The sequence below is a fragment of the Aethina tumida genome, chromosome 7, assembly GCF_024364675.1.
Source record: "Aethina tumida isolate Nest 87 chromosome 7, icAetTumi1.1, whole genome shotgun sequence".
Taxonomy (NCBI): Eukaryota; Metazoa; Arthropoda; class Insecta; order Coleoptera; family Nitidulidae; genus Aethina; species Aethina tumida.
In genome coordinates this window covers 3571505-3833044 of record NC_065441.1, presented here as the reverse complement: position 1 = coordinate 3833044, position 261540 = coordinate 3571505, and the positions used below count along the sequence as shown (strand labels likewise).

General features: G+C 31.8%; 2 protein-coding genes and 1 long non-coding RNA gene across 3 annotated transcripts; 2 read left to right on the top strand and 1 right to left on the bottom strand.

Moving 5' to 3' along the window:
- Positions 1 to 21480: 21480 nt before the first annotated feature.
- Positions 21481 to 60756, top strand: LOC109598122 (uncharacterized). Its single transcript, XM_020013962.2, has 5 exons — positions 21481 to 21866; positions 42633 to 42692; positions 53779 to 53853; positions 57926 to 58925; positions 59663 to 60756. Exons 1-5 carry the CDS (start codon positions 21738 to 21740, stop codon positions 59773 to 59775), a joined length of 1377 nt encoding a protein of 458 aa, XP_019869521.2. The 5' UTR covers positions 21481 to 21737; the 3' UTR covers positions 59776 to 60756.
- Positions 34714 to 160848, bottom strand: LOC126266272 (uncharacterized). The gene is made up of 4 exons (XR_007548702.1): positions 160772 to 160848; positions 112946 to 112990; positions 52478 to 52500; positions 34714 to 34790 (listed from the first exon to the last, which is right to left on the bottom strand). It is a non-coding gene; the product is annotated as an uncharacterized LOC126266272 (long non-coding RNA).
- Positions 160849 to 192707: 31859 nt separating this feature from the next.
- On the top strand, positions 192708 to 193553 carry LOC126266263 (uncharacterized). The gene has a single exon (XM_049969899.1). It carries the CDS (start codon positions 192708 to 192710, stop codon positions 193551 to 193553), a length of 846 nt encoding a protein of 281 aa, XP_049825856.1.
- The last annotated feature ends 67987 nt before the right edge of the window (positions 193554 to 261540 follow it).

The window sequence follows — 261540 nt, the reverse complement described above, 5'->3', positions numbered from 1 at the left end:
TTTTTGGAGCTACAAAAGCTTGATATAAATTAACACTAGTTGTTTTCGTAAAAACAGAAGACTGAAAAAGATAAAGGCGTTTCGGCATGTTTCCGCCAAAGTAAGGGCCGACTCTGTCGTAAAGTAGTAATACGCCCCCAATTCCTCACCCCTCTACAATATCGCCCCGTCCTACCTGCCAAGGATTATCTTGGCGATATATTGTTGTATTTCGCTTTGTTTGCACTTGCCAAACTCGCTTTTTGTTTTCCCGTTTTCCGACTTGTTTGCCTTGTTAACGAATTCAATTAAAGGCTTAACATCCTTCGGGACGATATCGTTTTTAGCACCTCCACTAATTATTTTATTATGGGCAATTGGCCCGTTTATTACTTTGGGCGCATTTACATAACGACGCACGCCAAACTCATTTTGTTTATAGCAATAAATTCCACTTCGGGTTAGACAACACGAATATTAAAGATGGCTTTTATACTTTATTAAATTCCCTCAATTTTTATGTGATTCCTCGAAACTTGATATACGAGCAAACCTAACTGTTCAGGAACCTAATCCTGAATTTATTGCGATGTTTACAATATTGTATAAGATGTTGAGGTCAAAAAATAACCCTTAACAGGACCGACAAAAGGCTTATCAAAGAAAATAAATAAACAGGATCCAGTCCCTCCAAATTTTATTGTAAAAACCTTATTTTACAATAAGTATTATGATACCTGGCGATGGTTATGAAGGTTCCTGGCGGAAACTGAGTTACGCCCCCGACCCATCGAACCAAATTGCTCCCCAGTAAAATAATAAGTCCCATTGTTTGATTGGGGCCCGCTAATTGTTTCTGGTTTCGGTTATGGACTGCGGTCCCTTCTCTAAGGTGTATCATGCCGCCTTAACCGCAATTACAGACTAACGAAGCTATTATTGGGGTGCTGTAAAGCCGGGTGGTGCTAGAAAACATATTTTCGAACGCCGATTCCTTCTTTTCATCGTTTTACAACCGCAGACGATTGTTGAACTATTGATGGTTTTATACGTTTATTATTTAAGTGTTTAATTATTGGTTTATGGTGGTATGGACGGATTGATAATTGTTGGTTGGGGTAGTATTTGTTGTTGCGTTGGGCATATGGTGTACAAGTAAAAGTGAACCATAAAAAAGAGTTAATTTACTGCCAGAAACATAAAATAACTAAAGAAAAGGTAGATTTTGTTTAGTTTGTGTGACCATAAAAATAAAAGTAAAATATTGAAATGGTCAATAAAAAATATGAACATAAGTTATGCAAGTGCATATTTTCGTCGGTACGTATAAAAATAAAGGGGTATATTCCCCCATCGGAAATAATCGTTAAATTAATATAGCCAATAAAAGTTCATTGGTAGAAAATCAAATCTAATATTCAATAAGTCTGAGCTTTTATTTGCCCGGATTGGATTTTAAATTCGGTAAACGGTTATGCGAGTGTGGCACTCGCTAGCGATAATGTCTCGAAGCTAAAAGTCAAACTAATAAAAATATATATTGAACTGGTAAATTAAAAAGTTTTATCTGGCCCCCGGAACACATTCCGGACTCGGAGTGGTTGCCGGTAATAAATTTATTTCTGTAGAGTTCTGTAATTCCCGAGGGAATATCAATTTAACGAATTTCTTTTTTGGGCCCGTCTCTCTCTCACACAGTTCGTGTGTGTGCGTGCTCCAAAAGCGGAGGCACGATAAGCATTATTCAAAATGCGAGGGGGTAATAAATAGATAACTCCTTTGACTTGAGTGATTTATTCATTGTTTGGTCATATTTTATGGGGATATTAAAATCAAGCGTTTAAACCTACTATAACTTAAATATACATATTACTCAAATTCTTTTTTGTTTTACTAAATTTAATCCGTTTTATCTTAGCTAACAGAAAGGAGGAGACGTTTTCCATATTCATTCACATTTTTATTCATTATTTAAGTTACTTTTTTCTGGATAAAGATATAAATAATATATTTTGTTTATTTAGTTTCAAAATCACCTTCACTGGTGGTCGTTAAACTCTTAGAGACGCGTTTATGCCCATTAAAGTAATTGTTTTAAATTCCTCATCTTTCCCCACTATAATTTAACCTTATATCATCTTTATGTTCATAATAGTTTATCGGACTATTACTTTTGAATGCATACAGATTATTTATGTTTCAATCCTAATTAAGCCATAAATAAACTCAGTGTTTATAATGTTCCAACAACCATTACAACAATTGCATAGATTTTCCATAAAAACGATTATTAATGCACTGTAAATTTTTGATCTTGGCAAACATTTAGATTATGCTTCGTTCCGTTGGCCTAACATCCAATAGATTCGTTTTTAATCTGCCTGATGTATATGTTTTCGATAATAACACACAATAGATTTTAAAAGCACCCTTTTACGGCGCTCTCGATAACAACAATTATAAGTTATAAAACCATAATTACCTAATCGTTGCTTTGGGGCCAAACGAAAAATTTTTATGGACGAAAACATTGGTTTGCTCTATTTTATAGAGGGCTATTAACCTGTCGACTTTGCCCCATTATATTATTTTTTTACGCGGGGAAATAATTCGGATGATTAACCGGGACTAATTGGACTTTTCGAGGTGTTTACTTTGATGGAATGATTCCCAATTGGACGGTACCGAAGTCTTCATTTCTCAGCGTTTTTCACTAAAATATTTTCCTACACAAAATCTCATTAACGTGTTTATCAAACTTTATCGACAAAATAATTTAATTTAAACGAGTTACTGATTCTGTAATTTAACACAATGCACAATAAACTTCATTAAAGCTGCCAGATTCGGTTGAAATTGATCAGATGAACAAATGAATGGAGCTTATTTATCGACTTGTAGAATAATGAATCTCGTTTTACATAAAAATACAATAATCAAAATCATTACTCGTAAAGAATGGAAATTCGAATGAATCGAACAGGAAATAATTAGTTAACGGGTTTATATAATCTGTTTGTATAACTTTATTTCAAATGAGATCTATGCATAAAATTTTATTGTTAATTTTCTTTTGATTTAAATAAAATATACTTTATAATACCCAAATGATATATTCGATTAATAATACAATATTAATAGTATAATATATATATATTTTTTGGGTATTAAATATAAAATTCTTCAATGTATGTCTAAAATAATGGAAATAAATTAAATGTAATTTTAAACGTTTTGACAGTGGCAATATAAAACTTAAATTCCGGTATAAAAATATATTTGAATTTCCTTCATGAATGGAAATTAAATTATTTTTTTAATTATTTTAATTAAAAAAGATTTTAATGCGTAATAAAGCAACAAACTTCTTCTTTTCTTACTATACTATTATACTGCTTGCAAAAAAACGCCTAGATATAATTGATTTATTCCAATTTTGTGTAAAAAATATTAACATATTACAGAATAAGCCAATAACGGGTCGGACCCTCTATTTGATTAAGAGACTCATTGACGCGTCATGGCATCAGTCTAATGAGATTATCGACATTTTCTTGTGGTATCTTATCCCACACGAAGTGAATCTGACGTCTTCGTTCATTAAGAGTCGGTGGAGGACGCTGTAAATTCCTTAAAAGTCGCACATTTTCGATTGGGGAAAGGTCTGATGATCTGGGTGGCCAGGGCAGTAAATTCACATGGCTTCCAGGAAGTTTAATGCAATATGTGGACGGATATTATCTTGCTGAAAGATTAGTTTGAGATCTCTTCTTATGTAGGGATGAAAATAAGGCTCCAAAACGTCATCCTCTTATAGGTGGAACGTCATATTGCCAATAATGAAAACTGAAGCTCTGTGGTAGCTCTGGGTCCTTGTGAACCTCTTGCTCTATTTTTTCTGTCCACTTCACTCCATGTTTACATGGGGTATTTACAATAATCACATTTCTTTTCTATTTTTCGAAACGAAATTTCTGCTTCAGCGAGGCCCACTATTTTAAACATTTAGTATAAATTACTAAATAAAGCAAATTGTGACAAAAACTGAGTACATGCTTGTTTAAAAAGAAAGGTATGAAAAAAAATATCTGAATCTGAGTTCTGGGTGTTGCTTTTTTACAGTTAGTATATATTTAAACTTTTAATGTTTGACTTTAATCAAAGTTTTCTTATCCGAAAAATTTAATACTTTTAATTTTTAACTTAAATTTTTAAAATATGTATTATTATAACCTTTTTTCATTTTTTCCAGTCAAAAGCAAAAGAAATAACTTGGGGTCTTATTACAGTAATCCTGAAAGTAATTTTTGGCTTGTTAAACTTTTCTAGATAACAGCCATTAAAAAATAATATTCAAAACGCCAGTCGTTGTAAACAAATTGACCGGAATACCAAAACTAGTAATTTTTGGGTAAAATTTGCTGCTGAATTTCTAGAAACAATTATATGTGACCCAAAAAATAATTCGCTCCTAATTTACATGACAAACCAAATACAGTGAGCCAACCGAAAAAAATAATATGTTAATTTAATAGTTAACTTTTAAATTGTAAATTCCCGGGAATAATTTTCGCCGGATTTTTTCATCCGGTAATTGTATGCAAAACTTAAAAAAATAATTAAACCTGAGGGTAGTCAGTTATTATCCGTTTCGGGTCTTATGCTAAAACAATATTTTAATGTGTCTAGACTGTGAAATAATTAAACGATTACCGAAAATCTTCCTGCGCCGTTTCGAACGTATTTTCCTTAAGTACAAGTGTTTAACATAATAAATTATAATACTTACAAACTAGTTGCCCGCAGCCCGAGATTCCGTTCACAACTTTTCTCTCCCGACTAAAAATTAACGCGCGCACTCATTTAAATTCTAGATGCAAATTCACGTGCTTAATATTTATGACAAATTTTTGTTTATGGCCGTTGCGGGTGAATAATTTGGTCATGGAAATGCAGCAGGTACAACAACGAGGTATTTGTGGAAGCGCAACAAAATAACATTATAAGTATTATTGGCGGCAAAAAGGCAATAAATCGATGCACAATATCGTTCACGTCGGTTGGTTAAGAGGGAACGAATCTGGCGTAAAAACTCGACCGTAATAAGGACAAAGCCTCACCGAGGATTATTTACATGTACATAATTATTACGGCGAAGAACAGAGCACAACAGAACAGGAGAGGAGAGCGGTGCAATTTGCTGTTGACCTTCTGTTTTTGTCTAATAATTACGAGTCGAGCTAAAGTTGAGAACCTTTTGCCTCGCACCGACGTTGAAAAACTAAAACATTAGCACAGTCACTCAGGTATGTAATTGCAATTTATAGGCTGCACTTATTATTTTTGAGTTAATACAGTTTTTTTTCTTCGTGTTGCTTTCGCCCCGCATTATATTTGATTAAGGAGAGGCTGCTCAACTGAGTCCATTATTGTGAAAGTTTCGGCTAAAGAATTCGTATCGATGAAATTAATTTGTTGACGGTGGAAAAAGTTTTAACTCTTTATTCGCGGGGAAAACTTTTCGCCGTTTTATTACTGGAAACATTATCTTGAAAGTCGACGTGTTTTGAATAAAAGCTCTGCAGTTTTACAGTTTGAGAATTTAATACTCCCCGATTGTACTATTGAATATAAATTCTGAAATTATTATTATGTATTTTGATGGCCTATTCCATTTCAAATCGATTGGTCCATTGTGACCATGATTATATATTTTAAATGCATTTTACATTTTGATTTACAATTTTGTTTTTTTTTTCGTCCGAAAATGACTAAATGAATATTTTAGTTTTTAGACAACAATTGATTATTGAAATTTATTAAGTTATTGCAATTAGTCGAAGAGTGTCCAATTTTAAAACATTTTTCCTCTTAAATTATGAAATTTGCATTTTTGACTGAAAAAAAATTCATTGAGTATTTATGCTCTTGAAAAATAAATCCTTTATATTACCTTTCTTATTTTAAATGGAACAATCTAGTATACTTTTGTGAATTATTTTTTATATAAAATCCCTATACTTTCGAAAGATTCATATTTTTTTACTGAAAAAAAAAGTATTGAGTATTTTTGTTTTTGGAAAATAAATCATATTTATCTAATCTAATTAATGTGTTTCATTAAAAGCTGAGAAATTTTTAAAGTATTTTTATATAAATATGCTAAAAAATCACTTACTGATAAGTTATAATAATTATTTGAAAATTGTTTACAGTTTTTAACAATAAATTTTATAAATTTTGAGGAATTTTATTTTTTAGAGCTATTTTTTAATACACTTTTCTTCTTAAATTATAAATGATAACAATTAAACAATATGACCAAATGAGCAGTATCAAATTTATTTTTCGAGTTTTGATTCTCTGAACTTGAAGTCTTTGTCTAAAGTGATATTACCTTTCTGATTAAAAATACTGTACTATACCTTATACTTTCGAAAGATTCGTTTTTTTTAACTGAAAAAAAATTCTTGATTATTCCTGTTTTTGGAAATCATCTTCATTTTTATCTATTCGTATTTTTATTGTGTCCAATTTCATTAAAAGTTAATAAATTGTTAAAGTATTTTTATATAAATATATTTAAATAATCATCATTATCAAGTTATAACAATTATTCGAAAATTGTTTACATTATTTTAACAATAAATTTTACAAATTTGGACAAATTTATACACTGAATTATAAATAATAACAATTAAACAATATGATCAAATGACCAATAGCATATTTATTTTTTGAGTTTTGAATCTCTGAACTTGAAGTCTGTCAAAAGTGATATTACCTTTCTGAATAAAAATACTGTACTATACCTTATCCTTTCGAAAGATTCGTTTTTTTTTTTAACTTAAAATTAATAAATTGTTAAAGTATTTTTACATAAATATATTTAAATAATCATCATTATCAAGTTATAACAATTATTCGAAAATTGTTTACATTATTTTAACAATAAATTTTACAAATTTGGATAAATTTATACACTAAATTATAAATAATTACAATTAAACAATATGATCAAATGACCAATAGCAAATTTATTTTTCGAGTTTTGATTCTCTGAACTTGAAGTCTTTGTCAAAAGTGATATTACCTTTCTGAATAAAAATACTGTACTGTACCTTATACTTTCGAAAGATTCGTTTTTTTTTTTAACTGAAAAAAAATTCTTGATTATTCCTGTTTTTGGAAATCATCTTCATTTTTATCTATTCGTATTTTTATTGTGTCCAATTTCATTAAAAGTTAATAAATTGTTAAAGTATTTTTATATAAATATATTTAAATAATCATCATTATCAAGTTATAACAATTATTCGAAAATTGTTTACATTATTTTAACAATAAATTTTACAAATTTGGATAAATTTATACACTAAATTATAAATAATTACAATTAAACAATATTGATCAAATGACCAATAGCAAATTTATTTTTCGAGTTTTGATTCTCTGAACTTGAAGTCTTTGTCAAAAGTGATATTACCTTTCTGAATAAAAATACTGTACTATACCTTATACTTTCGAAAGATTCGTATTTTTTTAACTGCAAAAAATTTCTTGATTATTTCTGTTTTTGGAAATCATCATCATTTTTATCTAATCGTATTTTTATTGAGGCCAATTTCATTAAAAGTTAATAAATTGTTAAAGTATTTTTATATAAATATATTTAAATAATCATCATTATCAAGTTATAACAATTATTCGAAAATTGTTTACATTATTTTAACAATAAATTTTACAAATTTGGACAAATTTATACACTAAATTATAAATAATAACAATTAAACAATATGATCAAATGACCAATAGCATATTTATTTTTTGAGTTATGATTCTGTAAACTTGAAGTCTTTGTTGAAGTGTATTTATTATATTTCTTATTTTAAATGGAACACCTAGTATACTTATGTGAATTATTTTTATACGAAATTGTGTATAAAATAACTGTACTATATCCCATACTTTCAAAAGATTCGTATTTTATTTTAATGAATGAAAAAATAATATTTTTTTCAACTCATCATTTTTTGAAATTTTGAAAAATTTCATTTTTTGAGCTATTTTTAAATACATTTTTCTCTTAAATTATAAATTCAATTATCTTTCTAGTATACTTTATATAAATTATATTTATTTATAAAGTTTTATAAATATTTTCGACTTTTTAGTTCAACAATTTATGTTATTTATTCGAGGTTGAAATCTTGTTCTATTCGAATGTTATTTGTAGAATCATGAAAGATTTTAAAAATCTTTCTTTATTTTGCAAAAAATAAGAATTAGTTTGAGTTGAATTTTACGTTTGGCCCTCGTAGAAAAAGGTAAAGACATCGGATTTATATCGCGCAAAAACGGAATGGTTGTTTGGTGTTGGTGCGTTTGTTACGTCTCGAATTCGAGCGTACGTTCATGTCGAGTCCGCTTGGACCATTCTTTTCTGTCGTAGTGGGTGGTATAAAGTACATTTTTTCCGTCGCCGACAAAAAACCGAAACTCGGAATAAAGAATGGTCGCCAACATAAAGAGGTAATTAGCAGTCTCAGTTCCTGTCAAGTAGCTTTGCTCTTTCAGAACAAGGCGCGCGTTTTTTCACGGACAAAAGATAAAGATCGCTTCAAAAAATCCTTCTTAAACATGAATATTTTTATTTTTAGGGAAACAAGACGTCGAGACGTTGCCGCTTGTCACATTTCCTTCTCCCGCACGCTTCCCTGCTGTAAATCCTCCATATTTATCAACACGTACATACTTGTTGACCCGATAATAAGAGAAAAAAAATTGAATTGATCCCCGAGCTTGCGAAACTAAAAAAGGAAAGTTTCCGAAGTCCGTGCAACTAATGATGAACTGTGATCCCGTCGGGAGCGATGCAATCTAGCGTCTGGAGGAGGAGACGCACACACACTGGATCAAGTAAAGCAATTTAGGTGTTTACTTTCGCGAAAAGTTTACTGTCACTTTGGGGAAAGCAAAAAGCGGGCGTGTTGTCTCAATCACGTCGGTTTTAATCATATAAGCTTTTCGGCGAAAGAGAAACTTGTTTAATCTAAGTTCGGGCCGAAAAAACAGCCTCAATTGTATCACCTAGTTGCTTTTGTAAGTTTAATTAGGTGATTTGTGCGAAAATTACCAAACTAGGTATAATTGTAGACTTGATGGCTTATTTAATCCATCAAGTTTAATTTGGATATTGACAATTGAAAACTGATGCAATACTTTAAATGATTACTGTTGGTGAAATGGATTAAATTTCATATGGAATATGTCCTTTAGAGGTTGGATAACATGTAAATGCACTTTGATGCTAATATTAACAATGGCAGTTAAAACAAATTGTTCAAATTACTTTTATTTGCACTTTATTCAATTAAATTTTCATCTAAAAATAACATAATTTAATCAGTTGGAAAAGGGTAACATAGTTTCACACACTTTTCATAGTGGATTATTACGTTGTCTCATAATTCTTTTAGATTTTTTATGGCAATGAGTCTCGTGCCAGCATTTCTTGTGATTTAGTGTTGCTCTATTTACGTTTAACTCCTCATTAACCTCATTAGGTGTGTTATCATTTTTACACGTGATTACCTTCTCTTGACCTAAACTTTTCAAGAAAACATGAAACATTGTTGTGATTAAATTGAAGAGAAAATCATGAGCGATTTCTTTTAAACATATAAATTTAATTTTGGCTCTTAATAAAATATGGGGGGCGCTTATTATTGTAAAATTCAAATCTGCAAAAACGAGCACCCAGGCAAATTTTCCCCCAAAACATAATTTTTAATAAACCCCAGAAATTTCCTCAATCAGCGTCCCTTCCTTGCGTTATGAAAAAAGGCCTTTTGTCCCGGCGGGTGGCATACTTGTTTGCAGCTTCTAATTTGTTGGACCAATCTTGTGGCGCCTCGACCACCCAAATCCCACCGTCACCGCGGCCATTAAGGAGCGACACATTTAGGATAATTGTCTCGAAAAGGCTTCCGACTGCGACAGCGTAACATTAAAGACAATTTTCTTTTTCTTAATTATAATGCGCAGTCATTCGTTCCAAGTAAAAAATGTTTGCGGCTCCCTCGACCCGGATTTCAGAGATTTCAATGAAAAATTTCACGAATTCACCTTCGGGCCGTTCGAATGAAAAACTTCGTGGATTTTATGTAATTGTCCGACGTGTAATTGACTATAAAGTCGCTCATTTAAATTTGTCACTAGTGGCTTCTTAGCCTTCTGGATTCCGGCTTGGAACGGATTAAGGAAACACATTATATATTTGCTAAAGATATTTTTACCTACAAATATATCTAAGAATTTATATTATTTGTCTTAGATTTCAAAATTTTTTACAAATAATTAATTATAAAGGCTTTAAATAGAATTGAGTGCCAGCTTCCAACATCTAAATATGTTTCTCACTTTTTGTATTCCTATTTATGTTGAACCAAAAAATAAAATCCACAACACCGACAAAAAAAGGAGCTTTGAGGATCCCCCATCAGCTTCAGCTCGTTATCAAACAAGGCGAGTTCATGCATCAAAACCACGTTGAGTTAATAAATTAGAGAATGTATATTCCGTGAATTACGCCTTTAATATTAGATTCCCTAGATGGTTTTATCTACCTGGGATGATATCAGGGAAAACTGCGGAACTGTAGGAAGTTGAGCTCTGCGTTCCGGCGAGAGATGCTCCTAATGCCCATAATTACCTTTTAATATGGAGGGATAGCCCGGTTAACAGCGGATGTGAGTCGGAGAGGGGCTTAAATAATCTATTACCGACGAATTTTTTAATGCCGCACATCATACACTCCCCCAATTTTAATGCGAAGAAGAAAAACTAGTCTATTATGCAGTCGGAATGGAACGAGAACCGTTTTATTATTCCCGTCGTATCGGTAGCTCTAGTAAGTCACAGATGGAGGATGTAAAGTCTCAATTAACCTGTATATAGTAGCCATTATAAGTGGTACAATTTAGTGGCAGCGTATTTTAAATGAGCATCATATCAGCAGCATTACTGATTAAGAATCTGTTTACGGCCAAGGATCGAGCATGGACGGCTGCAGCAAGAAAAAGGAACTCGTTTCTATTTACGGTGAAATCTACTAAACCTTTTATACGTACCATACGTGTATTTTGCCTTATCAAGAGCCACACTACTTTATTTAACAGCTCTATTAAAACTTTTCTACTTTTCCACGCAACCATTGTCTCCCTTTTTGTATCTGACCGCTGCAACGGACTTTTTTTTATTCCGCGCTCTGTTAATGGCAGTTTATATTCAAATAAATATGCCACGGCACAATTTATACGTGATCTTCTTAATCTCATTACGAGGGGTCACTTTTTTGACTTATTTATAATTGAGTACACTATTTACTCCTCAGTTTGGTTCAATTATAATAAGATAATATTGTCTTTATTTTAGATAGCAAATTATTCAATATGTAAAACAGATTTAGAATTATCGTACATAATGTGTCCACCTTCGCCATATTAAATCCGTACAGACTAATGCAACATCGATCACCGTTATCAGTTGGTTTTGTCGTCACGTTCGCAAAACACTATAAATCCCCCTGCACACATAACAATCCGCACTCTATTAATCGGTACGATCATTTACAAATCAGCTGCATAATTCCGTTTGTATAGCGCCACTAGTCCATGTGTCAATTACGATTTCCACGTGTCCATTCGATGGGAACGAAAAGAAATATGGTTGACTTTTTGGACGCCATTAGAATCAATTTCCGTTACGATTCTATGTTTGCTGGTGCTTGAAACACTTTCCTTCATAGCGATGGTGGTTTGGAAATGGATTGAACGATGTGTGACGGTACCATTAATTTTTTTTCCATTGCGGTGTATCCACAGCAGTCGCTGGCTTAGAACAGGGATTCACAATTCACTGAACCAAAATTATTGGGTGGACAAAAAGTTTTGACACCTGCAAGTTTTCCTATACAAATAAACAAAAAAAAAATTCAATCATCATCTTCCAATTGTCTCGGCTCTTGGTTTTTATTTTTTGTAAAAAAAAAATATTAAATTGGATGGAATTTAAGTTCAGTAGATCGTCGAGAATGATTTTAATTTACATAATAAATGAACTCAAACCTTTTATCTAATTCTATTTTCTGTACTCATTCATTCAGTCGATAAAACTATTTCTTATGTGCCAATTTAAAACTCAACGAGCTTTGTACATTTACATTCTATTTCACTTAGTGTACACTACCTTTTAAATTGCATTTGCATTTTGTACGTAACTTACTCCCAACAAATCATATTTATTAAAAGATGCAGTTTTAAAAACTCTAAACGGTGCAGCTTTTTGAATTATTACTTTAGTTTTACTTTACTCCTTTACATAATCCTCTTCATTACACTTTCATATTGTTGGAATACTCCAATTTAAACACCAGCATAATGGTACAAAACGTATATAAAATTATTGGCTACAATATTTGTATGCAGATGGCAGCACATTAGATATATCACCATTAGGCAACACAGTTTACGTGAGGATTCGAAAGTACAGTCCGGCGAAAAATAAATGGACGCTCACATTCTAACGCTTTAGAGAAACAGCGAGACATCTTTATTTAGACATTTCAGGATTTTCAAGTCGCAAAACACCTGTTCCTCACTTCCTGATTTAAACATGTGCGTGCAAAAAACCGGCGAACGGCCGAAGATCGTCGATATTTTCCAAAGTCGGCGCCTCAGTCCGCCTCGTGGTACATTGAACCCGTCATAGATGGCGGTTCTGGCATAAAAACTAGTTTTTACGCATCGCGTTTTGTCTCGGCGTTTCTTTCGTACCATAACGTAAGGGGACTCAATCCGACCGGACACCCGATACACATTCGAACCGATCCGCATCTAGACAAGACGTTGGATCGCATTAATTCCGATCCGGGGCTTTTTATAATCTAACACGGGTCGAAAATTACTAAGCAATTGTTTAATTGAACAAAAACCGCCTGTACTGCCTGTCACAAGAAACTTCTTCTACTTGTCACGCGGTTTATCTCGTTCGGCGCATCTACTTGCTTTTTGTTCGTTTCTTTTGCTCATTGTTACTCAGGATCAATATTCTTTTTTTAGGAATTGCACGGTGGTTTTATAAGTTTATTTTGCTGAAGAAAGTTTGATATAATGAAGAAACGTAATTCAGAATAATCCTCAACCTACAAAAAAAAAAAACAAAACAAAAATATTTGTAAGTCAGACCGCGTCTGTGGAAGCTTACATGTGCTGTCAAGTGTACGAAATTTATATATTCATCAGAGATAAGAGACGACTTGACAAATTATTGGTGAGACTTTTACCAGTTGATTTCGTTATCGCACGGAATCGCGTATCGACTCCGGTCATAATTATGACCATTTCATTAGCATATCTCGGCTATTAGTCGGTTTACTGTTACGTTTTGCATAAATTCTGTTTTTGCTGCATAATGCCATAATGGGAACCTATCACTTACGCATGGGAACAATCATTAAAACTATACCAATAGCCAGAAGTTGATTGCGAACATTGATTTTCCTAATGACCTCACACAATAACTTATGCGAATTATACGACAACACCAATGAATAATTGCATACACTCAAATATTTTCCTTTCAGAGCTTGTTTTGAAAGTTTTAAATTGTACAAAGAATTTTGAAATTTCTAAACTGTGTTGAAATTATAAAAAAAGTATTGTTTCTATATTTAAAGGAATTTTGAACACTTTGTATCTGAAATTGTGTATGTGTATGTTGAAGAAAGTTTGGCAACAGTATAAATTGTGTTCAAAAGTATCAAAGTCTTAAAATTGTTTAATTTGTATACAGAAATATTTAGGGTGTTTATTGTAACAATTTACTTTCTACAAAAAATACAGTATTACAACAATTTAAAATGTTTGCAGATGTATTTTTATATATTTAAAAAGAGAGTTTCAAAATATTTAAACCGAATAAAAATTGGTCATGAAGTGATTTAGATTAATGGCGTTCTAAATTGTGTACGCATATGTAGTTGAAGTTTGGCGACTGTATACATTAAATGGAGAAATCTTTAGAAAGCTTTGAACTATCCAAGTTGTATACAGAAACATTTAAAATGTATAGACTGTATGTCAGTATCAGAATATTTTAAAATATATGTAAATGATTTAGGGGTTGTCCAAATTGTATCAATCTTTATTTAGAAATCTTTGTAACTGTCTACATTGTATACATATGTTTAAAAATTTGGATAAACTGTATATTGAAATATTTAAACAGTTTAAGCAATGAAAAATTTGCTCATGAAATGATTTAGTTCAACAGTATTTTCTAAATTGTTTGCGTATTTAGCAGTTGTATACATCGTATGCACAATTGTTTAGAAAGTTTTGAACTCTCCAAATTGTATACAGGAATATTTACAATGTATAAAAAAGACTGACAGTATCAGAACACTTTAAAATATACGTAAATATATTTAAGGGGATGTCTAAATTGTATCAAAATTTATTTAGAAACTTTTATAACTGTATAAATTGTATATTTATGTTCAGATATTTGGAAAAACTGTATATTGAAACGTTTATAAAATTTAAAAAAAGTTTTATTTATATATTTAAAAAATGAATTTCAAATAGCTTAAACGGAGTAATAATTGCTTATGAAATTAAATGATTTAGTAACAGTGTTCTAAATTGCGTACGTATATGTAGTGGAAGTTTAGCGATTGTATACATTGTATGTAGAAATGTTTAGAAAGCTTTGAACTGTCCAAATTGTATACAGAAATATTTAGGATATAGGATGTTTGTATTTAAAACGTATAAAAAAGATTTTGACAGTATCTTAAAATGTACGTAAATATATATATGAAGAGTATCTCCAAATTGCAAAAATATTTATAAACTTTTGTTACTGTTTAAATTGTATTATGTATATGTTTAAGGATTTGGAACTGTCTAAATTGTATATTCAGACGTTCAGGAAATTTAAAGATGTATATGATGTGGAAGTTTGTATACATTGTATACAGAAATGTTTAGAAAGTTTTGAACTGTCCAAATTGTGTTTAGAAATATTTACAATATATAAAAAAGACTTTGACATTATTAGAACACTTTAAAATGTACGTATATATATTTAGGGGATATCTAAATTGAATCAAACTTTATATAAAATCTTTTGAAATTGTCTAAACTGTATATATATTTTAAAAATTTGGATAAACTGTATATTGAAATATTTGGGAAATTTAAAATATTTTTATATATTTAAATAAGTCTTAAAATGTTTGAATCGTGCAAAAATTACTTTTGAAATTATTTTGGTTAGCAAATTTGTAGAAAATTAAAGACAACCTTGGGTTTATTTGACATCTTTCTCGGGCCATCCGAAACAGCCCGTACAAAATTAACCAAATTGATTTATGTCCCTTCAAGCTCCTCAATAGAAACCACATGACAAACAAAAGCAAAAAAACAACAAACGAAAACAATAAATTAAACACAAGCACGGATCATTATCATAGTGCCCCAATACAGATAACTTTTTATTTAGAACTAACACTTCTCGAAATTTATATTCATACTTTTCTTAATCTTAACGTCAAACACATTTATCACTTTATCTTCTCCGGGGGTGGAACAGCGTGGGGCCAGTTTTTGTGGCAAAAAGCCTTCTCAACAAGGCATTTTACGATATGAATTGTTTTGTCATTTGTTGGCCACGCCCCGACGCATAAATAGGTTCCCGGGCACGAAAACTCCTTTCCACTCATTTAACCGTGGGGTGGAAGGAAGCGGCAAGAAAAAACTCCTTTAAGACTGATTAAACGTGAAATAAGTCGGGGCGCCGAAATTCGCAGACAATTTGATTTCGAAAAACGCACCGAAATTTTTCATTACGGGGGATGAAACACTCTAATTACTGAACTAACTAGCTTTTTTGCTTGTTCAATGTTTGTGTGTTGTTCAGGTTTTCTTTATCACAGGAAGTACTATTAATAAATGCAAGGTTACATTAACATATCGTTGATAAAACACGCACTAACCAAAGTAAAATTTTACAACTTTATAAAGAACTCTTGAATCATTGGAAAAATATAGACCAGTCACCAATAAACGTCAGAACATATTTACAATCAATCAACAATTTCAATTAGATTTTGTGCCTTGAACGTAAATTATAAGTTTCTTTTCGAAAGGTACTGTTACAGTTAGTGCTCCAGATAAATCCAATTTTAGAAATAGTAGTTTTTGTAGTAATTTATACTATTAGCTCATGCAGATTCCGCCTTGTTCGTTGCTCCAGTTTCCAACAGTTTAGTCGAGTTAATTCAGAAATCGCAGAAATAATTAAAGTTCACAAGTAAATTGGATCATTTACTATAACTCAAACATTATAATAAACTTACATAAAATTATTATTAATATTATTATTGATTTATACGAATTGAAAATCTATTTTATACATTAAATCCAGACAAAAACACGTTTTGTCCTTAGTACTTTCAAAACCACCTGCTTGATTCAAATTCAAAAGCTTAACTGATATCTAAATACCCGAACATTTGTTATTGATGCAATCTGGTAAAAAAAGTTATTGTCTACATTGAATTTTTAGACAATGAATATAAATCACGTCCCAAGTATTTGTCTTCGTTTTTTTATACTTTAAATTTTATTTGAACAGAAAATCCAGTTCAATAATTGCACTTTTAATAGAGATTAAAACGTTAAATATGCAACGATTCGTATAATTTTATTGTAACGGTGTCAGTCATTCCTTTTTCATTTCTCACATCCTACATTGCTTCGTAATTGTGTAGATTAAGTAAATATGCGACGAGAACTTAAGAAAAAATGTCTTTTTAATAGCTGAGTAAGCAAACTAGAATTTAATCGGTTTGAAACACGATTCGTTCAAAAAAAAAACTAAACTAAACGTTAAAGTTTGTTGACTTGAATTAGAAATGCGTATGGATGTTTTAAGCAATTAAAAGTCTGCAATAATTACTAAAAGTATTTATTAATAAATATCTGAAAACGGTGATTAAAAACTTGATTGCCTTGATTGATCAATGGCAGGTTTATCAATCTTCGATTAACGTTGACTCAGTAAAATCAAATTGCTTATTGGATGCAATTAACGAAATAATTATATTGTTGGTAATTATGTTCGAGTTGAAGTTAACCGATCGAAAATTACACATTTCCAATAGCAGTATAGCCAAATAATTAAGGTGTTTAAGGGATAATGATGAATTGCTACCGTATTATTATATGGCAATATGTTTAAACACCATGGTTAATATGTCAATTAAGTGAAATGAAAGACATTTTATAACAGTTTCTGTAAAAAAATATAAACAGAAAAATATACATATAAAGAGGTGTTTAAATAAAAATATATGCGACGACCAAAATAGAATTTGTACATAAACCTTAAATAAATTTGTCAGTTTCAAACGATAATGTTACGAGTTGATCACATCGGCGTAAATTTGCATATGATAAAAATTAAAATGCAAACCTTGTTGTTCTAGATAATTACTTTCGAAAAACGAACCAGACCGCACATAATTATATCTGGATTATAAAAATATGCTAACCGACTAAAACTTTGAATTTTTTTAAGCGATTCTGAACAAGTTAATGTTAATAAAATTGTATATTTTACGTCGAAACTTTCTAAATTGCTTATGAATGTCATAAATGGGCGCAGAACTGTTTAGAAAGTTTGAAGTTCCCTTAATTATATATAAAATTGCTTATGAAGAGTCACAAACTTTTTTAAATATATACAGATAAACTTAGAGAGTTTAAGCTTCTTTACTGGTATATCAAGTTGCTTATGAAGATTTACTACTACAATTTTAATTTTATAACGAAATATCTAAGCTTGTAATTGTTTAAGTTGTACTTTAAATTGCTCTAGAAGTTTCATAATTATCTTAATTTTATTAACTGCTTAGAAAGTTTTAGAAGTTGGTGCACTATAAATTCTAAGCAAAGTATTTAATATAATTTTGTATCTGCCTGTGTAATTTGTTCACAAAATTTGAAGGTTTCTTAATTTTATATGAAGTGTCACAACTTTCTTAAATATATACACAGCAACTTAAGAGCTTAGAAACTGTATTCCAAACTGCTTAGGAAGATTTACTACTACTGACTTAATTTTATACAGAAACATCCAAACCTATAATTGTTTAAGTTATTCTCTAAATTACTCTAAAAGTTTCATAATTATCTCAATTTTGTTAACTGCTTAGACAGTCTACTCAATAAATTCTACACGAAGTAATTAATATAATTTCGAATATGCCTATGTAATTTGTTCACAAAATTTGAAGGTTTCTTAATTGTATATAAAATTATATGAACCACTATACAGAGCTATTTAGGAAGTTAGAAACTGCTCAACTTGTGAACCAAACTGCTTATGAAGATTTATTACTACTGTCTTAATTTTATACAGAAGTATCCAAGCTTGCGATTGTTTAAGTTATTCACTAAATTACTCTAGAAGTTTTATAATTATTTTATTAAGGGTTTAGAAAGTTTAAGAAGTTGGTATTCCATAAATTCTAAACAAAGTATTTAATATAATAGTTTATGCCTGTATAATTTTTTCACAAAATTTGAAGGTTTCTTAATTGTATATAAAATTATATGAAGTGTCATAACTTTCATAAATATGTACAGAGCAATTTAAGAAGTTAATTTTATAAAGAAATTGCAAGTTGCAATTCACTAAATTACTCTAGAAGTTTCATAACTATCTCAATCTTATTAACTATTTAAAAAGTTTAGTAGCTGAATTCTGTTTAAATTTTATACAAAGTTTTGAATAAAATTTCATATGTGTGTGTATGTGTGTAAATTGTTCACAAAATTTAAATGTCTCAATTTAAATTAAAGATAATTATTTAATTGTATATAAAATAGTTTTTCTAAAACTATAAAAAGTTGTATTGGATAAATAATATAAAAAATTATGAAATTTTTTCAAATTTTAGTTTAAATTTGTATGTATGTATGTATATAGTATGTATAAAAAATCTTTACAACTGTTTGAATTTTATAGAATATATAAAGATTTAGAGTTGGTTTAAGGTAAAACAAAACTTGTGTGAGATGGTTTGTATTGATTGTGAGTCAGTGTAGGAAGACAATAAACAAATTCAGTCCGAATGGGTAATATAGTCGTGTAAGAGGGACCCGATTTGAAAGTGAATATCTTTTATGGCCGGCCGTATCTTATCGAAATGTAAAGTGGACACGGCGTTACGCTACTTATAGAGAGCTCCTGCACGAACAAAAAAATCCATACGACGGGGACGCTTAATGAAATCGACCACGATTGTCTAAAGTCGAATCGTAATTAACATCCCCGCTTTTTTTTAATGCAACGCTAATTTGAATCATAATGGCCGGAATCGGTTTTATTGTGCGAGATAAAGTGCTGGAATAAATCATGTTTGTATGCGATATCTGATTTATGGCAGGAGGCATATTACTGAGATTCTTTGATTGCGCGACGCATTTTATACGGAAAAAATGCATAGGAGCGAACAAAAGAGTCTAAAAATAATTGTTTTGTTATTGTTCTGCCGTGAATAAATATATTTAATTTGTTAGAATAGTGAAACTGCAATTGATATAAACAAACAAAGAAGCAGTAGTAATTCAACCAGCATCTTTTATTTTTGCTCAAACGTAATTACACTCTTTCCATCCGAGATTAAACCATGTCAAATTTTATTCTTATTTAATCTCCGTGTCTGTTGCTCGCAGTTCGTTCCTCGCCTCTGCAATAAAGTCGCAGCGTTGTAAAACAAGGGAATCTGAATTGCAATCTTGTCTGCGTAAATACCGACCGGGTCCAAAGATAAATACTGAAAATTAATATTTTCCGCGCCGAAAGTACCAATCGCCTGGATTAACTGTCTCAGGAACGCGCAGAACTAATCTAAACTGAACTGATCCGTTTTTAATTGAAAAAAAGTTATTCGGCGACACGTTTCGGATTATACTCTGACTACTTAGCAAGCTTCGGATGACAGGAAAGGAACGGGCAAAAAGAATGTGTCGGATTAAGGGTTTGTGACAAGAACGAATCGATATTCTTGTTACATTTTATTTGAATATGGTGGTTTTCTTATTCTCTAAAGCTACATCTACAGCGTTCCAAGAAATTAACACACCACGTATAATTTTGTAAATAAGTTTTTCTATTTAAGAAAATAATACATTGTTTATATTAACTTTCTTGGGGACCATTTCAACCATCCCTTATAGGATTTGGAGTGTCTTCTACTCGAAATTTGGAAAATCTAAGGTGTTGATTATGAACAGAAATTGTAAGGCTGTCATTCATAGTAGTGCTGGGAATACTAAATTTTTAAACCTCACAACTAACTTTTTAGAAAAATTATTGATTTTATTACATGTATAAACACCAATTATTGATGTTGTGTATAAGTAAGATACTAAAATTTTTTGTAACAACTTTATTATATCATAACAAACTTCAATTAAACGAAAATTAAAAATGGTGCTTGATCCTCCACTTCCTGTGCTGTTCGATTAGATCTTTAACATTTTGTTTAAGGCGTCTCACATTCTCCAGCAACTCTATTCTCATCCTAATAATTTTAATGTGGGTGGGTTCTTCGACCATCCAATATTCTTCTTCAGGAAATACTGTCATTTTGAACTCTTGGATCTGCGGATTTGTGATGTTTGAATGACGACATAAGGAGGTGAATGACCAGTTTATAAAACATAAGAAGTACCTGTCGGTTTTGACTAAGTGAATAAATAAAATTCAGACTTTCCTGGATTAAATTAATTTAGGTAGTATATCGACTTAACTGTTGACTTACCTAGCACATTTTGGATTGATTAAATGTTCAATTTGCATTATAAAAATAATTAGCAAAATTCACCATCATCTATAGGTATACATGGGGGTAAAATATGGCTGAAGGTATGGTGAATTGAGAAGAAGAAAGACCGTAGAACAGTGCGTCGTTATTCGTTAATAAACGACTGAAAGACTTCATGGGGAGCCGCTTCGAAAGGGGTGAAACATTACGAAGTCCTCCCCCTACGTGACTCCGGTTCAGATCCGACGATGGTATTCGCGATTAACGCGAAAGAAAAGAGAGCACGCGGAAAAATTAAGGGCTGGACGACTTATCCGCTGCGGGGAAATCGTTTTAATTGCCTTTAGGAGATTATCTCGATGATACCGAATTGGGGTGCTCGCAGACAAGTGCCCTTGGAGTCGTCGAAAATATTTTAAGGACACCAACCCGAAATGTTTGATTGATTGGGCAAAAAGGCGACAAACAAAAAAAAAGCCCATTAATCCGTGTGAAAACATTTGACGGTGGTCATTGCGTTTTACGGGAAGGGGTAGGAAGCCGGCCGGAGGTAGAGCACTCGTCCAACCCCAAGTGTTCGGTCGTGGCCGTTCGGCACCGAGGGGCCCCCAGCGCGACAGACTCGCCGCACTCAGTTCAGTTCGGAGTCCCGAGTGCGTCAGTCCCGTCGCCGATGCCGTCGCGCAGCACACGCTGAAACGAGATCGCTGGACCAGATCCTCCGTGCCCGCCTGGATCTATCCGATCTACCTCGACGTCTCGACGTACCGAGTTCTTAGTGTCTGCGCTGGTGTTTTTTAGTGTTTTTATTTGATTTTGTTTTGTGGCTATTTATTTTTGAATTTATTATTTTGCGATGGCTAAACTGAATTTTATGCTGGTCTTCCTCGCGGTGTCCGCCTGCAAGGGTATTTTTATTGGAGGCGAGCAGGACGTGGGGAGTCCCCTCAGAGTGGCACAATGCCGGGCTACTTGTCTCGAAAGGGTGAGTTCACTGCCATGTTGTGTGTGCGTTTTTTTTTCTTTCCCTCTACTGTTTTTGACTTGTATTGTTGGTACACGGTGTCGCCATTTTAATAACATATTGTTCTGCGCCAGAAAAAATTGCTGAACAATGGATGAATACTGCACGTTATTAACATACTGTGCACCGCGTCCAGCCAGGCCAACAATTTCATCTTGGCAACGAACAAATGAAAAAACTAGAAATTGATAGAATCTTTAAAGTTTATCATCAAGGTTTTCAAAATACTTTTATTACTACACTTATTTTTAATTTTATGTGTGTTAGCTGAAGAACTAGATTGTAGGTATTGGCTCATTTCGTGATGGATTAAAGGCAAAATGACCAACAAAATCTTATAACTTCATGTAACATGTAATCCACAAATAAAGCTATAAACTGACAATTTTTGTTCAAAAACAATCGGAGAAGAATTTCTTCTGTGGTATGGCTGTAAATTTTAGACATATTCATTAAGTAATAAGTTTTTTTTTATAAATTGTCGAAGTGAGACATAAGAAAAATGTCTTAAGAAGATTGAAAGCACTTTTATTCAACACTGCAACTTAGATCTCTCCAATCTACTTTTGATGCTTAGGTTTAATTTAATCAAATATTCAGTTAATCTATCAAAATACCAAAGAAATTGTGATAATTTTTAAGAACACAGAAGTGAAAGTTAAAATTTTTAATATCATTTCAATTGTTCCAATTCTAAAGGTTTTACTTCAAGACATTTTTAATATTTAAATTTCAATAAAAGAGTTTTCACACAAAAAAAATAAAGTGTTTTGTTGGCACATGAAAAATGAATGAGACAAATTGTTTACAACTGAGGAATGTGAGTGATGATATTTATTAAAACAATATATTTTTTATAAAATTCCACGAATATTCGTACGTTAATCAATTCTATAAATACTTTATAGACTTAAGACAACATATTTTGAATATTTCGATAAATTGGAAAAAATCCTGCTGTGATCAAACGTATTTAAAATAAAATAATCACAGTGTGATATTAATAGATTCTGAATACATAGATGTGATTTGTAAGAAAAATAAACATTAAACATGTGAGAAGTGTATCGAAAACACTTCACATTCAAGCGCCTGTTTTTTCCCATGTGTTAAAACACGAAATTAAAAACGGTAAAGTTATTCAGTAGTTATTTGGGAAGTTCAGTTGTTGTTTCCAGGAGTTAAAATATTAAATTTTTATGGATTTTGATATACACACATTTACAATTTGCATGATGAAAGTAGGCAAATTGTTTTCTGTGTTTTATTTTACACCGTGTCGCAATTTAAATAACACATTGTTCGTCCGAAGAAAAAAATCTTAAGACAATGGACAAATGAGGGAACGAGTGATACATCAAACCGGCGACATTGTTTCTTCATTAACAATGTAAAGCAGTTGAAAATGCCTTGAAATATTGCCAAACCGCTCGGAAACGCTTGTCCCGATAAAAACAAGTTGCGGAGGAAACCGTATTCAAACTTCCAATAAATGATAAACACGACTCGGGGAGAAATTGTAAAACTTCGCAGCCGCCGGCGAACTAATCTCTCCCGATAATTGTTTACGGTGTACAAATCAGCAAAATACGGCGAAACTTCGCGGTCTTGAGTTTATTCCTGAATGCATAATAAATTGCCGGTTCCCGTTCTCGTTCACAGATGTCGACGCGGACCGGTTTCCTGCGTCCGGGGTAAGCGCCGACCCGTCAGGATTATTAACAATTCGACGTTAGAGCGGCTGATAAAAAATCATCGCTTGTAAATGTGTCAAAATTAGTGAATTGATTACCCGAAAACCTCGGCCTTATAAAATAAAGCCATCCCGGCAATTTGCCGACCATTATATTATTAAATTAGCATATTTTACGATCGACGTTGGGATCCGACGTATCCGCAATTAAGTATAATGCATGCTCATTTTTGCGAAATTTGTGCGTTACTATACGCATAAGTTCATAACGTCCAAAACCGGTCATTAGGCCGCAATTTACCCTTGCACACAATGCAACTGTCGCGTCGATGTGCATGTTTAATTTGAGAATAATTGCCCGGCTTTTTTCTAGGAACGTCGTTCGTGTTTTGGTTAATTGTCGTCGTTGCTTACTCCCACGATTTTTAATGCTCAACGAAAATTAAACGTTCCCAGGAGATGGACTATGGGAATGTGCCTTCAGTCGCCACCTAATAATTTCCGATACGGTTCCACAACTGTCCCCGTTGCGACCTTAAAAACAGATTGCGGTTTGCCAAAATAAAAGAAACACGGCGTCGCGTCCGCAGAGGCTCGCATTAAAATTGCACGTGCTCATAAAAGTCCGGGCATTAGAGGAAGCTTTACGGTCGCCCTAACGAATTTTTTCGCGTGCTATTACTCGGGAGGGAAGCGGTTGCATGTTGTCGGAGATAGGCAACAAATTGCAAATATCAAAACGAGGGGCAATAAAAACGAAATTGGCAATCATATTTATATACCTCTATATACTTGTATCGTATTTCACTTGTTCAACATCATGCGCCAGCTACATAAATTCATATGATTGGTATATAACACGCAGTTCTAATGCAAATGCACATGAAATTACGGCGTTTTATGCGAACTGCAATGAGGTTGTGTTGAAATGATTTAATGGCATCGGACTGCGTGCCCGCTCCGCAAGTGCAGGACAAAAAAAAATCGACGAATAAACAATTCTTAAATAAATGTTTACGCAGCCATACAATATTTTAAGCCTCGCCTTTGAAGACGCACCAACGCCGAAGTCCATTGTTTTAAAAATTCAAATCATTTTTAAACAGATGTGTTTGAAGAAGTTTCCAACATTTGTCTTTGGCAAACACCAGGTTACTTTTTAGAAGACGGCTAATATTAGCTCAGTGTATTCTACATCGGGATTAACCCACTGTAAACACTGGAACTGAATAAAATATCTCTTAGAACATGATTCGATCCTAACACACAAACTTTCTTACTTCCACTTCGGTTTGTTTAAGTCATAAAGCTGCGATGGCATTAAAAACACCATGAAGTTCACAATGCATGAAACGCCCGATTGTGTGTATTATTTTATAGACCGTTTTTATCCGAGTCCCGTTGATTTCAGCTCCCGATAAGGAAAGTCACGAAGTCAACGATATCGTTAATCGCGAATTATAATTGCACCGCAGCAAAAATAGTTTATTTTATTTAAAATCTTCGTATAATATTTACTGATGGACGAGTAAACAAGTATTTGCAATATTTGCGCTGTCAGTTATTTGAGTTTGTAAAATAGTACATCGTGTTTACATGTTTGTGGTCAAACAGCCGTAGATTTATTATAATAATTTATGTATCGGTAACGGTAAAAACCATTATTTATTCTATAATATTGCATCGTTACAGGCGACATTGCAGAAAAAACCGGTGATTTATATCGACCCAGAACTAGAACGACCGCAAAAATATCTAACTCATTAAAATTATTATTTTAAATTGTAATTTCAAATTTATACAACATGCGCTCGATCCATGAGAAATGCGTCGTACATCAAATACTGCATTGCTTCTTAAAATGCATCAGAGATACACATTCGCGTTGTGTATATTATGGACTCCCAGGAATTTTAATAATTTAATACTGCTTTGTCTTGAAACTCGACTCGGTATAATAATGTTCATTTTCTCGGCTTCAATAAAAGAATTTTGCCTTCTGGAATCCGAAATTATATTAGGGAGGAAACCAATGAATTTAAAATTAATTCAGATGAATGTAGATTACTTTTTACCATGATTAAAACGGTTCCGAACTTTTTATTAAAAAACTTGGCCTAATATCAAATTACCGAAGAAAACATTTTCAAGCTAAACTCGTAATGAAGCAATTAAAAGCAAATTACAAATAGTAATGATAATTGTACGTCTTGAATGGTCAATAACCCAAGGCGAAATTTTACTATTAATGTGATAAACTACAGGTAATAATTCGATAATTATGTGCTATTTGTGACCACAACTGTATTCAAGGTTGTGCGATTTGTTCATGTCAAATATTGGATTAGGTTTGGTAAAATGGTATTTACATTCCCATTTCCAAATCCAAATGTTTGTTCCATTATGACAACAATTGGTTCAGTTGTATGAAATTAGATTGCCAATATTTCCAAATAACTTTATCATAAATATGGATCTAAGTTAAGATAAAAAGGTTATTAACATTATAAATCTGTAGGCTGAATAATTACTTTTAATAAAATTCATGGTTGGGCATTAATGTGCCCATAAATTTATTTTTTCATGTGCCTCCAATAATTACAGTAATCAGGATTTCTGTGATATAATTCTGAATTTATCTAGTCTGTAATAATATTAAAGTACTTGTTAGGCGTTGGAGCGAGATGCTGTTAGCTGTAACAAGGACGAAGCGAGACCAGGTAGATAGTCCGCTGTTTTCGATGCCTTTAGGTCTTCGGAGACTAAACGCTTTCAACTCTCGGGGGTCACTATATTACAAAAATAAAAGATATGTTAAAATCGGCTCCAGATTTTATCGGCAGTCACCTGACTTAATGATTGAAATAGGAGACTGTGTGCCCTTTCATTCCGATTGACAGTTGGCAATCTTTATCGTCAATCGACTACGGGTGACGTTTTCCTAAATTTTATTGCCCCATTTTATGTCCAAATATTTTCAACGGACGAATATAATTGGGTACAATGCGAGTGTTTTATCTAAATTGGTACTGTTCTAGGAAACTCAGCTGCCAAAAGCCTCTGAAGACAAAACGTCCTTGTTATCTTATCTTTAGTCTTTGTTAATGAAGATTTAAAACGACTACCATTTAATGGCAAAAGAATAGGGAAGATTCAAAGCTGCCGTTGCACAAGACTATAACCGAAATCAAATAAAGCAATTAAGTAAAAAAATGCCACGGTCCAAACGATTATTGATGTGTCTAATTTCGTTGTGGATTCGAATCCGTATTCGGACAAGGTCACCGCTGCGAGGACCACGGACTGAACATTGTCCGCAACAAAAAAACAATTACCTCTACAAAAAGCAAGTCACACGGGCACATCGAATCGGAGGCACAAAGGCGTGTACAAAAATATTTAACCAACGTCGCGTCCTAACAAGGCTTCTCTTCACCACTAATGGAAAAACGGCACAGTCATCATCAATATATATTCAAATTTAAATCCCCTACGCGGCACAAAAACCCTCTCGCTCGTCCCCCAAGTTTCGAGAAATGCATTTCGGTGCACGGAATACAAAGATCAATCAAAAGCACTTCGGCCTCACGCACATCGGGACCGTAAACCGAATGTCTTTGTCAGTAATATTTTGAATTTATTAATTGTTCCCGGCCCCGGAACAACGTTAAGCCGCAGCTAAGCATGCAACCGAAACTTACTGCACAAGATAAATTCTATTAAATATGGAACCAGCTTTACTTTGTCTCCTCCTCCTCCTCCTCAAACTCCAAAGAAATCGATAGTTTGGTGGGTGTGTAACTCGATTGCCCCGGTTTTAAGAGGTTGTGTCCAACAAAAACTTCTTCTTCTTCTTCCTAATAATCTCATTCATGATTTAGAAGTAATGTTCTTCTCTGTGCTACTAATAATAACATTCCGAAGCCGTCAACACAACATTGGTGTATGATGTCTCAACTGTATTATCTTGATCGGACTGTCAATGTTCTGTCCTCGTGGCCGTGCTTTACAGACGGTCGAAAAGTGTTCAACGTCAAGATGTTTTTTCTGTCATCCAATTTAGGTTTTAGTACCTCTCACAATAATTACTGTTTCGAACACTGACATTAGAAAATAATTAGACAAAGATAATCAAATTACCTGCTACGAGTCCGACCAAACAAAAAACGCTTTGTAATTTAGCAATTTATTTTTTATCTCAGTCGGCAGCTGCATCGGCTAATGGATGCGGTTGACTTCTGTGTGCGATGGTTAATAGAAAAGCAAGGTTTAATAACACTGGTTTCAGTGGAAAAGCGTCGAAACATCGAAAACAGTGACCGTTGTTTACTTAATGCGATTCTTCCTTGAAAGGATTTTGATGAGTGGATAAAAAGGCCGTCGAGTGGTAGGCATTGATTCCCTTAAACAATGACATCACACATCGCAGCAATCAGTATTATTTCTTCCTCTCCTTTCTTTCTATTTACATTGAATGCAGTACATCTTCGAGAAGCACGTAGCCGGCGATTTTTCACAACACATAAATCTGGCCGGGATAATAATCCTGCTTTTGCGCTTTATTACACCGAATTCCGGTGTGGATATTTAAAAATGTTATTCGTCGAAGATTCGTGCCTTTTGTTTCGGGAACAATGGGCTAATATTGCTGTTAAACCGCGAGCTACTTGAAAAAAATGCACTAAACTGGTCCGAAAACAATAGAATGTGCCAAATGTGTGGCGCCATTTTTATGTTTGACGCTGTAAGTTATTCCCCCTTTTTCGATTTGTCCGCAGATTCAGGAATTCGCCAGCACACCTGATCTTGTAATATAAAAGGGCCTTTTACTCCGGAGGTTATTTTAATTAAGTCTGGGTAATGATCGAGCTTTGTACGCTTTTGTTTTTTTCATCGCTGGTAACTTACTGGAAAAAATCTACCTGCTCACAAAACGTTGTTGGCTTTAAGGTCCGCCGATTAGGACAGGTCTATTAACTTAATTTGTAGAAGCGTATCAACAAAAACTGAATCCAATTTCACGATGCGCGCATCAAAATTCCTAGATGGGACAACAAAAAAACTTATTGGAACCCCAACATTAATTTCCAAATTATAAATTAAGCTTGCGAATTGGGGTGAACCATTAACTCAACTTGCTTTGGATTCAGACATTTTTTGTGATTTATTTTCCGGCACTAATATCCATGATTTGAAAGGTTTTTAATCAGTTGAGAAATTTATAAAATTCCGGTTCCAAACATTGGGATTTAAAAAATCCAACTGGATCCAATATCGTCGAAGAGACGAGACAGATCAAAAGTTCGTGTTTTTTGCTTACTGTTTGTGCGATTTCATCGGATGCATTATTTGGTCTAGGTTCGAAAAAGTCGTCCGGCTGATAATTGTGGGTCCTCGACGCCCGGCATTTTTGAAATTTCGCTAATTTCGCGGTCGATGAGACCGTAGATAGTTGACCACCCGCCCGGTTCGTACGAATGCTAACAATGTTGCCGGCTTTCCGCAAAACGCGTCATTATTTAGAAATATGTTTCGGGAGGAATTAATCAGTCGTCTGTTGCTTGTTTTGTCGGGTCTGGATGGATGATATTGCTCGGGTCATTAATATGAGATCATGTGATGTGGCTTCATTGTCTCTGCGTTTAATGATAGTAAATTTTTACAACCTCTTACCTCCTGCGTGCCACATTATTAATGTACACATCCTTTTTAATAGTCCCACCATATTATTATACCAGCATTACATTGTGTAATTTGCATACTAAATTAAAAACGAAACTCGTTTATTATAAATATTTATTTTTTATTGCCACCAATTAATCGCTTTTACATAAATCATCCGTCCGAAAAACTGTTCGGTTAATTAAAAACCAATAAATGTTTGGTGATTTGCATAGAAAAATTAATGTTTCACAGTGGTCCGTGGGCTGCGTGCTCATATTTTTAAGGAAAACGCTCATAAATCATCGCATCGGTGCCGTGCTCATAGCTGCGTTCATAGCCTGCGGTTATGTTAGTAATATCTAAATATTGGTGTTCGGGAGTAATAAACAATTATTCTTATAAGGCGAACGCTGAGAACGAACCACTCGAATGGAAATTTCAGCTAGACTACATTTCAGACCTCTATTTACACAGGACTGGGCCAAATTAACGAGCTGGTCATAATTTCTATTGTCTCTGAGGGTCTTCAACTATCAACAATATCACCAGAAGGACCGCGTCATCAAGAAGGTCTTCTATCGATTGAATCTAAAGGATGAAAGAGGGAAGTTCCTTATTGAGTGCGATAACTATCAAAGTCCATTGAAAGCGAACTCACACATCCTCTAGTCCATCTCCCGTCATTTTGGAGATGCGTTCCAAAGATATACGCGGCCTTCCCGAAGGGACTCATGGACCATTACCACACCCAGGCCGAATCGTTTAAACCAACAGAACGGCGCACATCATAAATCTAATTAACCCTGTGAACGAAATAACCTGTCAGATCCGGCCCATAAATAATACTCATCGCAGTTAAAACACCTGGCTCTAAAAACAAACTGACGGACGGACCGTACGGGGAGGACGATCCGACGTTGAATAAATAACGCGGTGGCGTTACGCGAATCAATCACTCCGGTTCTGGATTAATATTATTTTTTCCAACCAAGACATTTCCTGCAAACCGGCCGGAATATCATTGGGGAGTTATTAAAGGTTGTGCACAATAATCCGTCATTTCCTCCTCACTTCTGTTTGCCGGAGACCACGCGTATTTATAAATTCCCGTCCGAGGCAATTTGCAATAATCCACGGAATGTCCGCAAGATATATAGAGCGATGCCGACATAACGCGTGATTTATCGTATGCGAACGGTCGTCCGGACCGCTACGCGACGTTTGTCACTCGCCGACCTGGCTCCACCTGTCCCGCGTCGTACGCGCCTTCTTCCGCTCCCCACCGAAATATTCGGGCCCGATTTCGACGGCAGCGGGCCCCGAGGAGGAGGCACGGACCGGCTATTAGTGGACCACGCCAAACCCACACGATTTACTTGGCTTCACTCAAAAATGGACGCCACACATTCACATTCATAATCGTCAAAAGTCACGGCAACAGGGTAGGTTCGGTACGTGTGGTCCCGCTAACCGTGATTAACCTCTTCTCGTCCGTATTGTCATCGATAGCGACACCGATTAATCGGAGTCGGTCGCGCACACAGAGCCTCTTCTGTTCTCTTTTTTCGTCCCGGCCGGCCTACAACATTCGATCATGACTATCAGTTTTGCGTTTTATGTTTGGTTACCTTGTTCTTCGCAGTTTGGCTCGCGGCCGAAACGGATAACTCGCACCGAAAATAAATAAAATCGATGCGGTGCATGTAACTTGTTATTGAGTACACGGACACGTTTGGTCCAGATTGATGACGGACGTGTTTTTCCGTATTATCGATTATTGCAACCAGTAACGCAGTAATGATTTTTCCTGTTTCTTTTCTAGGTAAGTCATCATCCGCACCCATGGGTAAGCTGCTCCTCGCGCTCCACATTCCGCACTTGTTCTCGTTGCAAGCTCGCAAATCACACTTACGGCACACCATTTCCCGATACTCGTCGCCGTATATCTATCAAAATTTTCTATGGCCGCAATTTGCGAGCGGGAAAAGTGTCGAACTCATAAACTCACGACTAACAATGAGCCGACACCGGAGGTGGGTTTGGGAGTCGTACGATTCATTCGTCTTGCCAATTAAGATCCACCCAGGCCGTGCCGGTGACGACAACGTTTTGTTTATGGCCCGATTCGCAGCTGGTCGGATGCAAACAGGAAGGGCCACAATGAAACAAACGAGAACTAACCGGAACAAGACGGATGGAATGGATGAATCTGACTGGGACCAGACACTACTTACTCTAAAAACCTCTTTGTGCAAAGTCCTGGTGGTCAACAGATGACACTCCGTCGTTACAAAATTATATTTTTGAACCTTATAAAACAGCAATATCAGCTCAAACGCTGCAATAAAACAGCGTTATAACATGTGTGGTAACCCGGTATCTTCGATCTCGCTTCGGATGATGATTGGTGCAAGATTATCATGTATCAAAGACACACAATCACTTCGGAATAAAATCCGGCCCTAACGACGCATCTGCCAGAGCACGCCGATTAAAAAAAACTCTGCGAGAGACGCGAAGCGGCGGTAGCAGCGAACGGTCCCCAATAATCGTAACATTAGAATCAGGTTAGAGGATCTCTTCGCGCTCGTTATTTCGAACTGTTTATCTGTAAAACGCCACTGTATAGTTGTATATCACGGCCGCGTATTCGTCGGTTTTCTTTTCACGGCGCTGCCTTATCGTGTCGTTAACTCTAACGATCTCCTTTTCCGACTCATTTGCTGGAAGTGGCTCTCCCGTCGCCTCATTCGGTGCGTGCGTGTACCGTACTGGTTTTCCCCATCGGGTTTCGCGTTCCGGAAACGGCGGATTTCTGGGGCCGAGCTATGGCTGACGGATTGTGTGCGACGTTTACCGCCGGTCATTATCCAACCATCGTTTATCATTTTGTTAGCACAAGACTTTCATTTGGTTTCAACTAATATCCACCGATTTTCGTGTTGCTAAGGTTAGTTCTCATAATTTCGTAGTTGAGGCAGGACTCTAAATGATGATCTAAATGATCCACAATGAATTATAGACTATGAAATTTAATTTATGGCATTGAAGAATATATTAAACGGTCGCGTCTGAAATTGTCTACCTGGCTCTGGAACCTTACAGATTATAAAGTCAATTATCCGAAGTTATAGAACACCTTGTCTACATAATTGTTGTGATCCAATTTATTTATTTCAAAAACAAATTTCATAGTTTTTTACCTGATTATAAAACCGCCTCGGGCGTTAATAACGAACGGACGTGCGAGAGATTTATGCGCCGGTTTTTAATTGGCAATCTTATGTAACCAATCAAAAATTGTTTGAATATTGTCCGATGTTACGAAAGCACGCACAGAAAACTTAACGAACTGACAGCGGAATTTATCGGAAACCACTCGAGAAAAATTTATAACACGCACAAATAAAAAATTTGTAACACAAAGTGGAGAACGTGATCATTACCACACGATTAAAATTATTTTATTGTGCGGTAATAATGCTCGTTTCGTTGTAATTAACAAGTTCCACATGAATTCCAGCTACAGCAATGATAAAATCCATTGAATAAGGCGACGTATTAAGCAATTAGTTTATTCCGTAACATTAAAACAGTCATTTGATGTTTGTTTATTGCTCAATAAACTTCAGCCAATTATTTCTAAATAACGATTTACGACTCAATCGCAACTCCAATAAAATTTCGCTAAATGAATTGTAATTCCGACATTTTCAATCACTTTTTTTCACATGACAGGTGAAACCCCCTAATACCACACAATTATCACGGCCGAATTGATTGGTGTGCTTCGGGGAGCAAATTGGTGTTCGTGAGCTTAGAAATTAGGCATTAGTGCACGCGAGATTATTACAGTTAAAATTACCGTTGTCACATGTTCTGTCTTATGCACGTTTTTTTATTAGAATGCGTTTTCCCCAAAAATTTAATAACATCTGTCCCATTTTGTGGTGCAATTGAAATCTGACGAAAAAAGACACGGAAGACTCTAAATTATAGGTTACAAATCAGATAAACTACACAAAAATGTTTGTATAAACTGAGAAGCGTTCATTCAAAACTAAACAAGTCCACACACAACATATTCTTGAGAAAAATTGAATATAAACGTGTCTGTTGTACATCCTCTCAAAAAATGATTTTTTTGTACTTCTTTCGAAATTGTCTAGATTTGACGTTCTCCAACTGTTTCCTCATCTACCATTGTTCTCTGTAATCTAAATAAGGGTCGATTCCCATTCGTCTAATAATCGTATAAAACAATGCAGGACATTAATATATCGTTGTTTACGGGCGTCCGTAGATGAAAAGAGTCTGGGCCTTTTGAAGTCAATCTACCGCTGACTATTCTATTAACATGCTAATAGTTTGGAATTCATTAGCGAGATCTCCGACCTGATTTTAACAGGGGCATCGGGAAGGAAAAGGTAAACATTTATAACGCTAACCATATCGACTAATGTTAAATTAATTCTTGGACCAAATCAATTTCACTGACCCTTTTTTCGTAGCCTCGCCCGAAACTGGTTCTCTCATCCGTCCCATTGTTTGTTTTTCGACGTGGTCAATTTTATGTACCTTAAAACATTGATATTCGCGATTTCTACCCCAATAAAGTCGATTCGACTTGAGTTGGCACTAAAGACGCGAGACCGGAATTTAAAAAGACCATTTGAACTAATGACCGAGCTCACTGTTATGGACGTTAAAATGCGATAAGTGGTTATCACTTTTAGGGGCACGACATAAAAAATACGGTAGGACCCTCGATGACAACTCGTTCATTAGGACGATAAGTGTCTAAAATGTCTACTTGGGTGAAGTTTTCTTTTATTACTACATGGGTACGGTTCGGATGAGTTATGGGAACCCCCGCGTGATTTACGTGACCCTGTACACTTTACTGTGTTTTAGAAACGATCAAACAATGTTATCTGGATACATAAATATAAAAATGGCGATGTTTAGCCGGTAAACGTGCCGTAATTGTGATTTTGAAGCCTAAACAATATCAAAAGTTTATGGCACAATAAAGATTTGTATGTAAGTGTTACGAACAAAGGGTCGTTACTGCAAATAAGTGGAACAGTCATATTTCAATATCAAAGTGAACGTGGTGCTTTCGGACGGGGACAACAATGGAAGAATTTTAATGAGTCCAAGATGAACAATCAAAAGCTTATTAATCAATCGCAGTTTCCTTATCCAGTTGTGTCGCTAACGAACGCTACCTGTCCGACGTAATTTAGGGCTATAGAACTCCGATCTGTCACTGTATCGGACTGTGCTCTACTATTCACCATTCAGTTGTCCCCGGCTATCTGACATCTCCGTATTGTGCAAAATAAACTGCCCCTTCTGGCCGCACGGCTAAGATAAATTGACATTTTGATTTCGGCCAATACTATAAATTACTCACCCTTTTCCCTTTGCCCGATACTTTGCCGCACAGATATATTTAGGTTCGACACTTTTGTCCTTGTCCATTTATTTCCAGTCCAATTGGTACCCAGTTCCAGTACTATCAACTGAAATTTAGAAAAAAACTTGAACTTAACAGCGCTGGGTGTGTTCATGATTGCTTTGAAAGTTTTTGTGGCGCTTTCGACAAATCTGTTTTTAATGGGCGCACAGAAGAGTCGCTGTTAATGTTTAAACATTTACGTCGGATGATTTGTAATCACGCGATAATGATTAGTTAATGTGTCCCGCAGTATTGTTGTGGTTCAAACAATTCTTTTATTGTTGCCACAGCGTTTGATGATCTGGATTTACAAAAATTTTAAATTAAATTCACGCAGTGAAAAGATTCGAGTTAACTTATTTATTGTGAGAAAGCAAACGATTCTCGATTAATCTATTCAAGCGAATTACAAGTCAATTTTGCTTAGAAACCATCCCAATAAGCCTCCTGTTATTAATTGAGAAATGCACGGCCATTCATTACAATTTTTTTTTAAATGCTCGGCGCTCCATAGAACGCAACAAAAGTAATTTCGCCAGCAATAGAAGCACTACCATTTTACGAACAAGATATGAGCCGAGACGGCCATGGAAAACCATTCAGATAAACAAATGAATTCATCGGCATCGGACAAAGCAGACTTGAATGGTTCTTAGTTGTAGATTAAATAAATAATTCTGACGTCCTAGGCACATTATACTTGGCTTGATTGGATTTATATTGCTGCCCGGTTTAAATGCATCAGTCTCGCTTCCACCATCTTCAATTTACATGGAAGAATGTCCTCGATGAATTGGTTTTAATTATCGCTGTTTATTCAGATCCCGAGCTTCGCTGCCAGCACCTCCAATGCCAACGCATTCAGTCACTCATTTTCTGTTAATTCTACCACTTTTTATGGATTGAATTAATCAGAAACTTCTATGGTTAAAAGTAGACCAAGAGCGTCGACATATTAAATTAACTAGGTGCGCATCTAAAGAGTGGGGCTTACTGTGTCTGGCTTCTCATCTGAAGCCTAATTTAATTTAAAAAATGACCCAGTAAAATATGATCAATTCGTGGCCTAATTAAGAACCTATTAGCAACCAGAATAAACTTGATTAGGGTAGGCCTAAACCAACTAAAGTAACGGAGCAGGAAAACTTTAAACCGCATTTTCATTTTGGCCAAGTGGTGTTCTGCAGAAATGCCTGGCAATCTTCGAAACGGGCATTTAACCGGCCGGATCCGCGATATTACCCTACAAAACGGCAATATTGACCTAGGAAATGGTTCGCGCCATGTTCTAATGGCTCAAGTTTTATTTTCCCCGGCAGCAAATTGCGTAGTTCGCCCGATGACGTTTTAATAAAACGGAACGAAAGGAAGGGATTGAGGGTCATCACTCCGACTTGTTTGATTAGGATTACACACTCCATTATCCCGTCGAATCGGCCAGTTTCTGGGCGCAAACTACTCTTTTATACGTGTGGTAAATTTCCGAAGAGCAATAGATGTCACAGAAGTAAAAATTGTTGAATAAAAGGTGGCAGCCATCCTTGTAAAGCGAATGTTGGCCGGTAAGGTCCATTAAGGTAATGATTGCGCATCTATGATTATGTCAGTGTCGTGCAGTGTGGGAGGTAAGGGGGGCGCGCTTAATTGTCCCGCACGAATCTCGAAAACACACGGTGTAATTATAGAGGGCGATTTAAAAATCTGTATCACGTTCGTTGTGCTGAAATTCCGCTGCGCATACATATGGAAGTTATGTGTCCGCTGGATTTATTCACTGCGATTATCTAGTATTGTACTGTAAGACTCAAGAATGCCTAAGATGCATCTACAAAGTACGTAATTGAATAATTTATTTTCTCATTTAAATAATATTTATGTGCACTCTTTACGATTTTGTGCTGCTCTCCGCGCAATTTACATAGCGGCGTTCTCTCAAAACGGCGCGGACGATTGTTTTTGATTGGTTACGTAAACCTGCCAATTATACTGTACTACATAAATCAATTGAGGACCAAAGCCATTCAAATCGCGCCAGACATTTCTCTTCGAATAAATTAAACAACTTCCAATCTTTTCGCCAGCCACCGACGTCATCCACATGATCAATTTTCAATTACACCAAATCCATGGAGTGCATGAGCGAAATAATAATAGTTGTGGAAGTGGCTTTCCATCGTGTACACGAACCTTTAACCTCATCTAAGCATCCCGGATTCCCGTTGTGAACGCGACCCATTTAGATAGGTATCTGGATAATCTGGCGCTCTGGCGTATATCCCCCATTCCAGCCGCACATAACGTATGGAGACGCTAATTATTGCTAATGCCATGTAAACTTAGATGTTTACGGGCTTCTGCCACATCGCAGTAATGCACCGCGGAACTCTCGTCTTTGTAAATATCGGCGTCTGAAACGCTTAATCCATCATCCGTGCGAGTCAGGAACGAAATTATCTCGTCAAGATGTTGATTTATTTCGGAGCAGACCTTCTTAATTACATGCGAAAACATCAGCCTCAAAAAATGCGACTATTCCCTATTATTTATTATCTTTTAGCTTTTGGCCAGCGTTTATTAAAGGGATTAGCTGGGGAAATCAGATTTTTGGATATCCGAGGATCGATTTGTTTTTTCGCTCGCCTAAAACTTTATTGTTTTCGGGGGAATTACCGGGAATCTTTTCGTGTGTGATCCCTTAGTGAGTTGTTCTGCGAAGTCGTGATTACACCTAAAATTCGGAATCCTCACTCCCTTAAGCCGGCTTACGCTGGCTTAGAGCCGGCAAAGGGATTGTTTTGCCTTTCGAACACGGGGAACGTAATACCGGCTGAACTGTTACGTTCACGTTCTCTTCCTTGAAGGTATCTTAAAAATTCTCCAAGAGACCAATTGATATAAAAAAAAATCCCAACAAAAGTAACGACCTGGATGGAGAAATACGAGGGCTTTGATCTCCGGAATATTTTAAAGTCGGGGATTCGTTTTGGATTCTAAATTTGTTAGCGCATTTTCAAGAAAACATCGGGCTTTCCGTCTAATAAATTATGGAAACAACGAGAGGTTCTCGATTAAATGCCTATACCTAATACATTACACCCAGATTTGAATAACATGAGACCGGTGAATTCCTGTTCGAGTGATTTTTAAACGGAACACCTGTTAAATGCCCACTGCTTCCCATATTATTTCGAACACGGCTTTTCACTTACCGAAAACAATCCACCAATAATTAACCGACATTTTTCCCTCCTTTTATGCGGAGAATTTTTAGCGCGGCACAATCCCATCTCGATGTGCATATGCGCCTACTGCTTCAATCAAAATGGTCACGTCCAATTCCAGGACGATCCATCCTCTGTAATTACGCCATTTCTTGTATTCTACCACGTACATTAACTCCGATATACAATTTCAGATAAATATAATACGCACACTAAAAATCATTATTATGTGTAGCAATTACAACACACTGCACTTCAGGATGCTGGTTCTTTGTACCACTTGGTGTTTACAGAACGAGGACGGGTTCTGGTAAATGAAAAACGAGATCTGTTTTAATAAAAAAGTTGAAATCGAGGCGGTTTTTCATCGCGTACATGCGGTCGCACAATCTAAGTTCTAGTTATAAAATATGACAACGCAATATCATGTCGGGAATTTATACAACCATAATGCGCTGCCACTCATGAATTTCCTGTAACCAAAGGAAAACATTCGCGTCGGTTGAAATAATTAATTCAGTTAAGGCGACATCGCTGTAGATGTGGAGGCAGAGGTAAAACGGATCGCGCCACGTGTGAGTTCCTTTGTTAGATTTATTCTTTTTAAGCCAGTGGTAATGATTGCCTTAATAGTCGGACTACAAACACTTGGTATAATGAACACGGGCGCACTGTTCTGTGTTCTCCTTCCCTTTTGCGAGACAAAGATGAAGTTTATTTACGACGGCCAGATACGGCTCACCAATAGCTGCTGATTATACGTGGAACATGTTTAATTATAAAGGTATACCGGGATCGTGACTTTTCAAGTCAAATTTCAACAACAATCTACCTTTACCTCACGCCTAAGATGTTTTCCTTGCTCTCGCCACCGTAAAAATTGAAATCAACCACAAAGCCGCCGTTCCACTTTTCCTCCGCCACATCTCGCGTTCAGCATGCCTAAACTACTTCCCACAATTCAGGAAGTCGAATTAACATCTCACATTTTTTTCCCTCTCTCAAACCAAATGGAATAGATGTTGTGGATTTAAACAGTTCGTTCTCCCCAGTTTTTTCTATTACATTCTTTGGCGTTTCTTCTCATTCATTTATGTCTTAGCATTCTCATCAGTTTCTTCGTTTAATATCTCGCAGCATTTTTTCCCCGAAACAAAACGACGCAAGCGGATTTAAGAGTCCGTCCTCGGTTTTTGCATAAGCAGGCCCAGTTCGGGGCCTTATTTACGAGCAAAAAAACGTAAAACCCATCCAAATGCGACATAAACCGTAACTGTACATGCGATATTCAATTTTCTCCACTTCGTATTCTCATCATTGTCCCTCGGTTGTCTTAAATGTGCCGTATTTTTTCGACAGAATCTGCATTCAGATACGAATTCGAACTTGTGGGTACCGTTAACCTGGAGCTTTTTGCGTGTCTGAATTTAAGTTCCACCTGCACAATAACGTCGAGAGATGCACGGATACCACGAACGAAATTGTTTGCTCTGCTTCATTTTTTTTTTCTTGCTGTTGTTGGGGTTTATCGTGTTTGCGGAGTTGGGATTCGAGTGTTTACACGTGTGACGGGTGGCATCAATTTGGCAACATTTATTATATTGCACGTATTGTGTGGACTTGAAAACAGCCGGTGGTGTAATTCACCCTCCTGTCAATAGTGAGCAATCAACAAAAATCAAATATTTAATACCAATTTCCAATAATAATAAAAATAAATCACGGGAAAATGCTCGAACAATATTGTTTCGCTTTTTGTACTTTTTATTGGGTTTGATTCGACTGCTTGTAATAAATAACTGAAGGCAATTGTAGTGTCGATGTCGCTCGAAAATGGTTGTTACATAAAGATGTAGTGCTCATATAATATTTATTTCAATTGTCTACAATGCATATTAAATTTTGATTAAAATTGGATTCCAAGATGTAAAGAAACTTAATGACAATGTTAATGGAGAATCGATGCAGTAATGGTTTTTAAAGTAGACATTTTATGTTAAATAATATGCATTTTTCATGTTTTGCGATATTTATTCAATTGCACAATTACTTCGGATCACGTAATTATAATTTATTCCGTCTTGTGTTCTTTCATTATTGTTTCATCGAAACAATGATGGCTGTAATTATTGTTAATGTTTTGTAGACTTACACGCAAACATACCTACATATATTGTTTATGCCAGATAAAAATAATTATTGGTATCATCGTCGGTGGTTGGGACGATTCGACCGAGATTAAACTCCGTCAACAAGGGCGGATTTTTACCCCGTGTGGACCTAGTTAATGTACATTCGACGCGCTAATTGAATTAGCAACTAAAAAAATATTTAAAAACTGTATCCTCGCGCAAATTGCGACAGCTTTGCAACATCAAAGTAATTAAATTATTTGGTGTACGTAGCACGAATACGTCCCTCCATTAACACGTTATTCACAAATGTATGGTAAATATAGGAAACTCATCAAAGGGCGGCCGCGCCACGCCAGATGCGGAATCCTTTGTGCACGACACAACACGAATACTGATTTCAGCCCCCCAGGTTGGAAATATCATGCATCCAGTTCCGTGTGTTTAAGCATCGATCCCGGACATTTTTGCGTCCCCGTTGGAATAATTGTCGAATCCAAAGTTCAGGGACTCGGAGCGTCCGAGACGATTTAGGACTTTGCGTGTGTGACAGAATCCGTTTAGCCGTTGCCGGGGCAACGTCGTCTCTCGCACCCCCGATAATTCGGTTAGGGGCCCACGGAGACGACGGCCAAACTCGCTTTTCGTGATGCACGGGGTGCGCTCCGTCCCCCGTTCTCCCACGGATTTTTCGTAGGCGAGTGCATGGCAATTGTTCGGGAGATAATTCCGAAAAATTCATTAGGAAATTAGATAAGGAGTTTGTGGTGCGGAATCGTCGGATTGTTTTATATAATTAGCAGGGGGTGGGTTAAAAATAGGGCGAGCGAGTGGGACAGAGAGAGGCGGTTAGTAGGCACATGGGAAAAGTGTGTGAGAGCGGTCGGACAGCGATGGCAGTAATTTTGATCGTCGCTCGCATTTAAAGGAATTTAGATTAAAGCGTGCCCTCAGTGGCTGAGGCCGCCAACATAAAGTCGTCCCGCGGTACTTTGCTGTCGAATTTACACAAACTTTGGTAGCAGTGAAATTGTAGAGCATGTTTACATTAAATTGTGTGGCATTCCGTTGTATCATTAACATTTAATGGGAATTATACTAACGGCGCAGCGATATTTTACCTTACAAAAGGAACATATGTTCTCGTTGTTTTCTGACCGTACTTACAATGTTCAATGCGCCATTCTTTGCATTTAAATGGGTGCACCTTAATAATCACCGGTATTTATGGCAACAACGGCATCGCCATTTCAGTCGACTCCACTAACCAACGATTTAGGGCTTTTACTACTCACTCTCTTGAAAATAACGACAATATACTCCAACCACTTTTATCTTTTTTGCACATCACACACCTTATTTTATTACGATACAGTTTTCTCAGGCATTTTTGCTTTTGCCTCATCATTTATCGGCATTTGTTCTCATTTTAAGTTCTATAGTAATACAATGGACAATTTGTCATAGAAATATAATTTCTCTAACCGTTATTAGTCCAATTTCATATGTTTTCCCGCAGATTAAATCGCACATTTTTTAATTGCAACGGAACCCGGCGTTTATCTCACCGATAGAACTCGTTCTAATTGCCAGTCTTTCAAATTGTTACTAATTATCCCAGCATTAAAAATAATTGTGCGCAACTGCGGTTATTATTATTCCTCCTGTGTCTAATTATTTATTAAACGAATGCCTGGATTCCTCTTTATCTTTGATCGCAGACTGATTATTAATACAAATAATATAATTGAAGACGTGGAATAATTGAGGCCAGCACAGTGGGTAGATCAATTTAACGTCAATCAATGTTTTGTATTTATACACAACCTGTAATTAATACGAGGTTATTGATTCCTCCAGTGTCTTTGATTTATGATCAATTTTTCTCAGGAAGCAAGCAATACCTCACTCACATCATGCACCCCTCATTTTCGATAATTTCAGCTAAAATTTTCTGTTTGTGCAACATAAATTATTTACCCCGCTGTATTAAATTGGCATCGGTCCAATGAGGCTGCAGCGAATGCCGTACCTTCATTTATGACTCACACAAACCAAATTATATTCGGTACGGTCAGTTACCCGCGCATAAAAAGGCTCAAAGGGAAGAGATAATGCACCGCACACACTCTAATCTGACTGACAAACAGTCCGAGATGAAAAAATGAACGGGCGCTTTTATCACTTTTATCAGTGCCACAAAGAAGGGGCAAACACACATTTGTGTTATTGGTTTCCATTTACATTGTGCCGTGCAATTAAGCCCGCTCTTAATTAATAGCGTGTGCAAATGATTTTTTAATGGGTCAGAAACATTTTTTGCCAATGTGGATTTTGTTGCGAACTCGTTTGTACATTGGGACATATGTTTGTTTGAAAATGGAGGGTGCAATGGTATGGAAATTGATTTGGAAGTGAAGGGAATGCTCATCTCCCCGATGCATTGTGTGGGCTTTAGAAGGCAGAGCCGCGACACAGAGAAATGCAAATTTTAATGAAGTTTTTAATCTCCAACTAGATCCTCGATATTAATATTTAATTTTCTCTTTACAGTTCTCTAATGACGGGCCCAACGGAGAGTCCATGTGTCTACAAGGACCCGATTGCTTTATGGTGAGTTGAATATTATTTGCATAATTTTTCATAACTTTACCGAACTAAGTAAGCATAATGGATTTGATATTTTGAGAATTTAATATCGCCGAGTCCGCTTTCATCAGCCAAATTGAAAATGATGCAGCTGCAGAACGTTTAAAAGTCAAAAGTTTCGAATGCCTGAAATAGTTCTCTCCTTTTCCGACTTCCCGAAATGGTTAAAACATAAATATCCCCGTAAATCCTCCAGCCATTGTGCTTTGATAAATAGCTTTCTTTCACTGTATAGAAACGAAACACAAAACAGTGCGGATTAAACTCCCCAAATCTCTTTCGAATGAATATATCAATGCAAAAGCGTCGGGCTGCGGATAAACGACGCTCGCCGAGCAAAAACCAATACCAACAGCGAATCGGCATCCAATATCATTTTTCACCTGCTCCGCGGCTCCGATTTATTAGCCGTTCCTATCTGGAACGGTCGTAAAACCTTCCACTAAGGTCACGACACCTCGATCGGTAGCGACGCTGCAAATTCTAAACGATCCATCGGACATTTTTGGGTCAACGGTATTGTACGAGTGGCCTAGGAAGTGCATCGGACACTTTATTCTACCCGTTCTCATTTGCCTTTCATTACCGTCGTCGTGTTCGTTCAGGATCGTCTCGTACATGACCAAAGCACCGACTACATCGAGAACAGTTATGTAAAGTAGCCTTTCAGCTTGTACGATCCGATTCTCTTTGGGATTGAACAAAAAACTAATACTGTACTTGGGCAGCATGTTTACCATTTTTCAGTTTCGGTGCTTTGCTCTAGAAACCATTTAGCGTCTTCCTTCAACAACGCAACACTTTTTGAAACAATTTGAAGTCTTGTATCCGATTAAAGTCCCGAGTCTTTCGATCCAATTCATGTGATTCCATCCATAAGTTTCGTTCGCATCAGCATTCCAGTTTTTGTTCGTTTTCATTTCAGGAGTAGCAATTTGTTTTCGTATCAGTCGTGTCCGCTGAAAAATCAAACGGATAAATCACGACGGAGAAAAACAACGACAACAAAACAGTCCCGGAAAGTTTTTGCGTTTCGGGAATAAGACGCATTAAGACATATTGCGACACATTGCGCCCTCCGTAACAAAAAGAGGAGCCGTCCAGCTGTTGCGGTTAGATAAATTTAATAAAATTCGCCACGATTTACCGCACTGCTGCTGTAATTAAAAAATGTTTTACGTCTAACGAACTGACCCCATAAACCATATGGTATTTTTAAACCAATTGAAAGTTTCCTACGATTTGCGTCGTTGTTGTGAGTTCGTAATAACGGTAATAATGTCCGGCAGGAAGTTGGAAAAGCACCATTCTCCGTTGGGTAATTTAATATTGTGAACGCATTCGTTTTCTATTCGGGACATGAAAAAATACAAGGCAATAAACCCTGACTGGTGGCATCTTTATGGGGGTTGTTTTCGTTTCGTGGAATAAACCCGAAAGAACCAGTCAACATTACAATTAATAAAGTGGGGTCCCGACTTTCTAAAAGGGCCCGTATTTTGGGTGGCTTACGACGGGGGGTGGGTCTAATTTATTTTCCTCGTACTTCTTATTTACGTACAAATTTGTCATATTTTTAGATTGATCGCTTGCCGCTAGAAAAAATAACGTCGTAAAATCTAAAAGCGCTTTCAGTTAATTGATTATCGCGCCCCGGAATTTTTCACTTCATAATAAAATTTTATATAAAAGTCACATAAACTGTTTTATTTTCAGTTTGTAATTTACGTCGACGACTGATCGTATTTTATTTCAAACATTCCGATTTCATAATTGGAAATGATATCTTTTCCACAATAAAATTTATTTATGGCGAGCCGTAAATACAGAATTGTTCATACCCAATTCTGAATAGAATTACACCTCTTCACTTTTTCAAACATTTTTGATCGTAAAACTAATTGAAGCTCGCAACTCTCTAAGAAGACAACAACTCTGGCAACTAGGGTGAGGGAATATAGAAAATGCATTTATTTCATTACACAGTTGGCTTCGTGCTCTGTTCAAGGGTGAAAATATTCACCACCGACGTCAATTTTAGGGGCACCGCCTGTTTCGCCTTTCTGCCCGCTCTAAAACCTTTTTGCTGTATTTGGTGTACGATTTTTTTACTGCGGAATTCCACTTTAACGATCAGCGAACAAAAATTAACATATAACGTTCTTACCCCAATTTGCAGTGCCGTTTACATGGTTAATTTTAATGTGATAGGCAATAAATTCTTCTGTAATTACGCTCTTCTCCCTTTTGAGTGATCGTATCTCATTCGGTCAATATTATAAGCTGTATATCAGCCTTAATTGCCTGGTTATGGGGAGTGGTCAGTGTTTCCAATGTCGACCCCCAATTGTAAACACAGCCCTCGTAAACTGTGTCAATTAGAATGTTTGGTTTTTATGGGAGTTTTTTTTTGTTTGCCTATTGATTGAACGTGTGACAAATGTTTCCTCGAACGGGCGTTATTTATCGCGTCGGGTCAAGAGTTCCCTTTAAATTGCCAGCTTTTGGGTCGTGCATTGTTTCGAGTCCAAACATCACAAATTTCTGATCGGGATGATTTGTGTCCTTGCATGTGCATATTTCAACACTATATATCTTAGTTTAATGGCTCCCAGCAATATTTTTTGGTAATAATACGGATTTACGGCGGAATTCCTGCAAAATCGGACGACTAAAATTATCATTATTAAATGGGTCAGACATTTTTATGGTCCTACTCTAAAAACGATCATTCTGGATAATGACACGAACGACGAAATTTATAACTTCCAGAGGTTACCGCGCTTCCGTTTGTCATGTGAAATATTCCTCCTTCAAGAACCGCCACCCATTATACAATCCACTCTTAAACCGAATGCAATTCTGATCCGTCCCAATTTCGTCACCCGAAAGCAAGATAAAAACGTCTTCCTGCAGATAAGCCCCGTTCCCCAGGAACCACCTCATGAATCATAGATCGCGCAAACACTTTTTTATGCACTCCACCCCCTCGATATCTGTGTGCAAGGGTCTCGAACCGTTTTAATCTCCCGAAATCTTTTTATTGCGTGGCACCGGTCATGACAAACGCGTGTGTCAATGGAGTCTAAAATGAAATAAGTCCCTCGTAGAGCCAGCGACAGGATAATTTATTGCAGAGGATATTCCATATCCTCGCGTGATAACGCCGGAACGATAGCGGTTCTTAGTCACATGGTCGGGCAGCGGAGTTTTCGCCAGTGTGTGCGTCGGGGAAATGTGCAACATTCATGCGGGGTGCCAAAACCCCCGTCGCGAACGCTAATATCTAATATCAAGAGTACGCTACTTTTCATAAAACACTCCGCACTTAGTATTAATAAGAAACTGGGCATCGCCGTCAAGATTTATTCGCCGGGCTTAATTGGCATCCAGCTAATCATATTACATCGGGATTTATCTCGTGTGACACACGTGGGACGGGATTAAACACCGCTTGATGCACTTTTTGTATTATTGCACCAATTTTCCGTGGAAGCCTGACGCAGTTAATTAACAAACACTGGTACATTCGGGCCTTACATGTGCAGATTAATAGAGACCCGGTCGGATTGGGAAATGTTAGAGTGGCAATTCCCGTTGCTCAGCCAGATAAACCGCATTACTGTTAATTTTATTCGAGCGATTTAGTGGCATTAGGTGCGACGTTCCATTTTATTCAATTGGCCGGGTGATTTTTAGCGTCGTCGCTTCGTGTTCGGGATGCATCACCTCCGCAGCATCGGCCATAGTAAATTGGCGGCCCCAGATCCGATCTGAACGATAGTTCACCGCCGCTTCGTGTCTGTTCCCTTTAACCTATCGCGATCTATCTTAGACACGATGCACAATACCATTTCTTTGGGTAATTACAGAAATTTCTCGAGTAAACCGTATGCGATATTCATTGATCGCGAACGTCAGATTAGAAGGGAGGCTCATATCCTAACGAGCGAACGTAATTCAATCAACGGGGGAATGTGGAGAGCACGCTCTGGGAAACATCAATAAGATACATACTTCCAACAGTCTCATGACACCAGATCGCGTTCTCTCATTATTATTATTATCATTATCATCGTATACAGTTTGAGTGCATTACTGAAACAATCCGAGCTGAAATTGAATCGAAAGGGTGAATGACACACAGGTTTATTTTTTTCCCCTTTCTGGTTGGTTTTGGGGTTCCCCGCCGAGGTGGCTAATATCTAATATCAAAAGCCACTTGCCATATGAGCAATCCCTTGATAAAGTATCGGATTCGTTATTAACCCCTGCTGGGAGATTATCTATGCAAGAAAAACACCACACGCACACCCTTATCGCCGGCCAACATCGACTCCATTCGAATTACACGATTTCGGCGCGCTCTGGAATCTATTAGTTCCCGTGGTATAATCGAAATCAATTTTGTCATTTAAATATTTAAGGCCGACACTAATGTTTTTCGTCGGGCGTGGCCGTTTAATTTATTCCACTTCGGGCAATTTGTTTGCGTCCATTTTTACCTTCACGCAATCATTCATATTTATTGTATGTAGGTTTGTGCTCAAACACGGATAATTTCCGTAATCAATTCCGAGCTACCGGTGGAACATTCGTCCCGCACCCTGTATACGGAGTACTGGCTGAACTAAATCATTTTTTTATCGGTAACTACCTGCTTAAATGGAGCCGAGGTATCGGGTTCAACAAATTATGGTGACCGTGAACGTGAATTGGTCATTACCTAATACCGATAGCTCACGGAATGAACGTGAGCGGGTCGCCGGAGCCGTCTTAAGGGCATGACGCTCACCACCCACAACTGATATGTGCAATAAATCCATATTTTCCGCAACGGGGCCTTCTTATGGGAATAGCACTGTGCAAGAGTACTAACCGGTGCCTCTGACCTTTGGGCCTTCGTTTGCTCTCCACTGGCTCCACATCGTTTGTACGCCGCTATAGATCTCTTAATATTCCCCCCATAAAGACGCTTTTCATACGTTTACATCCTTAAATTGTTACCTCATGTGTAAATATTCCATGTCGTGGATTTATGGGACGCCATATAATAAACCGCTTCCGTTCCAAAGCCAAAAGTCTTTTATTAGCCACCACAAAAACTCCCAACAATTTTTTGAGTAATTTTCTGGTCGTTACGTTTTCTTTTCATCCCCGATCTGGTTGAACACTTCGAAATTTCCATTCGAGCAATTTAACACCTCTAAGTGACCGACCTTTATCGATTTTTAGGGGATTAAAGACCGGCATCTCTTTCATGCCCAACACCTGGTTTGACCTATTCTTTGTTGTTTAGTGTAAATAAGTCCTTTTCTTTAAAGTGTCGTTTTTGATCCGTGTTGAATCTGATAGAATTCCGGCACAATTGTGGGCCGTTAAAATCCGTCCAGGTGGGCCTTTGCCACCTTTTGACAAATTGAATCAAAACACGGCGATTGATTCTCAGACCAGTTCTCGGATAAACGGACACTTACACAAATAACGTATGCGTCGACGGTGGTACGGGCATAATAACAATCCAACAGACGCATTCGAAAAATAAATAAGAGTCAGTAAAATGGTGTAATTTTCGTGGCGAAATTGCAGCTTTTAAATGTAAGGACACGGGCTCTAAACGCGTCGGTTAAGTTTCCAATGTCCCGAACAGGTTTTCGGCATTTGGAACGTTTCGGTCCGCAATGCCGACTCTTAAAACTCGAGTAATTTCTCAAAGAGGCTTTGTTAAAAACAACCAAGCCAGAAAAGTGTTCGGAACTTCAATTCCGACTTCCTCCCAAGCCAATCAATATCTTCGAGTCGATTGCCGGGGTTGTAATTCTTAAATAACGTCAAATTCGGGCTTAAAATTTGTCACTTCTCGAGTAAAAAATGTAACAATACAAGTTCAGAAATTCGGGGAAAAAAAAACTTAATCCGATCGATTTTATTCCGGGCAATGGCGCATTTTCTCATGCCTGCATTTCGCCCGGCTAATCTCGTTTCTTTTTAATCTTTTTGGCATGCATTTTTACGGATGCCTTGGGGAACTAGGACTTTCAAAGGAACGTCAACAAATGCCTCAAAGAGAACTATGCAATCTAATCCCCCGGGGGCGCGGAACGGGGGTGTGATAAACCAAACTTATTTCTTTTGTCAGGCAGACATGACAAATAGTTTTTGTCGAAGTTGCGTTACCAAGTCTGAATGGATTTTATCGGGCATTGTCGCCGACTTCTTGTGTCGGGGCGAATGTACAATGAACGAAAAACAGTTCACATGATATTTTTGTGTGCAATCACCATCGAAATTGATATTTACCCGTTGTGGCATAAATACGGTGCTGTAAATCCCCATAGTTGGACATGTTTAATCGGTCCAGCAGGCATTAAATTGCGTTTAATTATAAAGCGTCCTTCGCGGGATCAATTTGTGCAAAAGTCGTGGCAATTCACGGTCCGTATTGACATTATGCACTTTTCCGTCGGTTTTTTTGTAACATTTACCGGGCCCAGTGAATGGGATGAAAATACCAGGCTCGGTTAATCTGGTTTAGCAATAGCCGTTGGTGCACGTTCCTCCAGATTAAAATTGCGCAATTTTGTAATTTAAGTGTGTCTTCTACTTTAATTAAGGTAAAACCCAGTTCCACGCGATTGCATTAACCGAAAACTAATTGAAAACGTACGAGTCTAATAAAACGAGGGCTGTTCATCTTTTGGTTTCGTTATCAAAACGGCCACAAACAGACAATTTACCGATAGTCGTAAAAATTAGATTCGTGCCTCCATTATCTGGATCTCCATGCTAATGAGTTCGGAAACCAATTTAGATTTTTAATTTTATGCCATTTAATAAAAATCAATTACCGACTACCAATGGACGTTCTGTATGTGGTCTGAAGACGGCTCAGTTTAAATTTAATTAAACTTTTAACTCCACAAACAAATTACGGAGCAGACGGAGGCCGGGAATTCGGCGGGGCCTGTAGGTAGCCACCATATACCACTTTCAAAACATGCACCGTGATTAATTTCTCTGTTTGACTTGAGCGGCGTTAAAGATGGATCGTCTTGTCCGACCAGAAATACCATAATTTACGTACCAAGGGCCCCCAAGTCCGACGCACACGATACAACCGTGCCCGTGTCTATTATTGAATGCAGCAAGAAATTTTTTAAACAACAGAACCAACATAATTAAATAAATCTTTCAAATATATTATTTCTACCTCTTAGAATGAATTGTCACCATTAGAAATATATTCTATTGTGTATCGAAAAGCATTTAATCCGACTGAATTTTGAGAGAGACATCATGCACGACAGGGACAGTAAAAATCTGCAAATTTGCTCCGTAGCGGGAGACTTTTACAGTCTCTATCATACATGATGTCTTTCTCAATGAAATTTGTCTTAAGAAGTAGTTCTAACAAGAATTTGAGGTATAATTACAATTTTCTGCTGTTTTTCAACTTTTAACAATAAACTGGAATAAAACTTTGAAGTTTTTTGCTACTTTTTGGACTTTTATTATTCAACGTTCTAAATAAAACTAATATTCACTGTAATTTAAACAATTGAAGTTTGTTTTCTTGGTTTTGTTGGTGCAATTTAAGGACACTATGTACGATTTTACACATAAAATATTCTTGTGTGCGTCGGGCTTTAGTCAAAACTCGGGAACAAACAACAATGTGATGAGCGAGGCGGGTTGCTTTTTAAATATGTGGGTATAATTCATTTCAATTACACATTTTAACCGGGTTAAATCTCGAAAACAATGTGGGTATTATTACGGAGAGATTCTATTATGCTCACGTTCTTGAATATCAATCCGTTTCGCTTTATTGAATTAATGTTTTTGTGGGGTTTAAAAAAATATTAAATAAATCACCGCATTAATGAAAGTGCTTAGTTGAAAAGTTTTAATGTGGATTTATGTGATGCGTTACACTGCCGTTTATGCGACGATTTATTGTTTTCGGCAATAATTTCGATTCGCCGTCCGGCGCCCATAAACTAGGATCTTTCAGGAATAATGATGTCCAGGTGTATATAAATTTCGTGGGCACGTTTCGAAATGATGAATATGTGAAAGTACAATAATTTCATCTAGCAATGACACATTGTTTATGTTTTGGGAACCTTCGCCGTTATTTTCACAGTTTTACACCGTCACACGTGGGGGACTCCCCGAGGGGTGATACGGGAACGAAAATAATGGATTTTCGTTCGCGGGTTTTATGGTGGGGAAGACATGTTTATGGGACCGAACGTTGCATAGATCAGGCTGGAATTTCAACGCGGCCCTTTAATTAATTGGTTTCTATGCGGAGCGTTGAAAACATTGTTTCGGGTGAACGTGCACACAATAACGTCAGTTTCAATTGAGACGATGATCCAAATCAATTCGTCGAGAAGTGATGAAAATATGCCGATTGTATTGGAAGATTCGAGTTCATTAGAGAGCATAATAACCGTACGTCCGCCCATGGTACGAAAAGCTAAAGGTTGTGTGGATACTCGTTTGGGCCCGACAAATGCATCAAACCCCTCATTATATGGCATTAAAGCCTATATTTACTTAAACGTCTACATTGAAACTTTACAAAAATAACCAAAGCTTGTCCTCTTCTTTGCCGTTGATGCATTGTTGCTGTTGAATTTGCATTTTTCACGAGATCGCCCGCATAGATTGTTGCCCAACCAGGACCGCATTCAGACCTTCAAAACAATGAGACGTATCGCCACTCAATTCTAAACTCTATGACAATATTTGAAGTTATCGTTTTAATGACACTAATCTGGAATAGGAAGCGACAAAACAATAAAATTTGTTACAGGACATTAATTTTAATACCACAATGAGTCCTTTAATATTATGAGGCATAAAATTATACTCATTTAATAACGACAACGTACAGTTACACGACCAATTCCGAACGAACACGCAAATATTTTATAATTTACTAGTATTAAAACGCATTTTTATACTGAGTGAATGCAAAAACATAGCCTAACCCGTAATAAAGTTCATTTGAATTTGTTTCGCTGCTGTTTACAATTTGCACCGTTTCATTTTTCTTGTTTTGTTTTTATTAATTCTCTGTCTGTGCGCAAGTGACACGGTCGACGATAATTACCGTACAAACCGCTAATAAAATATATAATGCAAAAAACCCCAGATAAAATTATTACGGACTGGTAGTGTTTTGTTACTTTATAACTGCCGTAATGATAGGTCTGAGTCCAAAACGTAGCTTGTGGGTATGGAGAAAGTTATTACTTATTAAACTTCGTGAAAAAACCATTTAGCCACTGACACGACCGAAATTCAATCCATAACCGTGATTTTCACTGTTAAAACTTGTTTTTGCTTGAAAAGAAACAATTTGTGATTGATGGTAGGTGGTTTTTATTGAGTTGTATTGTTGGGAATATACTTTATCAGCTCTTATGTGATATTATTTAGTGTAAATATATAATAGAATACACTATTAAATAAAAATATGTTTACTTTAAGAAAATATTATTTGTAAACAACCAATTTGTAGTTTAAAGGTATTTTTTTGGATGACATCCTTAAAAATATGATTACTCTCAGAAAAATATTACACGCATATTAATGCCAAATAATTTAAACTATATGTATAGTGTGAGTATATATGGTACACATAGTATTTGTCATTTTTACTATTATTTAACAAACTAAATTTACGTTCAAATTTTGTCTTTTATATATCACATATAAATACAGGGTGTGCTTACCTCCGTCCATCACCAACAATAAACTGCAAAAAAATAAAAAGCACAATTAATAAAAAAAATAAAATAATGTAATAAAACGTTACCAAAATTAGGATATTATAAAGTATATTATATTGTATATATTTTCTTATTGCGTGGGTGGTAGCGTTAAAAATGTTCTTCCTTTCAGAAAAATATTACTTGCAAATAAATAATAGAAGTAGTTTTCTTAAACAGTATCATTATAAATCCATGTTACCGACTTTAATGTCAAATAATTTAGACTATATGTAGAATGTGTAGTAAAATACACATAGTATAGTAGTAAAATAAAAATGTTTGGCTTCAGAAAAAGAAACAAATTAAAAATAGACATCGTACGTTTTGGGGTTTGGGGGAATAACTGGATAAGCGGCGACGATAATACACGGTAATTGATCCAGTGGGATTCGAGGTGTAAATAACGACGTGCAAAAGAATTTCGGTTTTGAAATTCCGCCTCGGGCAATAATTTGTGCGGCAATTTAAACTACTGTCCAGTCAGGAATTATGATTACAATTGGTATTCCCGTCGGGTCCGCGAGTTATATTTATTCATGTCACCACCGCGTTGAATTATTCAGTTGTCACAAAGAATGTCCAGCCCGTTGATTGAATAACATTGTGGCGTGCCGTGGAACAACTGCACATCACGATCTTCATGGTTATCTATTAAATAAGATGATATTTCTTTTCCCGTGCCATTATGGTCGATTTTAACGCCTCGCAAGCCGTACTGACCGCACAAAAACCGATTTGCTAATAAGTTACCGGTTAAACGCAATTACGGAGTGTCATTTGCAACAATGATACCGACCTTCGTCCATTAATGGTTTCGAAATGTCCCAGATCCGTAACACCGTTTTTATCATCGATGATTTAAGTCTGATTTACGCGTATTGTGCACCGAAACTTCCATCATATTAAACTTGTTTGCCGGCCAAATCGCTAAAACTTTTCCCAGCCGGTTTTTAATGAAAAAATCGTAACGTTCAAGTTTAATATCCTGCCCGAAGTGCAGTACGGGATGTTCCATAAACTTCCCTCTGTTTACTTTTATTCTTAAGAAATTTATACGGAGGTGCGAGCCTCGGAAACTTTATTCGGCAATAAAACACTTAACTAACGGCGTGTTTGTCAAACGTTTTTCCGCTCGGCCATGCCCTCGTCGTACACATGTGCCAGACGTGAAAAAACCGTATCCAGTGTCTTCAGATTATGTGCTGGATGTTTACATTAACATTTAATACCCACTTTAAAACCGTATTTTTTTTCTGTTGCAGTGCTGGGAGAACTGTGAGCTGTTGCAGAGCAACTTCCAAGTGTGGGGTGCGATGTGCGAGGAGAAAGAGATATGTGTAAGTATTTTTTTCGTGTGATTTATGACGCACAGAAGTTTTTAGTACCGCACAAGGTTTTATACTAAAAGGGTTCGGTGCTCGTAAAGCAACTATGTGTTTGGCAACATTGTTTTAAGAAATTACGTTCGATATTCAAAAATTCAAATGGCACCGCAGGGGGTGGCTGGGCCCCCAAAAATAGAAAACGGGGCGATAAATCTTCGTAGCGACGCAATTTAAATAATCAATTGTCATTGCACCGGACCGAGCAAAGTAACTGTTTGCATTTGAAAGAAGAGATTAATTCGGCATTGTCTGCGTTTTAAGTGGGTGCCAACCCTCGTGAACTCGGAATTATACGCATTTGAAATTCAGATTTAAGGTGTTTTAATAATTGAAATTAGGTTAGTCTTTTACATCTGGATTACAAGCGGGATATATATTCTATTCAAATCCTTTTAAGGCTAATGTAGATTAATGGTGCACGAAATCAAAATGTTTAAATTATGTTGGATAGTTTATACCGCATAGATAATTGCCTTGGTTTTAATTTTTGCCGGAAAATCGTGGAGAAACACAAAAGGAGACCACACGTTAGAAAACGCATCCAATGATAATATCGACAATATAAGAGAATGGCTGACAATCGATAATTATTATTGAGCATCTAATTTGCATCACGCAATAATACAAGAAACTATAAACCGGTATAATTATTCCGTGTACACCTGAACGCAGACCGACCAGAGCCGGTTAGCGGACAAGAAAAGTGTACACAGGCGAGCATTTTAGCCGTCTGGCCGATGAATAAAGAAGATCATCTCGTTGCATTCGTCCGGCATACTGTACAGATTTAAACCCCCGCCCAATGTAACAAATGAGCCTATTAATATAGAATCCAGGGTTGTAAACAGGGACACAACAAGTGCATTAGAGTTAAACGCGACGGAATCCGGTAACTCAGTCATTGTCGTGTCGGGTGGACAACAATGGATGTCGAAAATTCACTGCGAGCTCCTTGAAACTAGGAAACTCACTTTATTTGATTAAATGCACGGGTCCGGAGAATGCGCCCCATAAAGACGAAGAAAAATAATCCCCGATCCGCGCTACACAACAAACGTTTTAAATGTCACATTCTCGCTAATGCCCGGCCTTCCTAATAAAGAAGATAATGAATAATAATGCCCTAAGTAACAACTACACACGCCCCGAAGACGCATTAAATAAATAAGCTGCATCTGGCTAATTGAGCCGGTGACTCCCGACCGAATTTCTACACAGGATGGACATTCCCGGAATCGGCGCAATCCTCCACTTAAATTTACTGCTCTTTTAATGATGTTACCGGAATTTATTGCCCGGAATATTCACCAATTCTAATGCCAGGCAAATAGGTGTATTAAAACTAAACGACCCTTGTACTACACTACTTACAAGTCCATAATTCCACTACAGATTAACTCGTTATAACTCTAAAGAGAACAGAAAGGAGTCAAAGAAAAAAGCCTCATACTTTACGTAGATGTTTATTATTTTTGTTGAAATTTAATTTTATATTTTTAGCTTAACCTTTTCATCATTGTTTAAAGTTTTAAAACAAAAACCGAAATTGTATAGAGATACTTTAAAGAACCCGCTCGAAAACATTGTATTTCATTTTTAATATCCCCCCAAGTTTTGCAGTCCTGCGGTTATTAAAAACGCGCGAGCTGGATATAATCGGTTTCAGAGCCTCCCTCTTTTCCTTTCCTCGCTGCTGCATCGCCTTGTACGAAACCTTTAACTTAACATAAAAGGGCTAAATCAAGTTTATATTAAATTATACTTGTTACCCTTTGATCTTTTCTTTGTCCAGGACAAAGATAATTAACTTTTTACGATATTCAAGGGAACTTTATCCCTTTAAGTTTTCTTAATAAAATAATTAACAATCTGGAATTTTTGCGTGCCTTTTATCAAAGAGCCAGCCATTCGCATCATTTTAATCAGAATTTCTGATGACTTCAAAACAAATTGCTAATTGACTTTTAAACTAGTAAAATAAAAAGGATTCCACCATGCAATTTCCTAAGTGTAAAACTTCTCCTTGATGAACAATTTTTTATCATCGCCTTTTAATATACGTCTAAACTTTCCAGAATTGAATTATTAAACACATTTTGCTTTATATTTAATAACAGCACTAAAGTTTAACAATCATTTAAAAATTGATAACTGAATTAATGCTCAGGAAAATCGAATCTTCTCATATACAAATTACGGGGATTAAAGCAGCAATTAGTTACTCTTTTTTCGTAATTTAGATGTTAATTTAAAAGAGGTACCTCGCCAGAATTTTAATGGGGTACACGTTGAATGTATCAGTCAAAATATCAATAAATTAGCTGTCAACCTCTTCACAGAATTAACAACAATGGACGTATTTACTTTTATCGGCCGTATAAATTAAGCCCCTCGAATTTACATATAAATTGTATTGTACGGTTAAAGGAAAGATTAAAAACAATCGGATAAATTAAAGAGGCCACACAAATATAGACCACTTGAATAAAATATCCTTAATTAAGTTTTTGCTGGAGGAGGAAGTTACGGCCCGACTACCATAAGAATGCCATTTATGTTTTTGCGCGAAATAAAAATATTCCCAGAAGAATAATGGGCATCCTTTTTTCAGCGCGTTCATTTCACCGCACGATTTTAGTAGCACGTGCGAATGCACCCATTGAATTATTAAGCGGAGCGACGATATTCCAGATTTGCTTAAGTCGCACGGATGCCTGAATCTTTCATCGCGTCCGGGATAATCCTCGAGGAAGTACAAATCATGAAAAATGTAGTGGCGGAGCGAGGTGAATGGCGCTCAGGCGGCCATTGTTCGAAAAGTACCCGTCCAAAGAAAAGCGACATAATGAAAGTTTAATTAAACCGGCGCATAAATATAAGTTATTTAGATGGAGTGAGCCGAGTAAATACGGGACTGTTCCCGGATACGGGGTTCGAGTCGAGGGCACTTGTGCCGCCTAAAATCCGAAATACTTATTCTTGCCGGCTCATAAACATGGAGGGTGGCGGGATAAACGGGGGCGGCCCACTTCAAAACGCAGACAATATCAAATTAAATCTATTAATCTCTTCTTTCTAACGGCTCTACTCCACTAACCCATTGACTTTGCAATTGATTATTCAAATTAACCCGGGAAATTTGGCATATCTTTATTTTCTCAAACCACTATCACATCAATTTTCACCCCACGTGTATATCCAATTTCCGGAAAACGTTTTACCTTAAACTGGTTGTCATTATACAAGGATAAAAAGGTACTTCCTAATGCATGGTCCATTAAAAAGTAATAATACTTTGTTTTTGGAAACGGAGTCTTCATCAGAAATTCTTTCCACCTTCTAAACCGGATGTTACTGACATTCACTCGCCGATCGAAACAGCTAACAAGTCACAAATAGGAATAAAAACAATTGATAATAAAGTCTATCTGGTTAAAATAAATGTTGTGTGGGCGCCTGAAGAATTTCAAACAAGTAATTAATAACAATAGCAAGTTAACAGTGAGCGAAGAGCCCACGTAGATTGTTCACAACTGCAGCGTTTAACAGTAATCGGTTAGAATATCTTAATTACGAGTCGACGGGGTAATGAATTTAAAACGGCTATTTAAAAAAATATAAAATCAATAATTTAAAGTACTCATATCGCATGACAATATCTCATTTAGAATCGAATGAATGCTCTATTATAAACCGAGCACAATGTATCCATTATGAAGGAGCATTACGTTTAGGAGATGATGTATATATGTAGATGGTTTTAGTCGTAAACCGTATCAGTGCCGAGAATCTCGGAATATATGACAGCTGTTGATACAAAATAAATAACGAAAACAATCCATTCTTAAATCCATCCAGATAAATATCATTAAGGAAAACAACATTGTGCTTTAATGTTATTTTTATGATTCGAGTCTTATGAAACACACACACAGATCCAATCTATTAATACACTTTTCATCGGATGCCTTCAATCAATATTTACTCGACCAAAACACTAAAAAAATGTATTTATTCTTTTCAGTTCCCTGGTTGCCAAGAGGCGTGCAGATTCCACGCGGAAGCATCAACCAACACGCAGCAAACACAACCTGTGATCCACACGAAAGGCGAGGGCGTTATAAAAGTATCAGGAGCCTTGGCCAGATGGCCTAGACCTTCTTCCATCGACACCAAAGTCCCTCTAGTCTACGTAGTCATGCGCAAATCCAAAACCGGACCCTGGAGACAAATCATCCAGACTTTAGATCTGACCACTAGGGTGCCCGCCAATTCAGACCAACCTGGTGCCATGTTGAGAGTTTTGGTTGTCGACCCGCAAGGTTTGGTCACCATTTACAGCCCAGATGAGGCTAGCAACAGGGAGAACAAGAAGAGGAAGAAGACCATTAATACAGAGATCAAGGCCACAACAAGCAAAACAACCACAACAGACGTTGATGCTCCCTGGGTGTTAAGAGAAGTGTCTCTCATCCACCAGAAAGTGCTGGTGATTGGCGAGATCGCTTGGGAACCCAAATCCAACCGCGGAGTCTATTTGGTCACCTGGGAGGTCGACGGCGGTGGTCTCAAAGGCAACTTGTTCACCGACTCCACATCCGTAACCCTATCCTTGTGGCCCGACACAATCTATCACATCCAAGTAGAACTCGTGTCAAGAATTCCGGGAGTCGAAAACCTTAAATCCGAAATGATGGACCTGGACACGGGTCGCGCCCAGAAAGTCTCAACCGAAAGCCAGGAGGACCTCAACATGATCTCCGACGAGGCACCGGAAGACGTGAACTTCAACTCACCTCTGTTGTCCGTGTTGGTCAGCGCAGTTCGAGGAGAGAACACGCGCAACAAGTACCGCAGGATGGAGTTCGTGCTCGGCAGTTGCGCCGCCATCATCCTCTTCGCCTTGGTCCTCGCGCTGCTGCTTTGGAGACGCAGAAGCAGGAGGGGTCTGGTGGAGAACATGATCACCGGTTCTACCGGCGTGCGCAGCCAGAAACTGGTGGAGGACTTCACTGGATGTACAGGTACGAGGACATGAATTTTGGTTAATGATGCATTGTGCGTGACCAGATATCGAATCACGCGACCACTTTTAACGAGCTGTTTATGGGGAAATATGCATAATGAGTTAATTAATGTTGGGATGGGAGTTTTAATTTGGAAATGGTCTTTTTCTGCTCTCTCATTGTTTTTAAGTAATTTTAAAGGCTCTACATGCTCTGTAGACATTCCGAGAAGTAACAACCCTAAAGAGTATTTATATATTTTGTTTGTTTTTGTCGAAAGTCGTTATTTTTTCTCACACGTCTAGTAATTTCAATGTTCCGAACATATTTCACGTTCCCTGCAATTACAATCTAAAACACATGCACTTAACACTATCTGTAGTTTCTCCGGGTCGGTAATAACACAGACAAAGAAACAAGGAAATATTTACCCAATACCAACATTTCTCCGTGCCATAAATTAGTAATATGCGGCACATTGCAGATAGTTACATAAATAACCGAGCCATCTCTGCGGAGAAACTTCTGCCATTCGCATGATAGGAAAGTATAACGGACTAACGAGCTTTTACGGCGTATGAGATTCTTAAAGGAAGTCCGATATCACGATACCGACTGCTACTTAGAAAATTAGCGAGATACACATCATGCAACACCGGGGGGGAATATTAAAAAGTGTGACGTTGCGTGAACCGATTTCTCTAATTGACCCGTTTGAGACTTTTGACTGATTCGGACTGTTTTTGTTGTTACAGGGTTCGAACCGATAGTGACGGTGATGCCGCCGCCCGAAACGCCCGAGGTGTCGTTCCAAGGTGCGACCAGCAGCAATTTCTTAAGCCAAAACGAGAAGACTGTGCAGGTGTGACGTCACAGCAGTGACCCGATCGCTCGCGTGTTAGAGGACGAATAAAAAAGTTCCTAAGTTCATAAGTTGGGAGTGCGGAATGGACGTTTTTTATCTCGAAACTAAAGAATTGTATGTATATGTGTATAAAAACTAGTCTCCGAAAAACTGTTAAGGTAAATATTATACGTGCGAGGACTGCGACATAATCTTGCTTCAAGCGAAACGAAAGAATGATTACGTGCTAAAATCAAAGTGCAGTGTAAAAATTGTACTTATGTAAAATTTAGAGATACTTTTTTTAATTTTTGACTGTGTTATTTTTTATTAAGATATTTTAATTATTTATTTATAGTTACACATCTATATTGTAAAATAGCCAAAAAATTATTAAAATTTTGACTGTGCTACTTAAATAAATTTTCAGCTGGGAGTGTGTTTCAGTGTTGCCGAGTCTGGCATGGATTTAAAATTATACATGCATATCAATTAGAAATTGGACTTTTAACCTTCCAAAATTTGCTTTTGCTTCATGCCAACCAAATCAAAACTAGCTACAATTTTACATTGACACACACGCCCCTTAATTATTTATTAAATTGTATATAAAATTCCAATTTTCGTCCAAATTTTAATAAATGTTATTAAATGATATCAGTGGTATAAATACTTGTCAATATTTGGACTAGTAAACTTAGTGAATGTTACTAGCTAGCTTCAAGACTTTTAATTGTTTCGACTTTTTTTAAACTTTTTGCAGATTTCTTCGTATTCGTTTCCGAAATAATTTTTGCTGTACTAAATATTTCAAACAAATACAGAGAACTCTGCGTATACCTGATGTCAGTGATGTCCGATGAAAATGTTTTAGTTTTTCTGTAAATAATTTATTGTATTATAATTATCTATTATATACCATATAAGTTATTTTTCTATTACACATGGTCTTAGTCAGTTCCATGGCTAAATGTAAATATAATTATTATAATTATTATCAGTGGACTTATGTGTTTTACTCTACTTCCTGCCTCCACTTCCCTAAATACAATTTAATTACAATTACAAGAACAATGTTGAACAAAAAGGGTTTGCATACCCAAATATTAACAGAACAAACAAGAACAAACTTCTAAGTACGAACAACTTTCAAACCGCCAGATAATTTCGCCTTAAAGACATTTTAATAATGTGAACAAAGTATAAAACGAGCCTCTTAAACCATCCGCATCCCTAATTCGTAACCTAGCGAAGGTTTGTGTGACCGTGTTGTACATAGTGATGGCCACAGAAGATAACACGCCATTTAGTAATCAGGCAGTCGCTTTTACTGAACGTGTTTACTAAAATAAATGCTAGAGGAATTAGGCAAAATCTATTAAGAGCGGCGGAGAATTGTGCCAAATCATGGAAATTAAAATTACCAGATACTAATCACGCACAAAAAAGGTTTTTTGTTCAAAGTGAACGGGTAATTGATATTTCAATATCCATCAATCAACATTTTTTTTAAAGAAATGAGAAGGTAAGTATAATTATTACAGTATGAATTTGATTTAATCCGAAATTTAAAAAGTACGTGCCACATTGATCCGGCCCGGATTATTGAATATACCAATTAATACGATTATATCAAGCAAAAATCACCAATTACTGGCATCGTATTAAAACGTACATAACCCGGGGCATTTTTATTTTTCGAAAGTCGTCCCGCAATCGCATGAACTCCCCCGCAATCAAACATTATCATCTCCCGAAATATTCGAGGGCTCTTCCGAAATTATACCATTGGCCATCGTGGGGAAAATAATCAATGTTCATCAAAAAAAAAACACCAGCAATAAAAAAATAAAAGTACTTTACTTCAGTATTGAGTTAATTTCGAAACGTGCAAAATATTTATTCAGCTCTGTTTGTTGGGCTTAAAACAAAATGAGCTTGGAGTCTCGTTTATTCAAGGCTAATTTGATGAGTCTAATTTATGAAGTTAATTGTTCCTTTTTGTGTTTTTTAAATAAGTATTTCTAGCGTCGTAGAGGAGACATTTGCGTGAAACCGACTGTACAACATGATGAATGTGAGAATAATACGCGAACATCCTACAGAAATTACACGTTGTATCATTAGTTGAGACGTAAAACAATTATTTTTCTTTATCAAAGTTTTGACTAAATTACATTTGGTGTCCGGAAATGACATGTTTGTTGTACATTATCTAATTTTCTATTTTGAAAGTGAAAAATTACTGTACATTAAAGAAAGCTTTTGTAATAATAAAATTAATTTACTAAAAAGTACATTACATTTGAAACGAGATAGAAAATAACCAATAATGATAATGGTGGTGATTGTTAATGCTTAGACAAATAAGGTGATTAATATTCATGAATCGAAGTTACTGTTTGTCCAATATATTTATTCCTGCTCCCAAAGTAATAAAAACTTTTCAATTTATCCGTCAAATAAAGAGCAAAATGTAAATTCAGTTCGAAAACAAACGATTGAAGTTGTTGGACTTTTAATGCGGCAGGAGCGGCATTGATGAGACTCCACCAACAATAAACCACTAAAAACGGAAATTGTAAAAAGCGACAAATTTAAATTTCTGGGCACGAGGTAGTAAACGCGTAATTTTATTGTTATTTTGCTCCGCGGTTGGCCCGCAAAACTTTTCACCGGTTACAAAAAGGAACGACCTCCAGTATTACCCTTTTATTTATCTGGTTAAAGTTGTGCGACTTTATTGTCCACGCCCCCACATAAAAGCGGACCTAATGATAACTGTCTGTCCCTGTGAGGAAGAGCACTAAAAATGTTTTTATGTACAGGACCGTGGCCCGTTTTTACGAACAAAAACCTCTCCCGTGTTTATTTCCATTTCCGTTAAACGGCGAAAATGGCACGACGCTGATACGGGCTTTATATTATGCACATTTGAATATCATCGTTTTGACGGCTACTCGTGTTTTCTAGGGGGTAGCATATAAACGTGGTTATTAGTCTGAGGGTGACACTTAAAAATTACTTACAATGTAAATAGGAACTTCCCGTGGAAAATGGACGGTGCAAAACAGCTTTTGACTTTACAACCTCTTGCATAATAAATTTTGTTTTTAATTATACTTGAAAAACTAAAATAAATAGTCTGCAGGATAATCAAAAGACAGATGACCATACTAGAAGACCAGGTCAGGGTAGAAATTATGCTACAACTCAAAATCGTTTTCTGAGATTTTTAACTTTGAGACGGTTGTGTGATTCCAATTTTTATTTTTTATGAATATCAAATTTTGTTAATTTTTAGTTTATTTAGAAAAGCAATATTTTTTAAGATTTTTTGTAACAATCATAAAAAAGTTTTCCCGTTTTCAGAATATATTAATAATAGTGTGGTGTTTTAATTTCTTGGGGTAGTGTATTTTTATGTTGAGAGACAAATAAGATAAGAAAAAAAATCAATATTCTTTATTTTCTGAACAAATTCCAATTTATATGTATACATGAGACTCATAAATGAATTTTTTATCCAAATATCGATGATACCAATAAATATTTTTTATCTAATCTTATGAATAATGTTAACCTATTTTATTGAACCTATCATAAAATGTAATAATTGCTAAAGAAGCAACTTGAGCCTCTATGATGAGTTCTTTGGTCTCTTGCAATAAATTTTGGATCAATATCCATTTACCAAAACACTAGTAATCTGTGATCATGCAACCCTAATTGATAATTTACATTTTACCCCGTTGATTAACATAGTAACGAAGCATTAATGATGTCCTTACTCCCTCCGGTCAACATCTATTTTAAGATCAATAGGATATTTCACAGCAATTTTAGCACATTCAATCCACAAAGTGTCATCGATCTAATTCCGTGCCTCTCAAAATTGTGTATCCTTGACGGAAAAACAAACTAGACAAAACTAAGTGTAAAATTAACAAATAAACGTTCGTTCCTCTTTAAACCAGCTCTTCATACACATAGGTGCTAAATTCATTAGCAGTTCGGTATGAATAAGTGGCACTGAATAATGGCATTAAACGGTGATAAACATTAAGTGACGCCGTTAGAGAGAATTTTCGTTCTATTATTTTAAAGTGTATTTGCTTGGATGCACCCAGTAAATTTATCTTGTTAGTGCGCAGGTGTTGTTCTCTCATTAGGGCCTAGCCAGGTTGAAATTTGATACGGCACCGTTCCATGCATAGTCGCACCCTTCACCGAATCCGTTTCCAGTTTATACGACTGGATTATTAAAACGGGAAAAATGTTATTTTCCACGTTTCAGCATCCCTTATGGTCCGGCGGGAGGACGGCAACATTGGCTATCATCTCGTGGGGATTATCTCTCGCCAGATGCAGCCCACCCCTCGTCAATCCGCCGGGCTAACTTGATAGAACTCCATACGTGACGGAAATCGACAACGACAACTTTGACTTTTGCCAATGGCGCCGGATTGAATGTTCGGGGGCACAGGTGTTTGTCAATTTTTTAAAGGCCCAATAAAGAACGAACTTTTTTAAGTTGCGTGGCTGTTTTACGTGATCGTAATGCGGAATTCACGTGGAAACAAACGCTCAAATGAGCATCTTAAACTGGAAAGCAGAAAGACTAATTAAATTTTAACTCGCTGTCAGTTGTTCATAAACTTGACAAAGACCTCTACACACTGACCCTTTTGTGACCGCTGCTGGTCACATTTCGCATGGAGTCACCTCTTATTAGAGCTACTTTATTACGGTCCCGTGCTAACTACTAAAGCGGGCGCTGAATGTTATAGCTCGTTGTGTGTCATCTTGTCGAGCTGTAAAAGCCTCGAATATTTATACCGAACATGCTGGCATTTCGTTCGCAATAATTAGAGAGTACCCCAAGCAAAATATTGGTGTTTGAGTCATGCCTGGGTTTTAACGATTATCGTTTTTGTCTGCTGACAACTTTTGTAAAAACATCATTAAGATCTTTTCTACTCTGTTTCACACGTACATAACAAGTAATTATAACACAAAGCCGTCCCCGAACAATTTGCAAACTCACCCCATAAGTATCAATGAACACACGCACGTATTATATTCATGGTGGGTCTGTACTTCCATCTTTATTATTTTGCGGTTTCGCATGTGAAAAACGGGTCTTAATGGGGTGGCCAGTCGAGGGAAAAAAGTGCATGATTCCGAAGTTATGTCACTCTGGGGGCCACTAGAGTCCAGATGACGTCAGGACCTGTTCGTTCTGGGGAGTCGCATTGCCCAAGTCCCGCGGGATTATCTTCATCATTGGCTGCGTTGCCATGTTTAATCTTTATCTATCTCTGATTCGAACGCATCCAACAACGCTGCTGTGGTGATATTTCGTAATTAATTATCAATGTTAATTAATTTTTTGACGATGAAATAATAGTTGCATGTGCACATCAGCAGATAGTGGATGTTAATGAACTTTCTGGAAAATCAATTAGCGTCGTGGCTACTGCAGTAATCAATTTGCGCCACAAACAACAAATCAATCTGTAGTTTTGACAGGTGGACAAACACTCAGTATATCAAATTGAAACAGGCACCGGCCCGCAGTTGAATTATTGAAGTATCGTTTACCATTTTAATATATTTGCATACGTAATTTTATTGGATTCTTTTCAGCGGAATTACCATAATGTTGATCAACCTTTAAGACAGATTTTGTTTCAGGACGTTGTTTATTAAATGGACTTGTCTTATAAATTATTTATCGGCTGCTACTTAACATTTTTTGGACCAAGCGAAATACAAAAGGTTTTCTTACTAAAAACTAATGGTACAGATTGCTGTGTTATTAACTTTTTGTGTTAATAATTAATCTTGTATCAAATTAAAAGTGTTTTGGTCATGATGGAAAGGCCAATAATCCCAAGGTCTCAAACACTTTCATCTAAACTAGACTTCTAAATTCTAACATTAGAAATTAATACAAACGAACACAAAGTAACAATTTTAAATTGAGGTAATTTGTAAAACCGAACCAATAAACAGGCATGCGGGGGCCCACAATCAGACCAATCAATCTGCAAAGGTGCGAACAATCAGATAAACAATCATATTAGCAGAAACATTAAACGGCGTAGTTTATGACGGGCACAAACGAAACGGAGAAACAAAGAATGTCGATGTCGGAGGACGATAAAGCTGGAATAGAGGCATCATTCAAAGAGCCTTCCATCTCGGCTCGCCAAATAAGCAATCAAGTGGTACTATAAGCCACCTCCGAAAACGTTTAGATGCAATCGCGCTTATTACGGGCATAAAATATTACACGGTCCCGTGCGGAAATGTAGCCGTCGCACGGAAGAACATTCTGTATATAACTCAATTTGCCCACGAACCGACAAATAGATGCTTATCGGTGTCCGATCGTTATTTTTCTTGCGGGCCCACCATCAAAACTGGGCGGTGGCGTTTTTTCTCTTATTTTTACACAATCCACTCTCCTGGTCCTTTGGGAAACTGGTTTAATCAGATTTTTTCGCAATCAACAGAACTGTGCTGATTAGATCTTGATGCAAAATTTCAAACGACCAAACTCAATTATTCCAATACAGTTTCTCTTTTGTTTAGTTTCTAGTTGAATCGAGATAAATCTCTTTCATACGTTGTCAAAACAATAAAAAATCTAAAAGCTTTTCTCACATAATTTACTGTTGATATATTAAAAGAATATAATAGTATTACACACAGTAAATTAAATGTACATTCCCCGTATTTCCGACCACCATCCTAGACAAACAGATAAATCTAGGCGCATTAATATGTGACATAAATTCAAACAAATGTTTCGAAAAATCCACCCTCATTAGATATCGCAGTTCCCATCCCCTTTATTAATGCTATTATGGCGTTTGCTTCCTTTTATCCGCCACCCTCTGTAAACGAGACGGAGAAAATCCGTGACCTCCACAATTCCATTCGTAAAAGGAAATAAATGTATGTATATAATAAATCCGAAACTGCCAGTTTATGACGCACACGCCAGACAAATGCTTTGTGATTTCCAATATGTTCGCCCAAAATGCCGGGGGATGAATGTATGTTATTTACGGGGAAATGCACTGTCTAATTGACTGACAGTTGCAACAGAATTGTGCATATCGATTCTTAATTATCTGCAACCGTCTTTTGTACAAATGAACCAAAATGTCCAAAATTTTATTGGACCACTCCGAAATAAATCTAATAAAAACTAGAAAACTAAAATTATGCTTCAAGTTTCAAGTTAATTGTATAAAACAATATTTAAAATGTTTTAGATTTTTTTAAGTGTTAAGTGAGTTGATTAGTGAACAGTTTCAAATGAAATGAAAATATTTACTGATCTGTTTAAATAGTTCTCGAAATATTTATATTATATATATAAGTACAGAATAAAAAGTTAGGTATATATACTTTATTAGACATTTGTGTGTCAACCTTCTTATGTCTAAATGAATGAAAATGTTCTAATTTTATTTGGCCACCAGAAAAATAAAAATTAATAGAATTTGTCTAAATTGTAAATTAACCAGTTTCAAAATTGTTCAAAATATTTTATAACTGTTTAAGTATGAAGTGAGGATTTTAAAATTTAAAAATAAATTAAAATAGATGATTTGTGGACAATTTAAAAAAAGAGGGAATACTGTTTAATGACCTATTTAAATAGTTTTCGAAATATTTATTTTATATGTAGAAATACAAAATAAAAATTTAGGTGTGTTAAAAAATTATCTTATAAATCTTATCTATCTGTGTCAACTTTCTTGTGATTAAATAAACAAAAATATCTAAATTTTATTTGGTCACTGGAAAATGAATACTATTAGAACTTATCTAAATTGTAAATTAAATAGTAAAAGTCTGTTTTAAGTTACAAAAAATTATCTAAAGTGTTTAAAATTTAAGTGTGATTGTGGATTTTAAAATTATTAAAAATAAATTAAAATAGTTGATTAGTGGACTATTTAAAAATAAAGGTTTTATAGTTTGCTGAACTACTTAAAATGTAGAAGTATTGAATAAAAAGTTGTGTACAGTTAGTTACTTAAAACGTTTAAATTAAAAATTATACTACCTCATCTGTATTAAAAACTTTTAGACCTGAACCAATAAAAAATAAATTCCATTTAAATTGAACTTTTAGAGTTGAAATTATTATTTTTTCACCGCTAATTAATTAATCTCGTTGCTTTTTTGCCGACATGCCATTTGGATTAAAAACAGTTGATAAATATCAGTGATAATGTAGGATTAATTTTTTAATGAATAAATCAAATTAATGTCGGTTTGACAGTACGAATAACTCTGATATTCGAGTTGAGTAAATGTATTCAGTCTTTTTAATTGAATATTTAATGAAGTTAATTTATAGTCAGGCGGATTTGAAAATTAAATCAACAAAACTTTTTAAAGGATTAACAAACACATTTGCTTTTTTAATATTTTTAAATATAGATATGATAGAGTTATCCATCGGATTAGTAAATATTCAAAATAAATTATACGAAATAGGAAGTCGAATAATGAATTAATTTCATATAAATTCCCGCACAGTCCGATATCTGATTACAAAACATTTTTCGCTCCACTAAAAATACCTTTAGATTAATCAGGATTCAAATACCTGCGTTTCAGACGTATTGACATGCAAGATTGAAATAGACGATAGCACAGTTCAGATGTTGATCAGGTTTAAATAGTTATAGTTTAAAACAGTCTAGCGTTACAGAAAATGTTCGTGAAAGGAATAATATTGATAAATCGTACATGTCATAATATTTTTCATCGCCACCGAATCAGATCCTGAATCGCGCACATTAATTTATTTGGCGTTTGTAAATGTGCGAACGAGAATAACTTCGAATCAGAGATGTGTAATATGCGTAACTCCAGCTGCATCACGAATCACCACTAAAATTGCACTTTTAAACAGCCACTCGAACCGCGATTTGTTATACACAAACGTTTAATGCGGACTTCAGCTCCGCCACGAAAACGTGGCAAATCGAATTTTCCTCGCGTTCTTCAAGTTACAAGATTAATGGAATTATTATTATCTTCCACGAATGTTTTAGAATCAAAGCATAAAACACTGATTAAACTTGATGGCAGAAACAAAAAATTATTAATTATTTTAAATTACGTTACGGCGTCGTCAGTTGAAAAAAATTGATCGAAATATGAATCTGCGCTGCAATTTTCTCAATTAATAAAATAAGATCGGGTCCAGTGGCCTGAATATTAAACCGGCGGCCGCATAAGTGCTAATGCCTCAGTTCTTATAACTGTTAATGACGGCTAATAAGTCCGCAGAAGAAGCAATCATTGCAAATGCTTTATTACATTAGCCGAATGATACGGAAAGAATGCCTAGATCCATTTACGGTCGAAATAAAAGGAGCTGTAATCAGTAGCCGGTGCCATTACATCTTTTAAACACATATACTTAGTTGTAATTGTTAAAAGTAGATTGACGTGAAATTATTTTATGATGTGTAATTTTCTAATAAACTTGCTAATGTCTGCCGACGTCAAAACATCCAAATGATTTATTACTAATGATTCCCAGCAACCAAAGCTACTCCACGAGTGTAACTAATCCAAAAACTTCTCCTCAAATTCATGTGTGACAAAAAATGACATTATATTTAAAGTACGAAACTACACTGCGTCGCAAAATTATGGAGGAATACTTTTAAAAATTAACAAAACTGAAATTATTATTTTTTAATAAATTAAGAAAAATCTATGAATATTTATTGAAAAAGAAAATACGATGCTATTAGAGAAATAATAAAAGAAAACTAAATTTTAATGTCTATTTATCTGTTTAACGGGCAAAAACAAATATTTTGACGAAAATTTTGGGATACCGTATGGCTAAAGGGTCAAAGCTAATAATTTAAAATTGTATGTTTAAAAACGATATTCAAGTTTAAATTCCACAATTTCTCTCTTAAAATCGTTGGAAAATGTTCAAAGCTGTCTAAATAGTAAAATATGTTTTTTACCTTAAAATTAATTAATTACACATTTGTTTGAAAACTGCTTAAACAATAAACTATGTTATTGAAAAGAAAGAGTTGTTATATTAGAAGTAATTACAAGAAGAAGTTAGAATTAAATTGGATACCAAATTTTCAAAAAATTGTTTAAATAATATACAGATCTGTATATTATAAGTGTTATCTAAATAGTAAAATATGTTGTTTAAACAAAATTCAGACACAACGAAATAAGAATTATTATATTAAAAGTAACTGCCTAAGGTGGTCATAAAACTGCTGTCAAATTAGTAAGATGAGATATTTAAACAATAACATCCAAGTACGGACAAAGAACAATTACTCATCATACTTAAAGTTTCATAATGTGGTATAGAGAATTATTTTAAAACTTCCATAATTATCTAAGTAATAAACTGTTTTAATTATTTAGAAAATATGAAAAGAGGAGTTGCAGAGTGTAGAAGTTTCGGAAAAAGATTGCATTTCTGAAGAATGATTACTGCTTATTCAAAGAGTGTTTACAAAATCAAGAACATCAATGGTGAACACAGTGAAAAGGACTGTGTGATTTAATTTTCACGTGAAGAATCAATTATTCCAAATGGGACATTTAATTTCCTTTGACATTCGTTCGAAGAACGAGGCCCTATTAATTCTAATTACGGCGCATCGCAGTTAAAAAGAGTAATTTCGTGGCATTGTCGAAGTAATTGCATGCAAAATTTTTCTTGTACAAATTACATACGCAAGTCGGCCAGACTTATTGTACGTTTTGGAATAATGCCGGCTGAGAGAGGAAGCAAAATTACATATGTAAACAGTGTGGAAGATGTGTGCTGTTGTGTACGCCGAGTTGTGGGTGTTTAGATGGGATTATAGAGGTAATAGGTCCGTTCTACGATGGAAAAGTAAAAAACGCATAATGGTGCAAAGGAATTTGTTGTGAATGTTTACTTTCTACATTGTTAATTTTTATTTTTCGGTGAAACATTTCGGTCTGAAATTATAGTGTTACATCGTCTACAAACATTTACTTTGGCTAGGGTCATAAATTTATTGTTACCTCCGCATTTTCTGCTTATTAAACGTAATTATTTTTCGATACATAATTGTTTTATAATGAGAGTCCAACCGAAATTAGTCAATTAAACCGGCGATGTCGTATCCGTTTGATTTATTGGAGTCGGATAATAGGAGGATCATTCGGTTCGATTAAACCGTTAAAACTTGTCAAAAGTTCTACTTACAATAAATTATAATCCGAAACCATTTTTTTAATTAGGAATTTATAATGGAGTTTAATGAATAAATTATGCATTGTATACACAGGCGATGTATTTCGATTAAAAACGACTACACATTAATTCAAGTAGAACATTTAGAACGTATTAATTCTGAAACAAAAAGCACACTCATTTGCATCAAATTATTATCCAGGTGGGTTTTTCTAGTAAATATTCAAATTTATCAACAACACAACATATTGAACACATAAAGACCCAAATTATTTCTCACTACTATCGATTGGCGATTTTTTAAACACAGTCATTTTAATAATTATCAGATATTTTGTCTAAATTGCCCATAATTTCATATGATTAGTTTTATTCGTTTTAATTATCTTTAATGAAAAGTTCCGCAACTGTTTAAAATGTTGAATTGTTTAATTTAAATTTTTTCACAATCTTACTGTTGATTTCAGCCAAACACGAAAATGTTTGTGTGCGTATTCGACTGGGCATTTTTTAAACACAGTCTTTTTAATAATTGCTAAGATACCCTTGCCCAAATTAACCGTAATTTCATATGATTAGCTTTAATCGTTCTAATTATCTTTAACGAAAATCTTCGCTTGGAATTATGCATTGTTTAAATAACCAAATTACTTCGATCAATTTATAATTAACTAAATATGTGTCTGCAAATTGACGGTCTGACGCTTGCTTGTAAATACGTCGTAAAATTACCCCGCCAAATGGCTCATGTCTGGGACATAATGAAATAATTGATTTAAAAATGGCGAAATTGAATAATAACACGGTGGCTGTCAATTGACCCAAGTGCATTTTTGATATAAAACAGTTAACCAGACTTTTATTATTAACGGCCGTTTTACGACCACTAAATAAATTGCTCCATGAGAAAATTAAAAGCACACAAAACTTCTAACAAGTGTAGTTCGTATAGCAAACACATAAATTTGTGATTCGGTACTATTGTACAATAAACCAAGATTCATGCATGATAAATCATTGAGCAGTTTTCCGGTATCGTAATTGGAGACCTCACACTACCCGCCACACCTCTCCCTCGACACAACCAACGATCGACCATCGACGAATTTAAATCCAATCAATTTTTTCACAGCACATAATTCTCCCGATCTAGGAATGTTTATTGGAATGGCGGATTTTTAATGGCACCAATAAACAACGTTCGAAAATATTTCCGAGCGAAAGATTTGTGACTGTGCATCCGAGGTTTAAAAACGATTTACATATGGAAATTACCATAACTATTCGATCCATTGTGTCCGCACACAAAAAACAATTGCTCTGGCCCACCATGGGACTCGATAAAATATTCCGGACCATCCACTTCTTCGACGGTGCGTTTTCTTGCATTCTGAGTGCAACTGCATCCAATTTTTATGAAACCAAACTCAACGAATTAAAGTTATGTAAAAAGAAGCTAACCACTATTTTATTCGGAACTGTTTCAGAAGGTTCAAAGTTGTCTAAATTGTATAAAGACTGCTCTAAAAGTTTCAGAAACTCTACAGAAAGCTTTTCGATTTCCTAAATTATCTAATAAAAGGCTTCAAGGTGTTTAAATTATTCTACAAGTCCCAGAATTTTAATTTGTATAATAAATTTCAAACTATTCACATTTTATTCACAACTATTTAAAAGGTTTTGTCGAAATTGGTTACAAAGCTGTCCTAAAGGTTTTAGAACTGTTTAAATTCTGTATAATACTAAGTTAGAACAGTCTTAAACTTAAAGTTTTAGAACTGTCTATTTCTGGAACAAATAGAATAAGTTTTACAACTGCCAAAAATGTACATGAAACTGTATTATTATTACTTAGTATATAAATCTATAATCTATAAATACTGTTTCACAAGTTTCAGAACAGTCTAAATTGTATATAAAGTTATTCCAGAAGTTAGGACTGTCTAATTTTATTACAAAAGGTTTAGAAATAGAAATAAAAATTTTTACAATTGTCAAAACTGTATGTGAAACTTTAGTAATATTACTCAATATATAAATATCGAAAATCTATACCGTCTTCTGAAAGCAGTAAAAAGTATGTGCAAAAATTGTGATGAGTATTTACAGACATGTTATATTAATTTTAACAATATAATAAGAACGATTATTATCATAAAATAAATATACTTTACTCATTAATTAAATTTTGTTCTTGAGAAGAACTGAATTTAATATATTTAATCTTCTCTTTATAAAGAATTAGACACAAATCAAGGCTGGCTAAGTTAAATAATTCAGTCTAATAACAGAGTCTTACAAAGTCCAAAGACAATAATCACACATCATACAAAAAGCAGTTTCACTAATATATTTTTTACTGTTTCTATAAAAGTATACGACAAGAATAAGAAAACGGGGAATGAAAAACGTGGGAATGACCAAGTGTTAACGTATCCAATATTCATTACATATCCTGTAAGTCATAGATTTTTTGTTAGTGCGCAACGAATTTTTCATACAGCCTGGCAATCCTGTTTTCTGCTTTGTAAAAATGTTGTCACGAGTTCTATTATTCCTTGTTTTTTTTGCGATTCTGTCGCAGAATTCGTGTATGTGTTTAAAAATTGTCGGAATCGGATTAGGGGTGAAAATCTGCCCATGCAATTGCGATAAAACAAGATAACGTCCCATAAAATACCAGGAATGCAATAAAGTATAATACGATAAGTACGATATGAATGCATAAAACATTTTACCGAGGGATTAGAACGAAAGTAATGAAAAGCTTACCCTCACGCAATATTCAAGCAGAATAAGAAAATAGTTGCCGTATTTACGGCAATAAAAAGAATACGGCCTTTATGTCGTAATATACTTTCATATTTTTATCTACTCTGCCCATCGGAAAAAAAATATTACGCCTATTTTGTATCGAGAAACAGTTTTTTTAGTTATCCCTTAATATTATTAAATTTTTTACCTCTGGGACTATTTTATTATTAATTAAATGTTTTGGTTTTAAATTTATTAATATTAAGTAGTCTTTAGTTTAATGAAGCTTTTGATACATAATTACACAAAATTACTCTTCAGAAATTATAAACGTTTCGACTAATTTCCTGTCTCTACAATTTAAAATAATGAACTTGTGGAAAAAAGCAGCTAGTTAAATAACTACAATTAACAGATCTTTTTAATATAAACGTTGATAATCACAAAATAAGTCCAATTCCAAGTAAATTATACACAGATAATATATCAAACAGTCATGTTTTATAAATAGAAAAAATTTGCTTCAGCCTCAAATTAAACAGGATGAATGTATAAAACAGAGGAAATTTCTACCGGCAACATGCAAACAATATGTGATGTTCTGTAGTTTTTTCTGTAACAATTTCCTGTTATATTTTGTTGTAAAGACTGTTCAGTAATATCGACGCCTGAAGATAACAACTATAAATTAGCCGGTTCTTCTTTCTTACTTGCACATTATGCAGATGACTTATTTTTTTCTTAAATTAATGCATTCGCAATTTTATACCGATTCCCCGACTTATCCCATTTAATGTATTTCCAACGCATGCAATAAAATTAAAGAACAAATGTTTTATGTATAAGTATGCGTGTCTGTACACTTATCCCTCTTGAAATTATAATAACCTTATATTTATTAAAGTATGTTAATCCTAAGTGAGGTTCGAGTTAATCCTAATTGGAAAAAAATAATACATATTCATTATGTTCGATTTTATCACCGGGAAGACATGTTACTCAATTTACATTTCACGGGAATCAATATTATAAGGACATTCCGTAAACTACTAATTATAATGGCGTGCAGAACATCTGCGTTTTTCTTCTAATTTTATATCTGAAACAAGTTTCAAGCTAAAAAACCAGGAAGAATTATTTCCCAACCGTCTCTCTTTCATATCTATATTCTTCCTCAGTTTCTTTAACGATTTATTAGCTTCGTTTAAAGAATGTTGTTTGAAAGAAACAACTAAATTATCCAATTATTCAAGTGCAGAACCTTTCGACTGCGCCAACATTGTCACCTCTCGGAACCATATTATCAAAACATCCTGACATAGTTTTATGAAGTTGTAGTAAGGGTAGTTTGGCGGTGTCTATTTTTTAAAACAATATTCGCCGTGTCAAGTCGTTTGATGTTCTTACCTGGGGATGAGTTTTACGAGGTGATGGCACGTAATTTCGCGATTACTTGGTGCCCCGTTCGCTCGCTGCGTCAAACGTATTTTGTCGGGAAAGCAAGTTTTATGTTTCTTTCAGGCGGGTTTTTGCGGTCCGCCGAGAATTCCCGGCGAATAATCATGAATATTATTCGGCTTTATGTTCTGCACGCCATCTACTACATGCCCGGGTTAAACTTTTATCAACCGGGACCATCAAACGGGAACGTCGATTCAGGAATTTATATCAACAAAACAGTCGTAAACTAAAAAAAGCTGCGCTGTTCATCCCCCTGCTTTGCTTGACCCCGGACGACCGGGACGGGGGTTTGTGCAGATAATTCCGAATCAAAATTCCGACACATTTATTATTCACCACTTGTTTCGCTGGGGTTTATGTCACTGTTACAAATTACCCCCTTGAAATGTTCGTCAATTATTAAGACATCAAAGCAGTTCAAGGTCAAATATTTTTACTTTCTGGATTAAAATAACCAACCAAATTAATATTCCCGTTTCTTCTTCCAAAATGTTCCCAAGTTGGTTGCACACACCCTAAATATTATTGTGGTGAACTGTTACAACTGTCGAACAAGCACTTCAACAACTGTCTGAAAATATCAAACAACAATAGAACACAAGGTAATTTTTTGCACTTCCTCTCAGAGGAAATACGTATTGGCAAACAAAACGACATGTGTAAGGTAACAAATTATCCAATTTACTGAGAAACGATGCCCGCAATGATAATGAAAAGACATAATTACCCCTATGGCTATCTGAAGTTAAATTACGCGGTTATTATTGCAATAGAATTGAGTTAATTGAAATGTTATCGTTAATAAGATGTTCGTATTAATTATTTGGCTTTTGCTGCGTCAGGTGCACAATTGGTTAGTTATCTTTTTGACAAATTTCCTTCGGCGGTTACAAATTATCAGGAATTTTAAATGATTAAAATTCGACGAAAACATATTCTTTACACTAAATCCAGACATAGCACTCGGTGCTAAATTTTAGCACCAGGTGCTATGACAGGATCTAATGTGCTTTGTTGCTTTGTTTTGGATATTTTTATCTGTTATTGTCATCTTTTTAAGAGATACTTACTTTGTTTAATAAATGTTTGTGGGATTAGTTATAGTCAGTACTTAACTCCAAGGGTTAAAGATCTTCAGACCTAAATATTTCTCTTGTCCAAATTATATATTATTACCAGATACTTTAACACTTCTTTGTTATAAATCTTAACTTAAGTATCAAATTCCTGTGTCCACGGCAGAAAATTTCATAAATCGAAACCCACAGACAGGACTTAATCACAAGATGATAATTTTTCCCAAGTTAAACGATCGAAAAAGTAATTAAATCAATCAACAAGTATCGGCGGTCGCGATGACCACAAACACGGTATTTTTTATCGTCGCACGTACGTATTAATATTAATTTCTCGGCCATTAGAACCCACGCCGATGGGTAAAATATTGCCCATAGGTGGAGGTACGTACGCGCACAAGAAACCGAACGGAACGCGGCCTTTTTTAATCAATTACGAGATGTAAAACTATTATTACACAATGTTTCAAACTTGTCATAGATTTAATTGGTTCAGATTGACAATATCGATAACCGAACTACTTCGTCATGGGTTAAGTTTTTTTTGTTCTTCGGCTTGCCGTTCGCCAGATCCGAGCGGAGATTGTCGGGCTCCGCTTTTTTATTCTAATGACATTAATTAATAAATTCAATTAATGATTTGCATATTTCATGCAATTATCGTGGCATCCAGGCTTACTTACTTTAATAAGCTAGTGTAAATAAACAAGCAAAAAGCTTCCTGACGTAACGGGGCTTCTGACTTTTTTGTTATGGTTTACGATCTTACTATATCTGGTTTAATGATCTCAACTACAATATCGATATATAGTTAATGGCCGGTCTAAGTAGGCAGTCTACACTTTTTAAAATCGACGGTCAACTGTACTAAGAAGTGTCCGGTTTATATCAACATGACCTACACAATTATATTTTCCTAATTTGTAAGGTTGTCCTAACCAGAAACTGATACGACACCGCCAACAAAGTTTTAAAAAAATTTTTTCCTAAAGTTAAAAACTTGTTGTTAGTAAGTATATCTTATTATTGAATTTATACCAGTATTTAAACATTTTTATTACATGTTAAATAGAACTTAGCTCTTGGTGCTTCTAAAGTTTATGCAAGAAAAATTTAAGATGTTTTTAATATTTTAACAGGAATGAAAAAATATATTTGAGGGTTTTATTATTGTTTTTATTAAAGACTACCTTTTTTTTGTTAAATAGAACTCATGTCTTGGTGCTTATATGGTTCAGTTCAATAAAAATACGAAATGTTTTTAATTTTTTCAGTTGGAATAAAATAACCTTTTATTATCGTTTTCACTAAAGCCAGAATTTAAAAAATATTTTCTTCTATTTGGTAATTAGAATTTAGCTCTTGACGCTACTTAAACGAAATTTACAGAACTCATCTCTTGGTGCTTATAAAGGTCAATTGATTAAAAATACAAAACGTTTTAAAGATTTTTCAGGAATAAAAAAATCTCTTCGAAAAGTTTATTATCGTTTTTATTAAAGCCAAAATTTAAAAACTATTTTCTTCTATTTGGTAAATAGAATTTAGCTCTTGGTGCTACTTAAACAAAATTTGTCTAAGGATATATATTTTTAATTTTAGGGTTTAGTTCGAAAGCTTGGAGCTTTATTTTAATGAGTTAAAGGTAAAGTTATCACATGACATTAACATACTAATAATATGAAAGCAATTTACATAAATTCCATGTACACTTTTTTATCTCTTCCTTTGTTGTGTGTGTTTTGACACGACGTTTAAACACAAACATAGAAACATAGATAACATACAACAAGTTCATTCATAAAGCTTAGATAAATTAGCCTCCGGCTTTACATGTGTGCTTTAATACTTCCTATTTAGTTTTTCATGTGTAATTTAATATAATGTTTCACTGTCCCATAAATTTTTGACTATTGTATTATTTAAGGTAGCCATACAAAAAATATTAACAAGTGGTAAAACTCTGTTGTGGCTTGGTGCACGGCAAAGGCCGTAAGATCGATGAAGGAGATACAGGCGTCAACGTAGCCGGTCGCGGACACTGACGGCCCGGCGTCCAATTCAAACAATTCGAAATTCATCCGGATTATTTGAATAGTGCCATAAATTCTGGTCCGTTCAAACGAAAATAATGGCGCGCTTATTTATTTTTGATTACATTAAAATGTAAATCGCATCAAGTCGAGCACACGGTCCGAATCAATTTTATTCCTGGTGCGGTGCGGCCTTTTCACAAGTCCGGATTAAAAATTCCCTTTGGCCGCGAGCCGTTTTTGATGTTATTGCAAGTGAACACATGTTGTTCCCGTGTTTGTTCCATTACGTCTCTCGCATTATTTACGGCGCTATTTTTACGTTAGCGTTGTTATCAGATTGCTTCTTTTGGACGAGACGGTTTCCCTCCATTTTGTGCGAGGTAGTACTATTTTTAGTTTGAACTGGGTTTCGAACACCATTGTTTTAAACAAATACATTGATCGATCGGCAACACAACATAAATCTGGTTTAACCCACTCAATTAGATATTTACACAAAACAATTGTATAAATGTCCTTTCATTCCAGTTTGTCCAATTTGCAAACTACATTCACGCAGCATTTGTGTGCATTTGTAATTAAAATTAAATTTCCAACTGGAAAAAAGGTCCGTTAAAAGAATTCTAAACCTTTTGGGTCGGACATTAGAAATCACTTAAAATTCTAGCTTAATCACTTTTTAATTCGGCACTTTGTCATCTCGACTATCGACTACCATGGACTGCTTCCTGTTTTACGACTGGTTTCGTTTTAATTGTCACATAACTATTTCTGATAATGTTCCAGCACCGGTCATTTATTGTCCACCATCTCTCTCTTCAGCCTCAAAACGTTATTGTCGTTTCGGTCTTCGTTATCTCTATGGTGGTAGTGTGAATTTTAATTTACCTACTTTCGTAAAGGTCGTCACTTGTTGTTAATCGAGTCTCGCTCGACATTCCACGTTCGACTCTTGAATGTCGTCTCATTTACACTCATTAAGGCTATATTTAATTAAACAAATTGTGAATAAGATGTCACTCCTCTGTTACCATACATGAAACCATTTAAATGAAGTATTTCATCAAAATGGACAAGCAAAAACGCCAACCCGAGGGTAAATTACCGGACCGGAATGGAAACGGCAAAGGCCAGATATTGAAATGGAGCCATTCCGGGGGTTGTACTGTAGTGTGGAGTAAGCGGATACCGAAATTGTAATTTATTTTAAAAATATAGCCGAGCACCGCTAGTGGCGTTGCTACGCTTCCCAGAACATCTGCTCCACGGTTTTGCTTTCGCACGGCCTGTTTATCTTACATGGAACTGTACCTCGCTATATTACCGCCATGTTTCATACGCCGATGGAAAAAAGACAATTAACGATGACACGGATGTTTTGTTTTGGGCGTGTGCCTCTTCTTTAACTAAAAACTTTATTCCATCAATGTTATTAATGGCTATGAATAGGTTATCAATGTGGTAGGACAAAGAGCAGGAGGAATGCGAGGGTAAAAATGAGAGCATCTTTCTCGTAAAGACCACAGTCCATAAGTCATAATCCGGTGGCCTCTTGATAACAAAAGAAGGAAGCCGGAATGTTTCCGTGGGCGTGTATATGGGTCACAACTCACAGTTATTTATCTGCGAAATGAAGAAACAATGGCGCAACAGCAGCAAGTGCACTTCGATGTAAATCAAATTAATTGTTTACATTACGACTAGTGCAATAACAACCGACTGTCGTGATTGCTATCGTATGTCATTCACTTCGAGATAACTGTTCTTGCTAATATGATAAAGGCACGCCATGAATTAAACATTTGATGGCTCCGTTTGTTGTTTTAATTGATTTTCTGAGGCCTGAATAAAACGGTTTAATGATATTATTACATGTGAAGAAAATAAATGACTTGCTTTGTTGCCACTTCTGAATAAACTTCACTTTCAAATTAACCATCCACAATGATGACTGTATTTACTCACCTTGCTCACGCATCTTCGAAACAACCTTCAATTGTCAATGGTACCATTTATATATTTTTCTATTCATACCAAATCAAGAATGATACCCTAGTCAGAAAACTTACCACTTGACGATTTTACAATTGTTTAGTAATATAGAGGGTTTTTTTAAATTAGCCCATTTTGTAATCAATTTAGTGTCAATACATATTCAGAGTGGTTAACGAACCATCGATGACACAGAGGTTCACCCAAATGAGCAGCTTTTTCCCTCGCGCACAATTTGTTCTTCGTGCCCATAAACAAGACCTAATTAGTTTATTGTATGTGTCCACCCCCCGGTGAAGAGCGGTCATTAGTGTTCCTACCCCATTACGGGTCTGTTAGCGGAGGTTGTCGACGTTCTGCCTTCATTTCCGCCCTTGTGTTTCGACTGCGGGCCCGCCGAAATAACCCGCACGACCGAATGGGTTGGACGTGGCCGACTTGGTAATCGGGTGCGAAACGGCGAAAATGAATTTGTCATACTGGTTGTCGCGCGAAAAGGGGAGCATTCGGTGTCGGTGCCAATCAATTTACTTGTTTTTGCCTGTGCGTTAATTGAGATTTTTGTTTCCTGTATTTTGGGAAGTCATTCCCGCTGCCACCGATGTGTATCCTGTTATAATGTGAGAACTAGTAACGAATTAGTGAAATCAGAAACATGTGGATGCCAGCATACAATGTATCTTCGGATTAACAGGATGCGAGTGTCAAAATAAGTTGGGGATGGAGTGAAATATTGGACACGTATCAATTTTAAGGGCTGCACTTCAGCCCGAAAACCACATGAACAGGGTCAAGTGTTTGTCTAGCCGAAGAGATGAGATATGAGCGTGTGCTCACGAAGACATCTGGCCACTGACAGAATACACGATAAATTAAAACACATGCTAAATTCATAGGTTGAGTTGGGCATTTCTAAAACGAGCACACAGGAACATTATTTTCCATTTGTCGAGGGCAATTCGAATGTTTCGCATCCATTTTATAATAGCGTATATTCCAGAGTCGTTTCAGGAGAACTATGGCTACAAACGTGCTTCCACATCGGAAATACTTTTACAGCCTCACAGGGAAATGACTATAATAAATATTAACTTAACATAAGTATTCACAACTGACATCTTCTATTCATATTTATAGAACATAATATTGCCGTGTCTTCTACAAGATGCGAGAGTGCCACTTGGAGGGGAAATTCTCATCGCATTTTATTATCGGAGTTACGGCAACTCCGGTAATTTCGAGATACAAATGTCACTACTTAAATGAAGGGACCACCTATAATAGTAATATGGGGAGGTTTTTAATGAAGTGTCAGTAAAAGATGAGTTTGAACATTTCTTTTCATTACGTTACGAAGGAACTTTTCTAAAATGCCTTCAGCATGGAACAAGATCAGTTGTTTCTGAAAGGATTTTTCCTCTGGATGATTCCATTCTCATTTAGCCAAAATAATAACAGTCTGCGTTTCTGATTAGCCGAGTAAACAATTGAAAATTGTATGATTAAACTTTTTCCTTTCGTTGAATTTCAACCTGGAAACTCAATTTGGGCCGCAAGAAAGAATGTAATTTGACCGGAGCCGTATTGTTTGGGTTTTCTTTTGTGGTCCGTGTTTATTTAAACATTGCTCAACAATATCTCGTTTACATGTGTGGCCGGGAGGTAAAAATGACGTTATATTAAACAATTTTTTTCGCGATTCGCCTTGAAACAAAAATGATAATAGGTTTTAAGCGCGTGCACGTTAAAAGGTAATTTCTGAAATGAAATTACTGCGAACGCGGGCGAAAAAAAAAAATGAATGCCTGAATAAACAAGAACGTATAGAACTGCGGGCCTAAAGGCGTTGTAAATGATATTTAAGCCGGCGTAGACGCAGAATAATGAGGTTCATGAGCGAGGGGCGCGATGAACACACTTAGATACAAGTTAATTGAGAATCGTAAAGCTCTCGCAACAAAATTACTTTCTTTTGAACAATTTCCAGAAAGTTGCCCCCATGATGGATGTTAGTTGGCGCGCGGGCTTCTGTTCGTTACGCCGATAAGTCCATGGTACAGGGGGGAGGATGGGACGCTTGCATAGGTGAAGTGCTCGTTGCCGCGGGGCGAGAAACCAATTATAAAACATACGGGATGGGACACACAGAGCATTGGCGTTGCGGCCAGTTGCAAATACATCAGAGGATCAAAAGATGAGCGGGGCACAAAGGGCGCGTTGCGTTCTTATTCAGACGCGAAACCCGATTTCGGTTATCTGCGGACGCCAAGCGTCGAGACGCCACTCCACTCCCACAGGCGCGCGGGGTGCGTTTCTTCTGTCCCTGCGGTTTTTGATTATACACTCGTGCATCGCTCGAGGTACTTTGAAATATGTTTCAATGTTTATCTATGTTGAGCACAATTATAGTCCAACCGTATTTCCTTCTAGGGTTCTAAATCCTAGAATTCGGGATATATTTTTTAAGAGTTCTTAAAATTTAGAAGGATAAACACGACATTTTTATCAAATTTTTAAAGACATAATTGTGTAATGTAATTAAACTTTTTCTAAAAACATGTTTTATAATATAAATAGTAAGATTTTTTGTAATAAGTAATATTTGTATTCACACAATCATGACTTTTATAATTAACATCACAAAATAAAAAAACTATGACTAAGTTTCAAAATTCTTTAATTACTACCCAGAAATTAAAAAGAACTCATTTACCATATCTTATATTTTGAATTATAATATTCTTCTACTCAACATTTTTATTGTATTATATAAAAAAGTCATAAATATTACGTAAGAATCTTTAAAACTAGTTGCTAATTTTTAATCATTATTTCAAAAGTTTCTTAGCTAACTAAATAAAAATAGTTGCCTCATAGTTAAGTCTGTTTTCTTCAAAGTTAAAAACGACAATTTTCTTCAATTTTTTAAAAATATAAATATATATTGTGATCTTAGTTCTAAAATTTTTATAAAAACAATATAACAAGATTTGTATTCACAAAATCATAAATTTTGTAATTAACATGATAAAATAAAAAATAACAAATAAGTAAATTTCAGGATTCTTTAATTACCAGACATAACAAAAAAACTGAAAAGTTTCCTGATAAGCACCTCATTGCCTCATTGTTAACTCTATTTTCTTCAAAGTTAAAAAATATTTCTAAAATTCTAAAATTTTTCGAATAACTTTTATAAAAACAAATGTAAAAAATAAGATTTTTATTCACAAAATCATCAAGTTTTGTAATTAAAATCATAAAATAAAAAAGTGAGCAAGATTCAGGATTACTAGGCTGAACAAAAAAAACTGAAAACTTAATAACTAACTAACTTAATAAAAACACTTCATTCCCCCATTATTAAGTCTAATTTTTTCAAAGTTAAAAAAGAGAGTTTTCTTCAGTTTTCTAAAAATATAAATATATAATATAATCTTAGGTGGGAGTTCTAAAAATTTTTCTAGTAACTTTTTTATAAAAATAAATATAACAAATAAGATTTGTATCCAGAAAATTATAAGTTTTGTAATTAACATCATAACAAAAAAAAAAGAATGGGTAAATTTCAGGATTCCTTGAATATTAGGCAGATTAAAAAAACTGAAATATTTCCTGGCTAACTAAATAAAAATATGTCAATGTATCCTTGTTAATGCTATTTATTTAAAAAAGAATTTTTAAGAAATATAAATATATAATGTAATCTTAGATAGGAATTCTAAAATTTTTCTAACAACTTTTTTATAAAAATAAATAAAATAAATAGAATTTGTATTCACAAAATCATTAGTTTTATAATTGACATCATAATATAAAAAACTAACGAGTTTCAGGATTCTTTGATTATTAGGCAGAATGAAAAAACTGATAAGTTTCCTGGCTAACTAAATAAAAACACCTCATTACCTCATTTTAACTCTATTTTCTCCACAGTCAAAAAAGACAGTTTTCTTCATTTTTTTTTAAATATAAATATGCCATATAATCTTAGTAGTTGTTTCAAAACTTTTTGTAAGAACTTTTTTATTAAGTAAATATAATTATTAAAAGCTTTTATCGTATAAAAAGATCATTATATAACTTTTAGAATTTATTGTATGCTCTCCAGAACTGTAAAAAGAATATTTCTGAGTTATTTATTAAAAAATTAGTTGAATTAAATTTAAATATTAAATAATATATTTCTAAAAATTGTTGAAATCTTTTATTATTTATTTTAGAACTATAAATTTTAATTTTTAACCGAATAATATGATTAAAATATTATTTTTTTCCAAAAATCTAAAAAGATTTTTTGTTAGCTAAAACAACTCGTTGTTAACTCTATTTCTCTGAATGCAATGTTAAAGGTTCTCCAGGTGATTAACCAAATAGAGCAACAACACTCGACATTTTTTCAACAAAAAGAAATCGATACGAGCCAATTTCCTACTTGTATCATTGACCTTCGAACGTGCGGTTGGTCTGAAAACCTATTATTCCCCAACGCCGAGCCGGCAACTACGAAAAAAACTTAATAAAACAAATATACATCTGGAGACCTGCAACATATTTTATATTACAGTCTGCGGCAAGACAATGAGCCGTGAATATTGCATTAGAGACCTTTTTATATGCTTTTTTAATATATATCATATAAAAAGGGAGCGCTGTGGCGAAATGAGGGGGGAAAAAGCTCCCCCCGGTTAACAATAAGATATATTACTTCGGGGTAAATCCATACAAATTGCACGGCGTCTTTTGTTTCAAAATTTATTGCAAAAAGGCTTTTTGCACCGTAGCAAAATAAATCCGTTGCATTTGCCGTTTCCTTTATTTTATACTGTTTTTTTTCTTTTTGGGTGATTTGATTAATTTTATTTGTGCGGGGCGAGAGCAAACAGGAAGGGCGAGTACTTTAGCCGGCAGATTAATTATTATGTATATTAAGCATTATGGAGATTGGCCCAACTGAGGGAAAATGCGCGAGTACACACGGGCATATTTACATTTTCAAAACATCAAATGTTTTTCTAATAAATAAACATTTTTATGACTTTATCAGTGCGTTTGTGCTTTTGGCTTACACTGAAAGCTCGTTACAATCGCGAAAATATGTATTTTGATTATTACATTTCGATGCGAGCTTCATTTTTTTTAACAAGCTTTTATTGGCTTTGTCAAAAATTATTTTAGAACACAAATGACTGTAATAACGTTTTTTTTTTTCTGACTAATTACAGTTGGCTTAGGCTTTTATTGTTATTAATTTAGGATAAAAAATTAATTGCTCAAGTAGTAATGCAGAAACATTTTCTTTCGTATAATGGAAAATACATTTATTAATTAAATTTAGCCCCATAAACCGCGTTTATTAAAGCCATAAACCACGTTTACAACTGAAAATAATTCCAAGCTACCAACAACATTAAAGATATACATCAAGAACAAAAATAGTAGAGAAGGGAAGCAGATCTGCATTAAGAATGTGTTTCAGTGTAGTTTTAGGAAGAGCATACAGGTAATGCTTGTCGAAAAACTTTAAAATTCATGCAGGTAACTTGACTAGCGAAGCGCCCCAGTAGTTGAAAAACAGAGGTGAATTCTAAATGAATATGTCCCGGAGATTATGTGGACTTGTTATTTTGTTTGCATACTAATTCTGCTTTTATCTCGATTATGTTAATTCGGGAGAGGTCACGTTAAAATTTAATAAATCCCTTTACTTCTTCATACACAGCGTTAAGTTTAAAACGAGTTTTTTGTGTTGTGCGTCCTAAAGGGTTGTTTAACAGGAAAATTAAATTAATTTATTTAGTCAAAATGAACTTAGCAATCAATTGTTAACTGGGGTTGCTTTAGGTTAAAGTCAACCTATTTGTGATTAGAATTCCAATTGCATGCGTTTTTACAAATTTGAAATTCTTGTGAGGCGATTTATAAAATCATAAATTCTCCCACAACGATTGTGAATTCTAAAATTCAAACGGTTCTGGGAAAATATCAATATGTCGACGGTGTTTTACGCGTGATCGTGACAATTTATGAAAATAATGAAACAAAGGTCTTTGTGGAAGCGTAGCTTACATAAATATAAAGAAACAGTTTTATAAAATAATCTGCGGCGTTTTTATTCCGAGCACATCTTTACCAGCATGCATCAGCGGATAATCTAAAATAGAGCTAAGTTATGTTGGTTGTACCTGCTTTGTTCCTTTTTTTTAAAAACGAAGCCGGAAAGAACGAGAGAGAAAAGGACATGTACGCTGAACAACTACGTTTATGAGCCGGATATTTACACCCATTTTTATCTGTTGATTATCTAAATTAGCTACAAGATTTTTTAAAAGAGATACATAATGGTTCTATCAAAAAAAACGTATCCCATTTACATGTTTTGTATTGTAGGTAAAAGGGACGCTTTTTTTAAAACACAAATGTTCAAGAAACATGTTTCACGTGAGGTCTTCATTAAATTCTTATTGGGGAAATACGAACGGCACTGTGCAAGGCAAATAATATTATAAAATATGAAAACCAACAAGGTATATAGATACTGGCCGATCACATACGCTCATATGCGTGACTGACCATTAATAAAAGCCGAAAGAATTCCGAAATTATCTGTCCGGACGAACGTGACATTATTAATTACTCGGACAGGCAAAATAACCAGATTATGTCCACCTGTCATAGTTCTAACCTTTCAATTAATACTAATATTGGAATGTTATCTAAATCGAAGACGATTCATTAAGACGAATATCTGATAGTGGTGAATAAGCCCATAAAATCTCGCTTCGATTTTTCTTAATTACCTTAAAGTCGAGCTGGTGTTGTTTTATTATTATTGTTCCCGTTTGATGGGTTTGATAACCGTTCCACAATTTCACGAAATTGAATGAATGATGCAAAAGGTACGTCTCATTAACCCCATTAATCAACCAACTAATTGTTTGGTGTTATTGGGTCGGAATGGTGGGCCAGTTTGGATCAATGGTGGCATGTAATAAGGGATAAAAACCGGCCATAACATTCATCGGAGGCCGGCCGTCCCGACAATGGATGGTCGACATTTATATTCCGCATCTATTGCTCCCGAATTACTTACTTCGCTCTTCTCGCTGAAACCGCCATAAAAACTGCAGTTAAAGTCCACTCTAACGGTGGAATTTATTTATACTCAGAAAAAATAGGGTAAAATGTATTTTTTGTCATTCAATAATATGGCCAGCAATTAAAATTCCTCCCGAATCGCCAAGTTTAAGGGGCACAATCTTGAACAGTTCCCAAGTGCTGATGAATATCCATTTGTAAACACGATCGACGAAAACTATGCAGTGTAATTAAATCAATATCCAATTAGTCATAAATCACTTAAATTTTGAATACTGAAACGCGAAATTTAAATTGCCGACGAACTATTTAAACTTAGTTAATACTTTAAAGAAGGGGCCCGGTTCACAATGATGCGAAAGTTCGCAGGGGGAAAGTTTACTTATAAACTTCAAATGCAAGACATCATCTTCACTTGATTATAATTTATGTGAGACGTTGAAACGTCATTAAGATACTCATACCTGCTCCAGGACTTTACTACCTCAAACTGAATCCTTAAGCAGGCGACCCCTGCACTTCGACTTATGTTAATTATTTTTCACCACGCTCAAACTAACTTTATGAAAAGTTATCCTTCTAACAGATGACTTTTTGCCGACCATTTTAATTAGCCGCCCGTTTGTTTAACGTGCATACCAACTTGTCTCGCCGTCCAGTTTTATAGGATTGTTAATTGTGTATTAACATAACGTTGCCCCAGGCTGTTCTCGTGTTTGTTTAAACATTTCGTCCAAAACTAAGATTCTACATCACAAGATGGTTAAATAATTGTTCTCGTTTAACCTTGAGACCGTGTCATTTTTTAATATCCGGATGAAAAATGCGCTAGATGGAATTTACAATCGACTCAATCGGCATTAATCTTGCCGGACTGTAAAAATCATGGATGAGGCATAGTCTTATTACAAACATTCAAAGTAGGCAAACAAACATTAATATGAGTGGAAAATGATTATTTACAAAGCAGCAGGGCACCCAGACGTGGAACTGAACGCCGCTAGACGATCGCTCTTTGGTCAACTCCAGTGGCGTCACATATCTATAAAAATCTTTATGCTGGTCAGGTCCAAAAATGGAAGCGTGATCATCAACTTGAAGATGTTAAAATAAATGGAAGTATTCAGGAAATTCAAATAGCACAACTTTAAAATATCATTTCTCATATAGATATTTAATATATAACAAAATTGTTAGTATCCATTCATTATTATGGATTAAAATTAAAAGTATACTCAAGAAATTGATATATTATATTTTTATTTTTAAAATGTACAAAAATTTCCTTGTGAAAAATTAAAATACCTCTCGCAAACTTAACACAGTATGGATCAAAAAGAGAAAAATTAAAGAATATATAAAAAATATTTAACATATTAATTCTTAAAACATTTTGATTTGTATAATGCCCACAATCTCCAAAAAAAAACTTCATTGTGCTCAGGTCTGAAAGGGAAACTAAAGCAGATTTTGATCAATTCAGAGATGTTAAGAGAAGAAGAAACTGATTAAAGATATATTCAAGAAATTGATATATTATATTTTTACATTTAAAATATATAAAATCTCCTCCTGGAAGATTAAAAATATTATCACATTGACAATTGCTAACATTCATGCAACAGAAAGGATAAAAAAGATAAAAATTAAAGTATATACAAAAAATCTTTTAAACATATTAATTCTTAAAACATTTTGTTTCATATAATGCCCACAACCTCCAAAAAAAAACTTAATTGTGTTCAGGTCTGAAAGGGAAACTAAAGCAGATTTTGATGAACTCAGAGATGTTAAAAGAAGAAGAAACTGATTAAAGATATATTCAAGAAATTGATATATTATATTTTTACATTTAAAATATATAAAATCTCCTCCTGGAAGATTAAAAATATTATCACATTGACAATTGCTAACATTCATGCAACAGAAAGGATAAAAAAGATAAAAATTAAAGTATATACAAAAAATCTTTTAAACATATTAATTCTTAAAACATTTTGTTTCATATAATGCCCACAACCTCCAAAAAAAAACTTAATTGTGTTCAGGTCTGAAAGGGAAACTAAAGCAGATTTTGATGAACTCAGAGATGTTAAAAGAAGAAGAAACTGATTAAAGATATATTCAAGAAATTGATATATTATATTTTTACATTTAAAATATATAAAATCTCCTCCTGGAAGATTAAAAATATTATCACATTGACAATTGCTAACATTCATGCAACAGAAAGGATAAAAAAGATAAAAATTAAAGTATATACAAAAAATCTTTTAAACATATTAATTCTTAAAACATTTTGTTTCATATAATGCCCACAACCTCCAAAAAAAAACTTAATTGTGTTCAGGTCTGAAAGGGAAACTAAAGCAGATTTTGATGAACTCAGAGATGTTAAAAGAAGAAGAAACTGATTAAAGATATATTCAAGAAATTGATATATTATATTTTTACGTTTAAAATATATAAAATCTCCTCCTGGAAGATTAAAAATATTATCACATTGACAATTGCTAACATTCATGCAACAGAAAGGATAAAAAAGATAAAAATTAAAGAATATACAAAAAATCTTTTAAACATATTAATTCTTAAAACATTTTGTTTCGTATAATGCCCACAACCTCCAAAAAAACTTAATTGTGTTCAGATCTGAAAGGGAAACTAAAGCAGATTTTGATGAACTCAGAGATGTTAAAAGAAGAAGAAACTGATTAAAGATATATTCAAGAAATTGATATATTATATTTTTACTTTTAAAATATATAAAATCTCCTCCTGGAAGATTAAAAATATTATCACATTGACAATTGCTAACATTCATGCAAGAGAAAGGATAAAAAAGCTAAAAATTAAAGAATATACAAAAAATCTTTTAAACATATTAATTCTTAAAACATTTTGTTTCGTATAATGCCCACAATCTCCAAAAATCTTCATTGTGCTCAGGTCTGAAAGCGAAACTAAAGCAGACTTTGATCAATTCAGAGATGTTAAGAGAAGAAGAAACTGATTAAAGATATATTCAAGAAATTGATATATTATATTTTTACTTTTAAAATATATAAAATCTTCTTCTGAAAATTGAACTTGCAAACTTAAAATATTATCATAAAAAAGATAAAAATTAAATAATCTACAAAAACTCTTTTATTCTTAAAAAATTTGGTTTTATGCAATACTAACAATTTTTAAAAAACTTGGTGGTAAAATTAAAAATGCTAGAAAAAATTGTGTACCCGTTAAAAAAAATATATTGTTTTTAAATATTTTCGAAGCTTTACTTGTTAACATCATACAATCATCAAATTATTAGAATGAAATAATTTACATAAACTAGTTGTAAAATACATATAAAATAAGCAATTTACAAATAGTAAAAAACATAAAATCGTTAATTAAAAATAAAAAAATTTCCAAGTAATCAATTTCCTAACATTTGACATGTTAACAAGCCATAAACGCGGAATTTATTGTCATGCGTTACGCATAAAATTAAAATCCATAACTGAAGTTTCATTCATTCGCCAAATACGGAAAGTTTTTTCTTTTATACTTTTAGACTGACAGTTTTATTTTTATAACTTAACTCACGGACAAGATGTGGCATATGGCGTGTGAATTCCATACAAAAGACCGTATTATGCTCATCATTCAGATTGTTCGATTAATAATAATGGATACACGGTTGTGGAATTTATAGGCGTCGATTTTGTAGGTTGTAAAAATATCAGGACGATTTGACGTAATAAATTCCTTAGTTGTGTCTTAATTAACTAGAGAAAATTATTTTTCAACTTAGGATAATAAATATGTGTACAAATTGGTAGCAATAAATGATGTAAAGTGAATTATTTCCATTCTCATAAATTATATGCATAATAAATTAATAAATTATTCCGTGTATATTTTAATTTAATAAATTACTGTCGGTTTATTTAAAATTTTAATATTATTAATATTTTAACACACACACATTATGTGGTAAATTAAAAATATCGATCGTATTTTAGCGCACATACAAACAAATTACCATAATTAATTACTACGGTTTTGTTTATGTTGATATAAGATAAAACGCATTGAAACATAATAGATAACGCACGATTCATAAAATAAATTTTCAATAAATTATATGTAAATAAAGCGTTAAATATTTTAATATGTATACTGACCATATTTATATAAAATTAATGCCCAAATAAATTTAAACCGGGAACTAAATTAGTTCCGTTAAACACACAAGTGTTTTTAAATAAAATTATCATGCACAACAAATATTTACAACAAAACGATAAAAACAACGGATCCTCCAAATGCATTTGAAACGAGCCGGAAACCAAAGTGTTCCGATGGCAATAAAAGGTCATAGCTTGAGGAAGGGAAAATGGAGGGATGAAATTCGAACTATAAAGTCAGCAAAAATCTATTTATAAATCGGACGAGAGGCATGTGCTTTACGAAAAATTAGTTCGTTTCCTGTTAATCTGTTTCGAAGCGATTGATAGACGAATCGGGATGGAAATTTTTGTCTAATCTTGAACAGATGCTCGATTTTAAGCTAAATGTGGGTTATTTCAATAAATTTCCTGTTTTATGTACTACTTTATTGTTATTCAGTTTAATGCTGCTTCACTTTATTAAATTAACGAATAAAAACATTTTGATTGCTATAAATTATTTTTCCATTTTAATATATATTCTGTCGTTAGCTTTAAACTTAGGAAATCAATCAGTTTTTTACATACAACATTAACCTAAATTGAAATAAATTAAATTAATACTACTAAATATCTTTCTACCATATAAATTATATAAGAACGTGAAAATGCAAAGAGAATTTTCAGCTAAAACAATTTGCCTCTATATTTTGTAATTACAATTTCCGGTATTTTGCCTTTCGCGTTGCATAAAGTCATTTAATTATAAAAAACGCAGTGATTTAGTTTATTTACACAGTATTAATTAACTTTGTAATTCAATTTTTCCTCATTCTGTACCATCAACTCAATTACAATCTCGGTTCATCGAACAACAAGCGAAATTATGATTCATTAGATTTAATAATCTGTGGAACTAATGCTCTGTGTTAGGGAAATATCAGTGTGGAACAAAGGAAATATGACTTTGCAAAGGAAACAATGCCTTCTCATTTCTCTTTCGGACCAAATTTACTTTGTTACACTTTCTTGGGATGCTCCAATAATTCGAGTTAATGCTGTAAAAATCTTTCATTAACAACATGATTTAATAATTACACATTTTTATGTTTGAGAACAATTTTTGTATTTATTAACTGAATTTTATCCTAAAATAAATTTGAATTTAGTTATTATATTTTATAGTTATTTAATTATTATGGATTTTGTTTTATTTTTATATTTTTCAATTTAAATAATGTGAATTATTGATAATTTAATTATTTTTTCTCATTTATTTCCTAAAATTAATGAATTATATTTGACGGTATTATTTTTGATTTATTATTTATATATATTTTAAACTTTTTATTTCTTTAGATTTTTACAATATTCAAATTCTTTCAAGAATAAAACGCAGTATAGAAAAAAATACAAATTAATAGTTTTTTATTTTAATTAAAATGAATAATTTTTGTAATTGTTAATTGATTTTTAACCAAAAATACAGTTTATACATTTTGTCTAATTTGTAAAAATTATTTTAATTTAGTTAATATATTTTATTGTTTTTATTTCATTTAATTATTTATGTTATATTTAATTTATTTTTTATGTTACGAATTTTTGTCTTTTTTATATTTTTATTTTTTTCATTATAAATAATGTGTTTTATTGAAAGTTTATTTATTTCTTTTTTCTTTTAATTTTTAAAAATTGATGAATTGTATTTGATGGTATTATTTCTAAATTTATTATTTTTTATTCATTGAAAACTTTTATTTCTTTAGATTATTAAAACTTGTATCATTTTATCAATATGTTACTAATTTTTAATTGCAGTTGACAATAATGAATTTTTTATATGTAAAATAGAGCAAAATACAAATTCTATTAATTGAAAAAAGTTTTTTATTTTATATTAAATGAACAATTTTTGAATTTGTTAATTGAATTTTGATTCAAAATATACATTTTTTTAATTTGTAATAACCATTTTAATTTACTTATCATATTTTATAGATTTTATTTCATTTCATTATTATGGATTTATGTCCTTTTTACAATATTTTTAATATTTTCTATTTAAATGACGTGTTTTATTGATAATTTATTTCACTTTTTTTGCTTTTAATTTTTAAAAATTGTTGAAATATATATTTGATGGTATTATTTCTAATATTTATTAGTTTTTTATACATTTTAAACTTTATTTCTTTAGATTGTTAAAATTTATATCACTATATCAATATATTATTAATTTTTAATACTACTACTGTCTTTTTTATAATATTTTTAATTTTTTCAATTTAAATAACTTTTATTTAATTAGATTTTTAAATTTTGCATCATTTTGTCAATATGTCAACAGTTTTTAGTTGGTTTTATGTGTAATGCATTCTTAATACGTAAAATAGAGTTAAATACAAATTCTATTAATAGAAAAAGTTTTCTATTTTAGATGAAATGAACGATAAATCCAATATTTAATTTAGTGACTGTTTCCATTTAAATTAAAAATAAATTTTACATTTAATTTATATTTTAATTATTCCTATATAAATAATAAATAATTCTACATATAAAGGCTGATGTGTTTATTTGAAATATAAAATGAATTTTATACAGTTTATTGTTCCATATCAAGTTAAAAATTATGTATTTTACATCCAATTTACAATAAATTAATACTGAAATACAAAGTAAATAACTCTGAATATTTGAATAAATTATCCCTCGTGTTTAGTTTTTATTATTCGGGCCCTTTTTCAATTAATTGTTTTCTGACACACAAAAATAATAGATTAACATATACGAGCAGGTAGATTTAAAAAAGGGCACGCGGCGCACAAAGCTAATAATCTATGTTGGGTGCATTTAAAATTTATTTCCTGTTAACCCCATTCTCGTACCGCCGGTTCTATTTAAAAATTCTGAACCTGAAAAGGGTAAAAAACACCATAATTTTTTAATTAGTTAGATTTTTCATATGCAACAACAGTTTTTTATGGTTTGAATGATTATGAACTTTTTTTAATAAAAGTTAATTATTCTAATTTATCCTGGATTCGCCACTTTATTTTTATTATCCAATTTATACTTTTTAAATTATTTTTAATACTCACTGTTAATTAAGTTCACGTAAAGACATCTAATTTAGTTACGTCTATTAAAAAGTTGTGACCAGTAAAAATGTGTACCAGAGCGACGTTATCGGCGTCACCATTGTTTGGACGACGATTCCGCGTTTATTTCCCACAGGAACCGGGTTCTCCCGTTCGATATTCAAATACCCGTCCCGGTGTAAAAAGTACATTCCGAACTTCAAAATGTTTAACGTCGATATATTTGAATGGGACCATTCTTATGCAAAGACAGCGCCGAAATGGGCGAGCATCGCTTTAAAAAGGTTGTTTGAATACACGTCTTGTTTTGTCTGATTCCCATCTTGGACGATCGGCCCTAATGCAATATTGGATTTCATATGGAATGATCGACTCGACGGCGAAGATTATTTTTATCGGGACCGTATAGAACGAGCTCGGGACGGTTGTTACGCCGCCCCCGCTTTTGTGCGCCGTGAAAGATTACACTTTTAAATAATCCGCGTTCGTGAGATTTTTATCGGGGGTGATTCTAAAGTCTCCCGGAATATTCATTCGATCGTTGTGAATAGATTGCCTTTCCATGGTCAAATTACTAAGCTATTTATAAAACGATATTCCTTGAATTACACAATAAAAACTATATTTTTGTCTTTTGAAATGATGGATCATTATCGGTTAAAAATCTTTCGATTCAATGTCTTTTTTAACATTAAAAGATTAACTATTTTTGAATTTTCTAAGGATTTTTAAAGTAATTTAAACTCTACTCTTAAATTTGTTACTAAAACATTTGAGTTTTTTGACAAATATTATATTTCTGTTATATGTTAAAATAAAAACTTTATTTTTGTCTATTAAAATGGAATTAAATATTATAAGTTTTTAATTTTTAATCAATTTAAAATTATTTGAAATTCTTTTGTATTTAAACACATTTTTGTTACTCACATATAATATTTCATAAAATAATTCATTTTTTTTTAATTTTAAATTAATTAATTTTATTTTTTATATAATTTTCAGAGTACATACTTTATATATACAGTCATGGAAAAAAGTTTGGAAATGCTGAGATATAATAGTTGAAAAATCAAATAAACAATAATTATAAAAAAATTAAATAATGTGTTTTATTACTATATAATTAGTTTTGGAGTTGTTTGAGAAATGTTCTATAATAAAAATTCTATTTAGTTCTTTAAAATGGAATTACATATTATAATTTGAAATTCTTAACATCATACTTTTTATTTAAACACATATTTCTCAATAAAATTTAATTCACATTATTCTATTATTTTATATAATTTTTAATGTACATTTTTATATGTGATTAAAACTTCTATAATTTAAATTCTTGTATAAAAGTGACAAATTGTCTCATATAAAATTTTAGTACCCCAGTAAATATTGATGTTGATGAACAATCTGAAACACACGAAAGACACTTGTTCATAAATCAGTTTTTACAGTTTGAATTAATACAGAAATATGAACTGTAATAAATTAATATTTTAATTATGTAAATAAAACCCTGAAATATTATGTATCAGATGTCATTTAGTAACAATAAACGAAATTTATGGCTATTTAGAGACAGAATACCAAATAAAGACCGGTTACGGTTAAGGTTCTTTAATAGGAAACTGTAATAGGCTTTTGTATATTATAATTTTAATTGATTTTTTTATTATATAATGTATAAATCATTCGCATGAAAACAAATATGTAAGTTAGTTAGATTATAAATCAAATAAATTAACGAATTTGGCCTCAATTTACATATTTATTTTATTTATTGCACCTTTGCTTGTTAGTTTTAATTGCTTGTTTTAATAAAAATGTTAATGAGCCTTTTCATTGGTACGCAAATCTTTTAATTATTGGTTGTTCCAAGATAAAAGTGGTAAACCTAAGAGCAAAATGCATTTTCTTGTTCTAGTTTCTAATAATTGCAACTTATAAATATAATTACATCTTAATAACTCTTAATACTACGAAAGCTTTTAAAACATTTAAATTATACTGTTCTAATGAGTTACGTTAATTTCCGAAGTATTTTAATTATAGTTATTAAATCGTATATATGTTGAGATTTATGAATTTTTACATTTTAATAGTATTTTATGAGAATTCTCGACAATTAAAATCTCTAGCTGTATTTAATTAAAATCATAATAATATGATTATAAAAAGGTCCATTTTTTTTGTCGGAATGGCGGGTAATCTGTTGACGACAGTAGATCCCAAACGTAGAAAAAACCGTTTGAAACTTGAAGAACCGCAATTAAAATCGAATTTCGCAGCGCAAATTGACAAACTTTAACATAATTAACATAGATGTAAATGATACGAATACAGCCGCCGTCCTGTTTGTTTTTTGTCCCCTGTTCATAGGCGAATTGATTGGTTCTGATTAATTTGTATGTTAATATGATGTTGGTCCATCTCGACCGGGACTCAAACGACTCTAATTGCATATAAACAAACCAAGTCAATATTGCTTGTCAGTCCATACTGAATAAATAAACGATGCAATTATTGTACTGTTGTATGCAGACTTTATTCGGTTTTGTTTTATAATTTGCAACACTTGGATTTTAATGATATTGTGAAACTGTAAGGGAAACATTCAATTTTATTTTAAAACAACAAATATCAACATTGCAGAACAGAAACTGAAATAATGGTAAGATCTCTTTGATTTGTTCGTAGATGGAACATTGATGGCATCGCGTGTAATACAATTTTAAGAGGAATATATCGAAAAGTTTTATTCGCTATTTGTATAGAAAGGAGGTTGTTGAAAGTTTGAAAATTCTGTAACGTATCAATTTAAAGTTCAATAAGCACAAAACTGCATTCATGTCATGAGAATTTTGTTTTAGTTTTGTGACATTCGACAAAGGTTTAATTGAGTTATTTGTCAAACAGGCATTTCATATTGTAATTTTGAGGATTGTTGTCATATTTATTTAATTCTGCAAATTAATTTCACACTGTTATATACTGTTATACAGCGTGTACATATATAAATGTATCTGTTCCATCTGGTTTGACTAAACATTAATCAAACATTCAAATGTCATCATTCTATTTGTTTGTTTATTTTGTTAGAAATACTGTTTAAATAATGTAAAACACGACCGGATTTAGACGAAATCTTCACCAAACAATCTAAATAATTCGAACACTTGCACAATGACTAAACAAATGTGTTAACATTTTATATGTTTCTGTATCCGTGTCGGATGAAAGCCGCGACTGAAATGTTTAACATAATCATTAACGAACACAAACACAAGAGGAAATCATCCCACTTGTACAAAATGACTTTAATCGCCGATGCTTTTTAAGGATGGTGCTGGGAATAAATAAAAAAAACGTTACACCCTTCTTTTATGACGGTCGATGTATTTGCATACAAAAATATTACGCCACTTTATAAATGAACTTGTGGGTGTACATAAGGTTACAATGGCCATCCTAATTTCCTTTTTGTTTGTTTCGTTTGAATGCCTGGCTCGTGCTTCGCACCATGTGTGTCAAAGATGTGTTTTAAATAAATTACACCAGGCGAACGTCCAACGAAAAAAAAAAATAGTTCTTATCGCAAATCCAAATATCCACTACTACCGTTTCCACAGGGGAGTGCAAGCTTGTGGTCGGACAAGTGCAGGAACATTACTCTCTGTCAGTGTCCCGAGCAGGAACACCAGAAGACACACACACACGACATCATGTGTGACAACATTAAAAGTGAACTATAAGTTTCAGCCACACCTCGAGTATTGTCCGTGTCGGAGAAGGCAGGCAACGACCTTTAATTGTTCGCCCCGACGAAATTTTATTGTTTTCGATCCTTGTTCCACTCATAAATATTTACGGCGATGCATTAAACGACCTCATGCCGTTCTAATGAGCAATTTCATATTTATATCGGTTTACGATCTGGTTTCAGCGTAATTTCAGTCAAAAAATGCACCTGAAACGGTTTAACGAGAATAACTCGACTAGCCCAAAACGGATCCGCAATCAATAAGCGAGGAACTTGTTAAACAGGCGCGCAACACATAGAAAATAATGAATTCAGCTGGTAAGTTATTGGCGAGCTCATTAGTAATTTGTCAACGGGCTCGTGGTAGAAAAAAGCCGCCGGTAGATTCAAAAGTAATTGGAGTCGAGGAGCCGGAGATTTTGCAGCAGTCTCCATCAATTAAACTATGTGCTACGCGCTAATATTTCTTTACCCTGTAAATAAAGTGTTTTAACGATCCTCGTATGATTCCTGTGCACTCGGCTTATTATTCACTGGCTGCCTACGCGAAATTGTGAATAATGGGAACATATAAAACGGTGATTAAGCTTAGCCAATCGCGATACAAAAATATGAGGATTTATAAAATGACTATTCCGTGTGTTTGGTTTGTTAAGCTTTGATGGCGCGAAGTAATCATCTACTCCGGGATTTTTATGAGCGGTGTCAAAGAGGCTTTACTTATGGGATTTGCTAAAATGATTTTAATCAAATTGTTCATAGGAAATGTTCATTCCCTCCATATTAATTTCTACGTTTTCCATCATTCCAACAGACGGAAGAAGGGTTTTTCAAAATGGAACATCAGAAAATAAAAAATAGTTAAAATTTCTTTATTAGTGTTTCAGAACATCTTAAATATTTTAAAGATTAATCTTCAAACCTTCTAAATTGCAATTAATTTGGTGTTTTAACTCTTTATGAGAAGTAACTTCATAGTGAAATGTTATTATTTTAGAAGACTAATAGTATGTTATAATTTCTCCTTCCTTATTTCTCTAAACTTCTAATTTGATAAATTTCGAACTCAATTTTCTTAAATAAATAGAGATTTGGTATTTTAATCTTTGTTACATCTAAGAAAAGTGAGATTTCGTAATGCAATAATTGTTATTCTAAAATACCAAACAAAAACTATAGTATGCGATTATTATTTTAATGTTATATTTCAATTTTTTCTTCCTCCTTTCTCCAATCTTCTAATCTGATAAATTTCAAAATCAATTTTCTTAAATAAACAGAGATTTGATATTTTATCCTTTGTTACATCTAACATAAGAAAAGTCAGATTTCATAATAGAATAGTTATTATTGTAGAAGACCAATACTATTCTTTCAATTTTCTATTTCTTCTTTCTCTATTATTGCAATTTGATAAATTTGAAAATTAATTTTCTTAAATAGATATAGACTTATATAGAGATTTAATTCTTACGACATCCATCAGAAAAGGATTGTATTATTTCTATTTTCTATTTCTTCAGTCTCTAATCTTCTGTAATAATGACCACAGCTTCACCTGTAATTTCTATTACATTTAACAGTAAATTAGAATAACAACTACACCACAAAAACTATATTAAAACAATATTATTTTAATGCTATATTTCAATTTTTTCTTCCTCCTTTCTCCAATCTTCTAATGTAATAAATTTCAAAATCAATTTTCTTAAATAAAGATAGATTTGATATTTTTTCCTTTGTTACATCTAATATATGAAAAGTCAGATATCATAATAGAATAGTTGTTATTGTAGAAGACCAATACTATTCTTTCAATTTTTTATTTTTTTTTCTCTAGTCTTGCAATTTGATAAATTTAAAAATTAATTTTCTTAAATAAATATAGACTTGGTGATTTAATTCTCATGACATCCTTCAGAAAAGGATTGTGTTATTTTACGAGACCAATATATAATATTTCAAATTTCAATTTCTTCATTCTGTAATCTTGTGTAATTATGACCACTGCTACACCTATAGTTTCTATTACATATAATATAATAGTAAATAAAAATAACTAAAAGTCAGAAAAACTATATTAAGACAACCATAAACAATAATTCCCTACTGATTATAATGTTTTTTACTAAAATATGTTCGTTATACAAACACCACAACGTTATTTTTGAAAAGGTCCTCGATCAAGACAACGCATTCATAAATTTCATGCGGGTGGACAAGAACAGACCTTCTGTCCCGTAGACGGTTCAGTTCTATTGTGCCTTCAACTAGTTCCTGACAAATGAACATTAAAAGCCCATTTATACGGTCACAAAATGCATAATATATTCAAAATATAAATTATAAATAATTTTGGCCCGTGTACATAGACAAAGGTCGTGATGATGCGGCACAAAAGTTAGCCCACACTTTCAAATTCGGGAACAATGTACAAAAGGCTCTAAAAAGACCGTCATCGTAGTTTGTTTATGTTTTGATAATCGTTATTTATTACAGGCACTAGACTAACACAGTTTTAATTATGTTTTTAAGTGCGTGGGATTGAAAATCCGTCTCCATTAATTACCATTTGTCACATCATAAAAGTTGAGACGAAATACAGATCAAAATCCGATCGGAAAAAAATACTAATGATTAAGTAAGCCATTAATACACTTGACTTATGTAAATCAGGGTCTCATTACGCATCTGTAAATATTTATGCGGCCGAGTCCTCGAGACCTTATCAATTAATTTAAAATCAAGATGCAGTAAACACGGGACAATTTGTTTTGCTGGTTTATTTTGTGCGATAACGCGCGTTATTTTTAATGTTTGTAAGTCCGTATGTTCGCCCCGAACGTCAGAATATATTAATTGTATTAAGGATACAAGTTATTTAACCCTTGCGTGCGGCTCGCAAAATTAATTGTGTCATTTAAAAAGATACGGATCGCACTACGAATATTTCTTTATGATCGATGTGTCCCGCTATCTAATGTCAGTGCGAAAAAATTATTTCGAACAAAAACACCGCACTCCGCAAGTATTAATTCCGTCAAATAAATATTTGTCTTTTCGTTATAGTTTTATCACATGCACGCGGTTTTTCCCGGCACGTCAACGTTCTTTTTTTTGCATGCGTGTCCTGTGCGATTACGGCGCTGTTTGCAGGAATCTTACATGGTTTATTGCAGGAGTTATTGATTGGGGTTGCAATGAAATTTGACTTTTCCAAGGTGTGAACTTAAGTTAAATCAGGAAAGTCTTCCAAAAGAATAACAAAGTTACTATGAAATTCACCAGGACTTTGTTTATTTAAGAAAATTGCTTTTAAAATTTACCTGATTCGAAGATAAAAAAATAATAAATACAAAATTGAAAATACAGTATTAATCTTCTATAATAACAACAATCCTTCTCTGAAAGATGTCACGAAATTCACTGTAAGAAGATTGAAAACTGAAAATATTCTAATTTAACAACAATTTTATTATGAAATTTGATTTATTAAGAAAGGTTAAACAATAAAGTAAATTGGAAGATTACAAAAAGAAAGAAAATAAATAATATAATATTGTATTTCTAAAATAGTACCAATTATACTTTGAAATTTGTATTTTCAAGAAAAGTTAAATTATGAAAAAGATTAAAAGATTAGAAGAAAAACAAAATTGGAAATATCGTATTGGTTTTCTAAAAAAACCTCAATTCAATTATGAAATTTGAAATTTAAAGATGCCAAATGATTTAAATCACAGTTGCCTTAAGAAAACTGTTTTTGAAATTTTCAGATTGAAAGATTAGAAAAGGGATAAATTAAAAAAAAAACTGAAAATATAGTATTGGTTTTCTAAAATCTCAACAATTGTACTATTAAATTTAACTTTTCAAAAAAGGTTAAACCACAAAGCAAATTGGAAGATTATAAAAAGAAAGAGAAAAAAACTGATAGTATAAATCTGATTTTCTAAAATGTACCAATTATACTTTAGTTTTTCAGGAAGGGTTAAACTATGAAGCAGATTGAAAGATTAGAAGTTGAAAGAAAAATGGAAACATAGTATTAGTTTTCTAAAATATCACCAAAATGGTTTAAATCACAAAGGTTTTGTTTACTGAATAAAACTAGTTTTGAGATTTAGGAAATTGGAAGCTAAGAAAAGAAATAACTTTAAAAAGCGAGAATATAATATGGATTTTATAAAATATCAAAAATTCTACGATGAAATTTAACTTTTCAAGAAAGATTATATCACGAAACAAATTGGAAGATTATAAAAAGAAATGAAATTGATAATACAAAACTGGTTTTATAAAATAATACCAATTATATTTTGAAATTTGGTTTTTCAAGAAAGATTAAACTATAAAGAAGATTCAAAGATTAGAAGTAAAAAAAAATGAAAATATAGTATTGGTTTTTTAAAATAACACCAGTACTAGGAAATTTGACTTTTTAAAGATGCAAACTGATTTAAATGACGAAGTCTTTGTTTACTTAATAATACTGTTTTTGAGTTTTAGCAAATTGAAAGATTAGAAAAGGGACGAATTATAAAAACTGAAAATATAGTATTGGTTTTCTAAAATATTAACAAATCTATTATAAAATTTAACGTTTCAAGAAAGATTAAATAATTGGAAGAGTATAAAAAGAAAGAAAATTGACAATACAGTACTGGTTTTCTAAAATAATACCAATCGTATTATGAAATTTGTTTTAAAGACGTAAAAAGGCTTACATTGCGAATACTTTGATTACTGAAGATAATTGTTTTTAAATTATAACTGATTATAAATTGAAAACTGAAAATATAGTACAAGTTTTTCTAAAATATCAATAATTTTACCTACTTCTACTTTTACTTTTTAAGAAAGGGTAATCCATGAAGCAAATTGGAAGATCATATATATATTTCAGTTTTGTTAGAAGTTATTAATTTAAAAAATAATCATTTATAAATAAACAAATTGACAAAATGAATAGAAACTAATAAATCAGCATGATTTTTTGGGTCACTCGAAAGCAAACGTCCGAATAATAGTAAAGCATCGCGAATAATTGCTGAGAAAAAAAGTACGGTTGTGCCCGAGGGAATCTGGCCGTCGTTTACTCGGAATTTATGTGGCCAGAAGTTTCCTCTTTTAATCGCGAAATACATTTGTTTATTTTGATACCATTCAAACGTCCAGAAAAAGATATATCTCAAGGATATATGTAAATTACCTAAGGAAATTGTGCGTCCCTAGAAATACATTTATCCGGCAAAAATGGGACAAACACGTCGATAAATCAACCGGGCGACCGCCGTAATTTAGCGGCCAACTTAAAAATAAGTCCTTATCGACTTTTGACAACTTCAAACGCTGTTTTATTTATTAAATTTATCGGTGTTGTTTCGTCTTCCTGTATCCGACCTGTTCGGATACAACACGCATAAACTTTTTGACCAATGATCGTCCGACAGTTTAGAAACGACTTCGCATCCTTTAGTTGTACAGTTACTCATTAGAACATGCACGTTTATCCGACCGATATGTAAATCATCTTAATAGTATTTTTCAAAAGCAATTAATTTAAATCGTACACAGTGCATTGCTCTAAATAAATTGGTTTTAAACGTTATCAAAATACGTTTGATACGGTTTAAATGTGTATTCCATGTCGTTTTACGGTCTGGTTGTGCCTTCAGTACCTATAAATCATGAGTTGAATGCATGAATCTGTTTATATCTGTCAGATATTCAGGGCTTAATACAAAATTAAAGAGGGATTTCGTCTTTAATTGTGAGTATAATCTGTTCGGTGAAGCTCTCATTATTTTAAGCTGACATTAAATCTTCTTTATAACTGTCACCAAAACTTTATTATGCGCTTCTTCCGAGATATTTTCGAAAAGTGCGATTATGTAAAAACTATAATCCCCCGGTTGAGTGGTTGAAAATTTCTTGCTTAGGGACAAATTATCTTTCAAAAGGAACAGAACAAAAAAAATTCTTTCAGTCCATTATCAATTTGTTGACCCTCATGAATAAATAAATTATGAAACACAAAAAATTGGAATTATCAAATAAGTTTTTTGTGAATGACAATTAACAACCATTTTATTAAAATTTTAATTTATATTGGCTCTTTAGATAAAAATAAAACAAAATATAATATTAGTTTAAGATACATAAAATCGAAAATATTTTTATTGATCTTTCCAAATAAGTAATTCATGTATCAATATAAATTATTTATTGTAATAAAAATAGAATCTTGATAAAGAATGGAAAGTGATATATAAAAATTATTAATAAGCAACATGTTATTATATAATTTTTTGAAATTGACCTTGTAGTTATTGAAGATTTCTTGTTTTGAAGTGACTATATAAAATAAATATATATTTGTGTCGGGCCCGAAGGAATAAACTTTCAATCGATAATAATTTTATTGACCTTTGTGGATAAATAATTTATGAAGTATAATTCACTCAAATTATCTATTATATGCAAAGATAACATCTCGTGGTTGATTGATAAAATAAATTATGGAACCCCCAAATTCGGACAAATTTGAATAACATAATCGGAAAGCCACAGGATACTTGAACCAATACATAACAATGTAGCCGATACCCAAACAAAAATTTATCAATGATCGGTAATTTAGATTTCACTCTTCCTAGAAAAATTCCATCTACCTGCACGTAAAATAGTCAAATTATACGACCGCAATGACAGAAACTAATAGTTTTACATGTTATTTGACACCTCGGCTACGAAATTAATAGTGGGCCACACTAATATGGATTAATTCCGGCGAAATTGTTTTTTATACTTGATAAATTTTGCGGCTTATTAACACATTTATTATCTGTCCAAGTGTCATAACAGTAGTCATTTCTCATTGGTTTCACGGTTTTATCGAAACCGCAGCTTTACTTGGAAGTAATCCATACAAGAAACAGGTAATTGGTCAAACTACCACGAACTTATGAGTCAATAACGGTTAGGAAAACAATTTTTTAAAGTGTCATTTGCTTTGTGGCCACGTAATAATAATTGTGATGCGATCATAAGAAATGGAGGAAGGATACATAAATGACACCGTAAAATCGGATCGTACATAAAACAAACACCTTAGGAGAGACGATTGAATAAAACATGACGCAATCTTGCGTTTGATCGGTCCATCAAAATATTTTATGACCTTAATGTAAATTAACCAAAGACACAAACTGGTGTTTACACATCCCGTCTCAAATTTTAAGTCTTTTGTACGAGGGTAATAATTGCACAGGGGTGTTGAATTACCTTAGGAGCAGGGTGGAATTTTGATTAAGAATGAATTAATATTTGAATTTTAAATACTTTTAAAATGCAAATGTACATTGGAAAAGTGTCATAAATCTCGAAGATTTTGATTTTTTGTGACTTGTATTATTTATTCATAGATTTCTTCGAATAGCATCGAAGACAACAAATTACTCAAAGACACAATCTCGTATTTTGCATATCCTGTCTTAAATTTTAATGTTCTCTTGTACAAGGGCAAAATAACGACATGGGGGTTTCAAATCACGTTTATCTTAATGTTGAATATTTTAAAATGAACTAACATCTTCACTTTTTGAAATGAAAACTGCGTGCAATAGAAAATACGTAATAAATCTTAAAGATTATGTTTTTTTTGTGATTTATATTAGTTATTCATAGATTTGTCGGATAGCATCGAAGATATGCACAATCTGCTGTTTTACATATCCAGCTTCAAGTTTTAAGTCTTTTTGTACGAGGGTAAAATAATTGTACAAGGGTGTTAAATTATGTTAGGTGTAGGGTGGAATTTTGATTAAAATTAATAGTACAGAAGCATCGAACTTATCAAATTACTCAGACACAATCTAGTATTTTACTTATCCTGTCTCAAATTTTGAAGTCCTCTTGAGCTTTTGAGACAAAAAAAATTGCAAAGGGGTGTCAAATTACCTTTAGTTTAACGTTGAACCTCCACCAATTTTTGGCTATAAAAAATGGAAAAGACTCTTCGGAGCATTAAATAATATATTTTGATCAAGAAAAAAAGTAAAATTTCTTAGAAAAAAATTAATCTTAAATTTGAAAAATTGCTGTTTTTTGAGATCTGGAAATTTTTGTGAACACATTTATTAATTAAAAGTTTTTGTTTTTTTTTTTCCAAATTTGTAAATATTTTAAAAAAGTTTTTCAAATATTTACATAATAACAAAAACTAAAGAATTTTTTTAAATATAATAGATCATAAAATTCCAAAAATATCTGATATAAGTAGAAACAAATAATTAACGCCAATGGATATCTCGTAAACTTTGAGTAAATTCAGTTGATAAACATAAATTTATCTGTTTATGGTAAAATATGTCTAAAACGGGATGTTAAAAATTTGAAATTTTCAATTTTTCGTAAATTATTATTATTAATAATAATAAGAATAATAGGGTATTTTAAAAGTAGATTATTTAAAAAAGTATTAAGTCTAATAAAAATTACAAAATTCAAAAATGAAACATAACGTTAGTGATAATTTTTTTTTTTAGAAAATATTTTGATAAACATTCTGGAAAAAATAGGTTAGGTTAGGTTTCTATTTCTTTTTTTAATGTACTATTTTTGAAGACTTTTTTGAAAAAAATAGGTTAGGTTAGGTTTCTATTTCTTTTTTTTAACGTGCTATTTTTGAAGACTTTTTTGAAAAAATAGGTATATAGGAAATTTTGAGGTTCTTTTGTGCTAGAGTAAAATAATTTGAAAGGGGTGTCACACCACATTTCGTTACCTTCAAAAAGAATTAATAACTGAATTTTAACAATTTTAAAAAAGCAAGTTGTATATTTTGGAAAATGATAATAAATATTGAAGATTACGATTTATTTTGTGACGACATAGACTTGTTGGCATGACGTAGAGGGCACGGCGCACCAATTAATAATCACGCAGTGTCAGCATCCTTTTACGATCAGCACCTTTGACAAACAGCGTAAAAATCGTAAAATATACGAACGCATAAAGAAAACAAAGAGCTGAACAATAAAATGTTGCGGGAACGCCAACAAATTTATACCGCGTTAAATAAAAGGCACCAACATAAAATATTCAGCCGAGTTTTTGATTTATTTAATTGTCCTATAGATTTTACAAGACTAACATGGTTGTAGTCCCTCGAGATAATTGCGTTCCCGTCGCGCATACAACTGGGCATAATTCGGAACTCCGCCACGCCACACCTACAAACAAGGCCGTGCTCGAACTGTAAAATTCGGACCTCAAAATCCGGCTCGATGTGCAAAGACTCGTGTACGACGGGACAGCCGTCCAAATTAATTACCTCCTTTGTTCTTCGCATGGACCTTTCGCATTTTTTTTTATTCGACCAACGTTTGGATTTTCGGTAGTGGGTTTCAAATTTGAAACGAGTTTCTAAGGTCTTTGGTAACGTTGTTCGTTTTCCGTCGAACGAAACCAATAAACGTCACGTGTATCTAAGATCTTAACAAGGGCTGTAAATTTTTCAGAAATAGGATATAAGCTCCGATCCATAGAACAGATATTTTTAATAGCAATTCGATACAGGTTAGATGAAAGCGATTGTGTCTATGTTAAAGGTTTTATCCTAATCGAAAATCGACCATTAAACGATGGTCGGGAATGGGGGGATTGAGTTACCATATGGCAAACACTCGTGACCTGAAATTAATAAGTTGGCTCCGATTTCTTTCAATTGTATCAACTGTAAAAAACACCAGTTGAACAATTTATATCTATTACTGACACTCGTAAATCACTTACGAAGTTTTGATATAGAATGTGCAATAACGAAGACACATATCCAACATTTTGTGTACACGTTTATTAACTTGATTTACAGGGGCACATTGCATGGTGTTTATAAATGATAACAGTTACTGGGTTGTACGTAAATAGATGCTGAAATGGGTCAGGCTCACTTGGTGGTCTGGAACATCATCAAAACAGCTGGCATATTCTTTATTATTGTGGTTAAGTTATAATGACATGTCAAAAATACTTTTAATTGTGATCAATAAAAAACATTTGTGTTTTGATATTTGAATTTGAGTTTAAGGTTGTTCAAATGAAATGTCTTGAAGTGTATCAATAATATTTATTGATTGTTGTTTTAAATGAATGAGAAACTTTGCTTTTGCTTTGAATATATTTGTATTTGTCCGTTAATACTAAATTAACGTAATATTTCTTCAATTTGGGTTGGACTTCTAAGAAGTTTAAAAGAAATATTTCGAAGAAGGAAAATGTCAAAATAAGATATCAATCGACTAAATCAATCGGCGATTTCAAAAATATAATAAGCCAGGACATGTGTATAATAAGCCAGGACATGTGTATAATAAGCCAGGACATGTGTATAATAAGCCAGGACATGTGTATAATAAGCCAGGACATGTGTATAATAAGCCAGGACATGTGTATAATAAGCCAGGACATGTGTATAATAAGCCAGGACATGTGTATAATAAGCCAGGACATGTGTATAATAAGCCAGGACATGTGTATAATAAGCCAGGACATGTGTATAATAAGCCAGGACATGTGTATAATAAGCCAGGACATGTATAAAAATAAAAATACATAAATTTAACCATTACGTTTCTTTTATTGTAATCTTATTATAATTATTCTTCTTGTCACTACTGAAAATTTTAACAACCCTCTGGAAAAATCGTCCAACCTTCTTTGGTGGTTTTTGCTCGTCTTCGACCTTCTCGTAGGGTACAGAAATATCACTCACTTTCCAATTCATTGTGTGGTTAATTTAATAATATTTCAGCTTATATACATCATAGTTTACCTAGCAGCAATTCAAGACAGGTCAAGCGGGCTTAATCCGGATTTGCAGTTTACAATTTAATTAGCAATTGTTAAATACGACAAATTTTTCGGTCTAATCTCAACTGGCAACTAGTTTATTAAAGTTACGGACACCGTGTGAAATTGCATTCAAAATAAATTACTATGCAAATGAAATTAAAACCGTAGACCTGGCAAATTATATTTGCTTAATAATTAATACACTATGAATAGTACAGTCGATCCAGTGCGCCATTAAAATTTATTATAATCGATGCATTAATGACGGGACTGGATTATCATATATGATAATCAGGTGGTACTTATGCGAGGGAAATTTATGCATTCCATGACCCCTTTTATCGGAAACTGTACCCGGGTGACATTCCCGATCGTAACTAATTAAAAACAAGACCGTGCCTCACTTCACCGAAGTAAACATCCAAAATCCGGATTAGAAAAATTTCGTGCTCATCCGAAATCGTAAAAACAATCGTGGGCCGGACCGGCAACAATTCAGCATTTAACGCACACAAATACCGAGTCCGTAATTGTGATTTATGCTGTTTACAATCGCTTCGGAAACGTGAATAATGGACTAATACTAATTTATCGTCGGTCCTGTATGCAAATCATGTAATGCGATTAGCAGAAATTCTGACCTTCCGAGCCTCAGATGCGAGTCTTTCGATTATTTTCGCTTATTAAATCCCGAAGAATCCGGGATTTAACAGTCAAAACGTATCTAAGCCGTTGATTTTTTTTGCGGTTTGCTCGTTTTTTGGATACACACAAGGTTGGTGTTATTGTGAATGATCCACTGTAATAAATACGGCGAGGCGAGTCTTAAACGGTGAGAAGATTATCTTGTGATGCTTGTATAGTTGTGTAGATATGTGGAACAGTATAATTGACGCCCGGAATGATCCGGCGAATTTCTTAATCAATGCTAATTATAAAATGAGCTTTCTTAATTGGCAATGTACGTTAAATATTTGATAACTGCAGTAATTAACTACTTTCGGTTTTTGTGTATTACATTTACTGAAAGTATAAATTTAAGAATCATATGTTTAAAATATAATGACTACTATATTTCTTTTATTGAAATCCTTTTATAATTATTCTTCTTGTCACTACTGAAAATCTTAACAACCCTCTGAAAAAGCCGGCCAACTTTATTCTTTTGTAGTTTTCGATTTTCTTTGACCTTTTCGAAGGGTACAGAAATACCACTCATTGTAGAAGTAGTAGTGTCGTTAATTTAATAATATTTCAGCTTTCAGTAATAGTCCAAGGCGGTCAACAAGAATAAATAAGTAAATTAGCAAATATTAAAATATTATGTTATTAAATATTATATTATATTTAAATTCAAAATATAACGACTTAATTTTGATTTTTTTAGACAATTAAATATTTGAAGAACCTAATTAATTATAAATTATTTATTTTATATAGTTGAATACTAAACATAATTTATAAAACCGCAGAATAAAAAATAAATAAAATAGTAAATAATAAAATATTTAGAAAAATATTTTTATTTAATTGTAAAATTATAATAACCTCAGAAAACTTAATTTCGAATTCTCTAAACAATTAAATCAGTTAATGAATATTTGTTTCACTGAATATTAAATATAATTTATAAAACCGCAGAATAAAAAATAAATAAATTAGTAAATATTAAAATATTTAGAAAAATATATGTTAATAAAATATTTTTATTTAAATGCAAAATTGGAACTATCTAGGAAACTTAATTTTGCAATTTTTAAACAATTAAATATTTATCTATTAAATAGTTAACTAAATAATATTTTTTTATACTGAATACTAAATATAATTAAAATAAATAAATTAGTATATAAATAAATAATAAATATAAAAATATTATGCAAATAAAAAACATTTTTATTTAAATGCAAAAATACAAAAAACACAAAAAATTTAATTGCTAAATTAATTAATAAAAAAATGTTTAATTAAACATTAAGATAAAAATATAAAACACTTTTTACTAAAAATTCAAATTGTATTCAATATTTTATTTAAATTTTAATATGTTTTATTTTATATTTAAAAAATATAAAACAAAACATATTAAAATTCAAATATATTTTCATGAATATATATTTTTTTTGGGCGTAACTTTGGAATGTCTGAATAACAGTTGATTAATGGTTTGGAATCATTGTAATTGACATGAACAAAAATACTGACAATGAGAATTAGAACAAATTAATAAACAACTGTTATACGTTCAGTCAGTAAAAATACCAACTATTGTAACCCAGACAACTTAATATTAAATTTTTCCTTCAGTTCCCGTCAATCAACCACTTTGATACGTGCATAATTCTTACGAAATAATACAGGAAATGCCTGAATGAACCGTACAATGAATTATTGTTTAATACCGCACAAATCATGGATGATAATCGACTAACGTTATTGTATTTTTGTAGGCTAACCGCAGTGTTTAAAAGACAATTGTTTCATCAGCATGAAAATCTGTACCAACTCGAATGTAACTAATACTGAGACTTCTAAATATTTTTTTTTTTAATTTTTAAGAAAAGAATTGTATATAATTGACCATAACAAATTCGCATCTCAACCGCAAATTTAGTCACGGTTAAATTTCCAAGACCGAATTTGCCAAAACTTATTGTACAAACATTAATCACATGACACACTGTAATTATTAATAACCTGATATGGATTTATGGTCGAGGATTTGTGTAATTGCAACAAACCGAATATTTATGGATTAATTGCTCCCAAATCATAACCGCCGTAATAGTTAAACAATTATTTATTTATTTAATTTGATGGGTTTCCATCAGATGTAAATGATAATTACCAAATTTGATCAGCGCAATGCAAATCGATTTTTCTAGACTTTCGCTTGGATGGTAGAAAAACTTTTGCCCGGAAATAGTCCAACTTACAATTTATATCAATTACCGAGAGCTCCATATATCACTTAAAACAGTTTTGTTGCTTCCATTTTGATACTGAATGTGTATAACGAAGAGTTATGTTCTGGCGTTTTGCAGACATACTGTGTACACATTTATTAACTGTGAACATGATTTACTGGAACATATTGAATTTTCATTCGCCATATTCTGTGTACAAATGATAATTTTACATTTTATTGCCCGGGAATTTATGCCTGAGCGAAGCAATAATTTTTCTTTAACATTATAGCGATTCATCTCAAATTATATTTCAAAATTTCACAAAAATATGTTGTGTTTCCGCCTGTCAAAAGCATATTTCAATATATTATAGCTGGAACAACAAAAAGTTATTCTAAAAAAGTCATAATAAATTTTAAAATTATAAATATAACTTAATTTAGACTTGACAATGAAACATATGCATTTTTAACCCCCCACATAACTCACAACATTATTTTTATAACAGGACTGGTTAATGTGTTAATAACCCCGCCAAAAACTCCAAACAGAACCCATAAAATACTGAAAAAGGTCCGAAGACGAAACAAATAACATCGTTATGTTTAATAATATATTGCTCCAAAATGAAAATTGAAAGAAGCAATTTGTTAAGTGTCATTAATCATGGCTAATTAAAATGTTAATTAGTTAAGCGCAAACAAAACCGAAGAATGATTTCATTACCTACCTGTTTGTTGTCGGCGTTGCCAAGTTTTAAAATTAACTTGCGTTTCTATAAAAAAAGACAACCATTAATAATATCAGAATAAATAATGTTGATTGGAAGAGATTTTAAAAAGTAAGTTTCGATTACCATTTCAATTCGATAACCGAAGAGCGACATTAAATGTATTCAGGAGAATATTTACTTAATAAAATAGGAAATGATTAAAATTTGAAATCATAACTCTGAGGTATCTCAAAATAGCGTGTACTTAGTTTTTGTCACAATTTGTTGTATTTAGTAATTATGTTTAACATGCCTAAAGTACGAAGTAGAAATATTTACACGATGTGAAATATTGGGAATTTACACGATAGTCTGTATATTTTTATCAAATAATTCATTATGGTTTTATTTATTAAACTTTATTAATCTAAAAATAAGAATAGAAACAAAAAAGTCAAAGGAATATGTTATTTGTAATTTACAAATAAAAATATAAGATTTAAAACTAAAAAACTATAAAACTGACTAGAATTTTAATTTGTTCTGCATTACTTCACATCATTTATAAAAATTTGAATTAATTTTAAAATATAAAATTTCAACGAGTTTCGTTTTAAAACACGTATGAAAAATTTTAACTATTTTTTTAATATATTAAAAACAGTAAATTGTTTAGTAAAAATATGTTGGCCAATAATGGAATTTAATGGGTTTTAAATAATTTGTAACCAATCGGAGTTTGTAATTTTTTAAAGGCTCTATAAAATTATTGAATTTTGTTATTCCCGTTTTAAATCGCGTTTAAATGATTGTGCATGAATAAAAGTCAGGTACGTGAAAAATGTAAAACATGCATAAATGAATGTAAACGTAAAACAATTTAGATAGTTTAATGCATCGAGCGCACATAATTATTAGTTTTATTGCGGATTAAAAACGATTGGTAAAAATGTCGGATAACCAGACTGATTAAATTTTCATAATTTAATTTAAATAATCGGCTAGTTCCCACAGAAAAACGAGTAATTCGTGTTTTGCCGATACATGTATTTTTCAATTAAGGCCAGTCGTTAGTTTGATAAACGCTTTTATCAAGATGATTCTTTTTTTTCCTTTCCTCCATCCTTTCATCTATTTATAAACTGGATGACATCACGGGTGTCCAAATCTATTTCTGTACAGGTAAACAACAAACTTTTACCATGAATAATTATAATAAATTCATGTACTTATTGCAATTAGCCATGGATAAATCCGAATGATCAGACGAGAAACCCCATTTATATCCCCCATAAAACCAGATTAATTTTCCGCTCAATATTTCAAATGTGGTACGCATCACGTGAATTTACATATCACTCGGTTGTAAATAAAAATTCCGTGTGTTACATTTGTTTCAACCGCCATGATTTACTCGAGCTAATTAATCTAAATCTCACGATACTCGGCCAGATGCTGCTGGGAATATTCTATCCATTTGGACACCCATGATGAAGGAATTAAAAATAGAGTTGTATGTATGACACAGATGAATTCAGAATCCAGAAATTTCAACAGCAATTTCTATAATGGTAATTGCAAGTGAACGTGGTTCCGGAGATTGAAATTGAGGCAGCCGGCTCAGATAAAAATGTGAAATTCGTCTCGAAGGGAGTGATGGACCGCGCGACTATAAAAAGTAGTTCATTTGTTAGCAGAAAAGACATAAATCGCAATCAAGCATCCGACACAAGTCATACCACATGGTATGGCCGATGGTTGAGGTCAAAACATCGAACAACAATGAGTGTGGGTCGGATTTATTGCGGCGCAACAGCGACAAAAAGTCGAACGGTGGGGATTTCTTAATTTTACGCCGGTTATATTCGTCGGTTGAATTATTTGCATTTTTTCAAATTAATTAAAAACGGGTCCGCGGAGACCGACTTATTTTGCTCCAGACGCGCAAAAAAATTAAGTCATAATTAAAAGGATACAGACAATGCGAACAGTGAAATCGGACCGTGACTTGTTATATGTGAAAAATATATTGCTTTCGAGACGAAAAACTTGGCAGCCAATCGTCGTGCTCAAACATTTTTTTCATTACCCACTCATTCGCTTTTATTTCATAACTCTTTTTCAACCCGTTATGTTTTCGCAGACTTTTCATAGTTTGTTTTCGCCTTGTTCGCAAGGAACGCGATTTTTTATCATTACGTTTTAAAATTTATGTTGGAAACGAACTTGTTTTCAATTCATTTCGTTTCGTAATAAAGGACGTACTTTATATTATCTATCTGAATTTTTATACATATTAAAAACAGTAATTTTTATACTCAATATGAAAATTATGTTATTATAAATTACAATATTTTAAATTCTAATACAGTAATAATTTAAAGTAAGTAAGTAATATTATAATAAAACAAAATACAACAAAATCAGAAAAAGAGTGTATATAGAGCTAAAAACTTAAAAAACTACATTTCAAAACAATAGTAAAAAGAAAAAATTAATGAAATTTCAAAATCTAAAAATTTAATTAACATATTTATATTAATAAAAACATATTAAGTAAAACAAATAGAGAAAAGTATATTAAAAACAAACATTACAACAAAAGCAACAACAAATAAAAAATAGAAAACATCAGCAATATAAATTAAATATTGAAGATTTATATAAAATAAAAAATATATAGTAAATGAATAAAAAAATTGAAATAACTTAACTTATTTCAAAATCTTAAGAAATTAAGAAAATCATAAATGACAAAGTTTCAGATTATAAAAATTAATTCTGTAAAATATTTAAATTACTAAAAAAGTATATTGAAAATATGTATTATATCTTTAATTAATGTTTAAAACTATATATAAATATATGTTAGATTAAAACAATAAAAAAATTAAAATAACTCATCTTAAAATCTTAAGGAATTAAGAAAATTACTTAACAGTACTTAAGTTAAAAAGTAACAAATTTTAAAAATTAAAATAATATATTTAAAATTACTTAAAAAAAAATTCAAAAAATGTACCATTTCTATAATTAACGAACATTAAAAAAATTGAAAAAATAAACATTTGAATAAAAACCAAAAAAGTAAAATATTGAATATATGTATAAAATTAAACATCCTAAAATCTTAAGAAAATAAGAAAATTAGTTAACCATTAGAACAAAAACCAAAAAAGTAAATAGAAAAATTATAATATTTCACCAATAAAAATAAAATAAATTAAAGTAATAAAAAAATTGGAATAACTTATTTCAAAAGTTTAAGAAATTAAGAAAATTTCTTAATCATAAATAACAAAATTTTGAATTAAAAAATGTATTATTTCTTTAAACATTTAAATGGAAATAGAAAAATAAAAATAATGTGATAATAAAATATATTGAAAACAAACATTAGAAAAAAAGCTAAGAAAGTAAATCAAAAAAATTAGAACAACAATAAAAAACTTATCAAAAATCTTAAGAAATTAAAAAAATACTTAATCATGAGTGATAAAATTTTCGAATATATAATAAGTTATATATTTAAATTAGTAAAAAATATTTTGAGAAAATAGTATAGTTTCTAAAATTAATAAATATTAATAAAAGAAAAAAAAAAAAACAAAATAAAAATAAAGAAAAGCCAAAAACGCAAATAAAAAAATTTATTATAGTATTTCAACAAAGAATATTTACAGTCTATGTTAAAAACTAAGGTAGAGTAGTATTAAATTAAAAAAAAAAACAAAAACAGTCAAAAACTTTTAAGACTATAACATAAATTTTAAATTGTAAGAAAATCAGAAAATTAAAGATCAATAAAAAATATCAAAATTAAACAGTTTAGAATTTTTTTTTATTTGGAGTTTTGAACGTATCGATTAATTCAACATATTTTATTCATTGAAATGATAAATGAAATAAATTGCTAATTGTAAAGTTATTATTTATTCCATTATAAGTTAATGGATTGCTCTTTGTGTGCGAACTGAAAAAATTGTCACATACCGCAAGATAATCAGCAGAAGTTAGCATCAACGGCGATGATTAATTTTGCTCCTGCACTAAATAAATATTTCCAAGATAAGTGCAGCATAAACAATTTAAATTAATTAACATGTTTTACTGTCAGTGGAATAACAACAATCTCATTATGCATATCTGCATTAGCATAAATATCTTTTACTACTCCGTGTATAATTTAAAGTAATTATAATTCTTTGAGAGCAATTTGTCTTTCGGGACTTCCAGTTTTTTCGTCTTGAGTAATCATATTTTGGTGTAAAAAGTGAAAATGTATTTAATTGAACCACCTTTTGTATCGATGTGTTCGATCAATGACTTAATATTATACACAAATGTTTTTTCACTAATGAAAGTATAATAATATGACAACTGTACGAAAAAAATTCTCGTTCCATTATAAACGAAAGTTGTGCCGTCATGCTGTAAAATTATAATCTATCTATCCTATCTGTTCGTTCAAAGTAAATAATTTACAAAGGAGAAACAGATGTCAAATTTTAAAATTGTTGCCATTGTTATTGTACCTAGTCTCATATGGGATAATTAAATTAATTTGACATAAGATATTTATGGAATTTAATTTACACTTAAGAATAATATTTGGAAACACTTTCATACATATTTTTTTTCAATAAACTAAACCTTTTATTGTTAATTAATTTTATATAATATATTAAATAAATAAATACATTTTTAAAATAAATATTTCACTCCTATTTAATAATTGCATTTTTAGATGATGAATGTTTTTCACGCAACAAACAAAGAATATTTAAATTAAAAACATAAAATTGTTCCAAATCAAATAAATATAAACGAATGAATATTATTTAAAACCAATTAAATTGTCCAAAGTTACAGATTTGTATTAAAATGAATTTAAATCAAATAGTTTCTGCCATAGGAATATCTTTATAATCATAAACAAAAAATATTGGCAGTCAATTTTTCCCATCCGTGAACTTTATGGTTTGGAGAGATCTCGTAAATTTTTACATTTGGAAATTTTATACGACCATTCGCGGCATAACTCGATAATGTAATTCTCCTTTGTGCATTCACTTATCTCTATTTATTTTTCAGAGTTTTAGAAAATATTTGTGGCGCTTATTTTACGACTGTGGATTTTACTACTGACTTGTTCATCTGCAACTACTCATAAAGCAAAGAAATATCAATTGTAATATTTTCCCAGTTATAAATTGATAAATTTCCGGATGGTTGAATCAATTTACAGCAACTTAAAAAATACTCTCCAGCAGCAACAGCCTCAAGTTGCTTTTTATATCACCGAATTATTACAAGAACGTTAAACCGAAAAGAAAATAATTAAATTAACATATCCGACAATATGCATATCTTATAAAAATGTTAAAGCCTTAAAATTCCGTTTCAAAACCCTATAATTATAGGAATTTCTGTATAATGTCAGCTATTTTAAAAATCATGATTCCACGCTTTTTCTATTTATTATTTTTTTTTCCTGTTCGCCGATAAATTTCGTGATATGTAATTTTTAATTTTCACGCGTTGGTAGTTTAGGTAACGGGTTTTTATGGACAGCACCTGTCGGCGAATCCGATACACTTTGGATTTTGCACAGTCATAATACACATAATGATGACTGACAAGATTGGACTTTCAATTAATTTAATGTGTATTAGCGAAAATATCGATTTTTAAGCGTGCTCTAGTTTGCGGTTTCTACTAATTGAATCTGCTATTGATTAATTAATAAATAATGGATTTAATTTTCAGCCACGAATTGAATATTAAACAGGTAAAAATATGCAAAACCCTCAAAATGAATAATCGCAAAATTCCCCAAGTCATAACACTTCCATCGAAATATAAAACGAATGCCTCGAATTCCACATGGGCGAAAATAATGCCCGGTGCATAATTTAAAACGATTAAAGCTTAAACTCGGAAGTTTGAACATTCTTCAAGATGTTTCAGTGCGTGACTCCCGCTTCACAGTGGAGAATTTTGCAAATTCTACAACTTCACAAAACTTCTGATGCAAAGTAAATATTTCCTGGGCGAGTATCAAAAAAATATTTTCGATGCTTTGTAGTGTGGAACATGAGGATGTTAAATTGCTTTCGGGATGAATATAAATCTGGAACGGTGAGAAATTTATGTTTCCCCCGCAGGAATATATTTGTCAATTCGGGACTGTATTGTTATTTACATCTTTATGTACTCGCTAAACTTATCTGACGTGAGGAGTTGTTGAGTGAGTGAGTCTTTATGTGTTATATCCAAAATCGTATAAAGAATATTTTTCGTTTGCTTTATTCTGTAAAATTACATGAAACGGAATTGTTGTACTGTTCAAATTCAATAAATAATTCAATGCGGTATAATTAATTACACATGCCAAATTGGGATGAATAACATGAAGCATAAAAATCTATCAACATTTAACTTGTAATAAGAAAATGTTTAATTCAACTGAATTAAGACACAGACAAAAAGATGACAGTTGAACAATTCTCTGTGATTCAGTTAGTTTTGTAATAAATTATTAACAGTTTTAAATATTTCTTTAACATAAATGAATAGCACAAATATGGTTTGCCCAATTTTAAATTAAAAATTTACTTGTCAGCAATCAATTAATTTACTTTTTTTTAATTTCTCTATGGACAGGTGAATGATAAATTAAAAAAAAATTAACTTACTACACAATAGTAACAAATTCAAATTTAAAAATTTAATTTACGATTCAGTAATGTCTAAATCAGTTTTTATAAAGTGAATGTGTTGAAGTTTATTTATTTTTAGTTATATTTTAATGTTAATAATTTTTTTATTTGTACAGTATTTATATGAGAAAAAAAGGAACACTTAAATATTTTTACAAGAAATGTCGATGTTTAGTTTTTTTTTTCGTTTAACGGAAAAAACAAATATTTTGTGAAAATTTTAGTATATCGTATGTCTAATAATTTAATTTACAGGCCGTTGAAAATTTTGTGTTAAAGAAAAGAAGACATTAAAACTTAGTAAATATTTCATAATTTTGCAGTGCAATTTATCTCAAAAACAGTCAATCTGAAGTGTAATTTGTAGTAGAAAACTACATACATTCATAAAATGTTAAGAGATTTAAAGAAATAAAAAAGTTTAAACGGTTTTAAAGTACATTAAGATTATTTCCAATGCACCCCTTTAATCTAAAACAAAATAGTCATCAAGATTTAACTAAAAGTAGACTTTTGAATAAAACTTGCTCAATAACATTAAAAAAAATAAAATTTTAAATTTTATTATTAGTTTTTGAATAAGGCAAGTTGAGTTAAATGGTCATATTTTCCAATCACAAATTTGTTGCTTAAATATGACCCATTAGATAAGGGACACCCTGTATATGTAGTTGCAATAAAAGTGTGGTTTGTGGGACAGTTATGCTACTTTGTATTTTTAATAATACGGATCATTACAACAGTCCACCGGACCGTGGATTGATTATAGGAAACGTCCGCCGTTCCCGGAATACGGTTCCGGGCCGCAATGTTTATTACTCGTTCCGATTGTCCCGATTTCGGGCACGGCAACCGTTTCAGCAATGATTTATTGCCTCGGTGGACTCATTTTTGCGAATAACTGTCTTTCACAAAAGTTACTGTTTTAAACAAAATAAGCGTAAGATTTTTTCAGTAAAACTCATGTGAATGTTGTAAAAATTATGAAGCTTTAATCTGATTAAATGTTTAAAAGCAAAAGCAGGAGCGGCGGCAAGAAAGTAACTCAGACATATACATCATCCCCCCGTTCCCATAATACCGTTAAAGGTAGTAGCTAAATATTATTTACGCGCCTTATTTAGACTCGAAACGTTTCGCCTGGCATAATGGTATCATATAATACACACACATTTTATTATCGCGATAATATCCATAAAAGGGAGGCGCGAAGTTTCACTGCAATAATTTTGAATTATTTCGAGCAGATAATGCCCCTAATGTACTTTTGCGCTTTGATGGTTCCCATTCGAGACGGCGCCCCCGCCGAAAATAATAGGAAACTGCAATTAATTCTTTGCGAAATGTAATTAACACTAACAGGGAGCATTTGCAACGTCTCGGAAAAGGGGACGCTAACTTTCTAGTTTATGAAAATTGCCCACTCCGAATTATGTCTGTCGCCTTTGACAAATGCGTCTCCCTGATTTAAACGCTCCCAGAAAATAAAAAAAAAAAAATGATTTTGAACAATTCCCTTTTAAAAATAAAACAAAAAATTAGTTTTCAGATTTTGAGCTATTTTGCAAGTTATGAAACCAAATACTGGACTGTAAAAATATAAAGAAAAAAATTATAAGAAAAAATTAAAAGAAAACTTAATATTTTAAATATTGTGACAGTTTATAACAATAATAGTTTGGTAGTCATGAAGAAGTGAGTGTTGTTAATTTTTTTTTTCTTATTTTCCCACTTTCATGCATTAAGAATCATAGATAACAAAATCTAACACAACGTGATGTTTTCGTTTACGAACATTTTAAGCTCATAGACAAATATCTAGAATCAGACTATTTTATCAAAATAAATAAATAAATAAATGAATTAGGCGAAAAATAATCTAGAAGAAAGTGCAGGAATAGTTTTAGAAGTAATAATTTTCTTAATTTTTAATTTTTATACATTTATTAATTTTTTTTTTTTCAAAAAAACTATGAACAACAGCCTTGATCAACTTATGGATTAAAAGGAGATCATTCTTTAATGTTTTAGAAAGACAGTTTCGAAAAAGACAATGTGATATTGAAATTTAGGGCTGCCAATATCCAAATTTTCAGTTTTTTATTAGGCCGGGATTTCTATGGAGAGAATTTAAGGCAACTCTATTTGCTTCAATATGAACTAGATTAGCAACATTCATGGACTTACTTCGAACTCTTTTCATACTGGATAAATGGAATCTATATAGTTTTCTAAGGATGTATCATACCTTCTTCATCGTTCATCACTTTCAGCTCTTAAATCAGGAGGAAAATAATCTAGAAGTACAGGAAATATATTTTTAAGAGTATATTGATACCGAATTATTTAACAATTTTTACATATTTATCAGTACTTGTTTCCAAAAAATCTATGCACAACAGCCTTCATCAGCTGATGAATTAACGTTTTAGAAAGTCAGTTTTTAAAAAGCGGTGGTGAGATATTGAAATTTTGGATTACTAACATCAAAGAAGTCAGTTTTTTATTGGACCGAGATTTCCATGAAGAGAATTTAACGTAACTCGCTAGATTGACATCATTCATGGACTTACTTCGAACCCTTTTCTTACTGGATAATTTAAATTTAGTATTCTGAGAATGTGTCAGACCCTCTCTGTAATAATGTAATACCTTATTGAATGTTTACCTTGTTCATCACATTCAGCACTTAAATTAGGAGGAAAATATTCTAGAAATGCAGGAAATATATTTTTAAGAGTATATTGGTATCTACAGGATAGTAGTAACAATTTATTAACAATTTGTACATATTTATCAACTCTTATTTCCAAAAAAACTATGACCAACACCCTTTTTATTAGACCGAGGTTTCTATGAAAAGAATTTAAGGCAACTCTACTTTATTAATAAAATTGAAGATATATATAATCTAGTTCACAAGGATATCAATTTGAAGGACAAATAAGAGGATTTTTATAAACTAATAATAACCAAACTAAAATAGTTTTTGGATTTAAAATACCAAAAAATACCGCTTTTACTGACGTAACTTTTTATTAATAATTCGAAAACTGGTACCAATTTTACAAAAACCAAACACTTTCAAATTCTACAAAAAAGTTTCCAATAGAGTTGATTTCCACGCTATGCGTTTTTCCGCGTAAACTAGTATAATTAGTTTTTATCGACAAGTTCGAGCAGAACGTGAATACTAATACAGTTTTTATTAAAATCGAAGTTCGCGTCGGAATTATTCCGCCCCCACGAACTCCCCGAACTTGGAAACGACTATAAATCAAGTTTTTACGTAACCTTATTAAAGTTGGAAGCCGAACAAACGCGTCGACTTCACATTGGCCGTGCGCGATTTCCGACCGGCGACGTCCGTCTCTCAAGTTGGCCAATTACTTTTTGACAGCCAATTGATAACTCCATCGCATCCGGATAATATTCTAATTTACCTGTCATCCGCACCGAACTGCTTGTATAATCCGCGACGGCGTGAACTGATCGCCCTTTTTTAATTGTTATAAATCGACCAAATTTTATCACACTTACCCCGATTTATTTATTACCCGGATAAATAGCTGCGGAAATTATTACTAAAATGTCGCAAAAAAGTCATTCAAACGGTAAAATATTCTGTTTTGAATTTGCCATTCACGTTTTCGTTTTGCATAGAGTAATTGAAAAAGTCAAATGAACAATAGTGTTTTAACAATATGCTGACAAGTAACAAATTTTCAATTTCAAATTGAACAAACCTCATAAAAATTGCAGCAGGGTGAAAATTGTGCTCGTTTGTTCGCATTATTAACGTACGTCAAAGATTATTAAATACTATCATGCCGAATTAATTTAATGATTTGCTGCAAAAAGCAATTAAAACATCAACAATTGTTGAATTTGCAACATTTTGATGGTCATAATTCATTTACGTTAACCATATTATTAATTCAGGTTAAATGTTTAAAGACTTTTATGTTTTATGCTACTGATTTCAACTTGACATGTGTAATTAAAACGCTTTGAATTAATTACTGAATTTAAATTGTAATTAAATGTAACAAAGCAACGGTTAATTCGGTTCATATAATTTTACAATTAACCTGGCTGGGATGTAATTTATTAATACAAATTTTGACTTTATATAAAAATGTACACCCATTCGACTATATCTCACTTCAGATCAGTTTAGGCAGTACATAAAGATGCAAATAACAATACAGTCCCGAATTGACAAATATATTCCTGCGGGGGGAATATAAATTCAACGCCGTTCCGAATTTATATTCATCCCGAAAGCAATTTAACATCCTCATGTTCCACATTACAAAGCACAGAAAATATATATTTTTTTAATACGCGCCAGGATATATTTACTTTGCATGGGAAGTTGAGTGGAGTTGTAGAATCTACGAAATTCTTGACTGTGAAGCGGAGTCACGCACAGAAACATCTTGAAGAATGTTTAAACTCCGCTACCGAGTTTAAGTTTAAGCTCTAATCGTTTTAAATTATGCAGCCGGCATTATTTTCGCCATATGGAATTCGTGGCATTCGTTTTATTTTTCGATAAAATTATTTTAAGTTGGGGAATTTTGCGATTATTCCTTTGGAAACTTCGAACGTTTTTTTTTTTGTAAAATCCAATTTAGCGAAACTTTAAACTAGAGCACGTCCTAAATGTTCAAAGAATTTGTATTTTCAGGCATTCAATTAATTCTTTAGGAAACCCGAATAATTTTCAACCAGAAAACAAACGACAAACTGACATTTATTTTGATTACCAGCCAGAAGAAAGTTAAATCGATATTTAAATAATTGTTACGAATAACATATGGGATTTGAAACAAATGAGCAAAATTACGGTATGTGAAAATTGGTCGATTGAAATATATACTTGTTTCACCATAATTATACCGTAGAATATAAAGATAAAAGGGACGACAATTAAAATGAAAATTTGATTTATGTTCGGAAATCACAAACGTGAATATATCATCAGTATCATGTTGTTTAAAACAATAATTAGATTATTATACATTTCGGTTTTATTATTTTCACGCAATACGTTGATTGAATCATACAATTATGTTATGGTAGTGGATGCGCGAGGTTAATTAGGTTTTTGTTGCAATTTTTAACAAAATTACGTGTTTGAAATAACTGGTACAAACTCAGTTAATGTTATTGTTTAATTTTACAGGAGGTGATTTTGGCGGAGCGGAAACGAGACGTTGTTTGTGTTTGTTTCATGTTATTAGATAATAATTCATATTATTATGTTGGAGGAAAACAATTTTCCAACGCTGCACGTATTCTACAAAGTGGAAAATTAACTATTTTAATGAAACGAATGTTTAAGGTTGATAAGTTTGAGATAAAAATGAAGATGTTAGATATGCAAATCGTTCTTTGTATTTAAGTGTATGTTTTAATGGAATTATATTAATAATTGGAGCACATTAAAATGCTGAGAAAATGAATATTATGATTTATTTTAAAGATACATAAATATTTTCTATTGTTTTTATTTAGTCGATTTTATCCGTTTATAATAATTAATAATTAATAAACATTTTGCAAATAACTATTATCTCATATTAATGCATAAAGATTCCAGATTAAATTACATTACAACACGTTTTGTTTAGTGTGTGAACAACAGATTTTGATCAACTTCTTTGATTTATTTCCCCTCAAACGACACTATAACATCGTCGATGGAAAAAATATACTCAGATTACAAATGAACACATTTTATTAAAACACTAGATCATAATATTTCTCGCGACTCCCCAAAAATAACATCCCTTTAGTCTCCTTTTGTCTTGAAGGCGACTTTGGGGTGTCTAATCGCCACATATATCATAAAATGATAAAACGTCTTCATTAACTTTCGGCTCGCAGTCCGTTTTGCCCTTATATTAAGGGGGATCGTGACAAATTGGCCGCCACACCTTGACTACCCTCGTATATTAATGCCTACGTATCGCGTTGCGTTTCAATCCAGACGATTATTATCGTCGAATCACCCCAAATTTTTCTACTTGATTTAATTAACTCCATTCGTTTTTACGCACCTTTGTCCTTATATCAAATATTTGGTTGTTGGAATATTTTAGTTTTAGGACCAATTACGAATGGTTATTCAGGAGGAAATTGTAAATATTCAGGCGAAATTGATTTTCTGCATTAATTAGAGGGATGAGCTGGTCGTTAAATTAATACTTTTACTGCTGTACATATTTTATTACATTATTAAGTAGTAAATTGTTTTTTTTAATTACCCGAGGTTCATAATTAAGAATTTCTTTATGACGTTCATTAATTTAAACTAAATTAGTTTGGTCTATTAAATGTCTGCAATAAAGTTTACTTTTATTGACTGATAGCCCCCGAATAACGTCAAACAGATGCATTATTAAGTTTTTAATTTCCTGCCTTTCAAGTTCATGAAAAAATTTTAAAACTTAAAGCAGCAATTTGTTGAGGGGCGGAAAAAGTATGTGCTGCAGAGGCTTATGCAATTTAATCAAGAAAAGTGATATAGTTTTTCATGCAAAAGAGTTACGGTAACAAATGTCCGGCATTTGTCATCCAAATAAGCTCTGGTGCTAAGCCGGAAAATTCCGAAAAACGTCAGAAAAACAAAATCGACATAAATTCACCCTGGCAAAAACACCAACTTTAATCTTATGTGGGTATTAATGTGGATTACAAGTTTTCCTGTTTTGTAAAACGAGACTAAAAGTGGAAAAAAACCTTTTCCGTGTTTTTACACGGTTAATCAGATAATTTATGTCATTTTATATTCAAACGGGTTGTAATTAATTGCTAAAATAAATATTATTTTGTTTTAAAATCCCTAAAGTCATCAATTTAAATCACACATGAGTATTACTGTGGATTACCAGAGTCCCAGCTTTATAAAATAAGTTGAGAAGTTATTATTTGTAATTATATTCGGTTAGTATTGTTATTGACCACTAATATTAATATATTTTATTTCAAATTCTATTAAAACAACTTATTTTATAAAAAAAATAATTTTAATTTAATTTTTGAATATACTAATCAAATTATTTGTAATTTTATATAAATATGTTGATAACAATTATTATTATATTATTTTATATAACATTTATTAAAATACCCATTTTAGTAAATGTTATATAAGTATATAAGTATAAATTGGTTTACAAGCTACTTTATTTTACAAAAGGAGAATTAAGGTTATATAAATAACTTATATTTTGACAATGATAATCAAGTTATTTATATTTTTTTATAAAAATATATTAATAAAAATATTATTTTATTTTAAAATCTTTTAAAATGCCTATTTTAAAGCAAAAATAAATAAGAATTACTAGATGCCTTATAAAATGGGAGATAAGTTTATAAAAAAAGACTTTTTTTATGTTTTGATAATATTAACCAAGTAATTATGAAATTTTATAGTATTAAAATATCTATTGTAATATGAGAATAAATATGGATTACAAGTTACCTTATTTTATAAGAGAAGAGTTGAGCTGACAAAAATGATAATGATAATATTTATCAAGTTGTATATCCAATTTTGTATAAAATATATTAATAAACATATTTTATTGTATAAACTATTAAAATACCCATTTTAATGTGAAAATAAATATGGATTACAAGTTACTTTTATTTATAAGAGACCTTATTTTATAAAAGAAGAGTTGAACTGAAAAAAAAATTAAATATTTTAAATTTTAAAGTAAAATAATATTTTATTTTACTTTAAAATCATTTAAAATACTCACTTTAACATGAGAATAAACATGGATTATATGTTACTTTATTTTACTTTAAACTGACAAGAATAACTTTCTTGTTTTGGAAATATTAATAAAAATATTATTTTAATATAAAAACATTTAAAATACCCCCTTTAATGTGAGAATAATTACAAGTTATTTTTTGTTTCAATAATGAATAGTAATTTATTTACTAAAATAAATATTAATTTATTTTAACATCCAATAAGCAGGAAATTAGAAGTTACTTTAATAAATTAAGTTGGCAAGGGTTAAATTTAAAAAAAAAACAAATATTATTTAATTTAAAATCTAATAAAACAGCTTTTTGAATGCCGTATCAGTTGTAGGATTTTTCGTGGTGCCAAGTTCGCGTGACGAAAAGTAGTTTAACATGAAAACGTCGAGGAAACGACGCGACAGGTTACCCAATTACCGTACCCAAAGTGAATTACTAGACACAATGCTCATTAGTCGAAAGATTCCACCTTCCCGGAATGACATTAATGCACCTGCAACTACCACAAGAATATGATGCAATGCGGATTTATAACAAACACGTTCATCTGTGTTAAATGTTACGGCTTCATTGAACTGATACTGTTGATGAATTTACTTGGAAAGTATCAGAAGTTCTTGATGTTAACTCGAATTTGTATAAACGTCATAAAGAATGGAGATTCTTTGTATTAATCACTTTACTTAGATAGATTACCTTTGTAGAAAAAGGTGAATCCTTTTTTTATAACGACGTTTGAAACAGTAGAGGAGGAGGAATCCCGGCCATAAAAAAAGAAATTTTGACCCAAAGCTCAAAAGGAATTGTCCGTTGAAGAGTCAAAATAAGCTATGGGCGACCAGAGCATAAAAGCAGAGAAGAAACTCGTTTGTGATTTTAAACGAGATGCCGCCCATTAAACAAATCTAGAACAATTGATACGCAGGTGTCGGTTATACGAAGGAAAACTGCCCAAAAGTCTCATGAAAGTGTAATTTTAACTGGGTTTCGCTGTCGTCCGTCGGATTTGTTCGTTTTTCGATGGGCCCTATTACTTTTTATGCGCCTAATGACAATGGGCCGCCCGGTAGCCGCCGACCAATTATTTCGGACCTTTGTGTATCTAATTATCATAACCAATAAAAGTTTAGATAATTCTTACGGAAACTGTCTCCATTCCGACTCCCCGACGAATCGATTATACTGTCCGTATCAAAGAGTCAATAAATTTTATTGTGGACCATTTTTTTAATACCGATTTGGCTTTCGAACCGATCAGCTTTTTCTGGGTGGCTTTTTATTGAGTTATTAGGTGCTTGTTTTCAGAATTCCCACACCCAAAAAAGTATTCTTATTCTTCAACATTTTTATACGGTTTTTTTTTAATTGGCAGTACGCCAGAGACAAAATTCAATATTCAATAAGGCCATTAAAGACCCATTCGATTGAAATTAATATCGTCAAATTCAATATTAATTATAACTTGCCACTAACTTGAACAACTTATCTATTTATTAACACGATAACCTAATTTTCCGAACACTTCGCTTCAATTCGTAAGATACGGTTTGAACTTTCCGCCGGGGCTTTATTCCCAACTATGTTTTGAATATATATTAGAGGCTTGAATTAATACGCATTAGTATGTAAGTGAGACACCTTGAATATAAAATTACAGGTTTATTGAAAATGTAACATGTTTGCGGATGATAATGCTCCCGTCTTAATGGGAGGAGGAAATGTAGCGCTTCCCTGTCAGGTAATTAATGATTTAAGCGGTGTTTTCGAGAGGATTGGTTACAGTAAATGGAAGACAGTGTTTAGATCTTAGATCGCGGATATTAAATTTGCACAAATTCTAATTTAAGATTTTGTAACTTCTAAATAACCTATAATATTTATAATTATAAATTAATTTATATTAGGCAAGATAAGACCTAGTTAGCAGATAATTTAATTATATTGAGACAACAAAATATATGGTATAAAAGTAATATGTTTACATTTTTAATAGATATTTTTGAATTTATTGAATAATAAAAATATTTTGTTGAACTGATTGCCCAGAAAACTTATAAACTTTTAAAATTCATCATATTTATTAGTTTTTATTATTATACATTTTCATACCTATATATTAAAATCAGTCTTTGAAATTTTAATTCATAAACATTACAGTTTTTATCCTTTTTAGAAAATTTCAAATTTAATGAAATTTCTGGACTAAACACGAGTTATAATGATTTTGCATATTTAATTTTTTCTCATTTCTATAACCTTATTATAATTTGTGAATCCTTAATTATTTTGTAAATTATGTTAATATAACTTCAATATTATAAATTTAACATTTGTATAATTTTTAAAATTTTTTTTTATTTTCTATTTCTTAAACATTTACACGTTTTGAATTTTGTTAAATTGCCTTTTCTGTAAATCAAAAAAAAAAATGTATTTTAAATACTTAAGTGCACCAAAGTAAAAATAAATTAAATGTAAATTCTATTAAAATTTATTATTAATTATAATTAATTATATTAATGAAAAAATATAAACAATTATAATATCAAACAAGGTTATTCATATTCATTATTTTTCTAATTTCTATAGTTTATTGTAATTTTCGAATAATTAAATATTATTGATAATTATAACTTCAATATTATAAATTTGTATAATTTGCGGCAATTATTATTAATTATTATTTGTTAAAAATTGCATGTTTTAAATTTTATTAAATTGTCTTTTTTGTAAAAATCCAAAAAAGGTATATTAAATACTTAAGTGAATCAAAATATAAATAAATTATTGTTGCACATTCTATAACAACTAATATAATATCAAACATATATTTATTATTTTTCTCATTTCTATAAGTTTATTGTGAATTTCGGATCATTAATTATTATTGTAAATTATTATAATTTCAATATTATTATTTGTTGAACGAAGCATTGCACGTTTTACATTTTGTTAAGTGTTTTTTCTCTAAAAATCCAAAAAAGGTATTTTAAATACTTAAGAGAATCAAAATAAAAATAAATTAAATGTTACTTCTAATAAAATTTATTATTAATTATATTTAATTATATTAATGAAAAAATATAAAAAATTAAAATATCAAACAAAGTTATTCATATTTATTATTTTTCTCAGTTTATTGTAATTCATTAATTAGTATGGCAAATTATTACAACTTTAATACTAATTTTGTTAAATTGCCTTTTCTGTAAAAATCCAAATTAAATATTATATTATTATTTATGTTTTAAATTTTATGTTAATAAAAAATAATAGTTAAAATTTTTATCATTGATGTATTATGTTTTGAAATCTTTATAATTTATATGTTTCATAAACTTCGTCGCTTTTATTTTTTCTTATCATAAAATTTTACTGTTTGTAAAATTAATTAATTCAAAAAATTTTTGAAACCTTCAACGTTATTGCATTGCAAAATAATAATAATAATAAAAAATAAACTGATAGAATAAAAAAAAATGGAGTCTAAAAGTTGTTCGATTAATCAATACCAACCAAATAATGATAAATAATATTTTTATTGAACTTTTGTTGCATATATTTTTGTCAAGTGCACAAACTCAATAAACCCAAAATGAATAACATTTCATTTAAACATTGTTTTGTCGAATTTTCAATAAAACTTTGTTGTTCCACATACATAAATTATGTGGAATGTTTTTGCGATTTAGTGAACATCATTGCAATTTATTGCATTCCAATACGATAAATACTATGATTAAACACTCGAACACATGTTTTACCTTGTAGTCCAATTTATTTATTATTTTACAACGCCAACACAAAGACAATCAAATAATTTTTTATGATGTTGTCTTGTTTCTCATATATTATAACAATTTCTTGTCGTCATAAAATGACGGAAGTAATAAACTTATAACAACCAATTTCCAGATAAAACTAATCAGTCTATTCTTTTTAAAAATTCCTGAAACTGATGATGATAAAGGTATAATTAGGCATTGTTACTGCTTTTATATTGTCATAAAACGATTATAAGTCTCTTCGGAATTATTATAGTAATTGTACAAAAGAGGATTGAAAAATATTTGGGGAAAACTATGTTGTACAAGTGTGGTCCGAATTTTATGCCCTCATAAAATTTATATAGTTATCAGGCAGGATTTTATTGCAGATCAGGAAAGATTACCGCGATCTTAATGATAATTTATCGTCAAACGTAATTACATAATCATATGCAATAAAACAGCCATAATCGTTCCCTTTTGAAGGATTTTCAATTATTCTCGCTTACAGAGTCGTATGGTTTTTTATTACACGATACTCGGTTATTTAATAATTAATATGGAGCAAGCAGTAAAATCCCTCTCCTGCAGTTATATTTCATATTAATTCGTTCTTTGCAATTAACCGACTACGCTCAAATTGCCAACATTGTATATAAATTTTTCGAGGCGCAAAGTCGCACCATCATTCGAGTATAATTCCACGGTGACGAAAGCAGATAGCCTGCCTAAGAATGTATAACTAATTCAGGAACAATTTCATTCCATATAGGCGCAAAAACGCGCGTTTTCGAAACGAAACGCGCACTTAATAAAGCCAGACGGGCGCAAAGAAGCATTTCAATCCGCCGGGGGATCGGCAAAAAAGGTCGCCGCGAACAATAAGAGCTGCTGGCGACGTGCTAAACATTCATATGTGATTTGATCTCGCTCCGTCACCTAATTAAAAACACACCGTGTGTTAAAGCTGCGGCGTTAAATGTTTTTCATTAAATTGCTGAGAAAATACCGACGAATCATCGCAGACGCTTTCGCATTGCTGCCTCGCGGAGCGGCGAATTTTAATTTTCCGCCGCGTCTAGAGTGCGTGCCTGTTGGGAATGGGATCGGCGGTTGCGCAGTCGGCTACTGCGCAGCGACGGAAAGCCTGGGGAACGTCGCGCACCTCTCATTAACTCAGAACGGTCGTCGTTATGGAATTCCGTGTCGTTAAAGGAAATGTTATCGGCGATTCGGGCGTCTAAAAGAAGAATATTCGGACGGAGAAGGTTAAGCTTTACGGCTTCATTACGTCCATTCAATCCTGGATGCAACTCATTCAATTATAATAAAAAATTATATTGCCCTTTGCTTCGCGATCGTTCCGGACTAAATGCTAGCCGATTTTAATTATCTCACTTTTAATAAGATTTTTATTTTTACGGGGCCGTTTTCTTTTATCTGTCGGACGCTTTTATGGCGAATTACAAATAAATTTTCACATTCGAAGATAATTGTGTTCTTTAACGTTACAGAAATTTCACTACAAATGATGGTGATTAATTGTTAATTAATTCGGATTGTTTTATTGTGTGTTAGTTCACATAACAGCTGTTTTTCCTCTGTAATTTCACGGCAAGGCAAAAGTAAATAAATCATTCGAGTTTTTCAGGACTACGAGGAAAATAATAGTAAATACGTTAATTCAGTGGAAATAATTGAAGTCGGGTAAAAAATAAATTAAAGTAAGCATAATCTCGTTAATAACCGTGAAGAAACCAACTAACAAACAGATTGCTTCGTCATAATAATAAATGTATTTTAGAGTAATACCGTAAGCTGAACAAAAACTTAAAACACATGTCTTTCAGAAGCACTTACACACATGATAAACCAAATGGGCTTATTTATTCTTTTTAATGAACCATTAAATAGAGAGATGCTGAACGTAATTTCATGATGAAGGTCGTCTGATACATTTACAATTACCTTATCTCACACAAAAACTACCTGAAAAAGTGAAAACTTTAATGTAATGAGACCTGCTGTAAATTAGGCCGGCACACTAATTCTGATGAGATGCCGTTTTTGTTGCGTTTTCGACGGTTTAATGGAAATGGCGGCGACACGGTCAAATTAACCAACCTCTTTCTTCCAAGGCACTCTTTTAATTGTTTATGTTCGCCAGTTTTTTTATAATTAGTAAAAAGAAAACCACTGTTATATTTTATAAAGAAATTAAAATAAATAAAAATCCAGCAAATACACTGCGCCGCAAAATTACGGAATTGTTCTGAAAATTAACAAAAATGAAATAAATATGTTACTTTTCTTATATTACTTTTTACAAATAAATTAAAAGATACTGTTTTAAGGAAAATCTGTGAATATTTATTGAAAAAAATGTAATGCTATTAGAGAAATAATTAAATATAACAAAATTTTAACATTTTTCAAGACAAGTTTATTTAAATTAATATGGAGTATTAAGACATTTTGACAACGTCTCATACTTAAAATTAATGTTCTTACGACTTCCTGATCAATACCTTCCCAAATTTCTATGATCTTTTTTATATTGAAAAAAAAAGATATTCAAAGTTTAGAAAATATTCCATAATTTTGCGGCGCAGTTTATATTTCATACTTCGTAAAATAATTCAAAATTTTGATACTCCAAAATTAACAGGAGTCAGTAAATAATAAAATTTAAGTAAACTAACCTTTTTGCAAAAAAATTGAGATAATTTGATTGTAAAATATAAATTTCTAAAAATTTTCGAATGAAATTTTACCATAAAAAAAGTATTTGCAGTTAAATATTCAATATTTCGTAAAATCTGATAATGATTTACTTATGTAGATATCTCTGATTGATTTTTGGGTAGCAAAACGAAAATAATATTCAAAGTTTTCAAGTAAAGTTATATCTTTTTTAGGTCCTATCTATTGTCAGTTTTTTAAATGAGGTTAGAGGTTATAGAAACATCTATAAACTCCTAAGTAAAAAAATTCAAATGATTCGACTCAAAAAAAAGAACTTCTGCTCTCCCAAAAGAATAATCTACTAAACATTCCTTTTGACACTTATTCCCTTAAAAAATGAATAAACAAACTGATGCTGGTGAGGCTAGAGAAAGAATCCAGTATTATTTCTGTAATAATTTCACTCTCGAAATCTAGAAATTCATATTTATCTGAGACATAAAACCAACCCCCGCTGTTTCCAATTATGCATTATGCTTCCAAGAACGTTGAAAAAATCTAGTTAATCATAGTTTTAAGAGTGCCATTAAAGAAAACGGGCCTCGCTCGTTTTGAATAATTGTCTGTTTATTTATACATTTACATAAAGACGCCACAGGTTGCCACACACTTTTGCTGTCAGTGGCTATAATAATAATTTAAAGTTTGTTTACGCTTTTGCCGCTGGTATAATTTATAAATAAATACGATATTATTACTATTACCAGTAACAACGCACGTTAATGTTCATAATCGTAAATAAAACTCATTGAAACTAATTGATACGAAATAAATATTTAAGCGGCAATTAAAATCAAGATTATCAGATTTTGTGTGTAGCCCCGTTTGAAATGACTTATTCATTAAACGTAATGTGCGTTCCCAAATTAGAATTTCCTGCATATCTAAATTGTAAATTTAATAAACTATAACTAACTGCCTATTTTGTATGGCAATTCATTTAGGTTAATTCCCCCATTTACAGAAATAATTAGCCAGAAATGGCTTGAGATAATATAATTGGTGGAAAATATTTCCAAATTATTTAAATTTATTTTGTTATGGTTATGTGAATTAAATTAGTTAATTAATTGATTCCCAAACAAAAAATTACTTAATAACGTTGTTTTTATGGCTTAATGACCGTTGGAACTTATAAATATCATAATTACTTTTATGAGGATTTTTTTTCTCGTCATTAGTTTTATGCGGCATTGTAAACGTAATCAGAAAGTTTTATAACACAAAAGTCGATTAGAAAAAAATGTTATTATGGTCGGTTTTCACGTTTCAAGGATTGCACCATCAATAATCGTGTTAAAAGGACGAAATTTGCAGCTGCATCCTGACTAAACAAAAAAAAAATTACTAATAAAACCAGGTTCGATTATTAAATTATGCTTTCCACACAAAACTAATTTGGGCTCGGTTAATAAACGCTAATATATGATAGTAATATTTCAGGGCGCCGAAATTAAATTACGTTATTAGTTTGAAGTAGCTTTAATTATACGCATCAGGATGTTGATTATCGATGTGTGTGTGTATGTTTTATCGTGCGGTTTTATGAGTTATTCGGGTTCTTTTCGATGCACAAACGTTATTTGGGTTTATTATGAGCACATTTTGATTGAGTACTGTAGTTTGGGTTTAATCTAATCGAGGCCTTTAAATTGATTTCGATCTCCGGTTTTTAATGATATTGACCAGTTTTATCAAGTTTTCTTTTATTTTGGTGATTAGTTTTTTATTTTATCTTCTTATGTGTGTACAAGAAAGTTCAATACACATTTATACATTTATTTTTATTTATTTCAAATTTGTGTTTTTCTTTATATTTCTTTATAAATATAAAAAATATATTTATGGTTTGGTGTGAATAAAAATAATATAGTATTTAAAAATTTAGTAATTATTTATCTAATTCCAATTTCACCTCCATCTTCAGTTCTAATTCTACTTTCACTATACTAACTATAAATTATTGTTTATATTTTAGTTACAATTTATATTCTAATCCTAATTCTAACTTAAAATTCCAATTTTATTTTCCCATTTTTTGTCGTTTTCGTATCAGAATATATAAATCATATTATAATTTCCAATTTTGTACAAAGAAATAATGTTTAAATATTTATAAAAAGCAATACAAAATATTTATCTAATTCCAGTTTCAATTTCACATCTAATTTCAATTCTAATTCCTTTCATATTTCTAATCTAAAATTTCAATTTCAATTTTAATATAAAAAAAATAAATTAATTAATGATTTTTTATTTCAATTTGTGTATAATAATAGTAAGAAATATAAGCACTTGTTAAACAAAATTTATTACTTACTTTTATGTGCATTTTCAAGCTGAATATTTAAATATTCATAGATATCAATAATATAATATTTTTACAACTTCAATATAACACATAAAATTACAATAATATTTATACAAAACCACTTTTGCGTACGGTAGTGCCAATTTAGGAAACATCATCGGGAAACAAGGGAACTTTCAACATAAAACCGGACATTTACGATCGACGAACAAATAAATACGAATAAATTTCGCGAAATGAAGTGTAGGCATTTAAAACAGCCGCAAAGTAAAAAACGAAACGAACACTTACACACAAATTCCCGAAAAAGCAATAGCCATAACTTAAAAACATTATAGTCGCGACCTCTCATAAAATAAAAGCCCATATTCAAACAATCCTTACGGTTTTTTTTTTTTCAAGTGTGAGCCACACACTGTGCCATATTGGGTTACAATTATGGGGCAAAGCACTTTTTTCGTCTTACAGACGCGATAAACGGTTTTTATATAAATTTTTGACGTGTGGCCACCCCGAATCCCTCACCTCGTAATAACATACTACTGCCTGTCCGACTTTCATGTTAGATTCCGTGATATGAAAATTAATTTCACTCTTAATAGTTATAATTAGTGGCCTTCAGACTCAAATTGTTTTTATAACAACGTTTTCGTTATATCTTAGGACCATATGCATTCACGTGTGATGTTAATTGTTTTACATCTTTTTTTGTTGAAATTAAATTATGGACTATAATTAATGTTAGTTTTCAGTCATTTTTTTAGACCATTCATTTAATTGTGAACGAACCCCGTATTTACTTAAAAATAGATAGCGCTTTTAATAAATTTCCCCGAGTGTCGAAAAACTTTTTACTAATTAAAAATTACTTTACGTCCCTTTTTGTCTGCTTTCAAGAGAACAGAACCTATTAGCGCTAATCAGCAAAAAGTCGTAATGTTTTCAGCACTACGAATAATTTAAACAAACGCAATAACGAAAGCGAAGGGGAAATCTGTGACGAATTCAAATTGGAAATAAAGAAAATGCGAGACACTACGGTGTGAATTTTCCCCGTTTCGTTTGTTTGAATCTGTGCAAAGGCCCAATAAATATTTATTACGTCCCTTGTAAATATTACAAATTTGTTTTCTCATTTTTTTTTGTAATAAACACGAGCAATTGCATATTCATAAACATCAACAGACTGATTTTTTCGCATTCATAATTAACGCATCGCTAGAACTGCAATCAAAATAAATATTTATGCACTTGACAGTTATTAAAATTGCTTGTGTGCACATTCGAACATATGCAAATCTAAAAAATAATTACACAAACGTTCGCTGCGGTTTAATTTAAAAATTTCAAATTTACACCTTCATGTTTGTATAACTTTGAATATTTAAATCACGGTTTATTAACTGTTTGAAAACTCAAAATCGACATCCGGGACTGAAAATTACACATATATGTTTATAACTTTTAAACACAGGATCGGCAGGAAATGCAATTCGGTTGGTCCTTCCCCCTTATTTGTCGTAACCCGAACAAAACGATGAGATTTAAAGATTTGAAATACACACAGAGGGACACGTGAGAGCAGAAATGCGAGAAACATTGCAGTTCGCAGTTTTCCGTGCGGCGCGGCGGTGCCTGAAAAGAAATACATAAAATAAAATCGCACGACAATATAAATCGAATGGCCCCGGCTTTATTGTGCAACTCTCCTCTGTACTGTACCGACAAACGTAATAAGAGATCCACAAAGGGTCCCGCTTTAAAAAGGGTTTGTCCCTAAACCGGGTACCGGTACCCTTTGACCCCTCTTTACCGGGACTGTTCAGCTGTAATCTGATCAATTCCGCCCTAGAGACAATGGACTGATAATAATACTGGGCAATTATTAATTTTATTGCCAAGTTAATCAGTTCGACCACAGATGTAATTCGATTTGAGCCTTTGTGACTAGATAATATATATATGAAAACGAGATATAATTTTTACCAAAATTTATTAATTCAAAAATCGTAAACTAAAAAAATATTTAAATATAAAAATAAATTGTTTAAAATTGTTTCTAACAGTGACATTTTATAATAATTAGTATTCCATTTATAATTAAATCAATGCTTACTGGATAATTTATAAAATACACAACACTATTTAAAAAAAATAATAAAACAATAGAAAAAATATGTTAAGAAATAAGAAATGTTTCTTATAGTGTAGTTTAACTATTACAAAAATTTATAAATTTAAAAATTAGAAATATTTTTTAAATGATATTAAAATACATAAAAAATAATATAAAATTTGAAAATTAAATTATATTTATTATAAAAATGGATAACAATTTTCATATATAATATTAATTTTTGACAATTAAACATTAAATATTTGATGTTTTTTTTTTAATTTTTAGAGAAATATTTATCTTTCATATGTTTAAAAGTTTAATATGTTCTGAAATATTTTGAAAATTTATTTCTTACTGAAAAGTTAATAAAAGTAAACTTTTAGTTGAAATTGTACTACGAAAATTATAAATTTAGAGTTAAGAAATATTAAAATAGTAATAAAAGCATCATTTTAAATTTTTACAAATTTTTTAATGTATTAATAAAAAAAGTATTAAAATATTTAGTAAAATTGTTATTTCATCATAAATAATATATGTATAAAAAGTATACATTTATTGCTAATTAAAAAATAATATAAAAATTGAAGATTATTTAAATGATATTTATTATAAAAATGAATAAGAATTTTCATATATAATATTTATTTTTGACTATTAATTATTAAATATTTGAAAATTATTATATTTGAAAATTATTATATTTTTTAGAGAAATATTTATCTTCAAATGTTTATCACAGTCTGAAATATTCTGAAAATTTATTTTTTACTGAAAAGTTAATAAAAGAAATCTTTTAACTAAAAATGTATTACAACAATCGTAATTTTTTTTATAAATATATATTTAGTAAAAGAGTTTTAAAATAAGTAAAATTGTTTTTTCACTATAAACAAAATGTATACATTTTTTTAATAATTAAAAATTAATATAAAAATTAAAGATTATTTAAATTATATTTATTATAAAAATGAATAAGAATTTTCATATATAATATTCATTTTGACAATTAATTAATAAATATTTTAAAATTATTATAATTTTTTAGAGAAATATTTATCTTCAAATGTTTAGAAGTTTATCACATTCTGAAAATTTAGTTCTTACTGAAAAGTTAATAAAAAAACTTTTAACTGAAAATGTACTACGAAAATTGTAAATTTCATTAAAGAAAAAATAAAAACATGATAGTTAATTTTTTACAAATTTTGTAACATATATTTAACAAAAAAGATTTAAAATATTCAGTAAAATTGTTATTTCACTCTTAAAAAGTAAATATTTTTTTATTAATTAAAAAATAACACAATAAATAAAAAAATGTTTAAATTATATTTATTATAAAAATGAAGAAGAATTTTCTTATTTAATATTTATTTTTGATAATTAATTATTAAATATTTGAAAATTATTATAATTTTTTAGGGAAATGTTTATCTTCAAATGTTTAGAAGTTTATCACATTCTGAAAATTTAGTTCTTACTGAAAAGTTAATAAAAAAACTTTTAACTAAAAATGTACTACGAAAATTGTAAATTTAGAGTTAAGAAATATTAAAGAATTAATAAAAATATCATAGTTCATTTTTTACAAATTGAATTATATATATTTAATAAAAGTTTTAAAATATTCAGTAAAATTGTTATTTCGCTATGAAAAGTATAAACTTTTTGCTAATTAAAAAATAGTAAGAAAATTAAAGATTATTTAATTATATTTATTATAAAAGGAAATAAGAATTTTCTTATATAATATATATTCTCGACAATTAATTATTAAATATTTGAAAATTATTATAATTTTTGAAAGAATTATTTAACACCAATAATTAAGAGAAAAACGTGTACACGCAATTTGAAATTTGAAAATGTAATATTTTATACAGGAAAGTGATAAAAATTTAAAATAACCTTTGACAATTTAGGGAGCATAAACTTGGCTTTCGGTTCATCAATTTGAATGTGAGTGTCTCATTATTTATTTGCGACATAATGTGAATTTCATCAATCAATTAAATCCGAACCCGTTTTCTCATTTTGCTACGCGCTCGTTAATCTCCCCAGTTTCCGTTCCCGGTCATCATTCTCAATTAGACGTTCGAAAATTATTTCGAATGACATCGCGCCGTTAAATTTATCGGCCGCTAGTAAAAACGTACCTATATCTAATTTCGATTTGTTTGATTGACAACTCTATTAAAACCCAGAAAGTAAACTGTACGACGATTTCACACTGGCAAAAGTGGAACGAGTGAACAAAGTAAAAAACAGTAACGATGTTTTATTGTGTGTTTTGACGTGGTGAATGTGGCAAAACTAATTATCAAGCGGTGCTTATTTTCCCATAACGACTGTTTAACACAAAATTGTACTTTTGTTGGGCATGTCACTTTGTGGGAGTGACAAAGTGAATTCGGCCATTTCTTGGAACTGAACAATTGGTTTGTCAATCAACCACAGAAATTTTATAAGACAACCTTTTTCAATTAAAAGTGTGTTGTAGTTTTTTGAAAGCAGATCACAGAAATGGAATGCGATTTTTTCCAACAAATAACAGTTAAGACTACTCAAAATCGATTTGGCAAAGCACTTTCGTCGCATAGAAATGCAATTTTATTGATTTGGCAATGAGCGTAGGAATTTTTCCCGATATTTTATGTCGGAACAACTAATCCATTTGCGGAATTAGGTCGTCACCATAATAGAGAACACTTACCATTGTGGATGGATGCCAGGAGGTTTTGCGGTGTTTGAGATTCATAAAATATCAACTAACTTTATATTAAATTTTCAGAATTTGCAGTCGGAGAAGTTTTAGTGGTGCACGCTGCTTCACTAATATCTATTTAACGACTTGAACTTTTCAAATTTTTCGAATTAATTACCACGACTTAAACCTCTAAGCCAATAACTAATTGTGTGTTTGGAATGGATCTTTATTGCTCCAGAAGCTTGACATCGTAAACGTCCGACGCAGCGTAAAATCTCCAGCCCAATAAATCAACCTAACACAATCAATAAATCGCAATCGAACTTCAACTTGATCCAGATTGCAGGCGTAATAATTTAAGGACAGGACCGGTTCCAGTGCCGGACTAATTACTCCGGTTCAGATGTACGAGGGGGACGAAAATGTATGCAAAGTGTCAGGTGCACATGCTTATTACAACCAGACACTCCAATTTCAATTATTCATAAACAATAAATGTCAGGGTAGGGCAATGTTGTCGCGATGCAACGCGTTAGTGCATGCTGATTCATAAAAATGCCTACAATTCCAGAAAACTATTGCAATGCAATTAAAAAGGTTTGAATAGTTCCGTTACGGATTTTATTGGATGTTTCCTGGTTCGGGTTCGAATAACTTCGTGAAGTGCCTTTAATTCTATTTAATGTCTTCATTTGAACGCGTGGAATTGCTGATATTAAAGTTCATTACTGCGTTGTTAAGCTCATCTTCTGGTTACAAGGATAAAAACAGGTAATGAATAGAAGAACGTTTTCAACACAATTTAAAAAATCGAGTTTTATTATTATTTTATCGTCTTGCTTAGTTCAATCATCTGGAGATGTTCTACCATAAGTCTTGGTTTCAAGACAAATCAAGATACTTATTAATTTTAATCAGTCATGTCTTTGAGAGTTTCATGGATAAACTGAAGGTCATTGATAATCAAAATTATATTCAGCAATTTGTCAAAAGTAAAGTAAAAGGTTCATAAATCGAAAATATGTCCAATAAGACTTACTCATTATCAACACAATTAGAAGAATTATTATTACTTTATGTTAGTTTTGTTTCTACGAATCATCTGAAGAAGTTCTACCATTAGTTTTTGCTTCAAGACACGTCATGATAATCTAATGGACTTGGTAAACAAAAAAACATTCAATAATTCGTCAAAGATAAAGTAAAAGGTTTATTAATCGAAAATATGTCTATGCAAAGAAAATGTGAACAAATTTTCAGTATAACTTGATCATTATGAACACATTTTTAAAAATCCTCAAGAATTATTGTTATTTTATGTTAGTTTTGGTTCTACGAATTATCTGAAGAAGTTATACCATTAGTTTTAGTTTCAAGACATACCAAGATGTTTATTAATTTTAACCAATAATTTCTTTGATTGCTCAGGGACAATCTGATGGAGTTGGTACCAAAATTACATTCAAAAATTCGTAGAAGCAAAAGAAAAAGTTTTATTAAACGAAAAAATGTTTTGTGCTAAGAAAATGTGAACAAATTTGCAGTATGATTTGATCATTATCAACACACTTTAAAAAATCCTTAAGAATTATTATTTTATGTTAATTTTTATTCGAGGACTAATTTGATGAAGTTTTACTATTAGATTAGCTTGAATAATCACAAGGTTCATTAATTGAAAATATGCCTGTGGAATTAAACATTTGAAATCAGTATAAATTTCTTTGACTTTGATGAATAATATAACTAAAATTACACTGAGCAGCTCATCCAAATTAAAACACGTTTTTGTCTTTTACTAAGTTTAAAGAATACTTCCATTGGTAGTTTTATGAACATTTCAAAATAATGACTAAAATTAAATTCTACAACTTTCCAGCTATAAAATAAAAAGTTTATCAACCTAAGATGTTTTTGTAGATGAAACTATTCTAAAGAATATGTTTAATCTTCAACTAATCCTTTCTTTATTAGTTTTATGAAAATTAAGAAAATTACGTTCAGTAACTTGTCAAGGGAAAAGTTCTAACTGGTTCTGTGGATGAAGAATCTTTTTTAGCACTTTTTCCAAGTGCCCAACTTCAAGTAAATCAGAAATTGGGTAATTTTAGTTGCAGCACCAGGAACACTGTTTCGAATCGCTTATTAATATTCCCCGCATTTATTTGCGATTTGAGAACGAGATCCGTTCCATAAATCAAAAGCCGAGTAAATATACGGTTTTATAAACGCATCTACCTGTGTCTATAACTCATTATAATTTGAAAAACGGCCACCATTCTATCCGGAATGAAATGGAGCTTTTAATAAGACGATGAAAATACATGTCTTTTATGTATTTTGTAATAAATCAACAAAGATGGATTGGCGGTGTTTGATTTATGTGTGTAGTCTAGTCGCTGCATCGGAATTTATTGCCGGTGTTTGTGGTGTTTGGTGTTGTTGTTCCGTTCAATATTCGATGGTTGCAAGTAAATTGATATTAACAAAGAAAAACGCGATGCGACACGGCAAAAGACAGACATAAAATCCGATTATCAGCGTGTTAAATATTGTACGTATTACAAGAATCTTTTTAATAGAGGAAAAATGTCGTTTAGCGCAGGCAACAAGAATGATTTTACAGCCCCGTAATTGTACCGGCCGATAAACTTAATTGTGTTTTATGTATAGTAATACTCACTTAATTGCTTCGGATCACGCGGACGCACTTTGTTATTTGCTATTTATCCATTTTATTTATATGTTTCGGAATAGATTATTCTTGAGTTATTGCCAATCTACGTGGACGCAGATTAAAATTATTTAATGTCGTTATAAATTACTAAACGCAATTTTGCTCATCAAGCCTGCATGAACCTGTTTTTGCCGGTATCCTTAAAACTTCAACGACCAGAGGAGCAATGGTTGCTCATGGGATTTTCTAGTTGTTGATACTCTAAGACAAAAGGTCACGTTCCACATATTAGCCATCCATTGAACGTTTCAAGCATCTCCGAGTACTGCATTACTGCTTTGTGTCGAAGCATCCCCTTCATCCCCAATTTTGTTTAAACAGTGGCACAACAACCGACCCCCCCCCGAGTTGAAACCAAGCCACTCCACAAGGGCAGAAAGAAATTACCACAACCCTCAGCCATCGACAAAAGAAAACGGGGCGAGTGGCTCCACCCAACGTGAGGCCGACATAATGAGGCTCATGTGTATCCGCCCCGCCACTTCCGGTTAATTACTCATCTGGAAACAGCGAAAAAACAATGGGAGAACGTGCACGCGGTTGGTCGGTGTTGTCGACGATGCGAGCCGCGGCCAATCCGTGGATTTTTGTTTGGTCGAGTGTCGTTGCGTTTTACGTATCGAGTATCGCGTCGTTTCCGAGTGATGATGGGGCCCCCGCGGCAATAATGAGCACGACGGTTCAAGCCTTAGTAGTTCACTTTCATTGGGCCCTCGACTGTTCACGTATCGAATATCCGATGCGACGACATGTTGTCAAACCCTTTTTTTTATATCGTCATTGTTGTACGCTTCGTGCTAACATGGATGCCTCAACACAAAAAAAGCTCTCTCCGACAGTTTCCCTTATTCTTGAATTGTTGAATTTGAAAGCTCACAGAACGTAGGAGTGTTGTTTTAACGGAGAGATGTAACGGAAAAGTGGGTTCATTTGCCCATCGAAAATGTTCGTTTTTGCAACCGAAATCCGGACGTAATATCGGTCCGATCGTCTCGTCCGTCGAAAAACAATGGACTCCGATAATCCGACCGAAAGTGCGGACAAAAACGGTTATTATTCGCGTAGGGCAAGATTTATGGGTCTATCGGAAATAAATTTTCGCACTAATAAACGTTGACTTTTGTATGTGTATTTTTTCGGTTACACATTAAATGGTTGGCATGAATTATTTCGTTGTTTTGTCCAACGTTTCCATTGGAAGGGAGCCTAGCTAAAGGCAAACAACGATGATAATTATGATTTCCTCCATTAATATTTCATTCCAACTGTGGAGATATCTTCGTCTGTTGTTTTGATAAACAGAAAAAAATGGCATGACGTGGGAAGGAGTAATTTAGAAAGGCGCCACCTCAAGTAATCTGATAGCCGATGATTATGTTATTTCGCGTTACTGAAAAATCACAGATCGGTCCGATTGTCGGGTTTCAGCACGCCACTTCCCTTAACATCTATATCGGAGGCAATTTTTATCGCGAGGTTTTTAATGAAAAATACCCGTTTTTCATCGCGGCAACATGACAATAATGAGCCTGATTACGGACTAATTGGCGGGCTGTTGCCGCCGTGATATATTTATTGGCGGCACGGAAATTTCTTCATTATGGTGGCTGATTTGACCTAGTTTTTCGCGCTACGCAATTTAGTTTAAGTATACATATTTTACGTTATATTGAAATTAGAGTTTTATAAAAAGTAGAACAAGTGCCTTTATAAGTTTTATATTAAAGGGACCCAATTTTTTTAAAATTATACAAGCAAAAGTTTTAGTAGTAATCTGAAGATGATAATGATATTTCTCACACAGAACTTAAAATTAATAACAAATATATTTGGAATTAAAGAAATGTTCCATTCTATTATTTCATTTTAAATGTAGTCTCAGATGATGATCTAATGTAGGGTTTTAAAATAAAATAATTCATTATTCATTTTAATAATGTTTTACCTTTCTTCTATTTCAAAACTAATATTGAAGACTTTTTATAAAAGAATAGTTTAATGTAATGGATATATTCTTTAGAAACATTTAGAAAATATGGTAATAATAATTCAAGTTAAGTAAAATTATCATAAAATAAATTATAATAAGAAAGGAATTGAGAGTCAAAAGTTCTTCTATCCTTAACGTCTTTTAAAACTAGATTCAATAACTTTTTTTATGAAAGAATAGTTTAGAAAACAATCTTATAGAAAAGTTGGTGATAATGATTGAAGGTTTATAAAATTCTTTTTTTCACTTTCTTCTTTTTTAAAACTAGACAGCGTCACTTTTTAATAAAAAAAAAATACATATTTATTATGTACATTATAGAAAAAATAAGTTTATTTTCTTTTAAATCCAGGTTCGACAACATTTTTTTTTACACAAAGTGTGAAGTTTTATAAAATACTAAAAAAGGTATATTAATAAAAAATAATAAAGAAGTTAAACTTTTATTTTTATATTTCCATTTTTTCTTACCATTTAAAACTAGTTATGATGATTTTTTAATAACTTTAAACGTTTAGTGTTCATGACACATTGTTTGCAACATTATGCAAACGACAATGTAACCATTAAATGCAAATAATTGTTTAAAAGCAACAAGACAATAACAGACATGGAATAAATTAAATAAATCAATTTGTAATTGTATAATTAAATAATCAATTGTATCGATATTGATAAGAGTCGGACACATTAGATAGAGAATATAGCTGGAAGCATTTATGCGGAAGATGTGGGCACATTTTCTATTATTCGATCGGGAGAAAATTCGCAATGCTGAACGTGCGCGTTTCTTTTTACTTTCTTTTCAACCAATCAAAACGAGTATTTAGTTTAAATAATTACATACGCAACTTGTCCCGTATGTCAAGGGGGAGAACCGCCGCGAGAAACAAATACCTGAATAATGTTTCATTAAGCAGATCAACGTAAAAATTGTGCGGAGAGGCATGGGCGTAGACCGTATAAGGCGGCTAGAAAAACGCCCGTGCCTCACTTGTTCGGGAATTAATTAACATGCGTGTAATTATTTATTTACAAGACAAATTATATGTGATGCGTACTGGTACAGTTAATAAACTGTGTGGGGTTTGTAATTATTTATGACACACCACATTCTACACAATTTTATTTTCTTATTGAATTTTACATTTATTATTACCAATGTAATATTTTAAATTTTTAATTAAATAATATACTTTATGTAACACAATATTGTTAAATATTTTCATGAAATATATTTTATTTAGTATTTATTTATTATTGTAAACAGAGAGGAAAAAAGATATACAACTTTATACCATAATAAACAATCAGTAAAATTCATATTCACACTTTATAACAATATTGTAAACAACAAACAAATAAACATTTCAAGGTTCGTCTTTCTCAACACAGTTTATTATAAATATTAAAAAACAATATTAGAACATAAAATTGTTACTTTTTTATTTAATTTATATAAATTTTCCTTCCACTATAAATATATCAAATTCATTTGTAATAAAACTTTACTATATAAATATTTATTTAAGTATTGGAAAGCTTTATTAATTTAGATTGAAATTAAAATTATATTTTAATAAGTAAAAAAGTTACCCTAATATTAAAAAGTACTAAATTCCAATTTAATGAAACAGATTTATACATATACAAAGCAAATTAATCTAAATTTATATTACAAATTTAAAGTTAAATAAAAATTTAGAAATTTTAAAATTTAATTAATCAAAATAACTTTATTAAATTACTGAATTAATTAATAAACGCATTTACTTATAGACCTTAGAAAACTTAATTTAATTAAAAATTATCATTGTAAGTTAAAATATTTAAAATATGTTAATAATAATAATAATAACAATTGAATAACAGTATAAAACAAATATAAAAGAAAATCAATTAAATATTATATTAAACCTATCAAAATGGAAATAAAACGATATAAAATATAAACAATTTATAAATATTAATGAGGCATTTTACAACAAGTACTTTAACTGAATTTGTTGTCATTTTACATTATTATTCATGCATAATCAACGCATAAATAATAGAATATTAAATGTTTTTTTACAATTGCTGTATACTTATTAGTAGTAATAATGTGGTTAAAGTGAAACCAATTATAAAATCATACTAATGGTTTCATTAAAGTAATTGCATTATTAAAACAAACATTCTCCAAATTCAAATTTAATAACAATGAACTCCAACCAACATTTTTTAAATTTTACCCAGATTAAATGGTCCAAAATATTTACAATTTGTTATATTGGTTTCGCATTAGTTTAAAATCGATTTTAATTGGTACTTTTGTTTGTTATATATTTATTTTTTGTTAGTTTAATTTCCGTTCGCCAGTTATAAAAAGTATTTTAATTCGTAGTTTTATTTCGATTTTATATAAATTTTTAAATTATGCATAACGATTGCATCAGAATAATCATTTCATAAACAAGTTTTGGCCCATTGAAAAAATTTATTTTATTTATTATAGTAATACAAAACGTCAAAAAATTCAGTTTTGAAAAATACTTTATAAATATTTATAAATTGTTTATATTCTATTTTAGTTTTATTTCCAATTCGGTCAATAGCAAATTCACGTTGATACTTTTGTAGAAATATATTTCATAGGAATTAAAATTGAAACAGATACAAAAATAATATTGGTTCACCAATTTTATTAGTAAAAAATGCGATTTTATTATCAATTTACGATGCAAATATCGACGAATGGATTTTGTGCATTTCATTTTATTCATACCCACAGTTTATTAAATAGAACGTGAGGAAGTTGTTGTTTCCTATAAATACGTATAACTTTCAGCACAATTTAGATGTTGTTTGAATTATTAAGCAAAATCAACCCACGTCATTTACGTCGAACTTCCAGAACTGATATTCCCAATTTCAAACTTCGCAACTTATTTATTATCCTGTAACAAACAAAAACGTTTTCTACCCCACTTAATTAACCACTAGTAATTTTTTTCCTAAAAAACAATTAATGTCGTACCGCTGAACACATACATAAAGTTCGAGCTTAATTAACCAGTCTGTCTCTCGAAGTGAAAACCTTGGTATTATTTACTGGGTGCGAACACGTCCGTAACACAAATAAACATTTATATTTATAGGAAATGACCGGTGAAAGTAACACCGAACATAAGTCACTCCCCGGGAAAAAAATTAAAAACAAGCGAAAAAATACAAACGGCAATTATCCATTCCCTTCGCATGTATCGTGGGTAATAAACATTTCGCACCTGACTTGAGGAAATCGTTGTGTTATGAGTGTCGGACATGGAAAAATGTTTGCAAAGGCGGCGAATAATTATCCCAATGTCCACGTACCACAATCATTGATGGCTGTGTGGAAATAATTAGCGAAATTAACGTGGCAAAATAATTTGAGTTGCCGTTTACGAAATTATGTTGTTTCGCAACTGGCAAATGTCCTTAACACCCCTTAAATTGCACTTAGACTCGTGCAACCTTATCACAAGTGAATCTGCACGCATGCAACAATTTCGTCGGTGTTATCGGATGAAAAGTTGTCAAAGTTTGCACACCATCCTGCAATTATTTAATCTTTCTTGCGAACGACAAAAAATTGTTTTATTCAATTAACTCACGTCATTTGAATGGAACGAAATATTCACCCAAACCCGTAAAAGGTTTCCGAGAACTTCGCCCAAATTACCACCTACCATGTCCACGTTTATTTTATCTATAAACGGTTATTTTAGTCGAGTTGTCACTTTGAATTGTTTCAATCCATAATTCTTTTCGTCCTCCGTCTCTTTTCATTCCCAAAGAACCAAACGCACAATGGAGTAAAACTATTTATCTTAGTTTCTTTTTTATTTTAGATGTGTACAGTTTCATTAACTTTTTAATTTGTGTTTGGAAAGTTTTCTTAATGTGTTTTATTTTTGGTTTTTGTAACGAATGCCATTTACTCTTTTATCAATTTATTAACCCTTACAATATATGTCTTTAAAATTCTGCATTTTTCAAAAAATTTACAGATTTATTTGTTTTATTTTAGTTATAAGTACAGTACATTTTCAATGTCAAGTAATTCCTTTACTTGTTTTGTTTTAGTCAATTAAATATTTATGTAAATAATTAAAATATCTAACAATTTAACTTAAAACTTATTAAAATTTTTTCGATTAAAATATAATAAATTTACAATATTAAATCACTTTTAAAAATTTCATTTTTAATATGTTCCAACAAAATGTAATAAATCTTCTGTATCACTTTTTAGAATTTTTTGGCTTTCTAGAAGATTATAATTTGATATCTTACTTGTTTTATTTTAGTTACTATAAATATTTATGTATATAAAATCAATTGTAATTAACACAAAATTTCATTTTTAATATATTCATTAATATTTTTCTAATAAAATATAACAAATCTTCAATAATAATTCACTTTTTAGGAGTGTCTTTATTTTCTTATTTTATTTTAGTTACTTTAAAAGATCTAACAATTGAATTTTGGATTTACATGTTAGTTTTGTTATATTTAACAATCGTAAATATTGTTTTTCTTCAATAAAATGCATTAATAAATATTTTATACAAAAATAAATTAATAAAATTACAATAGATTATAATCTATTGTTAAAAAAATGTTAGTATCATGGAAGAATTTTGATTCCATTGTGCGTCCAGTTCGATTTTTCCCAATGCTCGCCGTTGGGTTCTCCGAGAAGAATTTTAGGTGTAAATTGTGGGGTTTGTTTGTTTTTTTAACTCGCATCTAAATACGGTGTTTGTAAATAGGGGTCCTTTGTTGCGCTCAGCGTGGAACGAGACGTTTTTAAAACGTTCCTTCTTCTCAATCGATTTCACTGTTTGCCTAAAGTGTACGTTTCGTGATTTATTTACCTTCTTTAAGTGTTCATTAGTTTTTTTTTTTGAAATATTAAGGTGAGAGTTTTTCCAAAAGCAAACAATGTACGTATTTTAAATTGGGAGTTGAAAACAGAATTTATTTGTAAGTGAACTCAGTAAACACGTAAGTTGTGTCTAATACGATGTTTACATGTCTAAAATTTCGGATTTTAGAAAAATAATCCTATAATTAAATTTGTACTCTGCTTGCTGATGTTCGGTGTCAAATAACAACAAAATGATATATAAACTCCCGTTTTATCCAATTAACAGCCGAATTTACTTTTAGAGAAACCCCCTAAAGACGTATTTTACGATACTCGTTAATGTTTTTATGAAATTAGACTACGTAAGGGTTCATAAACAGAGTGGGGCACGTCACACATATTCCGTCCTCGACGAGATAGTTTAAAATAGTATTATGGTACATAAAGTTTTCGTGGAAATTAATTAAACTTTGCTATTCGTCGTTCAAAGAGCTTCTGAACCGTGTTTAAGCTGCAAAAATATAATAATCCACTTTGTCAGCTCCGAAAATCTAGGACACACTTGTCTTAATTAAATTGAGTATTTGCTTTGCCGTAAACAAGAAATTGTGTGCACGGAATTCTACCATATCTGCGTTTTACATAAACATAACTCATTGCCGAAGTTCTATGATGTTAATTCTTTTTATTAGGGCAAAAGATTCATAAAATGAAATGAATTTCAAAAGTTCACCATGAATTTTTTGCTCGTAACTGTATAAACAACTATCGCAGTAATTCATTCACACAATAAATAATAAATAAAGTATTTGAGAAGAAGTTCTCTTTTTCTATAACAATGAGTATAATTATTCAGACCCGAAACTTTTAAATAAACAAACACACACTTCTGTTCGCCGTAATTTGTATAAATAATTAATTACGCTTAATGAATGTGCATTAGTTAAGGAACTGATTTAATTAAAAGCGATAAAATCTTTGAAATTACAGGACGTCTAAGACGTTGATGGATAAGAATTTCATTATGTCTGATTCCGATTTTCAAACCAGATCTCAAATCTATTTTTTGTGGTTTTAAATACTGTCAATACAAATTAAAATATATTTCTAACTCTCCCCTATTTTGATTTTATTGTACTGACAAATTAGAAAAAAAACAATTAGACATAAATAATAGACTTGTTTATTTAAATTTATGTATGTTTATAAAATTTCATAAAAATTTTGTAATAATTATATATTAATGTTAATTGAATATTGGAAAATTAATATTTATAATAGTTCATATTAATAACTAATTTTTATATACCAATTAATATATTATATACTTTTTTCAGTGGGGCTGAAATATTTTATAACTACTTTCTACTACACAAATTATTATTTGGATATTTTTTTGAGTGTTTTATTATATTATTGAAATTCATTTTTGTAACAAGTATTTTTTGAATAAAATTTTAATAATTTTAAATTAATATTTTAATTGAATCTTGGAAAATTAATACTTATAAATTAATGACCAATTTCTAGATACCGATAAATATTTTATATACTTTTTTCAGTGGTACTGAAATATTTTTAAATACATATATTCTTTTTAAATAATATAATGTAATTTCGGTAATAATTCTTTAGATATTTTAAATTAATATTTTAATTTTATTTATCATATTTAATATTTAATATTAGTTATTATTTCTACATACAAAAAATTTTAATTTTAATTTTAATGCTACATAAATTATCATTTTTAATTTTTGTGAATGTTAAATTTTAAACAAAAGAGTAAATTAATTTCTGTAATAAAGCATTTCTAGTTAAATTTATTAGTTGCAAATTAATATTTTGATCAGATTTCGGAAATTTAATAAAGTATATATAATTAAATTTTTCAGTAGTTGTAAATTATTACATATTTTTTGATTTTGGAAAATTAATACAATATAATAATAGTTAATATTATTAATTAATTTCTACTATATAAATTACCATTTCATTTTATTGTGTTAAAATAATTTTAAACTAAATTATACCATAAATTATCATTTTGGAATATTTTTGATTATTTTATTTTAAATAATATATCAATTAAATTTTAAATTAATATTTTTCGAAAATTCAATAGTTTTAACTGATATTTAAGAATTACATTAAAAAAAAACATTTTTAGTAAACAATAAATATTTTAAATTGTTTATAATAAAATACTTTAATAATAAATATTTTAAAATTTAGTTATAATACTATTTTAAAGTTCATTTTTATTTTTATATTTTTGTGATGCAAAAATAATATTTTTATTGTGTTCCATAATCTATATCAATATTTTATTTCAAGTTTTAATCCCTTATTGTTTTGAAATTATTTTCGATTTAAAATATTCATCTGTATAATAGAGATTTGGATTTTGGCTGAATCATCAGCAAATGTTGGTTGTAGCCAGTGTATATATTTGCCCAAAGTTCCATTTACATTTGTTCTGTTGACATTTGTTAAATCCCGATATCGAGAGACATGACCATTTGCCGCGTACAAGATCTGACATAAGCGTGATGGAGACCGAGATATGTCACATTTAGGGGGCTTAGTCTTATATTAATAGCTGTTCAAACAGGTACTTGCTCTAACCCCGGACCAAGCACCATTATATGGCAAACAACTGTTTCAGTTTTCCCAGTAAATTATCTGCGAAATCTTCGGGGACCGACCTTTATTAACACAATGAAGTCTCCAGGATAAATTTACATTTATCGGTATTGGTTTGGGGAGTTCAGGTGGTTTCCTGCATAATCACTTTGCTAATTGATAAATTTCGAAATTCAATTCGCTAAGTACAATCAATACTTCGATTCCACTGCATCATGGACCAACTATACTATGGTATATCATTAAACATACCATGACATAAGTAAGAATAGTGATAGACAAAAAAATACCACAATAGCGGCGTAATTCTGATGAATGTGCTAGAAATTCAAATTTAAGCTACTTGCAACGTTCCAGATTAATATAATTGTCGGCTTGCGCCTTTTTCGGTTTCGCAATTAAACAATATATGGTGCGGAAACATTCTTTTAATTTTTCGCTTCTTGACTTCCAACATCGCTGGTCTGGCGGTTGCGTTTCAGCGCCATAAATCCATTGTGTCCATGGAATGAAGATTTATTCGTAATGGTGACCGTGCCCGCATAAATACACCAAAGGCCATTTAATTGTTCGGCTTTGAATTATCGTCCACTGTTATATTTAATTTAATTTAATTTTCGCCCGTCCATCAATCAGTCAAAACGAAATGCACCGATAATCGGACCGTACTGAACAAAGGACCGATTCGGGGCGTCGCGACGCGAAATTAGGTATTCCGGTGTGCGCCATATTCCGGGGTGATAAGATAGAAGAACACTGGTAACAGCCAGTTAGTTAAGGATGATGTAATTTCGCATAATCTGATTGCAGCAGGCAGATTTGATTATGATAATCGCGGCCCGCCTCTCGGGGAATCCCCCCGTATCCTTCCACTTCGTACTGGGATTTCTTTCTTATCTGATTATGGTCGGAACGAAAGCGAGAGCCGGGCAGGACAATTTCGAATTGTCCTACAAGTGAAGACCTTCGGGAATCATCAAGGAGATGGGGGTGGGGGGTCGTCAGAACTTTTGGATTTTCTTTACACTTTCCTGATGCCGTTAGTTACTCCGGCAACGAGATAAGTTTTACAGTCAAACTTTTCCTTATTATTAAAACATGTAAATGCACTGTTTCCGTTGTAATTTGTCACAACTGCAATCTCTTGTGTTTTGAAAGGAACAGTTCAGTTGTTTAACAGTTACAAGTGACTAATAAAAAAGCTATTAATACCCCACTTGAAAATGTTTTTATTAGTCCCATCGACACAGTTTCAATTAGGACTTTTCATTCGGTTTATCAATGACGGAAATTGGCGCTTTCATGTGTACATGGAGTGAAGGGCCTCGGCGAGATCAAAGGAGCCGCCGCCGAGATGCTTACGAACACCGCATTTATTGTGCGCTTATGTTACAAATTGTATTATGCGTATAATAAATGGGGGGACTTGGAAAACAAAACTGTGTGCATTGGATTGTGAAATTTCGGCCTGGAAATTTTCCTGCACTGGTTAAACGTTGCCACCGCAAATATATAAAAGTGACACAAACAATATTAATAAAATATGGAGGGATAATTGATCCAGTTGTAGTAGTAGTAAATTATGTTCGCTTTTTGCTGCAATTATGGTAGAACTAATTACATTTACATATGTTTATTACATTCTGTCAGATGTAATTGCGTGGCTGGTCTTAATAATAGACATTTGACATTTATTTAACGTTCAAAAGGAAAACGCGTATGTTTTTGCAAGTCGTACATATTATAAATAATTCATTAATTCCAACCATTTGGCGTCCGTCCTATTTCGTAGCGATCCACAATTTTATACAAATATTTCGAACGAGTTAAATAAACCGTGTTGCGTACGTATAATAAATAAGTCAACAAATATTTGCTTACATGAGTGATGGAACTGGTTGTGATACTTATATATGTGGGTTTGTTTGTTCAAATGGATTGATGTTAATTAGTCTTTTTGTAAGAAAAATAAATATGAGAAAAAGTTATAATTTGTTTGTCTCATTAAGGATTTAAAATAAACTAGTCCAACGTTTGCTTATTTTTACCATCACAGGCTTTCAAACTCTGTGATGATTCTGTAAACTGAGCGATGTATAAAATGTTAATATTAAAATGTATGAATGTAATAAAATGTTTTTAATATACATACATATTTTAGAGTACTAAAAAGACATATTTAACCGAATTAATAATAATTTCGCATAATATTTATCAAAATAAGATTTTATATAATTTTTTTAATCATTACCAGAGATGATGATTAACAATTATACAACAAATTTTAATAGAAAAAATAAAATATTGTTAAAAAATATTTCATAACACGTATTTCTACATATTTTTTATTTCACTTTAAAACAAATAATTTGCCAATTAAATTATTACTTTAAATTGATTTTTGTAATTAAATTTATTTCATTTGCATAAATAAGTAAAATAAGAATTCCAACTGAGCTATAAAATTTAATATTTTTATCTTAATAATCTTATAAAAGAGATTTCAATATTTTTTTTTTTTGAAGTTTTGACAATATATAATGAATTTACATTATTATTTTAATTTTAAATTAATATTTTAAAAAATTAACTTAATTAATTTTTTGTAGTTCTGTATATAAATTGGAAATGGATAAATCTTTTTTGTCAAAAAATTCAAAAGAATTATTATAAAATAAAAATTATATTTTTAAATGATTTTTAGATTTATTTAAAAAAAATATAATAAAGATAAAGAGATACATAAACGAAAAATATATAATATATTAATATAAATAATAATATTAATAGTGTTTTTTTCTATTTAATCTAAAATTAATATTATATAATTTTCTGAGAAAAATTTGACAATTTTCGAATATAAAAAGTATAATATAATCAATAATTCAATAAAATAATTTCTGTATATATTTTTTAAATTATATATTTTAATTATATTTAATTTTTATTATCATAATTTTTGACAAAAATTTAAGGGAAGTTATTTTATTTATAAGAAATACACATTATAATTTCAAGTGATTTATAGGATTTGTTTTTTAAAAATTAATTTTTGTATAAAAAATTTATAAAGAAGAAAAATTTGACATAAATATAAAAAATATAATATGTTTATATTAATAATAATTCATAATTTATTAAAATAATTGTAAATCTGTATAATTTTTAAATTATATATTTTAATTATATTTAATTTTGATTAACATACTTTTTTCAGAAAAATTTAAAGGAATTAATTTTATTTATAGGAAACAAACATTAAAATTTCAAGTTAGTTATATAATTTGTTATAAAAAAAATAATTTTTATATAAAAAATTTAGTTTTTTTTTTATATTTTTTTATATTTTATTGAAGAAACGTTTTAGAATATAGTCGAAAAATATGTTACTATAAATATGTTAATATAAACATTTTTAAGTGGTTTATACATTTTTTATTATTAAATTGACTGTTTGATCAAATTGATTGAATACTAAATAATTTTTTTAAAATTTATTTGGCTTTTTCTTTTTAAATTAGAATTAATATAATTTTCTGAGAAAAATTTGACAATACTTATTTAGAATAAAAAAAAATATAATATATTAAAAAATATTAGTAATTTATTAAAATAAAAATTTCTGTATTATATATTTTAATTACATATAATATTGATTGATTAACAAAAATTTAAATGAAGTTATTTTATTTATAAGAAATAAACATTATAATTTTAAGTGATATATAGGATTTGTTTTTTAAAAGTTAATTTTTGAATAAAAAATTTGTGGAATTTTTATTTAATATATAGTTTAAAGTTTATTTAATATAATATTTTGAGAAAAAATTGAAGAAAAATACATAATATATTATAAATATTTTTAAGTAAATGTTAATATAAATATTTTTAAGTGATTTGTAATTTATTTACAAAATATTGATGAAAAAATGATGGATAAAAAGCTTGTTTGGCTTTATTGCATTTAAACTAGAATAATTTTCTGAGAAAAATTTAACTATAATTATTTAGAATATAAAAAAATATAATATGTATGTCTATATGTGTAATATAAAAATAATTAATTAATTTATATTAATTTAAAGAAAATTATTTTAAATATATTAGTTTTATTATTATATTTTATTATATTTATTTTTTAAAACTTAATGTCTGAGAAAAAAGGATTTTTACAAAAATGAAAGTATGTAATAAAAAGGTAAAAATGAATAATGTAACAATGTTGTGCCTTCGGGAAGTCATTTCTATTAAGTCCCATAAATTTAAATAATTAAAGCCGTAGTTTTGGCGCGACGTATGATTATTCGCAAAATTAAAGAGTTAAACACAATAATAACACCGGATACTTTTAACGGTAAACTCACGGAATAAATATCCCTTAACTGGAGCATCAGACAAAATCTCGGCACGCATTTAATTGCATTTATTGTGGAAAATAATTGGCATAAATAATAGAGATGAGCGCAGATAACGAGTGAATTATTGACAATTACATTGTAGATAGATACGACTAAACATGTGTTGTACAAAATTCATGTGGCGATAATCTTGACTGTTGCATGAAAAATTGCATATAAAGCGGCATGCAATAATGTGTATAATATTATGTGAGATTGTACGCTTGCTGTGTCCAAAGTACGAATTTATTTTTATAACGAACCACTTTATGTTTAATTTATAACTCAATTGTTGCTACCCAATTCCATTTTGCGAACGGGATCCACCCAAACAAACACCGATGCTGTGTGTTCTACAACAGTACAGTGTTTGTCTTTGTTGCGCATTATTAATTATTTTAGTGTACACCACAAGTCTGAAACGATGATTTTCGTTTTTTTTTTATTGTTTCGTAATGCAACACACAATTGCAGAGGTTCAAGATTTGTAAATACGGCAAGGAAAAATAGGAAACTGCAGAACAAACGCAATTTCGCCTAAAATCCATTGTCTCGAATTGTTAGCAAGTCAAACAGAAAACCGAGCAACTAGATGATTCGCATTTCCCGCGGCTTAATTAATTTCGTTTAGCCGAAAATGGTAGACGCAACCGTTTCCGCTGTGCCGCTGCACCGAGACGAGCACTCCGAAACGGGGAAATTGCGAATTGAATAAACCAACAACTCTGTATTTGCCACTATAACCCGGAATTAACTTATCGGAATTATTCGTGCGGTGCACGCGTAAAACGGGAAAAGAGGGTGTGCGAACGCACACTCGAATTTACCTCCCCGTTCTGTGCATTACACACGGCCAAATAATTCGATTCGTTTTCGCGTGCATGACCGCAATGCCTAAACCTATTTCTCCCAAGCGGGCGTGCTCATATTTACAAATAATTTTCTACAAATTTGTCTAAACAAATTTTATATCAACAGTTTTGCCGAATATTGTAATTTTTAAAAGAAAGATAAAAATTATAGTATTAAAATTTTTATTAAAATTGGTCAACTATAGTTAAATCAAACTTTCCCAATTTATATATGTCAAAGATAAAAAAACAGTAGGAATTATATAAAAGTATATTTCAATCTTAAATTGAAGTATAATAGTAGAGAACTTATGAAATCATAATATTTTAATTGGATTTTTAATGCAAAGTCAAAAATATTCTTATTTTATTGTATAAAATTGGTGGACTATAATAAAATTATGTTTTAAATCAAATTTTCCCAATTTATATATTTTCAAAAATAAAAAAACATTAAGAATTAGATAAAAGTATATTTCACACTCATTACTTTGATGCAGCATTAAATTGTATTGAAGTGGAGAACTTGAAATTATAATATTTTTGTTGGATTTTTAATGTAAATTTAGAAATATTCTTGTTTTATTTAATAAAATTTGTTAACTATATGAAAATTGTGTTTTAACTCAAACTTTTCCAATTTATATATATTAAAAGATAAAAACAAAACAGTAAGAATTATATAAAAGTACATTTCACATTCTTTACTATGTTGAAAACTATTATTGAATTAATGAAAAATTGCTTACTGTGTTAATTTGCAGAACTATTGTAGAGATCTTGAATAATCCGAATTTTTAATTGGATTTTTAATGTAGTCAAAAATATTCTTGTTATATTGAATAAAATTGGTCAACTATATGAAAATTTTGTTTTAAGTCAAATTTTCATAATTATATATATTAAAAGATACATAATAACAGTAAGAATTAGATAAAACACACACTCTTTACTATATTGAAATACAATTCTAAATTGTTTAAAAATTGCTTACTATCTTAAATTCCAGAATTGGTCAACTTTATGAAAATTGTCTTTTAAATCAAACTTCTAATTTTTATATGTTAAAAGATAAAAAACAGTAAGACTTATATAAAAGTAGATTTCACAAAACCAATATTGAATTATTAAAAAAATTGCTTGCTATTTTACATGACTACATGAAAATTGTGTTCCAAATTAAAATTTACAAATTTATATATGGCAAAAGATCAAAGAACAGAAAGAATTGTAAAAAGATTTATACATTCTTCTCATTCATTCATATTTATATTGAGAACCAACATTTTAAACATAGATAAATTGAACTACACAATAGTGAAGATTTTATAATATTCCAATTTTCTAATTGGGTTTTTATTTAAAATGAGAAACATTTTTGCTTTATTGAAAAAAATTGGTAAAAAATTAAATTCAAAAGAAAATAAGAGCAGAACATATTATTAACAATAATTGTATCTGGGTAAAATGTAAAATAATGTAGTAATAATGTATGTGTCACACTTTTTACAATATTGAAAATCAGTATTGAATTATTAAAAAATACTTACTACCTTAAATTGCAGTACAACAGTAGAGAACTTGTGAAATTATAATATTTTAAGTGAATTTTTAATGTAAAGTGAAGAATATTCTTGTTTTATTAAATAAAATTGGTCAAATGTATGAGAATTGTGTTTCAAATCAAACTTTCCCAATTTATATATGTTAAAAGATAAAAAAACAGTAGAAATTATATAAAAGTACATTTCACACATTTTACTCTTTTGAAAACCAATATTGAATTATTGAAAAAATTGCTTACTATCTTAAAAAATTTTAATTGTATTTTTAATGTAAATTCAAAAATATTCTTATTTAATAAAATAAATAAAAAAATATAAAATAAAATTCTATTCAAAATGAAATACATCAGGAAATATTATAAACAATAATTGCATCTCGGTGAACTCATCTACAACAATAATTTAAAAGTATGTTCTCGTTGGATTAAACTCAGAAATCTGTTGCAGAAGCTAGTTAACTATTAACAAATTTATTCATTAATTTATTTATTTGCATCATAAACGTTTGAAAATTTACATATTGGATATGTTGCTGTTGTTTATTTAGTACAATAATACAGTAATAAGTCTCTGAAATTAATAAAACTTACCAGAAATATTTGCAAGTTTTTGCATAGAAGAATCCAGCGTTAAGGGTGGGTAATCTAACATATTGTACAAATGTCTCAGACACGAAATACTATTTTGATAGTTCAACGTAAAACGAATTTACAAACAAGTTATCTTATTCGGAAATCGATTGAAATTGTCACAAAACGATAGAAAACTCCGACGCCAAACATTACAGCCATTAGAAAATCATAACCAACTAACTATAAATAAATATATGTCCACATAGGCAACTATAAGTACATATTCATATTCTATTTTATTTTAAATTGTGAACCATGAAATTTATACATATGTATGAAAAATGTAAGTTGTTTATAACAAAGTAATATCGTCGTTGTATTTAAAATAACATTCTTAACAATTCCAATAAAACTTACCTTAAATTTCAACAAATTGCACGTAAGTTCATCGTTAAAGTCACACAATTCAATCAAACCAAACGTAAGAAACCACCTGACATATGTACACAACAAAATATTATAGAAAAATACACGAAAACCGACGATAAGCCGTAGACGCGTCCTGTTTTAAACAAATTTCGTCAGAACATTAGTTGGTAACAATGCGTTTTGAACAATTAAACTACAGTGCCAAGGTATACGGCTGAGGGTTATTTATAAGTTATTTGAAGAAAGAATCAAATTTGCAATGTTATTTCGAGCGATAAAAATAAATTTAGTATGTCACAGACAGTGGATTCTCAACAATCGTTAGTGAGTTCCGGGAATGCCGGCAGTAATATTATTGACCAAAACGCATAGACCTTGTTATCAACTATATGCACTTTTGACAGATTTTAATGAGGCTGAGACGCGTCCTCTGTTTTTCGACGATTTTCTCGGAGTCCTCTGTGTAAATGTGTTGTATGGTGTTCTCTGTTTCGTCTGAATAAATTGTGTGATGTTAACGTTGGATTTGTCAGTAGTTTGTCGAAATTTCGGGCCTTATTAAAACTGTGGTAATATTTCATTTGTAAACATTTCAATTATTAATACTGTCGTACGTTAATTAATGTTTCGTTTCGCAAAAGTTTCAATCGATTTTCTAATAAGACAAATTGTCTCTAACAATAGTCATAGTTGATATGTGTTGTTTTGATAAACAAATTTACAGAGACTTTAATGCGGAGTTAACCGTGTTTCCAATCGTAAGTCGTAAGTAATATTTGAATAAATTATTAAGACACACAATTTTGTTAAATAATTCTGGATCATGTTTTTCTTGAATTGAAGGTAAATGTCAGTTTTATACAAAAATTATACTTATGTAACATTTAACGTTCAAGGTGGCAATTAATGCGCAGAAAACAGTGCGCATTATGTGGGCGTGTTTAAACGCTCCATTATCAATTAGAACAGATTAGTTTTATTATGACAAATAAGACCCTGAAAATTATTATTATATTATGTGTATTTAAACAGTTTTTCAGTGATATTTTTTAAATTTTTTTCCCTATGTTTAGTGGAAACCAGGGTTTTCTATCCATATTCTCACAGTACTTGAATTAATTTCAGCATGTACCATTTCCACCAGGTTGGTTTTAGTTGACAATAAAATTGGATGGTTTTTAACCACGAATTATCCAGTTATCGATTTTTTTTTCAGGTTTTTCGAACTCTAACTTGAATTTTTTGTAGATACTTACCACTTCGCCTGTTTCTCTCGGTCTTGGCAACTCTGAATTATAATTATAATTACAGTTTCAGTAGGACCAATGATTAAATAATTACAATAAGCAAAAGAATTTTTTTTTAATGGGTCACGCGGTAAAAAAGACAGTCTAGGTTGACCATAGATGCCCAGAAATCGGTTCGCGTCTAACTAGGCGTGTCCAACTGTCCCACCATCAACTAGACAGACTCTATTTATAAAAATTGCACTCCTGATGTATTGATTGACGAATAATGTCGACAATACCGTAAGAAATCTTCTGTACACACGAAAGAAACACTCTTTATTCAGACAACGTGCGATGGCAAGTAGCTCGAGCACTCCGAACCAATAAAAAGTGGCAACAGAAATGCAATTTAAACAGTTAGTGTACCGTTAGAAAATGGCGTCTGCGAAAGTTCGACGTCGACAGACGTCTTATACATTTACAATACGACGGTTTTGTTTTCAAAAGGCATCGATTCGCAAGTTTCTTCGCGCCATTATTTCCTTATTAAATGCCGAAAATGAGTCGCACTTTGCGCGAAAGTTTCGCTCATAAATATTGTAATTGTTGACTGAGAAGTTTTATACGTAAACAGTGAAATCATTTTAACTCCATAAAGTCCGCCAGCGGATTCGGTTGCATACGTGCGACTCGGTACATAATGGGATTTGTTTTGTGAGTTGCAAACGTTATTTCTAATATCATGTTCCTTTAACGTCGACTGTTTATAACGGGGCATAAGTTCACTTTTGGGATGAAAGCGTGATTTTATGCTGACAAATTAAGTGTTTAAATTTAGAACAACGAAACAGAAAATTTACCTCGATTATTTTAACATACATTGAAAAACAATTTCCTGTTCCATTATTGTTTGGTTTTTTGTTAATGTCGGCACAAGGATAATTTTATTATTTACGTTAGCGGTGTGACGAATCGGATGCTCCATCTTAATTACGGTCCGACACGGCGGATTAACATTTCGGAAGTGGGTATATTAAATTAATACGAAAAAGTTAATGCGACGTGTCAAAACTTTCGTTGTTTATTACCTGAATATTTTTGTATAAAAAGTAATATTAATATTTTATTTAAAAATTTTTCAAGGAAAAAGTAGTATAGTACCTACGTCATCTGGACGTAAATGGGTAATACCCAAATTAGTAACTTAATGCGATTTATTTTATTTGAAATAATTTAATTAATCTATAAATGCTTTGAAAGGGCACCGACAAAAATCGATTTAGCTAAATAAAATTAGCACTAAAATTGTGTTCGAAGTATGTTTGTGCAGCATAACGCGCAAATACAGACAGTTTACGATTAACCGAAACCCGAAATAATGTAATTATAATCCCGTATACGCACCCCGTAATTTACCTAATCAACCCGATGTATCGGCAATACCGAAAACAATGACAAACGTTCGGGGATTTTAATTAAAAATTATTAATTTCGGCCCTAATGGAAATAATCGGACGTGCGTTGTTGTTGCTTCTCGTTATTTTAACAAGCGCCCCCGTCTCAAAGTTATCACGTGGACCAGAATAATCCAATGCGTTCGTAGCCGACAAACAATATGAACGCTTAATGAACGGAACATCGGATTTGGATTTGCATTATCTCAGCACTATGCAGCTGTGTGTATCAATTTCTGTGTGCACATTTCGTGTGCGCCGGAGAATGAACGGTTTTACACAGAAACGTGTTTTTAAATCGGGGTGTGAATCTAAACGTGATTTTTTTTGATATTCAGTTAAAATGTGTCACAAAGTTTAAAATGCTTTAAAGTTTCCAGACTCATTTGCTTGTTTGGATTTTTACAGTAACTGTTTAAACTTTAAATGAAATATAGCTTTTTTATTTCATTTTTCTTGATACTATTATATGTAATGTATAAAAATATTAAGATTTTTATTATGTTAAAAAATAAATGAAAAATATTTTTTTTATTATTATATATAATATGATATTTTATACATATATATGTAGTTAGTTATATATATGTATATAGTTTTATATACTTTTAACTATCCATGTTAATATAACTTTAAAAGTATTCAAAAGAATTTTGTTAGAATATGTTGAACAGTTCTCAAGAATATGATTTATATTCTTAATGTTCAACTTGACTATTTATAATTTATTATATAAGTTAATGTCATATTTGTTAATGTTATATTTGTCCAACTCATTTAAAAGTGTTCAAAATTAGTTATGTTTGGAAATTTTGAACAATTGGAAATGGTTTTTAAATCTTAATATTTGCCTTAAATTTTTATTTATTACACAAATCAATGTCAAACACGTTAAACATTTTAGACAATAACATTTTTAAATAAGTAGTTTATACATTTTTAACTATTGTTTTTAATCCAACTCATTTAAAAGGGTTCAAAATAGTTAAGTTTGGATGTTTTGAACAATTCTCAAGAATATGGTTTATAATCTGTTTTAACAATGTATTTATTATATAAATTAATGTCACATACATTCCAATTTTTAACAAAACATTTTTTTTAATAAAAAGGTTTATACATTTTCAATTAATCTTTTTAATTCAACTTATTTAAAAGGGTTCAAAAATGGTTATGTATGGATATTTTGAACAATTCTCAAATAGTTTTTAAATCTTATTATTTCCCTTAAATTTGAACTTATTACACAATTAGTGTCACATACATTAAACGTTTTAGGCAATAACATTTTTTAAAACAGAAGTTTTATACATTTTTTTGATTTTTCTTGCTTAAATGAATCATTTAAAAGAATTATGTTGAAATATTTTAAGCAGTTCTTAAGAATATGGTTTATAATGTTAATGTCTACCTTTACTATCAATTTATTATAAAAATCAATATCACATTCCAATTTTTGACAAAACAACATTTTTCAATAAGAAGTTGTATACATTTTTAACTATTCTTTTTAATCCAACTCATTTAAGAAAGTTTAAAACAATTATATTTGAATGTTTTGAACAATTCTCAAGAATATATAGTTTTTAAATATTAATATTTGTCTTAATTTGTACTTATTACACAATTAGTGTCTCATACGTTACATTTTAGATAATTTAAATTAGAAGTTATATATATTTTTGACTATTCTTGTTAAAATTATGCAAAAGAATTATTATTGACATTATTTTTGTTGATCTACTCATTTAAATTATAATTTTAGAGTGTTTTAACTAGTCCTGTATATGGTTTAAATATGTTAACTTAAAATGTATTTTAACCTAACTTACCTTAACTTGACAACTTAATCTAGCCTAAAATATGTTCCTTAAACAAAAAATTGAAATATTCCAAGTTTGACTGGAGGAATTTTATTCCAATTTAATTAGCAGTAGAAACAGTCTTGGTACAAACAAGCGGGGGATAAGAAAAGACGAGAGATTAACCATCTCCTTTGATGGCACGATTCATTTGTCGGTGACCTTTTTCCCATTCGACGATTTTATGAATATGCGAAGTGGGCGCTTTATTAAGCCGAAATTTCATTTGTGTGAGGCACTCGGCATTAAAAATTTAAATAAAACAAATCCGGCCGTGGTAATCCGGTCGGGCCGCTCGAATGTTTGAATTTTAGTTTCATTTGAGTGTCTCCGTGATTTTAATGATAAAATAAATAGTAAAAAATCCGCAGCACTTCTACTTCAAACGTGAATTTCGTCGAGCGGCGGCTCCGGGCTTTCCTTTTTTTTTTTTGGTCGATTTTTATGTATTAAAACTAACACGGATAATTTAGTTCCTGGTTCCTTTATTCAGTTTATAATTGCGCCACGACCCAATATTTAGGTGGATTAAATTTTGCCCGTGTTCCCAGCACTGATTCGTTGCCGGAAGAGCATTGAATTATTAATTAGTTTTGGAAAAGCAAATACACAACAATGGATTCGCGTAATTAAGGAATAGCGAGTTTATGTTGTGTCGCAGATAAAATTAGTTTAATAAATGCGCAAACGAATTTTGTGCAACTTTGTAGTTTTGTTGGCTTTGAGGGAAGCCGCTTCCTCTGCACATAATTTATTTTAATCGCTCCGGGCCCTGCTTTAATACAATGTGAAATTAAATAATTACCGCCATCAAAATTCGAAATTGGCGTATGTTTTTAACCTGTTTTATGTATTAAATTATTGGCGATTTTTCACTACATTAAAATAACAAAAAAGTTGTTTTTCAGCTGAACATCAACATTAGTTTAGTTCGAGTGGTTCGAATGGAGGTCCATTCGTTTATTCTCTGTTCCATCTGAAACGAAAAACATACAACGAATAAATAAATAAATAAATAAATAAAATATATTTTTTATGAAAGTTATTCATTGAAAATTTTTATAACTCTTTCAGGTATCTTTTATAAATATTTATGCATTATATCAATAAATGATGCGCATCAGAGGCAGTAAAAGTTTCTCACTTCAGGTTAGATAGACGAAAATACTTTCGACTTATAATTAAACTTTTTTAGATTTTTTTTTTTTTTTTTTGACTAGAAAGTGGAAAATCTTAATAGACGCACTCCTGGATGGAATTCGGAGGCAAGTGTCCGATTCTCACGGACTAAAAACCACTCTCCATCGGGGACCAATCACTTTTTTAGATGATTATCGTATTATTAAGTATTCTTCATAATCCAATTCATTTAAAGTGTCTTTGAACGTTTTTTAAGCTCATATATAAAAAATCTTATGTCCCTTTTATAGGTCCAAATCTTTTACTAATGCAGGTTAATGTACTACCATATACAGCCCATTTTGTCCGAAATTATCTTGCTGACGTTGGGATTAATGCTATGGCCTGGCCAGCTCATAGCCCAGACTTTAACCTAAAAGAACATATCTGGAATATTATTGGGAGACGTTTAAAGGACCATCATAACCGTCCGAATAACTTGAGAAGCGTCTTCTACTCGAATATTGGGAGAATTAGGACCAAAATGAGATTCGAATCCAGATTTTGAGTATGAACAGAAGACGTGAGGCTTTCATTAGTAGTAGAGGTGGAAATATATTTTTTATAACAATTATGAATAAAAAACTATTTTTAAATATATGTATAAAGAGTGTATACGTTTATATTCGTGGTCTAACGAAAAGTGAGGATTGGTGTTATTTGGGGATGAAATTATGTTTAATTTATTCGGTATGGGGTTTGTAAAGCGATAAGTAGGCAAACGGTTCATAAAAAATACTAATTACCGATAGTTAAACACAGAAGAGCCAATGTTATGGCAAAGGACTGATTCAGTCGACAAGGCTTTGATCCTTTGGTCTATATTACAGAAAAATTTCATCGATTTGTTTAGAGAAACATATTACCTCCACCTTTCGTGGAAGCATGCTTCCAAGTATATAAAAGACTGGTTAGAACAAAAAAGAGACAAGTTTTGCTATGGCCTTCACAATCACTGAATCTAAACCACAGAGAACATATTTGGGATGATTTAGAAAGGAATATACAGCAGCACACAATAAAAAATAAGACACAGCTACTACAAAAAGCTTTAAATAGAATGGCAAAAAATACCTACAGAATTTACCAGAAAATTGGTTGACTCCATGAACAAATGGAGGTTTTCATACTTATGTCCAAATAAAAATGTTTGTATGAAATTTTATTTTACTTTATAATATCTTAATAAAAGTGAATAAAATTTCTGGAAGTATTTTTATTAATTCCTTATACAGGATATCGAACAACATTGTTTATTAATTATTAGAATAATAATTTAGTTTTAGGGTTTCCAAACTTTTGTCCAGGAGTGTATTTTTAACTTTAATCAAAAAGATAATTTATAAACATGTACATTGTTTTTTTTTTAAATCTCCATGTTAAATGTAAATTGTAGCATTACAAAATATAGAAGCAGTACAAGCACCTGCTTCGAAGGTCTTGAATGCAAATGGCAAATATATTATATTCCTGGTGCAACATTTCATGCACCACGTATTCAGAAATTTTAATGACTGCACATTGCAAGGCAATAAATATCTCATAGTCGCCGTTTGACAAACTCATTCACACTAAGAATGGAATTCATAGTTATTTTCGACCACCGCAGCACTCGTTCGAAAAAACGCAAACAAAACAGGAACAAAAGCGAGATGTTTTGTTACGTTGCCAAGTACGTATCACGAGCAGAACAGAACAGAACAGAACAACCGGCCATTTAGTAGCGCAAAAATCGAGCCGTCTGTTTTTGTAGTCCGTTTCAATGAACCTTAGAATAAATTAAAACAAAACAGCAATTGGCACGATTACAGACCCTTACATTCATGTAGTCCGCGACTGAAATAAACGATACACTCGCTGAAAGAACATTGCATACATGCCAGGCATTATGCAAATAGTATTTGAATAGGACATTCTTAGCTTTCGTTTCGTGCCTCACTCGAAATAAAACCCCATTATCCGCGAACTCTTTCCTTCTACATCATTTTACACGATCCCGACCACTAAAACTTGCACATAGAAATCCTCCCGGAACGTCGTGGGGGGATTAAAACGTCCAGTCATTGTGGCGGGGTGCTCGATAAAGGGACGAGTGTCGACATGTTTCATTTGGCCCTCGTTTCGGCATTATTTTTCTTCTGTCAATGCTGACTAATGGATTCTGTTGCCGTCGTTTCGCGAACTAAACGTTATTAAGTGAGACTAAAATCTATTAGACAACTGTCACAGTTGCCGGACGTTCAAGATGCCTCTCCAGCTATTTTTGTTACATGTTTTTGCACTGTTCCCGTTGTTGGACCCTTTTTTTGTTACTGTCGTCCTGTTGTACTTATCCTTTTTTTAGTTTAAATTGTGATATAAAAAGTTTATAGTCTTGACAAATATTTGTACCAGTTCATTGTTGTTCTTTTAGAAAAAATCAACAAGGCAAAAAGTTTATGTTCTTGATAAATATTTAAGCAAAAAATTACTTTAAATTGTAAAATAACGTTCTTTCTTGGCTTGTAAAAATGTTCCTTCAAAACTGACATAGTATCAATCATAAATACAGTCGTCGCGTTCCCTTTGCTCGTTACCCGAGTAATAAATTCTAAAAAACACACAAAAGATATAATCTGGGCAATTTAAGTAAAACCATATCAAGAACTGTCAAAAAAATTAATGATTTTGCACTTGACTCCCCCGAGAAAGTTCCGAAAGTACGTTTTGTCTTAAGATATCGAATAAATCATTTCTATCTCTCCGGGAACAATTTGCTGCCATAAATCTTTGATGCGCTCGTCTCGTTTACTTGTAATTAATTTTAATCATAATAAAAATTGTTAAATTGTAACAAATCATTAAAAAAAAAACCTAAACATTATTTCCAGTTGTAACAGTCGTCCAACTTTTAATTAGTTTGTCCCTGAGTTTTAGTGGTTTTCCTGCGAAACGTGCACGCGACAAATTAATAAAACAAACTCTAATTTGCAATTAAATTTAGTAACGTTAAAAATAAAAACGACTTTTAATTGGCATAATAATGTAGTACGTGTAACAATTACGTCGACATGAGAAAACGCCTTGATATAAATTAACATTATAAAAAGTAACTGTTGCAAAATATACAAATTTATTCTAGATTTTATATTATTTCGTATGTTTTAATTTTTAGCTTTAAAAATTAAACATTTTAAGAAAAACTCAATATCATTTTATTTTAGTATTAGTAATAATAATTAATATACCAAATTTGTAGTAAATTAAAGAAAATTTATATTCAGTGACAAAGAAATTGTAACAGCAAGAAGGGGGTGTTTAAATTTTATTTTTTTTTTTTGGTAAAACATGGATATTATAGCAAAGACTTTAGATTATTTTTAATAATTAAGTTAATTATGTGTTTGTCTATCGATGTTATCTAAACACTTCCCAACAAGTCTTGACATTGATTCAATGAGGTGCCTTTTCCTTTTAATGTATTTCATATCCCACTATGATTTTCCTAAACACGAAAAAATACGCATTTTTGGAAGCATTTTGGAAAAATGATTTTTTTGCCAAAAATCAAATCAATTCAATGTACAGAAGATCCAGATTTATAAATATAATTCAAAAATGAAATAAAATTTGTAGACTTTTGTTTAAAAAAACAACTAAATTAAACTTTTAATGATTAAGCTATGTAAAATTTGAATCGAATAAAGCCATATTGTTTAAAGTTTCTAGTTCACATTAAATTTCACTCTAAATTGTTTGGTTAAAATTGTAAAACATTCGTTTGTACTTTTGTACCATTTATGTGAAATTAAACATGTGAAAATTTAATTTTAACTCTGCCAAATATAAAAATGCGATTCAAAACCATAACGTACGCGTACATACAATTGCCTCATTTTCAGACGTTGTAAAAATGTAATAACACTCGAGTGAAATACGAGGAGGGCTTTACAAGAAACGTCCTCAATATTTGCGCATTGCATTTGAAATTTACACGCCGACTAGAATAATTCCAAAGCCAGAAATTCGTAATAAGCGCTCTGGATTTTAGTTTCCATTATCTTGGAAATGGCGGTGCTGAGTGGTGTGTATAAAATATATTTATGTTTCCTAATATTGTGTTGGATACAATTTAACACACAGCTTACGAGAACGTAAGCTAAAATGTATATGTAGTTTGGGGGGAATGGGGTAATATTAGCTTATTTTCTCTAATTTTATTAAAGTTGTTTTCGCCAGTTCTACGCTAAAAGGAAATACATATTTTGTTATTACTGAACTGTGTTTGCGTACAAAAATAATTTTCTGAACAAAACAAATTATTAAATAGTAAATATTGTTCAAGTGCAGAACGGGAAAGCAAAGTCAGGCTTCACAGATGCGCACTGACGTTTTTTAAACCCGTTGGCGCATGTTTAATTACGTTTTCATTCAAGTTTGAACTTTAAAACGTCAGAGAAATATCCATGCGAAAATAGTGAAGACAAAGAGTAAGTAATGAACGTGAGAATGTCGGTTGCAGGAGCAGTACGGGCGTCTAAAATATGTACCCAGTATGGCGGTGCCCATAAGAAAGTTTATTTATATTCACCTGTAAGCAAGCCTCTATGGCATAATGAACACGTGCGTCCCCGCAATAATTAATGCATGTATGGGAGTCTGGAGCGAAACAATTTCGCCCCGCGCTGAATTATCGGGGTTCAGCTCTTTGTCCCGTGGCGGGGATGCTGCAAATAAAACGCCACACTAAATTATTATCACTAAATATAAATTACACCGACGCTCGCGAATACAGCTAGTTTCCGAGTAATGGCTTAATGCTCGCGAAATTATTTGCCGGTTCACACATGCCTTTTGAGCCAGATTAAACGGAAGGCGAATGAAATATTAACTGGATTAATTGGATTTGTGTATTTTGGAATGTTCGTGGCACAAACATTATGTGTGTTATTCAAATTATATACCATACAAAAACCACAGATCACAGAAAGGAGTGTAGGAGCTTTTTGGCCAGCTTTTTACAAACTCTAGAATAATATTTGACGAATTTTGAGTCACTAAATAACTTTTTATTCTTCTTCAAGACTAAAAAATTGAATAAATATTATTTAGTAATTCATTTTGGAAGCTTTTTGTATATAATATAATGGCATTTTGTTAGGAAAATAACTTCCTAAAACCTTAAAGAATGGAAGAAGATTTGAGAAACTTGTTTTGGAAGTTGAAGAAGCTAGGTATCTTCTTCAAGACTAAAAAATTGAATAAATATTTTAAATATTTGGTAATTCATTTTGGAAGATTTTTTTATATATTATAATGGCAATTTTTTAGGAAAATAACTTCCTAAAGTCTTAAAAAATGGAAGAAGATTTGAAAAACTTGTAGTCTATGTTGGAAGATTATATAAATATTATAAGAAGATTTAATAAATATTATTTTGAATGTGTATTTGTAATATTTGAAAATTCATCTTGGAAATTTTTATACCTATCTTCTTCAAGTCTTAAAAAATGGAGGAACATTTCAAAAACTTTTGTTGAAATTATGGTAGTTTAATTTAAGTTTTTTTATCTGGTGTTTTCAACTCTTAGAAAAGTAAAAGAGTATTATTATCCTGGAAGTTATAAAATTGTTATTGAAAATTATGAAATTGATTTATTTCGGAATATTTTATATCTTTTTCCAATCTTAAAAAGAAGATTTAAAGACTTTGGTGTTGTAAATTATGAAATTTGGTTGTTTATTTTGAAATATTTTATATCTTGCTTCTTCAAGTGAAAAAATGAAGAAAAGTAAAAGAAGATTCTTATATGTAATTTCTTTTAGCTTTGAAATTGTATAAGGCCATTAAATAATATACCTCCTTTTGTGCTTCAATATTGTACTTAGCATAATTACTGCTTCATCCCATCTCAATGGAGGCAAACGCAGACAAAAGTGAAACAACAATTTAACGCGTACGAACAGCGAACCGGACGGAACGGTTTATTTATATGGAACAGTTTATCTCTGTTTGCACAGCCTCCCCAATAATCTGCAGGACTAAAACACCTGATTTATGGTATCGAAGCGGCCATCATTTTACCTGCACCTTGGACGCAAACACTTGTGCGAATTTACGCCGAGAAATTATATTTATTGCACGGAGACGGTCACACTTTATTATATTTCTGGTCGCGGGAAGATGTTAGATAATTTCGTTTTTTTACGTGCTGGGAGCTTGTAATGACTGGAATTAAATTGGTTTTGTTTTTTCGGCCTCCGCGAGATCCAAAGGACGGTGATTAATGATAAATCCAGTACCACTTTTCCATGTGCCTCATGGTTTTTACTGGCTCGTTAGTCTGGTCTTTGAAACTTTTCAGGTGGTGTGAAAAATGTATGGGACGCTTTGAATAAACATCAAGTCAATCAGGAACTTGGGGCTATGTCTCGAATGAAGATTTTATGTTAAGGTATAAAAGTAACAGTCATAAATTATAATATTTACATACTTCTTATAATTATAGCATTGAATATTCATGACACATGTTCATATATAGCATAATAACAATTTCGTCCCTGTTTTATTACGTGTTTCCAGAAATGCATTTATGCAAAGTGTCAATATTAACATTAATTTAGGATAATTATGTCTTATGTAATACATGAAATAAATTATAATTTAAAATATTTAAACCGAAAAACCTAATTTCCATTATTTCCTGCATACTCAAGTATGCTATTACACCATTACAAAATACCAAAACAAAATTACCATACAAATAAGCACTATTATACTTGTAAGTGTGTCACGTGCACGATTTCTTAATAACTCCTCGTTTTTTAAAACTGATCATTAAACGCGATAATCTTCATTAGTACAGTAAAACATTTCTTCTCCATCTCGGAATGAAATCATGTTTCTAAATGGCACTAATTCATTTTCCACGTCCAAATCTAACTGCTTCTGTTCAGTTTCTCATTAATGCAATCGGTCAGATGGATAGGTATTGATTTGTTCATTTGTCGACGACATTTGTTCAATTGTCCTCCTGGAGATGATCATAAAAACGATACCTTTCTATTTATCACTGTAATGTTCAGCCTCCATTTGTTGTGTATGCAAATTAACGTTTTTACATCTTTATTTCATGGCCTCAAATATAAATTCTTGTAAAAGTAATCACTTCACAAATTAATCACATATTTCTTGTTTAGATTCTCTCAGATGTATTGAGCAAATAAGTAGTAGCATCTTCTATCATTAGATTTTATGTGTTTGGCAATCACTAATACACAGCAACGGAGACAAACATTTTTTTAATTTTATAGAAATAAATTCAGTTTGAATGACATTATAATATTACATCAATGACATTAATTAAGTGAATAAATTTAGAAGAATTAACTTCCCTTTTTTAGGAAAATGGAGGCCTAGGCCTAGGCACATCATGAAACTTCAGTTTTGATGTCAATCCATCACATATATGTTCCTTACCTTTTTATGCCACAAAAAGAAAAACAAAGGAAACAGCTTATCTATTTAATATAAACAAAATTAATTAGTATCACATATTTCTTGTTCTGATTTTCTCAGTTCTATGTGTAAACAAGTAGCACTATCAAATATTAGTTTTGATTTGTTTGTCAATCGGTAACATACAGCAACAGAATGAAACAGTTTTTCTATTTTATAAAAACAAATTCAATTTGTATGACATTATTTTAAACAAACACATTAAGGCAAAAGCATTATTTGAATAAGTTCAAAAGAATTTTTAACTCCAGTTTTGATGTCAACTAATCACATATACGGTATTCACTCTTTTATGCAGCAATAAAAACAAAGGAAAAAGCTTTTCTGTTTCATAAAAACGAAATTAATTAGTATTACATTCTATTTACAAAAATCATTAAGAGTGTTACAATATTAATAACATAGGTCCAGAAGAATTTTAACGTTTTTAGAACTCTGTTTCATAGGTCAAATATAAAAACTTCTAAAAGTAATCACTTTATCAATTAATAACATATTTCTTCTTCAGATTTTCTCAGATTTATTGAACAAACAAGTAGCAACATCTAACATTAAATTTGATGTGTTTGTCAATCAATAATATACAACAACAGAAGCAAACAGTTTTACCATTTTATTGAAACAAATTCAATTTGTTTGACATTCTTTTGAACAAACATATTACGGTAAAAGCATTATGTGAATAAGTCCAAAAGAATTTTTAACTTTTCCTTTTAAGAAAATGGAGATGTAGTAACATCACGAAACTTCAGTTTTGATGTCAACCAATTACTTTACGTTATTCACTCTTTTATGCAGCAATTAAACAAAGGAAAAGCTTTTCTATTTTATAAAAACGGAATGAATTAGTATTACATTCTATTTAGTAACATCATGAAGAATGTTAAAATATTAATTATATAGGTCCAGGGCAATTTTTGGTTTAACTCGTATTGGAAAATTAAGGTTTTAATAATAATAGGCAACTGCAGCCTTGATGCAGATGATTATGGAAACCAATATTTATTTATCATTATAATGTTCAGTTTTTATTTGTTGGTATACACATTTACATTTTTGTTTCATAAGTCAAAAATAAAAACTAAAAAATTCAAATATAAAAAAGTAATCACTTTATCAATTAATAACATATTACTTCTTCAGATTTTCTCAGATTTATTGATATAACAATGCTACTTGTTGCAATAAAAACAAAATCATATAGAATATTATTAATATTAATTAAGTATGTCCAAAAAATTATGCTTTTTTTATAAAAATGGATTTATAAATATTAAAATATTAATTATATGACCCCAGAAGAATTTTTCAGCTTTCCCCATTGGAGGTTTTGTAACAATATGCAACTCCAGCTTTGCTGTGTTTATCAATCAATCACATATTTGTCTTTCATCTACTCATTCAACGATGTCTAATAACATGAGGCTCTATTAAACAAACACAGTGCACAAACTCTTTTACAAAAATGAAATGTACCGACAACCGACACCAGCATTGATGTATTTATCAATCAGTCACATGTTTGTTGATCAGCTTCTCATACATCAACAAAAACAAAGCAAATAGCTCCTCCAGTTTATAGAAACGAAGTCAATTAGTATGACACTCTATTAAACAAACATGGTGCAACAAAAGCAAAACGTCCACGTTAAGTGACCGTCAAGTGAACGGGTCCAGAAGAATTAGCATGACACGTTAAGCCGAACCGCACAAACACAAATCAAGAGTAAAAAGGGCGCCGCACATCCGACCCATTGAGCCCGTCGTTCCCGCGAACCGGACAGTTCGGATTTCGTAATGAACACGTCTAGAAGTCGATCGGAACGGGACATAAGGTACGGGACATGCTCCACCCGATCACGGGACGGTTGCGGGCTGACGAACCGCTTGCGGCCTCCGATTTGATTAAGATAGCGGAAGATTGATGTGGAAAATCGAAACCGATGCCGGCGAACGGGTTTCGGTTAATGCCATATGTCGATGGGAACTGCACACGACGAAAATGCGATCGATGCTTTAATTTCACGTCCGATTATACATGAATTTCCATGCGATTTTTAAAAAGACAGCTTCGATTAAGTAAAAATAAATAAATAAGATGGCAGCGTGAATTTTAAATTTGTCTTATGGAGTAGTTTTATTTTCCGTCCACTTACAACATTTGCCATCGCTCGACTTTCATCCAGAAATTTCAAAATAAATACGACTCCCTCTTAACAAGATTTGTATTTGATCTCAATTTCGAGCACGCTAGAACCTTCGGTCCGGAAATGCAATTTGCATGGATACGTCATATTTACATTTAGAGATGCGCAGATTTTTATATGTATATTGGACAAATGAAAATTCAAAGCATGTAAATCGTCTCTGTGCCACAATATCCAAGTGAATATTTTAATTTTCGTTGCGCCAATAAAACGTACAAAAACGTGTCCCTGTTTCATATTCGGTTTATGTTATGGTATGTATATAAAATGGAAATGAAAATATATTATTTACTGATTATTATTGGCAAAAACTTCAAAGCCCTAATGGAAAAAATCCATTTATATTTGTGCATAGTTCGAAACAAAATATTTTTCAACCCTCGAACGGAAAAGCATGGCGTTTTAGACCAATTAACAATATAAAATTACAAAATCTCGCCTGTCGGGTGCAATTTACCGATGGAGTCACATCGGATCATCGTTAACTGAGGGTTCGGATGTATCGGTTTCGCGTGATCGCCGAATTATTGGAAAGAATCAGCTGTTCTTCGTGATACATCCCAACGAATCGGCGTCAGTCAAGCTGCTCAGACGAAACGGTTCTATTTAATTAATAACGTTAAAGTTGTAAAAGAAAAACGTACGTGTAGTGTAATAATAATAAAGCGAACGCAATTTATACCGTTTATTGTTATCCTCAATCTGCGGAACAACACAGAGCAAAGTTGGATGTTTGTAAGAAGTTACGAACTAAAACAATAAATTATTCAGCAGCTCTAACCTGTCTGTTTTATAGTTTGTCTGATACGTTTAAGAAAATATGCATTTTGAGGAATCTGCGGATATTTACTGGGATTTCTTCAAGCTTTGATAATCTAAGTTAAATTTTATGCCGTGATGTAATGTAATTTTGCCGAGAGTATTTACGAACAAAGCTTGTAAAGTACATTTATCACTGCTTAAAATTAAATGACAACCAGTCTAGACATTTTAGAACCTCTCGTTACAATTTTTTTTTGTGTTGTCTCGCTGTACTCAAACTTTCTTTATCGTTAATAATATTAGTCTTCGAAGGAACTAATTTCAATTCATAAGTGGAATAATATACATTATTTACTCGTTTTATTGAACCACCTGTTCACGGAAAATACACCATATATCGTACAACTCGCCAGATTTGCATTTTAAATGTTCCTTGTACTCCATTGAATAGAAATGTTGGTTGTAAATAAAATTAAGTGTACTGTAAGTTATTCAATTTTTACTAATTGAAGTACACGTATTTTATACTGTACATGTTTATGTTCGATTTTATTTTCCAAAGCACCTCCTAAAAATTGACCATAATTTGTTCATCAACAACATTCATGAATAAAAAAGTGTCTTGTAAAATGAATGATAATTTTATTGATAAACAATATTACTGCATACAAAAATTAATTAAATACAAATATTCAATTTTAAGTGCTTGTGAACAGTCAAAAGTTTATGTACAATTTTTTTCAATTAAACTTTTAAAAATATTTTAGAAAAAGTAGTACTATTGTTTGAAGCAGTAAAGGTTAATTACCCAATAACATTTGTATAATTTTATTTTTTAAACAATCTCTTAAAATATTGTATTTTCAATTTATACTAATTGTAGTATCCATTTTCAAAAAACCTCCTAAAAAATGGGCAAAATTTAGTTAAACAACAATACTTATGAATAAAAAATATTATAGAAAGAGAATTTGAATTTGTACTAATTGTTGTACCCATATTTGATTGCTCACAGGTTTACGTTCAATTTTATTTTTCAAAAAACCTCCTAAATATTGGGCAAAATTTAGTTAAACAACAATATTTATGAATAAAAAATATTTTAGAAGGAGATTATGAATTTTTATTAATTGTAGTATCCATTTTCGATTCTTTACAGGTTTATCTTCAATTTTATTTTTCAAAGAACCTCCTAAAAATTGGACAAAATTTAGTTAAACAACAATATTTATGAATAAAAATATTTTAGAAAAAGATTTTGAATTTTTACTAATTGTACCCATATTTGATTGCTCACAGATTTATGTTCAATTTTATTTTCCAAAGAATCTCCTAAAAATTGGACAAAATTTAGTCAAATAACAATATTTATGAATAAAAAATATTTTAGAAAGAGATTTTGAATTTTTACTAATTGTAGTACCCATATTTGATTCTTCACAGGTTTACAGGTTCAATTTTATTTTACAAAGAACCTCCTAAAAATTGGGCAAAATTTAGTGAAACAATACTTATTAATAAAAAATATTTTAGAAATGATTCTGAATTTTTACTAATTATAGTACTCATATTTGATTGCTCACAGGTTTATGTTCAATTTTATTTTCCAAAGAACCTCCTAAATATTGGACAAAATTTAGTTAAACAACAATATTTATGAATAAAAAATATTTTAGAAAGAGAGTCTGAATTTTTACTAATTGTAGTAGTACTCATATTTGATTGCTCACAGGTTCAAATTTCGATTTTATTTCCCAAAGAACCTCCTAAAAATTGGACAAAATTTAGTTAAACAACAATACTTATGAATAAAAAATATTTTAGAAAGAAATTTTGAATTTTTACTAATTGTAAACCTATATTTGATTCTTCTCAGTTTTATATTCAATTTTATTTTCCAAAGAACCTCCTAAAAATTGGGCAAAATTTAGTAAAACAACAATACTTATTAATAAAAAATATTTTAGAAAGAGATTTTGAATTTTTACTAATTGTAGTACCCATATTTGATTGCTCACAGGGGTATGTTCAATTTTATTTTTCAAAGAGCCTCCAAAAAATTGGGTAAAATTTAGTTCAACAACAATATTTATGAATAAACAATATTTTAGAAACAAAATTTGAATTTTTACTAATTGTTGTACTCATATTTGATTGTTCACAGGTTTCTGTTCAATTTTATTTTTCAAAGAAAAGTTTTTATTTATGAATAAAAAATGTTTTAGCAGGTATTTTGAATTTTTACTAATTGTATTGTACTAATTTCGTGATGAACAGGTTTAATGAAATAATATTGTTGCCCCATAGTATTTACGAATAAAATAATAAAGGTTATCAGAGATATCAATAATAATTGAAGTACTCCAATTACATGTTGTATAAGTTTAATTACATGATGTTGTTATCCAATAATATTTGGAAAAAAATTACGTAGATTACGTTCAATTTTCACAAATTGCTCATTTTTCATAATGTATAGGTTTAGGTTTGATTCCATTTTTCATCTCCAAAATATGGATTTTGTTGATAAATATTTGTGAATAACTCTGGAGACTAGATAGAGTTGTTCAATAGTTATTAAAAGTATCCATAACTTCCTCGCCTTTTTAATTTTAAAAATAATCAACGATCCAAATAGATTTGAAACAATCTTTGTTATAGATCGAGGATGTCAAGTGAATGGCAATTTGGCACGTACAACTGACACAAGACACAGATATAAATACCGAGTTAATTTTCTGCAGGACACCGGTGTTCGCGTCCAGTAAATTATATTAATCTGGACGTGCAACGTGCTATGTACATATGGCATTTAATTTGGCCGGAAAACCGAAATATTTATGCTCCTCTTCGGCCGCATACACAAATACGAGGACGAGGGAAAAAGGAAAAAAAAGGTGCGCGCACGAACAACGGTTTTGATGCATAAATCTTGTCGGTCCGTGTTTTAGATAATGGATGGTCCCCGAAATTTTCAAGAATCGCACAGGTTCCGTCTTCTGCGGCTTTTATTTCTGCATTGTGTGTTCGGCCTCGATTTAGTGCACGTGCGTAATTAAAACAAATCTAATTAAAAGCTTTCCGAAGCCGCAAAAAAGCCGGCCACCCCCGAAGCCGTGGACCAATGTCGGCGTCCGAAATAAATGTTGACCGCAACTAAATCAGCTAGAAACAACACAGTCCATACGGAAATGCGATTTCCATTTTTATTTCGCATAATCGAACATAAATACTTCATTTAAACGACCGTTAAAACGTATGAGTGTAGCATGTCCTACCTGAAAATTTATTTTTGTAATAGCTCACTTTATGTTTTATTTATAGCTCAATTGTTGTTACCAAATGAAGCGTTGAAAACATCCTGGAACGGTGTTCGACATAGATGTCCAATTTACCTTGTTTATTATGCGGGGATTTGTGAAATATGCCAACGTTTCCGTTTTTATGGCATTTGACACCGGACAAATATACATTTCCAGGTTTTTACACTGTCAAATTAGTGTTTTATTAGTTGATTAACGGGAATTATTGTTCGGTTTAAAAGGCATTATTGCCAAAAGCTCCAAAGCTCTTATTTTGATCAAATGGTGACGTTTATGTATTTGTTTTTTTTTAATAACAATTTTTATTATGACCCATTACATCTATTTATTTATATCTAATTTAAATAGTATTAAACTTCGCATGTTGTCCTAGAAAAAATTTACATAGTCAAGAATATTTCTGAACAATTTATTTTCAACTTACACAACAGTAAAACATTTTATATACTTTTGGGTAAAAATTATATTTCTTATTAATCCGTGTAAAATTTAAACATTTATTTTCTTCAAACAATTATCTTTAGAATAAAAATGATAGTAAAACTTCTTCAATAAGCTTGTATAGCTTGTAAGCTTTTTTGTATAAATATTTAAACAATGTGAAACATTCAAAATGTTTGTATGTACAGTTAAGGTAGTCTTGAAGCATTTTAAATAATTTAATATACAGTTTAGACAGTATGCAACTTTTTAAATAATTTTGTATAAAATTTATACAATTTCAAATCTGCAAAAACTCCTTTTCCATTATATATTAGATATTTAGAGTGTGTAAAACTTTCAAAATGGTTGAGTATACAATAAAAGTAATCCTGAAAATTTTTAAACCATTTTAAATACAATTTAGAATGTGTGCTACTTCTTAATTAATTAACAATTTAGACACATTAAACTTTTTCAATAATATTGTATAAAATTTATACAATTTTAAAACTTCGTAAGCTTTTTGTATAGATATTTAGATAGTACGAAGCTTCCAAAAATGTACTTCTTAATTAATTATAATATAATTTAAACACTTACAAAACTTTTTAAGTATTTTAGTATAAAATTCAGACAATTTTGAAATTTCATAAGCTTTTTGTATAGATATTTAGATTGTGCGAAGCTTCCAAAAATGTACTTCTTAATTAATTATAATACAATTTTAATACTTACTAAACTTTTTAAGTAATTTAGTATAAAATTCAGACAATTTTAAAACTTTGTAAGCCTTTTGTATAGATATCTACTTTCAAAATGTTTGTATGTACGATTAAGGTAGTCTTGAAGCATTTTAAATAATTTAATATACAGTTTAGACAGTATGCAACTTATTAAACAATTTTGTATAAAATTTATATACTTTCAAATCTTTAAAAGCTCTTTTTCTATTATATATTATATATTTAGAGAGTGTAAAACTTTCAAAATGGTTGAGTATACAATAAAAATAGTCCTGAAATTTTTTAACCATTTTAAATACCATTTAGAAATAATATTGTATAAAATTTAGACAATTATAAAACTTCATAAGCTTTTTGTATACATATTTAGAAAGTGCGAAGGTCTGTATGCAGTTGGACAGTTTTAAACCTTTTTAAACAATTTTGTATACAATTTGAACAGTATAATATTTCTTAATTAATTATTGTACAATTTAGACTCTTACAAAACTTTTTAAGTAATTTTGTATAAAATTCAGTTAATTTTAAAACTTCATAAGCTTTTTGTATAGATATTTAGATAGTGCGAGACTTTCTAAAAGGTCTGTATATAGTAGGACAGGTTTAAAACTAATTTAATTAATTATAATATATAATAATTTAGACACTTACAAAACTTTTTATGTAATTTTGTATAAAATTTAGACAATTTTAAAACTTAAGCTTTTATATAGATATTTACACAGTGCTAAACTTCCAAAAAGGTCTGTATATTGTTGAATAGTTTTAAAAATTTGTATAAAATTTGGACAGTATAAATCTTCTTAGTATTTTACATAGAATATAGGGACTTATAAAAATACATTGAAATATAAAGAAAACCTATATTAAGTTGAGGTAGAATATCCCGATAGTATTTTTCGAACAAAATACCAGATATTAAAAATACTCGTCTCGTTTATTACACCAACCCCAAAGAGGGCTTCGAAACTAGAAATTGAAAAAGCCGGGCATGAATAATTGCGCGCATCTCCACTTTATCCCCCGCATTGGATATAAAATCGTGGAAATAGTTTGTCAATGCGCGGCTACACATAAAACCGTCGCCTTGGGCACGGTTTAAATTGTATTCTGTTTGAACGGCATTAATGAAAATTTGGCATTAAACAAGCCGCATTTGCATGATGATGATGGAACGGTTTTATAATATTTAGCAAATGTGCTCGGAATTATATTGCGAGTGCCCGCGGCCTCCCGGTTTATTCCATAAAAATCATAGCTCGAAATAATTTATTGCGTGCGATATAATATGGGAAGATCACAGGGATTTTATAACGTGCACAAACAAACATTTTTTTAAATGTAAATTATAGATTAAACATATATAGCGTTTTAAACATGCAATTCGCCTCTATTTACATAAATTTCGGGCGGTAATCCAATTTCTGTTTTTCGTTTGGGGCATATAAAACAAATATTTGGGAATGTTAATTTACACGGTTTTCACGATTTTAACGAAAATATTTTAATATTTCTGCCAATTACTATTAAAAATAATATTTATGTTTTTAACATTTAATTTAATTCTGAAACATTTTCACAAATATACTGTAGTTATATTAATGATATTATGCCAACTTTTTAATATGTTAAATATTATATTTAATGTGAACTGTTAAAATAATATTAATTTACTGTTGTTGTTTTTACAGTATTATAAAAATTACTATACTTTTATTCTATAAAATGTTACATATATTTTCTTCTCTTTCTTCTTTAGTAAGTTGCTATATACATTATCTTTCTTATATAAAGCAACTTCAGAAATTATGATTTGTCTCGATAAAAGTGTACGTTTAAATTTCCATATTATTGTCACTTATGCAGTATGTTTAATAAGAACAATACGGTATTATAATTATTTATTACTGGGTTGAGTTAGGTAATATAAAAAAAATCAACTTCACGTAAATGTACATTTAGCCTTCCTTTATTTAGTATCTAGTAACATATTCATTGTTTTTAATAACTTCAAAACACCTTTTTTCATTGATTTCAGTATCATTTCAATAATCATTGGATATTTCTTTCGACTTATTTTAAACTTCTTCATAGAGTTCATTCAAATTTGAGTGTTTTGTATGGATTTTCCGATTAATTCCGTCCCAAAGGGTTTCAATTGGATTAAGGTATGGGTTTAGTGATGGCCATGTACTCTTTGAGAAGCGAATCATTATTTAACTAACTCAGACGTGTTATCGTGCTGGAAGGTCCACTTTAAACTCATTTTATCTTCGGCAAATGGAAGGATATGATTCTCCAGAATGTCACGATAAACGAAACGATCCATTATCTCGTCTATCTTAACCGGTGGGCCCATAAAAACATCCCCAAACCGTAATGCCTCCTGGTACTGAAGAAAAAACGGAAAACTGAGATTAGGAGGACCTTCATATTAAAATTAAGAACTCATCTTTGCTGAGCATTTTTTAAAGATGTCTAGGAACCAATTTTTCAATATCAGAAATTAAAAAAGTTGGTTTTTTGGCCTATCCTAATGTATACATCAATATATTTATTACAAAAAATACAATAAAAAATTTAAGGACACACGTCAAGTTCAGGATTTTTATGGGCGCCTTCGAGGGGAAAGCTCGGCGTCCCAGTTGCAGTGGTTGGGACGCGCACGTGGCTACCTAAGTAGCCGGGAATCGCAAAACCTCTCTTGACTCATTAGACGTTGACGCCGGCACATAAATATTTTTGTGCGAGCCGTAACTCTCTCGAAAACGGGTTTCCGCGGCCACACTGTTAGGAAGATGTAAATCATAATGTTAAAACCCCGGCCATATTTACGGATTAGCGGCCATTACCTTTTCATTACTCCTTTTACTTCGATTTTAATAATAATAACGGTGCTGTGGATGCTGGGCGCTACAAAGTCGGCCAGCTACCGTACAACTTATTCCCGTACGTTGTAATTTATCGACGGGTTGTTACTGCTCAATTATTTAATCTGCCCGCTTTTTCCGGCAATCGGTTTTATTAATTACCTCGTGCAACGTTCAAGGCCGAAGCACCGCAGAAAATGGGAAATTTAAGAACCTCATTGATAAAACCGATACGGTATCAGTGGGAAAAATCGTCTGAGTAGTTGCAAGAGTTCCTTTTCGGCGTGGAAAAAAAAACGTGACCCAAAGCCCGTGTCTTTATCAGATAGGGCCGCGAGCCTGAGTTTCTCCGACTCATTGTATACCTATATTAGACTCTTAGCTTTGAAGTGGCTTTATCGGGCGAATACTGATTCCATCCCGCCAGCTGAGCCTAATCGAATGAAAACTATTTGTTCGGCATTAAACGGGAACGGGCGTAAAGGACGGGGGTTGGAAAAACGCGGGCAAGACGTTAGTTTCGGATTTTTTAGCTGGGCGTCGAACAAATGTTGTCCGGGGAGTGAAAACAGGAGCAAAAACAAGGCTATCATTCACTCCAATTTAATTCGAATCCTTTAGACGCCCGTTACTTTTGACAGCTCCTGATGCAGCATTAAATCGGACGAAAATATTTATTCCCTTCTGTCTCGTTTGTCCGATCGATCAAACGCCTACTTGTAGCTCGAATACTTTTAACAGTTGCCACTTCTAAAGGGTTTTATTTCCGAAATGGTTATTTTAAGGGTTACAATTCTTAAAAACGTCAAATTAATATTTGTTGTAGACGTTGCTCAGGCTTGTAGTGAGTTGCTCGTAAATAAATACAGTTGAATGATTAAGAAAGTAATCAAAGTTGGTAGATTGCCCATTGTCAAGTTTAAAGCAAGTTTTCTTGTTCGCCGAAAGTTTAATCGATAAAGAATAAGACGCTTAAAGGTTGAGGCTTAGTGGAGGCAGCAAACATTAAAGAACAATTTATATTCCACTTAAAGACTGCGTCATTTGCGAAAATTTGTTTAGGATAAGACTGAAAAATGTGTCTTTCTTCCTGCAGCATTTTCCGCCTCACCTATAAAGGTAAATAACTATAAATTTCCCGAAATCCTCCCCAATCTATTACCCGGCTTAACTTTGAAGTGGCCTTATCAACCGGATGCTGATTTCATCCACCAACTGAGCCTACGTCAAATCGAATTGTAGCTATTTATTTGATATTAAATGAAGGATAAAATAAGAATCGTGGAATAAAACGGCAAACGTAATTATATTCGGTTTGTGGAACAGGAGGGCGAGTGAAATCCATGCGAGACTAATACTATGATTCCACACATTTTTCGCATGAATTATACTTCGATCATTGTTTTCGATACAATTTCAGGCGATATTTTATGTCTGGACAACATAATGACCTACATAAAACCCATTTTTAATGCTCAAAGGATTCAGCGCCTTTTTTTCGGATACGCTCTATCTAGTTTGCAAAGAACCGAGGATAATAGGCCCAGAGACTTTTTTTCACGATAGCTCATAAATTATCGCACCCCTCATTAATAATGATAAATTAAAGAAACTTAATTTAGGACCTGATACGAAATGACTGATGACAATAACGAACGGAGGAGACAGGTGGAATGGCAATTAAAAAATTATCCATTGTTGTGCGTTAATTAATAAAACGGCTACGTATTTTACGTGTGTAATGACTTGTGTTTGATGTTCCATATTAAAACGCCTTCCGGGATGTTTATTACATAAATGACGGGAATCTTACGAGGAATTATAATTAACTGCAGCTCATAACTCATTATTTCCACCGCGAGTGTGATGTGATATGTTTGATCATACGATGTAGAGTAAAACACTTTCTTTGACATCAAACAAAGGAGAACACGTAATGTCACTTTTTGGTTTGCTTCATGCTGAAGTTGTTTTAGTTTTTGACCTAAATAACAAATCCCCCTCATCATTTTAGAATACTTGTGGATGTTTCTGAAAAGTACAACTTATCTAGTTCCAAAAAGGGTTTGTGTCGAATTCCTCGAATAAAAGCGACAACGGGGCGTTACGTTGGGCAAACAGTGGTCGTCCTGTCAGGTACTAAAGTCGGGTAATTAACAGACAGTGTCCCGATAAGAGGGCAGATAATGGCAAGAATCTCCCGTTTCCCTTTGGCCACGAACCTTTTCAGCTTCCCTTTGGGCACGTTTGTTTCACAAAATATATAAAAGAGTTTCGTTAGAGTCAAACTGAAATAAACGTGCCACCCGCCCACAATTTAAGACGTAGCGGCAAAGTTGAAAGAATATTAATGTATTCGGGCAATATGTTTATCATCGAGTGTAAAACATGTTCGTCACAGTTGAAAATGCGAGGTGAGGACATATTTACGGCCACGGCGTAAAAATAGCCTTGACAAATGATTTTCACCGCACCAATTTTAGTAACACCCCGTTCGAATTAACGGCGCAATTCCAATTTGGTATTAGGAGACGTTTTGGCAACGAACAAAAGTGCCCCGGATCGTTTTTCGATCGCTCAAACGCAGATTAGATCCTAAATCGCTTCCGGGCTCACCTATTCGGATCACACAAATGATTAAATTAATTAAACAATCCCTGGGCGTGGATAATCCCCGTATCGGAATCGAATAATGACGGCGAAATATTTTAAGAACATCAAAGGCACGTGACACGAACACACGTCCCACCCCAAGGCCATTCAGGAATTTCTATTAGACAAACAGGGAAATGACGCTCGGAGACACTATATTACATTAGATTACTGGCTGGCACAAAGGGGAACGTTGCAACATGTTACAATTCAGAATTTAAACTAAAAGTGAGTGTCTACGCGCACCGGGGAATTGTGCTGGAAGAATCTCAAATGAGAATGTTAATACAAGACGTATCCTTTGTCGGATGCATTATTTGTGAGGCGGAATTCATAAAATTATGTAATGACATACTGGAATCTCGGAAATGCACTAAGTTGATCTTTATCTTTGCTAATCTAAAACAACTTAGATTGTTTTATATTATATTTTATATTCCATCAATTCCCTTCTTAGGTTATAAAATTTCTTTTCTACTTTACTCTGCTCTGCTCTTGACTTCTCTGTCTTGTTTTCTCTTCTGTTCTCTTCCCCACTTTTCTCTTCTCTTCTCTTCCGTTCTATTCTCTTCTCTTCTCATCTCTTCCCTTCTCTTCTTTTCTTTTCTCTTCTCTTCCATTCTTTTCTTTTCTTCTCTCCTTCTTTCTCGACTTTTTTATTTTTATCTCTTCTGTATTCTTCTCTTCTTCCTCTTTTCTATTCATTCCTTTTGTACTTTTCTCTTTTTTTATCTTCTAATATTTTTTATCTTCTCTTCTTCAATACAATTACTAACTTGGAAATTCATATAACTAAAATTGTTTACAGATTTAGTAGTTTATTAGAACTATCTAATTACAATACAATAAATGAATAATTTATGCAAATACACTTATGACCACTTTAAGCCAGATTATGGATTCCATTAAGCATGGATTCGATGTAATAAACAAGGTATTAGAGTAAATCTCTCAAACATCTACACGTAATTGATTAGTCAATAGTAACATCAAATATTACTATTTATTGCATTTGTATTATATATGATCATTTGACACTAATGTTATGACATACTTGTGGCATAGTTTAAAAGGTAAACCAAGAGATAATAGTCAACAAACATTCTAAAACAGCTTAGATTGTTGTTATATTAAATGAATTCCCTTTTTAGCTTCTTTAATATTTGATATATACAAATAAATTTATTTTCTTCTCTTCTCTTTTCTACTTTGCTCTTCACTTCCCTCTTTTGTTTTTTTTTTATTTTCTCCTCTCCTTTCTTCTCTTCTTATTTATTTTCATCATTTTCCCTTCATTTTTCTTTTCTGTTTTCTCTCTTTTTTCCTTCTTTTCTCTTCTATTCCATTCTATTCTTTCCTCTTTTCTTCTCATTTCTTTTCCACCCTTCTCTTCTCTGACCTCTTCCCTTCTGTCCTCTCTTCTTCTCTTCTCTTCTCTACTTTTTTCCTCTCTTCTGTGTTCTTCTCTTCTTTCTCTTTTTTATTAATTTCTTTTGTACTTTTCTCTTTTTTTAACTTCTAATTTCTTCTCTTCTTTCTTTTATTCTCCTATCTTTCCCCATTCCCTTTGACTCTTCTCTCCTTTTTCCTCACTTACCTCTTCTTATATTCTCTTCTTCAATACACCTACTACCTTGGAAATTAATATAACAAAAATTGTTTATAGATTTAGTAGTTGATTAGAACTATCTGGTTACAATACAATAGATAAATAATTCATGCAAATACACTTATTACCATTTTAAGCCAGATTATGGATTCCATTAAATGTAGATTCGGTTTAATAAACAAGGTATTAGAGTAAATCTCTCAAACACCTACACGTAATTGAATAGTCAATAGTAACATCAAATATTACTATTTATTGCATTTGTATTATAATATCATAAAATGAACATTTGACATTAATGTTATGGCATATTCGTGGAATAGTTTAAAAGGTAAACCAAGAGACAAATAGTCAGCAATCGCATAAATAGTTGTCGTGTTCGTTCCATTGTCTGAAACCGGAAGGGCAAACGCGAAACCTTCAAGGTGGTATCTCTAATAGTTGTCACAGTGTCCCGATAATGTTGGAAAGTTGCGCGAGTTCGCCGGAGGCGTTTTATGTAGCCGTAAATCCCGGGACGAAACGGCCCGGACTTGACGCTATTTGTTTACACAAAGTACTGGACCATATGTAACAAACACACAGTGGCTATTCCCACTTGCATCTTCCCGAAATATAAGACACTTAAACTGGGATTTATCGTCCTCTTTCCTTTTGTATTGTGCGAGTTACGGCATATGACGCTGGTTTATTGTCGCGATCTCGGATCCACGAATTCGACGCCTTGTTTTTGAGGCTAATGTTCACGGTTCGATTTATTGGTCCATTTATGGGTAAAGTGGCTGAAATACGGATGGTCATAGATATTCATCGAAACACGCTACTGAAACTTCAAAAGGTTCCAAATAGTTTTTCTTATCCATTGTACTTCTTATACAACACCTAGATATAATTGATTTATTTCATTTTTTTAGGAAGAAAGAACCTAATAATAATTGATTAAAAAATAAAACAAATATCTTAAGTATAAATTGTCAGAAGCTAATATTGTCTTTGATGATCACCCTGTTCCTTAGGATCAATAATCTAAGACGACGTGTCTTGTGGCTCTGTGGTAACTCTGGGTCTTCCGGAACCACTTGCTGCACCCTCGTCTGCCCCCTTCACTCCATGACTGCCAACATCATATTACAATACTCACATTGTTAATAAATAAAACAAATTGTGACAAAAGTATACGTTTAAAGATATGAAGAAAAATTAATAATAAACCAACAATACGTTTTTCGATAGACTTCAAATATTAATCATTTCTTATTATAATGTTATAATTATATAAAAATATCTGAATGTATTCTGGGTGTTGCGTTTTTTTACAGTTAGTATATGTTAGAAACACTCTGCGTAATAATAAATCATTCCAGATCAGAGATAAAGAACATAAAAACTATAAAACTAGTGCCAGTAATTGTTTTTACAATGAGTTATTAGAATTTTTGCACCATGAAAAGGTGCGCCATACAAGAAAGCGTTAATAAATATCAATGATTTAAAATATTCATGTTTATACATATGATCGAAACTAATTGACACACAATCTGAATTATGTCGTGACATAAACCAATAAATAGGATTGCAAATATCACAACAAATCAATAAAACCGATACGATTGAGATTTATACGATTTGATTAGAAGCCAAGTGTAGCATTTCAGCGCGGCACCAGAATCGCTATTTTATGAAGTTCACTGGTTATACATAATTCAATTTTATCGCGCATAAAATAATGGGGCATTAAAGGTTTTATGAAATCGCATAAAATATGGCTCAGCTACACCTGACTCCGATTTTAAATTAAACCACTCCGCCTTCGGGGCACCAATCAATTCCTTTGACGGGACCAACTCAAATTTTGCTACCCTCGTTTTATTTAATCAATACTTAGACATCAATTCGCAGTTAGGTGTTTATGTATAAAACTATCGGATGAGTTTTCCACGGGTCTCGGAAGCAGTTGAATATTCAGGATGCGGTGAACATCTGCGGTGACAACTCTGATTGGATATTCTGTTTCAGACAGCTCCGGATTATTCGGGGCTTGTACACACACACAACCACCGCTCTTTCCCAATGCCACAGACTACGGTTTACATTGACACATACCTAATTTAGGACGAGGCATTACCTATTGAATATTTATCAGCGGCCAGACGTATGGCGAAACTGTTTGTTTCCACTTTTCGAACTAATGTCATTCGGTAAGGCTGATTCCATAGTTAATACGGTAATAAATATATGTTCTGTTATGTTTATCTCAGGAAATGTTGGAACAACTAACAAATTGTTACAGTCTTTTAACATATATTCAGTGACAAAGAAAACAAAAAGAGGGTTTCCGAATTTAATATTGTTTTGGTCAAACATAAATATTATAGCAAGGAGCAAACTATTAAAATTTGGAAACAAATTATCAATGATTTTAGATTGGGCATTATGTTGCTGAAATATTGAAACGTTGGGCCGATTAAGGTAAGGAAGAACGTACGGCTCCACTACTTCCTGAAGATAACGTTGAGCTGTCATGTTGCCTCTAATAAAGATTAAGGATGTCCTATTTCCATGAGCAATATCACCTCATACCATAACGCTCATTGTTCAGTATACATGACTCTCAATATCAAATTGAGGTTGACGTGTTTCGTGAAACATTTTAATAAAAATTTTCACTACCAAAAATTATTTTTTTTTTTAATTTGGGTCAAAAATATTCAGTTTTCTCTTCCCTACTTTTTTCCTCTTTTTTATTTTCATCTCTTCTGGGTTTTTCTCTTCTTTCTCCTTTTTATTAATTTCTTTTGTAATTTTTCACTTTTTTCAACTTCTAATCTCTTCCCTTCTTCTTTCTTTTCTTCTCCTTCCTTTCTACAAATTTTTTGTTGTCTTTAGAAAGAAATTAGTAAAGAAAACTAAAAATAAATAATATATGTAAATTTATATTAAAACATTAAGTCTAGATTCATGAAATTCTCTAATAGAGTTCAAAAGATTTTTTAACCAATTTTGGAAATAATTTCAAATAAAATTAAATTAATTAGCTATTTTTTGGTGACAAATAAAATAATCTTTTTTTCGTGAAAGATTCACTGACAATTTGATAAATATCTGTAGGGCCCAGGCCCCACGGAAATTTCTCGAATTGTGTTTTGCTGGGTTCTTTAGCGTTGTTACATTTTATGATGTTTTGAACTCTGTATTCCGGGAAGCTTCGCCAGATGTGGAGTACCGAGAGGACTTGCCAGATGTAGAAAGTGCTGTCCTTTGAGGCACACATGTGTGGCGTTAGAAAGTGCGTGTTCCACGAAGGCCCACCAGATGTGGAAGTGCCTGGACACTCTTTAAATAGCCTTAGCGCCCTGACTCGACCTCTCAGTCTGTCATCCGTCTCAATCACGGCCCAGTCACTCTTAGTCTCTCTTAGTCTCTCTTAGTCTCTCTTAGTCTCTCTTAGTCTCTCTTAGTCTCTCTTAGTCACTCTCAGTCACTCTCAGTCTCTCAGTCAACTCTCGTCCGTACTCCTCCGTCTGGATCAGCTTCCATTGGTATCACAGTGATTAATAAACCTATCAAACTCAAGTGCATTTCTGTAGTGTACCACCCGTGTTCGTACACCCATCCTTTACTCCAGCAGACAGTATAAATAGGTGTTCAATCTACAAGCGAACGCCAAATTGGTGACCCCGACGTGATCTGTTGTGAGTAAAAATTTTGTGAAAAATGCCAGCCACTGCCGACCAACATGCCACTAATAGCGCCGAGACCACCGATGACGCCCGTACGACCCGAACCATCACCTTACCACCATTTATGGAAAGTGAACCCGAATTTTGGTTCGACATGTTGGAAATGAGGTTTGATGCAGCCCACCTAGACGATCCTGTAGAACGTTTTATACAGACTTTCGCCGCACTAAGCCCTAGCGTGTCTCTATTGGCAAAAGACCTTATAAAGCCGCCAATAAACAGTGAATCGTATTCACGTTTGAAGGAGAGAGTGGTAAGTCGCCTTACTTTATCACACGAACATCGGATACGGCAACTTCTGGAAACAGAAACTATAGGTGACGACAAACCGTCAGTATTCCTATGGCGTCTACAAAGTCTGGCAGGCCCTGATGTACCCGAGCCGCTTCTGCGAACGATTTGGGAGAGCCGTTTGCCTTCTGATGTTCGTATGCATGTTAGCATGGATCCCAATGTGCCACTTTCTAAGGCAGCGGAAACCGGTGATCGCGCCTTTGACATCATCAAAGCCTCGAATTCGGGGGCAGTGAGCGCCAGCTTACCAAATAGTGTGGACATGATGGGTCGTATTCTTGAAAGGCTAATCCGGGTCGAAGAGAAGTTGGCATCACAGCAAATTAACCAGCTGGACGTTAGAAATGATCTATCGAGGAGACGCGATAATCGACGTGGGAGATCCCGTTCGCGAACTAGAAGTCCCAGTAGACCGAGAGATGCTAACGGGGTGTATTGGTATCATTGGAAGTTTGCCGAAAATGCAAGAAAGTGCAAGCAGCCGTGCACGTACCACAGCGCGGGAAACGCCTCGGGCACTCGTTAATGGCGCCGAACGAGATCAGCCCTACAACTTCGCGCCGTTTATTCGTTACGGATCGGACTACCCAAAAACGGTTCCTCGTCGATACAGGGGCGGATTTATGTGTGTATCCACGTACATATCTGCCAGAGCCGCGTACTAGATCCACGTACGAATTGACAGCCGCGAACGGAACCGTCATCCACACTTACGGTACAGTGGATTTGACTCTTAATTTGGGCCTGAGGAGAGTTTTCACCTGGAGTTTTGTGGTAGCTGATATTTCCAAGCCTATCATCGGTGCTGATTTTTTAGCGCATTTTGGACTGCTAGTGGATATAGGACGTCGAAGGCTTCTAGACCAAGTGACCCAGCTTACTTCAACCGGAGAGGTAACTGAGTACAACGGACCGAGCATCAAAACTATTGCAGGTTCAACACCGTACCACGACCTATTGCAGCAGTATCCAGAAATCACACGCCCCAGAGGAGCACCGAGCGAGGTATTGCATTCCACACGACATCACATCGTAACCACACCAGGGCCTCCCGTCGCGCAACGGCCAAGAAGACTTGCCCCGGACAAACTGCGGGCTGCTCGGAAAGAGTTCCAGACGATGGTAAATCTTGGAATCGCTCGACCTTCTAAAAGTCCGTGGTCTTCGCCTCTTCATATGGTCCCAAAAACTGGAGACGAATGGCGACCATGTGGCGATTACCGTGCTCTCAACGCGAAAACCTGCCCTGACAGGTATCCGGTGAGACACATCCAAGATTACGCTCAAACACTCAGCGGCAAGACTATTTTTTCGACCATCGATCTTGTGCGAGCGTTCAACCAAATACCGGTCGCGGAAGAAGATATTCCGAAAACTGCCATCACCACACCGTTTGGACTTTTTGAATTCAATTTTATGACGTTCGGACTACGTAATGCAGCTCAAACTTTTCAGCGTTTCATCGACGAAGTACTCCAAGGTCTCGAGTTTTGTTTCGCCTATATTGATGACATTCTTGTAGCGTCATCATCTCACGAGGAGCACCTACGACACTTGGAGATCTTATTCAAACGCCTGAAGAGTTACGGAGTGGTTATAAATCCGGGAAAATGTGTATTCGGTAAATCCGAGGTGAGATTCCTCGGCTACCTAGTATCAGACACGGGCACTCGTCCATTACCCGAGAAGGTTAGCGCAATTCGTAGCTTCCCGCAGCCACACACCGTGAAGCAACTTCGGCAGTTTCTCGGCATGATAAACTTTTACAGAAGGTTTCTGCCGAAAGCGGCACATATTCAAGCACCGCTAAATCAACTTCTGCAAGGTAACGAGAAGGGAAAGACGCCTGTTAAGTGGACACCAGAGGCTATCAAGGCTTTTGAAGATACAAAGGAGTGCCTAGCGCAAGCTACACTCCTTGCTCATCCTGCATTGGGTGCACCATTGACAATATTCACTGACGCATCGGATTTTGCGATTGGTGCGTCCTTGCAACAAAAAATCGGTGATGACTGGCAACCACTAGAATTTTTCTCGAAGAAGTTGAGCCCTGCTGAAATGAAATACGGCGCTTACGATCGAGAATTGCTCGCGATCTACCAAGCCGTAAGGCATTTTCGACACATGGTCGAAGGAAGAGAATTCTCAATCCATACTGACCACAAACCAATCACCTTCGCGTTCAGAAAAAAGGATCACCAGTGCTCGCCACGTCAATTTCGTCACCTAGACTACATAAGTCAGTTTACCACCGATATTCGACATATCTCGGGAGAAGACAATGTTGTCGCAGATACGCTCTCGCGAGTGGAGGAAGTTCACTGTATCTTAGATTATGAAACTCTTGCCTCGGAACAACGGGATGATACGGAACTCCGTCGTTACCTCGAAGATAAAGAATCAGGACTCGATCTTAAATTGGTAAACATTCCTAATTCATCGGCCACACTATATTGCGATGTGTCGACACGGACAGCAAGGCCCTTCATCACGAAGAACTTCCGTCGAACTGCTTTTGACACAGTTCACCGATTGTCGCATCCCGGAATCAAGGCCACGGTTAAGTTGGTAACTCAACGATTCGTATGGCCATCCATCAAAACTGACTGCCGAGAATGGGCTCGTACGTGTGAGCAATGTCAACGTTCGAAGGTTACCCGGCACGTGTCAGGACCAGTTGGTAATTTCGTACCACCGGCAGAAAGATTCGAACACGTACATCTGGATATTGTGATCATGCCCTATTCCGAGGGGAGCAGGTATTGCTTAACTATGGTGGATTGCTACACTCGTTGGCCGGAAGCTGTGCCCATGCCTAATCAGGAAGCCTCAACGGTGGCTCGTGTGTTCTATGACACATGGATCGCGCGGTTTGGTACACCATTGCGTATAACAACGGATCAGGGCAGACAATTTGAATCCTATCTATTTAAACACCTTAATAGTTTACTAGGTACGACTCATCTACGGACAACTGCCTACCATCCAGCAGCAAATGGCATGGTAGAACGCCTGCATCGACAGTTAAAGGCAGCGATCATGTGTCATCGGCATAGCACATGGACCCAAGCACTATCAACGGTACTACTAGGGATCCGCACTGCATGGAGGAACGATCTTGAAGGTACTGCAGCCGACCTAGTCTATGGACAGTCGTTACGCCTACCAGGAGAGTTCCTAGGAGACTTCCAGAAGCGAAACACCGAAAACGCCTCCGACTATATTAAGGAGTTGCGCCAACATATGCGTAACCTTAAACCAACGAGTGGAAGCCGTCATGGTAACACGAAGATTTTCGTCTTCAAGGACCTTCACACGGCAGACCAAGTGTTCCTACGCAATGATGGTCCTAAAGCACCATTACAACCGCCATATGAGGGACCGTACAAGGTGGTTAAGCGGAATGAACAGACATTCACCTTGGACATCCGCGGACGTCATGTCACGGTGAATGTAGATCGTCTTAAACCAGCACATACTCTCTCAGAGAATATCCCAGAGGAATATGTGCATACCGATGTGGGGAATACGTATATTTTTGTACCAGATAGACCAGCAACACTGGTCAATACGGCCCAACCAGGCCCGTCCAGTGACAATTCCAAGAAGAACAAGGATACAGCGCAGCCCGGTTCCAATCAGGACACACCACAGGAACCAAACCAACAACATGCGTTACCAGTACCTACAGGAACAAGTCTACGCAGATCGAACAGAAGAGTTCGATTCGTAGATAGGTACCAAGCCGGATTTTCGTGAACTTCATCACTGGTAGGGGGGTGATGTAGGGCCCAGGCCCCACGGAAATTTCTCGAATTGTGTTTTGCTGGGTTCTTTAGCGTTGTTACATTTTATGATGTTTTGAACTCTGTATTCCGGGAAGCTTCGCCAGATGTGGAGTACCGAGAGGACTTGCCAGATGTAGAAAGTGCTGTCCTTTGAGGCACACATGTGTGGCGTTAGAAAGTGCGTGTTCCACGAAGGCCCACCAGATGTGGAAGTGCCTGGACACCCTTTAAATAGCCTTAGCGCCCTGACTCGACCTCTCAGTCTGTCATCCGTCTCAATCACGGCCCAGTCACTCTTAGTCTCTCTTAGTCTCTCTTAGTCTCTCTTAGTCTCTCTTAGTCTCTCTTAGTCTCTCTTAGTCTCTCTTAGTCTCTCTTAGTCACTCTCAGTCACTCTCAGTCTCTCAGTCAACTCTCGTCCGTACTCCTCCGTCTGGATCAGCTTCCATTGGTATCACAGTGATTAATAAACCTATCAAACTCAAGTGCATTTCTGTAGTGTACCACCCGTGTTCGTACACCCATCCTTTACTCCAGCAGACAGTATAAATAGGTGTTCAATCTACAAGCGAACGCCAAATGTCTAAAGCTTCTAATGGAAGTTAAAAGAACCCAATATTTTTTTGAAGAACGTATGCTTGCAACTATGTGCTTAATCATCTCTATCATCGTCTCCTCTATAGGAATTCAATCGTCCCTGTTGATTTTATAAATTTTCCATTCAATCCTGCCAACATTAATTACGGTACGTTCACATTGTTGTTTGTTTTGGTGAAAACTCCGACGAACATAAACAAACTCGTAAGAATGGAGGACTTAATTTCAATCTGGACTGTATAATGGAATTAATTATACTGTTGAATGCAGTAACTGAAATAATAAACGCGTGTAAATAACTACTATTTATGGTCGTACAACACGTTTTAGAATTGCTGTTGAATGGGACTTAGAAAAAATCATTAGTTAGGTATTCAAATTATCGTTGTGTGACAGTAAATTTAGTCAGACGGATAATGGATGTCTTGTAGGTCCTTTGGCAATCCGTGTGCACATTAACCCTACCATTTAATACGCGTATATTAATTTATCATGGTTCCAATGAGCATTACCTTAATTGTTAATTGCTATAAATACATCAAACGTGTAATTTATGCCGTTAATTTGCCCTAACTTCGCCTCCCTAACAATTTAATCTTGTTTCGTCAGTTGATGTGCAAGTTTCGAGTCAGCAAATGAAATTGTAGCTGGAGATAGTTTTTAAGGAAATGTGGATAATACAATTTTTATCAGCTCAAAAAACTTCGGTCCGAACTTACAGGCAACTTTAAACAAGGTTTAGCAACTGCAGACGTGCAAGAACGAAATAATCCTGAACAATATTCAATTCAATAACTCTTATTACTAAAGTTTTGATTAGTTTTACTTCAAACTGTTTCCATATCTCTTTAAGTTATGTTACAAATATGTCTGGAGATTTTTAATGGAATCTCTTCGTCTGTTCAATCTTTATGAAACTATTGTAATTAATACTTGATTCATTTCTCAAATAGTAAGTAAGTACAAAAAAGGTAGAAAATTCCAATAGATTATTTATAGTTTTAGAAGATGAGTGGCAGGTGTGTGGTTCTCGGTCCATTAATCAGATAAATGTTGTGTGCAGCAAAACAACGACGGATTTAAGAAAACATTTAAAACACACCACATTCCATCGGACGTTCAAAGACAAGCACAAGAATAACCCCCTGCGTTAAAACAATATTTTTCCTCAATTCAGCCGATCTATTTATATTAATAGCAGGGAGGGAAGTGAAGGCAAAGGCAAAGATGTCTTGGTGTATTAGACCTGAAAGTGTCTACTTTCGTCAAGTGAGTATTATTGGATAAATCCCAAAACAAACACTCATAATGAGTAAACACGTCCCTGTTTATCTACGACAAGAGAATGTCATCCACTTAATCATGGCATAGAAACGTTCCGGGCGGATAATTAATAAATTTGACGCCGGTTCACGTCATTAATCAACAATTAAAGACTAAATAGGACGGATTATGCGAGGCAATTCGCCGACGTCGGCTCCGGCTTAATTAATAAAAATGCATAAATCACGGATAACAAATTACCGAGTGACGAAAGAGGAACTTGACTGATGTTGACTCGATGCGTTTATATTTGTCTTCGCGAGACACACAATCACCTCTCTCCGCGTCTTCCAAGGATTTCACCGATTTTACAGGTTACATTCATTAAACGTGTTTACAGTATTGTATTGCAAAATAGTTGCTCATGCAAATTGTTTAAAACCACCGCCCAATCCATAAACATAAGTTAATTGGCGTACGACATAAATTTCGCGTGTCGCAAATTTATTTTTTTTTTTATTTTCGAGGTGCCCAATTAAAATTTTAATATGAGAACGTCGCATACGAAATATAAATTTCCGTGCGATTTATTTCACTTTCGTAGTAATTGAATGTGCACAATAACCAAATACAAATAACCGGCGGTACCACACATCGGTAGTTAACGGTTTATTTATGGGCGTGGATAAATTACGCTATGGTCCTGGAAACTTGTTTGAATTTATCTTGTTCGAATTGGAAATTGCTAATTTTGTTTCATATTTTGTATAATTGATATTTTGCTGCCGGAAAACAAAGAATTGATTAGGGCTATTTTAGTACGATTCTTCCTAAAATGGCTTCAAATTTTGTATATCAACTCTAGTTTTTGAGGTAAATACTAATTGAATTTAAGTCTACTTTACCTCCATGTCATTGAACTTTCATGGATAAAGTTGTGCTATTATTTTTTATAGACTTTTGAAGTTTTTACTCTTAAAACACTGAATTAAAAAGTATAGCACCTAAGTTTTCAAATGTTTTTCGTTATACATACATACATATCCCAATTTAGATTCAGTAATAAAATCTGTACTTTAGTATCTTTTATTCCTTATTTATTTTTCTTTCCATTATCCTAAATTCCAAATCTTCTGAAAAAAGATAAAAATTATAAAATATCCATTATAAAACAAATTATCTTTTCTACCTACATTTATATTTTGTTTTCGAAAAACAAAGAAATAGAATATTGGGATATTTTTATTGAGTTACTTCCAAACATGTCATCAGATTTCATTTACCATATCTACATCTCCAATGTCAGAAGATGATATAGTATCATTAACGTTTTAATTTGTAAGAATTGAACAATTTTTCACAAGAGTCTACCAAATTAGTTGAGTTCAGATTAAATGAAAAGTACATAGAATCAGCAATAAGGTCTGTATTGATTTATAACAAATATCCGTTTCATCTTCCAATAGTACAATAGCAAGACCTTAACAATCTAAAAAAGACTTGAACCTTTCACAGGAGTGTAGTAAATTAGTTGGGTCTAAATTTAATGAAAAGACTCGCAATGAGATCTATACTATTTTATAACAAATAACCATTTCATCTTAGAGCAGTCTTTCTAATGTCGGAAGATGGCATAGTATTGTTAACGTTGTAATTAGCAAGTCCTGAAAATCTGAAAAGAATCTTTCACAGGAGTACAACAAATTAGTTGGGTCTAGATTAAATGAAAAGTACACATACTTAGCAATGAGATCTGTACTGCTTTCTAACAAATATCCATTTCATCTATCAGCAGTCTTTCTGATATCGGAAAATGATGCAGTATCATTAATGTTTTAATTCACAAGACCTGAACAATCTAAAAGAAGACTTGAATCTTTCACAGGAGTTTACCAAATTAGTAGGTTGTAGAATAAATGAAAATTACATAGATTCAGCAATAAGGTCTGTGATGCTTTGTAACAAATATCCATTTCATCTTGCAACAGTCTTTCTGATGTCGGAAGACGGCACAGTACCATTAACGTTTTAATTAGCATGTCCTGAACCATCTAAAAAGAGACTTGAATCTTTCACAAGGGTTTACCAAATTAGTTGGGTGCTGATTAAATAAAAAGTCCATAGACTCAGCAATAAGATGTGTACTGCTTTCTAACAAATATCCATTTCATCTATCAGCAGTCTTTCTGATATTGGAAGATGATACAGTATCATTAACGATATAATTAGCATATCCTGAAAAATCTAAAAAGAGACTTGAATCTTTCACTGGAGTTTACCAAATTCGTTGGATCCAGACTAAATGAAAAGTACATAGACTCAGCACTGAAATCTTTCAGCAGTATTTCTGATGCCTGAAGATGGTACAGTATCATAAACGTTTTAATTAATTCCTGAACAATCTAACAAGAGATTTGAATCTGTCACATGAATCTACCAAATTAGTTAGATCTAGATTAAACGAAAAGTACGTACATTAAATAGAATGAAAAGGATAAATATAGCTTGTCCCAAAAACTAGATCTGATAGACGAAAAGTAATGGCTATCCTGTTCCCAAAAATTACCCAGAAACATTTGAAAAATCATTGGCAGCAAAATGGTCACTGTACTGTTTAGTCTATGCAAATTTAGGGCAGATCGTGACGATAAAAACAACGTGTATGTAAACCAAGCGTAATAACAAGAATTATAGTTTCGCATAACATAATAAACGAATGTAGAACCATCAATTTGAAGTGATGAATAATCGGCGATATGAAATACATTAACAGTGTCGTTAAAATTTGAAACATGCTGTAATAATGTGACACAATGCATGTTTTAGTGTGGTTAATTGGCCTATTAACGTTTCGCATGTAAAAAAATGCGTTTTATTAACATCGACAATGCGAAATGGTATGGTGAAAAAGCATCGTAACATGTTCAGAATATGAATAATAAAGAAATGTCTCGAGAAGGCTGGGCTATGATTCTCGCAATTGGAAGTGTAGAAGTGGGTTTTTTTCGCCCGTTTTCCGTATGAATAGAGATGAAAATTTTATACGTGGTTGTGCCGAGCAGCTATTTAAAAGTCCGTGAAAAGAACTAAACTCATTGCGAGTGACATTATTATAAATTATAACTTACTCGCTCGGCAGAAGTCGGTTCGGCCGCATAAGAAGTCGTCTGGTTCCAAGTACCATCTTATTGTCCATTAAAACACGGGGTTTGTTTTTCAGTTCGCCAGAACCGCATTCCATTAACATTAAATTCTTACTAAGGTTATAAATTTGTTGCTCGGCTGCATTTAGTTTTGTGCAGGAGCTGCGTTACGCGGAAAAAACCGATGAAAAACCGACCAGAACAAATCTTCATGTCGTATTTAAAGGGAAATTACAGCCGCGTACACTTCATCTGGGATGGGAACACGTCCACCGAAACTCGACGCATTACAATCAATTCCATTTTTCTTTATTACGGGACTGCGGTTTTTTCGCGCGGGCCCGTTCCGCTCTCTTTTCAATTCGTTAACATTTTTCGGGGGCTTTTTCTCAAATTTAACATTCCGTCAATACTTCTTCTCGACTTGTTCACATACTAAACATATAATGTTTTATTTATTCACTTTTTTCTGCCTTCTTATCTGTTACCATTTTGTTAAAATTATGTTTGAGCAGTTATCACTTCTAATTTTTCAATTTTCTTCAAGAAAGTTATATAATTTATGAATTTTAATCAATTAAAGTAATTAGTATGTTTTACATATGTTAATTAACAAACTTCCTTTAATAATTAAAATATTTTAAATAAATATAATACATTTTTTCATTATTAATTGATTAATTATTTAATTAAATTGGTGATTAAATTAAACTAAATAAAAAATATATAATTTTGTAGTCTTTAATATTTGTTTTTGTTTTTTTCTTCAAGAAATTAAAAGATTTTCCTTTTTTTTGTTATTTTATTGATTTCAAAATTTTTATTAATTAATGTTTCTAATTTATATACATGTTTAGGATTTTATGCTTTTTTGGATTAAATATTTTTACAAATTTTTTTTAAAACTAATTCATATAAATAATTAAAATTCATGGTTTTGCAATTTTTGAAAATCTTTCTGATTAAAAAAATATAGATTTGTGATTTTTAGTGTTTACTTTTATTTTCGTGTCTAAAAGTTTCTGTATATTTTTTATAACTAATTATAAATTAGAATATGTTATACTAAATTATTTTAATACTTTACAGATTATACAATCAATTAATGTGATTATATATATATATATATATATATATATATATAATATATATTTTGCGGATTTTGAACATTTTCTTAACTTTATTTTTGCTTTCCATATATATATATATATATATATATATATAATATATTTAGAGGATTTTGAACATTTTCTTAACTTTATTTTTGCTTTCCTGGATTTTATAATTTTCAAAGTCTTAACATTTTTCTAAATAGTCTTTAGTTAACCAATTTAAATAAATTATTATAATTTATGATTTTGAAATTTTTGATGTTTCTAATTAAAAAAAATATAGTTAAAAGATTTTCCTGTTTTATGTATATTTTTTATATGATAATATAATTAATTATTAATTAAAATATACTAATTTAGAGATTTTGAGCATTTTCAATTCTATTTTTGTTATCCAAAATTAAAAATTGTTTTTTATGATAAAAAATTTTCATATCTTTTAGACAAGTAATAAATTAAATAAATAAATTTTGGATTGTGCTATTTACTTATTTAAAAAAGTTTTTCTGTGTACTTTTCACTAGCAAAAAAAAAAAAAATTCGATATTTCCTGTATATTTTTTTATTTAACTGATTTTTTAAATTTTTTAAATTAAGATTACAAATTTATATATTATTTTCGAATTTTCATTTTTTTGGCTTTATTTTAGCTTTCCAAGAGTCAATTTTTAATTATTGTAAATTAATTATGTAATTAAAATTATATAAATTAATACAATACATGATTTGAAATTACTTTTGTTTTTCTTTTCAGTAGTAAAAAAGGACAAAAATCTCATTGTTTATTTTTATAGTTTTTATATTTATATAGTGCCAAAATTAATCAATTTAATTATTTACTCTGTATTTTCATTTTTAATAATCAATTCAAATAAAATAATTTAATTTAATAGTTTTACGAATATTTTATTTTACTTAAATTAATATTTTTCTATTTTGTATGTATTATAAATTTTAATGAACATTTTTTCAGTAATTAAAAAGTTCTGAAAGGAACACGGATATCTTAGTCAAGTCAAAGGACAAAGAAGAGAAAAATATATTTTTTATACTTTTTATCTTATTGTGCTCTCTCAAATATTACTTGTAATACAGAAAATGTATGTTATTTTTTTATTTTTTAGGCAGGACCATTGTTTCAATCGTAGTTATACATCCCAAACATTTTTAAATACACTTCCACGTTTTCATGGGATTGTCTCTTTGATGCAATCTTAACAAAAGACCGAAAAAAAAACAAGCCGTTTTATTTTTCATCCATCAAGATATTAAAACGTACAAACTGCATGCATTTCTAACTGTTTATATATATTTTTTTCAGTTCCAATATAAATTCTTGTCCTATTTCTCGTTGCTCCTCTCATTATTGAAAAGCGGAACTCAAATCGATCGTTCTAGTTCATTTGTCTCAAACCGAGGAGAGTTCCCTTTAAATTTAAGGTACAATTAAATCGTCGAGGCTTTGACAAATTTCGAGCTCGCGGATCGGTAAAAATCGTGTCTGAAATATGAAACCGCTGAATATTTTTAAAGCCGATTCATGGTACTTGTGTGGCTCGCTTTTGTGCCGGAAAAAGGAATAAAAACAAGACATCCAGCGACGTCCCATTAAATTTTCAATAAAAAGAACCACTTCAATCACTGTTACTCGATATAATTCGTAAAACTCAATTCATTGCAAGTTGTTTTTTTCTTGTTGACGGAAGAACTAATATTGCGACGCAAAACGTTAATTTATGGTGGCGATTATAAATTTTCTTTGAATTGCCGGTAATTAAGATTCGTTAGTGGTGTAATAAACACACCTTGGGTTGGCTGTGTCATTTTTTCAACCGGGAGAAGATAAAGTAACATGATTAATGTTGACATATCTATGAATAATTAATTCTGTGTAATATCAAAGCTAAATGTCAGGCACTAATTTAGTTATTAAACAGCCAATTAAATTACCTCAAGTTTGTTAAACTCGAGCAATATTCACGTGTACATACACACTGCATGTAATTGAGTAGGCTGGTTGTGATATTTAAAAAAAGAACCGACGTAAAAAATGACAGTCGCCGTCAGTGGGCAACGAAGAAAAGGATTGATCGTCGGGCCGGAAATCTCAAATGACGGCAGATCTCAATAACGACCCAACTCTTTTCCTGACGTTACACTTTGATCCTTTTGGCGGTTACCACCGACGGGAATTATTGAGCCCTCCGACAAATTGACGGATTTCCGCCTTTTTTGCGTCGCCGCGAGGATAAATTTTATGCATTTATTGAAAATACGGTCCTTTGTGACGCCCGCGGATCGGTCCAAAGGTTTTTAATATCGATAACGACGGTAAAAATTTCGAGCATTCGCCTCTTTGCTTTGGATCCATTAAATTCAAATCTGTTTTAAATTAATTTCTCTTAAAATTTATCAATTACCATTAAAAGTATAAAGAAAAATGAACAAATGGTGTTCCCCCAATTAAATTATAAAATAAAGTAAAATGTATTATTTTCTTACAGGGTTAATCCAGTACAAAGAAATCAATTTATTTTTAATCAACTGAGTAAAATTATATATTTTTATTGAAATGTAATTCATCAAAATTTGAAAAAAAACATCTTGTTTTGATTCTATTAAGTTCAAACATGTTTATAATTATTTTCATTTACTAAAATTTAAGATTTATCATGAAACGTATAAAAAAACAATGAAAATAGAAAGAAAAATACAAAGATAACTAACTAGAATCTCTGAATAAAAAAGATTCATTGAAATACCTTATCAGGGAAAAGTTGAAGTTATCGAAGTATTGTTTTCTTACACAGTTAATCCAATAACAAACAAAGAATCTATTAAATAAGTTTATTATTAATCAGTTGAGTAAAAATATATATTTTATTGAAAAATACAACAAAATTAGAAATAAATTATCTTGTTTTGATTTTATTAAGTTGAAATATGTTTATAATTATTTTCATTGACCGAAATTTAAGAATTATCATGAAGCGTATAAAAAACAGGTAAAATATAAAGAGAATTACAAAGACAATAAATCAGAATAAAAAAAATCATTGAAATACATTAACAGGGAAAATATGTAGTTCTCGAACTATTGTTTTCTTACGGGGTTAATCCAGTAACAAAGAATCTATTAAATAAGTTTATTATTATTATATATTGTTATTGAAATGCGATTCAATAAAATTTGAAAAAACCATTTTGTTTTGATTCTATTAAGTTCAAAAATGTTTAAAATAGTTTCTTTATTAATATTTAATAATTATCATTTTTAGCAGTATTCTCCTATTTTTCAATTGTTGGAAATCTAAATTTCCATTTGTTGGCATCAAACTTCATCCAGTTGACACAATTGTCGCCAAAATTACAAATTACCTGTTAACTTAACAACTGGAAACAGTTTGACGTGATTTTATGTTGGCAGCGTATGCGATTACATTACATAAACTCTATCAGTTTCCAGTACATTGTCTTGATGGACAGATCCAATCAACAAATGAGCATATCTAAAACCATTGTCGTTTCCCGTCCGAATGTTTGCACAATGAATCAACCCCAGACAAAAAAACACATCCAATTCTCATGTCCGTTTTGATAATTTCTCCATTATCTCGAACATTTTCCATTGAAAACGGTCCACGTTCCGCGATACGTGACATGCGTATCTTGGTGCAGAAGATGATGGTAATGAGACACATTCATTCAGTGTCTGCCCCGCACAATGCGTTTAGTCACTCCCAGAGGGTAATGGAGCTGTATCCCCCTTATTAGACTGGTAATGGTGGTCTTTACGGTCCTCCATCCCGGGGACCGGTCTTATTCACACCGCCCACCCGCTCCATTGTGCACCCCGTTCGTTCCGGGGGCGAAATTAGCGGCTCTCATTTCGAGAAATGGCTGGAAACTGTAACTGAAACTGTTCATTTCGCGCCGCTACATATGTTCGTGCATGATACTCTCACACCATCTCTCCCAGTCTTTATTCGTCTGATATTATTTTTAACGTGATCACATTCTACAGAAGACAATGAATACTTTCGAAAGTTTCAATTAACGAAAAATTTCAGTCAGGACTCCGACAGATACACAAAGGACTAATGAAGTTCATTTTAACCCTGATTAAAATTGTTTCGATAAACATCGAGGGTGGATGAACGAAAATCGCAGCATCCGAACAAAAAGCGTCGCGACGAGGTGTTATTAATTCTTTGTGCGTAGCTCAGTCACAATGTGTCATTTATATCGAGTGCATTTGGAACCCTGAACACGTCCCGGGTTGAATACTCCACTGCCGGCGAGTGAGATAAAGTATGCTCGTTAATTATATCGAATTACCACTTGATTTTTAATTGCGCTAATTAAATTGTCTCGTTGCTCAATTATTATTCTTAATTAATTCTAATAACTGACAAATAATGTTATGCCTTTATGAAATATGGTTCTTTATCCTTGTTGAATTATGTCATAACGAGGTGAATTAAAACTGTTTTGTGTATTGTATTTCAAATTTAGTTAATCGGAACGTTGCTGTAGTAAAACCGATTTGAAAACGATATTTTGAAAACTTAAAACCTTTACCAGTTAACGTATTTCAATGTATTTTTTGTTTATTATTTTGGAATTTTAGTACTCTTTTTATTATTTAATTTCCCATGTTTTATTATACATTAGGTAATATTGATTATCTTGAAAAGTATAAGAACAAAAAAATACTTCCAAACGAAAGACAAATAAAAAACGAAAAGCCAATAGAAATCAAAAGTTACTGAAAAGAACCATTAACCGTTTTTAACTAAAAAAATATATATTAAATTGCAGTTATTTAAATTGATTTCTCAGCCTCTAGATGATTAATGTCAATATTCCAAAAAAAAAAAGGACTCAAAGACTCAAAGCAAAAAAAAAAAAAATTAGAAAAATAATTAAAAATAACTTTTAAATTTTCTAAAAAAATTAAATATTTATAAACAAAAGGTATATAAGTATATTTAAAAAGTATATTAACATTAAAACTATAAAAAACAAGATAAAATTACAAAAAAGAAAAGCAAAAAAGAAAAACACAAACTAAATTTATTGAAAAACATAAAATAAAAATTCTAATTAGAAAAATTAAAATTAAATACTATTAAACAAAAAATACAATACAAACAAAATTTATTGGGAAACCCTACAAAATTCAAACTAGGAATTTAAATAAATAAAACTGTCAAAATATAATATTTTCGGACTCTTAAAGAAAAGAAAAGAAAAAAAAAACAAATACTTAATACTCAAAAAATATTTGAGAAACACTAATAAAACTTTTATATTAAAAAAGTAAATGAATACTACATTTAATTTATTTAAATTGAGCACTTATTGTAAAAAGAAAAAGGAGAACATTCCAAAACAAAAAAGAAATAACAAAGTAAGAAACATTAATAAAAGGTTTAATTTAGAAACGTAAATTATTTTTTAAAAAGAATAATTATTGTAAAAAGTATACAGTAAACAATGAAAATAACATATAATACGTATAATGAAAATTTGAAACGTTTATAATTCTAGTTCTTGTAATATTCAAGTTTCTCATATTTATAACACGACTAAAAATCTCAAACTTTAGAATTCCCTTTATATTTGATAATCATCCAAAGTGAAATGAATAGGCAGATCCCCTTTGTAAATGTTTGGTACAATAATTACCAAACTTAAATTACAATACACATTGTTTCAAGAACTCGACGATAACTTCCATCTGACAAAACGCTTCGCAGTTAAATTTAAAACTAATTTAACTTACAGACGTGTACGTAGAAGCGTTTTCCCATACGGAAAACTTTTGTACACTAACATTTAAATTTAAAAATATCACTTTTACAAATTTTACTTGTCTAAGTTATAATGACTTTGTCGTTAATTTTACCCTCAAATCCCGGTCCTGCTCTACGTAAGGACAAGACCGGAATGATGCCCGACCAGAGATTAAATATTTTATTCATTATTCGCGAAAGAAAGTTTCGCGGTTCCGCCGTTAAATCATTAATATTCACTGAACTTGTATGGGCCGAGTTATTTTAGCGGTCGCGTCCCTAAATCACTGCACAATCTCGGATTAAAAGGCGCGAATGTGAATATCATTTAAAGACAACACTTGCTCCTTTATGCCTGTCGCAGTATGGCGTCCGAAATGCAATTCCGAAATTTTAATTGTTTGCCGTTATGTACATAAACAGTTTTTAATTGGTCAGTGAAATGATGCATTATCGCGCAGGGTTGGATCGCGAAATATTTTATCGCTGACACCGCATCATAAATAAAAAATATCTTGAAAGGATGCACATAAAAGAAATTCCGTTTTAAGTTTGGTGACTTCCAGTAGGCAAAACCAGTCTTGTCGTAAATTGTATTCTGAACACATATTAAATCAAACTTAGTTAAACTAACTGGATAAATTTCGAAAGAAGTATAATGAAAACTTAGAAAAGAAAAGCAACTGTCGAGGAAAAGGAAAGTAAAAAAGATGCAAATTAAAAAATATTATAAAAAACAAAATAAAAATCATTTAGAAACAATAATAAAACATATCTATAGTTGTTCGGGTTTATTTAATAAAATAATTAAAAAATTTAGTTGAAATTAAATTGTTTCAATTAAATTTTATTTATTTAAATTGAACTAACATCCTGAAAATTATAAAACAAAGAGTGAATCTAATATATTTTTCAAAAATTTGAGGAAAACGAAAAAGAAAACATGACGATACCCTAAAACAAAAAGATATATGCGGAAACACTAACAATTTATTATTAAATAAATAAAAATAAAATTACTTAAATTGTATAACCATCCTGAAAATTATAAAGCAAACTGAGAACGTGATATATTTTTAGAGGTTTGAGAAAAATAAAGAAAAGAAATCATGAGGATACTCTAGAACAAAAAATACATTGAATAACACTAATATATGTTTTAAAAAGTGAAAAGTTAATTTTATCATTACTTAATATATCCTGAAAATTATAAAATTATAAAGTAGTGAATTTAACATATTTTTCAAAAATTTAAGAAAAATAAAAAAAGAAACATGAGGACACTCTAAAACAAAAAAATATTTGGAGCAACACTAATAATTTATTAATAAATAAATAAAAAATAAATTTCATTTACTTAAAATGAATAACCATCCTGAAAATTTTAAAGCAAACTGACAATATTATAACTTTTAGAGATTTGTGAAAAATAAAGAAAAAAAACAAGAGGGCCCTCTAGAACAGAAAATATATTGAATAACACTAATATATTTTTTTAAATTAATGAAAAATTAATTTCATTTATTTATTTTGAATAATTATCTTGAAAATTATAAAGCAAACAGTGAATATAACATATTTTTCAAAAATTTAAGATAAATAAAAAATAAATTTCATTTACTTAAATTATGAAGCAAACAGAGAATGTAACAACATTTTAGAAATTTAAGAAATACATATATATTTTTTATAAATTAATAAAAAGTTAATTTCATTTACTTATTTTGTATAACTATTCTGAAAATTATAAAGCAAACTGAGAACGTGATATAGTTTTAGAGGTTTGAGAAAAATAAAGAAAAGAAATCAGGAGGATACTTTAGAATGAAAAATACATTGAATAACACTAATATTTGTTTTAAAAATCAGTGAAAAGTTAATTTTATCATTACTTAATATATCTTGAAAATTATAAAATTATAAAGCAATGAATTTAATATAGTTTTCAAAAAATTGAGGAAAAATAAAGAAGAAAACATGAGGACACTCTAAAATAACAGGTATATAGAGTAACACTAATAATTTGTTAATAAATGGATAAAAAATAAATTTCATTTACTTAAATTGAATAACCATATTGAAAATTATAAAGCAAAAAGAGAATGTAACATATTTTTCAAAAATTTAAGAAAAATAAAAAAAGAAACATGAGGACACTCTAAAACAAAAGGATATTTGGAGTAACACTAATAATTTATTAATAAATAAATAAAAAATAAATTAAATTTACTTAAAATGAATAACCATCCTGAAAATTTTACAACAAACTGAGAATATAACAACTTTTAGAGATTTGTGAAAAATAAAGAAAAAAAAACAAAAGGACATTCTAGAACAAAAAATATATTGAATAACATTTTTTAAATTAATGAAAAATTAATTTCATTTATTTATATTGAATAATTATCCCGAAAATTATAAAGCAAACAGTGAATGTAACAATATTTTAGAAATTTAAGAAATATAAAGCAGAGAAATCACGAGAACACTCTAGAACAAAAGATATATTGAATAAAACTAATCTATTTTTTATAAATTAATAAAAAGTTAATTTCATTTACTTATTTTGTATAACCATCCTGAAAATTATAAAGCAAGAAATGAATTTAACATAGTTTTCAAAAAAATAAAGAAATATAAAGAAGAAAACATATAGAGAAAAACTAAAAGTTTATTAATAAATGAATAAAAAATAAATTTCATTTACTTAAATTGAATAACCATCCTGAAAATTATGAAGTAAACAACAGAAAATGTAACAACTAGAGTGAATAAAATAAAGAAAAGAAATCATGAGGATACTCTAGAACAAAAAATATAATGAATAACACTACATTTTCTTTTAAAATTAATGAAAAGTTAATTTCATTTACTTATTTTGAATAATTATCCTGAAAATTATAAAGCAAACAACTTTTTAGAGATTTGAGAATAATAAAGAAAATAAATCATGAGGAGAAGACTCTAGAATAAAAAATATATTGAATAAATAAATCAATATATTAATTAATTTCAATTATTTTTTTTATGAAAAAATCCTGAAAATAATAAATTTGAATAAATTATCATCATGAAAATTACAATGAAAACAAAGAAAACAGATAGACTCAAAAAAGAAAAAATCCGAAACAAAAAGTCTTTGAGGAATATTAATATAAATATTACATTTAAAATTCTGAAACCACTCTTTGTTAAATAACATGTAATTAAATTCATATAAACCAAAGGTAAAATACACAAAGTAATTTTAATTCCTTACGCCTGGCTGGCGAAGATTACATCGACACATCTCGAAAATAAATACTTTGCATCCCTGAAACAAAAAACATCCTCTACCGTAATTGCAGCAAATATTTCAGCAGCGTGCAAAACGGCGTCGCGCGAATCTCCCGAGGATTTTAACAGAAATATACACACAATAAGCATTTCTGCTTTGTTATCGGCAATATAAGCCTGGAGCGGACTGATAACTTCGCTCTAAGGACGCTAATAATACCCGCTGAAATATTACTTTATTTCTCTTCCGCCATGACCCATTTTACGATAACGGACGAATAAGTCTTTACACGTTCATGATTGAAATACTGTTCTGGCTAGAAAAAAAACGTGTTCATGTCCACGCACATTTTCATATCAGACGTTCCGAAACGTGTGAATTATTGGCCAGGTGTGATTAGTGGACGATTAGGATTACATGGAGGGTGCACATCCAATTATAATTATAATCGGCTGCATGTGATACTGGAAAACGTGGTATCCGGCATAAATAGTTGGCAAATGCGACATGTTCTAAGAATAAATCTCTTTGTGTGGTCTTCCTTCACTTAATAGCAGGTAATATACACATTAGGCCGTGAATAAGTCATACACTAATAATACACGGTTAGATGAAGTACATCTGTTACTATTTAAATTTGTTTTCTTTGGCAGCCAAGGAGAAAAAACTGATTAATTAAAACGGAGTGGTGTGTTGAGTTGACGACGAACCGATATCAAATGCGGGGATCCGCATGTGGCACGTTTTAAATGGCAACACAAGGTGCACAATCGTAATAGTTGGGTTGGGTTAATGTCTGACAAAATTGCAATTGATTTTTAATGGGATAATTAAATTGAAAAGTGCTCGTTATTATTTATGAGGTGTTGGCCGACGGAACTGTCGAGTTATGGACTTTAAATATGGATCGAGTCAAATCAAATTAGTGATTTATGGTCTATTGAGTCGTTTGATTTTTATACACTGTAGTGGTGTAATAAAATATTGTGCCGGTGTCAATAGCACAAGTACATACTGGATTGTTGTACAGTGTAGGTGGATGGTCGCAATTTACGCGAGGGTGAGTGCAATTGGAGATAGAGCATTTGTCCATTATGTATGTAAATTAATGCCCATTGCGTTTGAGCATTTGAAATAAGAGCGAGCGGCGGTTTACGGTGCAACATCTCTCGGATTGAAACTGAAACTCAATATTGCTGAGTACACAGAAAGGCTCGTTGACTGGCAAACAACATGCGACACTCCAGTAATTAAAACTTTTAAATTAGCCGGAATGATTCAAGTAACGATTTATTTGCATAAGCTAATGGATTTCGAGTATAAATATTTTATGTTTGCTTTATGAAAATGGACCCGATCAGATTTATTGTAACTGTTTGCGAATTTACTCTAGGCTCCACTTGTGTTTGTGTTGAATTTACATTTAATCTACAGGTTTACATTTTAAAAATGTTTTATTTTTCTAGTTTTATTCGTTGATACTTTTTTATTTATTATCTCTAAAGCTTTATCAAGCTCAGATTTTATTTTCAGCAATAAATTCAGGAATGAACACAAACAACTTCCTCCCCCATTATTTAACTAATCATAATCATTATTGTGTTCGAAGGACTGAAGAAAACTAAATGCGGAGTGCAAATGAACTTAAAACAGTAAAAATAAGTTTTTAAACTTTCCAGGAAACGAAAAGTAAAGGGAACAATCAGAACAACAAAAAAGAAAATAAAGTAACAAGGCAAAGAAAAACTGAAAACGAAAAAAAAATTAATAGAGAAACTCTAATAAAAATTTTAAATTTTGAATTATATTTTAAATTTAAAGAGGAAAAGAAAAACCGAAACAAAAGATATTAATTGCAAAACATTGAGAAAAAATTTAAATTATATAAGAAAATAAATAAATATTACTTTATTGTAATAAATTTAATACAATAGGTAAAAACAATAAAAACAGTCGAAAAGTCCGAAACAAATAATGAAATAACAACAAAAAAAATTCAGAACAAGATAATTGAGGAAAATAGTGGAAATTTTAAATTAAAACTTATTAAATTATTTAACAAATTTAATGTTCTTAAACTGAGTATATAACATAATAAGTATAAACAAGAAAACAGAAACAAATAAAAAATATTAATTAAAGAATTCTAATAAAGCTTTAAATTAAAAAAAGTAAATAAGTATATATTATTTGATATTTAATGGAATAAAGTTAATTTTCTTAATAAATAACAAAAATATGTTTATTTAAGTATTAGAAGAAAAAAGAAAACGATAGAACAGTTAAAAAAATCGAAATAAAAAATTTAAAACAAAGATATAATTGAGGAAAAGTAGAAGTAATTTTAAATTATGGAAATAAATTAATAAATTTAATTTTCATAAATTTTATATATAACATACTAAATATAAACAGAAAAACAAAAAAAAAACTAAAATAATAAACATTAATTGAAGAATACTAATAAAACTTTTATATTTAAAAGTAAATAAATAAATATTATTTGATATTAATTGAATAAATTAATTTTCTTAATTGAATATATAAAATAATAAACAAATATATATTTTTTTAAGAGTTTGAAGAAAGAAAGAAAACGATTAAAAAGTTAAAAAAAAATGGAAAAGTCCAAAACAAAAAATGAAATAGCAACAAAAAAAAATTAAAACAAATTTAATTGAGGAAAACTAGTAGAAATCTTAAATTAAGTATTTAAAGGAAAACAAACAATCTAATAGTTAAAAAAAGTTAGATTATTTAAAAGACACTAACAAAAATTTTAAATTAAGTAAATATTTATTATGTAATTACTTTAATTTACATAAATTGTTAAAAAAAAGTACAATACAGAAATATCTGAAATTTGTTGTTCGTATTTTGTTTTGCAGCAATAAACTCAGGAACGAAAACAAACCATTTCTCTCAACGTTTAACAAAGCATAATCATTATTGTGTTCGCAGGACTAAAGAAAACTAAACGCGATTAAATTGTTCTAATTGTTCCCGGAAATATTATGACACTAGTGTAAATGGTTTGTTGGGGAGTTTCTGTAAAGTTCGAGGCGTCTGTAACTGGGACTCGGGAATGAAGTCCGCAAGTACGAAGTTGTATTAAGGTTGCGGTTCCGAGTGCAAATGATGGAACTCAAAACTTCGACTGAACCTAAAACAAAAACCGGCAACTTTTTAAGTTGACGTTTTATAAATGTTTTTGTCCTTTTGGTTTGTAATCTGCTTTTAGTATATTTTTGTCGGTTGAAATCTGGTTTGGAATCGTACATTTTTAAGTTCAGACCCGAGTCAAAATTGAAGGAACAAAGAGACGAAGTTTCTGGGAAACATAACTAAAGTTTTGCGTTATTACCTTTTAAATGTTTGCGTTTTTTTTTCCTTTAAAACAAACGTTCCGTAAACTTTTAAGTTGATGTTGTAAATGTTTCTGACGTCTTGGCCAGTAATCCGCTTTAAGTATATTTTTCTCGGCCAGTTGCCACTTGGTTTGAAATCAAAACTCATGGCAAGCACAGCTAAAGTTTTGTGTTATTATCTTTTAATTTTTTATGTACATGTTCGTTTCGTTACAATGAATTAAATTATGTACCAGACGCAGTAACACAATAAAAAAGTATTGGATCGATTGTAAATTAATTGTATGGGTTTGAAACCTTGCGAGTGGATTCGACAAATATTTTTTATTAGTTTAATAAAAATGAGAAGCCAGCCGGTATGGGAAACCTTGTAAAAACAAATAGGACGCGATACACAATATTGTTTTTTGTCGATAAAGCTTTCTCGTATTGTTTCTGCAAACTCCGGTCCCGAGATTGAGTTTATGTAATATAAGGAAAGGAAATATTTCTAAAATCGACCATTTGTTCTTGACATTTTTATTGAAAATTATTTTTCAATCGGCCGTCCCCCAAAAAATCGCGGAAAGAAATAAAAAGCTTACTGTCATTTTCAATTTGTCTCTCCCGTTATCCATTCTGCTATTCCGGCCAAAGTCGTATTTCGTAATATAAAAATCAGATTACCGGGGGGATTGGATTTACAGCCGTTCTCTACAAATTTATTATTGATCTATGCTTCGTCTACTTTCAATTTCATAGATATTGGGCCTTTCTTTAATGCACAGCTGCGAATGACATCGGGGGTGCCTTATTAAATCCATCCCGACATGTTCAATCCTCATCTGTCAACCCCTAAAATTAATTAAACCTGATCTGTTCTTGTTAGGACAAACGTGTTTTAATTATGTATACTAGCTGTAAAAATAAAATGCAACATCCAGAACGTATTCAGATATTTCCATAAAACTGAATCTATTGAAATAAGAAATGATTAAAATTTGAAGTCAATCGGAAAACATATTGTCGCTTTTTTTTTATCATATATTTAAGGTGTTTCAAACAAGCGTGTACATAATTTTTGTCACAATTTGTTTTATACTAATGTTCAAAATTTCTAGAATATAAAGAAGGAATAATTTTAGTCAATTAAGCGTGGGTGAAACAGAAATTTCGTTTCGAGAAATAATGCGGCGTTTGAACAGAAATGAGAGTATTTTAATACGATGTTGGCAGTCACGGAGTGAAGAGGGCAGAAGAGGTACAGCAAGAGGTTCCGGAAGAACCAGAAATACCACAGAGCCACAAGACCGTTGTCTTAGATTATTGTCCCTAAGGGACTGGAAGAGTTCAATGCGGATGATTGATGATGAATTTTTTTCCAATGAAGGTAGGCCAATTGGTATTCGATCTGTTTACCTCCATTTAAGGTCTTTTGGCCTACGAATTTAACTCCTTTTTTTGAACTTACTTGTACCAGTAAACCATAGGCACTAACATAGTACGTGGTGTATGGATTTAATGGTATGGGGTTAATATTATTCTAAAAAAATTAATAAATTAATTATATCTAGGTGTTTTTTGCACACAGTATATTATACAACTAAAAACAAACCAGTGTAGAAAAGCACTAGCAACATAACTCGTCCTTTGTATGCAAATTATTGCGTATTAAATTGAAAATCATCTCTCTGTTATATACATTCTGAAGAACATGTCAAAGGCCATACCACCAGCACTGGACCTCGTATCCGTGTTAACGATGTCCCGAATCAGTTAGTTTGTTGACAACAATCAGAGGACACAAGTAGATATGTCTGTTGCAGTCGGACGTCCAACATGGTCGACTATCTGGGAATATTAGTCACGGGTCAATGGGGCACTCCAGACACCGCAGAACATCTAATGCATGCACCCTTGTTACCGTTACCGTTCGACCGCTACACGATAAGGGCTTTTGCCACGACAGTTTCACATTAATGCAAGTTTCTACACCGTTATTAATTGAACTGTTCACGTCCCAATATTGTATAACATTTTATGAGGCCATTAACAATGTCACAGCTTCATTGTTCCATTAGTTTAATTACCGTTTTCAAACACTTAGAAACATAAAATATTGACTTGAAAAACCAATAGAAGTAAAAGTAAACCAACAAAACTTTTCACTAGTGTCTTTCTCCTTCAGTTTTGATTTTAACCAACAAAGATATACTTTTTGTATACGTCAGAAACATTACAACAACAAGGTTTATAGAACGTACGTTAAGAGGAAACTAAACACAAACAATTAAAAGGTAATAATACAAAACGTCAGTTATGTTTTCCAGAAGCTTCGTTTCTTAGCTCCTCGAACACTTAAAAATGTACGATTTCAAATCAGAGTGCAACGATCTTGAGAGCAGATTACGGACCAAAAACAACAAAAACATTTACAACATCAACTGAAAAAGTCGCCGAGTTTGTTTTTCGTTCGGTCGTTTGTCCAAAGTTTTAAGTTCCATCATTTGCACTCGGAACCGCAACCGTAATACAACTTCGTACTTGCGGACTTCATTCCCGAGTCTCAGTTACAGACGTCTCGAACTTTACAGCAACTCCCCAACTAACCATTTACACTAGTGTCATAATATTTCCGGGAACAATTAGAACAATTTAATCGCGTTTAGTTTTCTTTAGTCCCGCGAACACAATAATGATTATGCTTTGTTAAATGTTGGGGGAGTTGTTTGTTTACGTTCATGAGTTCGTTGTTGTAAAACAAAATACGAGCTTGTTGAAACAAATCGTTTTAGTGATGTCAATAAATTAGTGGAATATACTTATTTTGTACAAAAATGGAAATACAACAATGGAAACAAAATTTTGGCAACATTCTTCAACTTCAATACAAGATCAATCTCAACTATATAATTTTTGTCGAAAAAATGAAAAAAATAGTTTTTGGTAACAAATTTACAAGAAAATTTGCATTATCTAACTTCAAGTGATAAACCATGTAATTTAAGAAGTTTATTGTAAGCTATAAAATTGAAAGAACAAAGGAGCCAAGAATGGCAAAAAAGTAATTCTCTAACTTCAAATATATTAAGATCAAGGAGTAATTTAATATGAACCTTAAATTTTAGACAAAAATAAAAGAAGAAAATAAAAAAATTATCTAACTTCAAGTAAAAAATATGGAAACCAAGAATACATTTAATCTAAACCACAAAATTTTAACAAAATTTAAAAAACGACAGAATAAAAAATAAATAATAATAATAATAAAAATAGTACAACTGATTAATTGGAAAATATTACGATAAAATTTGAATTATCTGAAAAAGTATTAATCTGAAATGTAAGTATTTGACAAAAATGAAAAGACAATACTGGAATCACCAATAAATATGTTGCAACTGATTTACTAGAAGATATTAAGTTAAAATCTAACTTCAAGTAATAAAACCTTCGGTTCAAAAACACGGTTAAACTGAACTTCGGTCTAGTTTACTAATTTCAGTAATAATTGATTCAGCATCGAGGGTTTAATTGCCAATTAAACCACAAATTAAATCTTTATCTAAGAAGCATAATATCGAATAATAAACCAGCGATTGGTTTAGTTTTCAGTACGAAGAAACTCCATTTATTTAATTACTGGATGTTATTACACGACTCGTACTATCATCTCTAAGTGAATTGAAACCGAATTATATTATAAATCTAGGCAATTTTTGCTCCATCAGACATTTGATTAAACTAATTAAGGCGGTATAATCGAACAGTAAATTGAGAAGCATATCACCGACATTTCAAGATAAAACGTTAGAAGGACATTTCAGCAATTTTGAATATCCTTGTGGTAGAAGTTGTGTGTCGCATTTTAAATTTTTTGCCGTGGTAAACGTGGACGCAATAAGTAAAATAACGTATGTGGTAGAATAAGTGGTTGAACGTTCGGACGTTCTGGACCTGACATCTTTATTCGTCAGCGGGGCGCTGTAACAACGGGAGCCTTTATCCTTTATCTCAAACGGTCCGACAATAGAAGCACACGCATAAAAAAAATGCTACCTGAGTATTTCATAAGCCAATCATAAATTGTACCTTTGAAAAAAGGAAAAGTTTTATTAAACAGACTTCCGGGCGGATATAATTAGAGCAGTAGAGCATAATTTTGCAGACGAGTCCGTTGAGAGCAATTCGGTTCAATTGAAATTACTTTCTGCTGATTTATATTTATTTCAAATGTAATATCGCGCTTCATTTATTAAATAATGGAATGGAAATCCAGTGAAAACCGCTCGCTGATTATTCCGTTCCTTCTATTTCAAAATGGAGTCTGAACTTAATGGATATAATTATTGCGGTAACACTGGGAACAATTACACTCCGAGGATAACTTAATGTTGTTTCATTGAATGAAACTTCTTGTGTTTATCACTGTTGTGCCACTATATTTAAACAACGAGGCGAAACATTAGAAATCATTACTGGTGTGATCAACGAAAACTTTCAAATTGAGTTATCTGTAACCATTAGTCTACAACGTTTCGATATTGACGAGAGTGTTATTAACCATGAGATGTTATTATCCAGGTTTAAGTTATCAGTGTTCAAGCTCAGTTTGTCATTTTTGGTCAACCAACTGTTAGTCTAAGGAAAACCATCATTTATCGCATCAATCGCGTTTCCCTTTACAAAATACGCTTCGCCTCCTTATTAAAATTCATTGAACGAACCTTATTCCATTTTGTTCTGTAGCAGGAAGGATATACTGTCGGCAATACTATGTAAATCTCTCAATATACATGTCTATTTGATCTTTCCGTAAATAGGTTCCATAAATCAGGACACAATGCCCCTTATTTCTTTGTTGCCGTTCTGTTTATTGAAGAAGACCGGTGATTAATTAGGGAGACTATCGGGTTCATCTTAACACTGTCAAAGCGTTAGCACAATTGAGGAACGGTTCATTTCTGTGTGGAGTTGTCAGGGTGATTTCAATTAACAATATAAGGAAATGTCTGCCGTATAATTTATATTATATCTTTGTTGTTTACATAGTTATTTATGTTCTTATTAGGGTTATTAAATAAGAAAACATATTTAAGTTAAGCCATTGTTATAACTCTGCTGGGTTGTTAATTAAGAAAATACATAATAAGGAAAGTTCAGCCTTGTGCCAGATGCAACTTTAAAAATGTACTTACTTTAATCAAGACATAAAAGAGCACGGTGGAAAATTAACTTTATCCACTTGCAGATAAGAGCAGCTTGTTCATTAAAACTTTGACTCACCAAAATAAATCTAATAACATCGGTTGGTAAAAATGCTGTTAGACTTCCATATGTTACGTTCAGAGGCGTTGTAAAAAGTAAAAATTCTCGGTGAAGTCGGAAAAGTTGTGCCTAGATTTATATGTGGTGTACTCTCCTAGGGAACATTCATTCCAACTTGGGTCCATTTGGATGTAAGCGAGCACAAACTAGATCCGGAAACTGGGTTACTCATTTGTATTTTTTTTTTGTCAATTCCATCGCTTCAACTCCAAATAAACATTCAAATTTAGAGTTTGAAATTATTAACCGATAAACTAAACGAAACGGTTGAAACTGATTCATCTAAATGTAGGTTATTTATTCAGTGAAACTTTCTTGACAATTTCATGAAACTTCCTGATTGTATTCCAGACAGGATCGTTAAAAATAACAAATCCTAGGAACATGCTTCGGAACTCCGAGAACAAGATATTGAAAAATTTATGCCGAATTACACATTATAAATACGTAAACCAATTTTCCGGTCTCTTTGGTATACTCCAACAAACAAACGGAATGGAGTTGCAATGAATGTTTCTTTGGAGAGTACATGAACATTTCTTACGTTTTACGCTGTCTTAACTGTAACTCCTCTGTTGCCTCCACCGATGTAACGTTATTATAGGTTTAATTTTTCACCTTGCTCTTTTATGACTTCATTAAAGTGAGCTAAGTTTTGTACATCTGCCAAGATTTACACAACAAGGTTCTAATATTTTAATACAATAAATGAAAACAATGTTGTCTTCAGCTTGTAACAAAATCCCTATTCAAACATATAAAAATAAATACCAAGTGACACCATAATTCACATTGGTAAATAATTTACTAGAAAATATTAGGGAAAAATCCAAATTATATAACATTAAGTAAAAAATATGGAAACCAACAATATATTTAATATAAACTACAAATATTTTAACAAAAATAAAAAAATGTATAATAATTAAATGAATTTTGATAACTAATTTATTAGAAAATCTAAGGTATCATTTGGATTTTCTAACATCAAGTACCAAAACATTAAGATGAAGAAGTGATTTAATATGAACCTTAAATTGACAAAAATAAAAAATAAAAATAAGTTTTGACTAGAAAATATTAAGGAAAATCCAAATTATCTAATTCCAAGTAAAAAATAAGGAAACCAAGAATATATTTAATATAAACTACAAATATTTTAACAAAAATAAAAAAATATATAATAATTAAATGAATTTTGATAACTAATTTATTAGAAAATCTAAGGTATCCTTTGGATTTTCTAACATCAAGTACTAAAACATTAAGATGAAGAAGTGATTTAATCTGAACCTTAAATTTTTGACAAAAATAAAAAATAAAAATAAGTTTTGACTAGAAAATATTAAGAAAAATCCAAATTATTTAATTTCAAGTAAAAAATATGGAAACCAAGAATACATTTAATATTAACTACAAATATTTTAACAAAAATAAAATAACCATAATAATTAAATGAATTTTGATAACTAATTTATTAGAAAATCTAAGGTATCATTTGGATTTTCTAACATCAAGTACTAAAACATTAAGATGAAGAAGTGATTTAATCTGAACCTTAAATTTTTGACAAAAATAAAAAATAAAAATAAGTTTTGACTAGAAAATATTAAGAAAAATCCAAATTATTTAATTTCAAGTAAAAAATAGGGAAACCAAGAATACATTTAATAATAACTACAAATATTTTAACAATAATAAAAAAAACAATAATTAAATGAATTTTGATAACTAACTAATTTACTAGAAAATCTAAGGCATCATTTGGATTTTCTAACTTCAAGTACTAAAATATTAAGATGAAAGAGTAATTTAATCTGAACCTTAAATTTTTAACAAAAATAAAAAATAATAATATGTTTTGACTAGAAAATATTAAGGAAAATCCAAATTATTTAATTTCAAGTAAAAAATAAGTTAACCAAGAATATATTTAATATTAACTACAAATATTTTAACAATAATAAAAAAACATAATAATTAAATGAATTTTGATAACTAACTAATTTACTAGAAAATCTAAGGCATCATTTGGATTTTCTAACTTCAAGTACTAAAATATTAAGATGAAAGAGTGATTTAATCTGAACCTTAAATTTTTAACAAAAATAAAAAATAATAATATGTTTTGACTAGAAAATATTAAGGAAAATCCAAATTATTTAATTTCAAGTAAAAAATAAGTTAACCAAGAATATATTTAATATTAACTACAAATATTTTAACAATAATAAAAAAACATAATAATTAAATGAATTTTGATAACTAACTAATTTACTAGAAAATCTAAGGCATCATTTGGATTTTCTAACTTCAAGTACTAAAATATTAAGATGAAAGAGTGATTTAATCTGAACCTTAAATTTTTAACAAAAATAAAAAATAATATGTTTTGACTAGAAAATATTAAGGAAAATCCAAATTATCTAATTTCAAATAAAAAATAAGGAAACCAAGAATATATTTAATCTAAATTACAAATTTTCAACAAAAATTAAAAGGCGATATTTGCAATAAACATTTTTCGATACTAATTTGCTAAAAAACTTAAACTACTATTTGAATTCCTTAACATCAAATACTAAAACATTAATATCAAGCAGTTATTTAATCTGAGCTATATTTTTTTTACAAAAATCAAAATTGAAAACAAAAATAGATAATTTTGTAACTAAGTGACTAGAAAATCTTAAGGTAAAATTTGAATAATCTAACTTTAAGTAATTCAACGTGGAAATGAAGTAACACTCGCCTTCATTAAAGTGAGCTAAGTTTTGAAGAACTGCCAAGATTTACACAACAAGGTTCTAATATTTTGATACAACAAATTAAAACAATGTTGTGTTCAGTTTGTAGGTACAAAATCCCTATTCAAACATACAAAAATAAAAAGAGGAATAGCAAACACGAAGTGACAGTTCAATAATTCACAATACTAGCACCGCTTTTAAATTAGATTTTTTTAAATTGAGCCAACAGCAAAGCGTATTGTATTTAAATCCCTGAGTCGTGTTCCTTCAATACAAACCCAATCAGCGATCTGCCTTGTCTTCGGCGAACGAAAAAATAAAACAAAAACCAAAACAACCAAACATATTCAAGCCTAGATTAGCGAGTGTGTGGTCTGAAAGTAAATTAAAACCTTATCAATTAACTCGGATTTCTATTTATCTCCGGGATCAATTAAGTCAATCTAGTGGCCGTAGCATGCGCCAAACTGAGCAAAATTTATTTGAATGGCAACCGTACGACCATCCTTGATTTACATGTTTGTTTTATGTTGATTTCATTTGCTGAACCTCCCTGTGCATTGGCGTACTATTCCAAATTATCTCTAGGCCGTTAAATTTGACTAATGCACAAGGTTACGTGCGCATTAATTTGTGCGCACCAAAGTGGGCGTGCCTTTTAACTAATATAACCTTAATTTGTTTACGGACCGTAATATGAAAGCAAAAACTTTTGTCGTCGAGTTGTCTATTCGTTAGGGGATGGCACAAAGCACTTTGTACATACAAAAGCGAACGTATACGCGAATTAAACGGTTCTTTAAACTAGAAATAGATCCCGTCTCGTATTCACCGGGATAAGGGCGACACGATCTGTTTACGACACCGTTCGATCCTCGGGCTTTCGCATGTCCCCGATTTCCCGGTGCGAATTTCTTCGGCGAGGCTTTGTCGCATGCACACACAAATCCGTCCAATCAAGTGATCTCGGAGTCGCGGTGCTTAAAAATAACGCACTGAATTTTCGTTTCCCATTCACTGGAAGGTTTCGCGGATGTTTTCTAGAAATAACGACGCGTTGCATTCTAAGTCTGGTGTAATTGAAGGAAGACGAAGCGATGCGAATATATTTTTTATATATTTTTTATTTAAGATTGCTGCTTCAATCTCTGAGGGTTTTCAGTAAATGCAATATATGATTTTGAAAATATTTGGTTATACAGTTTTATTCGTTTGAAGGAGGCCTCTGTGCTTGTGAAGTATGCAGTCTCTCCTAAGATTTCCGTAAGGTTTCCTTTGATGTTGTTTGAATCTCAGTGGTCCTTATGTTCAATCAGTATATAAACAAGTGAAGTTGTGTTATAGTTGGGACAAGATTCTTTTTAACAAGCAATCATGTGTTAGTTTTATGTGCACAATTCGTAATCCATTCATAAATACAAATAAAAACTGGTTTATACAAATTTTGCCTTTCATATACCAATACCAATACCAATTAACATTTTTAATTCAACGTAGGTGATTGGAACAATTAAATTTTAATCTACCTTTGGTATAATAAAATTGTATAATAAAACATCCTCTTTTTGTTTTTTGTTGCTCCCATTATATGTTTGTCGCAGGAGAAACCAAATATAATGTTCCACCTCTTAATTTGAATTGTTTCAATAAAATGACGTGCTCTTCTACGTTTTCTAACTGAGACTGTGAACATCTTGTAGTCACAAAACTTTGTCTCAAAGTTAAAAGTCTCAAAAAACGATTTTGAGCAGGAGTTGTAGCACGATTTCTACCCTGACCTGATCTCTAGTATAGTCACCAGTATTCATGTACCATTGTGACATATGGGAAATGGATCTATAGGATACACCAAACCTTTCGGCTATTCTGCGGTAACTCAAACCTTCTTCCACTAAAACAACCGCTTGAGGACACTTATCTTGAGTTAAATTTCTAAATTGCTGTTGCATATGGACAAATCGCAAATTTAAAAAAAATGGGGATGATGATTCCCCAAAATAAATACTAATAGAAGGGATACTATATTTTTAGAAATGGTACCAACAAAAATTTACTAACAAAAAAATAAAAAAAAATTACTTAAATTGAATTAATTTGTGGTACTTCCTCTTTTGTACAAAAAAATAGTAGTTAAAAGTATTCGAAATTCACAAGTGGAAACACAATAACGTTTTGCATGTCCAAGTCTTAATTTACATTCGTCCCAACGAAATTTATGTTGTGTTTAAGTTGACTGGTCTTCGTGTACGAACCTAAGAAACATTTGGCTGTCACACGTTCTAACAAATGCGCCAGGATTCTGTTGTTACTTAAACGTTCGTCCTGGTAGACGAAGAAATATCACACACGTTCAACAACACTACGTTATTTTTTACTTTTTCATTTTCGTTTTAGATAAGGTTTTATAAATATGGGCGATAATCCAATAAAACCCGATACGAATTCAAATTATAAGCGGGTTTCATCACGTATTTATAGCGGGTCAGAAATAAAGGCGAGCAACGATAAAAAGTTTCAATTTCCTCTAGCCGAAAACTATAAACTAAACATAATGAGGCATTTAACATTTTAATTGCCCGAAGTTTGTTGAACGCCAGTGTTTATTTTCTGCTTACGAATGGTTAATATTTTCGGATATCTTAAATTATTTCGGCCGGGGGAATTTTTAATTACGCATGTATTTACGACCGTCATCATTTACCGCACAAACGACTTTAGTTTTATCAAACGGGTGGCATTCGGTCTTTAATTTTAGATTGTATGGCCGCTAATTGATACTAAATTATGCGCATTAAACGTAAACTCAACCATGTGAATGCCGATTTAATAGATGTAGACGACTTTCGACTCTTTATACTGCTTTCAGTTATGTCGTTTATTCGACGGGCGAATTATATAAAAGTTTTTAATTAACTTATGTAAATCACCCATAAAAATATATAAAATAATAACATTAGTTCCGATACACATTACTGAGTTGTGGATGCGAAAATTGTTGCGAAGACATACCGGGCATAAATAATAAAGGGCGTTAGGTGCGCTCCGGAAATTCAATAAACCTTTCAATAACCCAATGTTATCTTCCGAAATAGAAATATTTCCGACGGCCGGCTTAACGGATGAGATTACGTTTTCTATAAATCAAAAGCGTTTGATGAATTGCAGTAAATGGTTCCTATGATTAAAGTAATAAGGGAAACGGACATTTCTTTGGAGATCCGCAGAAAGGATGAATCTGGTAAAAAATGCTATCTATAATTCATAAAGAGACCGGAAAACGAACGGACGGAGAGCCGAAATTCTCTAAAAGAAAACGTCCGGGGATCTCGCCAAATTGTTTTACATTCATAAAAACAACACTTCTCTATGTTTGGGGTAAATCACACGATATTTGTGGGTAAACGTTAAAATAAATATTTCAAGTTGGAAACAATAACAGTATAATTATTACTTCTTTTTATTTTTATTATATTTTTATTTAAAACTGAAAACCCGTAAAAAACTATATTCAAGAAACCAATTAAATAGTTAATAATTAAAATAATATTGAAGTCACAGTTAAGCTAAAAAAATTAATGAACAATCTATATATAAATGATCATTTAGAATAATTCATATTTTAAAAATAAAAATTTGAATTATTCTGTTAGGTTCTGTGTCTCTAATGACTGATGTAAATTATAGAAGATAAATAAAAAAGAACTCTCTTTTGATGCTAAAGTTTATTATCTTTTGTTAAGTTAAATTGAAGTTATAATTGCCACTAAGAAGTACTACAATAAAATTAAAAAAAAATGTGGCAAAGTCTCAAAATATATAATAATAATAATAAAATTATTTGTCTAATTTTTTTCAGGATCATCTTTAATAACAATAATCATATTTTTTTACATATACTCGAGATTATAATAAAAAATGTGGTAACTAAAGGTATAAAATAAATCATCTTAAATCATCCTTTAATTAATAAATAATAAAGAAAAATTGATTTTTCACAACCAGTTTTGTTATCAAACTTTAATATTATTATTAAAGGTGAATAATATTTTTTACATCTATTCAATTAATTAAAATATGACAAACAACCTTCAATAATTGGTCATCGGTATATTCTGTCTTATTTTGTAGTTAATTTGATAACTCCAAATCTTGATAAGTTAAACTTTTTTTCTGACACTTCATGTTTCGAGTTATCGAAATTTAACTGTATCTAAAAAGTTTATTGCATTATATTTAACAAACATCGACATGATTTTACACAAGAAGACGAGACACTAAGATTATAATAAAAAAATGTGGACATTGTCCTCAAGATATAAATTAAAATATCTTAAATCATCCTTTAATTGATACATGAGAAAGAAAAATTGATTTCTCAGACCCACTTCTATTTGCCTCTTAACAGGCACCACAACAATTTTTTCAGGATCACTATTCTTTATATATAACATTAATTTCTTGCATTTTTTAACAATTGTTGTAAATTATTCTATTTTTTCTATATATTAATAAGCTAATAATGTTTGATGTATATAATATATGACTTCCATTATCAATTACATATAAATATTTCAAGTTAATTATGAATAATTAAAAAATGGTCATAATATTAAACTAATACACAAACTCTAAAAATAATTGAGTAAATACAATTAGTTAAATGGTAAAATAAAACAAAGTAATGCCATTTTATTGACTTAAATTAACTTGAATAATTCATTAAACTTCATATCCATTCAAACTAAATTACTAAAACAGAATACTATTATAATACAATTGTAACATTACCCAATAGATTGTTTTAATTAAATTCAGTAATAAACCCTATTTATTTAAATTAATTACAAGTTTGTTCTGTTAAATTAATCATATCCTTCTCCTAGGCAATAAATAAATAAATAACTACTTCTTTAGTTTTTTGACTGAAATTAATAAAATTTGTATATATTTAATTAACTGTAAATAACAATAGAGTATGTTTGTATTATATTTAATATTTATTAAATTAGTATAAATTGTATTAAAGCAACAGAATATTAAGCAATTAATTTAACTGTTTGCCAAAGTTTTTGAGCAACGGCTCCTGATTATCAAATACATGTTAAAGTTCGAAACTTGGGGAAAATGTAAATTCGGTAAGACTGTTGGGACATCAAGGAAAAGTTTTACGACTCGCTCGGAAATCACTTTAAAATGTGTTTGAAACATGTAAAAAATAAATTTCCTGTTTTAATACTTAAAGTCACTTACAGGTGTTACATTCCGAATAAAAAGTTCGAAATTATTTCAGGTCGCCTACGCGTCTCATTAAAAAACCAAATTCTCCGTATTTTTTTTTTTGTTTTTGAATTTTAAACTCCCGGGGGGTGAAAATCGGGCTAATGTTGTAATTTTGTGTAATTTTAACACGTCCAAAGTCGCCTTCGAAGATAGAACCGTAACCAAAACTAAAAAGAAAGCCGAGAAAAGTGAATCGGCCGTAAGTAATAATTAAGTTAAGGTTATTTTAGAGAGGTCCGGAATTGTCGGGAGTTGACCTCACGTAGTACCTAAACCGGAGTCACTTTAGTGTTTGGCGGTGTACCTGGAATATGAACTAGCCAGTTGCATTTGTACGTTTCGTCCGGACTTTATGTCGCGGTCCCGGAACAAATATTGTGCCATACCGTATGGTCCATACATATTGGATGATGCGGCGCGCCGTCTGAATCGCAAATTGCACCGGAACGTCGCCGATATTGTTTCTTTTTGAATTAGCACACTGGATACGGATCGCACTGTGAATTTTATCCAGTTCTGTACATTTTATACCTTAAAACACTCAGCCAAACAAGTTTTTAATATACAGACTGTTTATATATAATTTTTCATTTTATTTTCTTAATTAAATATTCATTGAGTTATTATTAGTATTTTATTATTCTACTTTATTTTAATGATTATTAATTTCATTTTAGTATTTAGTCGTAATTATTATTTAATATAAAATAAATATCATTTGTAATTACCAACGTATGTGTTTATAATTAAAAAAAATCTATTAATATTAATTAATGCAAACTATTAGTTATCTTTGCCATATAATTTTCATCATGGATTATTGCATCAAATATATAATTTTATATTAATTATTTCGTTTAGTTATCATTAACATTAATTCAAACTTCTATATATTTTAACAAATGTTTATAAAATTGATAATATCTATCTTCCTTCAATCAAATCAATCAAAATGCATTATTAATTGGGTTAAATAAATAGATTTTCACAGTGAATTTATTTTTAACAATGTGTCGGATAATTTTGCAGTTGTAATATGAAATTATACTGTTTTAGCAGTAAACGTTTGAATAAATTTGATTTTCAAACAATTATTCGAATTTAATTTAACATTGGATTAACATTCTAGTTAATGTTTTTTTACAATTGATATAACAGGATTTTGTTTCACGAATTTTGCCATTTTTATGATTTGATTTCAAAATGATTTATAGAATTTTACAATAATATGATTGCTTAACTATGGTTTATACTTATTTTGTGAGGTTACAAAAGAAATTTTTATTTTATATAAGTTACATTTTTAATAATGTTCATTGAGGAGTATCATTATATTATAAACATTATATATAACAGGATTTTGTTTCTCGAATTTTGCCATTTTTATGATTTAATTTCAAAATGATTTATAGAAATTTACAATAATATGATTGCTTAACTATGATTTATATTTCTTTTGTGAGGTTACAAAAGAAATTTTTATTTTATATAAGTTACATTTTTAATAATGTTCATCGAGGAGCATATTATAAACATTTTATAGAGGATTTATTCAATGTCTTTTAACAATTAACACGATATTGTTAAATAAATTTTCTGATTTTTCTATTACAAATTTCAAATTTTTAGACAGTTAAAAGGTTTGTATTTCTTTTGAGAGGTCAGAGAAGAACTTTTTGTTATAAATAAGTAAAATTTTTATTAATCTTTAGGATGATTTGACTGGAAATAAAATTATTCGATTTTAACAGAATAAACGTTTGAATTAATTTTATTTTTAAATAATTATTTAAGCTTTATTGTATTATAAACATTGTACTGATGTTTGGATACTTCAAGGGACATTTTTCATTATTATTGTAATTTATGAAAATTTATTTTTATTATTAGTTAAATTTCTAACATTTTTGAGTCAACAACTTCTGAATTGAGTTTTTGTTGCATCACGTCTGGAAGTTGTGCACAACCTCTTGTTAATTATTTCAATTAAGCTCGCTTGTGAGAACTTAAACCGAGCTTTTGGGGATTTTAAAAATATGCAAACCGTAAAACGCGAAAAATACAACGCACACAAAAACGAACGAAACAACAAAAATAAGAAAGACCGGGTAGGAAAGTTGAAACATAAAAACACGGACATAGTTAAAGTTTCAGGGAGTAGCGGTTCCTTTAGTAGATATTACTTCTTTGTTAATTGTTCCTTTGTAGTCGGATTCCACTTCAGTTGCCACAGTCTGTTCATTAAAGGATACTCCCTCAGCCGGGGCCAGAACGGGGGATGCGAAGGGGGTGAATCCGAAGCCTTCAGCTACTACTAATTACTGTGTTTTAATCTTGGAAGTCCGCACAACCTAAAATTCATTTCGAATAGTTATATTTATTTAACGACCCGGCAATTTTCTCTTAACCAGCACCGATGTAATTACAACTGAAATTTTCAATTATAATTTTTAATATTCGGTGCGAATGAAATTCAAACAAATCCGTTTAATTAACTGAATAAAATCAATCGTTTTTGCAAAAAAACTTACAGCCAATTGTATAAAATCAATGGGTTCGTGTAAATTACCAGTAATGTTTTTCAATTTGCGATCTCCGTAAAAATGCGCCATTCTTTTTCAATGATTAATCCAATGTAGTTACACCAGAACAAATTTCCATCACGTTTTCTATTATACAATGTATGAGTGGATGCATAACAATTTAATATGAAACTCATCGGATGCGTAGAGTGAATCTGTACGGTTGACGCACACATTATACACGTTCCGCTGAGCTTTTATCTTTAAAACTTGATGTACACCGCTAAATTTGCAATTTCCGGTTTCAATTTCGGTATCGCGTCCATTGTTTTATCGGCGGTTCTGCCAAACAAATATTTTATGAGATTATGTTCTCCATTTGTGGAAATTAATACGTTACAATCGGCATGGGACCATAAACTTTATGCACGTTTTCATTGCCCTAACCAAATACCAGTTGCACCCAAACTATCCTTTTGATGTTTCTAGTTTTGATTACCTACAAACAATTTTGATTGAAAAAACTTTTTTTCAAATTCCATATTTTGTACACAAACAACACAATTGAAATTGGTCAAATTAATGAAGATGTGACGATATCAGAGGTAAATAAGGTAAGAAATAGATAGATAGATAAGGTGGGAGGTGTTAAGATCAGATGAGAAAGAGAGAAGATGTGATAAGAGAACATGGATACAAAAATGGGTGAGTTGTGACAAGGTGAAAAAGGGAATAAAAGGAAATAAGAGGATATGTGTTTATATGAAAGAGGATGAGAGATTAGAATTTATGATGAGATGAGATGAAATGAAGGTAATATGAGAGATGATTAAAGGAAATGAGAAATGATGGCATAGTAAAAAGAGAACATGATATAAGATATTTAGGTAAAATGATATAGAGAGGAGAAGACAAATAACGTGATGAGAGAGTATGTGAAAGAGGATGAGATGTGAAAGAGGTGAAATATGAATTACAGTCTAGAATGAGATGAAATAATATAAAGTTAATATGACATATGAGTAAAGAAGAGAAAATGAGTGGATATGAAGGATGATGATACAAAACAAAATGCCATGAATCATATATATACATATAAATGTAATGAAATAAAATAAAATAAATTATAATAACACTTAATTAAATTGAAATTATTCAATGAATATTTAAATTTATCCGACTCTAGAACCGTTAAAATTAATTATCTTTTCAACAACAACAGAAACGGCCATCAAAATCCGAATCTGTGTAGCATTTCGTTCGGTCTATTATCATCAATCAATAATTAATACAAGTTGCCGTGTGCTTTAGAACCCAACCACTAATAAACTACTGGTTTCATAGCATTACCCGGTTCTACATGTAGGTGTTCGCTATCATTACACTCGGACCACCTACCGCTAAATAACTTTACGTTTACGTCTAACGCCATTCACAGCTGAAACAATTATTTTGTTAATGCCTCGCGACATATTCATAAATTTTAAATGGTAGTGCCACTGGCGTACCTGTTAATATTTTAATTGATGTAATTCAATTTGACGTGTTTTCATTAATGGAAACGATCAATTATCCTATTTCTGGACGTTGATAATTATTCGCCAACGATAGTTTAATTACGTGGAACTATCGAAGTGAAATTAAAAAGTAAAGGCGGCATGTAAAATAAATATTTTATTAAAAAGTGGAAGAGAGAAACTGGGATATCGGCAATGGAAGCATTTTATCGGTTCGGTGGCCCGAAAGTCAATTTCGGTTTGATGTGATGTGAATAAAATTGAACGCCCGACTTGTCCCATCATCCCTTATAACTACACTGTTATTGAGAAAAACCTTTATTAACATTCCGGAGCAATTTCCCAAAGAATCCACCGTTTAATTCCGGCCTTATGGAACTTACGAACAGAAGGCATTCATCAATTCATTGATTCATTGCCTTCTTTGACTGCGCCAATCAGACGCTTCATGCTCCACACCGAAATTCTAATAGTGTACCTTGTGATGGAGATTTATAGAATCGCCGACACATCTCAGACTAGTCGGATGGTGTGATGGGAAAATGGCATTTTTCTATTAAAATGGTAATTTTTATTTTTTTAGATGTGATGCTTTAACGCTCTAGATCGTTAAGAGAAAAAAGGTAATTTATTATATTTTTATTTGGAATAGAGTTAATAGAAGGCGAGAAAGGCCTTCCGCATTTGAGACGACAAACAACGAGCTCTCGTTGAAATAGATTGCTATATTTAAAACGACTTAAGAATGATTTACACAGAAGTAATTATTATTCATACTTAGTAATTGTCCCTCGTAGTGAAATAAATAGTCCAAGAGAACATAGGAGGTATGTGGGTGCGTTTGTAAAGGAAACTCCGAGACCTCACACAGATTATAAGGTATTAGAGCTCATTATACGGAGAATAAATTAGAAAATGTCAGCCTTAAGTCATGTTAAGTGACGTATTACCTCTTAAACCTATTATTCTCAAGCACATGTGTGTGTGTGTGTGTGTACGAAAGGATAGAACAATCTGAAATTTAAATTAAATATCAAAAGGCAAAGTTCGTGAATGTGTGTGTAGATGTAATTGGTTGATACATTTCTATTATAACGGTCCATATGAATGGGCATTTGTATTCATTGATGTGTTCGATAATCTAATGAATGGTCAGATGTAAATGGTAATAGACGTTTTGCTACTAATAGTAATTTCAAAGTACTGTCGCGAAAGTGAATATCCCACAAGTTTATTGACTGAATATTCAACAGGCACAGTGGAAATTATTTCAGGAAAGTTGGAAAATGAACGAACATTTATTAATCTGACTTAAAACTTACACGACAAAATTCATAAAGCATTAAAAGCACTTAAAAACCATCAATGAGGGAATTTCATAGAATATTAATTGTTCTACATATTTTTTAGTTTTATTCTAAAAACTTCAAACTCTTGGTGAATGTTAAAAGTGCAATTAAGACAACTTTGTGCAATTCCAGACATAAATCTTATATACTAACTGTAAAAAAAGCATTCAAATATTTTCATAAAATTTGAAATCAATTGAAAAACACATTTCCTTAGACTCCAACGTAGTGACTGGTGCATGGAACGACAACAGTGCGATGAGAAATGGAATCACATTGTGTTTAGTGATGAATCACGCTTTTGTTTGGGCATGCACAATGGTCATGTGTTAGTAAGACGACGACGTGGTGAAAAAGGTGATCCTAGCTTTGCTGTGGAGGGTCATATTCATAACACTATGGGTTTAATAGTAAGGGGTACTATTGCTTATGGTAGCTGGTCACTTTCATTTTCATTAGTGGCAATATGACGTCCCGGCGATATGTGGATGATGTTTGGGAGCCTTATTTTCATCCCTACATAATAAGAGTTCTCAGAGTAATATTTCATCAAGATAATGCCCGTCCACGTATTGCCAGGAATACATTAAACTTCCTGGAAGCTTCTCATATGAATTTACTGCCTTGGCCACCCAGACCTTCAGACCTTTCCCCAATCGAAAATGTGTGGAATATGATGGGGCGGCGCTTAAGGAACCACAAGAAAAAGTCAATAATATCATTAGATCGATGTCACTACGCGTCAATAAGTGTCTTAATCAAAGAGGGGGTCCGAGGCATTATTACTCTGTAAGAGAGAAATATTTTTCTAAAAAAAAAAAAATTGAAATAAATGCATTTCTTGCCGCAGTATAATTTATACATTTATGCAAACACAAATCGCCGACTTTACAACTGTTGGAAAATTGAAAGTCGTGTGCGGAAACGAGATGCGTGTGTTCTCAACTGAACCGTACAGACGCATACAAACAGACTAAAATTAGATAAAAAAAACACACGTAGGAGAAAAAAGGCCGAAATGTATTCGTAAAACAATCCTTAGTCGCAGAGCAAACATCTGATTTGAATGTGAAAAGGGATGATCAGGTTGTTGAAAAAAAAATACGTTGCGCTCCCAAATCAGCGAGGCATTCAGAACATAATTCCGGCCGGTGCCTTCGCAAAATAACAAAGAAAAACTCGGTGCGAAAACAAAAGGAAAGTCGCATCCGCCGGTCCTGTTTGTTTTCCATAAAATTCGTTCGACAGCTTGCTTTAAAAGTTGCTTTATCTGTTTGTCGACGGTTTTGGAATTGCGCTTCCGGACTTTCCGAATTTCCAACACAATCTGATTTGTTTAATGTAATCCCGTCTGTTTGATCGTCGTAGTTGGGCCCCGTAATTTATTTGTGTTAAACAATCGAACCGATGTGATTCATGATCATCAATTTCGATGTTTGGGTTTTAAATTTTGTGTCGCCAAAAAACTTAGATAATTGCCATCAATAACTCTATGAAAGGTTGTGCACAGAAAAAGTTCCACACAACTATATCAAAGCAAGCAAGTATTCTACAATAGTAAGTTAAAAAACATTGTAAGACATAAATTGTTTCGAAAGAATAATTGAAGGCAATGTGGAGGATATTTACAAGTAATTAGCCGAGTACGTAGGTTTTTAGTTGCTTGATTAAGACTTTAAATAAAAAATGCGAATCAATTAAGAGCCGACGATTCGGTATTTAAATGCAAATCGAAAGATTAAGAGCATATAGCAAACATCGGACCGCAAGAACTGAATAACAAGATCCTTTAGTTTAATATTAATAAGTCCGTCTCGAATATAAAAGCAAATAAATTAGAAACCGAAAAAGGCACGATGCTTTAAGAGGATTAAAATATTTGCAAATAAAAAAGGCGGAATATTTAAAAATATGTAAAAAGACGGGCTTTGACTCGGAATACTGAGGAGAGCGATAAAAACACCACTGATTGATGTTAAAAATATACGCGTGGTTAATATAAAATAAAAGCAAATTCATGAGACCCTTTTCAAGGAAGTTTTATTTGACATTTACTGTTATCTAATTACTCCTCAATACCTTACATTTTTATTTCCCGTTTCCGCAGATAAAAAATTGATTTTATCATTATGCACGAGTAAACAATTTTAAATGATTTAAATTGTAGAAAATATCGCGTATTTCGTTTTAAAGCAGTTTAATTTTAAACAGGAGTGTTTGGAAAATAAGACGATTTACTATACAAGTCTTTAAACTGTCTTAAGTGTACATAAAATTGCTGTCTTAATGCTGTGTTGTGTTTAGAACTACCTTAATCGTATAAAAATTTCTTGAAAATACTATAATTGTCTTAGTTTTATACATAAGTGTTTAGGACGTTTAAAAGTGATTTAGATGTATACAAAATTGTTTAATAATTTTTAAAACTGCCCTAATTATACACAAAAGTATTTAAAACTGAATTTTATACAAAAATCTTTAGAACGTTTGAAATCTGAGCAAAAGTGATCGATAAATTTCACAATTGCTCCAATATCTGTAAACAAGTGTTTAGTACATTTAAAATTAGACACAATTCTATACAAAAGTGCTTAAAACACTTGAAATGATCATAAATTGGAACATAAGTGACCGATAAATTTCACAATTGTCTTAATCTAAAGCTTAAGAAGTTTTCAGATATCCCAATTGTATATAAATTTGCTTAAAACGTATTAAAATGTCTTCCTGCGTTTATGTATGTACACAATTCCTTTAATTTTGATGAGAATGATATTTTATATATGGAAGTGCTTAGAATGTTTAGAACTACCTTAATTGTATTCAAAATTACAAAAAATACTACAATTGTTTTAGTTTTATACATAAGTGTTTAGAACGTTTAGGTTTAAAATTGATTTAGATGTATGCAATTCAATAATTTTTATTAATTTATTTATATTTTTTAGTATTTAAAAGTGATTTAATTTTATAGAAAAGTGTTTAGAACAATTGAAATCATTTTAAATTTGAACAAAAGTGATAAATTGACTTAATCTCTTTAAACAGGTGTTTAAAATTAGACTTAATTATATACAAAAATGCTTCTGAAGCTTTCAATTATCTTAATTGTATATAAATTTACTTAAAAGGTATTAAAATTTGTTACATTTACACAAAATCTTTAATTTTGAATTTTATTTATATGCAGAAGTATATAATATTCAAATATACTACAAAAATTGTTCAATAAACTTTAAAATCCCTTTAATTTTTATATAAATGTGTTTAAAAATGACTTAATTTTGTGTAAAAGTGCTTAGGACGTTTGAATCCATCTTAAATCGGAACGGATTTGTTCTTGAGGATTAAAAACTGTTGTAATATTCGTATAAAGAAATGTTTAGAGCGTTTGAAAATATTTTAAATGTACAAACTTTCCTATAAAAAATATTTAAGTATCTATATTTATAAACTCTAAATATTGAACTAACAGTATTTAAACTCTGTAAATTTAATCGATTTATTCTTGAACTAGAAACAATCTATTCAAAACCGCGTTCTCGTAATTGTGTCATCATAAAAGTCACGGGGCTTAATTTATCCGTTCGGAATTGACGGTGCATTTGTAAAATAGACCGGGATCATAAACATGTAATTTATTAATTGTCCCGTTTAATTACGGCATCATGACAACAAGGAGCAAAAGCTGTACGTGACTTAATGCCGCGATACAATCAAACAACGTGCTAGGACCTAAAAATAATCATTAGATGCGGGCCAAGAATTTTATTGTGGATGTTAAAGTTAATCCTTCGGTGTAATTGAGATTTATGATGATGTTTGTTTTGCCGGAATAAATAAATCATTGATTAGGTGTGTTATTTATTGTCTGGGAAAATTTATTTATTGTGCTCATGTCACCGTTTTATGACTGGTGATAACGATCTGAAAACTATGTCTCTATTAATGTTTAGATTAAGTTGAGATTACATTTTATTTAAACCGAAAACATTAAAGCGAAAGAATGAAATACATATTTACATAGACATAATTATCCTGCAATAAAATGTCGAGATGGCATTCCTGGCGAATTATTTAATCGCATTACAAACCCAACAGGAATTCTTCATTAACAACGACAAATATCGGCGAGCATTCCCCATTCACTAAAACTGAATTAAAAACGTCCTGCAAAAATAACTGCAGGAATACTTTAAACTCAAGCCGTATTTATTTCGCTTTATTATTATTTAATCTCTCCTGGTAATAAACGGAATTCCTGTACAGAGTTCCGTTTCCACTTTTGTTAATATTAAAATTTTCCGTTGTATCAATTTAAACCAATTTAAATCATGAAATTTATGAAATAAATATTACTGAAATTAACCCTAATTTACTAAAAGGAAACAAGCTTAACATAAAAAAATGGACTTCCTCTTCGTAATTAATGAACGACACGGACGGGGAATCCCCAGTTGAGATTATGCGCTCGTGTAAGATAAGCGGAGCAGAAAAGAAGCTGGGAGAAACAGGAAGGACCTGTCTGCGGGTAGGTGAGTAAATATTGCGGACGCGTCCCATCTTATGACAATAACAAACGACGGTCTGGATGATGTATGTATGCGTGTGGTCCACGACGCCCGACGTCAAGACGATCGGCGACGCTTTCGATACCGCACGCGTGCCAAAACTTCAAAATAACCGGATATTTTTTTCCCACCACACAAGTTGCTTATACATAATTAAATATTAAATTAGATTTCTATTTCTATGAAAGATTGATGAAATTGGATTAAAATTTTAGGCACTGAAAGCTTTAATTATTGTTAACATTATTGGTATTTAAAATATGTTTTTTGATCAATAATAATTGATTATTTCTGAAAATGGGAAAATATTGTTTTTATAAAAAATAAAAATTTGAATTTAATATGGGGTATTTTCACCTCAACTACGAATGACCCGCAAATGATAAATTTCTTGATTGTCGTTGCATATTTTAGTGAAAATGAGAATGATAAATCAGTGAGAAAATTTTATTTACAAAATTATAGGTGGATTTTAATGATACTAAAATATTTTACTGACAATAAGCAACACAAGCCATTTTGTTAATGAACAAATAGACAAACTAAAAATATAACTTGAGATTATTGTGCGTGCGGTTATTTGCTAAACTTAGCATGAACTGAAAAACTTCATGCTTGAGCCTTTCACTCGAGAGATATGTGGGCCGATAAATTTCCCGAATTATTAATAAAATCTGGAATTCTGGCACGGACGGTCGTTTAAATTTGTATTTATTAATGGAGCCTTAAATCACGAATTAAGATCGTCCGAATGTAATTTAATATCGTTGCGAAGATGCAATTTATAAATCCATAAAAGTCACAGTTTTTGGACATGGGATGAAAATTTACTGGATAATTAATTCATAAAATGTATGGGTCATTTAAAATACAATAAATGCTGATGTGGCTTTTTTAATATGGAACAACTGAATTAATAAAACTCGAACAGTACTTAAATTTATTGTTTGCCTTTAGTTTATTTTCCAACGAGAAATGAATATTTGATCGCATCAAAAGACAATTGATAAACTATGACCTAGTTGTAAGTTCGATAAGTCGTTGGACGTTTGTTGAACCGTAAACAAACACGGCAAATTGCTTTTTAATTTCCCCAAAACTAAATAAAACGTTTCCTTGTTAATTTAAGACAGAATGCACGCGCATAAGTCCGGCAATTTAGTTGGAAATCAGAACGCGTTATTTGAACAGACTTAAGATCGTAATCCCGCGATTCCGAAGGTAATTGCAATTTAATCGTGTTCGTGACATCCAAAGGAGTGTGGGAATGATTTATATGGGTTAGGTATCACGGTCGAAGGTACTGCATACAAATACCCACCCCTCAAAACCACCTTCGGACGTTCCAGACCCGGTTTACTTAAGAAAATTAACCCTACATATTTACCGTCATAAATTAAATCGCACGTGACTGCTGAACTGGCTTTATTAATTACCTGAAACTTTAAATTGGGACTAATAGATTTACATCTGTTTGCATAGGTTCCACACACATTTTCCCAACTGGATTTTATTAATGCAAATTAAATTTGTTACCGCAAACAAACTGTTGAGGTCTGGAAAGTTTCAAAAATTGGAATAGAGGTAAAATATCGCAAATACCGGAAAGTGTGGCTTAAATAAAACGGCAGGATCGATCGAAAGGAAACGTTTTATGACATATTTTTCACAATGCACATGTGCGCTATCGATAGGAATTTATTTAACGTTAACCATAGAAGTTGTTCGCCGGTTCCTCGACATTTTAAAATATTTATTCTGGATGCAATGCAATTTTAAACGAAAAGTGGTGGCCTCGCTTCGGTGCCATTAAATTAAATGAATATTTAACGTATTTACAATTGTTATCAAATATAAAAACGTTTACTTTAGTGAATGTTTAATATAACCTATATCTATTCCAGTTGCACATCATGAATAAATGTGTGTGTCATCATGCGCTAATGCGTTGCGGCAATGATTTATCTCCGTTACGAATATCGTGTACAATTACAGGATTTTTGTTCGGCGGCGGCAAAATGGAACATGCACAGGTTAGAATACGAGAGCACGTGTGCAGTTGATGTATGGAAACGGGCGACCGAGAGATAACCAGATGTTGGTACAGAACGGATGAGGGAATAATAACTACGAAGAGCGAGGAATATGTTTATGGAATCATAGATATGCTATTATAATAGATGTCCCATAATTTCATCTTCTTCTTCCTTCACAAAGATTTTTAGATGAAGAAGATAATGAACTTTTTTATTAAATTTCATTGAACAAATTTTAGTTTATACTGTTCTTATTCTATTTACTGTAGAACTTCAGTTATAGAAGATATTTAGTTGTAGAAAAGAAGATGAACACCTAGACTTAAAATTAGGAAAAGATGGTTCTGATTAAAAATAGCACCAAATTTTTATTTTTATTGCTATTTAATACTTTAGAACTTCATTTAAAGAAGGTTTTTAGTTGCAATGATTAATTTGCCTTAAAATTAAAAGAAGTATATTTTTTACTGATCTTATACTATTCAGAACTTCAGTTACAGAAGATATTTAGTTGTAGAAGATGAAGATCTAGACTTAAAATTAGAAAAAGATTACTAGTTTATAAACTTTATATTTGAGTTACTTAATTTTTATACTCTGATTAGAAGTGGTACCAAGCTTTTATTTTTTACTGCTTTTTAGTCCTTTAGAACTTCATTTAAAGAATGGTTTTTAGCTGCAGAAACTGATGAATTTGTCTTGCAGTTAAAATATGTATTCTCCATCAAATACTGATTATTTAAAAAATGAATTATTAGTTAAGCTATAGTCTGGATCTTATAGTATTCAGAACTTCAGTTACAGAAGATATATAGTTGTAGAAGATCAAAAACCTAGACTTAAAATTAGAAAAAGATTACAGTTCATAATCTGGAGTGTTCATTTTAATATTTTTTTTTTGAGTTTATACTCTGATTAAAAATGGTATTCAGTTTTTACTTTTTTACTGCTTTTTAATCTTCTAGAACTTCATTTAAAGAAGGTTTTTAGTTACTGAATGTGATGAATTTGTTTTGCAGTTAAAATAAGTATTCTCCATCAAACAAGAATTATTTAAAAAATGAATTATTAGTTTTGCTATAGTCTGAATTATATTTCATTATTTTTCTTTTTAATCAGATAATTTTTTTTCCAAATTTTATTTTTTTTACTGATCTCATATTATTTAAAACTAGAAAAGTTGTATAAGATTAGACTTAAAATGAGAAAAAGATTACTTAGTTTGTAAACTGGAGTGTTCATTTTAATATTTTTATATTAAAATTGAAGCCTATTGAAGAGTAGTATCTTTGACCAAATTTCATTGAAGCTGCACAATAGATGGTTGAATTCGTTAATACAGAACGGATCTATAAAATTTGTTATCTCTGGTGGTTTGAAACGTGTACCGGCGAGCGGGTTGGATGTCTGGCAGGAGGAGTGAACGGGAGGAGCACCGCTCAAAGCTACATGAATAATGAGCCGGATCCACGACGCAGAATTAAGTGGGTGGGAGACAAATTCGTACGAGACAAGTGGATGAAAGATGCACGTCTGCACGTTTAACCCGTCCGCATGATCAGGGAGACTGATGCACTTTAATTGTTTAACGGACGGACTGACAATCGACGGTTTCACGGAGATTATGATTTAATTGAATCGGAACCACGACTCAAGCATGACTTGTTGCTCCTAATCTTCCTTTGAAGGAAGTCCTCGAAGGAAGAAACCAGAATTTGAATAAGACGAATGCCATTTTGGGGGGGGGGGGGCGTCCCCGATGAATTAAAGGCAATAAAACAGTCGTTAGGTTTTGGGAACGTGCGGCACCGAACAATAACTTGTATTCGATCCTACTTACTGCTAATTTAACCCTCATTAGAACTCGAAGTTTACGTAATTCGCCATCTGTTTGTTCGAAAATGACAACCATAACGAATATTTAATTGGACGCCGAACGGCATTCCAATAATTTATACAGAAATCCGAGGCGCAAACGGCACAATTCAATTGTCTGGATGCGAGACACAGGCAAAACATGGTACGATAACTTTGCGAAAATGTGTTACCAGAATTTCCACAACAAGTCAACCGTAAGCCGCTTTATTCTCTTCGCTAATTGCCTGTCTCACATGTATGTATTTAAGGCGACTGAAAAGCTGTTTTAATTATGGGTATTAAACTGGCAACTCCTTTTTTGTACGATCGTGGAAGTGAATCAATCAATCCGGACAAAGTGGCCTGAGGATTTCCGTATGCATTACGCAAAGTTCCAGAGGGCATATTAAGGAAAGTGGCGCGAGTTAAAGGAACGGAACAGGGGATGTTTTCAGGCGGGGGGTGGTCGATTTGCCGCCTGCGAACAAGTAATTAAGCACGGCTCTAAAACAACATAACTCAACCGCTCGGCCGTTACTATTCGCATCAACACCGTTGCCAAGTTTGCTTTTGGGTCCGAGGAAAGTATATAAATCATAAAAGCTGTTGGGAGGTTGAGCACCAAAGTGCTAGTGGATTTTGGTGATTAATTTTATATATACTAACTGTAAGAAAGACCCAACACTCAGAACAAATTCAGATATTTTTATAAAATTTGGTATACAAATAGGTGTAAGAAGAAATGATTCTTCATATCTTTAAGGTGTTTTTTAATTTACGTAAGGACCTTTGTGCTTCAAGAAGTTGAGCACCTCACCCTCGTACAAAGAGTAAAAGTTGATAAATGTGTGCGATAATAAAAGGAATCTAATTGCTTTGTCCGAATAATTATATCGCACGTAAAACGCGCCATTAAAGCAAAAATCTGAGGTCCGGATAGCATCTCGAAGTGGGAAGAAACAGCGCGCTCATTTCGAATGGCAATCTGAAAGACAATAAATCCTAAATGTGTAGATAAACAGCAAAATGTATCAGCGCAATTACAATAATTATAAGCTTCTGGTTTATTACCGACGATAAATAACTGTTGGTGCCAATGTCGGAACGAAAAAGCACAACAATTCAACAAGGTATGTTCATTAATTACGGGCACAATACGATTTTACAGTCTTCAGATGTGTTTAAGTGGATTGCTGTACGTGTTGTTATTAATTGGACTGTATGGTTTTAAACGGCTGTTTAATACACCTTTTTGTACCAATTTAATTATGCCATTTATAGAGTCTTAATTAAAAACTGACCCGGTTACAATTCTATAAAAGCTATGTGCGCACAAGCAACTGCGCAACAAGAGGGCGCCCCCAAATGTCCCATTCTCAACCTGTGCACTATCGACGAATGTTAACTAGAAACTGATTAAATTCATTAAAACAATAACACAAAACCGTGGCCACATTTGAGTGATGGTGATTCGAAGCGAGGAAGCTGAGGTTCGGTTTGCGGACGTCTCAATTCCTGTCGTCGGTCACGTTAGTCTTGCGTCGTGGTGTTCAATTAAAACAATGAACCGTCGCGGAAACCGCCGCCTAATTAGAAATTCTCATTAAGGCTTCACGTCAGGAAAACGGGGAAGCTGACTGATTTGAAATTCCGATGCGGGATCAAGAAAAACACCGTACGTACAGGACCGCATTGCTAGGATTAATCGATCCTTATCGGTTTTTTTATTTCGTTTCGTTTCGTTTCGTTTGGATTTTTCTTGAGATGCGAATTGGAATTGATGATGGTTCGAATTTCTAATCGACTTTTTCCTTTTATGTTATTACTTTTAATGAAGGGTAGTTTCTCTTACATTTTTAATAAAATTAAAATTTAATTGTATTTGTATTTTCCTAAAACAAAATTAATTAATAAAATGAATAAAGGTCAGTAGAAATTTCTAAGACTTTTTTGAATATTTGAATAAATACGAATAAGTAAAAAAGTTTTACATAGTGGAAAGTTAATTCTGAAGAAAAAATCGAAACTGACGTTTTTTCTTCTGTTTAACCATAGGGTCAAACCAAAGTTTGAAGCTGTAGATTTGAGAGCATTTTGATTCTCTAAGTTATATAGAAGATAGATGATGCGATACAAATTTCTGAAAATGACTAAATAATTGTTTTTTTTTTTTCTAATTTCAAAAATTCTCCAGTAGCCAGATTTGATTGAATCTGAAATTTTCAGAATCATCTTTATTTCCGGCAGGTGGACGGATCTGCCCATATATAGTTCATATTCAGAAGCTGTTATTAAATGAAATCAGTGAACTTTTACAGTATGGCATGTTTCAAATTCCACACCGCTTTTTAGTCTTTTTCAAATCAAACAAAAAATGTGTCAATTCTTTTCAATCGTTTATTTTTCCACCTGAAATAGTTAAATACAATATTTATTTGCAAGTTTAAACAGATTTATTCACCTGTAACAGAACACACAGATCGATTGGATTGAGCCAAAATCCAACATTAATTTGACAGCTAGTTAATGTAATTAAAACGAACGGAAACTAGACGGGGGAAGGTAATTCGTAAAATTTTATTTAAACTTGATTTTCACGCGGACGTTTAATACATCCAGTTGTCAATTTACTTTAATTTATTTTTTAGTGGGTCATACCGTTGAAATGCCTCGCACTATGTTAAATTTAGTTTTAATTACGGAACGCTTTTAAATGTTTGAAATTTAAATTATTCAGTCAGAATGTCCGAGCCGAAAGTTTTAATGAAACAACTCGTGTAGCCCGTTTCACGTCTTTTGTTTATCGAGGTATTATTTAAAAAAAACTCGACTTATTAATGTTGTTATAGAACTTAAATCCGTGCGGTCAATTAAAAAGACAAATGGAAGAGGAGGCAATTAGAGCCGTAACAAAAATAAATGCGGGGAAACGAACTATTTCTCAAACGGCGAAGATAAATCGAGCGAGGCGATACCATCTTTAATTTCACCGTTAATTAATTTCGAATGGCGGGGTTAAAAATTTGGCAATTTCCCGATCCCGAACTATCTTGACGTATCCATCAGGAGGAACAAGTCGCATCCTGACAGTCTAAGGAAAGGACCGGACCGATATAAACGAATCTAATGGATAAACTTTCCGGTGTTGCCGAACCAATTCCTTTATCTCTGGGATTCTCAAAGTTCGAAGCAACTTGTCATATATTTCAGTCTAAGTCTATTAATTACGTGAGATGTTTTTGCTTAACTTTGGATCTCTCCCCCCTCATAATTTTGATATAGCGTATCGAGATATTTTCAAAAACTAGATACGTCTAAAAGAAGCTGGGCTGCAACCAGTATATTTGAACAATGTCCAGTAGGCAAAGATAAAATATGTTCTATCTTCAAATGTGAGATATTTTTAGATAATTGAACATATCTGTCATACCTCAAAATGAATTAATGTTTTTTTTGTTGGAACAGTGAGGGGAAAATGTAAAAACCCCTCTCCGAATACCGATCCGGAGATCATGACCATAATGTTTCTCATATGTGATTACTCACAAAAGGGGGAACAGGGCGTAAATTTACATATACGGGTTTACTGAACCAAAAGACGTAGGTCTGACAAAGATGCCAGCCCTCTGTTAACTGGGTTCGGTAGAACAAGACCAATCTGAGGAACATCCGAGATCTTCCTGGGGATGGATTGGACTTGCAGTTAGATCCGTTAGCTTCCCACTACCACTGGCTTGTGGAGTGGTACTGTGCCCCAGGACCACGACAAGGTGGATCTATCCTGGGGGAATTAATGGTTAATGACAACTTCTTTCAAATTTAAATTTTTGAAGTTAAGTAATTAATGAACGTCCCCCTATTACTGCTAGCTTTTTTGCTATTGCAGGAATATTAGTACATTTTCAATTTTCCATTTTTTTAGAAAAATATAAACCTATTGCAGAAAAATAATTGATTAAAAAATTAAACAAAAATCTCATCTCTCACGAAGTGAATCTGACGTCTTAGTACATTAAGAGTCCGTGAAGGGTGCTATAAATTACATAAGCGTCACCCCATCATATCCCACACATGTTCGATTGGGGAAAGGCCTAAAGATCTGGGTGGCCATGGCAGTAAATTGACATGAAAGGCTTCTAGGAAGTTAAATATATTCCTAGCTTGATTTTGCTGAAAAATTAGTCCGAGACCCATTTCTTATTTCGATAGGTGCCTACTTGTATACCACATTTTATGGAAATATCTTAATGAGTCCTGGGTGTTAGTTTTTTTTACATTTAGTATAGTATCAATAAAACCAAACTGTAGTATTGGTGATCGTCAAAATTTAAGTATTAACAACATGGTGTCTTAAATCAGACTTGCGCATTTGATTGAGCATGGCACAATTTATCTCCGCGGTCCCCATCCATTAAACCGATTATAAATTACAGAATCTTTTCATTACGAAAATCACATCAATATCCGCTTCAATCACCATTTATCCGACGCAACGTGTATATTGATAATTTACGTCTCGGGCCGGCATTACGTGCCCTAAACAAATATCGGAACAAGTTCTTTCCACTGTAAATACTATCGATATCATAATTTTTGACGGGTGATCATTTCTCTACGGGAAGGCCGCGTTTCCGAACGGGACGATCGATCAATCGGTGAGCGCCGCGGTCGACGGTGTCCGGGTAGTGAGTAATGGGGGGCTACCTCGCATCTCTATGGGGGCGCTACACCGCGGCGATACTAAATGTCCTTACAACGTTTTAGAATCACGTTACGTCGTCGATTCGATTCCTCTCTCATCCCGCAGTTCTTTTTTAATCACAAACTATGTTAGGTGTACACACTATGTCTTTCACTAAGCGGATTTAAAAAAATATATTTTTATTTTATGAAGTAATGCTGAAGTACATGAAGCTACGTTAATTTGTAAGAGGCCAAATTATTGATCAACTGGAGGCGGATTGTTCATTCCGATAAATCGGTAATCGCAGGAACACAAATCCAACTTCTGTTGAGATGTCAAGAGTGGTTTCATAGTACCCAAAATCGGAGAAGAGGAGTTACCGGACATCGAAGGGACATGGATGTGGTTCAAGATCGACGTCTAAGACTGATTTTGGAAAATTAGATCTTTGGCTGATGAGTGGCTAGCCACATTCCCCGACTTTTGTTTGGGATATGATGAGTAGAAATTTATGAAATTTACTTCAGCCCCCACGGACTTTGGAGGTTCTAAGACATGAAGTACAGGTAGCTTGGGGTACTATACCTCAAGACCTATTGAGGAGTGTTTAGATAACATCGATATACAAACACATAATTAACTAAATTATTAAAAATAATCTAAAAACTAATATGTTGTTTACAAATTTTAATCGTTTACTCCTTGCTATAACCAAAGCAATAATAAATTTGAACACTTGATGTTGTAATTTCTTTGTCACTGAAAATGTTTTTTTCTTTTTCTGTAAAAAGCACATTTTAATTGTAATCTCCTAGTATTTATTATAATGTTATTTTTATAAACAATAGTTTAATAACTAGTGGCACTTTATAGTAACTCTACAACTCTTATTTTATACATTAAAAATATATATTTTTAATTCATTAAACGAATAAATAATAGTTTAGTTAATGTCAGTGCAATGTTGAAAGATTTCTGTTAAGATTAGATTTCATTCATTGCTATTACGAAAACATTTTATTAACAATAACAATTTGAATACAAAACCGAATAAATTCTCAATTTAAGTAATTTCACATTACATTGTGCCGCACTGAAAAGGACTTTATAATGTGTGAACGAACGATACAGATTCCGAGTCCGGCCGCAAAACCCCCAGATTACTTTTACGGACTATTCAATCAGCCGGTTTTTGTATTTCGTTTCGCCTCCCAATCATATTCCATTGAAATCGTTGCCCGAGGAGCATTTGACTCGTATTTGTCAGGGATTACCGGGTTAGAATTTTATTAAAAGTCTCTTTCAAAGAAATTTATTCATCTCTATATTTGCGGAATATTTTCGGTGTGTGTGTGTGTGTGGGGACTGGAATAGTCCTGAGGTAAATTAGAGTTCTTTTCATGAAAGGCAGTTCCAAACCTATTGGTTTTCCAGCCGCATTCAAGACGGATCAGCGAATAAATTTATAGCATCGGAATTATTTATAATTGATCAGCGAAGCGCCAGACGGCTTTGTAATAATAATTGAGACACACAAATCTGAATCATTAAGTTATTTTATCAAACTGGTTTAATTATAAAGCAAAATATGTCCCCAAACATAATTATGCTCACAAAGCATTCGAAAGATGGCATCGCAATTAAAATTTAAGTATGCTAATTAAGAAATTGCATATTTTAAAATATATATTCTTAATTGGCGGCCTCAAAAACCTTTTCGGAGTGGTCCAAATTTATCTAGAAACTAATTAAGATTGCCAATTAACAACTCAATCAACTTCTGTTAAACGTACCACACGGGGGTTCCACAGTGGCTGAATTAAAAAAATGTACGGGTAATTATATTCGAAACGTCAGCGACTGAATAATTTTCGACATAATTGGGGGATATGAAAATTATAATTATTTTATATTAAATTCAATTTATTACTTTTAATAACTTTTTTATGAAGTGATTAGCATAATTCTAGATTATGAGTTTTTAAAGTTAATAAATTTGTTTTTTGCTTATTTATAAATATCTTGAAATATTTAAATAACATGTAGCACAAAATCATTTAGGTTTTTAATAGTATTGGTGAAACATTAATTAAAAAAGTTTTCTTCATAACAACTCAAGTTTCAAAATATTAAATAGAATGTTGAATCTCATCCACCATATAGTTCAAATATTTCTCCATGTGACTATTATTTATAACAAGAATATATGATTTAAATTTTGAGAAGAGGCCAAAACTGAGATTGATTATTTCTTCAGTACCTTCTAGTTTTCGGAATTATTATAAGTTTTGATTTTTTGTATGCAAAGTATGTTTACTGAAGGGTCGTTATTTATAATTATTAATAATTGTTGAATGTATAAATAATTATTATTAAAAATATTTTAAAAATCTGAATATTTATGTATAAAAAATAAGTATTTGAAGATATAAAAATTTAAATTTGTTTTTTTAATTTTTTGAACAATTTGTTATATTAAAAAGATAAAAATAAATTTAAAACACACGGATTTAAAAATATACGTACGTGAATTAAAAAAATAAATCTGGAAAACTTTGTTTGTTGAATTTAAAAAAAAATAAACAATGTATTTCATAAAATTTAAATAAAAAACAACGAATTTGGAGCGTACGGATAATCTAAAAAAAATGAAATTAAATAACTGTTTAATTTATTGAGTAATTTTAAAAATCCAGTTATTAGAGTAGTATGTATCTTTAATTAAATCTTGAATAAACAATGTTATTAAATCGTGGCTTGACGAAAACGGTTTTTAAAATAAAGACGAGTTGGCCCAATTAAAAGAAAGGTCGGTCGCGGAGCCGCCCCTACCGCCAAGGGAATCCCAATTTACCGAAAACGGCCACGAGATAGGACAGACTTGATAAAAGTTATAATAAAAACTACTCAAAGTCGGTCTGGCAACAATTACCGGCGTGTTCGGCCGCGAGCCATTTCGAAAAGTTTTTCGAACGGGCGAGTCGTCCGGTAATTGGGTGACTAGCACCCCAAAATCAGACGGGACGAGGACGCTAATAACAACCTTCGTACCGGTAATGTTCCGTCATCATGCCACTTGCGTGCATCGCGTTTCCATGCGTACTGTATATGCATAATTGAGATTCACCTGTAGCGAATTTTAATCGAAAATAATAGACAACATCGGGACTTGTTGCTTGTTTTTTTTTTATTAATTTATTGTTTGGCCGAAATCATACGCGCATTCTAATGCCGATCGATCACGCAAAATTCATATTTTATGGAAATTTATTCGGTCTAAAGAATTAACAGTTTAAAAAATAAATTTGTGTACAAAAAATCAAAACTCCTAATAATTTACAAAATTGAAAGATTCAGAAGAAATAATCAAGCTCAGCTTTGACTTCCTCTGATAAATTAAATCATACATTGTTGTTATAAATAATAGCTTAACTAAATTCTATAAGAAAATGGACAAATACAAAGAATTAAAACTCTTAATAGTTTACGAAATTGAAAGATGCTGAAGAAATAATCAATCTCAGTTTTGACCTCCTCAAAAATGTAATCATTTATTGTGGTTATAAATAATAGTCACATAATAATAATCTAAATAAATTCTTAAAAGTAAATTGTGTACAAAGTATTAATTCTTAATAATTTACAAAACTGAAAGATTCTGAAAAAAATAATCAACCTCACATACATCACACAATTAATTAATTTAATTTTTATTTTGTATAGATTATATATTTACTAAATATATTGTTTTTTATAATTTTTAATCAATTTATATAATATAAATTATATAAATTTAATTTATATCTTTATATTGTATTATTCAGTATCATACGTTATTAAAATTTAATTTATTTAATTAACATATTTATATTCTTTAAATGTATTAAGTAATAATAACCGATTCAAATTGAATAAAATTTTATGATTTAAAAATACCCTCATATTTATTTTCATAAAATGGTGGATGCGCCTTTCTTTTAATTTTGTATTAATATTAATTCTGTCCAAGTTCCAAGCTATATAAACATTTATAAAAAAATGAAAATGTAAAAGAAAATATTGATAAATATAAAAGCTAATTGCTTGATCAGCAAGGGATGGTTTCCCCATCCCCTAAACAGCCTTTAAGCCAGACAAAAAAGTCCAAAGTCCATTGTATCCCGGATAGGCACGGATTGAATGGGTTCTCGGCGAAATGAGAAACTATTATGAATATTGCAAAATCTTGGCTCGGCAAAGTTTGTATATGGTAATTTCTTCGGTGCATTATGTGTCGCGGTCGAGAGCCCGTCTTGAATCATATCTGGAAATCTCGATTCTTCAGGCCCCAAGGGTGAAGCCCGAGCCTCTTCTTATTATGCCATTATCATGACCTACATACAAATTTCAGTTCGACGCTTTTCAAAAGGCTACACTCGCCGAGCCACTCAAGGATTCGCTCGAGGATTGTTGCCGTGTCCTGTGCCAACGAAATATACTCCCGGTTTTAATTAGGTCTGTGCGCAAATTGCATTCTTACGTCAATGCTGAATTATTATCTTTTTTCCTCTACACTCTGAGTAGGAACAAAACAACACACAAAACGGGGATTATTATAACGTCTTTGGCAAAAACAATACTAGTTTTCTTTATCACAAAAGAAACGTTATTGTGCTAGTTAATTCTATGAAAAAGTTCCCCCACGAGGCAAACTGCAACAGACACACAAACCCAAATTGCGTTCAGGATATTTGTTATGTGTTAGGCCTTCTAATGCTTTCGCCTTTTATTATGCTTTTGTTCTCGCCCCGAAATACCAGTTTATATACGAAATTTCTGTGGGGGAGAAAACGGAAAAATGCCTTTTTGTTTTCTTAGTGGATATTAGAAGTCGACCCGCAAAGGTTTTATTGGTTTGTCATTATTATTAGTAGTATAAAAGCGAAATTCACTACCACACATTATTAAACTTTTATTAAAAACAATGAAAAAAATCTAATTAAATTGCCTAGCACCTAGTGATAGTATTTCACCCACTACTAATCGAGTGGTAGAAGAAAGTGGATGAACTTTTAAATTTTTAAAATGTCACCACTATATAAAATGCACAATTCCTAAGCCTAAATTAATTGTCATTACTATAATTCTATGAATTAAATAATACGTATTGATAAATCATATTAAATTTATCGTGTTTTATGAAGTCAAAGTGGAATTAACTTTTATCTTAAATTGTTAATGCTTTAAAGATTTATCAACACTTTATTATAAGGTGTATAGTAAAAAGATTATAAAAAATATGGCAAAATAAATAAACAAATATCTTCAATGTTTATTTAACCGATAAATCTTTTGAATCGCTTCTCTTCTATTTAATGAAAAACTCTAAATAATTGTCTGTTAAAATTCAAAAACGATAAAATAATTCGATCATGACAGGAATTATAAACAAAAACAGTTTAGTGGGGTCAAAATAAAACCGGTAATGTAATTTTGTAATTTTTTCAAATTACAGTAATCCCCGTGCACATTTGCCAGATAAAACGTCCAGATAATCCGTCCTAATTTAGAAAATTACAGAGAAAACCAGTTTTCGATTATTTAAAAATGAGCTTATAAAACGTTGAGCTACCGAAGCATCTGAATGTATATTGAAGGCTGTGGAATCCACAAAACGAGGAAACAATTCAGTAATCAATTACTTAAATTCGTTTTTTTTCAGACGTTAAATTTATTTAACGTTGTAATTAGAAACAAATCGGATTGGAGTTTTAAATTGTTTTGCCCGTCGTAATAGTTTTATGGACGAAATTTGAGCGGTGCCCGTAAAAAGGGGTTATAAAGTTTTGATTTTGTTAAAGCCGCATTGCAGCGAAAAAATTCCGGTGTTTTTATTTAAATAATTCCATTATACTTTTAATTAAAGCAGTAAAAACCTGGGCGCATAAAATTCTATATCGCCGTGAAAAACCGAGCAAATCCGGCCGGTGGAATAAAGATGACAAATTTTAATATGAAAAGTAAACTTAAACTTTGCAATTCAAAAGGTTTTAATTCAACAATTTTGCCAGTCTCGCAATTAAAAACTATGAGGGGTCCACGTCAAAGCGTGACGAATTAAAATTTTTAATTGTCATTCATTAAACGGGGCCACAATTGCACGAAAGAAAACCAATTCGGGATCCGGAGAATAAGTTATTTTTCTTATTCTCGACGGGAACCGGAATAAAAATTTCGCCGAGGACTAATCAATATTTAATCAGAATATCATTTGTGTGTCTGAATCAATGTTTGTTCGAGTAGATGGATTTTATTGACTGCCTTTCGAACTCATTATTCTTGGGCAAATATTAATCAGTTTTGCCGGAGTTCGATCGTACTGTTCACCGACAAATATTCCACACATTTTAACGTTAATTGAACATTTTTGTCATCATATTTTCCGAAAGAATTTGCTTTGTACTTTGTGTGTTGAGTTATTAATATGTGCACGTTTTCGTTTTGCATTTATATAACCTTTTATCAGCCCGGTATATACTTATAGTTATTACTGTTCTTCATGCATTGCATGAATCGAAATTTACCAGAATTACTATATGGAGAGAGGCGAAAGCTTTGTGGGGCACTACATTATGTAAATAGATAAATGTATACCCTTATACCGTTCAATATAAATTCAATTTTGTAATCCCAATACTATTCCATCAAAGAATATTTGAATAAATTCAAACGTGGATGCAGACTTGATACGACGCGCATATATGTTTTATATTAAATTTAACATTTATATTTTGTATTTCGGAAATTCGAAGGTTGTCAAACAAACTCGATTCCAGTCGAAAGTCGTCGAAAAATAATATTTTATTGTGGCTCGTAATAATTTTACGACACCATTAATCTGTGCCGTTATTTTCTTAATAAAATAAAATTATTCAGCTTTCGTAAAGGCGGAAATGTGCGCAACCTCGACCCCGTTTAACCTCGCTTAATAAAGTCCAGGAGGAATAAAAAAAAAGCGCAGGGAAAAGTCGAGCTTTCCACCGTTCAGAATCACGGTACTTTTATTATATACGTCATCATATTTACGCGTCTTGTTTTATGAGCTGTAACATTTGAGCGCCACTTCAACTCACCGCTTGTTTTATGCATTATTTAAATGTAAAGAGCAATCGGAGTGGAGAAGTTCTATTTTTAATGAACGGTTTTCAACAATTTATGAATTGCTTCCATGTTCGCTGTAATTTTGTCGTCTGTATTTTGTTTGGTTTAATTTGTGACATGTTCCAAACAGTCTCGACCTCAGTTTTAATATTAATTGGTCAAATTTTCTCAAGTCCTGATTAACGCGTGGTCCAGGTCCAGATGAAGATTTTTAAAACCCGTCGCCGAACAAATTTGAATGTATCCTATACCGTCCACATAAAAAGACCGTGTAATACATCTGAATATAAATTCCCTCGCAAAACTTTACGACGGCAACGGAACGCTCTTTTTATACGAGCAAAAGCATTTTATAATATTTTTGTTGCAAAGTAAAACCTCTACTTTTATGCTACTCCACGAAACTTCCTGAACCTTTGCAGTAAAATTCGAATTTAATATTGAGGACGGTCTATATGTACATTTTCATATTTGGTCGGGAAACGTCTTATACGCTTTAGCTTCAAATCGTGCCTGTTCCGGTGCCAAGGAAATTTATCAACCACGTGATCTTCCTACCTCGAAAATAAACTCCCAGCAAATACAAATTCAATCAATCGTAGTAAATTGCAAAAAAACGAGGCTGGCTGAAAAACAAATCGTTTATCGCAGTATTTTGTATCCTTCCACGAAGAAAAACCACCGGGACACAAGCCAGTTTGTGGCGATTGTACTTAAACAGCATTCTCTGTCATTTGAACTACACAAAACGTTGCACCGAAATCGATAACGCCACTCTTTATAATTAAAGGACTCGCAGGATAATGCGGTACATCGTTATGGCGTCCAGCCCATATTTATGTGCGGGGGGATAAAAATCTAAATTGATTGATTGACCACATATAATGGCTATTGTCTCAAGGAGCACATAAGACCGATTGCAGTTAGAGTAAAGAACAATTTTGCTCACCCAACTGGCACACATGTTAAGTTTTAATGGAGGTAGGAATCGAGATTTTATAAAATCTTATAGATGCTCCGGGAAACCATTCCTTGTAGCGGAGTTTGAAAATAGAGGTAATTTATTTCTAAATTGGATATTGTTTCTTCGAAATATTTGATAGAATATTATAAAATTTTCTCGAGGACTGCAATTATTGTTTATAAAACATTATCTTGTTTTGTTTCTTGTCTGTTTACTATATTTAAATTGAAATACTGTCAAATTTCGATCACTAGACTGAAATTGATCTTGATAATCTGAACAAAATATTTGACAACAACTTCAGTAAGTTGAAATTTGGGCCAAATCATAATTATCATAATTTATCAAGCAAATTTTCGTCCCCCAAATATGACATTAAAGTTGTAAGTAACCTCTTAATATAAAATATCATTAGTAAAATCAGAATTTTGAAAAACATTTGGAAAAATTTAACGAATTTATGTAAAATTCTTTTGGCTTTCATAAGTGAAAATTAGTAAAAAAAATAGAAAGCAACTTCAGATAACTTTTAAAAATTAACATTACATTTACGTTCATTTAAAAAAGATATCATCTAAGACTGCAGTATTGTTTCTGGATCTGGATAGTTTACAAAAGAGAATTTAGAAAGAAATGCAACAAATTTGAAGAAATTTATTAGTACGTATTTTACAATACTTTTTAAATCAAAATTAATGGTTTAAATGATTTTTTTGTCAAAAAACTATTTAATCCAAATTAACTGATTTTTTATAATTTAAATATAAACAATGTTTGTTTAATATATTCACTTAAATGTACATTCATTATTTGTTTTGTTAATTGTTAGATTACTAAATTCTAAATTGAAATAACTCATCAAATAGTCATGTCAGTTCTTAAGAGCATTAATGAGTAGTAATAGTTACATTTAAAAATTTAACAACAAATAAATAATAAACATATTACCAATATATTTTACAGCTTTTTAATGTCCTATCTACAAAAACTGTATGACCTGCATAATATATAATGTATGTGTAATGTGTAATGTGTAATGTGTAATTTGTAATGTGTAATTTGTGATGTGTAATGTGTAATGTGTAATGTATATTGTATAAGGTATAAGGTATAATATATAATATATAATAAGTGGATTATCAAAAAAGTTTTATCTTTAACTGGTATGTGGATAAAATTTCTCGAACCCTGTATAATACATAAAAAATAATATATATGATAAAACAATAACAAAATTTTTGAAAAAAAAAAATACGATCAGATTAAAATGGAATTTATGGAGACTTCATTATCAATAATAAAATATTGGACACCGCAAGACAAGGTTAACAAAACAAATACAAGAAGCAATAAGTATGAATTTATATGAATACATTCAACAAACATTATTTATATTTTACTTTTTAAAAATGAGTTAAATCTGGATTAAATTGTTTTATGATAAAAAGATCATTTAAACCATTAAATATGATTAAGGTTACCACTTCAGAAATTACTAAAAAAATCTACAATATCATAAAAAAGTACTCAGTCCTATTTCCAAATATGAAAAAAATGGCTGGGAAAAAAATGAGTTCTAATGATGAGATCATGAAACTTTTGAAGACTTGAAGTAATCGTACTTTTAAGAAAAAAAAATTCTAAATAAAGCAAAAAAACTTACAAAAGATGTTCACATTCTGCTCCTCCCCTTTCTGAGCTAGAACTATATCTTAGTACTGATTTTCGTTAGTTTTAAGCCGCAGAGGTTATTGAGACTGTTTACAGAATTTACAGAGTAACGATAAAAAAAATCAAAATATTTTCTAACAGCAATTGAAAAGTGACTTGTTGAATTTTCATATTGGAATATGTTGCCTTTGGTCGAAAGGAAATAAGGACACGTGCCATTATTCTGAATGTCTCAGAAACTGTTCAAATGCGGAGCCACGTTTATTACAACTTTTCTGCATAATTTGGCCCTTACTAATCCCCTTTAAAAACGTTACATTTTTTTTAGCACTTTAGAGTGTTTAATTCTAGATAAGAAGCTGTTCCTCGAAAATCAACATGAAGAGATTAAACGGTTGAGCCGTCCAACAAAACGAAAAAGTAAAGGAAAATAGGAACCGCACTCATCGAAAAGCGCGACTAAGTGAAAGGTGAACGTTGTTCTAGCGGTCGGCACGCCGACATTCCTGCAAACTTTCCGGACGATTTTCTTCCACAAAGGATATCGCTTTAATGAAATCCAATTAAGGACCGGAGCTTCGAACGAACTCTATTGTAACTAGTGATATCGATTCCGGCTGACTCTCCATAACACGTCCCCCGGGTCCGTGTCCCCCCCGCAAAGGAACGGAGGGCGGACGGGCATCACGCACGCAAGCAGCATCCACAACACCCTGTGTCTCCCCTAATTTACGCCCGGAACGTTATGAACAAGTGCAGCGGCGCCGACACGTAAGCGGGACGGGGATCGACAATCCAATTCCCCCTTATCTGTCCCGACTAATTTTCCGTCCACTTTAATTTTTATGTGCCGGGGAAATATTATTTTATATTGGAATGTCATTAAGTTACTTGATGTTCGCAAGTTGCCACTGGGGGTGGCTGAATTAAATTCAAATCACTGAAATAGAACAATTGGAGGATAGTAAAATGAATATAAATTGCCGAGTTTATTGTAATCCAACTAACATAAACTGATTTTGTCTGTCTGGCAAAATTCGAAGCTGAACAAGCTAGTTCAATACGTTTAATAAAATCAAACCGTAAAACGGCAATAATGAGCAACTACTCGAGAGAATATTGTTTACATAAGCTATTGTAAAAGTGGTATTGAATAACAAAAGCTTGTGTAAAGGCATTATGAGGTCGAGGGTCAAAACGGAACAACAATAAGAACCCGTCGCTTCGAGGCTAAACCACCACTCACTTAATAAATTAATCTACGGAATTAATTTACGATATTCTAATAATGAATGCTCGAGAAACAAATACTTGGGACGAGGATGAATAAATTAAACTCGTCTGAATTTTAAGCACTTCTTTCTTACCATGTTGCCAGTAGATTTTAAGATTTATCTCTCCAGTATTTACTTCTAAAATTTCATGAACAACGTTGGAAAATAGTCTTAAGAAAAAAGTTTTCAACACAAAATTAAATAAGTACTTAAGATTCAAGTTTATTGAGTGGAATTGAAGTTTTATTTCATAAATAAAATTTTGTTTTAAACTTGTTTCAAAAACGAAATAAACAATCTTAGTTTTCACTGTTAAAGTTCAAGTTAAAATCAAAATTAATTTCTTGTGTCTGGGATCGAATTCAAAAAGTGACAACAGGGCCGAGAAAGGTTTGGCCGAAACGCCCGTAAATTAAATCACTGTCAAAACAAAAGCAACACGAACGAAAATGATTTTCAAATTGTTCGACTTGATTATTTATTACCGTCGGATAATTAATGTCAATTTAATTAAAAATTATCGCCCGCCCGAAATTCTGTTCCCTTCTGAGCAATTAACTTTACAAGATTTGCACTTCGTTAATTTTTTATGCGCCGTGACATTTATATCAAAACACACCTGAATGCTGTTTATAAAAACTTTAACGATGCTATTTAACACAAGAAAATGAAATTCGATTCGAAGCAGTAGTTAATATATTACTATTTTAATAAAATTTAAATACAAATGAATTATGGTAACTTTAACCGTGACTTTCGAGTCAATTTTAATTACAGCGTTCTTCTTGAGATAAAAAATCAATTCATTTAAACTATTTCGTAGTTTAAATATATTTATTGAATTTTCAACAAATTCCTTTTAACATTGCCAGAATTCTTCCTACAACTAGCTTCCATTGTGTCAGATTCAAAATCAGACCGTCCTCCAACTGACTAAAATATTAAAATATTGTATATTACAGCAAGATTTCAATTTCAAATTACTCACAAAAGAAAAATTTAAGATTTTTTTATGAAAATCTAAATAAATTAGTAAATTTCATTATAAATATTATTTTAACCTTGTGAATACAATTTTAGAAAAAACCTGCCAAAATTCGATATTTAAAAAAAAGTTTATTTTATAATGGTTTATGAACGTACAATGAATTATTAAATAACAATAACAATAACAACAAGTATTGTGATAATTTTCAAAAAATTATGCTCATCCTCATTTACCATTTACCATAGTCACCTGACTTAAAATCCTATAAAGCATGTATGAGATGTCCTTTAAACAATAGCTTATCCGGAAATGAATTCATGTTTCTAGATTAAAAAAGCTGTTACATACAGATTGGAACCAAATACCTCAAAATGATATTGACCACATCGTTTTTCTAAAAAAAATAAAAATTAACAAAATTTGTGTGAAAAAAATTGAAGTTAATATTTTGTATTTTCACCTCTACTACGAATGACAATCACACATTTACTGTTTATACTCAAAATCTATCTCGTTGAAATTGAAATGTAGAAAACAGACAAGAAACAAAACGATGAAACATCTTACAAACAATAATTACAGTCCTCGAAAAAATTTTATCCCATCAAATATTTCCAAGAAACAATATCCAATTTAGAAATAAATTACCCCTATTTTCAAACTCCGTTGTAAGGAACAATTTCCCGGTGCATCAATCAATTCCATAAAATCCCGGTTCCAATCTCTATTAAAAGCTGAGATACAACTTGACATGTGTACCAAAATTGTCCTTTACTCTAATTGCAATCGGTCTCATGTGCAATGTTTGCTCCTTGAGGCAATTGCCATTATGTGCGGTCAATCAGTCAATAAGGATTTTTATCTTCCCACCCACCGATATGAGCCGGACGCAATAACGTAACGATGCATCGGATCATCCTGCGAGTCCTTTAATTATAAAGAGTGGCGTTATCGATTTCGGTGCAACGTTTTGTGTTGGTCAAATGACAGGGAATGCAGTTTAAGTACAATCGCCACAAACTGGCTGTGCCCCGGTGGTTTTTTATTCGTAGTTTTTTTGCGATTTATTACTATTGATTGAATTTGTATTTGGCGAAAGTCAACCTATTTTCGAAATAGGTTAATAAATTTCCTTGGCATCAATATGGAGCTGAAACATTTCAGACTTTCCCCGACCAAATATGAAAATATACATGTAGGACCTTCCTCAATATTAAATTCCAATTTTACTGCAAAGGTTCAGAAAGTTTCGTGGTCTAGCATAAAAGTAGAGGTTTTACTTTGCAACAAAAATATTATAAAACGCTTTCGCTCGTATAAAAAGGGCGTTCCGTTACCGTCGTAAAGTTTTGCGATGAAATTTATATTCAGATGTATTACATGATCTTTTGGGGCACATTCAAATTTGTGCGGGTACGCATAAATCAGGACACAAGGGACTCGACCCCTGTTTTACACGTGCCACTTTTTAAATATTTAAACATAAATTGAATAATAACACTTAAACATTAACGACAAAAATCTAGTGAGGTGAAAAGGTAGCGTACAAAAACGGTAATGAACGAATTTAAAATACGCGTTGGAAGGTAGCTTTTTCAATTAGTTCAAATTACACGCCGAAGTAATGAATTCAACAAGTGTTCTTGTTTAAATCCCTTATATGCATAATTCATTTCATGATTTAGTTACAGTCTTACACCGTTCCATATCGTCTCATTAACGTTTAATTAACAAAAGAAACAAGCTTTGACATCACCTCATTTATCCTGCGGTTGTTTAGTTTCATGTAATCGGGATCGCGTGGAAAGAGCGAGTATGTGGTCATGTTCCTCCTTTTTTCATTTTTATTTTTTGTTTTCTTTTCCGCCTTTTTTATACAGTTTTATGCGATCTTATGAGTGGGCAGCACGATCGAAGGCGCACTCGAAATATGGATTAACTGCGTTCAAGATGAACCGTTACTTTATTTAAATAATCGGGATGGGTAGATGACGGAAATCAATTTTTCGTACTCACAATCACTGATTAATTTACAGTGTTGTTGCAAACGTAGGTTGCGTGGTTAATCAAAAATCACTTGTTAATTATTTTGAAAACTGGCAGTAACAAAACGACAACACTTGGTATAACAAACCGTAAACACATTAGTTAGATATGCAAATGTGCTGTTTCCTAATAAAAACTAAATAAAATAAAGACGCGTGAAGGAGCGACGTTAAAAAAGTGTGAGGGTGTGAACATGGAATATCTGTCCATC

What these genes read in the sequence shown, in the direction of transcription:
- LOC126266263 (XM_049969899.1), top strand. Translation starts at nt 192,708, where the DNA reads ATGCCAGCCACTGCCGACCAACATGCCACTAATAGCGCCGAGACCACC.
- LOC109598122 (XM_020013962.2), top strand. Translation starts at nt 21,738, where the DNA reads ATGGCTAAACTGAATTTTATGCTGGTCTTCCTCGCGGTGTCCGCCTGC. An exon ending in GGGCTACTTGTCTCGAAAGG is followed by an intron (nt 21,867 to 42,632) that starts GTGAGTTCACTG and finishes TTCTCTTTACAG; the next exon opens with TTCTCTAATGACGGGCCCAA. An exon ending in GGACTTCACTGGATGTACAG is followed by an intron (nt 58,926 to 59,662) that starts GTACGAGGACAT and finishes TTGTTGTTACAG; the next exon opens with GGTTCGAACCGATAGTGACG.